Here is a 288358-nt window from a genome sequence, read left to right as displayed (position 1 = left end):
GTCATTGTTCACTGTTGACTAAACAAATTACAGATTTAAAGAAAAGAAGTTCCAAAAAATGTTTATCAATTTTGATGATTGTTTTATATTTTTACAAAAACAGATCCTCTGATGTCTCGGAACAATTTTTTTTCCATATGTTTTTAAGTTTTAGAATATTTTATTGCAAATTACATTATCTACATGAATTATTTGATAGTATTTTAACCTTATCTTGTCGTCATCATTGCTTAATTCTTACTTCCTTGTACGAAGAAAAGGAAGTATTGTGATCGCGAAAAATTTCGGTGTCCAGATATCAACGGAAATATCCATATTGACCATCCCTAAATCCATTTTGACTAGTTTCGGCGTGACAACTGTACGTACGTCTGTATTTCGCATAACTCAAAAACAATTAGCTATAGGATGTTGAAATTTTGGATTTAGGACTGTTCTAACATCTAGTTGTGCATCTCCCCCTTTGATTACAATCTAAACCAAAAGTGTCTAAAAAAGCCCAAAATCCAAAAAAAAATTGGATTTTGGACTTTTTCTTAACTGTAGTAATAAGCCCTAACTGAGAGCTCCTCAACAATATATCATAAATGGTATTTATTTTCATTGGTTCCAGAGTTAAGCCAAATAAAATTTTAATTAATTAAATATTTAGATCTTTAGTGGATGGCACATCGGTTCGAATTAGACTTCATCTCCTTTTTTTTTAATTTTTTTTTTTATCAAAATATATCGATTTAGTAATAATTATTAACCTGTAATTGTAAAAAATTATTGCGATGAATAATAATTCAATAAAAAAATAATAAAAAATATTGAGAGTTTTAACGAAATAAAATTTTATGTACTTTTCAATTTAAAAAAAAAAAATGTGTAAATGTAATTTAATAGGCGTACAAGAAAATCATGTGTTGTCCACTCAGATTTTTGTTAACGGGTAGTATTATAATAGCATATAATCAGATAGTATTCTGGTATTCAGAGTATTTTTAAGTGAAAATACAAAAAACTATCTGGAAAATTTACAGTCAAAATTATCATTTATTCCTGATCGTTAGCAATTTCTTTAAGTCCCTTCTCTGCATTACTTTTCTGTTTTTACATCAGAAATGTGATTTCTCATCTTTACGTTTAAGTTTTCTTACGAACGATTTTTTCTTAAAGAAGCAACATAGTTTGGCCTATCAATATTTAAAAAAAAGCTAAAATAGAAATCTAAATGAACTTCAAAAAACTAAACTCTATCATTAAAATTTATTGCCTTCCTAGAACAAACAAATATACAATTTTTTAATTTCTCGGCCAATTTTTTTTGTTGTTAGCCATATCATTCACTTCATACCAAATTTTTCTTTTTTTACCTTCACAAATCGAAGATCCGTGATGTAATTAATATTGCACTTACTACTTTGTAAATGCAACCCTTGATTTTTACCCTATCCGTGAACACACTTTATATATTATTAAATGAACTTTTTTTTTATTTCTCCACAATTATTTCAAATAGTTCTAATTATAGAATAAAAATGTTACCAACCGAATTCATTCCTGTTTTATGTAAGAAATCTTTGTTGCTATATTTGCAACACTTTCCTACTGTTCGTGTTTTTTGTGTTTATTAGCAGCTATAATCTCTTGTAAACTAATACTTTTATTTTAATTTTTTTTTTTTGAAGTGATGGGCATTAAAAAAATTGTTTCATCTTCAGTACTTCAATTTATATAAGAGCATTTACTAATAAAACAAGCTGTAGTATATTTTCTTTTAAATTTTATTATTTCAAGTACTTTATCAAGTTTTTGTACGCTACCTAGTAATACTAAGTAGTGCTACTTAGCTGGGTGATTCGTAAACCCATTTTTTTTTAAGGAAAAAGTGACATATTTGAGCCGCGCGGTTCATCAAATGGAAGAAAAAAGCTTGTCTAACAAAATTCGAGGTATTTTTTGAAAGTATCTTTATTACAAATCTAATTAAATTGAAATATAATGTTTCATGATTATTTTATTTACCCAGTTTCATTTCACTTTTAGGTTAGGTCATATTTAGAACTGTAAACATAGTTCGTTGACTTCGTCGTGCCGTCCAGTTCTGCGGACTCTTACCGACGAAGTTCGAACGAGTTTTTGATTAAATTATAAATTAAAATGGTTATATTCAGCTCATTTGGTGTTTGAATATAAATAAAATAGGATCTATGTATAAAACACTATATAGAACCAATCGAGAACCATCTTATTTTATTAAATACTGTTAAAAATATATCTTTATTTTTATAAGCATTATTTTTTTTATATTTAATATTATGGAATATTTATATGAACATTTATAATTGTATTGCATAGTGTAATATTTGAAAATAATACTTATACAATTCTTTTCTTGTGCACTATAATTTTATAAATCGGCTCCGTGTTAATTATATAATAATAGAAATGAATAACAATAATAAAAGTAGAAGTAATATTTATTTTTAAAAAACACACATATTCCTAGAAATCATAATCTTAAAACAATAAAAAGGAGCAATATTTGCTTTCTTAAAATGTTTTATACAGAATGTATCATAATCGGAGCTTTCATAATCTACTCTACTCGTGAAAATAATGGAAAAGTTTGTATAAACATATATCCTAAAATGCTTCGTTTGCGAGTTTGAAAGAATTCGTGCGGGCTTCAACTACCCCGGTGAAATGAGATCGTACTGAAATTTTTAGAACGTTAATTACGGAACAGAATTACATATTTCTTTTGATCTTTGACCTGAAAAATCGTATAAAATAGGTCCCGGAACCGTATCTGCAGTAATCTTTGAGAAATTTATGAAAACCAATAAATTTGGAAAAAAAACCTTGTCTTATATGTTTGACGTACTATAACTTTCTTTAATAAACAAGTAAAAAAAATCTTGTAGAGAATTCTGAAAAAAAGGTGAGATAATTTATTGTGGTCCGAGGGGCAGAGCCTTCTGTCTAGACGGGAAGGGCGAGCGAAGCGAGCCTTGACCGGTTAAATATTCCCCGACCGCGACGGAAAACGCAAGTAATCATATAGCGCGGGCGAAGCCGGGACGGGGATGCTAGTTAGAATATAGAATAAAACTTCTAATATATTAAAAATTAAATATACTTTAGTGTCCTTTATTTCTTAAAATGAATTAAAAATACGAGTATAAGAAAAATCCTACTACACAATCACATAAATTATATGATTTAATATATCAATAAAACATATAAAAGAACTTATTCAATTTAATAAAAGCTTTTGCTGGTGTATGGAAAAATTCTACATGCATATTTTATGCAAAATAACACAAGCTGTTGATATTTTACTTCTTTTTTTTTTTTTGTTTCATATATGTCACTTCCGTCGCAGATAAATAAATAATAAACTAGAGTGGCTGAAAGATATAAAAGAATCCGTAGAGACGAACGTGATCCGCTATTTTCACTTTTAAATTATTAACAGGAAAATTGCAATAAAAAATTCAATAGAATTATTTTTTAAATATTTTTTATGCAGAAAGAAGAATCAGAGCGTGTAATTAATTATAATTTATTCAGAAATCGAAAAGTATTACGAAATGATCGAGTCTGTAACATAGATGTAAAAGCTCGTCCATAGCCGGTGAACCTACACGAATGAGTATAAACAAATGAATAGAAACGTAGAATGTAAAATATGAATGAATGTAGTGAAGGAAGTTATCATTGATCAGTGCACTAAAGAAAAAATGTCCGTTAGCGTAACCCTGCCACATTTGTTGATTGAAAAATTTTTATGTAATTAACGTACATATTGAACGCAAATCATACTGTATGTATTAATATCAGTTAAATAAGTATATTTCAGCTAAATTCTATACTTATAATACAATGATTTAAACCTTTTTTTCATTTTTTCTTCTTTTTAAAAGAGATAGATCACCACAACCTTCCGCCATTAAAGCAAACAAATATATCCTGGCAAATATAGCTAGAGTAGCTATATTAAAAGGGAAATTATGGTGAACATGTCAAAAAAAAACATATATTTACGTACGTATGTACCTGTGTGTTGCATTGCTTTTGGGTTTATATCTTTGGATTGGCTTAACCGACTTTCTTCAAACTTGGCTCAAATATTTCTATATTTAAGTGGTAGTAGTCATATAAATCGTCTTTTCAAGTTTTGTTCAATGGTTTTGGGGAAATCGTGTAAAACTAATTACCATTTTCTTCAAAGTCATTAAAGAAAAGACTTTGGCTAATTTGTTACCTACAGTCTATATAAAAATAATCCATAAAAGGTTTTTCAAAAAAATTAATCACCGGTCTTAAAACTGAAATATATAGTTATTAATTCTTTTGCTTTATCTCACTTTAATTTAAATATATTTTTTCTAATTTTGAAAGTTTATACTTCATATATAGAGCTCTCAAGAGATGTCTATAACTTTTTTTTAATTATAGACTCCGGACCAAAAATGCAATTTTTTTTAAATTTTATTTCCTTTTTTATTTTTGCGTTTATTGAAGCTTGCGTTAGATTAAGAGAAAATTTTACTTTAGTAAATTTGTTAAGCGTAACCTGCACATGAATACTTTTAGAATGGTTTTTCTTAAAATTTATTTCCCCCTCTAAAAAATATATGTATATATTGTTTTGTTTTTGTTTTTGATTTTATTTTTTGCTCTAACTCTTTTGTTATATTAATTTTTTTTTTTGTATTTTTCTTCATCACTTAAAGAGCTACTAAATAAAATTAAAGTAGCTTTGGCATCTTCGGACCCAGCATGAGAAATAATTTTTTTTTTATTCCTTTCATAAAAGTTAAACTTAATTTTTTTTATATTACATTTTTTTTAATATTTTTATATTTTAAGTATTTGTAAACAATTATTTTTTAAAGTTTATTTATTTTTTAAAAGTCTTTTCTTTACAAAAAAAAAAGTTTACTAAATTCCTCTCAGTGTAAGGAAGCTCCCAAAATCAATGTTTTTTTATTTAAAATTTGGAAATTTTGAATCTTATTTTGTGCAAAATTATAATAATTAGAAAAGCCCCATTAATATGGAGACTCCAAAATTTAAAAAAATCTGTCTCTTTTTGTTAATTATTTAAATGTTTATTATGAAAATAGAAACAATACTAATAACTGAATTGCAGACTTATCGGCGAAGCCGGAAAGGTTTTGCAGTAAAAATGATGTGCAAGGTATTGTATCTATTGACCGGTGATGCAATATTTTACCAGCTTTTATTATTGTTTTATATCCTATTTACTTTAGAATAAGAATATAAATGATTGTTTAAAAATAAAAAGAACTAAATTGAAAAGGGCTTTACGCAATTTGAAACAGCCTTTCTTATAGTTTTGGTTAATGAGAATTTATTCGTAGTAGTTTTTTTCTGATAATAATATTGTTTATATTAATAGTTCTTAGGGTGAAATAAATTAAAGTAAAAAATATAGAAAATGTTGTTGGCACTTGTATTTCAAGTGAAGACGGTTTTTCAGCTAGTAAGAGAAAAAATATTAAAATTATTGTACATTAATGTACAGTCTCATTTTAAAAAAAAGTTGAAAATAAACTTCTAATTATTTTATTATACACAAATTTAATTTATAATGGATAAGATGAGTAAACTCCAATGTTAGTATCTATCTCCTTAATCCAAAGTAGTCTGAATTAAGCGGCTCTGACTCGGTGTTGATACAACACCGTTTCATTTCATAATAACTGTTTCATTTCATAATAACTTATTATCCCACTTCAAATGTTCTTTCTATTTTAGTTTTTAAATCCTTAATAACACTTTTATCACTTAAATAATCTTTAAAATAATTGTAATTTTGACGATATTTTAACTGCACTTAACAACAGAATATTATTTTAATTATATATTTAAAATTAGTAAGAAACAGTTTATCTAATATAAAGTAATCTAATTTTAAAATTATGCTATGAGTCATCTATCAATTGACGTATTTGTCCGTGCATTGAATTTTTTTCAGAATAAGCTATTTTTATTGAATTTTTTTTCACGCAGGCGATTTCTATCAATTTTATAATGTTTTTATTTTTTTATTTTTTATGTTTATCTGTGTAATTCTATGACAGGAACTGATCCGACTTTAATGAAATTGTTCATAAGTTTGACTGTTTGAAGAAATTATCTGCTATGTAGCATTTCAAAAATAGTGAGGATTGCCCAACTATAAACTTCAATGTAAAAAAGGATAAAAATTATTAATAGAAAAAATACTACTTCCTACCAATTTCTAGTTAATTTATGCTTTATGAAATTATTTATAAAATTAGATATTAAAGCGCATAAAATTTTTAACAATAACTGACTAAACATGTTTTTTAAGTTTGGGTTAATTTTATTTTAAAATTCTACAGGAACGAAAATTAAATCCCACGTAATATAAAACATGTTTTATAATCTTGAACTGGTTATGTTCTTTTTCTGATATAGGGCACACTAATCTTACACATGAACACCTAATGAACCAGACCGATGCACCCGTTTGTGTTCTCTGGAATTGCCAACTATCCTTGTGGACTACTGTGTTATGCGACACTCCATCGTAAATTTAAATTAGGAGCTAACTTCCAAGATATTCTAGGAAACATTATGAGAATGTTATCGAGTACCTTATTTCTTAGTTGGACATATATGTTCGACTATTTAATAATTATTGTAACATTCTTTTTTAATATTTTATATTTTGCTTTACTTTTTCCTATTTTTTCTGTGTTATTTTTACAGTATTGTGTATGCATATTTTTCTGTTATTTAGTTTACATATCCGTATACTTAGCGCATGTTGTTATAGAATTAGTTTATTTATTGTAGCTGTTACTTCCAGGTGCTAATAACGAACGTTCGTTCGTTATTAGCCCCCCAAAAAATGTTCTTTTCTGGTTTGATTTTTTATCACTTTACACCAGACTTTTTTCAAATTTTGAACTGAGGTTTACCCTTTTGTTGAAGAATTTTTTAAAAATATCTCTTTGCTTAAGTTACGTTCAGCTAAAATAATGAATCATTAATTTTCTGCAATATTCCACAATGAAGTTATTTCAAAATAGGTTTCTATAAACTATTGTTTATTTTAAAAATAATAATATTCATTACCACACTTACGATCAAATAAAGCAATTGCTATTCTCTAAGTTTTCCATTTATACATTACCTCATTATGATTTAAAAAAATGTAATTTATTTTTGGGAAAAATATTTATCCTTTGAAACAAGGTATACACAGATGAAGTAGTACTTATAGTTTTAACAAGTCAATAAATATTTTAATTTCAAAATGATCAACTGGGTACTAAAATTACGAATATAAAGTTATGCAGGTGTGGGTGATATGTTTTTAGAGTATCATTAAAATCAAATACCATATTAACATTTAAAAAAAAAGAGTAAATAGAATTTAATTTATTTATAGTAATTAACTATATAAATTCGTATTTTAAAAGAACTGGGTGTTATAAAATTATTTTACCTACTTTTTTTAGTGAAATGTATTTAATAAAATAATTTATTAATTTATTTTTTTAAGTATTTATCACACTTTTATAGTTTTTGTAAAGTAAATAAACTTAACTCGCTGTGATTGCCAATTAATATTTGTGAATATTTCCAATCTGGCTGTCGATCTTTTTGTTTTAAATAACTTTAATATTATTTTTTTTAGTATGTACACGATTACTGTTTTACATATACTTCTTTCGTTTTTTACTTTTAAATATAAAAGGAGATACTGCCATATTTCCTGCAAACCATTTGACAAAATTTGGAAAATTATGGAAAAAAAAGTATTTTTATTTTTTTTTTAAATTAAAAATATAGTAAAATAAATAAAATTTAATATAATTTTTATATTATTTAAGATTTCAATGCAAAATTAATTCTAATTTTATTTATTATTTTTTTTTTACTGGATGAAAAATATTAATTTATAAAAGAAAGAAAGAAAGAAAGAAAAACATCGATAAAATCATACTAAATGAAGAAATTCTTTATTCTTTGAGGTAACAGCTTTGAATGATACATGCGGTGAAATGTGGCACAATATTCCAGCACAAGGCTTGGAAATAAATATCGACATGCAACTTGTTAGTACATATATCCCAGGCAGAATCAAATGTGATTCGTAAATGTATCATGCAACAACTAACAACTTAATAACTCATTAAACTAATTAAAATTACTAATGAAAGAAAAAATTAAGATATAAATGCTATAAAAATAATTTTAAAAGGAGACAGAAATCTTTGTAACATTGAATATTATAAAAAAAGGATTCCAAAGGTCATATCATTTTTTTATTATTTTCTAAATTTAGCAAAACCAACTCCGTACAGTATTTCTTCGTTACTTTATTATTTCCTTTTCTGAATTTATGTGTAACCATCTTTAAAGTAATTATTACTTACAAAAATTAAACTAAATTTAATCTTTTTAAACTAAACAAAATATTTTTAAATAAAAATAGAAAAAATTGACAAACTTTTTTAAATAAAAAATTAATCTGCATATCAATAGAAATTTCAAGATACTTTCCTGGAGAAGCCGAATTCAGGATACTAGTAGTAAGGTTAAAATGGAAAGAAAATTAATAGATAAAAATTGTAGGCCTATAATATTCACAGCTATAATTTCTTTTTTCGATTAAAATGTTATCAAAAATATTTAATGGGTTATGAATAATTTTAAACTTACGTACCAAAAGGCGTAATTTATATTGTAATCCGGAAGTATTTCGTTGTAACTTTTATTTTATTTAAATGTGCCAACAATAAATCTAAGGTTTTTAAGACTGCACAGAAGTACTTAACCTGGGATTTAACGTTAAACAAAGAGCACGTGTATTTGAAAGTTTGTCTGTATTTTATTCCCGACAGGCAGTAAGCCAAAACCGCCCAGTCAGATATTTATTTTACTGTGCGCAGCTTGAAATATGCAAAGTCAAGATCAAGGAATCTTCTCTCAATCCTTAGCGATCCGCACCGTTTGACTGAAATCCGCTTGCGACGTTTCGTTTTTTTTAAGAACAAGAATAGACCTGTTCTCATTATAAAATGTGCTTTATGTCAACATTAAAATGCTTATAACAAAGAAAGTTTTGCGTCTTCTTTAACGCTGTTACGTTAAAGAATTGTGACTTCCAATCATAAATGAAGAACATTGAATCTTATAAAAAAATAAAAGTGCTATTAAAATAATATATATATATTATTATTATTATTATTATTATTATTATTATTATTATTCAGATTGCGACCAGTAGAATCACGCATTGATTAAAACATTTTGTTATTCCTATAACTATTACTCTGCTTATTGTTAATTCTTAAATAGTTATGTTAAACACTTATTGAAATAAATTAGAAAAAAAATTAACCGTTTAGCTCAATAACTGCCATAAAAATGTATACTTAAAAGCTAATCCTACATGAATATTTCGAATGTTATAATTCGATTGTTAAATATATATATTAAAAAAACCAGAAATAATGGTAAAAAATATTTTTCGATAAATAAATAATGTAAAAATACTGTTGTCATTTCAAGCAACCAATTGAAGGCGAAAATTTATTTAAAAAATGTAAAATATTTTTAAACTAAAATATACGTATTTATCTACATTTAATAGTCTACATCCATCAAAACATGTAATTCGGAATGCCCACCACGACTTAACGCATGTCTTTATAGATTGAATAGATTAATCTTGTATTAAAAAAAGGAAAGATAGTATAAATTTTAAACCGGTAAAAGAAATTTCCCTATATGAACAAAATTTAAGGAATGGATAAATTTTTTAATGTACTAATCGAAACTTTCACACAACTTAATAACTTAAAATTCAAAAACTTAGTAAACTTAAGATTAAGTATAAACTTAAAATCTTAAAAGGTTGTTATTTTGATACCCAATCCTTCTTCAACAATGAAGTTTCTGACTCACTACTGATAAAGTAAGTCTTCTACTTAATTCATATTTATTACCGACATTTTTTTAAACTCTCTTTTTTAATAAATTAATTTTGTGAGCGGTTTACAAGTAATGCTGGGCTATAGCTAACTTCTCTGATTTTCTATGCATGTAATAAGCGAAATTCTTTATTATTCTGCCTTTAATGTTTCTTTTTGTTTGCTCTACATATCATAAATCACAATTTCTATCTTTACAGATTAATTTATAAGTGCTCGCTCTTTCAACGGGTTTAGTTTCATCTTTATCTTACTTGTGGACAGAAGCTAATTTTTTAGACAACATTATACTTGATGATTATTAAAAATATTTTTTACCTTGCTGAAATGAAGGCTATATCTAATTTTTTTTTTTTTTTTTTTTTTTTTGCTTTTTCTGATCCTTCTTCGCTCACATCCTGAAGTACAGTTGTTTTGCTGTATGTGTTAATTTTTTTATCGATATTTTTCTGATCATGACAATCAACAGAATACAAACAGTTATTTGTGTTAAAATATTGTTTTTCGTTAGTAGTATTTACTTGACAGTTAATATTTAATTGACTGTTTCAGTTCTTCTACTATCAGAAGAATTGATGGCAGATGGATTAAATTAGCACTTGAATGTTTACCACTGAATATTAAACGCCCACAGAAAAACCAAAGGCTCGTTGAATTAATGATATTGTCAATTATATTGGACCAAATTGGCAGAAGATCGCATAAGACCGAATTATAGTTGGAAATGTTCTGAAGAGGCCTTCATCCTGCAGCGGACCGGTAACGGCTGAAAAGTTGATGATAATGATATAATTTTTATTTCTTGTATCATTTACTGATTTGCCTTAAATATATATATTTCCAACTTCTACTAGAGGTGATTGTTTAACAATCGAAATGATCTAGTTTTAAAATTTAAGTAGCATTTACTTAAACTTTTATTGTGAATTAAATTTTAACTCACAAGTCTATGTATAACATAGTTTTAGATTTAAAGTAGCATATGAAGATTTGAAACCGAAAAATATTTCTGTAATCACTAGATCTTCCAACATGATAATGAATTTATAATTAAAATAATGTGGAGAAGATAGTACATTCACGCTTTAAACCTTTATTAATTATTATTTAATTTGATATAGAGTGTGATCATTAATATTTTTTGTTACTCTCTTCTGCACAGTTTGATGCAATTTTCAATTCTTCTCTATAACGTTCTAATCTATTGTTTAAAATCTCTTTTCATTACAAATGTAGGGTTTTTATGGTTTATTCTATCAACCCATCCAACTTTTAACATTTTCTTCTAACTTCACATTTAAAAACAAAATTTGTGTAATGATTTGCACAGCCCACTTATACCATTCCCAAAATAAACTGCATAAAAATTCCAAAGGTATTTTTCTATTTCTAAGTCACAAACTTGTTAAAAATTGTTACAACTGGAATTAACAAAAAAAACAAAAGAAATGTAGCAAAAAACAGCTGTTGTTTTATGGTATAGATGTGTTGTTATATATTTGATAATTGTGAAATAAATATTTTTACAAATATTATATTTTATTATATTTTAATATAATTTTAAATAAATATTTTATATTGTGGACCTCGTTTCAGATTTGTGGAAAGAAAGCAAAAACGTTTATTGTAAGGAAGTATACCTTAAAAAAAAAAGAGACTAAAATGACGTATAAATAAGTATTTATACGTCATTTTAGTCTCCCTTTTAACATTTCGGTTTGGCTAACCTATGCCATAGAGGTATGTAAACATGGATCAGCTATCATCAGTTGATGCAAATAACGATGATGTGGCATCAGGAGGGTGGCTCCCTTCAAAAGGTCTCACCTTTCCTGATTAACAGATGTGTTACCGGTTGTATTAGTTCTCCGAAGAACATCAGAAAATTACGAGATGGAACAATTCTGATAGAAACATTTAATGATGAACAGTCACTCCCTGTTACGTCTCAGCAATATGGGCGGCATAAACATAAATGCGACATGCCACAAGACTCTAAACCAGCCGGGAAGTAATTTTTTGCCGTGACCTTCTGGAGATGTATATAAACGAAATTGATGATAAACTTCGTGCTCAAGATATTATAGAAGTGAAGCGTATAATGAAACGGCAGAGCGGAACAGAAGAACCGACACCGTCTCATATACTGACATTCAATCTTCCTGTTCCACCAGAGAAGATGAAAGTGGGTTACCTCTCAATTCGGGTACGACCATTCATACCAAACCTACGTCGATGTTTCAGATGCCAAGGATCTGGTCACACTACAACATCTTGCTCGAAAACGGAGATCTGTGCTCGATGTGCTAAAGAAGGTCACAATGACACTAACTGCGAAGAAGGTGAAAAAAGTGCGAACTGCAGTGGTTCACATACAGCCCGCTCCCGAGATTGCCCAACCTTTAAAGAACAAAATCAGGCGTTTTTCACCCCCCTCCCCCCCAAAAAAGAGCTGAGAAAGTGATAATGAAAGTGAAATTATGGAGTCTCAAACAGGTTCCTTTCCATGAAAAATTGCACCTATACTTCGAGAATTTTACGTCTTTTGTTTAGCCTCTGGAACCACCGTAAGGTATTACTTCAAAGGATGAATGAGGATGATATTTATGAATGTAAATGATGTCCAGTCTTGTGCAGTCTCAGGTCGACCATTCCTGAGATGTGTGGTTAATTGAAATCCAACCACCAAACAACACCGGTATCCACGATTTAGTATTCAAATCCATAGAAAAGCAACTGAGTATAAAATCGAAAATCTAGGATACCACTGATCCCCAAAAAGGCCTGTGATAATTTTACTTTGTGGAATAAATTCGACATCCTTCCGATGGAGGATACCAGAGTTAGTTTGAGCTAGACGAACACTGTCAGACCTGCGTGGAATATGGAATCACTGCCGTACTACAACTTTATGAACAAGTAGAAACGGTTGTAGCTAAGAGCGACTACAATGTTTGACTAGTTGGAGTCAAACAACTTCGTATTATCTCAAAGAATATTGAAGTGTACCAGAGGAGTTTTATAGAATTGGTTCGTGAGCACAAGTTAATTGGACATACTTTTACGAGAAAGGATTAAAGGGCTTCTCGAGTGGTGATCAGGAAACTACATTATTCAGTTCCGAAGAAATTGAGAGTCATGTGTATAGAGTTCGAAGCATAGTTAATGCCTGTAATAGAGTAATCAAGAGACCCACTGGCCTGGTCTAGTGGTGAACGCGTCTTCCCAAAGCATCGGATTTGGAAGTCGACAGTTCCAGCGTTCAAGCCCTAGTAAAGTCAGTTATTTTTACACGGATTTGAATATTAGATCGTGGATACCGGTGTTCTTTGGTGGTTGGTTTCAATTAACCACATATCTTAGGAATGGTCGAACTGAGATTGCACAAGACACTACACTTCATTTACACTCATACATATCATCCTCATTTATCCTCTGAAGTATTACCTGAAAGGTAATTACCGGAGGCTAAATAGGAAAAAGAAAGAAAAAAAGAGTAATCAAGAACCCAAAATCAACATTCTTTGTAAACTTTGAACCTCAAGAAAATAATAGCAATACAGCAATAAGGCCATACTGAAAACTGCGGAATGCTACCTTTCCGCTTTTTGAAGTGTGTGAAAGGCCGTAGGACCGCGGATAATCCGAGAAAGGACAGAAACAGCTTCTTGTGCTCTCTGTCAATTAGACCACCCAGCCAACTACAGGGATTGTAGAGTATATAAGGAAGTCATAGAGAGGAAACAAAGACTAAGGATAGGTCGTGGTTCTAAGAATACTACTCGGGTCAAATTCGTAAACCGACGATCGTCTTGCTTTGATTCAATTAATGCCAATTTCTCTGTTTTGGGGTGAGAAACGGCTTGGTGCTGATTACGGTACTTTCCCGTGATCATATGCTGTGGTGGTAAGCGTAATTGTGGAGACTGTGTGGACAAACTGGAGAAACTGCCCAACATAGACGTATTGACCCAACAGATAGGAAGCCTAATAAGCTTACTCACCCAGTGCACAGATCAGAGTAGAGTGAACTAAATCGAGGTTCTGAACTGGTTGGGGCCTAAAAAATTACTTGCGGTATATTTTCCTGCTCGCAATGCATAGTGAGTGAGTTATTTTTGGAATTCTTTACAACTCATTTTCCCAGTTTAAAGCAAGAGGGGATTGGTACGCAAAACATTCTCTGTAGGGCTTTCGGCTTATAACGATTAGAGCAGGAACGTTAAGGAGTTGTATTCTCAGTCTACATTTGAATATGATCTCAGGGTTACAGCCTACAGAATTTTAATATATCGGACCTGTAAGACTTCTACGTAATTTCAGGTACGCCTTGATTAAAAATAGAAATGACTCAACATCGGACCATTCGCCCGTTCTACTCACCTTATGTACAACGGTAATAAAAAAGAGGAAGTCGACTAGCCTTCATAAGAACAGGACAGATTGGGATTCATGTCGAGATTGGATTGAAGAGAAGTTGATTGAACCAGTTCTATTGAAATGTACTGGTGACATCAATTATGCAACGTACTATTTGACTTATGCAAGAGGGAGCATGATGATCGACACCTGAGAAGAAATATGAGGGGAGAGGACCACGGACTGCCCGAGAGAGGTGATGGACCTAATTAATACGTAGAGGCGAAGTAAGCGGTAATGCTATAGGGCACCTGAAGACAGAACATCTCTCAAAAGGGCTGCATACAGATTGAAAAGACTGCCGAAGATCATTAGAAATTAGAAGTTCAAATACTATGTTGAAAATCTTTCCCATATGGATAGACAGATGCACCTTGTGGAAATCCACGAAGGGTTTTCAGCGATCTACGCCACCGCTCGTTTCATTGAAAGCGTCTGATTGGTCGTAGGTCGGAAACAATAAGAAAAAATTTGACCTATTTTCTGCACATCTTAGCAAGACATTTCTCCTACACAATGGAGGGAGTTCTAATGATGCAAAATAATTAACTTCTTGGACTGCCCAATACCTTAAAGCCTTCCGATTAGGCCCATTTCAACGAGAGGTACTACGGGTAATCAAACAACAGGAAAGATGAAAAAACGTTCCAGGTTTTAACTTGGTGACTCATAAAATGCTAGATAAGCTGGCGTTTAAGGCCATAAAGTGCATTGCACACGCTTTCATCATCGAAGGATGGCATCCTTCAAATATCGTTCTTCCCATCAGAGTGGAAGGTGATTCAAATAGTGAAGATTCCAATTCCAGTTAAATCTGCACACAATGTATCTTCCTGCAAACCAATAAGTCTTTTACCGACTCTGTAGAAGTTGTTTGAGAAAATGTTTCCTCGAAGACTGTGGCCGACATTGGAGCGGGAAAAATTTATTCCAGATCAACTTGGATTTTTTTCCAGTTATCTGGATCCTTTGACATTAGCCTCATGGAACAAGGCTCCATCAAAGCTCCAACTTAGGACCAGTTCTCTAGTCAATTTTCACGGCAAACCTTCCGGCTCCGGACCATGTCCCAGTCGTCTCGTTTGCTGATGATACAGCAATCGTGGTCATTGACAAAGACCCATAATTAGCCTCAGCAAAGCTCCAATCAGTATTAAACTTGATCGACATATGGTTAACAAAATGGAACATAAAGGTGAATCATAATAAGTCAAACAATACTATGTTTACGATGAGAAGAGGTAACTGTCCTAGATGGCATTTTTATTCTACGCTCTGACCACGTACGGTAAGTTAGACTTCACCTTGATCGTTGTTTGACGAGGAAGTATCATGTGAGAGAAAAAAGAAAATAATCAAACCCAAGGTAAAAGAAGCTTTATTGATTGTTAGGTAGGAATTCATACTTGTCGCTGTCCAACAAATTTTTAATACACTAGGTGATTCTAAAACCGATTTGGACGTATGGTATAGATCTATGTCATTCGACGAGCAAAAGTAACGATGAGATTATACAACGTTTCCAGAATAAGCTGGCGAGATCCATTACAGATGCACTTTGGCTTGTACGAATCGAAGAAATTCACGGCTACCTAAAATTACCTTATGTTCGCAAAGAGGTCAAACAGTTCGGTAATTATTATTATATTATACGGTTCTCTAATTATAGGGATGCTCATTACCTGTGACAAGCATCTTCCTATGCCTTGATGAGGAGCCTAGCGTCTTTCCATTTATCTCCATGAGCTTGTTATGTCACTATTTGTTGGTTTTTGTCAATTGTTTAATGATGTTATAATTTTTTTTTTTGTTTGTGTTTCAATAGACCTTAGTGAATTCTTGTAGTCTTATTCAGTGCCAATGTGTTTATATACATTAACTTTTATATGTACTTTATATCTTTACGCACATTTACGTTTTATTGAGGGTGTTTATTGGAACCCCTCGTCATGTGCTTTTTGTAATAAGTTCTACTTGTGGTTCCTTACTCGAAACCGAATGTACATAAACAAATTGTGAGGGACAAAAAGTTTGATGTGTGTATAAATTGATGAAGGTCTGGAAAGTAAGAATGAATAAAAGGATGTTGGAAAAAACTATTAACGCTACAGAAATTTCGTTTTTTCTTTATTTTTACGTTACAAAATTTAATGTTACATACTTATTTTACATATTATTAACATAAATACTAGTAGGTATTTTTGACGTTCATTTATTTTTTTAAGACCGTGACAATATTTTTTTTTTAATGAATTCATGGCAAAATATATAGTAATAGTCTGAACTTGTAAATGTCTCATAATATAAATATTAAAAAAATGTTGTATTTAAAAAATAATTTTAAGAAATAATTTTACCAGATTACATAAAATAAATCAACAAATGCAACTTTATATGAAGTAAAGTTATACGATGTTATTTTATTTCTCTTATATAACCTTTTTTTTATTTTTAAAATTAATTTACTGTTATTAAAGTAAATATTTATTTAAATAGAGGAATCAATTTCATACAAAATTTATTCGAGGTAATTTTGTAATAAAAAAATATATTTTTATTATGAGAAAAAAATTGTTTAACTACTAAAACGTCAGCCTATTTTTTATTGATAAAATAAACCATTCCTTTCGAAATTGTGTATAAAAACTGTTTGAAAACCATAACTCAGTAGATAAAATACGTTATTAAATAGAATAAGTGCTCATAAAACCGAACTTTCTCACTCAATAATCTTTAAGAAATTCACTTAGGTAATATTCTCATACATCCTGATCCCGTACGGGAATACACCCTCCATGTAGCAGTTTCGATCGCCACGCCACCACCTCCGTACATAGCCTTTATGGGCTTTACAGGAGGTCATCTTCAGAACCCCGGAAAAAGGCATCTCTCAGCCTTGTTCTTGCCTCAATCAGGATGCCACCGATGCAAATATCACATGTGATATTCCCTACGGTGTACTACTATGAAATGAACTCGTTAAAAAACACATCTATGTCGAGCCTTTAAGAAAAACTGAGTAACATGAAGTTATTAAAATTAAAAACGCTATAATTAAAGTTATTAAAACCTACTCGATAGGTTAGAAGTTGAGTTCAACACGCAGCCATAACATAACACAAAACAGAAAATAAAAATTAACTTAAAAATAAAACTAAATAAGCAAAACACTACAAAAACATCAAACCTCATAACACCAGAACAACAAAATCACGACACAGAAAAGACCAGACGGGACCCTAAATTTCCTCAGCAATCCGTTCTCTTGCCAGGTACCGATGAAATTTTCAACAATTACCCATTCGGCCTGGTTTTTCCAATAGTCACAAAGATCTAATGTCGACCCGATAATATCGAGCCGACAAATAGTCTCCGTGCGCAAAATTTCGTATCTCGCGCATTAGTAAATTACATGATATGCGTCATCTAGCTGTTCGCAATCTGGACACACATCTGAATCCACTAGGCCAGAACGCTGGAGTTTGTCTCGGAAGGCGCCATGACCAGAAAGAAGTTGCGTCTCATACTTGTTAGGGTTGATCCACGGGTGCCCTGCAAACTAACAATATCTGGGAAGAGATCATACGTATAACGCCCACCCGTTGCCTGATCCCACCTGGACTGCCATAAAGCATTATCATGCCATTCTATCTCGCGAATCTTTTCTGAAGTCAATTTTCCTGACTTTTTAGCAACATAACGCTGCTGCTTTTCTGACGCAATTAAATCTATCGGTTTCACGCCTGAAATCACTAAGATTGCCTCCCATGAAACAGTACGGTAACCTCCCGTGGCCATTAATAGTATAAGGCGTTGAGCTCTTAATAATATATCCCGATAGCTTTAGTTTATCCGCCCAAACAGGCGCTGCATATAGCATAATTTCCGCGCACACGCCCTTATACAGAGTACTCATGAACTTTAACATATTTAATATGAAGGCCTGTTAATGACACACGAACCTGGCGCCTCACTGCCAAATGGCCTTTAAGAAGAATCATCGTGGTCTTCTCTAGGATGAACATCATCTTATGTCGATGACAACATAACTCGAGTATCCTACATACCTGGGTGGCTCGGAACTCAATCTCCCTTCGCAAGCTTTCTTCGACCAGCAGAAGCCCATCGTCAGCATTATATGCTGACGATGAGACAACCGCCGGGCAATCTCATCCGCAGAAGGGAATCAAACTCAACCAAACACAAATTTGAACTCAACAAGCTGCCCTGAAAACAACCCTTGGACAGCGTCTTGCCTACCTCATGCCCGTCCTTACGGAGCAGCACATCCCGATGCCAGAAGTAACTTTGCATTACTTGCAGTTCACTATCAGTGGATTGTCTCTTTTGTAATTGATAAAGTCAGAAGACCACAAAGGTTATTAAATGCACCGTGAATGTCCAGGAAAATTCCTAGGACACATTCCTTCTCGCTAGTTTTTATACATCCCAACCCCGTAGCGGAAGACACCCGCCTTGTGACTCTTCCGGTAGCCACCCCTCTTCAGGCCTGATTGGCTTTAACGGGATTCGTCTTTCGCCCTCTAACCTTTTACATCTCACACTATCAGCCAGTCCTCGTTGGAATGCCACCAATGTAAATGCCTCAGTAGATATTTACATCGTTGATTTTTAAACTCAGTTTTTGCCTTCGCTGTAGGCATCGTCCTACACAGTTGGTCTCTGAACTAGCTAACCGAGTTCGCGGAAGCATGAACCCCGCACCTTGTTCTGCTTTTACTGAGGCACTTCGTTGTAAATGTCTCATAGATTCGAGACAAATTGAAAAACAGCAACCAAAAATGTTGTTCGCAACAACGAAATTTAGCCCTAGTTCCCTTGGTGAACGCAAACTTCAGTTCGTACCCCTGACTTAGTTAATTTACGGACTCCGGTTTGGCCTACAAGGGAGAGATGGACAGACCTCCTACTCCCACTTAGCTCCATCGCAGAGTCCCACGTGACATTTACTTGCTTTACTACCATCGTTGAGATGCCGCTAAATCTCACGGCTACATGAGAATCCATGCCCTCAACAGTGCAGTCGCCATCCCGCCGACAGTGATGTTTGCTCATTCAAAATTGCCCTCGTCAAAACGGCGCTACACCTCACGGTAACCGCTGCCGAGGGTATGGGTTACCATACCCTCGGCAGTGCAAACGTTCAGTAATAATCACCACAATTTTTATCTAACCGTGGCTCGACTGCAGCACGCCTACCTCCCGCCAATCAACTGTCCAGGTGGTCCCTAGCCACCCGGGGTGTTACTCTATACCACTTCAGCCGTCCTACTCAGGGCAAGAAAACGGAAGAAGCCAGTCACAATAGCCCATTCTCTGCGAGTCTTCCAGTTGAATCGCAGATCAAAGAAGGAATCCACTCTCTCGAATTCCCTAACAACTCTAGTACGTTTAGCCTCGTACCGGGAAGCTCTTACCAGACTCATCACACGGAGTATGGCATCCTCAGTACCCTTTCCGGGACTAAACCCGTACTGATTTTCCATCAATAAGCTTTGTGAGATCAGCCTCTCATTTATATGCAGGTACAGAACCTTTTCGAAGACCTTACAATAACCGGCAACAACGTCAAGGGCTACATGACGAAGTAACAACAGGATCCTTATCACCTCCCTTAAATAACAATTTAACAATACCCTTCTTCCAACATACCGGGAAGTATCCCCCAAACAATAATTTGTTAAGCACGCGTGTGATTTTTCAGCACTTACCCAAACCGATCGAACAAGGAGCCCTGCGGTTATTCCATAGAAACCTGGAACCTTGCCCCTACCTAAACTGCGGATAACTTGACGCACTTCAGCATCGGTAATCTCCAATGATACTGCACCCCCTGAAACTGAAAAACCTCACGCCGCACCCGCAGATGGTATGCGGTTTCTCCAGTTTCACTATCCTCAGGCAGTAAATCTTCAAGTAATTTGCGTAATATCTCAGATAAGTCTGAAATTACGCCAAACCGGGTCGAGAGGGCAGTCAGAAGAACGCCCTTAGTCATTTGTGTCCCAATACAGTATAGACGACTCCCCAGGAATCCTTGTTCCCTTGTTCACGCACATAGGAACGCCAGGAAATCCTCTTCGCCGTCCAAACTTTGTGGAAATACTGAGACCTACGACCTCTGTATTCAGTCACAAGAACTGCCTGCCGTTCCGGATCTTTCTCACGTTGAGAAGCTCTCCGAAAACGACCGACACCCCACATCAAAGCTGATAATTCCCTGCTCCATCACGCAGCAAGGCTCTCTCGACCAGAACTGCGGAGAATTGAATTTTCGGCGGCGTCAATAAAGGCCGCCGACAGACTCACTGTCAGGCTCTCAAAATCTAGAACCTGCAGACTCCGATCTAAAACTCGAAGCCTGGCCAAAAGAAAATCAACAATTTTTTTCCAATCCTCATGCCTGTGCAGGGAATGACCCTGCTGAACTGGATCTTTACATTGATAGCACTCACCAAAACCACCAGCAATCTCATAAAGAATCAATCAATGATTGCTTAAGCAATCATCAACTACCTTTCACTTACAAACATTGGCAGGGACATACCTACCAACGGTAAAGTCACTCTTCGTTCCTCTAAACAACTGTCATACGCATTACTTGCATAGATGGCAACTCCCCAGGTACATTAAATACCAGCATGGTCTTCACCGCCACTAATTCACCGCCATCATCGATGAAACTGCTAGGCCGCAAAAGTGACTTAGCATTCACATCCCCACCAGTAAGTATTAGACTAGTGCCAGAGAATCGAAGGATATTACCCCAGACCTCAAGATGACATTCAGCAAGATCTCTATATTGAAAATATGAACTTACAACAAACAGATGCAAGTTTAGAACACTTCGATGTAGATTAGTTGTGCTTTCAATTCATCAAAGATTATCCTATCTGTTATTATTTATATGCCACTGTAATAAATAATTGTAGAACTTCATAATTAAAATATGTAACAAAATTAACAACATTCTAGAAAGAAGATTATGGATTCTTTTTTATTATGGCGTCTTTCTTAAGTTTTTCAATTATTACTGTTGCTGTTTGGTTCCTGTAAATTTTAGCTATTGTTCTTCTATCTCTGTACTTGAACCTTAATTTTTTTTAAATACTGAACTTTTTATTCCAGTCTACATTATCGAATGCCTTTTCCGTCTATAAATGCCAAGTATATCGATTTGTTTTTCTTTAATCTTCCTTCTACTATTAATCTGAGTACTAAAATTGCTTCCCTAGTCCCTATACTTTTCCTGAAACCAAGTTGGTCTTCTCCTAACACTTCTTCCACTCTCCTCTCAATTCTTCTGTACAGAATTCTAGTTAAGATTTTTAATGCATGACTATTTAAGCCAATTGTTCTGTATTATTCACATTTATCTGCTCCTGCTTTCTTTGGTATCATGACTACAATACTCTTTTAGAAGTCTGATGGAACTTCTCCTTTTTCCTACACACCAGTTAGTATAATCTATCTGTTGCTTCCTTGCCTGCACTGCGCAGTAATTCTGCAGGTATGCCATCTATCCCAGGAGCCCTTCTGCCATTGAAATCTTTTAATCTTCTCTTAAATTCAGATCTCAGTATTGTTTCTCCCCTTTCATCCTCTTTGACTTCTTCTTCTTCTTCTTCCTCTATAACACCATTTTCTAATTAATTTCTTCCATATAACTCTTCAATATATTCCACCCACCTATCAACCTTTCCTTTCGTATTATAAATCAGTGTACCATCTATGTTTAACACATTATTAGATTTTAATTTATGTACCACAAAATTTTCCTTAACGTTCCTTTATGCTCCATCTATTTTACCAATGTTCATTTCACTTTCCACTTCTGAACACTTTTCTTTCACCCACTCTTCTTTTGCTATTTTGCACTACCTGTTTATAGTATTTCATAATTGTCGATAGTTCCTTTTACTTTCTTCAACACTACCATTCTTATATTTTCTATGTTCATCAATCAGCTGCAATATATCCTCTGATACCCAAGGTTTTCCACCTGTTCTCTAGTTCGCTTCTGCTGATTTATGAATTTCCTTTTTAACATTCTCCCATTCATCTTCTACATTTTCTATCATATCTTTTTTACCCAGACCTCTGCGACGTCCTTCTCAAAACTCTTCTTTGAGAAGAGTTTTGAGAAGGACTTCCTCTTCCTCTTCTCTAAATTTTACCGATTCATCTGACACCTTTTCTTCAGATTTTTAAACCCCAATCTACATTTCACTATCACTAAATTATGGTCACTGTCAATGTCTGCTCCAAAGTAAGCTTTGCAGTCAACGAGTTGATATCAAAATCTTTGATTAACCGTGATATAATCTATCTGATACTTTGCAGTATTACCTGGCATTTTCCATGTGTATATTCTTCTATTATGATTTTTAAACTGGGTGTTGGCAGTTACTAAATTATACTTCCTGGAAAACTCTATAAGTCGGTCCACTTTTTCATTATTTTTGTCCAGCCCATATTCACCAGGTGTTCTGGCAGCACTGCTCTCTGACATTGTGTGATATAAAATATTACTTTTTCCTTCTTTTCAATATAATTTGTTTGTATTTTATTAAACATATGTTTTCATTCATTAATTTTAAGTGCGTAACGCAACCATACAGTAATGCCTAGTCGCCAGGCTTGTTTCATTCAATCTTATTATATTATCATCAGTTGTGTTAAATTATGACCGGCAGGAGACACAGCTCCTGACGATTCACTCGGCTCTGTATGATTCACTTGGCTCCATCTACACTATATAAGCCGGCTCAGCACTAGCATCTGTCAGTCTCGTCTCTTCTAGTGTAGTCTCCATCTATCATTTGAAGACTCATATTGTTCAGTCAAAATTTACACATCATACAGTAGACATGTGCACACATATATTTTTCAACAATATAGTACAAATTAGATTAAATCATGTTCATGATTTAATCTAATTTGTATTACTGATTTTAAATCAGTAATTAACAGTTTTCTTAACATAAACAAAACACCAAGTATACAGTTTTTAAATCACTAAACTAAAATTAAATTTATAAATATGGTGTAGGATGAAGTTCAGATTGTTATATAGAAATGTTTAAATTTTCATTCACAATAACGCCCAAATACTTAACATTTTTCAAATCAAAACAAAAAGACATGAACATGAAGAAATTTTTCGAACAGCAATCGAAACTTCTGTCATAAATGTTACTAGCGTTTTAATGAATAAATAGATGTAAGTAAATAGTAATTTTAAAAGAGTTTGAATGTTGGGAATGCTAAATGATCTTCATTCTTATGTACGTTTGTAAGAGACTATTTTATATTTGTATTACAGAAATATTGTATAAAATTAAATATAAAGCTTATTCTTATAACCGCATAACTAACTAGTACTATTTCTCAAAAATTTGATTTTTGTAATATATTTTGCAATGTATAACTTATGGGCTACAACAGAAATAATTTTAAATGTCCTGGCATGACCTACAAATAAACATCCAAAAAAGATTTTCAAGAATAATAAACACATCCTGCTAATCCCTGTAATGCAGGTGATATTCAGCCCTATAAAATACAGTTCCATTCTACACAGTATTCACTACAGGTACTACAGGACTTGTAGAATGAAAATCATTACTTTCACAATAAGCAAAACTAAAAGGTGTCTCTTTCTTTTAACTAAGATGCTTTAAATACATCACAGCTGCATAAATACTGCAATAGATAGTGTAGAATAAATTAATATAAGTTTTTTGTTATGTGGTTATTAAAGTTGTTATATAATTTTGTAGTTTGCTACCAACAATTTGGTCTGTAAATCAGGAAATAAAACAAAAAATTAAAGAGCCAAATTAAGAAAAAATTCAACGGTACAGCCAGTCTTAACTGAACTATATCAACTTACCTATCTAAAAATTGCATAAATTACTTTCATTATGAAAAACAAAGATCATATAATTTCTAATAAAGTGATTTTCAGTCCCCCAAATGATCGTTGCGATTTCACAAGATACAAAAAAAGATTTTTAATTCATAAAGTACGTAAATTTCTATAACTAATATAATTATCAGTAAAACTCATAAGACATAATCTAAGTGTTCAATATCCTTTTCGAAAAAACAATGAAGCATATTTAATCAGTCATTAACCACATCAGACTGAATGCCTAGGACATCTTTAGCGAAGAAATGTTTTCTTACTTTAATCTCAATTCTATTTCGCAAAATTTCCAAGTGAAATCTATACAGAATATAAAGTATGAAATAACTTCTGAAAGAATTTTTTTCGCTCCTGTGCATAGTAAATTTATTCATTAATTGTTATATTGTTTCTATTTTGTCTAAAAAAATATTTTTATGAGAATAAAATTTATAGATTATATAAGTAGATAAACATAAGTTAATTTCACAATAAATAAATGAAACATATAATTACATAAAACATGAAACAAATTATAAATCATAAATACCCTTAAATGAAAATTTTAGCTGTAAATTTCTTGGAATTACTACAAACAGATATTTATTAAATTACTTCATGATTTATAAGTTCAAAAAACATCTGGGGGACATGTTTGTAAGAAAAATTTCAGAAGTAAACAATAAAAATTTAAATGCAATTTAAATTTAAACATTTAAATAGTTTTATCATTGTCTCATTATGTCATAATTTAATATAGAATTGTTTTGGGATGCCTATGTTTTACTCATTATTTGTAACATTTGTTATATGTTAGCTTTGTTTTTAACTAATTGCTTCATTTATGCCATGAGAGGTGATGCATATTATTAATGTTGTATTTGAAGTGAGCTATCTTCAGATGGTCTCCTAACACATTAATCTTAGCCATACAATTTTACTTATAGTCGCTGTCGAATCACATAACCAACCTTGTTATATTAATTCTACATCGAAACACTGATTCACAGATATTAATTAAGAATACTGATAGTCATATTTTTAATTATATTATTTATTATCTGTATAATGTCGAGTACATGTTTTATGTGTAATAATTGTATGTGTTGCTGTTCGTGTGTGTAGTTCAATATAAAAAGAAAAACTAATTATAATAATACAGGTTAAACATAGCTTAATATAATCAGCTGGTAACTATGTCAGCAACGTAATAACAAACTTGTTTACATTTACATAAAGAATAACAATAGTAAATATCTTTATTTATATTTATAATAAAGAGAAAAGGGAACATACAGGACTGACCAGTCATAATCCTTTTGGTGACCGATTGTAAAAATATAAATTGCTCAAAAAAAAACCTTGTATATTCAGCGTTAGAAAGATTAAAATGAATCATTTAATTCAGATTCTGTTAAAGCATTTTGTTTTTGTTTTTTTTTATCATTTTTACATTTATCATGTTTGCAAAAATGTTTCTATTGTGTACTGTTGTAATCTGTAAAAAATTAACAGATTATCTGTTAATTTTTTCTAAAACTTATAATATTTTATATTGCATAATAGTTGTCAAGTAACAGTAATTATTAACATTACTGAAATGTTTTATCAGTTATATATAAAAATTTTAACAGCAAGATATTATAATAATTAAAAATAGTTCCATAAAATTGAAAGTATGTATTTCTTTTAATTAATAAAGTGAACATTTCATTCGTTTCATCAAATTTTTAAACAAAAGAAATTAAGACAATTTATCATTCTTTCTGAATATCATCATGTAATCTTTTGAGGACGATCTTTTCTTATCAATTAACCTAACATTAAATACACTAACAAAATAATCAGTCACCTTAAAATTCGCTAAATATTTGATTACACCTTTAAATAATTACATAATCATATTTTTATTTCATTTTATACTTAAAGTAATGTCTGTTATATTAAATTAATTAAATCTCAGCTGTATTTATTAAAGATTATTAGATAATAGATTATAGATTATTAGATTAATAGAAAATACGCAAAAACCGTTTACAAAAAAAAAAAATATCTAAAATTAAATACATATTCCGACTATTAAAAAACAATTTAATTATAAAATAAAATATAAATAAATAAAATATCCTATAAATTACGCATAATCTATATATATATATATATATATAAAACAACATGACATGAGCGATTCATATCCCCATATCATCAACGCTCTGAAAAAACTAAAATTGATGAAATTTTGTATTCACGATCAGTATAAAAATGTAAACAAATTTGTGTACACGTATACAAATGTAAAGCTTTTTGAATTTTTTTTTTTAAACTGGGCTGTTTTTTTTAATTTCTCAGTAACAAATGAATATCTAAAATCCAATTTCTAGATTTTCTGAAATTTGTGTTTGAAAGTGGTGAAGAAAAATAAAAAATTTGAACTATGATTGCAAATTTTCCCTATTTCCAACTATACTAAACGAGATATTTAATAGCATTGGGCTTTAAAATACTCTTCAGATAAATATTTAAAAATCATTTTCAGGATTCTTTTTAATTCAATTTTTTTATGGAAAGCGACGGTGTGCGGCGCGGCGGCTCAACCAACATATTCACTGCTACTGTTACTCTATGTGCTACGCGACTAGTTGCATCTGCCTTCGGTTACTTGACTAAAAAACATAAAATTAAAACACATTGACCGAGACGGGAAGTGTAAGTAACCACATAGCGCGGGCGAAGCCATGACGGGGATGCTAGTATTGTATAATTCTTTAAAAAATGGTTATCTTTACCTTTATTTTATAAGCAGTAATAAAAATACTTCTTTTTTTACATTTCCTGAATATTTATGAATTTTCGTTTTTTTTAATGAAACTTTAAAGTTTTTTCTTTTTTTTGTATTTATCTTTGCTAATTCTACTTTATCTACTGATGATATTTGTTTAACAGCTGAAATGTGTGTGTTTAATTTTAGATTCTTATCTGTTTGTAATAGGGCCCTGGGATAAACAACGCTTCGGTTCTGTTGGTGAAAGCAATGAGCGTGGTACTAACGCGAATAGAGTTTAACAACTATTCCTACGTTTCCTATCATGAGGAAAATTACAGTTGTAGTTATATTGTTTAACAGTTATAGTTATGAATATCTCCATTAGTTTTTCTACGAGTAAGTAACATTATGATCTTATTAATTTCTCATCTCTTTGAATAATTATTTGTTTGCTTTTCAACATTAAATAGCGTCTACGTAGTACATTTGCTTTTGATTTAACTTTTAATTTCATTTTGTTCCTTTCCTCTTGTCTTTATTTTTCCGGTTATTAAGCAATATAAACGAGGAAAAGTTGTGAGTTATAGAATACTTATCTGATTATTTACATTGTTCAACCTTTAGAGATCCCCTGAGTCTAAAAAAAAAAAAAACTTGCTACGAAATTTTTGTAAGTATGGATATGCGTGTTGAACTCTACTTTGTTTTATACATCAGCAACAGTTTAGTGGATCTTAAACATTTTTTTGATATCTTAAAAACGGTTTAAAAATGTTACATAACTATAAAATCTATAATAGCTTTTTTATTATAAAGATTAAATTTCCAAACATCAAATACAAGAGATACCAAACGTGCTGCGAGTAAATGTAGTAAGGAGCTGAAATTAATAAAAATTTAACTCCATTGAATGATGCAAAATAATAATAATAGGAATTTAATTTGCTATAGACTGATTACTTAAATTCAAGTATAATAACAATACAAGTGAATCTCAAGGGAAGTTTGATTTAATTAAAATTTTACTCATTTCAGACTTCAATATATAAAACTGATGTCTTAATAAAATTAAAAATGTTTTATAAATGATTTTAAATTTTCAGTGAATAAATATAGATTAGAATATTAGTGTAACAATAAAAACTGAAACAAACGTATTCAATGCGTTTCAACCAACATATTCACTGCTACTGTTACTCTATGTGCTACGCGACTAGTTGCATCTGCCTTCGGTTACTTGACTAAAAAACATAAAATTAAAAAACATTGACCGCGACGGGGATGCTAGTATTGTATAATTCTAAAAAATGGTTATCTTTACCTTTATTTTATAAGCAGTAATAAAAATACTTCTTTTTTTACATTTCCTGAATATTTATGAATTTTCGTTTTTTATTAGTCTACAATTTATTTTTTAGTATATCTAATATATGTAATATACATTACAGGTTCCTATGTCTCTTCTGTTATCACGCATATGCTACATTCATTTTATTTCTTGTGATTTTGTTTAAATCTTTTATTTCAAAGCCGGTCTCTGTGGCGCGAGTGGTAGCGACACGCTACCACTCGCGATAAAGATAAAGCCGAGACGGCTTTCATCCGGAGGTCCTGGGTTTGAATCCCGGTCAGGTATGGCATTTTTCATACGCTATAAAATTTCCATTTCCATATCCCACGCACAAGCTTCAAGCTTATGTGGCAATATGAAGCAAAAAAAAAACTGATTTATAATTTTGTGTAATATTGATTTACTTTTTATTTCGTACTTAATTTAATACTAACCGACTTAAAAAAAGGATGTGGTTCTAAAATCGGTCTTATTTATTTATAAGTAAATAATATAAATTTATTTTGCGTATTTTTAAATTTTGGTGAAATTTAACGATTTCAGGATTTATTTTTAATTTTGTAGAAAAAATTCCTCTGTATTTTCTCTCCATTAAATTTCTTCTGTATAACTTAAATGGAAAATATTTAGACAAAAAATATAATAATCTCATAAAATCTATTTGAAAATACTTCAACATTTGTTTTTCAATTTGTTTACTTCCTGTTGAGACGTTATTGATTAATAATAAATAGCTTGATGTTATTAAGCTAGGTTTTTTAAAAATTTAAGCTAAAAAGCTTATTTTAGGAAGCCCTCACTTACAATTAATATTCTCTTTACGTCGTTTCTTTGCATTCTTGTTTTATTTTTATCAAAATGGAAGTTTTCTTGCCTTTTGAGTTTCTTTCAATGGTTTTTTATATTCGGGCAGTATTTTTTTTTAATTATCCAAGCTTGAAATTAAAATAAAACAAATTAAAAAAATTTTGTTTTCTTTTAGTTCAGTGAAGATTTTATGTAAATATATTAGTTAAAGAAATAATTAAACATCAGTTAAAAGACAATTTTAACAGAAAATAATATTTTTTTCGAACTACTCCATCTCAGTTATGACAAATGAAATTCATTTTTTTTTTTAAATTGTTATTTTTTTTATAAATGTAATTATAATCTGATGAGATAAAGATAAGTCATCGTCCGAATAGATTAAATAAATTATCATCGTCAGAATAAATTAAATATTTCCTACAAATGAACTGTAGAAAAAATTCAAGGTATATTTTGTGTACAAAAAATTCATTCAAACTAAATCGTCTATTCCCGAGTTACTAAAGGTAACGAGGTTACTGTGAAAATAGTAATGGTGCAAGCTGCTCTGTGACTTAGATCTAGCCAGTCTTCATATATAAAAAATAATATTTATCTAAATTCATATTTTGATTTAGTGATTTAGAATATAGTTGTAAGAAATTTAACTCCTTTATTCAATAAATAGTTATTCTTTTAATTCAACATACATCATTAAGCCGTAAACGTTTGTCGTAATTTAATTTCCTGATCTAATTATTAAATAGTCACAAATATGATAATAATTCTTTAATCACGGCTGATTACGCCTATCAAATAAGTTAAATTATAAGTGATTATTAAATATATCACAATAAACTGACTGCATTTGAAAAAATACATATGCAACTGTTAAATTTCACCGACTTACAACAAATTGGAAACTATCAACGAAAACCTTATAAATTTGATGGTTTGATATGGTTTTTAACCTAAAAAATTAATCAAAACAGATTCCATAGCTGTATCTCCATTAATGTTTAAAAAGATTATTTTAAAACCCAAAAATTAATGTCATGAAACAATTATTTAGATTTGATGTATAACTTAGTCAAATTATTAGAAAAGATAAATAAAACTTTGCAACAAACGTTTTTAGGAATTAATTCTGAAAAAATGTATGAAAGTAAAGGACATGAAAAAATGTATGAAAGTAAAGGACATGAAGAAATACTGAAGGTGTAACATGATCGAACATGATGAAGAGTAAGAAAGTTTATTTTTATTAAAAACAAACATACCGAAACGGGGTCAGAAAAACTATTTATTATAATTTTAAACCGAAACAAGAATTATTTCAATATTATAAAATATCTGGAAACTAATATTTCAAAATAAAAAATAAAAACTTTAATAAATAACACTTAAATGGCATTATTTAAATTTGTTGTGTTATGATAAAAACATTACAAACGAAAATCTATTGTTTATAAATAATAATGAAAAAATAAATAGAGAAACTGTTAATTTTGTAAGTTCGGGTATTAACAGCTGATCAACAATTTAAATTCTTGTGTTGCATTTCAACAGTTTGTATGCTATCAAAATTGAAGAATTACATTGTTTGAGTACCTCTAAAACCTTTGAATTTTCAAATAAATGATGAGAATATCAAGACACAATTTTTTTTGCAGGTTTTCTAATAGAAATACGCTAGCTGAATATCAAGAATGATTTTCTAATAGAATTCAAAGAAAATCTCTACGCGAATGGCTTGAAGAAGGTTCAAAATTAGTTACCTGGAAACTTTCAGCTGCGTCTAAATTTTTTCCACTGGCTTCAGGACAACAGTCACAAAGAAGGTTCTGTTTTATTTATTCTGATGAGGCATCGTTTTCAAGAGATGGAATTAGCAATCGTGAAATAATAATCTCTGGAATTTCAAAATAATTTGTGTAAAAAGAAATGTAAAAAAAATAAATAAGAGATCTAGACGTATTAGGTGTAAAAAATATCTCTGATCTTTAGAGATTCTTTATTTAAATTATTTAAATAATAGTGCTCAGAAGTATATTTTGTTGAAAATATATCTTTAAAGTACAAAATAAATGCTGCCAATATATTACCAAACAGCTGCTTCTTTTACTTTTACTACTTTATTTAGAGGAAAATATCTATTAAATTCCTGCTGTATTGTTTACTTTTATAATTAGTAAACAAGATTAATTTATAAAACATTTTATGTAACCAATATGATTATCAATCATTAAAATTATAATATTGAAATCGTATATCCAATCCAAGCTCTTGAATCTTTTTTTTAATTTTTTTTTCTGCTTCCTTACTTTTTAATTTTATTCTTTAACTAAATATTACGCAAAAATTGATGAAGGTAAAAATCTGATAAAGATTAATAGATGAGAAACAGGTACAAAAACCATAATTTTATACTAACGTAATTTATGGAAGACCCCCATCTGTTGTTTCTTAGTTTCTCAATCTGAAAGTGATTGCATTTTTTTCTTTACTTTTAGGTAATCAATATATATATATATATATATATATTTTTTTTTTTTTATTACTATTAGTTTTTCAAACCCTTTAAATGAACCATTATCATAAGGAGAATAGTTTAAATCTTTTTTTTTTTTTGACATTCTTTATTTATTATAGAGTATAATTATACAACAATAAATTGAATGATTATGAAATACACGCAAAATCTTGACTTACAGTAACTATCATGAGGACATAGACCACCCAGTGACGTCCCTTAATACAAAACTGAGAACATACTTTATTAATTATTTTCGAGATATAATAATTATTCCAGAAAATATACATTTCAACACGTTTTCAATCTTAATGGAGGATTATCTAGTAAGTTTATATTGTTTGTAATTATCTGACGAATTATTCCTGCCTTCCTAATTTAGGAAGAAATATTTTTTCATGGAAGGATGTAATTAATATTTCAAGCTTTTCCCGACTCGTAAATATTTTACCTAGATTGGTTTCAAAAAAAAACTATATTTTGAGTTTTTTAGATAACGTTAGAAAAATATTATCCAATCAATGATATTAAGAATTTTTTTATTTCTGTTATAATGTTTGTTAATTATATTACGTTTTTATCTGTCTCAGACTCAGTCTCCTCCAGTATAGTATTTAGAATTCATATTACAAACTAGGAATCATGTCAATTGCAAAAATGCTAGAAGAAGAAGAATTGCTAGAAAGAACTTCTACTTTATCAGGATACGTACCCGTTAATGTAAGCATAAATGGGATTTTGGTATTCATTTATATACATACTCTTATAGAATCCCTACCTCCATACTTATGGTCGAGATATTACAAAACTTGTATAAGAACGACTTTAATAGGGAAAATTTAAGAGTAAAAAGCAAGAGAAAAAGAAAAAGCATTTCATAAAAAAATAATATATATATATATATATATAGCCTAAAAATTAATAATTTTTTTTTTTAGAAATTAATAATCTATTTTTTTTTTAAATTTAAGTAACTTTTTCCGATACTGTAGAACATTGTTACGGAAAAAACAGAATTATGGTATTTAGATAAAGATTAAATTAATAAAATGTTTATAGAAAAAAATCGTGGTTCAAAAAATCAGTAAAGAAATAATTTTTTTTTAAATACGACGTAGCAGGGATATAATACTAATTGTCAATTTTTTTTTCATAAGGAAGGGAACTTCTATTATGGTTAAATATTAAATTTTAAACATATGCCAGGAAGTTCAACAACATCGAAGAAATTTTTTTATTTTTCTATTGCATTTTAAACAAGAAATCTGCATAGGCTACATTTTGAATTTTATTTATGTCTTCTTCCACAGAAATATCATTTACCCTTTTTGTCTTCAATTTAATACGAATTAATCAGTGGTACCACTGGCTACCAGTGATGCAGTACCATACAATGATATGACTGTATGGTTATATGTACTTTAAATCGATATACAAGATTGCACTTTAAAACCGTTATAAAAAATTTAATAATTTAACAAAAAAAAATCATAAAGATAAGAAGAAAGATGTTTTTATTGCAGAAAAAAATCAACTTTTTTACTTTTACTGAAAAAACTACGATATTACTTTTATTACGATAGTAGTGATTTCGATAAAATCTAATTCTGTAGTGATTTTGATAAAATTTATTATAAAATAAGGTTCATAAAATGATTGAGATGGGATCGTACGTTAATTTGAATAAGAATCCTCTTCCTGATTTCGTTTGATAAGCTAAACAGGTTATAATTTGTTGGATTATGAATGTAAAAGCAGGCTTGTTTCTGATCCAGTTACGTCGAAATTATATTTCCTCTCAATCAATAACGAAACCAATTATCCTGTAATATATGTTTAAATTACCATCCAGCAAAATATTTTTTTTTAAATCTATCAAATTATAGGACCATCATTTTTTTCAATTTGAAATAGCGTCCCATCTAATTGATAACTTTAAAAAATAAATTTTTACAGATTGTAGAAATTTGTATATACTGTGATTTTATTGCACTTTACCCCAACAATCATATCAAACAAAGATATAGATTTTGAAAGATAATATAGATCGTCCACTCTTTAGGTCTTGTACAATCTGAGGGTTGATGAAATTAACAGGTTTATATGTGAAAAAACTCTTTTCAATTTAATAAAAATTTTTATAAACAAGTAGATGAAGCAGCAGTGGGTAACCCGTCTGAATTATAAGCTAATTTTTTCGTGGGTAACCAACGAAAGATAAGTAAAAGAGAATTTCATTATTTACCGCGTTGTTTGACTAAGATACTTAACCCATATTTTTCTCATTATTGATGCTACTTTCTTCATATCGAAAATTTTGTTAAAAAATTAAAAAACTCATAAGAAACATTAAGTTTATTTATGAAACTGATAGTAACCACATATAACGATTTTTCGATTTCAAATCATCTCGTAAAGAAGAGTAAAATCACTTTTGATATATACAAAAAAATACGCTCACTGGAAAGTATATCACTAATAATGATTCTTTTCATATTATGTAAATAAAATGGCAGCTTTTAATTCGATCATTTACAGAGAAAATGGAGTGCTACTTGATCTGGAAACATCGCACAGAATTGGACTTATAAAAGATACAGCTGAGTTCACTGGTTTTAATTGAAATACCATTGAGATGTATACAGAAAATAAAAAATGCAAAAAATTTAATAAACGCATCAAAAAACTTATAGAGAAGAATCCGAAAAAACAAGAAGAAACATTTCAGATAGTTTTCATTATAACAAAAAAGTAAAACTATTTTTTAAATCTACAACTTTAACATTATATCGTTTACGACATTACCTTCTGATTTCAGAAATGTTAAAAATAGAACGAAACCCGTCAAAACCCGTCTTAAATCGAAAACAGTGAAACCTCGGTCGAAACACTTGCTTTATAATATTTTGTAAATATTATTTATTTTAATATTTGTTATTTTTTCTATTTTAATTTATTCATTTTTTTTTACTTCGTGTAATTATTATTCATATTTTTTTGGTAGTATCTACTGATAATTGTTTAATAATTGAAATATTCATCCAGATAGATTTTAATTAACCTATTTTTTATACGGTGAGCTTAGTCTTGTTTTCCAAATAATTTCAGTAGCCGTTTTGCATAGCTTTTTATTTGTATTAATTTGTGCTATACTTTTTTATTATAACTATTATTACTACATTTTTTTATCGTTCTAATACTAAGTAATAATTGCGTTGCCCATCTCTAGCGGAGTCGTAGCTTCTCAGCCTTTCATCCGGAGGTCCTGTGTTTGAATCTTGGTCAGGCATGGCATATTTTATACGCTACGAATTTACATTCTTATAGGACAAAATGACCAAAGCATACCGTCATCTCACAAAAAAATATAATTTCGTATTTTTTACGTAATAAGTTTTTCCTTGTTTTAAATATAAACAGTGTTCATAAAGTATGGCAATTCTTACATTAGTTTTCAAAGGTTGTAATGTAGAAAAATTATATTTAAATTCAATATATGCTTCAACCTTTAAACGATCAATTTTTTCGGTATGAAACACCTTCCAAACTACCTAAGTAGTCACATGAGTGGTAACTCAAACATTTTAAAAGAAAAGTATAAGGTTGTGATAATCATTTTAAAAGACATTGAAAAATGAACAGTTTGACATAAAAATTTCAGACTACTGCTCTAACCAAAATGGACATTATTTAATAATCTCATAGCTAGTTTTAAATTAGTTAAAAAAATAATAAAAATTTTTAATATTAGTACGAGTATATTAGAATCACAATTTCGAAAAATATGTTTTCGACATTTTTGAAAATTTGGGGGCTGTTACATCACGGAATACATCAATCGTTAAATTGCTTTTAAATAAATTAAAATCTGAATTTAAAAAATATATATTACTTAGCTAGCACATAGTAGCATATTGAATAACATACAGTACATGCTAGCATATTTATACTTGCATATAGTATGCATACTAGCGCATAAATTAAAAAATATATATATAAATTATATTAATATAATATAATATTAATATAAAAATAAATTTAAAAAAGAACTTTTTTTAATTTGTTTAAAGAATATAAGGATACTCGTACAGGCATAATTCTAAATAAATAAAATTGTAATTTTCTTGAAATTTTTGGCTAATTTTATTTTTTTTAACTTTTTACTAAAGAGTAAGGGCTATCAGAAAATTAACATTTTTACATTTTATATGCAATGGGTAATTTCGAGATGGATATAAATTTAAAAAAATATCTTGTTACCATAGACCATTGGATTGGCATGGACAAAAAAGATTTGTTTAGTTTGAAGGTTTATAGTTTTAAGTTTGAACATCTATTGATGTAGAAAAAAATTGCATAAACTCCCATAATTTTAAATAATAAACTAATGAACTGTTCCCATTATTTCAACAGAATTTTAACAAATCTATATTAAAATTATATTCATTTCTAAGTATTTAGCTGTTTTGTAGATAAATAAAAGTACTTTTATTTATTAAATAAATAAATATATTTTAAGAATCGTAAATGTTGGATATGATTTTATCATAGCTCCGAATAATTTTTTTGCAATATCACTTGGGATCGAGAAAGTAAAAAAATTATTGTTGTTAATATTCATTTTTTTTATACAGGCTTATAAAACACGATGACTTACTTACATAACATAACAAAGTAATGTCATTCGCCGTAAATAAAATATGACTACCGATGTTTCTTATGCAGAAATATAAATGATGTAATTATTTATTTATACAGTAGGTAACAAAAGGTTAATTTTCCATATAACCTACTTCCACGTTTATGTGAAGAACTTCTTACGTCATGTACTGTATATGAATTCTAGTTAGACCGGGGAAATAGCCACTAAACTAGTAATATACAGCGTAAAATCCGATTCCGCTGTTATTATTACTACAATATTATTGTTATAATTGTTCTTGTTCTTTATTATTATTATTATTACCTGGCCTTCATCCGGAGGACCGGGTTCAAATCCCGGTCAGGCTTGGTATTTTTCACAAGCTACAAAATTCATTTATCATCTAGTAACTATAAGAGGGAATAAACCTGTTGTTACTATGTAAGTAAATAAATTTTTGTTTTTGTTTTAATGATATATTGTAATTATAATGAAATAATTCATTATAAATAAACTTGAAGTTTTATCTAATACTGAACCTGCTCAGAATGTTTTTTTCCTAATATCATAGCTTTTCATAATAATTTAAAATAAATTAAGCAATTATTATCAAAATTTTTGCTAAAATATTTATCCTCATTGAATAAAAGAGAAAAATCGTTTCCTTCGGAAGAATTGCCGAAGTATTTCAAAACCAAAAAACCCTAAAAAGAAAAATATACAAACAATTATTGTCGTTTTAGATAATCCAAATAGAAACGGTAAATTTATATTAAAATCATTTACAGTAGGGCCTTTCTTAACCGATGTGATCGGGAATGTTGCCGGTTCGGATAACGGAATCTACGGTTAACAGAGATCTTAAGTTTTGTCTTTGAATTTGGGCAACAAACTACATTAATATCGAATTGGTAGCAGCATAAGAAACCAATTAAAAATGATTGTAGCAATATTATCATTTATTTTATTTTACTGTATTTGTTACAATAAAATCAATAGTCATTAATCACTCTCGCATCGACTCGCATAAGCTTTGTTATTAGCTTTTGCCTTAACTGAGTAACTCGGTCCACAGCAGCGCAATCACGCCAGTTTCGTACTATCGTTAACTCAAGGAAAGGAAAATCGTTTCGTTGTTCTAAATATTGGACCGCTTTTGTAAGAAATACAGTCCCTTCGTTTTGGCTAATATTTTCATTTTCATCAATCGGTTCGTCTTCGTCTCTGGAGATTTCATTTACCTCTTCGGTCACAACTTTCACGATTCTCGTCATCATAAAAAATTTTAAATGTTGGTTCCCTTGAATCCAATTCTAGCCAGTCTTGCACTTCATTTTCTTTTATATTTTCACATCTCGGTATATTTTCTAACAAAGCACAAAACTCCTCATTCGATGGCATAGTGCACAAAAATTTTGTGATTGTAACCTGTCGAACTTCTGGCCACATTTTATAAATGATCTATTGATTGTTGTTAGATCGATTGTATCACATGATACTGCCAAAACAGGTAAATTATATGTTTTGCAGTCAATCCCTTTAAAGCGGACGAAACTTGAAATTCTGATGCTAGAATATTAGATAAAATTTTCGTTCATACTGTTTATTATTGCTGCTATGACACCCTGATCCTTAAGTTGACAAATGAGTGTCACAATGATTGTCTTAATGTTCTCCGAAATTAAAATATTTTCAGATGGATATCAGGGCGCATCGTTCAACAACAGAACTGCTTTTACCGGTAATTTTATCTTTATGAAATTTTTCACATGCGGTACCGATACTGTAGTTAAACCGATTCTCAAAAATGTCGGCACTCATCCACGCCGATTTTTGTTAACGTATTTAACAGACGATGCACCTAATTTTACATCTTTTAATTCTCTAGGTATAACAGCTTTGCCGATTACAAGAAGGGGTACACTGTCGTCACAACTAGCGTTACTGCAGACAAGAACAGTTAGTTATTCGCTCTTATTAATTTTAAAGCCGGGTGCCAAAGCTTCTTTCCTTGATGCTAGTTTCTTTGATGGTAGCAATCTACAATTTAATGTTGTTTCATCTATATTATATACTTGTTCTGGCCACAGATTTTCTGACTGAACAAGAGCAGAAATTTTTTCATAAAATTAGCAGCGTTGTCAGTATTGGCAAACAATTTTTCCCCTGGTGCAGCTAATTGTCTAATGCCGTGATGATTTCTAAATTTCTCCAGCCAATTTTTACTGGCAGAAAATGTATCTAGACCGTCCACTTTCGTGTAAGTTGAATAGCCTTTTCTTGCAAAATAGCGTCAGATAATTGTATCCCAAAAGTTCTCTGTTGTCTGAAACACAAGGAAACGGCATCATTTTATATAACGGAATTTTATATTTTTAATTACTTAAAATTTTTTTGCCAATTAACACTACCGCCCGTTTACGTTTTGTATTAGTAATATCTTTGCTACAACTAGTAATTACAACAATAACCACAATACAATACATTCAAGTAAAAAACACAACAAACTACAGCTACTACCTTGTATTACAGTATAACAGATAAAACCCACAAGACGTAGACCGATATTTACGAGAATAGGAGATAACAGAAAGTAAAGAGAATTTATTGTTCTGCTTTACCCACGGACTGTAAACACTTAATACTAGGTACTACACAATAGTAATTGCATACAACGAATAATCTTCATAAGAGGCTATAATAAAATTCGTACATGGAGTAAACGGGATCTCGGTTAAATTTTTTTAAGTTTACTGTTCTTCAGACGTTTTGCACCTGAGGCTAATTATGAATTTAATGAATGATTTGTAAAAATAGTGAAAAGATGCCAGCTTGAGCAGGATTCAAACCCGCAACCGCCGGATGAAAGGCGGAGACACTACTCCACCATTGCTGCCGGCTATCTGGGTTAAGAAAGACCTAGGTTAAGGGAGGCCCTACTAGAAACCACAAAAACCTTAAATTCCAATCGCTTACCATGACCTAATGCATGCCTCTTAAATAAGGTGAATGAATAAAAATTTGTCTAAGAAAATAAGATAACATAAACCTTAAACCTGTCAAGTAGACATATCCTTTGCCATTCACAAATTTAAGGGAAGAATTAACCGTTTAATGTTCTAGTGACCTAATACAGTTTCATTTCTTTGAGTAATACATTTCTTTTTTATCTTTGCTGGACTTTTGTTTTTCAGATTATATTGGATTATTCAACTCATTAATAAGATGGGTTGATCTGACAAGGATTGTTAAATTTTTTTATCATCCTCTTTTGTTTTCCTTTATAAACTTTGGGCAACAATTCGGTCTTTAACGTATATTCTTCAATATTTTTAATTACAATTTTTACTTCCTGTTTTTTTCGGATTTAATGAAAATCTAAAAACAATATTCTTGAATAACAATTGCAAATTTTCCCCATTTCTGATTGTAATAAACGAGACATTTACTAGATTTGGACTTGCAATACTCTTCAGATAAATATCTTAAAATCATTTTCGGGTTTTTTGAATTTCGATTTTTTTAAGAGGTGCGACGGTATACGGTGGTGGCTCTACCATTAAAGCCACTGCCACTGTTACTGTATGTGCGTTGCGACTGGCTGCACCTGCCTCCAATCACATGGGTGAAAAATATAAATAAAATATACGTATTTTTTTAAATGCTGAAAACCGGTATTGATGAAATTGATATAATTGGTCCTTCATACAGGTAACTAACTATAGCTACTATTTTTAAGATGGTGGCCGACTACTTTAAAACCTGCATTCTTCAGATCACTGACCAAACTATTGATCTGAAGAAATTACAGTACACTGATATTTTTTATAAAATTGAACAGACTATAATTTTTTTATTTATCATTATTATCACAAGCATGTATTTAATGAACACATAGTTCGCGGGCTAAGCAGCGATGGTATATATATATATATATATATATATATATATATATATATATATATATGTTATATTTATATATATATATATATATATATATATATATATATGTTACGGTAAAATCCCGAATACCGGTAAGTCTTAAGTTTTACCGGTAAATTCTAACATTTACCAAGTTACATGGTAAAAGTCCAAAAAAATCTTCAAAAAACATTTAATTCGGACTTTTACCAAATCGTTTTGCTCATTGTTGACAATTACCATATTCTGTTGGTAATTGGTAAAAGTTGACAATTCTGTAACGAAATCACTTCTAAATAAGAATGAGCATGAATTTAAAAATGCTCTTCTCAATTTCGGGATTTCAGTTCAAAAATTGCATTAAAATTAATCATTTTCCTGGGTCTCATATACTTGGACAATGTGTTAAAAGGTTGATTTTGCCTTCAGCGTACTTTTGATTTCCATAGGATCCAAGTCATACAATTGATTCATTGTAACATTTATTTAGGAGAGATAAATTTGAGTTAATTTTTAAGTAACTTTTAAGTGATTTCATTACAGAATTGTCAACTTTTACCAGCAGTATATGGTAAATGTCAATAATGACCAAAACTATTTGGTAAAAGTCCGAAATAAATGTGTTTTCAAGATTTTTTGGGACTTTTACCAAGTGACTTGGTAAAACTTAAGATTTACCGGCATTCGAGGTTTTACCGTAACATGTATATATATATATATATATATATATATATATACATTTATATATATATATACATGTGTATATACATTTATACATGTACATGTATGTACATGTACATGTATATACATTTATACACATTTATACATTTATACATGGATTATACATTTATACATGTATTTATATATAAATACATGTATATATATATATACATGTTATATATATATATATATATATATATATATATATGTGTGCGTGTGTGTGTGTGTGTGTGTACGTATGTTGATTCACTACATAGGCTTAAAGCTTGTGCATGGGAATATGGATTGGAAATTTTGTAACGTATGAAAATATGCCTAATGAAAATTCAAACCTGGAACCTTCTGGATGTAAGGCTTCTGGAGCCCCGGAGGTCGGCTGAGTAGTATTATTATCAGTCTGCCTGCAAACAATAATTTTGTGTCGTAGATAGATATTTTGCCAAATTGACAATTTTTGTACATACCCGTAACTTTTTCCGGGCATTGCCATTGGTGGATTATTTACATATTGCATTATTTATATATTCATACCAATTTAATAGTATCTATCATTAAGTAATGCTACAAAATATATGCAAAACCAGTTTGTTGCTTGCCTACTGTGAAATGTAAGTGTGTGTAACAATTTACAAAGCGATATTTATGTATTTTATTCCCTTGGTGTATTTATTCCCGCAGTAACAAACAAATATTTTTCTAAAATTAACAGGAAGAGAAATTTTCTAAAAAAAATTATGTAACCAAATTTTTCTTCAAATTAACTACCAGCTTGACATTTTTCTAACATTTTGTTACACAAAAACTAGAAAAATATTGCAATAACTTACCAGATCATAAACCGGTGTAAACTTTTGTTAAGTAGTACTGCAAAAATAAGGTTTCACACAATATGCCACTTAAATCCAATAATGTTCTTATATCATCCCAATCTAATTTCTGTATTATGATACAGTTGAATGTTACTGGATAAGTATTTATTATTAAAAAATTTTAATTTTAATATTGCTGTCATAGTTGCATTCGTAACTATAAACATTATTTTATATTAAATTATTAAAACTTGTTTAAGTGATTAGTTTATATTAAACTAATGACTAAAACAAATTTAAAAAAAATTATATTTGACTATACAGTACCAGAAATACCGTAAGTACTGTACTGTATCAGTAACAGTAATAAAAAGAAACGTTTTACAGCTGTAACACTTATAATAAATCTCGCTTGCACCAAACCTATATTGCGTATTGATTGTATTGTGAATAAATATCCTCCCATCAGTAGTTTTTCAACCACTCCCTTCTTCATCTAACGGTTTTAACTTCTATATAAAAGTTTAATCGCATATCAAGTAAAATTAGCATTTACATATAGTTTGACAGTGAAATTAACTGCTAATCCTAGTTTATGAAATTAATGTGAATTAAAAAACACGTAACTAGTAATTCGATGAAAAGTAAACCTCGCTCATTATGTACCGAATTAAAAAATCTGATGTGGACACCACATGACTTCCTTGTACTGTATTAAATTACATATAGACATTTTTTAAAAATGAAAAGTTCATAAAATTTTATTTCATTAATAACTTCTGATATTTCATTTTATTATTATTATTGAATTATTATATACTGTAATTTTTTTTACAGAGGTTAATATTTATTAATAAATCAATATATTTAAACAAAGAAAAAGTTAAAAAAAAGGAGTCGGATTCGAACCGATGTGCTTTCTCCTTGTAAGATAAAATATGTTGTTAATTAAAATTTTATTTTTAGCATTACTTATGTCTTAGTGGGACCCAATTTCGTACAATATTTGAAAACAAATAAATAAATTAATAAAAAAATTATTATTGTTATTAAAATAACTACAAAATTCTGTGTTAACAGTTGAAATAATTATTCACTGGATGGATCATAACCAAGTTTAAATATGAACAAATATTTAAACTTTATTTAAGAAAGCAAGCACGAACCATTCGTGCTTGCTTCCTTGGTAAAATTTAATTACGTAGATATCATTGCTATTACAGCAGTAATAGCAATGATACAAAAAAAATATACATAATATATTTTAATATATATAATATAATATCGCTATTTGCTATTTTATCGGCCATAATAGGAAAATATACTGGTCTTTCGTGTTAAACACTAATCTCCCGTGGGAAAATCATATTGATCTCGTTCAAAAAAAAGTCATCTCATACAGCTTTGCTTTGAATCGTCTTAATAAAAAACCAATCTTGCCATCGTTCCTTATGTATTCCCTCCGAAATGTCATATTTTTCTCGAGCTTCCCTAAAAAATAACAGAATTTTCAAATGAAAAAGTAGGCCGTCAGATCATAGTTTGGTGTCAAAAAATAGTCTTATAGACTATAGACCGCTACTTGTTTTATTGTTTTCTCCTACCGGTTTTCCAGCAAGTGCAGGGTCTGAGTGTGTGTGTGTGTATGTGTGTGTGTGTGTGGGTGTGTGTGTACGTGTAGGCAAATCCAATTACCGTTACCGACTTGCCAGACCTGATGTAGGTGCAACATAAATGTAAATGTACCGGTAAACATGTAGCTGAAACAGACTCAGGTCGACCACGCTTGAAACGAAAGGTTAATTAAAACCCAACCATTAAAGAACACCGGTATCCACAGTCTAGCATTAAAAACCGTATAAAATCAACCGCCTTTACAAGGACTCGAACCTCAAAATTCTCGATTTTTAAAATCAGTTAATTTTGCGATGACTAGTTTAACCACTAGTATACTACTTTTGCTTAAAAAGAAAGGAAATAAACAAAATGTTCACTAATTTTAAAAAAATCCGATCTCCGTTGCGCAGTGGTTCATCCGGGGGTCCCGGGTTCGAATCCCCATCAGGGATGGCATTTTTATAGCTAAAAATTTCTATTAGGGCTAAATGAACAAAGCAGTCGAAAAATAATATCAAACCAGACAAAAACATAATTCTTGGGCAAATGTAAAAGGGCCGTATTATGCTTTTTAATAAATGAAAGATCCGATTAAAAGATCCTTCTCCAATTTACTTGCAGAATAAAACTTAAACAAATTATCTTGTAGAACTAATATTTTATTAATTTTAAACAGTACTAATTAAAATCAAAACTGAACTTTTGCAACTTCATTTAATTTGTGCAAATAATATTTCACAATTCAGATGCTGATATTATTCCAGTATCAGTCAAATAAAATATCCTAAAATAATTATCGTTAAATTTTTTCATAAATATTCTGTTTATTTATAATTCTTACATATTTCTTTACTAATATTTCATGTAATCATTATTTTTATTTTCTTTGTTATGTACTTTGTGACTGTTATGATTCAGAATTTATCATGGTAATTAATGGATAACTGCCCCAGAATATCAAGGCACTTCTTTTGTTATCTCCTTGTTCCTTTTATATGAGTAGTGCTGCACCTATTCATTCCTGGAATGATCAATATAATGTATTATTTTGTACCGATCTGAATAAAATAATGGCTTGTTTATTTAAGTAAAAATAGATATTCGTTTGCGAATAATAATGGACTTGATAATCACACACCTGTGTAGATGTCGAAAAAGAGTCCTTTGTGTCCCCATGCTCTTGCGTGGATGCCCGCATATATATTTCTTAGTATAACTATAAATTTAGATGATATATGTAATTCATACAATTTATAAAATGGACCATAGCGATGTACTCTGTCAAAGCTGCTAACATGTCTACAAAGAAACCATAAACCTTTTATTTACTATAATTAAAATAATAATTCGTACTTAATAACGCTTGTCACACTGTAAATATCCTCAGTACTGAATTACGTTTTCCGAAAACCAGCGTGAAATTCTTTTAAAACATCCTGAGAGTCAATCAAGATTTCAACTCTGAATCAACAGGAATTTCTCGATTGCATTAAAAAAAAATTCTCATATAATTCATTATCTGGCTTTTTTTAAATTAGATAAGTAATCGATTTTTTAAATTCTCAGGAGCACATCCTAAATCAATTATTTGGTTATACATATTATATCGGTTTGCATTTTTTTTAGAATTAATTTGTTTAAACCGTTTAAAATCTTTTCGATAAAAAAATATAATTATTGCTAACCTCCAGCTCGGATTTAAAAAAAAATCATTGTATTTTTGTATCTAAAAATACCATTTTAAATATCTAAAAATGAAAAATATTTCTCTCGTTAACTAAAAAGATTACTATTAGATCCGTATTAGAAATTACATATTTTTTATGAATAAATATTATTTTAAAATGGTTTAGGTAAAAATAAATAAAATAAAATTAATAAATATATTCATGTTAATTAAAAAATTAAGTGAGCGTAATGAATAAAAATTTACAATAACCAGCTGGTTTTACAGTCTTAAACTATAAATTTTCATTAAACATTTTTGAATGAAATTAATATCCGATGATATAAAAGGAAATTAATTTTATAAACGTTTTTACTTTCTTGTACGAAATAAAGGAAGTACTGTGATCGCGAAAAATTTCGGTTTTTAGATTTCAACGGAAATATTCATTTTGACCATCCCTGAATCCATTTTGACTAGTTTCGGCGTGACTCAATTTCGCATAACTCAAAAAAGATTAGCTGTAGGATGTTGAAATTTTTAATTTAGGACTGTTGTAACATCTAGTTGTGCACCTCCCTTTTTGATTGCAGTCGACTGGACCAAATGTGTCCAAAAAAGGATAAAATCTAAAAACACTTGGATTTTGGACTTTTTCTTAACTGCAGTAATAAGCCCTCATTGAGAGCTTTTCAATGATATATGGTAAGTGGTACTTATTTTCATTGGTTCCAGAGTTACAGCCAAATACAATTTTAATTAATGAAATATTTGGATCTTACAAGGAAAAGACACATCGGTTCTAATCTCACTTCATCTCCTTTTTTTAACTTTTTTTTTTTATTTAAATATATTTATTTATTAACAATTATTAATCTTTGATTGTAAAAAAAAATTTCAATAAATAATAATTAAATAACAATAAAAAAAAGATATTAAAAAATATAAAGTTATTTTAATGAAATAAAATTTTATGTGATTTTCATTTTAAAAAAAAAATATTGTGTATATGTAATTTAATAGGTGTACAAAAAAGTCATGTGGTGTCCACATCAGATTTTTTTTATTATAAAAGAAGTACGTAGGACATCAAATACAAAAAAAAGAGAAATCATACAGCTTACTTCAGGTAAGTTTTTGGACGTTAATCCGTATTTTTGACAATAAATGAGATTTAGGTCTCTGAATGAGATAAAAACTAACTTCATAAGTGGTACTTATTTTGTATAATATACTTAATATCTGTAATATACTTATTATAATAACCTATTATATATTATAATTATATAAAATACTTATTATAGATGGTAAAATTTTGTCCTTTTAGTTACTTATTTTTGATGAAATATTAAAAATTATTTTAATATATATTCTTAATATTAAATACAATATTTTGAATAATATTATAAAAAATATAACATATAATTACATATTTTTATAAAATATCTATTTTTGCCAAATTTTATCTGTTTAATTATCTGTTTTAGTCATTTATTTTTTACTTTTAAATTATGTTTGATAACTAATTTTCAATTTTTTTTTAATACTAATTCTGATGGTTTTCAAGGCCACTTATTGAATCCTTGTTTTATATATAATGTACACAGCTTACATGTCAGAATATGTATCAGTAATAACGGCGACTTTCGTCAATTATAACAATAATTATCCGTAAAATAGTTATCCGAAGCCCAAAATCTTGAAATAATTTATCGTTTTTAGTCAAAATGTTTAAGAATCTTCACCAAAACTCTGGTACGTCGCAAACGAAACATTACACAATGATCCTAAAACAAAAAAAAAATTGTTCTAGTATGTTAAAAATACCTCCGAAATTTATAAAAGAATTAAAACCATTATATATTAATCAAGGAGAGAATAAAACGTAAAAAATATTTACTGAATTAAATTTAGTTAAAATTACACATTTGGAACATCACCGGATTTACTTGATTTAATACGTGAGGTTATGCTCACGTATAATCTCACATAATCTCACATATTCATATGTATGTGTATTTATTTGTATGTATAAATACATATTTATCATGCTCAGAAAAAGTTTTTATTAGCTCGGATTTTAAAAAATTCATCTATTATTGTATCTAAAAATACCATTTAAATATCTAAAAATGAAAAATATTTCTATCGTTAACTAAAAATATTAGTATTAGAGCCGCATTAGAAATGATATTTTTTACGAATAAATATATTTTAATAAACTGATTGTAAAATATTTTTCACGTTAAAATATTATATATACATATAAATTTATAATACAATAATTACAGATTTTATTTTACATTAGTTTAAATAAATTACGTAAGTCAATAACTAGTAACACAGATAAAAATATCAAACTTTTTTTTTAATATCATGTTACCTTAATCGTATTTACAAACTAATATTCGTTTTAAATACTAATATTATTTTGAATATAAATAAATAATTTGTAAATTTACCTTTTTACTAGTTTTACTAGTTAAAAATTAAAATCCATTAATCGGTGAAAATAGTAGTATACTGTAAAACAAATATTGCTTCAATACCACATACAGAATTTTACGGGTTGCTGATGTTTTTAATCGAGCTAGTACAAAAGCCAAATTCTGTTTTTCCCATATTACCAATTAGAACTGCAAATCGTTTCAGACAAAAAAAAAAAAGAAGAGAAATGATTTAGGTAAAATACATTGAAAAGATTCGATATTCTTATAGTTAATTACATCATTATAGAGGAAACGTCACGTACAAATCTATTCGGGTTTTACAAATAAGTTTTCAGTTTCCAATTACCATAATTACCGCTAAATAGATTTTACTGAAATTTGAGGAAAATTAAGATTTCACTACTATAAAAGTAAAAAATTTATTTTTAACTAATTAAAATTGCATAGCTATTTATACAGTTTTCAAGATATATAAAAATATACATATATGTATTATTTTTAATATACATTTGATTTTTCATTGTAACTAAGAATAATTTACTTTTTTAATTTAAGCATTGTATTTTATCATTTAAATAGATAAGAAATATTAAACTACAATATTTATTCAACCACTCTTTTAGGATATGAAAATGATCTAGTAAAAGAGAGAAGCATTTAAGGGTACGGCAAGTTCATTCTGTTGCACGCCCTATTAAAACCCTTCAAAGAGCCGACTTTAAACCCACCTAGTATCAGGTCTTCTCATATTCCGGTTTACCCTTATTAAGAAGCTGTAAAAGACTTTTTTGTTTGCTACGTCTACTTCAAATGGAATTAAAATTATTCATGAGTCGTAAATTAAAACAGCTTTATCTTTAAAAAAACGTTTTCTGAACTTCCGCTTTGTTAAAAACTACAGAGAATTCTTGATTGTAGTCTAATATCCTGCATTAGATGTAGCTGGTAGTTATACGAAATGAAAACTTTAATAATGCATAACGTTTGTTCCATATCAATTCTTTAATGTAAATAGCAAGATAGGTAACTTAATGTCACAAATATTAGCGATTTTATCATATATTAAAAAATTCATTATAGGCTAAAGTATATTCAAAATATTAAAGCATATTAAAGTATATTCATTACAGGTTTATAAGTATACAGTGATATAAATCATCGACCAAAATTAAAAATCATTAAACATTTCATTCAATAAATTGAAGTTTTAAATTAACCGTAATTTTTATCTACCTAATATTAAGGACAGAAAACTCCTGGATGATGATACTTAGCCATTCATAAAGCTATATAATCTTCGACAACAAATAATTATTCATTATCGTTTGCTGTAATATTTTACATACTAATTGATTGCAAAATGCTATTTCTATTATGATGAATATGTAAATCATTTTCCTTTCAAAAGTTTCGGTAAAATTGCATCGAGGTAACACAACAAAAAACTGCTTCATTAGAAAGAGAAGTTCAGTCTTGTTTGGAATCTATAAAAGGTTTCCTAATAAAGTTGTTACAAAATTTCATGTGCTTTGATTCTGCCTCTTTTTTTCTTTGCTTAATCGATCCTGAACTGATTCCAACTCCAACCTTCCCTACCGTATTCATTCTGTTAGCCATAACTGTAATAGTCTTGTTTCCTGACACACTTTTTTGCTTGCAATGTAGTCATGTTTACAGATAAAGCAATCATATCGTAACCAAAAAAGCATCTATACCCAATTCTTTTCTCAAATCTACCACCTATGGACAAATGAAAATAGGATGACAACCAGTAATTAAATTTGCTCTCAACGAATGATCTTTCAGATAATGTGGAAAAATAGTAGATGAGGTAAAACTAGAGACAATAGCGGTATGTCGTCTTGTTTTCATAATTTGTAATATGTTTTTTATCGTAAAAAAATGCTTTTTTATTCGTAATACAACCTTCAGATCAATCGGAATACTCCCCGATAAAATAAATGGCGCACCGGCAGACACGTAAAATAAGACTTATCATTACCCTTTGATCTTGAATTAAAATATTAATGTAACTATCGAAATTTACCATCACAGTATTATAATACAACTCGCAGCATATCCATAGTCACTATATTACAGAACCAAAGATTAAAATTAGCGTTATCCTTTAAATACGAAGTAATATCCTATTCTAACTAGCGAAATTTAAAGTATCGGCCTAATTGAATGAGTTAGATAACAGTGCCAGAAAGTTACCAACATGGCATCTTTCAACCAAAGTATCCAGGTGTATTTCAATCATAGTTAAATTTAACTATCCCTGAAATTATTTTTAAATGATATTTTCGCTGTTACAGCAGGCGGCGTATTGCTGTGCATATATGCTAACGTCTGGCTTACTGCGCTATTAACTATCCTGAACTGACAATGTTACTGCATACTATGTTATACATACGGTAACTACTGGGATCGGTCAGATTTTTATATTTCTTTTTATAAAAGCATATGTTGGAACAACATATGCTTTTTACCACTGCCGCGGGTGCATTCCATCCCGCCATATCTGATAATATAATTCTAACGATATAAGTTTTGCAGCGATGTTTAAGCTGTCAAATAATAATGTAATGTATTTCGTCGGAACAAATGCTGTATTGCCGGTTTTCTCCAACGCTTTTACGAGTTCTTCTTTTTTAAAGATATATTATGTGAAAACTTTATTTGTGTTCCAAAATTTAGATGACCCTCAAAATCTGTTTTTTGATTTTAAAATATTCATCATATTAGCCGTTCTATAGGCTCCTTCAAATTGATTGACTAATATTCCTGCAATTTGGGTTGGCGAATCAAATAATTCATCAGATTCAGATATGGGAGTAAGTTTGAACATCCGCAGATGATCCTCACTTTCTTCCAAACGTCTGCCGCAGTCGTATTTCTGCTGATGGATGACACGTATTGTTGTCAGAATCTTTTTTGCGTCTATCTAAAATGTTTTGGCATGTTCTCTGTATTTTTTAAAGCAATTACAATTTTCCGATGTTGAATGTTGAACATAAAAAAAATTAAGTTTTTCCAAAAAAAAAGCGTAGTATGCTTTTTTAGGTAGATTTCATAAGAAAGCTCTCTATTGTAATGGGTACCATGATTCGAATTCTGGAAAATTTCGACATATCTTCACGTTAAACATACCCAGACCCCAAAACCAGTTAGTTCAAAAGTTTATTTATACATTTATATATATATATATATATATATATATATATATATATATAACAAAATTTAGAAAATACAAAATATCTATAAAATGTTCTTATTAAGTAAAATATCAAATTTGTTTAAAGTTTCTTCTACTCTCTGGATAAGGGCCTAAAACTTATCTTTAAAGTTTTTCGATATCACTAACCACTGGCCCACTGGGTGGAAAAAATGGGGTTTCGAAGACAAAAAAAATCATACCTCCCTTTGTAGGCAGCGTATCGAATCAGTTTAAAATGGTCGTTGTCCTCTAAACATTACCTAAAACTTTTGTCTGAAACAATTTTTGATACGACTAACCCTTACGGCAAGGGATGACCAAAATGTTGATGGATTGTAAGAAGATGGGGCTTGTCGTATGCTAAACATGTGAAACTTTTTTTCCCATGCAACCATTTGTCGTATTGAGTAAATTTGAAGTTTTTCTTAACTTTAAGGCTGAAATATTTTTTATTCCCTACTTAGCACCGGTGAAATCTACCTCCGCCTTCCGTCGTGCCGAAAGGAGTTTTTTTTCTTCCTTTTTATCACTTCACTTATTCATCATTCCACCATTGAAAGAGTAAATCCTTAAGTTTCCCGGATGTTCTGGGAATATATCATAATACCGAGTCAAATATAACATTAGTTATAGCGTTGACATTACTTGCTAAAATTCAGGTTGTTTCATGGAGTATCGTATGAGTGAAGCTCGTTCAATTTTCCTTTTCAAACAACCAATCTTTTGAAGATAGGATATAATTTCACTGTAGCGTCAATGGAATTTGCTTTGAAAGAGTATTTCGGTGCGATCAAAGAAGTTATAAAAGTTAAATCTATACAGGACGTTGATCCCACTCTGACATTAAAATAAGTTTCTGAGCCGTCATTTAAAATAACAAAGTCAAAATTTAAAAGGAACTTTTCCAATTCTCTTCTTCAGAGATCTTTTTGGTCCGACCCCCAAATAGGGTTATGTGCATTGAAGTTTCCCATTAGTAGTTTAGATGGGGGAACTGGTCAATTAATCGCATTTGTCATTCTTCTTCCAATACAAATTGCACTTAAGTAAAATATGTATAACTGGCTAACGAGACTCCGAATGTTTTCTTCGGAAATGTTAGTTTTCTTTTAACCTTGTTGATTTTTCTTTTGTCTTTCTTCTGAATGAAAATTTTCTCTATTTGAACTATAGCATGCACTACTTTAGGTTTGGGTCACTTCTGTGTTTCAATCTCATTCTCGTTCTTCTTTTTATTGGTTGAAGGCTAATTGCTAGGTTGTACAAAATTCTTTTCTTTGAAAACATCTACTTTCCTCTGCATCAGTTTTGGGCTAACTTTTTGGATGGTTGGTTGACTCTTCAATTTTTCATTGATGATACGTTCAACTTCCAGCCAGGGCTAGTGCCAATTCAGAGAACCTCTGGTTTAAAGAAGCTGCTGCAACCTGTGCACAAAACGCAATCTTTGGCGTTCCTACCAAGCACAGTTTTCTTAGCTTAAAGTAGCTGACTCTGTACAGTAGCTGTGTAGTAGCTGACTCTTGTACAGACACTTCTAATTGACACAATTACAGGTGAAGCTGTAGGTGTAGAGCTACAGGTGAAGCTCTGCACGGGTCATCAGGATGTAATAGCTCACCACAAATGCAGATCTGTTCCTCATAAAACGTGCAGCTGTGGATCTGAATCTCTGTCATTCAAAGCACCACAAAGGAATCGAGATAAATGACATCCAACCTGTCGAATCCAGAATTTATTTTCTTTGGACACTAAAGCTTACTGAAAATTAAAACATGAGATACAAAGGGTAGAACTTTTCCCTTGCGTCGTGTATTTAATCGACAACACACAATTCCTTGTTCATGAAGTTCTTCTGCGCAAGTTCATCAAATCCCTGCACAGGAATACTCCTTTGAGTTATTCCGCGATATATACGGTGCAACCTCAATGTTCAAAACTCCGATGATTACGGTGCAATATCGACTTATTCTTTGGCGCTCGAATCTGATACAAGGCCAAGGCGTTCACGTCATAGTCTTAGTCCGGATGGACTCCATTCTTTGTTCGGATGAACGTTAGCTATAATTTTTTATTTAATTTTATATTTTTTTATTTTTATATGTCAAGTTATACGTTATGTTACAATTCATCTCATTAACTGTCAAGACGACAATTCATTAAACCATTATTGAACAAGCAACAAGGTGTTGTCTTCATTCATCACCTATGAACATACAGTCCAACCTCGCTTTAAAATCTACCACAACGTGTTAAAGGTCTTCAAGCGAGATCGTTCATAACATACGTATTATGGTCCTCCGGGCAGATCGTTAAGGCCGGATAAGGTCGTCGGATCGTCAAGTCGCCGTACCTACCACGTCTCATGGTCGCTGCTACATCTGGTACCACGTTTCAACCACGATCGACTCCACATTTTTATGGTACACCGTCACCAGATCGACTACTGCATCTGGTAACCAACGTTTCATCGTCAAGTCGCTGTATTAACGACACGGACTTCGCCGCTCTATAGCATTCATCCAGGGTCTTCAATAAGGTCAAATCAAGTCACCAAAGTGGTATTTATAATTTATTTATAAAAAGTATATTTAAAACATAAAGGTGTACATTAAAAGTGCAATTAACAAAATTAATATTAGTTAATTAACTAATATTAATTAATGTTAGCAGATACAATCGTATTATACGTACAAGACATCTAGTTCATTCAACCTTATGCATAGATAATATTTTAACATTGTTTTGCATACAATTTTTATCTTTCTAATACTATTATATAATAACTTCATTTCAATCAGATTCAATATTTTCTCTGTTCATATCATTTCTATAAAAATGAAATTTAAATATTTAATTACGAAACGAGGCACTGTAAAAAATAGCATAACAAGATTAAAAACATTTATTGACAACTTCAACCAAATAGATGATTACGATCTATTTACTATTAAATTCAACAAACTGTTACAATACGTAAAGGCATTTTTTGAAGTTCAATCTGAAACAGAGTTACATAAAGATGTAACAGATAAAAACCTACAAGACCGACACACATATGATAATCTCATTGATAAATTTAAATTAAAACATAAAAAATTAGAAAATCATTTCAAAATTTCAGAAGTAAGTGATGCAATTAAAGCGATTAACAAACTAATCCAATTACTTTAAAACCTATACAAATCGAGCCCTTTCATGGTGATGTGAAGGCTTGGCATAAATTCTTTGATCTTTTTAATACTTTAGTCGACAACTGAGAAGAATTTTCTAATGTTAAAAATTGTACTACCTAAACATACTTTAGAAATTAATTTAAAACCATTAAAATAGAAATATTCTGAAAATTTAATTAAGTTCATTGACCAAGTTAATTCAAACATTAATGCATTGAAAAATAAAAATACTGACTTTTTAGAATTTATTGTAATACAGTTAATTACACAAAACTTAAATTTAAATAATTTAAGAAACTGGGAACAACCATTAGAAGGTAATGAATTCCCTAACTTAGAACAACTTATGTCTTTCTTAGAATCTAAACGTAAATTACTTGAATCTACAGACAGATCTAGTAAAAATGTATTTCATGTAAATAATTTTATGTGTACATTATGTAAAACTAGCAACCGTCCATTGTACCAATGTGAGAAGTTTTTAAGTTATAATGTTAATGAAAGAAAACACTTTGTGTTTCAAGAAAAATTATGTCTTAATTGTTTAAGTAAACAACATGTTCTCAAAGATTGCCCAAGTAATCATTAATGTAAAAAACGCCAAATGAAGTACAGTGCGAATTCCCGGACGCAATATCAGAAATTTTTGTCCTTTTATTTACAATATCCAATTTATTCCACCGAAAGAGAGAAGGGCCTTATTACTGCACTAGACAATTTCAAGAGAATAGATTTTTTCAACCAAGGAAGAATTTTATTAACGATCTAAAAATATATATTTTAAATGAATGTTAAAGAATTGTAAAACGTAGCCGTAATTTATCTTTGTAATTGTTATTTTTATTTTCTTCATAGGCAATCTTTTGGCTTCATGCCATTTTTGTCCTGTAAATAAATAAATTATTATTACTATTATTATTCATTGCTCCTGGTCTCCGACAAAAAACTAGTAGGTAAAAAAACCGGAACCGATCTCTAAGACAAGGCTTCCGGTATTGCTATTGTACTTATTATTTTAAAACAAATAAATATTTACATAAATGAATAAATATAGAGATAAAACTTCTTACAGACAAATCATTATCAGAACTCAAGTCATATTACATGACGTCTCTTTCAACTTCAAATAATCTGTGACGTACTTCTCACTGTGTGACAGTTTCAAGCAGTATGGCTTTCTGCATTTGAAGGTGTAGATAGATCTTTTGGAGTTCTTATTGTTTCCAGCGATTTCCTCATCGTACATGAAATCTCTCCTGTTGCAGCCAGAATCACCGACACTATCTTTACTATTTTCTGCACCCGGATCTCCCTGATCTGACCCATTAATTCCATATATATCCCTATCTTATAATTATACTTGTTTTGATGTTGGTGAGCGTCGTCTTCAACGGTTTGATCTGCAGGACAATGTCTGGCTAGTTGTGTACCGCAGGTTGATCCGTCAGTATAGTTTGATCATACAAGACCTTGAAATGATCACTTTCGCCGACAGAACACAGAGTATAACGATAGTAGGGAAGGGAGGCATCAAGAAGAACCCGGCTCAACAAAATCTTCTGGTAAAGGATCCTTTCCAAGTTATATCAGGAGGTATATTTTTTAAGAATTAAAACTCACAGTCGCTTATTACGTGTTCGATGGATTACACATCTTATTACAGAGTCGACACAAGTCCGATGTAACGTGCTGGTCTCCTATGATATGCTTCCTGTAGCTACAACTACCAATAATCTGTTCCTGAATTACAAAGACCAGGCCTTTGGTCTCCGCAAACAACTTGGCATATCTAAGCCATGCAAAAACAGCATCAGTTTCTCTAGTATCGTCCATGATGGCATTAATATATTTAACACGAAGTGTTTTCTTACACCACTCGCTTATCTTATTTTCACTAGAATGTACATTTTCTAGGGGGTTGAGATGTGTCGCCAGAGAGAGTGATGAGTACTGAACATCAGCTTTTATCACCTCCCTGTGAAGCAAGTTGATTTCACTTTTTCCCGGAAAATAAGTTCTAAGGGTTAGCAGTTGTTTTGCATGAACCTGTTAGAAGTCTATAACCCCACGTTCACCTTTGTTTCTGGATAAGTGGAAACACTCATTTTTATGTCTTTGGGAATAAATCCCACATCTTAAGGTAAATCTAAGTATTTATAGGTTCCCCTCATTGCACAGCTACAGTTAGAGTAGAAGCATCCAATTCCAGGCACATAGTATCCTACTTGAGCCCACTACCCCTCATGCCATTAACCTGGCACTTGTCTACACCAAAACTCATGCATATATGTCTACTGAATTTCCCAAGTATTTTAATCAAGTAATAATGGGATTCCTTTTTCAGTAGCAGAGACCTGTTTTATGTCACAACTAACTGAGCAACTCTGATACTTTCAGCAGCTACCTGCAGTAATGACTGAGCACATTTTACTAGTGTAATATTCACGTAAAAGTATAATGTTTATTGCAGTTTTATATAAAAAAATTACCTCATCTCACATTTATTAGTTAAATCATTTATCAGTGTAATGCAATCTATTTAGGAGAAAAAAGGGACTTCGCCAGGTATATCAACTTTGTACTTTCATTTTAACTAACTTTACTTTCATTTGTACTTTAATTTTAACTGCTTCATTTTTTTAATTGTATTAAAATCAATTAAAAATGTACTAATTTTATAGAAAATCGTTCTAATATTAAGGAAACCAATCAATAATGGGAAAAATTTGAACAATTTATCATTGTTTTGCCCATATCCTTCTCTGTTTTATAGCTGTAATATCACAATCTTTATTGTTCTGATGACTTTATTACCTCTTCTATTGTCAAAAACTGGTTAGCTGGATTCATTTCAACCTTCTTTCACGCTTCTTTTTCATTTCACTCTCAAATTCAAAGTAATAAATCTTACTTTTTCCAACATTTTTTTAGCAATATAGAGAGACAAATTTGTATAGCTCACATATTAAAAAAGTCATATATCCAGGGTATCAAATAATTACGTGAAAAGTTTGGTAGACACAATTGAAAATGTTATTTATTTTATAATTTTTTGCAGAGGAATGTTTACTGTACTTATTAAAAGAAAAGTTTTCAGTCATAATTTACTTTTAATTTTTAAATTTCAAATATTTTACCCCATTTTTGAAAAATTATTTAGATATTTTATTTGATTATCACAAGATGTTGATAAAGCAAAAGCTAAGTTAATTTTTTTTTCTTTTGAATTTTATTTTAAAATGTACAGATAATGGATCAGTTTATAAACTTGGAAAAATAGAGCAAAGAACAACAAAAATAAATTCTAGTATTGAACATAACTTTCAGTAGCTTAGTTAATTTTAAGTGCACAACAAGAAGTTTTGTAAAAGTGGAATTAATTTTTTTTATTTTCTGAAAACAAAATCAATTACTGCAATAGAAATAAAACAATAAAAATCTACTGAAAACCTTTCAATGAATCCTTTCCTTGTTTGCTTTTTTTTCTTTTACATTCTGTTGCATAAATCTTTATTCAAATAATTTTACTCTGTAATTTTGCAGTTCTCAAATCGAGAAGGTCAAAAACTTTGCTATGAGTAACATGCTTTTAAAAATATTTCCTATGATGAGCGATTTTTTCTTTATATTCTAAACCTTATTGATATATAGACTCAAAAATTATTTATGTGAAAAACAGAATCTGTTATTTATTCTTCTTTATCAACAGTTGTAAAGTTCCCAAGTAATTTTTATATCACAATTACATTCAGAAAAAAAATCTTTAAATTAAAAATACTCTTTTGAATTTATTTTGAAGAGGTACGTCTTATAAAACTGCAATTCATATTTTGCTGTGCACAATATGAAAGTACTGTACATTAGAGTTTAGCTTAATAACAAATACCACCATGTTTAAATAATGATAAAAGATTGTTAAGTGGCTGTAGAGCCAATCTTATGATATTTGTCAGGCAACAAGTGTTGAAGAAATTAACATGAGAACATTCATTAGTTGAAAATAAACTTACTAAAAACATAAATTAACCCCACTCGTTCATTCTCCTTGAAAAAGTAATACTTAACAGACAACAGACTGTTTAAACAAAAAATATTTTATTAAATTTATATTATTAAACTAATTCTCTCACAGAGCAGCAACTATAACCTATTCAATATAGAGAAGAATTAGTATATAATATGTAAATATGGTACATAACAATTAAAGAATAACATGTTTGATCCCTAACATCTCACTTGATTAATATCAGGCTCTTAATCCACAGTTTGATAATTTTCTCATAAAACTACTTACTAAATTTATCTATAAACATAATACATTACAAAGTCTTGATAAAACTATATAACTGTTGTCTAGCGATTTAAAACAAGATGCATATTTTTTTGTAATATTAACTTTATCAATACTACAGTATTGTTAAAGTTAATAAGACTTTTATACATAGAGTAACTATGTTAACTGTAATTTTTGATAACTCTTGTTAACTTATTTCTTGTTAGATTTTGTAATTTGAATTCTTTTTAACTTTGTTAATTGTAACTTTAATGTACTAAGATTTAATACTTAGTTGTAACTAATGTACTAAGAAGTAGTCAAGATATAATGAATTGTTTTTGACTGAAACATTTCAGAATTTCAATCTTTGAATTTTTCAACATAATGTAAACTGGATGACATATTTCTAGATGACTTTAAAATAGCTTGAACATAATTATTCCACATGATATTGGTGACTAAAGGATTAGTGGCAATACAAAATTCTAAATTTATTAGGAAATTTTTAATTACATTGGTTAATAAAAAATCCATCACTTTTTTGGCATTCTATACCTACACAAAAAAGGACCACACCACAAAAGTATAGTAAATGAACAGACATAATTCAAAACCGCACTTATTAACTTCGTTCTAAATGAATATCAGTTTAAAAAAAAAACTGCCAATAATAACAACTTATGTCAGGTTAAGAAAAACTACACTAGTCTCAGAAGATGACAGAAAGAATAGATGAGAGCACAATAAATAATTTTTAAAAATGCATTTTTTGTAGTTTTGATAGTTTAGAATAATTTTTATCGTTAACCACAATGGACAAAACATAACAAGATTCTGAAAACATAAAGAAGACTTACATTTACTTACTCAATGAATTTAGAACAGTAAGTACATTTGTTTGAACAAATAGAGGAAACATATTTGTCCTTTCTGATCTTTAAAGTATTACTACAGTATAATATAATTTTATGTATAAATAATTTTTGAGGTGGTTTTAATTTACATAACACAAGTGTTTTCTACAGTGATATAAACGTCATTTCTTTTTTCTTCTTACCAAATACCAATACACTATCCAGATTTAGGCTACAGAAAAAAATCCCTTCTCAAAATGACCCATTAAAAAATTTGTTTTGGATCCCCTCTACAAGCAAAACAATCAGGAATTTTTTACAGCAAAAAAGTTTCTAAATATCAAGATATTATCTGACCAGTTGGTATCGGAGAAACAGTACTACTAGCATTAAAATTGCACAAAATAATTTATATTTAAGAGAATTTATTCTCAGTTGTTACAAGTTTCTAGACTTGTAACAAATGAGAATAGATAACATTTATTCTGTAGGTAATAATAAAACATTATTTATGAATGAATTTTATTAGTCTTAAGGTAATCAGGACCAGGTAGTAAATGATGTTTGATGATGGAGGAATCCATTATATACATTTGCCATTATAGATAAGCAAAACTATTGACTAAAATTTACACAGCAAAACTTTAGACAGTCTAAGTAAAGTTAGCTTAAAAACTATTTAACCACATAAGTTCCCCCACTCAAACTGATCATCACACTGTTCAGCTGCAAACTAGATATTTAGTAACATATTCAATATAATCTAAAGCTGCTATTCACTTTTAACCCTATTTTTATAAACTGCAGTAGTAATATTAAAATAATTTTAATAATTTAATTATAACTGCACAAACTAATGAAATGCATTTATAATGTACAAAATTAGATTAAAATTCATTGTCTATGAAACAATAATGAGGAGTATTAATTTACATTATATGTTTTTTTTTTTTTTAACTTTCTAAATATTTTATGTAGACTACATCATTAAAAGTAAAACATTTTTAATTATTTAAAGATTAATAAATTGTTTAAATTGCTTTTAATGAAGATTTCCTAGTTTGAATTCAAAATGGTAACAATTAAAATATCATTTTGTCTTTTGTGTTTTTTATAATTTTGTAATTATTTGTTAATTTAATAAAACAGCCAAACTTGTAAAAAATTCTATTCTGTAATTTATTTCATAGATTCAAAACCAGGTAGTCATTGTCATCATCACCATCATCCTCTTCTTCTTCATCACTGTTTTCATTAACACTGGATGAATTAGTGGACCTACAATACCCATCTGTTTCAAGTGATCAACCATGTTTTCTACCACTGACTGGGTAGTTGGTAATGTTCCTCAATCTTCTTTATGTAAACATACTCTACGATCTTGCCAATTCCTTTTAGAAAATTTCTTCCATTGCTAAACAGCCAGGAATATATCCCATTTCATTCTGCAATTGCCTTAGTACCTTTTGAGTAGAGAAGTTTCAAATCTTGGATTTCTTCTTTTTTTTTGTTAGACGCCAGCTTTTGTTATATACAAGTGTGATTTAAGTGTATATGATTTATGTGACTGAATGTAAGTTTCATTCATATATACTGCTGGATGATCCTTTCCCTGAATCTTTTCATATGGTGCAATAATCTTTTCTTTCTTTTTCCTGTTTAGCCTCCGGTAAATACTGTTTAGATAATTCTTCAGAGGATGAATGAGGATGATATGTATGAGTGTAAATGAAGTGTAGTCTTGTACATTCTCAGTTCAACCATTCCTGAGATGTGTGGATAATAGAAACCCAACCACCAAAGAACACAGGTATCCACGATCTAGTGTTCAAATCCATGTAAAAATAACTGGCTTTACTAGGACTTGAACGCTGTAACTCTCGACTTCCAAATCAGCTGATTTGGGAAGACGCGTTAACCACTAGACCAACCCGGTGGGTATGGTGCAATAATCTAAACTTTTTATATTATATGTTGTTTTTCCACCAGTACAGAACGGTACGTTTTTATTTTTTGGCTGCTTAAATCTATCTAGATGATAAAACTAGAATTTTCATAAACTGTCCTTGCCTCCATGAAATAACCTTTTTTTTTAACTTTGTCAAAGCAAAGCTGAAAAGTTGAAGAACTATGTTTTGTTACATAAAAATTTCACACTACCCATCTTACAGCGCCTTTATTTAATCCATCAGGCCAGTAATTTTTTTGACAATTTAAATTTTTTATACAGTGAAGCAAAGAATGTATTCATTTGGATTTAATTATTTCAAGTGTTTGTATGATTATCTTACTCACACAAGATACATATTCAAGATTTTTTTGGGGTTTAATCAGGAATGTTCAGTTATGTACTTTCACGATCATATAATAATAGCATATTGTATAATTTCTTTGCTTTGTGAACTGAGTGGTTTATTTTTGACTACTTTAGACATTATGTTAGTGTTCTTTTTTTAATATAATTAAAAAGATAAACGGCAATGCCGTTTTATAAACACTTAATGCATACAACTTATACATGAATCTATTCACTTGAAATAAACCAAAATGTTAAATTTAATTCATGACATGAAATCGCTTCTGCACTTAAAATAAAAAAGTTTGAAAACATTAGCAAAGACTAACAAAAAATGATTAGAAGACTCTCCATCTACAATATTCTGTAATTAGTGACAAATTTGAAGTAATCTAAAAATAAAAACAAGAGATTTATTATTTACATTTCAATCAACAATTATTTATATAGTTATATCGCTATCATTACTTATAATTGATATTATTCCTTTATCATTATCATTATTTATATTGCTTGGTGTAGATCTAAATTCACTTTATTATGTGATTAAATTTGCCTGTTTTAAGAAAAAACTGTGATAAATTCAAAAATGGCTTCTTGTGACTCACTCACTGTCGAGTGAATAAATATTTATATTTCAATGTCTATTAATTTTTTTTCTGCTTTAAGGTGTTTAAAACTGTTGAAAATAGACTGTTTTTGTGATGATTCTGACAATAATAAATAAATGATGAGGAAAAATGAAAATAATGTAGATTTTAATGCTTGTATGTAAAAATATATTTTATAATTGGACAGTGTAAGCAAATTTTTAACATTCAATTAGATGGGTAATCTAAATCAATGTAAACTGACTGTATAATTTGAGTGAGGTATGAAGTGCAAGATTCTCTGCTTCAGTTATACAGGGACCAACAGCCAATAGATAAACTCTACCAGCTAATGTGCTCATAGCAACTGATATATCTAGAAAGATTCTCTTCAAAGAATTAAAAAATATTTTGTTGTTGTAATATCAAGGTGCAAACAGGAAGAAAACCCCCAGCATGCTGAAATCTCCTTTCAATTATTAAGAACTACAAGATTTTCATCTCCACTGGAAATCTAGGTCTAAATCTGAGGTCTCAGATGTCCAGTCGCACATACAGCAAACCAGGGCTTGGCCTTCCAATCTTGTGCACACGTTTATTGCAATTGTTCCAAAGTAGCTGATTTGAAAGTAAATCAATACAATACCTCAGCAGCCATACTTGCATTAAACTCATCTATTTCAAAGCTTATGAATGAAGTGGGGAATTATTAGTTCCAGCTGACAATCAAAACTTTGTAAATGACTAACTGTCTTAAAAAAAAAGATACTGACATGGAAAATGTTATTATTTGGTATTTTATAACCATTTTAATTTTTTTAATTGTGTTAACATTTCTTATCTAGTATGCTGATAAATATGTGGTACAGATTTGATATTGTGTCACTTAAATTTGGAGTAGAATTTGCACTCAGCTCTTAATATTTAGTTACTTTCAAAAAGGAGAGCTGTTAAAGGATAAATATCATATAGCGCTTGAATTGTGCAGTCTTTTAGCACACCATTATATGAAAGTATTATTGGGTAACCATCATTTTTGGCCTTTTTCAAACAAAATAGCTGTGATAAAATAGTGGTATCTTAAAACATCTAAACATGTGCATATGTTTCCTATCAGACTATAAATACCAGACCAAAAGAACTTCTTAAAAACATCCCTTTTGGCACGCTGGAAAGCAGAGGTAGATTTCACCAGTGCTAAGTAGGGGAAAACAAAGATTTCCACCTTAAAGAAAAAGCCCCTCCATTTCCACCCCCATGATCCAATTTTGCCCATTAACAAACTTGACCAAGATTATTTTAGGTTGTTATATTTTGTGTAACAATTTGAAAGTGATTGGCGCAAAATTACGGCAGTTATCGTGTCCATAAAAACGTGAAATATAAACTTTTGAACTGACTGTGGTTTTGGGGTCTGGGGGATATGAAATGCAAATATATGTTGAAATTTTTTGGAAGTTAAATCATCGTACCCATTACAATAGGTTGCTTTCTTATGAAATCTACCTAAAATATCAGTTTATCTTTTAATGAAAATCATCGCTTTTCTTATTATTTTTTATCTTATTTTTACTGCTACAACCTAACAAACGAATTTGCAAGTATTTCAGTGAAGAAGATGAGATGAATGAAGTATTGACAACTTAAAGAGCACCAAACAAGATGCTCTTGTTTGGTGCTCTTTCTGTGCCAAAAAACCATTTGTTTGAAAGTCCCAAATTTTGATTTAAAAGATTATTTATTCATTATGAAAGTAAGTGGGGATAACTTTTCCAGCCACTTCATACACAAAACTTATTGTGTACTGTTAGAAAAATTAATCTAGTCGCCCAGTTCTCTATCTCTGGTAAGTACCAGAATGTTCCTTATCAAGTTTGAAATGTGCACTTTACATGAAAAGCAGTTACCATAAACTTAAAAGCACTATCACTCACGGCCTTAAATTAGGAATGAGGATGTTTATAGCCTCTAGAAACTGATGGCATACTTAGTTGGAATGTCACAATAGAGTAGACCCTAGATCATGTATATTCAGAATGGCTCATATCCAATATGAATAATAGGGCCCTCTTCAAAGATCTACAAGTCAGATTAGGATCTGAGAGAGAGAGGTATATCAGAATTGTCGATTACCATCTTCCTCAAACTTCATCTATGTAATTTGGGACTTTACTATTATACTCGCTGAAATATTCTATTAAGAACTGTAGTTCTTGTAAAATCAAATTAATGCAAGCAGTGTCCAGGTTACACTTTTTATTTTATTATTACAACCTTGGACATGCTAACATGTATTTTGATGAGGAGAACAAGATACATGAAGTTTTAGCTATAAAATGATAGACTCTTGCTGGGGATTAAACCCAAAATCACCTGATTCAGAAGCCAGCATGTTAACAGTGTGCTACATCAATTGGCTAGTCAGTCACTTACATATAGCTGACAGCTTTCTTGGCAAGTGAGCTGCCATAAATTCTCATTATCCTGTAAATGATATTCAAATTGATATTTTAATTTATTTATTTATTTTTTTTTTTAATATATATCAATGACTGAAATGATAGACATATGAGTACCTCTTTGTATTAGAAATATTTTAACTACATTTTTAATGCTTTCCACTAAATGTTCTGATGAACCAGAGATCTCTGTAAAAATACTAAACATAAAAAAAATAAAACTGCAAGAACAAAAATTAATTTTATAAATAGTTATATTCTGCAGCTAGGATGCAGTGTGCAGGATGATTTAGTAATGCTAAATCAAATAAACTTTATCACTGAGCAAGTTGATGTTAACCTCCTTAACCACAATTAGGAGTGAATCTCCTAAACGGAGTTAACAACTTGCTACTTTGAATCCAATGAGCACAGATCTTGAACTACCTGACCCTAGTTTTGCTGTAATTTCAAACATCAATTGCCCTATGATTATTTAAGCCAAAAGTTTGGCAATCTGAATTAAATGATCCAATATGTCAATACCTTTGTTTATCAGCTGCTAGACCAATTGAATTCACTTTGTAAATTTAGCCCATTAATATAGACTGACTACTTTCAGGTTTATTAGTATTACATAAATATATATCTAATAAATGTTTATATAGTGTTACACAAATGTATACTGTTGTTTTCTTTGTAAAGGAGTATCAGGAAATACCAATGGAAAAAAATAATCAGTGATAACAATAACAGCTAACCAGTGATGCACCACTATAACATATTTATCACAGTCGCTAAACAGGTAACATGCAGTAGCATCTGATAAATTTCTTTTGTTTCATAAAAAATAATTTATAGTCTGAAGTTTTGAATTTTTCTATAATTTCAGAATGAGAAAATAAATAATAAAGAGTTCAAGAATAAATTATGATAAACTAACTTATTCTCAGATACTGAAAGAAACTGCTTGGACATTTCAAGATCTTTAAGCCTGTTGGGATAAATATTCTAAAACAAAGAATTATATTGCATTGATTCAATGTAAATCATATTGCTAGCTTCTTTCTTTTTCCTGTTTAGCCTCCGGTAACTACCGTTTAGATAATTCATCAGAGGATGAATGAGGATGATATGTGTGTAAATGAAGTGTAGTCTTGTACATTCTCAGTTCGACCATTCCTGAGATGTGTGGTTAATTGAAACCCAACCACCAAAGAACACCGGTATCCACGATCTAGTATTCAAATCTGTGTAAAAATAACTGACATGCTAGCTGATCCTGTTTCTGCAAAAGTGCACTGCAATTTAGCAAAATTCTTTTATATGGGCTATACTTAAATTAAGAAAGTTGATAGCAAGCTTTATGGATTTATTATTTTAAGCACTAGATAATCAATGAACAACCAAACTGGATTACCAGACAGCATACTTCAGACCAGCTGTGATTACATTTGAGCTTAGTAAAACCTAATTTTATTTATTTTCTTGTAGTTTACTCAGTTTAATTATATATTTTGCACTCTAGCCATTAGCCATGTAACCTAACCATCACTAAGTACTTGAAGAACTAAATGCTGGGATCTTTAGTTTCTTTTGATTATACCATTCATTCATTGTAACAGAGATAGAGAATTGGTAAAATAACAGTTTACTAAATCTTAAGATAATAGTCAATATAAAACAATATTATTATATTTTTTATTTTTTATTTTTTTTTATATGGGCGTCAACTTCTGAGGTCATTAACTCTCGTCACATTTTTTAAAAGAGGTTTATATCACCATCAGGATCGTCATATGTAAGATTGTTAAGGGGCCTTACATTTTATTTAAAAACAGCAAAATTTACAGAACATTTAAGTACAATCACTAAAAACACTTACGGGGTGCAAAGGGTCCCGATTTTAAAATTAAAGATAAATAAAACCCAAAAATATAAATTGAAAATAAAGGCTCTACAATACCAATAACTCCTTTTTTGTCTGTCTCCCTTATTTTATTTAAGCAACCCCGGGGCAACCAGAACCACCGTTAAGCAGCAGCTCAGTCACCCTAGGATGCCGTGGCAGTTGACTCCCTCCTACAAATAGTCCTGTAGGATGTAACCTATCCGGGTCCCCCACATCATAAGAGCAATTTGATCACCTGTTCAGGATGGTGAAGAGGTTGGCCTTTCCAGTTCTGACCTACTTGGCTCCAGGCATGCCTTGCTCATACCCTTAGCACTTAGATTTTTTATTAGTCCAATGGCATGTAGATAAGCAACTATTTTTTCTTCATTTCCATTTTACAAATCAGCAGTAATATTATTTCAAGTCCAAACCTCTTTCTGAGGTCCTCAGATATGGTATACTTTTCCATCAGATATTTGACTCTAAGTGCTTTATTACAAACACCACACATTGGTCTTTCTTCACCAGTTAACAAATATGAATTTGTTATTCGCGTGTGACCAATAAGTCTGGTCACAGCCACTTGTTTTCAGCGAGTCAACTTCATGTCGCTCTTCCATTTATATGGAGAAGTTTTAACTGAGTTTAGTTTTGTATTTAATCTTCTCCAATAAGTATTCCACTTGTTTCTTATTTTATTAGTTAGACAATTTTTAACATCTGCCACCCATACAGGAATTACATCCAAGTTATCACAGACTGTCGTCTTTCTGACAGCTTCATCTGCTGTTTCATTTCCTGCAGTACCAGCATGCCCTGGAGTCCATACAAATACTCATCGCTGTCCTCGTTGATTTAAAACGTACAAAATGGACAGTATGTTTGCAATTAGGACTTCCTTAATGCTCTTGTTCCAAATTGCAGTAAGTGCACTTAGAGAGTAGGAACATATTAGCACTCTTGCTTTGAGGTAGTATTCCAAGTAGCAAAAAGCTTGTTACATGGCAATAAGTTTTGCGATATAAACACTGGCCATATCTAGCAGTTTCCAAAAATGGGCTTCTCCATTTACATATATGGAGCATCCAACACCATTTTCGGTTTTAGAATTATCAGTATAAATTTTAGTATGTTCTACATAACTACTGATGGTTGATAAAATTACCTGTTGGATGATTACTGCTGGCTTCATTTTTATTTCTTCCTGACAGAGATACAGTCGTGTGTTTACCGCTGATAAAACTCATGGCGGAATTTCTCCAATAGAAATTGCTAATCTCTCAGGTAAAGCAATTTCATATTTTCTTGTCAGTTTGCGATAGCTTATTCCGGCTAGTCTGGAATAGGTAGCATGATTTTCATGTAATACAGCTAATGGATGATTGGTTGTTAAAAATTGTGTTATTTATATGAGTAGGAAAGGTCCATATGTTTGCTGCATATCATAACAGTAGTATCTCTCTTCTATAATGTAGTGTCATTATTCCGGCTTCGAACATTAGACTAGTCGCCAGACGTTTCTCCCGCCACCACCCCATTCCCTCGCCCTAAAGCATATGACCAAATGTCTGTGCCACAAACGGCTACTGTGCCTCAAACAGGGCCCACCATTTGAGCGCATACACCAGCCGCTACCCCGCTCATTACCGAAACTGCAGCAGCCCCGGCTCGTGTCCAGATTAACGGAGCAAACCACAGCCCGGAAGAGAAGGAAGCCTGAATTTTGCCGGCTGCAAATCGTCGCCTCACCTGACTAGGTCGTTACGGAGGGCGTGCCCTTCCAGAGAACAGCTCACATCCGATTCCACTGCCCATACATGTCTTCCGACAAATCGCACATGAACGCTTCCGACTTTCACCTGTTGTAGCCCAATTATCCCCAGCCAATGCCTGCCGCCCGGCGTCCACTTCCACGCTAGTGCCTTCCCTGTACTCACAGATGGACACACCGGGTTCACTTCTTTTTTTTTTTTTTTTATGAAGATCAGATTGCTTCCCATCACTGAGCTATCATACAACCAGGATAGCATGTTTTTAAAACACCGCACAGCAGACTTATGGCTGGGGGATGCATAACCAGACTATTGAGACCAGCTAGAAGTTTCCTAATAGCCAGCCTTATCTCAAGACCAACCTCGACACAAAACTTCAAATAATCATGGAAAAAATTAAAAACAAATAACAAACAAACATATAATAATAGAAGATATAGAAAATAATTTTTATCAACTCTTAGACTCATTCTGCCAATAAACTGCCAACCCGCATTACAAGAGTACACGAGACTCACACAGTCCCTATCTCTAATTAAAATGGTATTGGCAAGGAGTGTCCCTACCGCCACCGCCAACGCCACCCACCATCACCATCAGCATCATCAATCACCAACCTTCAATATCCATCATGTTATGCATATATTCATTACTTATATTTATTATTACGTATGTATATGTAAATTTGTTATTGATTTGTATATGTTAATGTTATAGGTTTTAGTTTTTGTGTTCAATGTACAATATACAAAGGCTGAAGTGGCTGTTCTGTTATACTAAATAAATAAAAAATAATAATAACACAAAAATGGTTAATGTTCCCTTGTGACCCAATCACAAAGTCTCATTTGACATCTCTTTTTGAGCAAATTTCAATAACCCCTGGGGCTCCTAAACAAGCAGTTGCTGACTAATTGGACTGTTAATATCATCTAAATGAAATTGATATAGTAAATTTACTGAAGTACTTCTACAAATTTTTATTAAAATCACCTAAATACTTTATAATCCATTAAATGAATTCTAGAGAATTTCTGTAATAAGGGCATTTGATTATAATTTCTTAAAGAGCATTTGGTACAACAGTTGGATACTGAGGTCACCTTAATTATTTTAATTCAAGTGGGAAAGCATTAACATAAAAAAGTTAATAAATAGAAAACATTTAAGTATATACTTTTTTGTTCTTAAATGCCTTAATGAAAAAAAAGTTGAAAGTATACACATTGGAATCAAAAAAAATATTGTTCCAATCAAATAATATTTTAAACACTCAGAAACAAAATAACATTAATTTTCTAGTTGTTTTGTGGAATAGAGTCAACATTACAATTTTTATAAATTGTTAAAATATTTTCTGTATGGTCTGAGATATGAGGGTTTACCATAGAAAATATCTCAGTCTAATAGCATATTATCATAGTAAAAATATCATATTATCATATAAGAAGTAATATTTATTATGTACAATAATAGAACCCAAAAGAACACAGTAAATTTGGAAAGAGATCTCCATCTAAGAACTTACCCAAATCAATAATAAACTAACAATTAATAAAATTATGGTTTCCATATCAAGTTGTAGGATTCCCAAATATTTTTGGGAATATCTCAACAAAATTTGAAATATAAAAAATTAATGAATACAATTTTTTTTAAATTACACTTACTTTAAGAAAAGAAATGTGCCTTCAAGTTAGTCTAAATAACAGACTAATACTTCAATCTGATGACAAGATACTTGGCATCCAACCAGTGGTCAGACCACTGGCTGACACGATTTAAACATATTTATAGTCTAAGAACAGTTACAGGATATGATTTGGACAATGATCAAAATACTGTGTTATCAGTAGAATACATGTACAAACTATTGCTGTACCTAGACAAAACACCTTGGGGATTAGTGAGTAAGTCAAATTTTGAATTTAGTCATTAGTTCAGTGTTTCTCAACCTGTGGAGCATGCCCCCCCTCCCCCTAGGAGGTGTGATACTAAATGGGGGGCGTGAGCATATTGAAAAGAAAATATTATTAAAAAAATTTATTAATTTACTGAAAGGAAAGCAAAACAAAACACATTCTGACATAATAAAATACACATTTACACTGATAGTATAATACACTTATAAATAAGATTTTATCATTACTGCACAACATATTTAATAATTAACTTATCTGTAAATTAAAAACAAGTTTAATAATTATTAGTTACTCTCTTAGGCCTGTCTTGTAGAGTAAAGTTTTTGAAGGAAGGTATTAGAAAGAGAGTTCTTTTTTAAATTTAGCTGAGATCGGTATTTTTGTCAGCCACCACAGAAAATCCAGTTTCACAAAGGCAGGATGTTGAAAATGATAATAGTATATGAAATACTCTTGTTTTCAGTGCAGAAAACTCATCATCCACCCCTGCCCAAAATTCAAAAAATGATTTATTAGTAAATTGATCTCGCCACTTGCTGTGAAGTTTATGAAGATTTCTTCTTCGGCAGTTGAGAGCCCTTCAGGAGTAATTTGAAATGGGTCCCTAACCCAGTCATAACTTGCTATCAAGTTGTTGTCAGCAAGAAAATACTTCTTAAAATTCTTTGCCAGCATGGCTAAAGGATTTTCAATGGTTACCAAACCAACTTTTACATGTTGTTCTTCAGCCTTGTAAGTTTCAACATATTCATCCATATTTGCAAAAATTTTAGGATTTTTTTGCTTTTAATTTCTGCTACACAATTCCAACTTTCTAGAAAAAGCATTAACTTTATCACTCATATCCAACATATGTGTATTTGCTTCTTAGAGTTGAAGATTCAAGGTATTAAATTTCTCGAATATGTCGGCCAAGTAGATCAATTCTGTCACAAATAAACCATCTCAAGCTTCTTGGCTTCCGGTCGGCTTTCCTCTTCTAGAAAAATGGCAATTTAATTTCTTAACTCATAAACACATTGTAAAAATTACCCATGTGATAACCACCTTGCCTCACAATAAAATAGTAAGGCTGAATGTACTGCACCCATTCCTTTACAAAGTGCAGAAAAGATTCTTGATTTTTAGGAGTCTCATTTTTATATAATTTATTATGGTAACAACTGTCGTTACCATAATATTCAGGCCAGGACTCATTTCTTTGGAAGCCTTTTCTGTGGATCATGCAGTGTACCCAGACACACTGTGGAGATTTTAATTTCACAAGTGCTTGTATACTTTGGAATCTTCCAGACATTGAACAAGCGCATCATTAGTGCATATTCCGACAAACTTTTTCCACTCTATGTTTGCCTCGTTTATAAAATCATTTAAGATAGAAAATAATGTGAGTGCTGTTATTTTGAGTTCTACTGGTTTGCAGAAAAGTAGTTCTACTGCTGACATACCATCACAAAATCAAACATAGGCAATGAAATGAGCATCTTTATTGTTATCTGTTGCCTCATCAAACTGAATTGAAAACAATTTGTCATGCAAATTCCTGAAAAGTTGATGCTATACATCTTCAGCTATATCACCAATTCAGCATGCAACAGTATCATTTGATAGAGGTATGGACTGTAATTATTTGGCAAAATTATCTCCAAGCATAGTTTCTACATTCTTAACTGCAGCTGGTAAAATAAGCTCTCCACCAATGGTGAGATGCTTTTTACTTCTGGCTGACCTATATGAAACTCTGTAAGAGGAAAGTAATGCTTTTTCATTCACAAAGTTTTTTTTAAAAGTGATGATTGCTTTTCATAAGATTTTAATCTTAATTTGAAGAATTCTCATGGTTTGTTAACGTGCTCATATGAAGTGTTTCCAAATGTCGTTTTAAGTTTATTAGGTTTTATGCTCTGCTACTAAACTTTTTGAGCAAATGACACGCAGGAGCCTTTCTTCTTCATTTACTTCAGTACTGGTAAGTCCAAAATTTAAGTATTCCTGAAAATATTTACTTGATTTTATTTTCTGAACCAGGCTCATCTGTGCACTTGTTGATGCTTCACTATCGTCTAATGCTTGCTTACACCCATCTAAAAACTTATCCATGATTCTGTATATATCTACTGCCGTGAATATTTAATACTGTGAATTTCAATTAAAATGCAAATTACAACATACACATTCACGATAGATTCAATATGATATCAATTGACTCGACTGAGACTGGCTGGCTGGAATTGAATGAGGGCAGCATTTACACACGTTTGTGCAGTCAGTCACGCAGATGAACCAGAATGTTCAAGAGAAATTGGAACTTCTTGTGAAACTGCAAGAATGTCCAATATGGTGGACATAAGACAGAGAGCAGTTGACAGGTATCGATTCTGATTTTGTCAATGCAGCAGTCGGTGTTGACAAATATCAATAAATTTACTTATTCTTGGTAATTTGTAAGGTTTGTAATTAAGGTCGTAGCTTTAGTTTAAAAATACATTATTATTGTATACATTGTTATTGTATGAGAGGGGGGGGCGCGATGAAAATTATGATTGAAAATTGGGTCGCAATTACTGAAAGGTTAAAAAATGCTACATTAGGTCCAATCAAATGTCTTCAGAATAATCATGAACACTTATTAGCTTTACCTACTATCATTATTTATAACTAGTTATAATATTTTATACAATCATTCTTTGTAGACCAATAAAATAATTTTTGATTAGAACTAATACAGCTGATTATCATCTTCTTCATACAAATTAATCTCCTTATTTAAACTGACTGCAAACAATATTAATGTTAAAACAGAATATTAAAATTTTGTTTTAACATTTTCTAACTAGTTTTTCCTCAATGTCAGAAGAAATCAGTATTTATATATCACAAAAAAGATAGCTAATTTCTGAACTGTTAAGTCAATTCATCAGATATTCTTAAATATCGCAGTGGCCTCTCTAAGCCTAGATGATTGTTGGAAATATCAAGGCAGCAAACAAATAAGAAAATCACACTTTTAAAAAAATGAGGGTAAAGTTGCCTAATGAAATTTAAAAAAGGAATAGAATTTTGTTAATTTTTTTTTTTTTATTTGAAGAATCCTTTTACTCAATAGTTGGGGTATAAATGTGAGAAAATTTTGACTTGCCCAATATGCTGCATAAACTAGGGAAATGGCCAAATTATAAATAAAATAAAAATCTGTTAAACATAATTTTTTTCAGAATGTATAAAAAAAGTATGACATTTTTAACCCCGAACCGTAAATGATACCTGATAAAAAATTTTTAAATAAAAAACCGATGAAGCCCCCAGGGAGGATCGAACTCCCGACCCCTGGTTTACAAGACCAGTGCTCTAACCACTGAGCTATGGAGGCTTAACTTGTCGGCCTTCAAATTATTAGATTTAAATAAAATCTTACATGTTCTAACATAAAACTTTGTGTCGAATTAATTCAATCTAATAATAAATCATTATTTTCTCTGGTGAAGAAAATTTATTATTACATTCAAGTTAATTCTTTGTTAATTACCAAAACTCAATGATTATATTTTAAACTGGCGCGACCAACCATAGACCAGTAAAGGTATCATCTGGACTGAAAATAAATATTAGTATAACAAAATACCATTATAATAATAAGATATGATTTAATAAAATTAATTGATTTTGTCTCAAAAATTAAAATAATAAACTTATGATTTTCGAAATCGCTATAAGTGTAAATACTAGTTCTTAAACACTATACGTACTCATCACTTACTAAGTAGTAAATGTACAATTTTGTTCCGTGAATTTTTTCATTACGTGAAGAGAATTGTAAAATATTTCTCCTAAGATAACAATTTTTAATAAATCTTTATTTTCTAAGCATACTTCGTGTTCCTGCTGTGAACACGTCATCATTCCCGCTGTTGTTTGCTATGGTGTGTCGTATTGGTTTCATAACCTAAAATATATTTGAATGTGGAAAATGATAGGTTCTATCGTTTCAAAAAAGTACGTGAGATTGATTACTGTAACTTAACAGATTTGATATTTTTATTACAGGGTAAGTTCAGGTTCAGTTGTTGATTATTTGATGATAATTAATTTAACAAATATTTGTTCGAACTATTTGACCTATTGAATATTTTAGTTTTATTGAATTGCGTATTTCGCCTTTTTTCGAAGTTGTTTCACGCTATTAAGAGTTTAATTTAACCCAAATTATAAATAACGCGTTTGTTATGTATTTAATTTTGTAACTCGTATGTCTTTATTAGATTAACGTATATTTGATGATTTGGTTGTAAGCTTAACATCTTAAACTATTAACCCAGAATGAAGTGACATTCTTAATTTCCTACGAATTGTACAAGTAAACAAAACTGAACTCTCTTGTGCAAGTTTCATTGCTGCTGAAGGTGTGTCAACATAGTCATAATTTCCTGCACTTCTATATAGAAGAAATTAGGCCTCTTATCAACATTTCTCATTAATATCCTTTCTTTCACTGTGTGCTGCCATTATATTCATTTCCGGCCTGTTGTTTATCTGTGCAGCGCTGTACTCCTTGTTCTGTAAATTACTTATCGAAAATAATCTATTTACCTATTTGCCCAGATTGTGTTTCCCATCTGGTACTATTATAACTGCTGTTTTGTTCTGCCATTTTTATGGATAGGTTCATTTTTAATTAAATCTCTGTTTAACTGGTTTTTGGGTATTATTCATTGAACATTCATCAAAGTTGACATTGAATATGAGTTTGACCTTTATTAAAGATTGCCCTGTTTATTTTTAACTATTTTTTTAATGTATGGCATTGATTTTAATATTAAGTAAACTTATAGTAAAGATGTTAAGGGATGCCGATTGCCCTCAGCATTTACCATTTTGCATATTTCATTCATTAATATATTCATACTCAAAATACATTTTAGAATTAAAAATTTTGTAGATATATTATGTTTTTTTTTTTTTAAATTAAAATGCATTAAATGCTTATTCACTATGTTGTACATATTAAAATTAATAAAGGCTGACCATTAAGTTTATGGAGTTGAAAATAGTTCAAAATCTATTTAAAAAAAGCACTTCTATTGCTTAGATTTAATGGCCTGATAAATTATTTTAAAATTATGTTCCATGTGGCTGTTAAACAATAAAAAGAAGGATTTTATTGTGTGCATGTTACTTATTTATCTACATTACTTTTCTGTGTAGTTACCACCATATTAGGAAATCACACCAGTGATACCAGCTTTTGCCAACTTTCATCTAAAACCTTTACTGCCAGTTATTAACCCAATCTACGATCTCATTAGTTGGGTAGCTGTTAACTTTCTTAGATGGGGGGGATAGAAAGAAGTGCTTTAGGGAAAGTTAACTTTATCAGCCCACCACTAATGACAGACTAAGCAAATTGTCTTCTCCCCTTACACCTGAATGAGTTGCTACTGCACACCATCCTTGAGTTGAGGCATTGTGTTTTCTGCATAGTGCTCATTCACTTCCTTGAACTAGGTACCACTAGCATATTATTATTGCCAATTTTACTACTGCTTCCTTCGTAAGTTGTTTTCAAGTGCTGAGTGCTCAGATAGAACTTCATCTTGGTGAAGAGACTTAACACCTCAACAATCCTGGGATACATTTGCAGAATAATCACGCCATGTTACTGTAATGCAGTGATTCTCAACCTTTATAGCTTCACGACCCTCAAAAGTAAAAAAAAATTGAATGGATATTTTGCAACCCCAACCCTTTCATTCTTTTTCCTGTTTAGCCTCCGGTAATTACCTTTCAGATAATACTGAAGAGGATGAATGAGGATGATATGTATGAATGTAAATGAAGTGTAGTCTTGTAAGTCTCAGTTCGACCATTCCTGAGATTTGTGGTTAATTGAAACCCAACCACCAAAGAACACCTGTATCCATGATCTAGTATTCAAATCCGTGTAAAAATAACTGACTTTACTAGGACTTGAATACTGGAACTCTTGACTTCCAGATCAGCTGATTTGGGAAGACGTGTTCACCACTAGACCAACCCGGTGGGTTAACCCAATGAAACCGAGTTAAAACTATTTATCTGGGTTGATAGCAATGAATATGAACATGCATGTATCAAGTGAACAAACATGAACAATTTACAGGTTCCAAATTGATATGTACGTTCTCCTTGTAGTTTCTTCTGCTTGCATAATATTTGCTTTGAGAACGTCTTGTTTGAACATAAAATAAATTCTGTTGGACAAGTATTTCCTGGAAGATAAATATGACTTCTCAAGAAGAATTGTCATTTATCACTTGAAACAATTTGCTTTTTTGTGTTTCTAACACAGATCCATATATGGAGAAACTTTTAAATGAAAGACAAACGCAACCATCTCATTAATTAATTTTTTTTACAGATGTACATATAAATATAAGTAAAATGTTTACCATAAATGATTTTTTCTCGTAAAATAATTTCATTATTGTTTATGTGTAGAGTTGTAGGTTAATTTTATAACCTCCCTTTCACATCACCTCGACCCCCAGGTTGAGAAATGCTGCTGTAATTTATGGACAGTTACTGTAATGTAGTGTACAGACTGTTGACATTGGCCATTTTTCATTGACTGCTGCTTTACCAACATTGAGCAAATAGCACAGAAAATGGGCTTATTATGTGAATATAAATGTAGGTGATTAATTGCAAATTTTGTGTTGCTACAGTACCCAGTTTGCTTTCAAATAGCCAATTGTAGGTTAATTTTGGAGTAGTCTTCTAATCTTAGATGATCAGGCTGGAGCTGTAATAAGCTTATTATTATATTTATAAAAACATTTAAACTTTCTCATTTTTACTAAGATAATGTCTGAGCTAAGAAAGCATAATTGTCTTTGTTGGTTTAAAATAGCTGCAACATATTTTGGGCTGTTAAAAATGATCAAAACATGAAATTATTGTTGTGACTGTTTCCTTCCTAAAGATTTTAATTTGTTTCAATTCATTCAATACTTAAATACAGATTTCTTAAGTTTGTTTTATATCATTATCTAAGTTTTAACTTTCTTAAAAAAAACTTTTTTTTCCAGTTGAACGTAAATAATTTTTTTTCACAGTAGAACATTTATATTTAATGATTTTTCTGATGAACGTAAATAATTTTTTTTCACAGTTGAACATTTATATTTAATGATTTTTCATAAAATTTTCTATTTTAAGACAGCAGTCAGTACAGTCGTTTAATTTGAAAGATAACTGCTTAATGAATGATCTAATCAAATTTTGAAGCCCACTTCCAGACTAGAGATTTAAATTTAAAGAAAAATTATTGAAGTGGTAACTCTGTACCTCTAATGTTAATCTTATTTTTTATGAAAAAAGAGTACTAATGAAATTATGCATTTACATCGTTTTTAAGATTTTAATTTTAAGGAAATATAATATAATCATAAAATTTTATTGGACAGTCTTGTGGCTGTTAACTTTCTTAGATGAAGGAATGGAAAGAAGTGCTTTAGGGAATTTTAATTTTAAGGAAATATAATATAATCATAAAATTTTATTGGACAGTCTTGTGGCTGTTAACTTTCTTAGATGAAGGAATGGAAAGAAGTGCTTTAGGGAACCTTAACCACCATTACTGACAGACTAAACACATTGTCTTCCCTCTTACACCTGAATAAGTTGCTCCTTCTCTGTTTAGCCTCTGGAACCACCTTAAGGTATTACTTAAGAGGATGAATGAAGATGATGTGTGTGACTGTAAATGAAGTATAGTCTTGTTCAGTCTCAGGTCAACCATTCCTGATATGTGTGTTTAATTGAAACCCAACCACCAACTGCACATCATCCTTTAGACACCATAGTGCTCATTAGACCTGTGGTCTAAGTAGCACTAGCTTATTATCATTTAGCCAATTTTACGAGCGCTTTCATCCTCATTGCCCCAGTACACTCTCGTTTAAACTTTTTTAATTCAAACTTCTTTTTATTTTAATAAGTCAGTCTGTTAAGTACATATCATCCTCTGTGGATTACTACAAAGCTAAATATCATCCTCTGACTCCATATCATACATATGACCTAGATATAATAAAAAAGAGAAAAAGAGAGAGCCTTGTTTCCCAGTATTGTATGCAGATAGCATTTTAGGTAGATTTTATAAGAAAGCTACGCATTGTAATGGGTACCATGATTCGACTTCCAGAAAATTTTGACATATCTTTGCATTTCACATTCCCCTGACCCCAAAATCAGTGTCATTTCAAAAGTTATATAATTCATTTTATATATATGTGTATATATATATATATATATAATTCATTTTATATATATGTGTATATATATATATATATATATATATATATATATATATATATATATATTTCTGCTGTAATTTTGCGCCAATCACTTTCAAATCGATAGATAGAATATAATGTCCCAAAATCTCAGGCAAATTCATTAATGGACAAAATCAGACCGTGGTGGTTGAAATGGGGGGCTTTTTCAAAAATTCAAAATATTACTGTAACTTTCTTATTAAGTAAAATATCGAATTCGTTTAAAGTTCCTTCTATTCTTTGGATAAGGGCCTAAAACTTATACGAGTAAAGTTTTTTGATATCACCAATCATTGGCCCAGGGGGTTTAAAAGTGGGGTCTCGAAGACAAAAAAAATCATATCTCCCTTAATAGCTAAATTATCAAATCGGTTTAAAGTAGTCATTAGCCCTCTAAATGTTACCCAAAACTTTTGTCTGAAACAATTTTTGATATGACCAACCCTTACCACAAGGGATGAACAAAATGTTGCTGGAATTGAAAGAAGATGGGGCTTGTCGTATGCTAAACATGTGAAACTTTTTTTCACATTGAGTACAACCATTGTTATATTGAGTAAATTTGAAGTTTTTCTTAACTTTAAAGTGGAAATGTATTTTATCCCCCACTTAGCGCCGGTGAAATCTACCTTCGCCTTCCGGCATGCCAAAAGGGATTTTGTGTATGGGTAATGGCTTCATCACCACTTCACAATCTTCACAATTATAAAAAATATAAAGTTTTTAAAAGAATATATTTTTGACTTATATGTTTATTGATTTTTAAAAAATTTTGTTGCAGAAGCTTAATATTGAGTCTGTGATGTATGAAAATCAGTTCAATACTTGCAAATAGATTACTGTACTGTTCATCACTACTCATTTGTAATGCAAAAGAAGTAATAAATTAAAATTAATTTAACAGGTCTGTTAAATTATAATGATTCTACATTGCCAATACAATAAGTAGTTATAATAATCAATTTATGTTAAACTTTCAACAAGTAAGATTTAAGACTTTTGTGTAATAAACTACAAAATATGTTCTCAAATTTTATTGAACATAATGTTATGTTAGTTAGTCTGTTTTCTCTTATCACCATGTCAAAATTGTCTGAAATAGCTGTTAACAGAGAACTAAACTTTTATTTATTTATTTATTGATAAAATACTTATTTGGGCTTTTCTAACAGTAATATATCTGGACAAATGGAGAAATTTGCCCAATGAACTGAATCTAAACAAACTTCATTTATCAATTCTTATCCCACTATCATTTCACTAGATCAAATCTAGAGTTGTAACTCAGGACCTAGTCCCACCACAGGTGACCCTTGACAAACAACTATGAAAGCTCTTTTAAGGATTACTCCACCTGCTGAACCAAGCAACACCAGATTTCAGAGAAGGCAGCACTCAGATATGGTGGGCTGCCACTTAGAAGGTAACATGCAATTGGAAGCATTGGAATGCCCTAACACTGCACACACAAACAAGAACAATACAAAATCAAACTGAAGCAAATAACCTACAATTGCACAATTACCTACAATTTCTCACTCATGCACGATAAAAAAAAATAATATCCGACCTAATGGTCCTACAGAAAATTCTCGTCATGGGACTGCAGGAAATCAGAAACACCAATTAGAATGCCTTGGAATCTCAAGGTTATAGGTTATAAAAAGGTGTAATTGGAAAGAGAGTAATAAAAAGTGACCCACAGTTTGGAACAGGCTTTTTGATCAGCCTCATAATACACTCCGTATAAGAATTCAAGTCATAATCCCCCAGAATCATAACACTCACCCTAAAAGCATCTAATAAAATCTACACCATATTAAACACCCATTCCCCCACTAATAATAAAAACAAATCTCTAAAAATCTGTGAAGAAACAGAAAAGTTTTGGATTTACTCAGCCAGACTATAAATCACATCCCCAAAAATCAGGTTAAACAACTAATCTGAGACTTCAACTATCAACTATGCTGAGAAAGAAGATACTACAACATCATCGGAAAATGGCCTGCCCAAAACAGAACAAATGAAAACAGACAGACTGTTTAATCTCTGCAGAAACCATAATCTAATCTCAAAATCTACATATTTACAGAGGAAACCTCAAAATTTAGAAACACCCTGACTACACCAAAGGAGAGTGTCTACATTAATGTCAACTATAACATGTCTTCATGGACAAACACAAAGAGATTTACAACTTAAAAGTCCGTCCTCCAAGGAGTAGACAACAGCTCAGATCACTATGTAATCAAGATTAAATAAATTCCCAAAAGAAACAAAACAAACCCTCTAAAACTAAAAGAAAAATACATCCTACCCAACTTATCAAGAATGAAAGTTACCAAAAAAATTGCAGTCATGGTTGTTGAAGAGGAAGACCTATTCAACAACCTTAAACAAATCGCAGAAGAATTGTCCGCAATAAGACCCAGTAAAAAGCATCAAAGCAAGTACAACAAAACAGTAGAGAAGAGACATCAAACATGGCTATTACACCAATCCCAAAAATCAGAAACATCCTTCCAAAAAAAAAAAAAAAAAGAAACCACGTGAACCCTAAGGAAAATAAAAAAACATAAAAACACACTGAAATCAATATAGGAACTCAACAAAACACAGTTTGGAAACTGCCACAAATCCTTCAAAACCCTCAACCCTACTAATGAAGAATAAAAACCATAACCTGGCCCATAACAATAAAGACAGTGCGGAATCCTAGCTAAATATTTCAACATACTCCTACATTTTTTTTTTATCGATATTGCGGAGAAATACTATTTACGTTCCCCCACAAGAAGGAGGAGTGTCAGACTCGCACGAGTTCGGCTAGATGTACACATAGAGCCTATGTGTACCCGCACCCTTCTAACTAAAACTCCGGTTTCACCGTTCCTCTCCACCCGGGGCTGGTTTTGCAATTAAGTATATCACAACCCTGGGAGCTGACAAGGCAGCTGGGGGCTTAGGAGTCCCATAGCTTCATCGCCGCCGCCCACCCGCGTTAGCACGGACGACGGCGACCCCACTGAAGGCTGTCCCTCACCCCCTCGCCAACCAACGCTTGATGCTACCTCTAACAGCTACATTATTGTGACTGTTTCTTCTCGGACTGTTTTAGTTCACTGCTTCAACTAATTAACTAGATTCTAATCAATAATCTAGATAACATAATGATTTACCGACTGTACTCACATTGGCTAGTATTCACACACTACGTCGCTCTTTACCTTCCTTTTGGACATAACTTGCTACTTGTTCAGAGGCTACCAGAGTCCCCCCGCTTCATCAGTACCACCCATCCATGTAAACACAGATGAGTGGCAGCTCCATGAGGGGCTGTCTTTCACTCCATTGCAACACTCGACCCGGCTGCAGGGTTTCCGTTGTGTATTCAACTCGCTTGTCGTCTAACTCTCCCCTTGTCTCATCATTTTCTTTCTGTTGTAACACTCGCAGACAAAATTAGCCACGGCCGCAAATCGGTCACTTCCCATTAGCATTATATTAATCACATTGTCAGGATTAATTTCTCCTGTTACTGCTGTGCACTCTCGTCTTTCCTTCTCCCATCTACTACAGGAAAAGATGACATGATCTACTGTTTCTCTTTCACCGCAGTACCGACACTCCGGACTATCTCCTCTGTGTCTCAAAAACAAGTACGCTCTGAAGGAGCCGTGGCTGGTCAGGAACTGTGCGAGCCAGTAATTTAGCTCACCGAATTCCCTCCCGATCCTTGGCCCAATCTCGCATATTAATCGTCTTCTCCATTCACTTTTACGCGAAACAGTTCATCTTATCTGCCATTCCTCTAATAGCTCACAATCTGCTTCCTCTTTACTCATACATTCGTCTATCGTCACCCGTGAATCAGCCAACTGCTGCAGCGGAAACACCCCGGCGACCACGAATGAAGCCTTCGTGGACACCGAGGAGTAGGCTTACGCAATTCTCAGGGCTATCTTCCTTTGTACTCCCTCCAGCAGTCGTCTGTTACGATCATACCTCAAAGCTCTGTACCACACCGGTACACCGTATAGTAAAATGGAATTTACAACATGGGAATACAATCTCCTTTTAGAGGCTCGCGGCCCAGTCATAGTTGTCAGCAAACTGTTCAGGCTTTGGACGACTTGTTCGGCTTTTACCCGAACTTCCTGGATGTGAAACATGAAGGACCTCCTGTAGTCCAACCACAACCCGAGGTATTTTGCAGTCTTAACTTCCTGGATCGGTCACAATCTGTATAAGACCTATACTTCTTCTACCCGTCATAGAGATAGCCCATGTGTTTTCCCATGTGATAATCGAAGGGCTCTGACTTTCATCCATCTACTTATCATGTCTAAAGCTTCATTAGCCGCCTTCACATCTTTCTTTGCTGTAACCACCAAATCGAGGTCGTCGGCAAACGCTACTGCTTTCATCCCTTCTGGGTACTCTAGGCATAAGATACATACTATTCCATAGTATAGGGCCCAAGACTGAGTCCTGGAGTACCCCACTAGGAACTTTGAACTTGAGCTCATTGTTGCCCGTATGATGCACCAAGATACTCTCCCGCAGATATCTTTGAATCAGTCTTCTCAGGTATGCGGGCACATTGACTTCTTTCAGCACCTTGAATATAGCCTCTCAGCTGAGAAAATTGAATGCATTGTGAACATTACCAATATGACCAATGGAATTTGACGCATACGCCAAGTACCTTTTGCCATGTTATCGACAATTTTCATCACCTCTTTTACAGCATCAGTGGCATATTTCCTCGACCAGAAACCAAATTGCTGTTGACTAAGGCCACCTCTCTTTTCAATGTACTTTGTCAGCCTCGCCTCTAACATTTGCTCCAATAGCTTGCAGAGATTGTTAACTAAACAGATTGATCTGTATGGTACTGCGCCCTCCAGCGCTCCAGGTTTCTGTATTAAGACCAGTCGCGATGTCTTCCAAGAAGTAGAGATAAAATCACCCTTTAACATGTTATTCATTACGTCTAGTATAGTAACTGGAGCTTCCTCTACCAGGATCTGGACATCTTCAACCGAAATGCCATCCGGACCTGATGCAGCTTCAGTTTTTTACTTAGTCTTAAGCTCTTGCATGGTAAACAGCGGTATATCATCAGCTACTATTTCTTCTCTGGTAGGCTCTGTTCATTCCAGAAAGAGCTTCTCAATGTATTCACGTACCTTATCCTTCGCAATCACTGGTAACCATCAACCTAATCTTCCTGATACCAACTGGTAGCCTCTCCCCCACAGATTTGCTTAATTCCTTCCAACATTCAGTCTAGGCTTTTATAATAGCTGATACATACACAGATCTGGCTTCCATGTACTCCTTTTTGGCATGGTTTTACAAGACTGACAGTCATATCTATTTGCTCTTTGTAGTAACACTTTGGGATTCCCAGGCTCTTTTACGTAGTAATTCTGATTCAGGTCCCCACCAGTATGCGTGTCTTTTTTCTGGTACTTTTACTAGAATTCTTGCCTTATCGCATTCTGCGGTGACTATTGCTGTCAATTCTTCTGGAACTACTATGTCAGCCAACTTTACACCTATCACTTCGGAAAACCGTATACACCCACTCCTCAAGGTAATTACTCTTTCTGGCTTCACTAGCCTTGGTTCCATTGCGACCTCATATGCTATTATGAGGTGATTTGACAGGCTTTCTTCTTCTAGTATTCTCCAGTTACATAGGGTGGAGACATGCTCTTCGGAAATAAAGGTGAAGTCAATCACTGAGCTTGCATTCCCACGACAAAAAGTTGGCTCATCCTCGTTCACGCATGTCAATCTTAAAGCATCGATTTTATCAGCTAGATACTGTCCCCGCAATCTCTGGTGACGTTACATTAACATACTCCTAAATTGGAAAGAACCCACAGAACTCCTAAATTTCAACACCCCATCCTAATAACAACACCACTGGAAGACATCTACCCCACCACAATAAATTAAGTCTACCATGCATTGGGTGAGATGAAGAATTACAAAGCGGCAGAACATCAGACCTTTGTACAGATCTGGAAAAGTGCAGGAAGATCAGTAAAAATCACCCTTCATCAACAAACCTGTCAAAATCTGAACCAAAGAAGAACTACCAGAAACTGGATGATAGCCCTCATCCACCCGCTAGACAAAAAAGTAGATACAACAGACCCAAACTGCAGGGGAATCTCACTCCTAAACACAACATACAAAATTCTTTCAAGAATCATCCTTAGCAGGATTAACTCAAGAAAGACCTAGAAGAATATTAGGAAGGTTTCAGACCCTGGAAGAGCTGTCCAAACTATATTATGAGTCTCAGGCTAATAATGGATTACAACAAAAAAAGAAGCAGAGACATTGTGATAACGTGTGTAGATTTCAAGAATGCATATGATTGCATCCACAGAGAATCACTACTAAAAATTCTAAGACAGCCCGGACTCCATCCCAAATTAATAAACATGATAAAACTGACCTTGATAAACATAGTCAAAAGGGAAATTCAGAGAAGAAGAACGCTCAGAATTATTTGAGATCAAAACAAGACTGCACCACAGCAATGGACTGTCACCATTTCACTACTATTCACTGTAGTTTAATAGTAGGGGTGAAATTAGTGTACCCAAAAACCAACACAATTAAAAGAAATAAACATAAACTATAATAAAGTTAAAATAGTAACTCAATTTAAATCTCCCTGAGAAATAATAACAAACAACCTGAACAAAATCCTCTATCCAAACAAGAACAAACTAGCTAAAGCACAAAAATTAACCTGGTACACCTAGAATAAAAAAGCCTATCCATAAACACAAAAATAAGACAATACTCTTTTACCTGAATGAACAATCAAAGACTGACAGACTCCAGAAAATTGAAAGTAGGATTTGAAGAATCTGCATCAACAAAAAGTACCAGAAAGACTGGTAGTGGTGGATCATGCCCTACAATGAGTTAGTATCCATCACTGATACAATGTGTAAGAGAATACTAGGATTCTGTGGACACATCATGAGATTGCAAGATCTGAGACTTCTGAAACAGCTGATAGTCTTGACTAAAAAAAACACCAAGAAAGGATGCAAATAGATCAGAGAAATAAGAGAGGATCTGAAAGAAATTGGCCTTACACCAGAAGATACCATAGACAAGATAAAATTATACAAAAACACTCGCAAGAAAGAAACTCACAACATGAACATTTTCAACACCAGAAAGGGCTTTGAGATCGGAACATGTGAAAAAGTACTGGGAGGACCGCAAGGCCCAAACAGCCCCTTCGAAGGACTTGAATCATGGACTGACTAAAGTGATCCTATGCAGTTATAAAAAATGAAAGATTTTACCTTAAGAAAAGTTTAAGGAATTTATAATTCCTTAAGAAAATCAGGCCTTCTGGCTCCCAAGTGGCTGTAGCTCACCAGTCCCTGCAACAAACCTTGAAATAGTGACATATTCAGACTGGCTTTTTCAAAATTTCATCTATTTTAAGGAAAAAATAAAAATATATTTTGGTGTCCAAAAGGTTCAGGCCCCCTCTGAGCTCAGTAGTGTCCTCTGAGCTTCAGCCCCCCTCCATAAATCTATTGTTACTACAGAGATAGTTAATGTTATATAAGTATTAATAGATTGCTTTATCAAACTTTGAAAAAAATAACGTAACTTAAAATATTTCTTAAGTTTAGATCATACTTCTGTGAAATTACACTCAAGTGTAAGTTTGGTAGAAGTTTAATTAACTACTGCCAACCCTAAATAAGTAATATTTTTTTTGTGGTTAAAGATAACAGATTCAGGACAACATTGGCATTTCAGATATAACAATTTATACAGAATTCAGTGATATGGCTAGATTTCAACTTTTTTAACTCCAGAAAATGTTGTTTATAGCTAATTGTTGTTTATTATTTATTAATTTCTGCATTTCATTCAGAAATGCAACTATAATCCAGAGATTATCAGTGAAATATCGATTAAAATATTATAGTAATTATTATTTAAAAACAAGATATGTTTACAACTACGAAGCAAACATAGATAAATGTTATGAATTAATAAATAAAGCATTTCATTTCATTTTTACATAGACAGTACATATTAACTATCCTAGAAACCTGATGTTTTGTATAAATTACATTGAAGCTAATGTAATGTATCTTAAATTTAGAACTAGGATTTTTTTTCAGCACAAATAATTGTTACAAAATTAATTTTAATTAATATAAATTTGTAAATCATCTTTTTTAATAATAAAAAACTTAAGTAGTAAGTAAAAGTTCATAAGTGCAAATTACTCAGCATTTCCTTTTTCTAGGACTCTCTGCAGATGGGCTTATTGCAGCAATATCAGTGATATCCTACTTTTCTTGGCAGATGGGCCAGTTTTGCAGATTGTGAATTATTTGGGGTTGAACAGTTTTCTTCATGGAGACACTTGCTCAAAATATTGACAATAGTTTGAAAAAGTGAATGAGGTCGATTTGCTAAGCGCTGCTGAACACAGGTGCTTCTTAGTCCAAAGTGAGTATCTTTTTGCAAACTTTTCTTTAAATATATCTTCTTTGTATATTATGTACAAATTTACCATTATATCATTACACAAAAGACAGATCTAGATTATCTTTTCACCTTCCTCTTCAGTGACATACAGTTGCCCATCTGGTCTATAGTGTTAACCTTAGCTTTTTTGATTTTTAAATCTCGGTTATTGTGGGTTTTTTAAGGTTTTGTCATTGCAGTGATTATTTTCTTAACATGTTGACAGACAAAAACAACTTTTCTTATCATTTTGTGGGAAATGAAGACTTAGCCAGTCATGATAAATTACACTGGTCAATATAAAATTGGAAACTGCAAGGGAATAGGTGTTCTATACAGTATTTTATATGCTGAATCTGAATATATATTTCAAAGCAATCCATCACGTAACATTCTTAAGTTACAACCCCGTAAGTTTATTTCTTCACTCATTCGTGGAACAAATAAATCAGTAGGTAAATAAACAGACCGTATGGTAAATAAATCAACATACAGACCCTATGTTTGCTTATTCACATCTGATTTGTATTGTGATGCATGCTGTAGACCTATATTTGAAACATTACAGTCGAATGAAGTCATTTCATGTCAAGCCTGACATGTATAGACAATATGATGAAATTTTCTTCAGTATGAGTTCAGCTCTTGGTATGACTTGCTGTGTTCTTTAGTTGTAGTAATGGTTTTATCATATATATTATAAAGATTCTTTCCTAAGTGATGCCATAAATTTAGTGAAAGATTTTTGTGACAAAATAACATTTTGTGTGGGGTGCATGCGCATGCTGTGTTTAATTGCACTCCATGGTGAAGTAATATTATGAAGTATTCTAAGTAATTAAGTATTTATAAATTAAAACTTAATTATTTTTATAATTAAGAAATTATCTCTGTAATATTTCAGATTAATTTCATTCATTAAAACGTTTTGAATTTTACATTGAATAAAAATCAGGCTTGTAAAAATTTTCCAAATACTTTTTTGTTATGTTTGCGGAGAATTCACCATGAAAGCCAGTATCAAATCTGCTTAAAACATTATTTTGACTGTCCCTTGGGAGACCAAGATAAATTCTGGGCTCCACATGTAGTTTGCATCAAGTGCTACATTAAATTAACCCAGTGGTTAAAACACAAAAAAGAACATTTGCCGTTTTGCTTACCTATGATGTGGCAAAGCCTACTAACCATTATGATGACTGCTATTTTTGCTTAACAGATTTTACTGGTTTCATTTCACACAATAAAAGCCGTATTTCATACCGAAATGTTCATTCAGTTATGAGACCAATACTTCATGGTGTTAATTCACCAATTCTGATTGCTCCAACTTCTTGGGAAGAAATTTTGATTCCCCAGAAGGCCAACTGATGAATACTCAACTTCAATAGTTATTAATTACATTACAGAAGAATCAAATACTGAATCTCACCTCATCACACAAGCAACATGCAGAACTCCTAGGTTCACATCTTAAAGAATGAAATTTATTAAACAAGGATACTTTAATTTCAGTATATAGAAATCAAAACGAAAATTTACTGAAATACTTTAGAAGAGATGGTTTAATTTGACCCTGCCATGATGTTAGGGGGCTAATATCTGAACTGGACATTGAATATGTTATTCATGATTGGTATTTATTTATAGACTCAACAAAAAAGCTTAAAGACATTGTTACTTCATAACTCGAATAAGTTTTCTTCTATACTGGTAGCATATGCTATAGGAATGAAAGTACATCAAAAGTTTTAAAAGCTATTAGTATGAACACTCATGGTGAATCACTGCTGACCTGAAGCAATAGGACTTCTTTTCAGTTTTTTTTTAGCCTCTGGAACCACCATAAGGTATTATTACTTCAGAAGATGAGTGAGGATGATATGTATAAATGTAAATGAAGTGTAATCTTGTACAATCTCAGGTCGACCATTCCTGAGATGTGTGGTTAATCAAAACTCAACCACCAAAGAATACCCGTATCCACGATCTAGTATTCAAATCCATATAAAAGTAACTGCCTTTTCTAGGATTTGAACCTAAGAACTGTGGACGTCAAAATCAGCTGATTTGCGATGACGAAGTTCACCATTAGACCAACCCCTGGTGGGTTCTTCTCAGTCTCCAGAGTGGCTTTACAAAATATGTGTTTCTTGTGTTTGTGGGATAGTCGGCCTGCAGATGAATTTAAATATTTAGCTGAGGTTTTTTCGAAGTTAATTGAAGCCAAATTAAATGAGGGAATATTCATTGGGCCACAAATAAGAAAATTAATTTGTGAAAATATATTTGACAGCAAATTGAATCCTAAAGAACGAGCAGCATGGAAGTCACTCAAAGATATAATTACTAGTTTTCTTGGAAACAAAAAGCTGAAAACTGTGATCAGCTTATAAATGAACTATTAGTGAATTTTAAATATTTAGGCTGCAGAATGTCATTGAAAATTCATTTTTTACATTCTCATTTGGACGTTTCGCTTTAAACTTGGATGACATCAGCAACAAACAGGAGAAAGGTTCCAACTCACTGGGTTGGTGTAGTGGTGAATGCATCTTTGCAAATCAGCTGATTTCAAAGTTGAGAGTTCCAACGTTCAAATCTTAGTAAAGGCAGTTACTTTTATATGGATTTCAATACTAGATTGTGGATATGGTCAACCTGAGACTGTACTAGATAACACTCATACATATCATCCTCAGTGATTCTCTGAAGTAATACCTGATGGTGATTCCCAGAGGCTAAACAGGAAAAAAAAGGAATAAGGTTCCACCAAGATTATTGCAGATGGAACAACGTTAAAAAGACAGATGGGATGACTCTATGACCGCTGCTGGATGATTAAAATAGAACGCAAAAAGAAATTAAGATAAATGTAAATGTCTGCAAAATGAAGGTCAGAATTTTAATTGTAATTATTATTATTGTATTCTATTACTTAAGATGTTTTCAATATTTTAAAGGGTCATAACTAAAAATCCGAGGATGATGGAAGAAAAACTAAACTAATATAAAATACATTCTAATTCACCTACTTTTATCTCAGTTCCAAGTTTTTTTTTTTTTTTTTTATTCTTACATGTGTTATTAAGCTTATATTGTTTATTTAATTTTTTATTAGCATTTCAGAAAGAATCATCATTATTTTTGTCTCAGTGTATCAACAATTGTTAGTTTGGAAGTCGGTTTAGAAGAGACAGGCAGTTCGTCAAATCATTTGTCTATTATAATGTGTTTTTTTAGAATCACAGATATGTTTGTCCTTTAGTTGTATAAAACATTCTACTTTATAATGTTTTTCTAGCTGTGTTTTTCAGTGTAGAGGAATGTATCAATCATAAATTATTTATTTTGTGCCCATGTCACATACAACAATTTAAGACTATATTTGGTCAATACTATTCCACATTTGCCTCTAATTTATTTATCTATTAGCAAATAGTACCACCCAGACGTTTTCTATTGCATTGTATAAAAATCATACCTCTCTACTTCGTGTGAAATATTCAAGTCTTAGTCTTTTTATTTGTTATCAGTGTCATCAGAATATTTTAATAAATTCAGAATTTATTACTTCATTTGATGCCTGGTGATTATCCTTTAATTTACCAGTTTACCTAAAAAGTTATCAAACTTTGTTAATTAAGATACAGTTGCAATTTTATGTTACAAAGTGGTACTTTTTCAACTATTTTTGTGTTTAATGGTCATCTGTAAAAAGGAAGCTAACCATCCCTTATAAAAGTTAAATTTTCCATTTTGTATTCTCTGCTAGGCCTGAAAGTGTGATTTATATTCCTAGCAGCGAAAGTAGTGTTATGGGATACTAAAGATTTCATATTCCGTTGGTGGCCATCTCTTCAATACTCTTCAAACTCACTTTTTCACAGACCAGAGTGTGTGGGTCAATTTGGGACTGTTGATTGGTGGAATATTGTATGTAAAAAGCAGAGATAAATCATCAGTTCTTAATATTTCACAAGCATCTGAAGCGGATAAGTGAGCCTATTGTATTTTAACTGATGAAGGGATTATAAATATTTGTCTAAATTTGTGTCATCTCTGTTAATCTCTTTGGCATCAGTTGTAATAAAGTCAATGATTCCTGTGTTTATAACAATGTAATCTAATCTAAACAATCCATACAGAAAAGTTATTTAAAATCATAAATTGGAATAATAATGAAAATGGATTTAATTAACTATTTACTTATTTAAAAAATAAACTAATTGCACACTGTTGTATGTAACATGCATACTGTTTTACTGTAAAAATGTGCAAAACACACCATAAAAAAACACAAATCTATGCTGCTACAAATATATTTTGATATCAGTTGAGCAGAGCAGGATGGAACTTATTAGCTTTCTATGGTTAATTATGGCAAAATGGTTGTAGACAGCCTGATACTAAACAAAAAATCATAACTTGACTATTTCTAGAAAACAAAACTCCATCTCTGGTGTTAGGGGATGAGAAAATGTTTTCTTTACTTTGACAAATTTACTGTTGTACATCATATTAAACCCTCTTAAACACAGCTGATTTTTATTCCTAATTGCGAAACCTTTATTGTATTCAACACAAGGATTGAATCACAATTATAAGAAATGCTGGGGCAGAAGTACAAGGCAACATATAGCCATTTCTGTCTTTAAACAAGTATTATATATACTTCTCTATTCAGCAGTATAAATAATTACATAAACCTTTTATTATCTTATACTTAAGTGAGGACTTTGCTAAATTATTTTATACCTTTTATAGTATAATTCCTTTAACATACTGCTGTATAATCATATTGTAATTCTCATGTAACTAATACAATAATTGAAGTATGTTACTAATTCCCTAAAACTCACTTTTTTTTGTTTCTTTGTTAATTATTGTCATTTAATAATATTTATCCATATGATGCAAGATACCATATAAATGAAAATCAAGTAACCTTGCAGATATAAAATTCTTAAAAGAGTTCATGAAATGAAATTGAAATCATAAGCAATTTTACCATAAAGTAAATTTTCTGTAAAAGTTTTCTTTGTATTAAGAAAAACGTTAACAGACAAAATGTGTTAATCAACAATTTAAATGATTATTTTTATTAATAATGGATGTATTTAATCTTGTGATGTAGAGAAAGTCACACAAATTAGGATAACTTCTGGCTTGAGTCCTTAAGTCATTCTGCTGTAATTAGTTAGAGTCTGGTTAGCTGGCTACAAGCACATTTTCATTCTATTAAAATCCTTCTGAACAACCTGCCATTTTTTCAAAAATATAGCTCTTCCTAAATTCTATTTTAAACCTTCTGCAGCCCTTGCTTGTGAAAAACTCTTGACCAAAGTGTGATAAATGAATACTACTAAAAAACAAATTTTTTTTTCTGTGTTTTTATGATAAAAAAAGGCTGCATTTATATATATGTATATATATATATATATATATATATATATAGGTTGAAAAAATTTTTTTTTTCAAAATTAGCACTTAGAAAACTGTAATGTGAAATAAATCAAGAGTTCAAGAAGTAATGCATTTTTATTTAATTACATGAATGAAATTTTAACAAATATGAATTATCTAAATGAAATGAGATTCCTTGCACATGATATGGCAACACTGCCTACTCATCCTTCACGTGACATTTAGCTAAACATCTTATGGACCTTCAGTACGAGATTCAATGTGATTAGCATCATCAGATTATTTTAGTGTGTGTTTTCATTCTGTATGTCACAGAAATGGAAAGGTCCAATTTTAAGGGTTTGCTTCAAGTTATGAAAAAATGCAACTCAAAGTTTTGAAAAAATGAAATAGGTGTAGCGGTGCGTGTATTTTTGGAGGGCCATAAATCCGTTAAAGATGAGCCCTGACATTGAAGATCTTCACCAGTGAAAACCAATGACAATATGTAAAAAGTGGGAGCCCTTATCATCAGACCATCAAATGATAGAATGAAAGAAGAGTATCAAGTCAAATTTTAATCATTCTATGACCCATCATAGTTTTTAACACATGAGGAAAGTGTGTACAGAGATGGTTTCAAAAATTCTTAAACAAGAGAAAGAATCAAAGAACAGTGTTTTGATCTTCTGGAATGCATCCAAAATGACAGGAATTTTTTCAACATCGTTGCAGGTGAAGAAGGTCGTATCGACCTTTGAATATAGTTCCAAAACAAAATATTGAAACTAGGAGTGGTATTCATTGACTCACCATGCTCAAAAAAAGTGAAAATGAGAAAACCTAAGATCAAATGCATTTTTTGGGGTTTTTCAGCAGGCAAGGGATTGGGTTTAAAAGAATGTCAGTTAATCAGTTTACCATTTGTGGGATTTTGCAAGCTTTAAGAAAAATGTTATTTGTGCGTGGCCCACACATTGTTAATACTTAAATGCTCCGTGCACTATGACAATGCCCCTTGTCACATGACAATTCTGTGAATGAATTTTTGGCTAAAAAGGGCATTCCTTAGCTTCCTCCTATTCACCTGTGTTCATGAAACCTTTTATTTCTTTTCCCCAAAATAGATATACACTTCATTCATTCTGGGAGGGTAGAAAACATTGAGAAAAAGCTGTTTGGTTTTTGAACAAATTTTTTTTTCAGACTCAACTAAAATACACATTTCAGTGCGTACGTTCAGCAGTAGTACAAAGGATAGGAGCAACATCTTTAGCAGTTTGTAGCCTCTCATTGGAACTATTTTAAAGGAGATGAAGTTGATTTTTAGTCCAAAATTAAATACAGAATTATACTGAAACCTATCTGAATAGTATTAGTTCTCAGTATAAAATATTTTGGCCAGTGCAAATTATTTTTATCAAACTCTATTGAATTACATATATTTTATTATTTATTAGAAATAATGTTTATTTCATTATTAATTTAAGGGTACATGAGAAAGACAAATGCTTGATTACAAGCTCATTTACAAGTATCATTCAATAATTAAAGACAAACAGCTGTAGAGGCAAAACAGTTTGTAAGAGGATTATGATACTTCAAAACAGTAATTTGTAATCCTGTGATGACTTTTGAATAGATGTTTAAGTAAAATTGTTTTGTTTATAATTTCAAAATCTCATTTAACAATGGTGAGTTCTTTTGAAGTTTGCAAATTAGTTGAATAGTGTGCTTTGATCGGCTTTTTGCTTTCCTAAGGTGTAACACCGGTTAATGTTTACTCGCATTAGTAAACAATATGGACAAAGTTCTATGAACCACAGAAATTTTTACAAGTGCGTACAAAAATTTAAAGACAGTCAAACTTAAGTGACTGATGAGCATCGTTCTGGTCATCCAATTGAAGTTTTAACTCCAGCACTTGAAACTCATGTAGACTCTCTCATCCAAGAAGAGTGACAGACAGTTGATATTATAATTGAAAAATTACAAGTTAGTGTTAGTATATTTCATAACATTATCACAAAGCTAGCTCAAGTACTGTAAAACAAATGCATGATGGATTCCAAGAGAGTTAACACACATGCATTCAAAGTAACACACAAGACTTAACACATGCATAGAACTGAAACAATAGTATCAGCAGGAAGGTAATTTTTTTGCACAATATTCTAACCTGTGATAAGACATGGATTTACCATTATGAACTGAAATCAAAAAGACGGCATGGAGTAGAAGCACACAAGTTTAAGAAAAAACTCCAAACCAACCATCAGCAGGAAAATCATAATGACAGTTTTTTAGGAAGCAAAAGGCCTGGTTTTTGTCAATTTTCTAGATCAGTGAATAATATATGCACATACTATTTTAATGTGCTTTTCACCAAAGGGAAGGCAGCAGTGTTGAAAAAACACTCTGATTCTTAGGCAAAGGCATCACTCTGTTTCACAATATTTCCTGGCATCACACAGCTCAAGTAACTTGGAAACCCATATACAAGAAGTACTACCTCACCCCCACACAGTTTTGGCATAGTCCCATGGATTTTCACTTGTTTGGTTTTCTCAAGGAGACACTTTTGTCACATTGTTTAAATAAGTCGTTATAGCTCCAGAACAGTTTGTGAATTTAATTATTGAATGATCCTTGTGTGTAAATTAGTAGTTGTTAGCTGTTTGAATTTGTAAACAATATATTTATCTTTTTATTATATTTTTTCAGGACCATGATGAATGGGGATTCTCATCATGTTCCAAAAGAAGGAACAAAGAAACCAAAGTTGATGAAATTATCTTCATATGTACTGGCAGTTCGACCATGGTCATTGAGTGCATCATTAATGCCAACACTTTTGGGTTGTGCCATTGCATTCAAGTTTAGTAGTCCTGTAACATCAGAATTCAGTATACTAATACTTTTATTGACACTGTTAACTGTTGTATCTGTCCATGGGGCAGGAAACGTAGTGAATACATATTTTGATTATGTTAAAGGAATTGATGGAAGAAAAAGTGATGATAGGACATTAGTAGATCATATATTATCAAAAGACGAAATTGTGACTCTAGGAGCCATGCTTTACGCTATTGGTTGTGTAGGTTTCATTTTATTGGCAGTTATATCACCAGCAAAAATGGAACATCTTGCACTCGTGTATTTTGGTGGGCTTTCTAGTTCATTTCTTTACACTGGTGGTATCGGTCTAAAATACATTGCCCTTGGTGATGTTATAATTTTAATAATATTTGGCCCTATATCTGTGTTATTTGCATTTATGTCTCAGACTGGCCGGCTAGAATGGGCTACTATTTATTATGCAATACCTCTTGCGCTTAACACAGAAGCTATATTACACAGTAATAATACAAGAGATCTTGAAAGTGATCGACAGGCAGGTATTGTTACACTTGCTATACTTATTGGGCATACATTTTCACATATTTTGTATGCTTTTCTTCTTTTTGGACCATATATCGCTTTTGTTGTTCTTTCAATGCACAATTCCATATGGTTTTTGTTACCACTAATTACACTGCCATCAGCATTTCAAATTGAAAAACGATTTCGTTGTCCAGATACAATTCAAAAAGTACCCCAAGAAACTGCTAAACTGAATTTATGCTTTGGCTTTCTATACGTATTAGCTTTAAGTATAACTGACCCACAACGTCTTCCATTCATTCATTAGTTTATTATGGCAAGATCTTGTACACGAGTTACAATGAATGATTACATAAAATAGTATGATATAATAATTGTAATTACGGTATTTGTAAATGTTTCAAACTGTCTACAAGGGTGCATTGTATATTCACATATTTAACTGATATACTGATTTAACTTATTAAATTATTTATTTTACAGTATTTTAGGTTTAAGTGAAATGTATAAACACCATTTGTATAATAATAAATTTGAAAAATAAATGCATGTAAAATATAATATAAAAATATCTTTTTCTCAAAACATTTTTGTAATAATTTTTACAGATTTTTATTCCTGAATGTTGTAGGAAATGTGTTATATATTTTTTATGTATACATCTTATATTATTATTTTAAAATTTTATGTTAGGGATAGAGTAAATTGGGTATAAGATTTAATTTTTTTCTCTGAAATTGTATTTTTGTTGAACTTTGTTTGAGATGACTACCATTTAAATAAAGTGTATTTGTGTACAATTAATATATTTTTAGCTATTAACATTTTTAAATATAAGATATTATATACATTGTTGTAGAAAATCAATTTCAGTTTTTATTTTGTTGTCAAAGTGGAACAATGGTTCATTTACTGATTAATTTTTCTGATAAGCACTACATTTTGTTATAGAAAAAAATGTTTGTGTATGTATGCATGGGTGCGTACATACAACGGTACTGATCTATTACAGATAAAAAAGAAACAAAGTATTAAGTCTGAATTATTACTTCATTATTTATGTTATTGATAAAATCTCATTAAAGTTCTATAAGTTTAGTTTAGTTGAAAGTAAACTGCATTTATGCAATCCACTTTCTTAATAAGAAAAATAAAAAAATTAAAAATCTGTATTTGCAATCAAATTTATTGCCACCGTTTCTCATGGATAATTTTATTGAAGTCTGAAAAAAATTTATTTTATATTTTATTGCATTAGGTGTAATAAGTAATATGAAATGTAATGAATGCAAATGTATTAATTCAAACTTCAGAGCTATTTTTATTTTTGTTTTAACTAACGATTAGAATTATTTGTGATTGTGATTTTTAATATCAATTAAAGATATTAATTAGTATGAAAATCATTCATTTAGCTAGTAAATACAAGCAGCTTTTTTTTTTGTTCTTTCAGTATGGTTCTTTCATTAAATTAAGTTATTTTTCAATGTAATATTCAGTTCAATGAAATCCAATACACTTGGTTCCCAAGAGTATTATATTTTTTTTTACTTTTTTGTACTCATGAATAATTCTTTGTCTTGAAATTTAATGAGTTTGTTCATTTGTTTTAAGTTGTCTCCATTTGCAACTTCTTGAGGGGTCTAAACAAAAAGAAGTCTTAAGGGTTTTAAAATCATTTTGGATATTGTCCCTTCTCACTCTTTGTCTGCCCAGGGATCTTTTTCCATCCATCTTACCATCCATCACAGCCTTGATCATTTCTTCATTCCTTCCATATACATATCCAAACCAACTCAGCCATCCAGTTTTGAGTACTACTATTAGGTCTGATTCTTGGAAAAGTTCATTAAGTTCTTTGTTTTTCCTGCTTCTCCAACAGTCACCATCCCTAATTGGATCATAGATCTTTCATAATACTTTTGTTTTCAAAAGACTAATCTTAATTCCATTTTCCTTGTCAATGTCCATGTTTGGGATCCATATTTAATTACAGATCTTATAGTTTTATTCTAATTTTCATGGCTTTGGATAATAGCCTATTTTTAAGCAAATTGTCAGCATGATTTGCTTTTAAGCAAATCAGTCCATAGAGGCATCTTTTTGTTGATAGTATTTTGATCTTTATTTCTATTTCCATCTCATTTTTGTTATTAACTACTGTCCTAAGATACGTGAAGGAGTTTGCTTTTCTAAAGCTAGTGTCATTTATTCGTAAGAATTCACCACTCTCTTGCAATCATGGTATTAGGTCTTCTCTGTGGTTTTTAGTTTTAATCTTACCTTACTTACCTTTTCTACCAAACCCTTAACCACCTCTTTCTCACTTCCTTTTCATTTGCTCCCAATAGCACTATATCATCAGCAAAAACAAGAGCATTGACTTTCCTTTCAGCCTTAATTCCAGTGTTTTGCTCAAGTAAACTCTTCATAGTCCATTTAGAACATGATTAAATAGAGCTGGTGAAATAACATCACCCTGTCTACCTTCTGTTTCTACCTTGAAGGTATCTGTAGATTTCCCCTGTACTTTCACTACTAAATAGTAATCTCAATAGGATCTTATATCCAGTGGTCATTAATTGTGACCATTTTTGTGTATCGGGCATTTAATGGCTGTCTCTTACTCTTGGGATCTGGAGATCTTCTACTAAGCTGTTTTATACTTCCTTCTGTTTCTATAAACAGCTCTTCCAGCTGGAATGAGTCTTCAGTTTTGTCTTCTATGTCATCATTCTTTCCCTGAGGTACATTTAGTAATTCTTTAAAGATTCCTTCCATTCATTCAAACCTTCTGTTTCATTCACAATCTATTTTTTCACTAGTCCAGTTCTCCAGTCCTGGGAGCATCTCCTTTTATAAAAAATTATATCACCTTGTAGAAATCATAGCAATATTGCTCCTATTATCCTCCTCTACTTTCATTACTTCTCCTTGTATGCAGTTCCGTCTTTACTACTGAATTTCATATTTTGCTTCATGACTTATTCCTTTATGCTCATTCTGGGCTGTTTCACTTTCATTCTCTAGCATTTTAAGTTTATCATGTTTTCTCCTTTTAAAGAAACGAGAAAACTTTTTAGCATGCTTCCTCACATTCTTCATTAAAGCATTTTTTTTTATTCCCTTCAATACAGTTTTTCCTGTCTTTAGAATTATTTACTTTGTCTCCTCCCATATTTTTTCCATCACATCCTTGTCTTTCTCATCCTCCTCATTTTCCAGCACATTGAACTAGTTTTGCAGTTTTATTTAGTATTACTGTTTTTTTAGATCACTTTTCAAAAGATTTAAATTTATTGCACTTTGACTAGAGTTTATCCATTCAGTATTATGCTTTGGTAATATTTGCTTTAGTTTGATAGAATAAGGTAGTGGTCAGATCTCACTTCTTCTCTCAGTGATCTGACATCTATGACTCATGTTTTGTGTCTGATCCGCTAATAAATGGATCAGTTTGATTTCTTGTTCCACTGTCTGGAGGCACCCATGTTTGTTTGTGAAATCCTTATAAAGGGTAAAACATGCTCATAATTCTCATTTTTGAGGTGGCAAAAGAAACAAGTGTTACCCCATTTTCGTTCAATTTTTTATGCAGACTATATTTTCCTACATAGGATTTCCATACGGGTTCTTTGCCAATCTTCACATTTGCATTTGCATCTCCTATATCACCAGTTTGATATCATATTATAATATGATGTTTGGAATCTCATCATAAGTATATTATAGCAAGCTATAGAATTCATTCTTCATCTCATTGCTTTCTTCAGTAGGTGCATAGTTACTTGTAACAGAATTTTTTTTTAATTTTCAGTTGGACATAGCAAATTCTTTTACTTATATCTCAAAATGTCATTATCTTATTGGTATAACATATCCTTATAGCATCTCCAGTGCTGTACTGTTGTCCATCATTCTTTTGTTTACTGTAAAATATGATATAGTTCTTTCCTGTTACCCTTCCTTCCTCTGCCCACCAGATTTCTTGCAGCACTACCACCATGTTACAAGTTTCTAATTCAAAATCCAATATTGCTGTCGCACCCGGGGTATACAGTGTTGTATTCCAGCTTCCAAATTTCATATCTTTTTTTTTGTTTAAAACCATATTCCCTGTCCTCTTCTAAGGCTTGTATGTGTTTCACATACAAAAAAAGTACATACTTGAAAAAGTCCATTTTTCCAATATACCCTATGATCAACCCCCAATCTGGAGGATAAGTTTCAAGTTGTCTGGCTCTAGCCTACTTTATCAGTGCCACACCCACTGAAAAAATGTTTTCCATCCTGCTCTGCTGAGAAGTACCAAGCAACTATTTGTATGCATCTTCACTTTCTCACCACTGGGGCAGGAAGTATATAGCGAGGCCATTACTTGGTAGAGAAGGGAATTCTACCTAGTGTTACCCATCGATAGGAAACTAACTTAACGGTTTTTTTTTTTAATAAATTCATCAGTGTAAGTATTCAGAGCCGAAATTGAAATCTCAATTGGTTGTCCCTTACGTTTATTATCAGTATGATAATAAACGTAAGAGTAACGTACTTTATTATCAGTACGTTCATTTCATCACTTTTGATTTGTTCAACCAAAAAATTTGCACTATTCATATTTAGTGTATTCCTTCAACATCCAGAAGAAAATTCCAGATGGTTCCCTCTGATACCAGAAATCTTACCATTGAACATTTTTTTTCCAAAAGCACATTCTTTTAAGAATACTTGCCATTACTGAATTACCATTAAATAATTGATAAAAGTTACATATATTAAAACTGTTGTTGCATACCTTTCTTAATTGCTATAAGTATTAACAATTTATCAAATGAAAGTAGTGTATTTTCATATATATATATATATATATATTTTTAACTCCCAAGTGTTCACGAATTTATTTATTGAATGATCCTGTTAATTCATTTACTGTTCATCAAAGTCATCCTAGTGCAATTAGTAAGCAAGTAGGAAGGAATGGGGTGATATTAGGTAGTGATATTAGGTAATAAATAAGTATTTATTTTCTCTCCTGGTAAATGCAGGCTTACCCACAATTATAACTAACCAAACTCATTTTTTTTAGGATAATTGCATTTTGTAAATTGTAGAAAAATGCCAAAAGTTTATTTGTGGGTATGTTTAAGAATTTTAGGCAAAGTGGCTTACACAAAATCACCAGTATGTTCACCATATTGCTTGCCATGTGAATAAAAAAAGTAAATAGAACTTACTGTTTTTGGTTAGGGGTGTAAATTAACTGATCTCACCATGGTGAGATCAGTTAATTGAGCAACTGGAACTGATGGGAACATCAGTTCCACTTGCTCCTGGTACTGTATACTCTGATCATCCTCTCTACTGAGAACCTCTATCTGGTAGATATCAGTAAAGTCAAAGGCATGAGGAAAGGTGCACTGCTACTCTCTCTACTAGGGTAACTTTGACAAATTGTTCTCTGTACTTAAAATACTCGGTCAGATTTAGATTTATCTTTTTAAGTTTTAACTCCTGAACAATTAAATTATAATTTTTAAGGAATCTCTTTGAGGTATTTGTAATACTCGTAGTGATAATTTACTAAAAAAAATAGCAATTAATTAAACTACAGTAAAAGAAAGGAAAGTTGGAAAATATTAAAACATTAAATTAGTTTACGTACTGCTGATATTTCCCATCCAACAGCATTCCTATCATTTGTTACTATCATTGGCAAACAAGACTATTGAGTTAATGCATGAAAACCTGCAGATGAGGCAGTACACTTAGACTAAAAATTGCCTTTTATGCAGTAATAAGATATTGAAAAAAGTGTTAACACATGATACATGGAAAAATAAGAAAACTAAATTTAAAAAAAGATTGTTGATAAATATCAACTGTCAACTGGTGATGGGATATTTCAGAAAAGTACAGAGCATTTAATTGTTGGTAATTTTTCCCATCAAACCTTTCAATGTTTACTGTTATTTATTCTGTTTAACTTTTTTCAGTTTTTTATATTTAATTTTGTGATCAATTTGAACAGTATCAAAAAATAATAAGAACATGATATGAAATATTTAATCACTAAATTTGACTAATATGTATGACAGTTTATAAACCATTTGAATTTATATATATGTGGTATGTAAAAAATTCCAGTTTTAATCTTTTACTTTTAAATTTTATTGATTTAGGGAAAATAAAGCCCTGTAATAAAAAAAAATAATAATCACTTAACATTGATACTGCATGGAATTGAATTTTAAGTCAATACTTATAAACCCCAATTCCTCTGTACCAATATATTGTATTTTTTATAATCAAAAACCAACTTAAATAACCCAAGCACAGAATTACAAATTACATTTATAATTAATTACATTTGTAATTCTGTACTTGGGTTGTTCAAGTTGGTTTTTGATTATAAAAAATACAATTATATATATATACACATCAATGATTTTGCATGTTCTAAGAAAAAGAGATTTTTCAGTTGTTTTATTTTTATTGGTTTGTATTATACAGCTACAGTGTGTTCTCTATCAGTCTTAAACAGATTTCTTTTTTGTGAATATTTTTGAATGATTGATTTTATGATAAACTGGGTTACCATCATCAAACTCTCATGACATCATCATCACAAAACTGTGATAAAGCTTCCACTAAATTATGGTAGCCTCACAGTCTTATTTGTACAGTGACAGCACAAAATTCTGAATGTCAGACTTGACTTTTCTCCCGTATTGAATAGACCAACAATTAAATATTGTATACTGTAGTGTCTTCTAGTCACATAAAACTTGCATAGGCACCTAAAAGATAATAAAAAAGATTATTAATGTAGAAACTTCTCACGTTTAGTAAGGCAAAGATGGACTCAAGAGATAAAGAATAGGATTGAGGGCAAGAGCAGCTAAAAAAATAAATAAAATAATTAAATTCAGGATATAATGTTAAAAAAGATAATATATAATTAATAAGACCTAAAATAAATTTTATTGTTTTATTTTATTTTGAAAGTAAATCATAATTATTTTATTTATATAATCATTTATAGAAAAACTATCATTACAAATAAAGTCTTTCAGAAAAGGCATGACTCCATGAAACATGCCAGAACACTTTCATAAAATATTACAATTACATATAGTAATTTTTTTTTTTATGTTACCTTAGATCCTAAAAGATTCATATAATAATATGTATGTCATATGTATACAATTTTAAGTGATAAATTACCAACAAAAAAAAAACAAGTTGTGCCTAACGCATGTCCTTTAAATGAAGACTAATGTAGCGTTAAATATTTTTAATTTTAAAAACCACAGTTATTTTGAAAAAAAAATTATTTTAACATTATTAAGAATTATTAATATACTAATGTCACTTATAAAAAATGTAAACTGATAAAAATAGATTTATCAAAATGCCTCAAAGAACTTAATATTTTCTGTAGATATATACTGTACTATTTGTTATAAATCATTGATTATTTTTTTAATTGCTGAATAGACATTTTCTTGGATACAATATATCTTCTACATTTATCAGATAAACTGAAATTGTTATCATAACGATTGAGTCCTTCATACTTTGTTGCAATAGGTTTTACATAATTTATTACAGAAAATTCTTTAATTTTTTCTTTATGGTCATGATCGCAAGGTAGATAGAAATTATTGCAGACTGACAAAAAAAAATTATCATTACAAGCTTGTTGTGATTATTTTTTTTAGGAATCTCTTAAGATTAAATTAATTTGGTTTTTTTATTCAGCCACATGAAAATATTACAGAATATTTTAATTCTTTGCAAATAGGTGAAATATTTTCACCTATTTACTGTTATTAAAAGCGTAATAATCTCTTCATCTTTCATTCTCTTTTTATTTTACTTATATTCTAACGTGATATTTTAAGAAATAAAATGATTTCTTGAAGTGGCGAAGGAATTGCATGTTAGTGTGTGTTTTTGTACATCTTATTACAATATGTTCTTTATCCAGCCATTTCAGGTGTATATTATAGTATACACACACTAATATGCATTTCCTTCGCCACTTCAAGAAATCATTTTATAATATACACCTGAAATGGCTGGATAAAGAACATATTGTAATAAGATGTACAAAAAATATGACAGATGTTTAAAAAAATTTATAGTTGCTTAATTGAAACTGTTTTCATAATAAAATATGCATAATAGAAAGATGAAAAAATTGGGCAGTACTTACAAAACTGCACAACTGAGAAATGACTACATTCCCTTTTTTAAACAACTGACTCACTTTAACAAAAATGTCATTTTGATAAATGATTTTTCTTGTAATTATTGTATTATAAATTTATTTTTTCTTAAAAATGAAAAAAAATTGCATAATCGTTGCATCATTATTATTATTATTAAGAGTGTAAATATTTATTATAAAAAATTAAGTTACTGTTGAATTGTATAATTATCTCATTATTATAACTAGTACAGAATTTACTAATACCAAAATTAATTTAGAAAAAACAAATAAATATATTTTTTATACATATGATTTTTTATATAGTTTTTTTTTTTTAATGACTTCTATGTTTATACCAAAATTTGTTTATTGCAGTTATATTTATATTATAAAACAATACTTTTAAAAAATCTGAATTCACCTAACCTCTAGGAATTCAAAGTTACAAGAAAATAAATAAAAACGACCAAATTTAACTGAAATTTTGGTATATACAGATAAATTTATTCCATCTTCTTTTTTAATTTGGAGGTGGTGCAATTGTATATTTATAAAAGGTTAATTAGGATGTTTAAAATACAAAAAAGATTATTATGCAGTCTCCAAATTTAGAAAAAAGAGAGAATATTTTTTTCAGCAAAACACAAACTTTGTTGAGAAGTTTGAGATAGGAATAAAATTAATAGCTTTGCAGTAATAAAAAAAAATAAATAAAATGCTATTAATATAAATAAATAATGAGATCTTTCCATCTGTAAGCAGAAAAATTATTATTGCAATTAGACTATAAAAAAAGTCATATATTTTATGTAAAATAGGACTCTTAAAAGACAATATTAAAAAAATAATTATGTTAAGTGTTTTAAATTACTTTATTATAAAGATAAAAGAAGAAAATATGTTTGGAATTGATCACTATTTATATGAAAACTTAAGTAAACTTTACTTTTCTTTCTTGCAGATTATTTTTAAAGATTAGATTCATACATTTGCTAACTATTCATATTACAAAGGACAGGGTGGTCAGGAAGTCACCTTATCCCCTAAAGTTAGAACTAAAAATTTGTAATTAGTTATAAATGAAAAATGCATTATATTAATGAATTATTTTATTCACTCACTTGATGCATATTATAATTTTAATGGTCCAGTGGGTCTGTGTGTTCCCCCTCCTGTTGCATTCACAATTCTATATATCCCCATGGAACATTTCTGGTGTTACGTTATGGAAGGTGCCCCCTCACAGTGTCACAAAATTCTTCATTTGTGGTGTAGCAACATGCAGATACATGTGCCTTGATAATTTCCCATAATGAATTGTCTGGTGTGTTGATCAGGAATTCGTGGTGGCCATGATAACGGAGCTGGTGACACTGGAGTACCGCGGCCAATCCAACATTCTGGAAATTTTTCATTCAGAAACACACAGACTGATAGAGCTAAATGTGCAGGTGTTCCATCCTGCTGCAACCATACTCGTTGCATAAGATCCTTCTCTTGAACCTCTGGTATCAATTATGCCTCCAACATCTCTAAATAAAGTTTTTACATTCACTGGCCCATCAAAAAAATTAGAACCAAACAAATGACAAACTGTCATTCCAGCCCATACCATGACGTGTGGTGGGTGGATTTCTTTCCAACTCACGTAGTAAGGATTTTCTTTTGCCCAAAATAACACATTTCTGGCACACGAACTGCGATAGATTGTGCATGCCGCAGTAAAAAGCACCTTTCCACGGTGCACTGCAATGGGGAATTCTAACAAAGCCCAGCAGAATGCAGCGTGACATTCCATGTTTGCATCTGACAGTTCATTGATGAACATTGGGTGAAATGCCTGACTTTCAAGTCCTTTTTCATATGGTCTTGCATTATTGTCCATGGTATTCTAAGTTCAGCTGACCATTTATGGGTTAATTTCATTGGGGATTGATCAATGGAAATTAACAGCAGCACGTGTTTCTAACCACATTAACTTTTGTCCATTCCGCGGCCTATCTCTAACACTGCCTAATTCAAACGCACATTTTTTCCAAGCAACATTATTGCTTTTCGTGGTGGTGGCTTATTAAAGCATTGCTGAAACATCACTAATTAGCTTCATAGTTTGATTCGTATGTTGCCCAAACACCTGTTCACGTATTCATGAACCCAAACACCTGTCAGTAATCGCTCCTTGATGCTGTAACTATTCATGCCAACCATTTCAGCACAACTGTCTTTTACAGAGTTGTGACATAAAAAACTGTTGCCAACTGACCCCAACAAAAATACCATATGTTCTACACACATATCCAAACTCATTTTTTGTTAACTTTAACTGTACAGTGACTTCCCAGCCACTCTGTACAGTCCCATTTATGTGGAGCAAGGTAGTCAAACATAAAAATCAGAACTTTTCCTGTTTTTATGAAGTTTGTAACTGCTTAGAAAAACAGAATAAATGGAAATGTAAAATAATTTCCAAATGAGGATTGTAACAATCTAATCATTAAAATTAGTTTGTTGGTTCGCCATAACATCAAAACGTAAATTATAATAATTCATAAATATTGTTTACATAGTCAAAACTATTCAATGTTGAACATGATCAAGGCACTTAAAATTATTCATTTTGTAGTTATATATGTGATATAGCAAAATTTACATATACACAATATTTACATATAAGTGATAATGAATTTAACAAATAACACAGGATTAGTATTTGTTTACATACACCATATTTACACATAAATATTACTTACATATTAAGAAAATGAATTTAATAAGTCAGTGTAGAAGTAATATTTGTAATGATAACAATTATATACAAAATTTTATTTATTTTTTGTTCCACAAGTGAAAATGGCTGAATCTAATACCACTTTCTGTGCCGAATTCAAATGTGGTTCCAGAATTTGGTTCTAGAATCACGCAACTATTTTAATCTTAATTAAAAATTTATTCTTGTATAATGTAATTCTTATAATGTAATCTTAACTAAAAAGTAGTATTTGATTTTCTACAACATTTTGCGTCATGAACATATCTCTTCAGGGTCCAATAATAGTTAGTTAACATGCTCATATCCCACTTGCCTTGGTACCACTTTTCCATATCTGTAATATCCTGATGGAACCGTTCACTATTTTCATCACTGACTGCTCCCAGTTTTTCATAAGACCCAGCTTTATATGTAGTGGAGGTAAATAAACCTTTTTTGAATCAAGTGCTACATTAACAAAATTATTCTTTCTTGGAGTAATGCTACTCTATCTGTACATAATATTTTTTTTCAGTTTGTGCTATCCCACTAGCCAAGAAAAAAACACTATTTGGTGAAACTAAGTTTAAGACCTCTCTCTCTTTTCCTGTTTAGCCTCTAGTAACTACCGTTAAGATAATTCTTCAGAGGATGAATTAGGATGATGTGTAAATGAAGTGTAGTCTTGTACATTCTCAGTTCGACCATTCCTGAGATATGTGGTTAATTGAAACCCAACCACCAAAGAACACCGGTATCCACGATCTAGTATTTAAATCCATGTAAAAATATCTGGCTTTACTAGGACTTGAACGCTGGAACTCTCGAGTTCAAAATCAGCTGATTTGGGAAGACGCATTCACCACTAGACCTGGTGGGTTAAGTTTAAGACCTAATAACAGAGAAATTACTTTCAAGTCACCCACAGATATTCCACTGGAATTCTTCACACTTTATTTTATCTAGCAAAAGTTTCATGTTCAAGTAAGTTTCTTTCAGATCTGTAGTGTAAGCTAGTGGCACTGATGGAAATTCATTCACAATTTACAGAAACACAGCTTTCAGACTAGCTTTAGATGAATCGATAAACTTAAACATCACTCTGTTTGTACTCATGACCAAATGACTCCATTACAGAAAAAACAAGTCTATCTTCAAATGCAAAGAAATTCTTGAACTCATTATGCCTATTTCTAAAAATACATATTTATGTTTCATGGTAGAAGAGGTTACAAACTTTTAATAATGAGCCTAAAAGTTCTGCCTCCTTTTTTGATAAATTCGGATCTCGTACAAGGTCATTGAGTCCCCTTGTGTTACTAAATGTGGTTCACCAGATGAACAAGAAGTTTCAAAGTTTGGATCAACCCCTACATCATCATTAATCTCTGCCAAATCTTTGTGTTATTGATCATTGCTAAGTTTGATGCTCGTATTTTTGTTGGATTCGGCACAGGCAGTTCTTCACTGTGAGCTACAGGGCTCATGGTAGATGGTAAATTAGGGTATGAAATAGTATGCTTTGATTTTGAACTAATGCCCAAAATATTAGTCAAACAATCAGTGGCATGATCCTTTGGTTCCTGCCAAATCATTGGAACAGCGAAGTTCATGTGCAGAGAATCGACCAGTTTGTGAAGAGCTGATACAAGCAGCACTACAAATATAGGCCCAATGTTTGTCTTTGTAACTAACTTTGCAGCCAAAATAAAGCTCATAACATTTTTTGATGGAGTTAAACAATATTTCTGAAATTTAAGTGTTACCTCACCACAAATGTAGCAAAAAGTGTCCACGGGGGTTTACACAATTTTTAGACATTTTGCAAAATCACACAATATACAAAGACTACAAATACTACACATCTTGGATTCAAAAGATGAAACGTAAATTTAGAATACGTCTTTAATGATAAATGTTTACACTGAACTATATTGTACAAGCACATTCACATGAAAGATGTATAGATGCCAATAAAGTGAACAGTCTATGGCTTGAACCAGTAACTCATACATTTTAATCAAAACAGATGTTGCTTGTGACATCTCATTGACAAACAATGATGATTAAGTCTGTAAGAAAGCCATCTTCTGACTCATGTTAGAATTGCATCATCCAACAGTTAAGACTTTATTGTATTGTTTTATGCTGTTGGAGATCTTTTCTAACTAACTAATAACAATTTTTAAATGATTAATCACTACAATTTTTTTATTTATTTATGTTCTGTAAATTCGTAATACCATAACATAATTTCCATAAGGTATATAATATTGAACAGGATGTAGCTTGAAAACTAAAGGTAATAGAAAAATTCTGTTAACATTTTTGAATTCAGGGGGGAAAATACACATAGAAACCACTTCTACTTGCTCTGGAATAAAATTTTGAATACTTTTTTTGTCTCCATTCATTTGTCTTCTGTGATGTAGCTCTCAAGATTCCCTATCTAGTGCCAGTCGTTTAATTTTTGTAGATTCCCTTCATCCTACATCTGTAACAATTTGTTTTACTTATTCCAAACGTTGCCTGCCTGCACAATTTTTCCCATTTATCTGTCCCTCCAATATCAAAGCGACTATTCCAAGATTCCTTAATATGTGGCCTGTCTCTCCTTGTAGTCGGTTTATTCTTTTAACTATATTTTTCCAAATGCTTCTTTCTTCATCAATTTGTCACAACACCTCTTCTTTTGTCACTTATCCACCTATCTGATTTTTAACATTCTCCTGTAGCACCACATTTAAAAAGCTTGTGATCTTTTCTTCTCAGGTACTTCGATCGCCTAAGTTTCACTTCAATATAAATAAAGCTACACTGCAAAAATATACTTTCAAAAACATTTTCCTGATGTTTAAATTAATTTTTGATGTAAGCAAATTATATTTCTGACTGAAAGCTCGTTTCACCTGTGCTATTCAGCATTTTATATCACTCACACTTCATCCATCTTTAGTAATTCTACTTCCCAAATAATAAAATTTTTCTACCTATATAATTTTTTCTCTTCTTATTTTTATATTCAGTGGTCCATCTACATTATTTCTACTACATTTCATTACTTTTGATTTGTTGTTTATTTTCATGCAGCAGTTCTTGCATAGGACTTCATCAGTGGCATTCATTGATTCTTCTATATCCTTTTTACTTTTAGCTAGATCATCAGCAAATCATAGCATGTTTATCTTTTCACCTTTGACTGTTACTGCGAATCTAAATTGTTCTTTAACATCTTTAACAGCTAGTTCTATGTAAAGATTAAAGAGTAACAGGGATAAAGAAGATCCTTGTTGGACTTGCTAAATTTGCTAAATTTTAGCAATTGTTCTTCTATATCTATATCTATCTTCTTGTTCCTCTATACTTGAACCCCAAATTTTTTAAAATGCTGAACATATTATTTTAGTCTATGTTATCAAATGCCTTCTCTAAGTCTATAAATGCTATGTTTGTTGATTTTTTTTTCTTCCTTCTACTATTAATCTGAGCGCTAAAATTGCTTCGCTTGTCCCTAAATTTTTCCTGAAACCAAATTGGTCTTCACCTAACACTTCCACTATCCTCTCAATTCTTCTGTACAGAATTCTAGTTAAAATATTTGATGAAAGCGTAGTTAAGATAACTGTTCTGTATTTTTCACTTTTATCTGCTCCTGCTTTCTTTGGCATCATGACAATAACACACTTTTTGAAGGCTTATGGAACTTCCCCTTTTTCATAAATATTACACACCAGTTTGTGTAATTGATTACACAAACTGGTGTATGTATCTATCTATCACTTCCTCACTTGCACTGTACAGTAATTCTGCAGGTATCCTGTCTATCCCACAAGCCTCTCTGCCATTCAAATCTTAATGCTCTATTAAATTCAGAGCTCAGTATTGTATCTCATGTTTCATCCTCTTCTTCCTCTATAACATCAGTTTCTAAATAATTTCTTCCTTATAACTCTTCAGTATATTCCACCCACCTATCAGTTTTTTCTTTCATATAAATCAGTGTACCATCATTATTTAACACAATATTAGATTTTCATTTATGTACCACAAAATTCTCCTTAACTTTCCTGTATGCTCCATCTATTTTACCAATGATCATTTCTCTTTCCTCTGCTGAACACTTTTCTTTATTTGCAGTTCCTGTTTATAATATTTCTTCATTGTCGATAGTTCCTTCTTCATCACTAGAATTCTTATACTTTTTACATTCATCCATCACCTGCAATATATCCTCTGATATCCAAGGTTTTCTACCTTGTTCTCCTAATTTCCTCTTATTGTACCTAGTTCTCTTTGTTCCGCCTAAATTTGCTTCTGTGATTTAAGAATTTCCTTTTTAACATTCCCCTATTCTTCTTCTATATTTTCTACAGTATTGTTTTTAATCAGACCTCTTGTGATGTCCTCCTCAAAAATCTTCTTTACCTTCTCTTCCTCAAGTTTCTCTAAATTTCATATCATTAAATTATGGTTGCTATCAAAGTCTGCTCCAGGGTAAGCTTTGCAGTCGACAAGTTGCTTTCTAAATCTGATTAACCATGATATAACCTATCTGATATGGAACGGAACCCAAGTGGCGGCAGTTTCATTTCTCCCTTCGAAAACGCAGTGCCTGGACAGTGTCCCTTGCTGCTGTATCTATCTATTAGTTGGGTGTGTTTATAGGTTTATTTTAATGTCGGGTATGATTTTAATGGTTTCTTTTAGTTTCCTATCTGATACCTTACAGTATCACCTGGCATTTTCCATGTGTATATTCTTCTATTATGATTTTTAAACTGAGTGTTGGCAATTACTAAATTATACTTCATGCAAAACTAAACAAGACAGTCCCCTATTTCATTCCTTTTGCCCAGCCTGTATTCACCCACAATATTTCCTTCCTTGTCTTTTCCAATGCTTGCATTCCAATCTCCAATTATTATTAAATTTTCATCCTGTTTTATGTGTTTAATTGCTTTGTCAATTTCTTCGGATACACACTCTACCTCATCATCAGCATGAGGAGTTGTAAGCATATAGATGTTAACAATCGTTGTCGGCTTAGGTTTTGATTTTATTCTTATTACAACGATTCTATTGCTAAGCTTTTTGAACTACTCTATTCTGTTCAGTATCTTCTTGTTCATTACAAAACCTACTCCTCCTGCCCTTTATTTGACGCTGAGTTAATTATTCTAAAATCACCTGACCAAAGGCATTTTCTCTTCCCACCGAACCTTGCTAATTCCTACTACATCTACATTTAACCTATTCATTTCCCTCTTTAAATTTTCTAACCTACCAACCTTTTATAGACTTCCAACATTCCATGCTCCGACTCGCAGAATGTTATTTTTTAATTTTCTTGTGACCCCTTCCTTAGTAGTCCCCACCCAGAGATCTGAATAGGTGACTAGTTTACCTTCAAAATATTTTACCAAGGAAGGTGCCTCCATCTTTGTTTCATGAAAATGCAGAGAGCTATATTTTCTTGGAAAAAAAAACAGCTGTAGTTTTCCATTGCTTTCAGCTGCGCAGTACTCAGAAGATTGAGTGATGTTGATATGGCCGTTTAAGTCATCCTGACATATGCCCTTAACAACTATTGAAAGAGCTGCTGCCCTCTTTCAGGAATCATTCCTTAGTCTGGCTCTCAGCAGATACCTCTTCGATGTGGTTGCACCTTCAGTCCAGCTACTCTGTATCACTGAGCACTCAAGCCTCTTCACTACTGGCAAGGTCTCATTATTCATAGAGGGAGTTTGTGTACTAGTGTAATTAAACATAGATCTTTCTTTCATCATGTTTTACAGTTTTTCAATCTTCATATATGTGGTAAATTTCTTTATGTATAAGGTAGTCCTATAGAATTTTTAAAAATTTTTTCTCCAGACATTTCTCCTGTGTGGACCAGTAATTTGTAGAAAATTTTCATACCTTGGTATAATGGGGGTCATGCCCAGCTCTATCATTTTTGCTGCCATGGGCAAACCCAAAAAATGCTGCCCCCCCCCCCCCGAGCTTCAAAAAAACAGCATTATAAAGGAACCATGTTAAACAGAAAAATGATGTATAATTGAATCAAGACAATAATACTAATACAGATTTACAGAAAATATTTTTACTGAAAAACAAAATTTACATTTTTAACAAGCTAACAACAAACTTACTAACTAAAATTAGTACCTACTATTTTCAGAGATAATTTAAATAATACTTTAAAACAATAAATAAAACTAGTAAAATAATAATATTACTGTACTGATAAACAGTAAATAATATTATTTTCTAGATTCAAGTAATCAAAATATCTTTTGTGGGTTATGTTTTTTTTTTGCGCTCTATTCAGGTGGTTTTGTCACCTAAGACAGTTGCCTACTGTGTAAGGTTGGCTCTGATGGGCTCTTCTCTACAACTGATAGATTAATATTTGAACTCACTGTAGGTCTGCTGCTCTAGAATTGTAACTGAATGTCACAATTCAAAGGGTTTATTTTTATTTTCTATTTATAACTGTTGCATATAGATATAGGGTAGGTAGGGTTAATATCTTCAACAATTTAAATTGGGTCCTGCAGGCTTCCCTTTGCTTTATAACTATTGTGTGGATTTTTTTTTAATTTGCTAGATATTTGTTAAAATTTGAGTGCAATTCTATTCCAATTGATAATTCAGTACCTCAAATGCCTTTGAAATAGGTACTAATACATGGTTATTAGTATAGATTTAGAAAAAAAGATTTTAGAATAAGTACTGTTGATGCCAGTTTATGGAATAATTTATTCAGAATTTGTAAATTTTCCTTTGCAGCATATGAATGTTTTTAAGTTTTGTTTTAAATTCCCTGCTAGCATTATCAAATACGAAAAATACTGATAAAAGAAAGGAAAAACATCATTATTGCTCAGCTATTAATGATAGTAGAAAGTACTAAAAGTATGGGTGGCGTTGATTCCTATAGCAGTGGTGTTGGAAATTACAGAATTCATCTGTCTCGAAAAAATATGGTGGTGACCATTGTTTGCAAATGCTGTCGATTTTATGATAGTAAATTCATGGAATATATAGACTTGAAAATAATAGTAAAATCAGTCAAATTGATTTTTGGCCTTCTCTTGCATTATCACTGATAGAGAGTGAAAAAATGAAAATACCATGAAGCATTGCTGAGAATGAAGAAAAAAGTAAACAATTTTCCTTCTCACCAATGGCAACCAAGGATCGTCAGTCAAAATGCTGTTTACCAGAAGATGTTCATTATGATCAGTTAGGGCACATTATTTCAGAGCACATGAAAAAACCTTGACGAAGATTTAAGCAATGCAAAAAACCATACAACATTTTTGTGTATAACAGGTAAAGAGTAGCAAAAAATGTGTTAAAAACAGTGCAAAAATTATGTCACATCAGTTAACATCATCCAAATGGTCCAACCTTCCCAGATAGTCATTAACCAGCATTCTGTGGATAAAGTGTAATAAAATTCTCAATGCAAGTGTGATTTTCGTGTTTGTGTTAATTTAACTACTAGTTACATGTGACATGTATTTCATCACCAATGACATCAGCTATTGCTTACAGCCTATGCTGATCATCCATCAACACCCCATGACCAGAAGAATTCAGATGAGTCATAGTTTAGTTATTTTTAATTTATTGAAAAAAATCTTTTCAAGATATCATTTCATCTTAAAACAATAGCATGCTTCTATTCAATCATTAAACTCGTGCTGTTTTAAATATTATTATTACTCCTGTTGTTTAATATGACTATTTGAGAATAATCATACCTTTATTATCATCAGAACAGTTAAAAATGGAGGATTCAGAACAGTTAAGGCTTTTAATTAAAAATCGAGGAGAGACAAATGACGAGATTCAATAGTTACTTAAATAAATCAGACGATTTTACTCAGCTTAAATTCATGTTAGTTAAATTTGAGAACTGTTATCGGATTTTGAAAGATTTCAAACCGAAATCGACATTTTAGACGATTCTGAAAGCCATGATGATGATTGGGCTCAATTTGAAGATACATTGTATCAATTAACTATGCAACCCCAAACTAAATTCAGCAGCTCAGTAACACTGACACTATTAGTGTAAACCATGAAACAACCAAGGAAAATAAGGAGTCAAGCTGGGCTTATCCCCACTTTTCCTTACCAGCTATTAAGATGCCCACATTTTCTGGAGAATATGACGAATGGTCATCATTTCATGACAGTTTTAAATCATTAATTCATGACAATATCAATTCTGTCTAATTGTCAGAAATTACACTATCTCAAATTGTCTTTAAGGGACAGTGCCGCCAGTGTCTTACAATCTCTAGGAGGGTCATCCAAAAATTATAAAATTGCTTGGGACCTCTTAGTGGAGAGGTACTCAAACAAAAGGTATTTAATCAACAAACACGTCTCAGCCATTTTCAATTTAAATAAATTAGACAAAGAGTGTAGTTCTAATTTGAGAAAATTAATTGATGATGTACAAAAACATGTGCGTGTTCTTCATACATTAGGTCAACCCACTAAACACAGGGACACTAATAATTCACTTGATTATCAGCAAGTTGGATAAAACTATTCACCTTCAGTGGGAATCAGAGATAGACTCTTACAATGTGCCCATTTTATCTGATTTAATACAATTTTTACAGAAAAGATGTAGAATTATAGAAGCTGTTGAATCTAAACCAGCACCCTTATTAAAACAATCTCAAATCAGAAATTCTCAAACAAAATTCAAAAATTAATATATCTATGTCTAATTACTTATCTATTATAAAGAAATGTTCATTATGTGAAAATTCCCATCCATGGTTTTTGTGTGGTAAGTTAAAATCATTATCCATTAATGATAGAGAAAGTGAAGTGTGAAAGTTAGGACTGTACTTTAATTGCCTTTCTTCTGGTAATCATAAAATAAAAAATTGTGGTGCAGGCTCATGCATACTTTGTGGTAAACGTCACAATACATTATTGCATTATTCAGAAAGGTCAAATAAATCTTTGCATTCTGAATCAATTTCCAAGGCTGAATCCAGTAGTCAAAATCAATCAATTGTGTCCACATCACAAGGTGTTCCTTCTTCAGTGTTGTTGTCTACTGCCCTAGTGTCTGTTCTTGATCATCATGGGGCTCCTCATCTTTGTCATGCACTATTAGATTCAGGGTCACAGTCAAATTTTGTGGCAGTTAGAAAACTAGGCTTGCCATTTGCAAATGTGTCTGTAGAAGTGAATGAAATTGGAACATCCACTACTAAATCTTCTAAAGTTGTTCAATATGTCGTTAACTCAAGATTTAATACATTTTCCTTCACTATTGATTGTGTAGTCCTAACATCTATTACCCATTGTGTCAACTGAGAAATCAGACGTGAAAATTCCACCTAATGTTCAGTTAGCAGATCCTCATTTCAATCAACCAAGTGACACCTGCTCATTGGAGCAGAATTATTTTTCAATTTGCTATGTGACAGAAAACTAAAACTTCATGTTTTATCTCCAACCCTTCAAAATACAGTGCTTGGCTGGATCATTTCCAGCAAGGTTACAACCAATACTATGTCGCACATAACTACATTTTGCCATCTATCTACATCAGACAACATCAATAAAACCATACAGAAGTTTTGGGACGTAGAAGACGGTTGCTCTGAAAGGCAGTACACTGGAAATGACAAACTGTGTGAAGATTTATATATGAATACAACCTTCAGGGATGATCTTGGAAGGTACTGAGTGCAAATTCCCTTGAAAGGTGATATTTGTGAGCTCGGTGAATCAAAGGATTCTGCATTCAGAAGATTTTTATCAGTAGAGAGGCATTTAACTGTTAACCCAGAGATGCGTTCACAGTACATCCAATTCATGAAAGAATTTGAAGGAAATTACAATGACTGAAGCTATTTCATCAAAGGCTTATTACATTCTGCATCACGCAGTGTTAAGGTAAGATATCACAACAACCAAATTACAGGTAGTTTTCAATGCATCCTCAAAAACAAGCTCCGGTATTTCATTGAATGACATCTCAATTGTTGTCCAACAGTACAATCGGATTTTGTCATTATTGTATCAAGATTCAGAACACATCCATGTGATGTAAAAGCAGAGATATAGAAAAAATGTATCGTCAGATTAACAGCCGATCAGCTCAACAAAATTTACCACTAATCTTTTGAAGAAACCAGCCAGAAGATCCTATTAAAACATTTAAATTGCTGACAATCACTTATGGTACAACTAGTGCTCCTTACCTAGCAACGAGAATTCTAAAGCAGCTAGCATTGGATGAAGAATCCTCCTTTCCAGTTACATCCAAGATAGTCTTAGAGGATTTTAATCACTTATGGTACAACTAGTGCTCCTTACCTAGCAACGAGAATTCTAAAGCAGCTAGCATTGGATGAAGAATCCTCCTTTCCAGTTACATCCAAGATAGTCTTAGAGGATTTTTATGTGAACAGTGTTGTGACTAGAGCCATAACAAAAAAAGAAGCAAAACAACTATGGCATGATTTAGATGATCTGCTTCATCTAGTAGTTTTCATCTTAGAAAATGGAGTGCTAACAATCCAGACATTCTATCTGACGTTCTATTAGAAGATGTGCCTAAGGGTTGCATTGAGATTGATCAAGACACTGGGTCTTATGTGGAATCCAAGAGAAGATGTATTCCAATTTTCCTTTTGTGAAGAAAACACAGCTGTAAAAACAAAACGCACTATTTTGTCAGCAATTGGAATGATTTTTGATCCCCTTTGAATCGTAGATCCAATAATTTTAACTGCAAAAGTAATCATGCAAAAAGTGTTGTCCTATTCACTAGGATGGTATGAAAGGGTACCTGATGAATTACCTGAAGAGTGAACTCAGTTTCAAGAATCATTGCATATGCTATCAAACATTCAAGTCCAAAGGGCCATAGTCCCTAAACAGAAAGGTGTTCTGAAGTTAGAGATACATAGATTCGCAGATGCTTCAAAATCCATGTATGGAGCCTGTATATATCATGTGTATTGACCATGATGGAATTATCACTGTTAATTTAGTCATGTTCATTTTTGTATGTCACAGGAATCTCCATAAAATCCAGTTAGTCAACCAATTGACAATCGAACTCCAGAGCGTCATCGTACAGTGTTATCATGTATTATAGCTGAAAACCAAATGATCAATTTAAAAAATTTTTCTAGTTTTACAAGGGCTCAACATGTAATGAGTTACTGTTTGCGCTTTATTAATAACTCTCAACCACAAAATTCAGGGTCCATTATCAGCTTCTGAACTTCGATTAGCAGAGCGTGCTTTGGTGAAGATTGTGCAAAATAGTTCATTTCCAACTGAGCTTAACGATTTGCAGCTAGGAAAACCACTAACCAAAACCAGCAAATTCATTTCTCTAAGTGCATTCCTAGACAAAAACAATGTAATATGAGTTGGAGGAAAATTACAGCACTCAGATTTAACTCCAGGTCAAATTCACCCCATCGTCTTACCAAAGCATTACTAATTTGATTGCCAAACATTTTCACATCAAAACACTTAATGCAGTTCCACAGTTATTGTTAAACATTATTCGCCAGAAATATTGACTGAACAATGGCAGGAGTTTAGCTAGTAAAATCTTTTGTCGTTGCATCACATCCTTCAAGATAAATCCAAACTTCAGACACAAATAATGGGTGATTTACCAAGATCAAGAGTTCAAACACCACCTCGTCCTTTCTATATCATGGGTGTAAATTGTTGTAGTCCATTTCATGTTAAATTAACTAAACGAATAGGAAGTACACCAGTGAAATGTTATATTGCACTTTTCATTTGCTTTAATACAAGGCTTTCACTTAGAACTAGTAGACCTTACTTCAGAGTCTTTCTTGGCAGCACTTGGAAGATTTATCTCAAGACTGGGAAAACCCAAAGATATGTACTTGGATAACAGTACTAATTTTGTTGGTGCTCAGCGACAGCTGCTAGAACTACCTGAGTTACAGAAGAACGAGGAATTCAAGAGTTCTATCTTAACCTTTCTATCCCAAGAAGGGATAACGTAGAAATGGTATGAAATAACATTTCATACCACCCAAGGTTCCACATTTTGGAGGTTTATGGGAGTCATCAATCAAACTTGTCAAAACACACATAAAACATGTCATGAAAACATCAGTTTTAACTTATGTTTAGTTTGTAACATGGATAGTTAGAGACATGCATAAATTTACGCCCATTGGTTCCTTTGTCAGATAACCCAACTAATCTTTCTCCTTTAACTCCTTTTCACTTCTTAATTGGTGTTGTATTCATAACTAATCCTGAACCTTCCATATCTGATCTTTCAACAAATAAACTATCTCATTGGCAACAAATCCAATAGTTGTTGCAACGCTTTTGGTCACAGTGGTTGTGAGTACTACTTGAATGGCCTACAGCAGAAAAATAAGTCGACCACTTATCACCTAATTTATGGATTGATGACATGGTTATCATCAAGGAAGATGTTTTTCCCTCTTTACAATGAAAAGTGGCCCATATTGTAGAACTTCATCAGCAGAAGATATAACAAGGTTCGGGTTGTCAGTGTCAAATCTTCAAATGGTGTATTGAAACCAATTAACAAATTATGTTTATTGCCAATTTCTTTTTAAGGAATCATTAGACATGAACTTATTTAATATTGTCATTATTATTTGTGTATATCTATGTGATATTTTTAAAGCAACCTTCAAGGTGGGGGGCATGGATCAGATTGTGAAATGCTTTGTGGCAGTAAGTTTTCCGTTCCTGTTCTGTGTGTTTATAACATGTCTGGGAGCTGTGCCACTATGATCTGTGATAAACAACAATAAGAATAATAACAAGAAATAATTTGTTTACAGTCCATTGCAAAAAATGTGTTAAAAACGGTGTAAAAATTATGTCACATCAGTTATCATCCACAGTTTATTTGTAACTGTATTACAGTTTAATACATGGTAATATAAATTCTTCATGTGTCTTTGTATTATATTCTTCATAAAATGACACTTTTTGCCAAAGATGCGTAAATGACCTATTTTATTCCGGAATGATAATTGATTTTTTTGTTGATGAGAAAATATTTCTAGCTTTATATACTTAATAATGGATAAGATAAAGGGTTTATTTAGAAAAAAAAATGTATTATGTTTATGCCTGACAGTTAATGAGTTAAACTGCTTTCTACAGTGCCAGGTTATCAACTTGTAATTTGTTAAATGGACATTTTTATTTCAGACTCATTGCATGTTCATTAAGACAAATTACATCTGGTTCATGTTCATTTACTATTACTTGTGTTTCTAAGATCTTATTACTAAGATACTGAACATTCTGATGCATCATTTTAATGAAATATTCTTATTGTTTATCTCCTCAACAATATTTTTAATAGTATTATGTTCTGACTGAATTAAGTCAATCAGCTTACTTAGTTTTTTAATTAATCACAACAGTTTGGTTCAGGTTGTTTTATTTTACACTATTTATAAAGTCAATAATTGTGTCAGACAGCTTTTGCCAAATCTGTTTAGGTGCATGCCATGCACAGTATGAAATCATCTAGCTTATGTATAGACAGGTAACTTTATAAAATGTTTGCAAATATTTACAAATTCCTTGTCGCATTGTTACTTCCTTGTTGGCATAAGACCATATAAGCTATTGGTGTATATGAGACACTGAGAAGATTTTCTTGTCTTATTTACCCAGTTTTTTTTTTTTTTGAATGCAATAAGTAGGCTTGTACAGGTGGAGACAACTTTATAATTGCAGCCTACCATGCAAGGGCCAATATACTACCGCACATTCTAGTAATATCATGCCACATCGTTGCAATGTGACATATATCACTGTTATAAATGCAAATGAAAGTAAACCACAAACATTTATGTTATATAAATTACAATACATGATCCATTGAAGCTGTAAGAGGTAATTTAAATATTGAAATAAAATAAAATAAAATTAATTACAATGTAATTGTAATTTATAACTTTACTAAAAGTTATGAAATATAAAAAAGCCGTAGAAAACAAAAACATAAATTATTGTAACATGTAAACTAACAGCGAATGGTGTATTTTAATTTAATAATTAAAAATTTTTAATTATTTAAATAATCTAGTTTAGATACCCTTATAGATTAAATATTTCATTAGCATTTGAATTAAAACTTATTTGGGTTTTGTATTCAAACGTCATGAATCCATTTCTTCAACTCCAGATAGTAATTCCAATGGAACTTCATCTTCAGTATTGCTCACTATTTCATCATTAGAAATTTCACCATTTAGGTTGATGATTAGTTTTGTCAACTTCAATAAGTATGGCACGTTTGTCATGCTAGTAGTTGTTTGCAATTTCAGTAACTTTTTTATAACATTTTAACCACATATAGCATCAATAGAAGAAAGTATTTATTTAACAAGGACAATAATATCTGCTGCTCTATATCTTCTTTTAATATCAAAATGTTTTGTTTTGATCTGCCGCCCATTCTTTTATTATTCTTCCAAATTAGTTCTATTAGATTTTAATCCAGCTGATATAGGAGCAGTTTAAAAACCATATGATCCTCTGCATTTAAAATGCTGTAGAGAGAATAAGTTAAACCAGATTTGATGCTTGTAATAACTGAAGTAACTCTCTTTTAATCATTGTTTTACCAAAAGAAGTATTCCATTTCTTTAGCCACTCCTGCATTTCTGCTTTAAGAATTCCCATATTTGGAATTTTTTCTAATTCACAACAATGTTATTCCACGTCATCGAGAACTACTACAGAATTGGGTTTCAATTTTCCCAAAATGTTTTGGAAACCTAGTATTCAAGGTTCCTGTGGTTAATATTATCATGGTAATCACCACTTTTTGAGCTAGCAGTGTATTTCAGTAAGGCATTTGGAACAAACTCATACTTTCCTCCTACATGAATTATGTGACCCATGAAATTGGTGAATAAAGTCCCTCGCTGCTGCCATCTACCCACAATTTAGCAGGTGAGTGCAAAGTTAAAACATAACTTTCATCTAAGTATATGATTGATCTATTTTCTTCCCAAAATTTCCTAATGGCTTTCACATAAAAAATTCTCTTCATAGGAATATTACGTTTCTGTCTATCTTTGGTTATTTGTTGTTTTCACCAGCATAATCCTAAATCATGTAATATAGTCCTTCAACTTTTTCTCTCTTCCTTGCCAACCCAGATGATTTTGAAGTTAATTTTTTGACAGTAGTACTGTTTTATCTGTCAGGTAAAAATTGTGGATGATTCTTCTGACAGCTGAGGAATCATAATTGTCAATCATTGTTACAGGTTTTTGCCTCTTACGATTTTTATCCAGCATACAGAAACTTGACTCACTATTTTCAATTGAAAACATTCCTTCAGCTTCCCTTTTTATACGTGTTATCACACTAACGGACACATCAATAGCTTTACCGCAACGAAACTGAACTTGTTGCAAGGGAGTAAGAAAACTGTCGTCTGATTTATTAGATTTTTTAAGCTTAGTTTCATATTTCATAAATTTTAACATGTTATATATATAATTTCTTTGCTCTGCCCATGCAATTTTTTACTTTGTTTTTAATTACAGGATCATTTCATTGTTAATGAAAAAATGTCACTAAAATAAATTATTTATAAAAAAATATTTTTTATAGTATATTTTTACATTTTATATCAATAATAATAATACCTTTATCAGAACAGCAACTGCACCACCTGGCGCTATGTTAGTGTCTTCCCAATTAGTAATGCATTTTGTATAGATATCTCATTACTTCATGAATTTATTCTGTTGCCAGACTTGGAATTGGATTCATCTTGTGTTACAGGTAGCTAGGTAATACATAAATCGTATTTATATAAAATACCACTGTTACATTTTTTACATTCCTTATTCTTAGTGTTTAAATTTTCATTATTGTTCTCTTACTTTTATGATTGTCAGAATTCATTTATATTAATAAGCTAAAAGTTTGGCTATTGTAATTATAAATAATTATGTACTCATTAGAGGAAAAAATAAAGATTTTTGCATTTACCACTAAGTATCAAACTAGTTATTTCTAGCAACTACTGATGGTCATAAAAGTTACAACTGATCGTTATTACTTTAGCAGACTGATGAAAGCTACATAAAAGTATTAGTTTGTTCTGTGCAGAGTTATTTTGTGAATGAAGAAGTGAAAATATTTGCATCTTAGATTTACAAAATTTCAAAAGAAAAGTGTTCGAATATTCAGTATCTGATTACTTTTTCATTCATTGGACCTTGGAAAATAATTTTTTTTTATTATAGAAAATGAAATTATCAAGTTATGTTGGAAACATTCATGTAGCATTTTGTTATTTAGATGGCACCATTGTGTCTGATAGGACTGACTGTTCATTGTACATTTTTTTAAGTATATACTAGAGTAAATGTGTAGTTTCAAAATTCTGGGGAAATGAGTTGTATAGAAAAGGATAATCACCCGAAATGCTACATGCTAATAAAAAAGGGTGAATGTATTCAACAATCTTGCATGTGAATCCAGTATCATCAGTCAGTTGTACTAGTGATTGTACATGATGTTATAAAAAAGTGATTGTAATTCCATACATGCAAAGTACAGATGAGTGATCAATTATGTCAAGTTTTAAAAAATATTTTGCTAACTAAAATAGGTTACGAAACCTTTCTAAAACATGTTACCTACGCAAATGAGATAACTTCTTTTATGTCAAAAGGTGAGTGAATACTGTATATGTAACTGCCAAATTTAGGAGTCAGAACAATCAACTGAGGTAGTTGGAATTTTTCCAAGATTCTTTGTGTGTTTGGTGTGGATTCAGGGCAGAAATATTGCAGGGCTGTTTTTCTGTGAGAAAACTGTCACAACTACCAGTTGTACATGCTTCAGCTGTTTTCTTTCCCATGAATTAATAAAGAAGATTGCTGGCAGAAAGCAGTTTAAAACTGTTATGTAAAGTACACAAAAGCTTTGTTAGAATAAGTGAATGCTTATTCAGCAATTTTAATATAAATTGCAGGATAAGGTGATAGTGATGTGTTGAGTCTGATTCTTTTGTCTTGTTAATGGTGAATTTATGTAAACCTGAAGGAAAGAGTTCAACATTGTAGAGGGTCATTATTATGAATCGACAGAAAATGTTTTTTGAAATATTATGAGATAAGAAAAAGGATTACATGATAGTGATTTATTTGAGTGTGGTAAATATATTGGATATATTTTTTAGTTTTTAAAGATGATCATCTTCTATGTTAACACTCATTCTCATCAGTACCTAACATAGTCTAATAGTTAAGTTTCATTAGAAAGCATTGTTATATTAAAAACTGAACTTTACTTCAATCATAAGCTCAACTTTGAAGTTAAAAGGGATTGATAATTGATTTTTTTGTATCTTTTTAAAAATTATTTGCAACTACTAAAAATATCTGTAAGGATTTATTCCACACTACAATAAAGGTATTTAAATTTTATAATGAATTAATAAAGAAGATTGCTGGCAGAAAGCAGTTTAAAACTGTTATGTAAAGTACACAAAAGCTTTGTTAGAATAAGTGAATGCTTATTCAGCAATTTTAATATAAATTGCAGGATAAGGTGATAGTGATGTGTTGAGTCTGATTCTTTTGTCTTGTTAATGGTGAATTTATGTAAACCTGAAGGAAAGAGTTCAACATTGTAGAGGGTCATTATTATGAATCGACAGAAAATGTTTTTTGAAATATTATGAGATAAGAAAAAGGATTACATGATAGTGATTTATTTGAGTGTGGTAAATATATTGGATATATTTTTTAGTTTTTAAAGATGATCATCTTCTATGTTAACACTCATTCTCATCAGTACCTAACATAGTCTAATAGTTAAGTTTCATTAGAAAGCATTGTTATATTAAAAACTGAACTTTACTTCAATCATAAGCTCAACTTTGAAGTTAAAAGGGATTGATAATTGATTTTTTTGTATCTTTTTAAAAATTATTTGCAACTACTAAAAATATCTGTAAGGATTTATTCCACACTACAATAAAGGTATTTAAATTTTATAATGTACATAGAAACTTGCTCATAGCTGGTTTTACATGAAAAATAAAGTTTTCTGCTTAATAAACATATTAAAATTATACAAACTATTCGTCAGAAATTTATCTTTGGAATTTTGCAATTTAATTTTTATTTTTTTTATTTGGAATGTGCTGATTCTGTCAGTTAAGTCATGAAAATTTAGATATTTCATGTATAACCCACCGGGTTGGTCTAGTGGTTAACGCGTCTTCCCAAATCAGCTGATTTGGAAGTCGAAAGTTACAGCGTTCAAGTCCTAGTAAAGCCAGATATTTTTACATGGATTTGAATACTAGATCGTGGATACCGGTGTTCTTTGGTGGTTGGGTTTCAATTATCCACACATCTCAGGAATGGTCGAACTGAGAATGTACAAGACTAACATTTCATTTACACTCATACATATCATCCTCATTCATCCTCTGAAGAATTATCTAAACGGTAGTTACCGGAGGCTAAACAGGAAAAAGAAGATATTTCATGTATGTTTATTTTTAATCTTTTAAAACAAACAGTTTAATCATTTAAAAGCAGTTGGACAATCTTTAGTCATGATCCCAATTATTAAATAAAGTTTATTAATAATATTAAAATGTACACATCAGTATCAGAGAGTAGAAATTTTTACTCATTTTTATATACCTAGTTAATATTCTTGTACACCTTGTATTAAGCAACATTAATTTTTTTTAATTTGTAATTTCATACTAATCTAATTTACAAAAGCTTTATCTTATTTGGTATTGTTTTCTCTTAATTTATTTAAACTATAATAAATTAGTGATCAGTTTAAAATGTATTTTGTAAGTTTCCAGTTAGTTATTTACATGCAGCTTTGTTGGTTTGACGCCTTTGGACAATTACATCTTTTACATTTAGCAGTAGCATATATGAAGCTTGTTTCATTCCTGGAATGCCAGACCAGGATTTGTTATTAATAAGGATGCAACAGTATATTCTTTTACATGAAAACAGAACCGAGGAGTAATTAATGTAATACAACTGATCCAGCCAGGCCTTAAACTGTTACCTTCCACAGATGAACCCAAGCACTGACCATCAGCACATTATTCCAACACTTGTATAACTATAATAATAATAATGCAGAAAATAGACTATTTTCAATAAGTATCTCAGATTTTTATCTTTGGATTCTGAGCTAAGTTGTATGTTATCTTTGAAATGTAATTCAATGACTTTTCAGAAAATTTAATGTTGTGATAAATACGAAATAATGTAATTTATGGTAGTAATATTTTCAAAAATATTTTATTAAAATTTCATTATAAGATACCCTTTACTTTCTAAGAATAGATTTAAAAGACTTATTATTTAAAAGTACTTTATTAGCCTTTGTGTAAATCTGGGTAGTTGGCTTATAGCTTTTAGAGGTAAATGGCAGCAAATCATCTTTTGTAAATGTTCACACTAGTTGTCTGTATACCTGTCACTGTGTATTCCTCTTGTCTGTCTGTACTGGTAAGAAAAATACCAAGTTGTATGTCTCCTTCATAAAAATTTTAGTCTGTAGCTTATAAAAGTGCTTGGCTGAAAATGTTATCATTTTTTTCCTTTTTGCTCAATAGAAATGCTCAGAAATGTAACAAGTTATATTTATGTTTATTAGAAAAGTTACAAGTATAAATTTATAAATTCTTGGTTGTATACCAACTTTAGTTTATTTTTAAATATCTTACATTTCTTTATAGATATACCAGAGCTTATTTATTTAATTATTGATTGTATTTGTTTTTATACAGAATATTTCATGACCAAGATAATTGAAATTTTAATATCCTACTTAAAATTATTTTGGAATTTAGTTGGTTACATTTTGATGCACCAAAAATAATGTGTTTTGTTTGCAAAACACATTATTTTTGGCTTGCTACAGTAAACACTCATGAACTCATTACATATCAAACTAAAACTATATATAGCTCTTCATAAATTATTCTCTAATACCTATATTATCAGTTGAGTGAGACTTTGATTTCCATGCTGTAAACAAATGCCTAAATTGAAGATACATTCTTTTGTAATTTTATCAGTATAAAAATGAAAAATTGTTCAGTTAATTAAACCTAATATTTTCCTAATTTAACGTATATTTTCTCAACAACTACAGAAGTATTCTAATAAGAATATGATTCACAAGTGAATAGGACTTGTTCTTTCCTTTATCTGCCAAACTTACTCCATTTCACTAAATCAAATGTTAGAGTTTTTTTTAAGGATGCCATTCCTTCTCCTTTTTTTCATTGAGGAAAAAAAAGGGAATTTTTTTTTTCTTATTTACGAAAAAATAGAATAAATCAGTTTATCAAATTAAAAAAATGTAGCCATTAAAAAGCAACTTATCCTCTATACTGGTCTTTACCCTTTACCATCACACCACACCATGTTCCTTGTATGTCTATAATTAGTTACACTTTTTTTTAAATGAAAAGACAAAATTTTACTTCATTAAAAACTTATGTTTTTCATTTTTTTTTTTTTGTTATTGAATTATATTATTCATCATGTACTTTTTTTACAATGAGAGGTTAATAATTATTAATAAATTAATATATATAAATTTAAAAAAAAAAGTTTAAAAAAGAGAAGGGAGATGAAGTCTGATTTGAACCAATGTGCCTTCCCCTAAGATCCAAATATTTCATTAATTAAAATTTTATGTGGCTATAACTCTGGAACCAATGAAAATAAGTACCACTTATGATATATCATTAAAAGCTCTCAATGAGGGCTTATTACTGCAGTTAAGAAAAAGTCCAAAATCCAAAAAATTTGAATCTTGGGCTTTTTTGGACACTTTTGATACTGTTAATTGCAATCAAAAGGGGAAGTGCACAATTAGATGTTACAACAGTCCTAAGTTAAAAATTTCGACATCCTATGGCTAATTGTTTGTGTTATGCAAGATACATAGCTACATATGTACAGACATCACACAGAAATTAGTCAAAATGGATTCAGGGATGGTCAAATGGATAGTTCCGTTGAAATCTGAAAACCGAAATTTTTACGATCACATTACTTCCTTTACTTCGTACAAGGAAGTAAAAAATTAGAAAAAAGTTCTATCTTTCTAATTTCTATCTTTTTTTATAAAATAATATCATTAATTAACTGAAAACTTTGAAGTAAACAGTTTAAACTTTGTAGTAGTTCAATCACAGTTAGTGGGAAAATTAGTTAAACACCTTTTTAAACCAAATTTCTTCTTTCAGCAAGTTTGTCTGAAATGTTGCATAGTTGTCACGCCTGATTGGGTTCAAACACAGGACCTTCAGATGAAAGGCCGAGATGCTACTGCTCGTGCCACAGAAACCGATGAGTTATGTTATGTGTTTTCTTTTACTAATTTCCCAGTTACTTACTGATGATAATTGTTTACATTCAAAATTGCCATTTATTTTTACATTTCTTTATAAATGGTAGCTTATTTTTTCATATTTTTCTTTGCAGGGTTGAAAGTATGTTTTTTAAAATATAATTTATGGTTTAATTATAACCACTACTACTTTATTTGTGGTTTTCTATTTATTTATAAGTTTAGTAGCATTGATATATTATTTTATAATGATATAATTACAAAACTGAATTTTTATTATGGAAAATGCAATTAAAGTATATGAATTAATCTGTAAATTCTAAAAGAAAGAAACATCTGTTTTAACAAATATTCTGTTACCATTATGTATACATGTGTGTGTGTGTGTGTGTGCATGTGTGTGTGTGTCTGTCTGTATGTATGTATGTATGTGTATATATATATATGTACCTATGTCCTCATATATATGTTCTTTTTTATTAGTAAAGAACCCAGTTTTACTTGACAGAACTTTGGCTCCAGGTTACATATTTGTACAGTCATCAGTTATAAAGCAGAATCCCTGATGCCAATTGGGAAAGCTGACTCCATCAAATCATTCAAATAACAAGAATACAGTAATTAAAAAAAATCCAAAATTTCCAAATCTGTAGTACAAATCCACTAAATGACTACCCAAAACTTCATTTTTCCCTTATCCACCACAAAAGATGGATAAGAGAAAAGAATGTTTAATACATAATGAGTAATTTATCCACAGATAATCTGCAAAATAGTACTAAAAGCTCTTCTCAAGGATAACCGTATACTCGAGGTAGTGGGGATCCAACTCCACTGCACACTCTCAGGCGATGGGGTATATTAATCCAAAATAGGAATAGAACAATAATTTTTCTCATATCAGACCAAAATAAATTATTTTTTTTTTTAGATTCTATACATTAGAATTGACTTGGATTTCTTTGCAGAAAAACCCTTGTTATCCTCTGAATTTTGTGTTACAGAAGTATCCAACAGAATGATAAACTGTTAATTATTCAACAAGAATGTTGTAAATCATTTGTTTAAAAAAAAAAGAACTCATCTGTAGCAGAACTGTTATATTTACATATGGATGCATTTTTATTATCTTTTTATATCATCAAATAGAAGTTTTTAATGCGTACCTCCATGAATATATAGTACTTAACCCTAGATATCAAAGATTGTGATATGGTGTCTTTTGATGTTATAATTTAAATTGCCAAAAACAGAATCATGGATGTAAATACAACTCACTGGTAGTCATATTAAAGAGACAATGTGTATTAAGTGAAGTAGAAAAATATAAATTATATTTGAAATAAATTACAAACATCCTGTTTGAACAGCAAAGTATATATTAGATTTGAACTAAAATCAAATTTGTAATATCCCTTCACAATTTACATGTTAATTGGCTTTTCACCAGTACCATTTTCATTCAAACTTCTATTACATTATTTTCAGTTACATCCAGAATCACCCTGAGGATTAAAATTTGGCCAAAAATGTATTGAAACATCACTTCCTGTCTTTTAATAATGTTTACGCCATTCTGGCATAAAGTTTCCGTTATTTTCTACGAATTCCAAGCTAGGGTGGGTCCCGTTGTATTATTACTGGAATGTTAAACTTCGCTTTGTTTCGAATTTTTGTGTCTGTCAAATCTATCTGTTTCTATTATCTGGTCTTGTGTTCGACCCTCCCTCCGTCATACTTAGCGACTGCGTCCATTCTTCTATCGAGTTATTTTTATCTACCCTTTTCATACACCCGTTATTCTTTCGTCCCCTTACTAATACATGCACACATCTCTTGTCTTTTACACACACTCTCTCCTGTCCACTACCTGGATCTGGTTACCCCCTTTTTCTTTCGCCATCTTTTCGGCAGAGTAGATCCAACATCTCACCAGTGCAGTCGCCTATGGCCATACTCTCCTGCAAACTTTGTGGTAACATTCTCATTCAAGCAGAATCTCAAAACTCGTCACTACACATCTGAGATTCTACGCATCATTCTACCACCAAACCACATCACACCTCTGTATTCCTGATACACCCGTGCGGACTACGCCCAGGATTACATAGGTATTCATCTGTACTCGCTTTTACGAGTTCATCTCTGGCTAATATTTGTGTGTGATACAGGCAAGTGCAAATTATTCATCATTATTCATATTAAACGTTTATGTTATTCTTGTTCATGTGTAGCCCATTTTATGGGTTATTAAATGCAAACTATCGTTCTCATCAAATCTACTTTTAATCTAAACACTCCTTCAGACTTATAAAACTCATGTGCGATATATTTCATATAGTATTATTGATTTTAATGTGTTTATATTGTGATTTAACGCCTTCTATACTGAAATTATTGTAAACAACTCTCTTATTTTTCGACTCTGTTACACTGTGTATTTATAAAGGATTATTCATGTATTTTTGTATTTAACAGCATTATTCATTTGTTAATTCAGCTGATATATTAAGTAGTATTAAGTTATGATAATTATAACATAAATTCATTTGTTTTCAATAAGTCCAATTTCTTTTGGCAAATACTAGCTGTGTGTTTTTTGTTAACTTTACCCAACAAATAATAAAAAATTATAATTTATAATTGGTAATCACTTGCAAGTAAATAGTTTATTATTATTATTATTGTTATATTACAGCTGCTAGTTTTAAATTAAAATAAGAATAATATTATTCTTCATTTCATATTCAACAATTCTGGTCATATTCAATTTAAATATTGATATGAACAGTATATTTGTTGTTCAGTTAACAGCACCAATCTTTCTCTCTCTTGTTTAGCTAACAAATTAGTAATTTCCTATTGGATTTTCAATTTGGTCCCCATAATATTTTTTTATTAATTCACAAATGAAGTCATTTTATCATCCATAAAACTTTTATGAATTGATACACTTCAAAATTAAAAAAAAGAAAAATGTGAGGTTTTTTATAACTAAACAGGCTGTTTCTACCATCCCAATTACCTCTTACTACCATCATGTAGATTCCTTCTCACCATCAATCCAGACACCCACTGCCTGAAAAATACCTGCTCTTCCTTTCTCTTATGGAGACCATTTAAACATCATTTCAGTCCAACTACATTTCTCCATTTTCTAAACACGACCATACATATCATTGTGACTGCCACTTCTTCTTATTAATATTTAGTATTCCTATTGTTGGCATTCTTATTACTTCTTTGCTTACACACTGCACCTAAGGAACTCCTCTACAACTTCTGCATAGAACATCTCCGCTGCTAATAGTCTTTCTTCAGCCTTCATCCTAAGCTCCCAAATTTCTGATGTATATTTTATAATACTTTTGTTAATTCAGTTTAATCCTGCTTATCTGGATCCCATTTATCCAGATATGTGGATTCTGCAAACCAATTTAAAATCAGGATATTTTAAAAACATTATTTTCTATGAAGTTTTGGACCCATTTCTTTCTCAATTTTGTTCTGAGTTTTTCCAGTTTCAAGTTTGTACAGTCTTATGAAATAAACACAGTAGAATGAATTTAATTGATTAATTTTTTCAAATTGGAAAATTTAGATTTTAACATGTTTACTCATCAATACGTGAAAGACTATAAATGTCTTATCACATAATGAAAGCACCTATAAATTGTAAACAGATCTGTGTCATTTAGTAATTCCTGACCTAATGATTCAAGTTCATAAACAGGTATAGAATGGTGGCCAGGAGACAATATCAAATAAAACTATCAGCAACAAATTATGATTGCTTTAGATTGGCTTTGGAACTGTCATCCTTACTTATGAGAAGATAAGAACTAATCCTTCATAGCCCGTTATTTTTATCTATAAAAAGACTGACAGATAGGTTTAATGATTAATATACTTGCGTCTAACTGGTTTTGGCTTCTTCCACTTCCTATAGCAATTTTATATATTATCTTAGTCCTATTTAAATCCAACATTCCAAAATAACATTGCATTGTGTGCAATGCTTTTTTATGAGTAAATTTTGTTCTGTATTCTATGATATGCAATAACATAAGATTTGTTTAATTACATTTTCCATAGATAATATAAATAAATATTGCTCTTTACTTAGAGATCAGTGAGGGACTATAAATTATACCATTATATAACATATTCTAGTAATAGACACTGTATCTTATTATTCTAAATATATGACAATACATGCAATTTGAATAAATTATAAATTAAATAAGTTACATTTAGTATTATAATATAATTTAGTACATATCAAATCATATTTTAATCTTATAAATATATATATTTTAGTTGAAAAACAAAATACCTTTTATTATTAACTTTATACCAATAAAATTAATAAATTTTAGAAAATTCTGTTGTTGTTATTAAATTATTTATTTGAAATGGAATTATTTATTTGTATTGTTACCTAATCCTTATGTTAAAATATAAAAATGGAATAACTGTTTTCATTTAAAAATTGCTTATTTGTGTTCATAATGTTAAATTAGCTGGTAAAATTTATGATGTGTTTTTACTCTTCTTACTCTTAAAAAAAAATTGTTTTGTCCCGCTAGAAATAATTTTGAATATTAATATTTCCTCTTTTTTATTTTAATATTACTTTGTAAAGTCATTAACTGCTAATTAAATGAATGTGATTAATTTGTTTTCCTCTAAAGGGAAACTTCCCTAGTAATATCTTATTTCTATGTTAAACAGGAACTAGTTTACAAAAAATGTTCTTTCATATTTTATATCTATGTTTTATTTTCATTTTATTTTCGTAGAAATCTTTCTTCCCGAAATATATCAATACTGTTTATCTACATTAATTTTTATTTCTGCTGAGGAAAAAACTATCACCAAGAAGGAGATTTTTTCTCACATGCCACTTTGGTATTAAGATGCAGTTTCTAAAAACCCATAATCTCTTAAAACCATTACATTAACTAAATATTAAAATTTAGTCAAATAATTATTTTAATTTTACATAAAAACAAATTCAAATATTTCTCTTTAAATTGCCATTGTTATTGGATCCAAAACTATTCCTGAGGTATAACAAATACAAAGAACATACTAAGCTAACTATGAAAAAAAACCTTATTTTACTTGCTTTTCTGCTAGTGTCAAAAATGTTAAAACTAGATATCACGATAACCACTATCAGTTTTGATATCTCTACAATGCTGAGTACTATTTTAAAATAAAGTATAAGAGTTGTAACAAAAGACACACTGAGAAACATACTCACCCATTAATGTTTGAGTGTTTGATGTTCAAGCTCTAGTGATTGGCAATATAAAATTGGACAGACTGGATGAACAATTTCTCAGATATAAGGAACACTTACAGATTGCAGACATTATGTACAACATAATCAAATTCTGTGAATCAGCCAATTGAAATCAAACACACATACAAGGACATTATTCACAACTTGTAAATTTTCACATAGTCCATAAAAATTAAAATTTCAACTCACTTGAGCAATATGGAATTTTATAAAAACATAAAATTTGACAAAAACGTAGCAATAGACAACCACATTGTAGATAAAATATATTATTTGATTACATACTCCAGGAGTTTCCTAATTTCTTTTAAAACTGTTAGTCATTAACAATAAACACTACAAGCAACTTGACTAAAAAAGATTCTGATAAGTAGCTCCAGAAGATACTTTGGAAGGACAAATTGCGGTGTTTGGAAATTGAGCTGTTAAATGTTTAATAATTTTAAAAAGTTGGCAACATCAAATGAACTGCAAATTTAAACACAGATTTATATGTAAAATTCAGCTGAGGATATAATTGAAAATTGACAAACTATTTGAAGGTAAACTTTTTGATCACTGATTTATTGGTTATAAATTGAAATACACAATTTCAACATTTTTCATAATATAAAAATCAACTAACATATGTAAAAAATTATAACAGCTCCTGTAACCAATGAAAATTACATTGTAACTGAAAATTTTGATTTAATAATTTGTGTAATAATTACAATTTAGTTCAGTTCATCTTACACAGATTCAGTTTGAACAATTTTAACTCAGTATACTTCTTGAACTTATATGATTACAATATACTGATTTCCAATTGCACTTAAGTGTAACTATACTTTTACCTGGACTTCATCATCTAATAATATAGAGCAAAGATAATTGAAACAAATGTGTTAATATAATGTAAGCTGATACTGGCCTGCTATTAGCATTAATATAATTTTAAAAAGATTATTAATTCTTAACTCTAAAATATTTTTAAATAGGTCTAATCTAATTAGATTTAACTTCCAAATGAAACCATAATTTTTTTTTAGTTTTTAGAGAATTTATTCAATCTATATGTGAATGTATTATGCGTATATATATATATATATTGTAGGCTAGGGTATAAAATATTTGTATTACACTTTAATCACATATTTTTAATTTAGTTTAATAATGTGCTTATGACAATACTATATTTTTAAAAATCTGTATCTGGATGTTTTTAGCTTTTACTCATGTGTAAAGGCTGATGTGTGTGAATAGAATTAAATGTTACTACCAATCATAATTTGTGTATGGTGTGTGTGCAAAATAACTGCATTTTGTATTCCAATTATAAAGATTATTTTTACTTTTAAATTCTTTGTTGTTAAATAGTTTACAAAATAAATTTTTTCATTGTGTAATTTTTGGAATGATCTTATTTACCTTAATTTTGTTATTTCTATGTACTATTTTTATACATGACTAGGAAGATCCTGACCCATAGGGGAAGGCACTGTCCATGTGACGGTTTCGGTTGCCACACCACCGAAATCGGTACCGTACCTAGCCCTTATGAGGTTTACCAGAGGTCATCTTCAGTACCTTGGCAATGACATCTTTCAGTTAAGCCTCAGCCAGAATGCCACCGACGTAAGCATCGGTGTACTACTACTAACTAACATAAACTCCTGACAAAACACATCTAGCCAAGTGTCAAACAAGATTGAATGACTTTCTAAGAATGAAAGAATTGAACTCTACCTACCTGAAAAGTAAAAATGAGTTCAACCTACAACGAATCATAAAATGCAACACAAAAACACTAACAAAACATAACAATAAATAATATAACATAACAGTAACATAAAACATAACTAACGAAAAAAAATCTATAACCAAACAGAAACAAAAACAGCAACAGTTTAGCAAACCATAAAACAAAATAACAATAAAACCAAACATAAACACAAAGAAGGAAAGCCAAGAGGAACATCACGCCCCTTCAGCGACCCTTTCTTTGGTCAAATATGAAATAAAACTTTCCACGATCACCCATTCGGCCCGACTTTTCCAGTTAGGACGGAGATCAAGTGTCGACCCGATAATATCAAGCCGACAAATGGTCTCCGTGCGCATTAAGTCATGCCTAGAACATTCATATATCACTAACATTGCGGACACATACGAGAGTCCGCCGGGCCGAATTTCTGTAGTCTGTCCCGAAAAGCGCCATGCCCTGAAAGAAATTGCGTCACATACTGGTTCAGGTGTACCCAAGAGGCGTCCCACAGATCAACAACATTAGGGAAAAGATAACGCCTACACTTGGTATTATCCAATCTGGCCTGCCACATGGTGACACTATCTCATGGTGCTGTTCTATCTCATTTATTTTCTCAGAAGTCAGTTCAACCGACTTCTTAGTAACATAACGCTGTTGCCTCTCAGGCGCAATCAAGTCTGTCGGTTTCACGCCTGTAATCACCAAGATCGCATCCCGTGAAACTGTAACCACTCGATGCCGTTAGCAATATAAGTCGTTGAGCATGTAACAAAATATCCCGATAACTTTTAAATTTTAGACTATCTGCCCAAACAGGCGCCTCAAATAGCATAATTGCCTCGCAGACGCCCTTATACAAGATACCCATGATCTTAAAATTAGACTCCAATCAGGATTGACCACATATCGAATTCCGAAGAAGGCATTACAAGCCTTCCCCGCGACATACTGAAGGTACTTCTTAAACTGTAATTTTTCATCAAGAAACACCCCAAGGTACTTTTGAACTTGAGCATATCTAATACGTTAGCCGACATCGATACGCGGACTCGCCGCCACAGAGCCAAACGGCCCTTGAGGAGCACCATCGTGGTTTTCTCCGGGCTAAACGTCATCTTATATTGATGACCCCATAGATCGAGTATCCTGCATGCTTGAATGGATCGGAATTCAACCCTCCTTCGACCAGCAGGAGTCCATCATCAGCATAAGCCACGATGCGACACCCACTGGGCAGCCTCAACTTCAGAAGTAAATCAAATTCCACCACCCACAATAAGGGACCCAACACACTGCCCTGTGACAACCCTTGGACAGTGGTCTTCCCCACTTCATAGCTGCCCTCGCCGAGCAGCACATCCCGATGACTGAAGTAACTTTGAAAAACCTGCAACTCACTCATAGTACAATCTCTCTTCTGTAACTGGTATATAGTAGAAGGGCACCATAGGATATTAAATGTCCAGAAAAATTCCCAAGACATATTCCTCGCAACCATGAAGTATAGCATCCTCAGTATCCTTTCCGGGACAAAACCTGTACTGATTATTCATTAGTAATCCACACAAGGTCAACCTCTCATTTATATGAAGGTAAGAACCTTTTTAAAGACCTTACCAATAACCAGCAGTAATGTCAATGGCCTATATGACAAACTAACAGTGGGATGGTTGTTGCCACCTTTAAGCAATAATTTCATAATTCTCTTCTTCCAACACACCCGGAAGTATCCTCCAAACAAGACTTTATTAAAAACTTTTGTGATAATTCGCACACTTACCTCTTTTGAGCAAATAAGGAGCTCCACCGTTATCCCATCCAAGGCAGGAGCCTTACCTCTTCCTAAACTACAGATAGCTTGAATAGCTTGACACACCTCAGCCTTAGTAATCTCCAAGGAGACTGCACCCTCACACCTCACCCAATGATGGTATGCGGTCTTACCTACTTCAGTATCATTAGGCAGTAAATTGTCAAGTAATTTGTGCAAAATTTAAGACATATCTGAAATTACACTGAGGCAGGTCGAGAAAGCGAACAGAAGAACATCCTTTCATTGTTTGTGTCCCAAGACCCTATACACAACTTCCCAGGGATCCTGTTCCCCTGTTCATGCATAAAGGAATGCAAGAACACTCTTTACCCTTCAGGGAATGTATTTTTGTGTTAAAAGAAGGGATTAGGGTGATACTGTCTCAGACCCAACATGAGTACCTTTAAGTCACTGTTTTTTTTTTTAAACAAGTGACAACTGTAGTAATGTACTCTTAAAAATTAAAAATAATTTGCATCCGTAGCCAAAAGTATGTATGATCATACATTTAATAAGCAGGTTCTTGGTCTTCTGGCTTCCGTGCTTCAAATAAACAAAGTCTGCTGGATCAAAGATGGGTATTGGTTTGATAACTTTACTCTGTGTGTAACTTTATTATTATTAATTACTTCAGAGAAATTTTCAGGACTAATTCATAATAACTGTTATTATTATCCATTAATTATTCTATTCTACTCGGTTACTGGAATGTAATATTGAAAATTCTTTAGTTATGTCTGACTATTTTGTGTGTGTGTGTCAAGGAAGAGTTTTACCATAGTTTTTTGATTTTTATCTGTTAAAATAGATTAAGTTTTGTAAAATTTTCTAGATTTAAAAATCTCTAATTTAAACCAGTAGTTGCTTTTGGTTCAAAAACTGATATGATCAAAATTTGGTCTGTTTAAAGGCTATTGAAAGAGTTGACATTCTCTTTGGTTAATAAAAGCAAAAAACAAGTAGCTGAAAAGATTTTATTACGCATTTAAATAACTTGAATTACATTACTTCACATAGTAGCCACCTGCATTTATGCATTTACACTGCTGCAACACCACCTTTTCCCTATCTAAGGACTCCACTACTACAAACCCTGCTAATTAACAGTAGGAAAGGGTTTCATATTTTCAAGTTGTAGTCAGGGAGATAGATGATAGGTGCTACCAATGTTACAAGCAAGGTATCATTCATAGAAGTGCATGGGGCCAGACTGATCCAAGCTGTGTTTCAACTGTGGAATTTACGGTCATGGCAGGAAACACTGTATGGTGAGGCCAAGGTGTGTTGAGTGTGGTGGCAAGGGCCACAGAATGGGTAACAACCATTATAGGAAATGAAGCTATTATTGCTTAATGTAAACAAAACCAAAGGGACATATAGCCTTCTTGGGCTTTAGCCAGGAGGTTAGAAACTGATTTTATTTTCAGTCACAGAACCTAATAGGGCTACTGTTGGCGAAGGGGCATGGATCACTTTTGCAGCAAGATACACAACTGTGAGGTGAGAATTGATGTGCCCATTAAAGACTGGAACGGGGTATGGCTTACCTGGATCAGAGCTATGGCTTACCTATCATCTTGGTGGTTTTCTGTTGTTACTACTCTCCGAACATACAGTGGGCCAAATTTATTTGAGGGATTGGAGAGTTCATGGATGCAGTGGCCAGGCAAGGAGGGAAGGCTGTTGGCATGAGTCATACCAATGGGAAATATGTTGAATATTTAGGGTAGTGGGGAATAGTTTTTAGGGCAGTGCAGCCAGGGGAGCCCTGCTTTTTTTTTCTTTTCCTGTTTAGCCTCCGGTAACTACCGTTCAGATAATACTTCAGAGGATGAATGAGGATGATATGTATGAGTGTAAATGAAGTGTAGTCTTGTACAGTCTCAGTTTGACCATTTCTGAGATGTGTGGTTAATTGAAACCCAACCACCAAAGAACACCGGTATCCACGATCTAGTATTCAAGTCCGTGTAAAAATAACTGGCTTTACTAGGACTTGAACGCTGGAACCCTCGACTTCCAAATCAGCTGATTTGGGAAGACGCGTTCATCACTAGACCAACCCGGTGGCTCAAGGGGAGCCCTGCTGGTGGAGGTATTCATTGCACTAAGGCTGGTATGTATTAATAAGCAAGAACCCACATTTGAGAGGCGTGAGTACGCTGTACGTACCACATGTCGGTGGTCATTGATCTCACTTTTATGACTATGGTGAGGAAGGTTGATGGATGGAGAGTGTTGGCAGAGGAGTACCTTAGCGATCATAGTACCATTGAGCTTGTGCTAGAAAGCAGGCAGGTCAGGGAACAGAACACTGAACAGGCTGGAAATGTATGTCGCTAGTTCAGAGTCCAGAGAGATTTTCTGAGAATGATTGCTGATTACTTTTTGAGGTGCTGAATAGAGTCCTCACAGAAGAGCAAATCCCTGACATCTGAAAGTGCTCACCCCTCTTTCTGCTCAAGGAGTGGAAGAATGCTAGGGTCCCTTTTGGGTCCTAGGGTCCCTTGCTAGGGTCCCTATTGATCTATCTGCTTGATCAATGTATTTGCGAAGTTGTTCGAGGCCTGTCGGATCAGGGAGGAGATCAACACTAACAGTGGACTTTTGGATTTTCAGTTTGGCTTTCGTGAGGGGAAATCCACATCGTGGATGCAATTGAAAAGGTCATGAGGATGGTTGTGATAAGGCAATTCGGAGATCGAGATCCACCAGATCTATTCTTATGGTGGTGATGATCGACAGGAATGCTTTTAATAGTCTCAGATGGGAAGCTATGATCAAAGGCCTTGAACATAGGTTGGTCAAGGTCAACCTTAGAATGTTGTTACAAGCCTACCTTACAGGATTTATGCATCTGAGGAAGGTACATCACTAGGAAGGCCATTCAGTGCAAAGTTTCTCAGGGGGTCTGAGTTGGATCCACCTCATTGGAACATTATGCATGATGGGGTCTTTAGACTGCAATGATCACAGGGGATGGAATTTTTTGGCTTTGCAAACAATCTTTACTGGTAGTGGTTGGCAGGAACACTGAAACCCTTAAGGAGAAGACAGACCAGGCTATTCCCATGGAAGTAGTGGTTCGAAGGAAGAGGACTTCAAATAGCGACCAAGAAGAGCTAAAGTCATAGCGGTGGCAAGTAGGAGGAAAATACCGCCTGTAGTCTTTGGCGTCAGAAATGTTGAGATCAAGCTGGTTAAAAAGGGGAAGTACCTGGGAGTATAGTTTGACAGAGATCGAACCTTTGCACTGCATGTCAGGAGTATAAAGATTAATACAGTGGCTGTGGTGAGCAGCTGATGCGGAATTTAGGAGGATCAAGTTCGTGAAAGAGGAGATTGCTGACTTCGATAATGTAGTCAGTGGTGTTGTGCTCTGTGCTGATCTGGCTTAGAGCTTTGGTGTTGTAAAGAAATAGGAACCTGTCAAACGGATTGTGGCTACATTAGAACGGTGTCCAAGAAAGCCTTTTGTCATCTCGGGAGCACTTTTATGAACCTCATGGCAGTGCAAAAAATAATTTTATGGAAAGGTATGAGTAAGGAGGAAGCAGGAGATTCCTTGTTAATTAGTTGGCAGCGTGGATGGGACGTGGCGACAACGGGCTGATGGCACAAAAACTAATCCTTGTAATTATTTGTTGGATAAGGCGCGATATTGGGAGATGTAGATTTCCACATAACTCAGTTGCTTTCAGGCCACAGGGCGTTCAACGCATACCTTGCTGTCAGGAAGAGACATCTCGGAGAACTGTGCCTACTGTGGAGAGCGGGACACCGCAAGGAACACGTCCTTCTAATGTGCATAGTGGGCAGAAAACAAGCAGAGACGTGTGGCCAATGCTGGCTAGTTTTGTGCAATATAGTACAGTTCATGTTGTGAAGCAAAGAGAACTGGAGTTATGTCGCACAATTGTACAGGGAAATTCTTAAAGGGAAAATGGCATAGGCGAAACGAGCCTTCAGTCAGAAATATAATTTGTTTACATCAAAAATTAATTTAAACACCAATCAGGAAAAGATTTTGAAAGTATATGTTTGAAGTGTAGCTTTATATGGAAGTGAAACTTGGACGATCGGAGTACTTGAGAAGAAAAGATTAGAAACTTTTGAAATGTGGTGCTATAGGAGAATGTTAAAAATCAGATCAAGTGTCTAACTAGCGCTTGCAAGGAATGGTGAATAGGGGTAACTTCGGTAGGGAGGCTGTTGGGGATCCCTTGGAATGGCCTTCAATAAGGATGTGCGTAGGATTCTCTGAATCATGGCAAGAACCCGTTTTTTTATGGAGCAAGTGCTGTTGAGTTATACGGCACGGGCTGCAGACAAGGGGGAATGGTTTTAGTGTAATATCTAGGGATCTCCTTTCAACAATTTCACCTAACTCGATCTGACCAATATAAGCACCTTGAGAATTTATCTGTCTAAACTTAGCTATGTAATGAATTAAAATACACGTCAACAGTTCTCAAAGACAATCACAGTCCTTACTATCGACCGAGTGCTTGCAATCCTTGCACAATCTTCTGTAATTTACACATATAGGAATTCAGACCTTTTAGGACATTCTTCACGCTTGTGACCCTAATCACCAAAATGGGCGTAGAGTGAAGTATATTGACAGAATTTTGCCATATAACCAAACCAATAACCCTTAAAAATATCTCTGAAGATCAATGTATTTCTTGATTAAATCTTTTAAACGATAAATAGTAAGAATAGAAATTCACAACCTACCCTCAGCGACAAATTTGTTAACAGCCCAACTTCGAATAAATGTGATAGCTTTGGGCATCAAGTCTACGAGTTCTGAACAAAAACCTGCTCTCAGACTTGAATTTCACCTCATCCAAGTCGAAGTTTTGCTCTCGTATGAGAGACACAACCTCCTCCTCGGACAGGCGATGATCTTTATCGTAGACAATGACTCGAGCGAGCGAGGCCTTCTTTATTTTTCTGGTCTACCTTAACCTCCAACGTTTTACTAACGACAGGTTCTGAAATTACTGTGGCTGATTCTTTGTCATCTGCTACGACAGCTTGACCTTTGCTGGTTCCTTTGTGTTCCTTCTTAAATTTGACCTCTTGCTCCAAAGATCAGTCTGAAATTCCTCTCTAATTTCCTTAATTGTTTTCGTGGAGCCCTCCTTCTGTTAAGAAAATGACCTCTGGCTGCTTACAGCTTAATCTGGCCTCCCGCTTGCCTTTAAGCATTCCGGCATAGCGTTTTTGCTCCGCCCTAATAGACACAGGCGCTGGTACCGGTACAGAACTGCCTCTTTAACTATAAAATCTTTGACTTCAGTTGGCTTAGAAGCAAGCGCCTCAAATCCATTCGCCAACGCACAGAATATTGTTTTGAACTTATTAAGCCTCGGAATCACTCGTCTGCGAACCTCTGTAGAGAGGCGATTCGAGGAGTTTCAAGAAACTCTAACAACTGCTCATATTGTTCTCTAATTGGGCTATTAGAGGGACAGAACTACGAGCCCTGCCCCCAGACTAAACAAAATCACTATTAAGACTATTCCTTTGTACTCTAGTGGACGTATCTGCAGAGGCGGATTAAGACCGGTTGAGGCCTCGGGCGCAGAAGAGAATATTGGAACCCTTAAGAAAAGAAGGAATCAAGGGAATAAAAATTCATATTCACCATATTTTTAAATAAATAAAACTAATTATGTACTATTTATATTTTATTCCAAAAAAAGTTTAATGCAATATAAATGAGTAGAATTTCTACTTGAAATTAAAATATGAAAATATTTAAATAAATTTTTTCTAGCTTTTACTTTTCCAAACCTACCAATTATCTCTTTACAATCAATACTTTTAAGTAAATCGCTATCTATACATAAAATAGTTATGTTATTTAATCTTTCCTCTGACATTGAATTTCTAAGGTAATTTTTTACTCTTTTCATACAAGAAAGTGGGCGTTCTTCCAATACGTTTGAAATTAGCATGGTTAACAAAATTTCCACATTTGGAAAAGCTGCTCTCTTATCTAATGGTTTTTGTACAAATTAGTAATTGATTGGTTGTCTTCTTCATCTGAAAAGTTTAAAAACTGTTCCAACTTATCTTTAAAACTATTTGAATCAATGTCATCTTTATACATTTCGATTAATTATTTAAAAACGCTTTTTTCCTTCTCTTCTGCACACAATATAAATACAAAAAACTCGAAAATTATAAATTTTCATAGATTTTTCCGCGCCTGTTCATTTCTGCTATTAAATGATCGTATAATAATAGAGTACATTGTGTAAAAAAAATTTCTTTGGGTTTTCCGAACATGTTCGCTTGCGATCATCTTCAAATGTTTTATCTGTTAGTTCTTAAACTTCTGATTCGATTTTGTTGAAATTAAGCCTTTTTTTTTTTTATTAAAAAAATTCCTAGACTTTTTAATAATGACGCACCTTTAACAACTGTACTGTCAATTTATTGTAAAGATTTACTTGCTGCATTAATTCTATGCAAAATTTTATTCCAAGGACTGTCATTACAGCAGTTTCACAATCATTCATTTTTGTAAATAATTTTTTTGCTTCAATAACAACAATTTTTTTCCACATGTGTAATTGCTATCCATTTAATGTCTCTTTTATATTTTTGTCGTCATATTTTAACACTAAACCTGCATCAGCCCTGCCCATTCATCTTGTATCTGACAATTTCTTTAATGTATGTTTATCCAATTTATTGCACAACATGTTCCATCGAAATGTTGACGCAGATAAAAACAAACAAATCTGCATCATGTCTTTTTATAGGGGAAAACTAAAAATCTTTCTTTAACATCCCCATTTGCGGACAAGTAGCGCATTATATAAGTAAGTTGATCCACATCACAACATCGGGTGTAGAATCTAAAATAATACTATAATATTTTGCACATTTTATTACTTCTACAATATGTGCCATAAGGCAATCAGTAATTATTTGCAAAAGTTCATCATACGTCTGACGTGATAAGTAATTTACATGTCTGCTACCTTGATTTCCATACTTTTGTAAGAGTAACTTTATTCAGTTGAATTAAGTATTCGCTCAAATACTCAAAGCAAGTCAAATAAATGCCTTTCTCGAAGATGCTGGATTATCATTATGGCCTTGATAAGCAATGCCCAAACTTGCGAGAAATTTGATTGTCGATACAATTCTTCGCAGAACCACTCTCCAATATTTTTCTTTTGCCATGCAATTTTCAGATTTTGAATATTGATGCGATTTACCACAGTGGAACGCTTGCATAATGTACACATTAAAACGACGTGTTCCTTTGAAATTTCATGCTTGGACAAAGTTATTCCAATATATTACCAATTTTTGAATCCTATAATCAACTTGGACTTTGAGGCCGAAAACATTTGCCATGGGTAACAATAAATTAATTTGGACGTTTCAGAAAAAATTAGCCAGAAAAAAATTTTTCACCGTTGGATATTTTTCGGTAAAAACGGTTTTACACAAGCCTCTGAAGTAAGTGCGATCACCATGTTTATAAACCGATTTACGTGTACTAATATCGCCTACACTTTTTGGTTTATTTGAAATCAGAAATTCAACCATTTAAGAGGATGACTGAAAGGTAAACGGAAGGCTTTGCCGTTTGGTGAACCTATGATTTGGCGTGAACCAAAGGATCATGTAACCGATTTTACTTCTGTTTAACAAGTGTGACTGGAATTTGTAAAAAATCTAAACATACTGTAAAATATCCTTCATTGCAATCTGTAATCAGGACCTCTAAGTCTCTGTAATCAATTTCTGTGTACCTCACGGTGAAATAATTCCAGTTCCTGAGCCATCTGTGAATATATGTTTCGAAAGCAGCGATGAAGAATCAGGCAGTACTGAATAACACAACAATGATTTTAATTTTGAATTATCTTCCAATAAGCTATATCTTATATCACAAGGTGAATTAAATGACTTGGTTAGGGATTTAGATTTATCAAAAAATCATGCTGAACTGTTAGGATCAACACTGCAAGATTGGAATTTATTTTAAAATATACAAAAATTTCGAAAACAAATTTTCGAAGCCGACAAAAAGAATTTTCTCAACACTTTATAGATGAAAATGATTTGGTTTATTGCACAAATATTAATGAGCTTATGTTGCAATTACAAGTTCATAAAACTGAGGACTGGTGTCTTTTCATAGATTCATCCAAGTGTAGTTTAAAAGTGGCTCTACCATAAAACTGTAACAAATATTCTTCGATAATTGCTTATGATATTAATTTGAAAGAAACATACGATATGATGAAAGACGTTCTTGAAAAAATAAATTATAAAAAACATAGCTGGAACATATGTGGTGATTTGGAAGTTATAGCTAGCTATTTTGTTAGGCTATAATAAGAACATGTATTTTCTTTGTGAATGGGGCAGCCGAGCTAAGGATAAACATTATACTACCAAAGAGTGGAAGAAACAAGACAACTTAACTGCAAATAGTAAAAAATATTATTCATGAGCCCTTAGTTGAATCCAAAAAAAATATTTTTACCCCGACTCCATATCAAGCTGACTACTGAAACATTTTGTAAAAGCAATCAAGAAGGTTGGTCCTGGAGTTTTGTACATAAGGCAGAAATTTCTGAATGAAAGTGAAGAAAAAATAAAAGAAGTAATATTTGCTGGTCCTCAAATAAGCGAGTTGGTTAAAGATAATGTATCTAACTCAATGTTAAATAATGTAGAAAGTGCAGCTTGTGCTTCATTTAAAGACGTTTGCAAAACATTTCTCGGCCAACAAAAATCCAACAATTACTACAATATCGTTAATCAACTTCTTACTTCATACAGAGCTATGGGATGTAATATGTCTTTGCAAATACATTTCCTCCACTCAAATCTGTATTTTTTCCCAACGTCGTTGATGTAAGTGACGAACACAGAGAACGTTTCCACCACGGCATTTCGGTAATGGAAAGCCACTATAGAGGGAAATGGAATACTAACATGCTAGCTGATTACTGTTGGGACATTAATTCGGGATGTGCCCGAGGCTATTTATAAAAGAAAAGCATCAGTGAAATCATTCTAACACAAGTATGGCCATGCAAAATTATAAATTTTACAGATTTTAACTATATTTTCCCTTAATTTTTTTTTTACGCGTAATTTATTTAAAACTAAGAGTGACAGAACAACTGTATTTATACAGATCTGTAATGTACGCAAAAAAGTAATTTAAGAAATGGTAACACACTTATAAAAAAGTTTTTTTTTTGTCAATCGGTGTTATACTATACTTTCTCATTAAGAAAAGTTGTTTCAAATCATTGTGAATGACAACTCATTCATTTTAATCCTACTTTTTTCGATATCTGTATTTTGGTTTTGATTGGCCTTTTCTTCTTCAGTGCTTGTAATTTTAGGTTGTTCCTTTTATATTTTAACTTTCAATCATTAGAGTAAATTTTATTGTTTCTCTTCCTCCTCTTGATTTTTCTTTTTATCTTTCAGACGTCTGTCATATCTCCTAACAGTTTTTATTTACTACAACATTTTACAGATTATTGAAATTTTTTTTATAGTCTCAAAAAAATCTGAAACTATGGTGCAAAGAGTTTTTTATGTACATTTCCGTACTTTAATCACTTTCTGTTGGTGAAATAGCTTGATAGATTCATATTGCAAGGGTGTCCTTTGTCACCAGTGTTACTTAATTTATACTTTGGTAAAATGATCTACCAATGGAAACAGCAAGTATTTCTGGGTATTCTTCTTCAGAATATTTATATTAATGCATTAATGTTCTTCACCGATTTGATTATTTTAAGCGAGAATGAAAATGATCTGCAGTTTAGTCTATTTAACCCACTGGGTTGGTCTAGTAGTGAACGCGTCTTCCCAAATCAGCTGATTTGGAAGTCGAGAGTTCCAGCGTTCAAGTCCTAGTAAAGCCAGTTATTTTTACACGGATTTGAATACTAGATCGTGGATACCGGTGTTCTTTGGTGGTTGGGTTTCAATTAACCATACATCTCAGGTATGGTCGAACTGAGAATGTACAAGAATACATTTCATTTACACTCATACATATCATCTGTATTATCTGAACGGTAGTTACCGGAGGCTAAACAGGAAAAAGCAAGTTTAGTCTATTTAAATTCATTAAGATAGCTAAAGATTTTAATTGTAAATTGTCTATTAAGAAATCAAAGGTGATTGCTTTTAAGAGTAAGGAGACTTAAAGCCTTTTTATGGGTTCAAAAATTGTACTAGAAAATGAAGTTCTTAAACAAGTCAGCTCTTGAAAATACCTAGATTGTAACCTACCTTATGATGGATACAACAATATTAAAATTAGTCTCTTTAGGTCAGTGTATATAACTAAAGTTGAAAACTGAAAACTAAGTCAAGAACTGTGCATGGTAATAGCTATGTCGATGCTTTTTTATGGTTATAAAACCTGGATTTTAAAATCTAAAGTTACATGTTCTATACAGGCTACTGAGATCTCTTTCTTGCACTGTCCCATTTGGGTAGAATTAAAAAATGATGTTGAAATAATTTAAACATAGTTTCTACCCATGACAAAAGTTTTGCTTACAGAAAAAAATGGGCATTGGTTAAGAATGCAGGACAATAGAATAACCAAACAAGCCTTAAACTATGCACCAGTAGGAAGATCAAGAAGACATTCTAGGCACTAAAACTATAGAACAGGTCTATGACCTAAACCATAGTGAAAATGATGAGTTCCTTTCCAAAGTCTGTATTGACAGAGAAACCACTTTCTGTTGAAATAAATAGAAAGATCTGAATGAGTTGGTTGCAAAGTTATATTGAGAAACAGTCATTGACTCTTTTGGATTTGTCATCAAAGAGCATCTTGAAGTTCACTTCGACAGTAGATTTTACATTGTTACAAAAAGTAAATTATACACCTGCATCTTTTCTGCAATTCTATTATTTTTATCCAAAGCTTTTAATAGCATTAGTTTACTTGTTCTGAATGATGAAAACTATACATGAAATTTACTTCTGATAATTCTTGAACATTATATTTTAAAGGACTTCTCACACTGTATTTTCAATCATTTTAATCAAAACTTTTCAACACTCTTGTTTGAATTTAAGATTCATTTAAAACAATTAGTGGAAGTTTCTTTGTCTAAAATAAATATTTTACATCTGGATTTTCTTTTAACATGATGATCTTTGTCCAGGTTGCTCACAGTAGTAGGCTTTTACTTGATTTGTCAAATCATTTTATCCGATTTCATAGAACGCTTAGCAGATCTAACCAAAAGACCAAGTGGGTATGAAGATTCATATTTCCTTAAAAACGTTTTGCACTCTGATGTTTTGAAAGATTTTCTAGTCTGCATTTCATGCATATATCTTTTATTTAATCTAAAACAGTTTTGAATTACTTCATTCATATAAACTTGATTACCAATTAATTCTTTGATGTAACAAATTATTAAAGCTCTGTTTAAAAACTGGATGGACACTTTCCAAACTCCAAGAACCTGGTTCTATAGTTCCTAAAAATACCTTTCTTTCATTGAATAAATGAAAGCTACATGATGGACTGGTCAGTTATTAATGGTGTAGAAAATATTTTACAAATATCTGAGAAAGTTCCATTTAGCAGTCTCCAGCCCAATTTATATTGCATTGTTTATAATGTAGAGGTTACAAACACCATATTCAAGAAGTTTTTGCCATCAAGATAATGGATCATATTGTCATCTAGTTTTTCCAAGAAACCAAAGTTTATGGTCCATCCGTAAATATTCTAATTACCAGTTTCCGTGATATTCAGTCTTTCTGAACAACAAATTATTTAATCCTTGTTTATTGTAAGTATTCTATCATAAAACTTTGACATCATATAAATTAATATTGTGGTACTTTTTGGGCAATTTTGGGATGACGATGCTTTCACTCTCTTCTACTTATAATGAGCCAAATGTTTCTTTACACAGAGTCTAATTTGCTAATTATTAAAATAGTCAGGTTTGACTATAATTAAGTCTTATAGAATGCAATGGAAACTGCAAATTGTTCATACAAATAGTGTACTCAAAAATTAAGTCCAGAATTAGCAAATTCTCAACAGTAATCGATGGAAGAATTTTGAAGACAATATCTCAAATTCAAAATACAATCTAGAAATTCATTTCCGTCTTCAGTTAGCATATCAAATTTTTTTTTATAATTCATCAGAAATCAATTTTGATATATATAAAATGTGAAGAGGTTTTTCTAGAAACAGTTGTTTGAGATTTGTAGCAAGATTGCCCTCAAAACTTCTGAAAAGTTGAGCTATCATAAATGGTAAATAGATGACTGGGTGCTGTAGAAAGAAAACTAGGCAGAAATCCACTAAAGAGGGAAAGATATAATGATTTAGGACAAATGATATTAGGAATAAAAAACTAACTTTAACAATGATTCAATCCTAACAAAATCTACTTGTGTTATAAAATTGCATTTATAACTAAAGTACTTAGTTAAGAATTATGAGTTATGTGTTGTGATTTTTAAACCAAATTTATATATATACATTTGATCCCCTTGCTTTCCCTAGTAAGTGACACAGTTGTATTCAGAGGTGACTTTGTCAAATTTACAAGTATTATAGTTACTTCATGAACAAATAAAATATTCAAATTGAGTTATTTCTGATTAAAATAATCCAATAAACGGATAAAATGAGTTATTAATTAGCATAAATAGGAGCAGAAAAAACTAAAAAATAATATATTTTTATAATATTTCAATTAAATTGATATATTCTGTAATACATAAAACAGCATTGTATCATGACACATATTCAACTATGGTACAATTATTAATATTATTGCCTCAACAAATTAATCCATTAATGTCAACTTAATTTTATTACATTTATTAACTTTACAATTTTGAAAAATCACAGTAAATATTTACTTGGATGGAAAATCACAGTGGCAATGAAGTTAAATAAAAAATCATATTAAAACACTTTTAAATAATAAAAAAAAAACTGCATAATTCCTTAATTAATATTTGTTATATTATTTATTATATTTTTTATAAATAAAAAAACTAACTATAACAATATATAATTTAAAACACATAATACAATGCTTTTTTTTCTATAAAAGAAAAATATAATTATAAATAATCTTACAAAAAGCATTAACAATTTTATTAATTTATTATAAATTTTACATGATGTTATAATTTTAAATATTAAATAATAACATATAAATTTTCTAAAAGTAAGTTTATGATAGGTGTGATTGAAGAATACACTTAACAACATTATTTTTTCAGAAGAAATTTATACTGAAATCTAAAAGAAAAAATATTAACATTTAGTAAAGTGTTAACAACTGAATTTGACAAATTTTATCACAGACAACTTTCACATTCAGTACAACGGCATGTAATAATTATAATATAAACACGTCATTAAAATGTAACAACCACAGATGAAGATCTATTAATAAGAAAAGAAGTAAATATAACAAAGTAAATTTGATTTACTTCAGGAGTAATTAAACAGTATTTAAAAAAAATGAAAAATATCCAAATAACATTTGACTGGTAACATCAAAATGACAGACCTTGAAAAAAAAATCATAAATGTTAAAACTGTTTTTCATCTATGTTATGAAATCATTTTATACTATTTTTATCCTATGGCATATATAAAAGCAGAATAAACAAATTTTTATTAAAAAATCATAAAAGAAAAATGACCTTAATTAAATTTGTGATCTATGTGAAAGAGTGGCAGTGTCTCTCCTTTTCATCTAGGAAGTCTGGGTTCAAATCCCAACAGACTTGCCATTTTTCTCAGCCACTAAACAATTCATCTCATCAATCATTAAAAAAGAATATGAGATGATTGTAATTAGGCATGAACCTATTATCAGTATAACAATAAATAAATTCTTCCATTTCCTTTAATTTTATTACTTCATTCTCTTCTGGACTTTATAAATAAATATATATTACGTATGTAAACTATTAATTAATCAAATTAAATATAATTAATTATATTGATTAATTTCCTATAATTATTAATAATTTCACTGCTATAGTGCTTATTTTAATACATTATTCTTTAATATAAACATAGCTGTTAAAAAAAGGAAAATACAAAAAAACAACACAACTTTAACCAAAAAACAGATAAGGATTTCATTTCTGTCTTGAAATCTTACAACAGTTATCAATTCCATCCATTTAGTCCGATCTCTCTTTATGTTTAAATGATATAAAAAAAACAGAAGTGGAAAAAAAATTAAAAATTTTATATAATTTAATAAGAGTATTTATTTATAATTAATCAACCTTGCAGTAAATTTGATTACTTTTTATAGCATGGTATGTTATGCAAGTGATAAAATCAATGAAAACTTTAATTTAAAAGATAATCCTCCAAGGATTTTTTCTAAAGCATGAAAATATTTTATTAAAAAAGTATTAATACCTTGTTTAAAAATTAAAAGTTATGATTTAAACTGGTCATAGTTTTATGAAATTCCAATTACATTTAAAAAAGATAGCTGCCTTATAAATCATTTACAACATACCCTCATATGCACACACACAATTATAATATATATACCAGTAGTGTAATTTTTATTTAAATGGGAAAAAAATATGCTAATATAAACTTCAATATGAAATTTTAGTCTGTTTCATAATGATTAAAAATCAAAACATTAAATAATCTTGCCATGTTTTCCTGAATACCAAAGTTTAGTAGTTCTCTTTTTTTTAAATACAAATTTTTATAAACAAAGCAAAAATACAGTAGAGTAATAATTTGTTTTACAACAAAACAAACTTACTGAATATTACCATGCCTTGATATATTGTATTAATGATGTAAAATCTCACTGCTAACAGACTGAAGTATAATCATCATTAATTTCTTAATAAAAATACTACATTTATATATAGCCAGCCTTATGCTTAATGCTTGAAATTAAGGTAACAATTACATTTTTTTTAATAAAAGTTCAGCTTAACTTCTTGAATCTGACTAGAAAAATAGTCAACTACCCTAATGAACTGCCAGAGGTAGTTTCTCTATGATTTGATTATACTTTACTTCTACCTTCTCCTTTCCTTCTATGGTGAGCTGCCATCCAGACTACATGTCTCTAATAGTTAGCAGGGCAGCTATTATGTAGAAGTTCAGTGAAAGAAGTTCAGTGTCAGGCAGTTCTCCCTTCGGGTACTTATTTCCTATATGGGGGTTGTATAAGAAGCTGAACTGCAGCCTCGGGTGCCTAATGGGTAAAGTCAGGCCTTTTACTCCATCCGAAAACTAACCTCACTTCTTGGCATACATTCAAGATAAACAGGGTAGTAAATCATTTACAACTAACATACCCTCAGCATAGATAAATGTTCTTCTCAAAGAGAAAAATACAGAGTTTAATAATATCTGATGAGATTTATTAAGTGTACAGTGTTGTAGATAAATGAAATTTAAAATATTTATAAAAAATCTGCTGGTAATGCTTTGAATGGTTTTTAAACACTTTTTAGGAGAAAATTACAAAACATGATTTAAAAGTTAAAAATATTTATAGATGTTTATCATCTTGGTTTCAAAATCTGCAATGGAAAATATATCAGCAAATAGTGCCTGAAGTGTTGTTGAAAACTACAGAAGAATGCATACGTACATATGCTGGCATGTTTAAAGTTAATAACTTTTGACTTGATAATTTCTATGAAATTTGACACAGAGATTTGTGTATATGGGGCAATTTGTTGATAAACGTTTGAGGTCAATATCTCCAAGGAGTGGGGTAGTTTCTTTGGAGTAAGTTTTCTCAAAATGTTGCAAACATAACCCCACTTAACATTAAGCTAATGTGCTTATCTAACAATTTAAAAAAAAAAATTGCTCCCTAATAAAAATGCTTCTTCACTAAAAATAAAAAAGAAGCTGTTTTTTTATTGCATATTTTTTAACCAAATTTTTTTTTGTCTTCCAATGCATTGTAGTAGTGAAAGTCGCCCAAAAAAAAAATACTTGCAGGCAATCCCAGAGGGGGCAGGCAGTATACTAAAAATACAAATTTCTTTCATTTAATTTTTTTTAGGTTATTAACCTTTTAATAAAAATATTGCAATAAAATTTCTATAATTACCTCAACCCCCAAAAAAGAAATCTTAGGTAACTTTTTATTGGTGGTACATTTTTTGGTGGAATTTTTTTTAATCTCTTCCATTCAACATAGTAAACATAATATTTTTTAAAGACAAATAATTATTATAGAAGCATAAAATTAACTGTTTCAAATTTGTTTTAAAACTGCTGATTTATTTAAAAGAATGATTCTTTCTATTAACACAAATTATATGGAAAGTTAATGATTTCTCCAACACTTCCAGAAACATGCATAAGATTAATTGAATTAACAGGTGTTAAAACAACAACTTTTTTCATGAATTATTATTTTTCCGCTATATAATAAATAAACAATGCCAGAAAAGTATAACAACATTGTTGTCTAACTTTATAATTTTTTCTTGTAATATTAATAATTTAGAACTTATTATTTTGGTAATTTTACTTTAGTTTTATACTATCTATTACTATCTATTTAATAGAATGCTTAAATTCATACTTCACAGTTTTGCACTTTGGAATTTTTTTTAACTACCATATTTTAACTGTGATTGGTAATGTATGACTGCATTTCACACAAAGAAGCAGCAAGTGGCTGGCAAAAAAAATTCTTCCAACGAAAAATATGTAGACACTAAAATAATAGTTACAAGTCTTTTTTAAGATATCTGTTTTGTTCTTCAGTATTTTTTATCTTTTTTTAATATTTGTTTTTTCTCCTCAAATATCTCAAAATTGTACCATTAAAAACCTATTAATAAAATAAAGATTTTTTTTTCATTTGATGCTAATTTTGTAATAAAAATTATTACATAAATTAAAAAATCCCACAATTAGAGATTTTGTCATCGGCCTAAAATTAAAATCACCTATCTAGGAAAGAAAAAATTTGCTTAAAGAATAGCAAGAAGACTGAAATAAAAATAAATCTAAGTAGCCTTGCTTAAATAACAAGTTGGTTCAAGTTTATTTAAATGATCATGTAATAAATCAACCAATGACAACAGCAGTTTAGATGAATTAGTTAACACTGCATTATCAAATTGAAAGTTACTATTAAGTCACTTGTTTAATTTTGTATAAAATTTATTATTATTATTTGTTTGATTTTGTATAAAATAATGATTACTGCAATTGACACACAAAATAATGTGAAAAAACTTGCAACGTAACCATCCAACAAGGAGCACATGGCAAACTAGAATGTTACACATGGATTTTTATAAAAAAAAATATTATCTAATTAACAAAAAACTTTGTCAATCCAAAGGAAGTAAGGTTAGCATTTTCCATGTGTACAATTGTTTGTTTCCATTTTTTAATACAATTGTTTTAAACACTGATCCATGAAAATTAACAAAAGGTACAGAAAAAATCTTATAACTGCAATACTAAGCAGTATGTGAATTAAATTAGTGTGAGTATATTACTAATTAAATTGCTGAAAAAACAATTATGATTTGTATTATGAGCATGGCTGGTGTCACCTACAGCACACCACACACACACACACACATCTCACATGGAGTTATAGTAACACAACAATCTTTGTTAATGAATGCAACTCAAATTTAAGGAAGTCAATAGTACTTATAAGACTAAAATATATGACAGGGAAGCAGCAAAGTCAAAATCTTTCTTTGAACGTCATAAATATGTACTAAAAATTATCAAATTAAATTCAGCTATATTCTAGTTTTAATTTTCCAAACACATTTTTCAAACCATATGAATCTCAACTTAAAATACTGAGTAGCCTGTTACAACTGAGAATTTGGCATGCAACATATGCAGACAGCTCATTTTCTTGTACTTATTTTTAACATATATACAGAAGAAATAGTGCTAAGGAGTAGCAGTTTTGACCTGGCTCTACACCAATTTAAATTTAAATTTTCTTATTCTATGAACTCTTGATTTATATTTATTTACAAAATATAATAATACAGAAACACTGATAAAAGGATTTAATACTAAATAATAGTATTGCTAAGACTGTATCGTATATAAACATTATGTTTAAATGTTTATATATTTATAAACATTTTTGGGATTTGTGCTTGAAAGTAAATTGGCCAGTTTAAGCAACAGATTGTATGCTACATACTTGTTAACTGAGAATGGTTAATGCTTGGAATCTTTTATAATTTAAAAAATCAGCATATGGCAATACTGCTAAAATACCTTGACAATATAAAGCAACAATAAATTACAATATACTGATTTTTCCCAGATGAATGTAGGTAAGCACACTGGAACATAACCCCATTTTATTCAGCAATCATATAAAGGTATACAAATTACGAACAAAAATTACTTCTAAAAAATTATCTCCGCATTACTTCATTTAGAAGTGCTATATATATATATATATATATATATATATATATATAGTGCTAAAATGTGTCAGGAAACAGGTATTGCACAAATTTTTAATTTTGTTGAAATTAATTGTTATGATCATGTTTTAGAATAAAATTGTGGAAATTCAATTTACAAAATACACATACTTTAAGAATAAATAAAGCATAACAGAACAAACAAATATTACAAATTTATTGTAGCTATTTTCAAGCAAAATAATTAATTATTCTTTTTTAAATATCAATTAATGCATAAAGTTTCAAGAAATTGTTTATCTAAAATATAAGGAACAAATATTTCTGTATGAAACTATTAAAAATTTTATTGAATATCTTTATCTACCAGTAATGGATATATATGTACATTTGTCCAATATTTTTATCTATATATACAATTATTGTAAAAAAAATTTACACTACTGAATAAGTAGATTAATAACACACCAAGTCTCTATGAAAATGGCAGTTCGTAATGTACACACACAAGGGCACATTATTAAACTAACAATAAAAATAATAATAAATAAATAAATGAAGCGACAATGAATTTGTTAATAAATCAATAAAATTTTATTAAATATTAAAAAAAATCAATGTATTGTGCATTAAAAAAAAAATAAAACACTTTTTATATATAAATGGAGGTATTATAATAAAATCTGGCGTTCTCATAAATAAACTACAGTTTTTCTCATAAACTATAATTTATTCTCATAAAAATCTAAGTGTTCAATCAGGAATTTGCATTTTCAGCACAGGTTTGTGTCTTTTGTCAAAAGAGATCAAGGTCAATTTGCTACACCACTTAAGCTGCCATCATATTTCTATACATTAGATATGCTTACAATAAGAGTACTCACAGAACAAGAGCATAAAAAATAACACAACATTACACCATCAATCACTGCCAAATATATAAACAGTAGCCCCAAACTACAAATCATATAGACAGACTGGTATAAATAACATGATAAATTTAAAATTCCCACATGGATAATAATACACACAAACACACAAATTTTGGACAAATTTTTAATTTTTTTGAAATTAAATGTTACGATCATGTTTTAGAATAAAATTGTGACAATTCAGTTTACAAAATACTTATACTTTAAGAATAAATAAAACATAAAATAGTATAAACAAGTAATATTACAAATACACTGTAGCTATTTTCAAGCAAAATAATTATTCCTTACATATTAAAGAATGCACAAAGTTTCAGGCAATTAACCAAATTCAGTTAAGTACAAATTCTTGAAATGTAAAAGAATTTATTAATTTTGGATGGTTTCATAAATAGGCAAGCACCTAATACTTCTCATGCCAATACTCAGGGTTATCATTTTTATAATTATTTACCAAAATACTTGACTACCTGTACGAAATGTAACATATTCTATGCATATTTTATTTATATGGTATTGTAAAATTTAAGGACAGTAAAAAGTCTAAACAAAATTTCTTTAATTCAACAAAAAACTGGATATGATAATCTATTCCATCCATTCTACTGCAGCTGATTCTATGTATATGTATGTGTATGTGTGAATTGTATTCTAGGGACTACAATATTTGATACAGTATCCATAATATTCTTCAACTCAACGCAATAATTTAGTACTTTTTTCTGCGTATAATTGTTAATTCTTTGTGACAGCAGAAGTAAACTATGTTTTTAAATAACATGACACTACAATTCAGTTTAGTTGAGTATTTTATTAAGCATTTCTGAAACACTATATTCATTTAAAATAAATCCAATTACTTAATAATAGATCTGCATACTGAATGTGTACAATTTTGAAGTAGGAAATTGGAAAAAAGTGTTAAAAAGTTTCAGAAAATACTATATAAAAGTAAAATGTAAATTACACATATGACTGATAACATTTGTTAGTGGATAAGGTAAAATAGACTTCTCAAATGGTCTTGATGTCAAAGAAATTTAGTAAATTATCATTAAATACAATCAGACAATATTAACTACAATCATTAACTCCTAAGATCAGGAGGATGACTTTAGTCACAACACCAGAAAAAATACAAACTTCAAATTTCCATCCAATGAGAAAAATTATTATTTATTATTATTTAGTTAATTTATATTACATTTAAAGTATCTATAAAATCATATTATTATTATTCAGGGTGAGAATAGTCATTGTATGTTAGTGACCAAAGTCACCTCAGGAATTTGAGGTTATCTGAACTAACATTTTTTCTTTTTTCTGTTAAAATGCCATGAAATTACTATAGAGAAGTCTGCAGTCATCTGTACAAAGACTGTACTGAGGACCAGATGGTAGAGGTAGTAAAGAGAGGGATGACTATTAGGCAAGGCAGCTCTTAAATATGGAGTGAAAAGGGAAGCTTATGGATCTTTATCAAAGGGGTAGAACTTAAGGAATCAGGTGGTCAAACTGTGCTTAATCATCAAACTGAAGAATGTCTGGTCAAGTAATTGTTAATGTTATTTGAATGAGGATTCCCTTTTGACTGCCAAAGAACTGTGATTTTTGGTAAAGAGCTACTTGAGACAGATTGGAATGATATTAAACAATTTGCTGATGGTCTGACACTAGGTTTCGAGTGGGCTGTCGTTTACGGATTGACAAAGATAAATTGTCAACTATGACGGCTCAAAATATAAATCCAAGTCATGCACAAGTAAACCGTAGTTATAATTAATTGTTATTTTGATTACTTATATGATATTCATCCAGAAAATATCAGTTTTGAGGAAATTTGTCAGATGATCCGGGTAGGTAAAAGCAATAGTTAAGAAAGGACAAAAATATTTTGATAAAGAGTACTTAGCACTTCAAAACTTGCAAGTTTGTTGCAACAGCAACAGCATACTTGTCTGCCAACTTTTGTTGTGTTTATGATATACGGGTTGCCCAAAAATGGTACCAGATATTCCTGTTCCATCAAGTGGGTAAAGCAATCCATTTTAAAGAATTGCTCTTCTTAATTATTCTTCTCTACATTCAGAAATTAAGAAATGACAAAAACATTGTTTTAATTGGGGATAAACTCTCATCCCATTCCTCATTTCGCACTCTCAAAGCTTAATCTGAAAAGAACATTTTGTTTAAATGTCTACCTTCACATTCAACACATATTTAGCCTTGTTTGCTCCACTTAAAAAACACTGGTGAACATTTTACAAAACACAAAATTTGAATTTCCAAAACTTTGAAATTAATTAATTGGCAGTGTCATGCCTTCAGCAGAAAGTTCCATAATGAGTGATTTCATAAAGTCTGGGATTCCTCCACTTGATAGAATTGAGGTTCTGAAGGCTTTGCCATGAATCAAACTATCCAATACTGGTAATTCATGTAGTACCATTGAAAATTCAACTGATGCTCTTTCAAGTGATATTCTTTCTTTTTAAAGGAAAAAAGATTTTAGTTTAAGTTGTAATTCAATATCAAAATAAATTAGTTTAACTAAAATATATATATAAAATAACCCCCAAGTTAACTTATTTGATGCATGTAAAAGCAAATTGCACGCAAACCTTTATTTTAAAACATGGAAAATTTAACCATTGTTATCCCTAACCAATACAATTACAATATTCTTAAAAAAGTAGTATAACATCAAACATTTTTTTTAAACTGTAAGGAACAGAGCAGTCAACAAAGAACATTTACAGAAAATGTAAGAGATCATCCACAGTGTAAACATAACATTTAAGGAGCCATCAAAGCCAACTGCTAACATAAGAAATATTTATTTATTGATATGAGATACTGAAAGAAACAAGCATTAAATCAAGACTGATCAAATGAATGATTCTCATAATTTTAATCGTTTTCTAAAATAATGGAGAACTTTTGATAAAAGTTTATAAAACAAGACAAGAAGATCCACTTATTAAAGTTTCACCAATTTTATCAATCAATACTTTACAATTTAAACTATTAGAATCATGAAAAATCACCATAAATTTTTAAATTAATTAAGAGCAAACTGTTTATTTTTGTCAGTTATGAATACTACAGCAATTTAAAAATTTATCTATATGAAAAAAAGAAATACATTTAAACATTTAAAACAACATTTGTCATGACATGACAAAAAATTGCATAATGACATCATTGTGGCTCCCAATGATCTTGATTACTGACATGGCTAAAAAATTATATTATTATAACTAATTTCCAGAGACCATAACAATTTAGCCAACACTGCTTTAAAGTACACAGTTTAGTCTATTAAACAATATTTTTTAAAGAAAAATAAGGCCAGATATAATAATAATAATAACAATCGCTGTAAATTAATAGAACACAAACAAAAAATACTACTTTTTAAATACACATAACTATAGTGTAATAGTGATAATACAGTTTTGTTTATGGCGATCAGTAAATGCAGACAGCAGCGAACACCTTTTATACAAAATTTAGCACATAAGCAAATTTATAAAATGCAGAATATAAACACCACAAATCTATGTAATACATGTTACTTTTAAAATAAAGTAAAAGGAAAGTAAAAATCACTTAAAGCAACATTAAAACACAGAAATTATATTAACAACTTTATTTCACTTTTATTATTATTCTTCTTTACTGATTTGCTAATATCACAGAGTATTTCATATAAGTCATTACAGGCACAATTGTGACCAGCTGACTGCTGCCTAAAAGTATTAAGAGTGGCCCTGAATGACCTAAAAAGAGAAATGGCCAAGAACTACTAAGTTAAAAAAAAGAAAAGAAAAATCAACAACAATACAAGTTATTATTGCCATTAATCTGTGTAATTACTTTTTAACGATAAATTTTACTGAAATTGTTAAAAAGAAGTTTTGTTGACTAGAAAATAAAAATGTATTTTTTAATATTACATGTGTATCAATAATTTTTTTTATTATAAATTTTGATTTATATTAATAGAATAAATAAGAAAAAAATTAATGAATGGAAAACTATCAATCACAAAATTTATAAAAAAGAAACATTACAATAATACCTTGGTGAACATTGCAAGAACAGTAATCATTTTATGACAAATCTACATACAAAAAGCGATTTTATTCACTTACTTTTTATTACGAATGAATAAAAAAACGTTTATAAAAAAAAACCACTGCAACATTACACACCTCATTCACTATGGATAAAAATAAGTCCATCATTTCATCTCTAATGTTTTCACAAAGGGAAACAAGCCACTTAATTAATAATTATAAAGTATTTACGTAATCATTTAGTTCATAATAAACTGATCTATGAGAAAAAAATAAACAAATAGATGCCCTTTATTGGTTTTAAGAGTACATTATGAGGTCGCACCAGTTTTCGTTGCACAACACTTGCTATATAATGTACATATATCAACACTTGCTATAATGTACATATTATCATAGAGATCATAAATAGTCATTATATAATTATATAATTAAGATTATGACAAATCCGTTTTCATGGTCTTCATTATGATACATTTTTATGTTTATTTTGCTTCCAAGCTTCAATGCGTTCTTTCAGTTCAGGAGCTGTAAAACAAAGAAAAACAATTTAACAAAAGAAAATTTTTTAAATTCTTTTAGTGACCTGGCCTATGTTAAAAAGATATAAAATAAATAATATATAAAAGATTATACATAGGTATGGTTTATAAAAATTAAAGAATGTAAAAATGACAAATAATAGCATTCATTCATTAAAAATGTTTAAAATCCATATGTGATGAAAATTTAATTAAAATCTGACACTACAAACATTAAGACCAAATATATTATATTACTGATCAATGTTATCCAGTTTATTTTGATGATTTTCATAAAAGCCAAGTAAATGCTACATCAGTACAGTGGTCTTGCAGAGTTGACATTTATACAGGATTTGTTCAGGAATATGTTGTAAGATTACAATTACTGCATTTACTCTTGAATCATAACTTCAATTACCTCAACCTCAGATTTATCTACCACATCAGTATGACGATTGTTTAATTTTAACACATCAATATTTTCTTGTTAGGGATAATAACACTTATCTTGGAGCTAGAAACATCTTTAATCACATCTTTAACACAATGTATTCACAATAGTGGATAAAGCACAACGCAAATTATGAGGTCTTTTCAAAAAGTAACCAAATTTTTGTGACATGTTTTATATATATATACACCAGTTGGGCCATATAAAACCAGTCTCAGCTGCTTAACACAGTATCTTCTGACACAATGTATCAGAAGATAGTGTGTTTGTCACAAATGCATATTAATTAAAGGTCACTGACTCACTCATAAGCTTTCACCACCCTTCCCCTTACATTTAGGGAGTCTGTACTGTTGTGCATCATGGTGTTTTAAAATTGAAAAGAGTGTTTTTATTGTGAAGAAATATGTTCACACAACTTCAATAAATTTGATTCATTAAAGATTTCAAGGGACATATCCTTGAAGGAATGTTCCTGTAAAATCAACAATTCAAGATTTAGTGAAAAAACAATCTAAATTTCTGGTATTCCATAAATCAGCATCTCTCAACCTTGAGGGGTCATGAAATTGGCCTAAAACTTTACACTAAATAATAATGAAATCATTTTATGAAAAAAAAATGAATTTATTATAAACATTTCACTTACATTTACTTGACATGTGTATTTATTAATGAGATGGTTGCATCTGTTTTTCATTTAAAAAATTCTCCATATGTGGAGGATGTATATTATAAGAAATACAAAAGCAAACTGTTTTCAAGTGATAAAAGATGATTCCTATATTTAATTTTTAGAACCATAAATGAAAAATCCTTGTAACACAGATTAATACAAAAGGGATTAATACTTTCAATGCTTCTGTGACTAAATTGACGAGCAAACCAAACTTATCTAAATCTTCAATGTGAATTGTAGTTGTAACATTCCATTGGCAGACGTTTCGATGAGCTGATTGTGAATCTCAACGGGTAACTTAAGCAACTTTTTCACTAAATGAATTTAGTATTCATCTCTTCGAGAAATCTGTTTTATCTTCTTGAAAATACTCCACCAATTTAGTTCATACAAATGCATCTTCATGCTATCCAAACTGATGAAAAATAGTGCTTCTTCATCCAAAAATTGGATGAAGAAGTGCTCAATACAATCAGAAGTGCGTGGAAACATGTCAAAATGTTTCCACTCAGTTGGAAGACAAATAATTCAGTTATCAAGCTTCTTAATGAAAACATGAACTTCGTTGGTCATAATAAAATGTTTTTAACATATCCTTGTAAATTTGAATTCAAGTTGTTGAAATGTGATAACAGATCGGCTAAGTAAGCAAACAGCAACATATACTCATTATTCTGTAAAAACATTGAGAATGGTGTTTGTTCATCCTGGAAAAATATTATTATTCATCTCACAATACCAAAAACCAGGTTAACAGGATTTTATGATATGGATGTTTAGTTTCCAAGTGTCAAATTTATTTTGCTGGCTTTGTGCTTTCATCTGAGAAGACTTGAAAGCAAACAATGCATAAACAATGCACTGTGGCTTCCATCAGTTATCAGTTATATAATTTAAATAACTGTCATTGTAAAATCTTTTCTTTTTATCAACCAATTCACAGGATGTAGATGGCTCACTTCATTTTTTCACAAATTTATGCTGTGTGAATAAGAATCTAATTGAAAAAAAAAACAGTTACACCATTTAACCGCACAATAAAAAACTGAAACCTCAATTACTATTATTTTCAATGAAACTACGCTTTTAAAAACTTCAATAAAGGCACAATATGCATGCTTTGCATTCAAAATTAAACCAACATTCTGTGATCCCTTGTGCCTCCTTTATACTGCTGAGAGCATGACGTGTTTAACATCTTTATCCAAACATGAATTTTATAACACTAACAGAAACATCAGTCTCTAAGGACCGATGAACTATTTCTTTTTATATTCTCTTTTTGTCCCACAAAGTGTTGCTAAAATATTACGTAAATTCCTAATTATGCTCCTAAAAACCAAATTAAACTGCTTTAAATGTTTTTAAATTTATTTTTTATTAGTAAAATAAAAATATAAAAGTCAATTTTTAAAAAGAGAATTTTTTGCATGATAATGCATGAGAGGAGAATGGAGGAAGTGTTAGGAGAAGACCAATTTAGTTTCAGGAAAAGTATAGGGACAAGGGAAGCAATTTTAGGCCTCAGATTAATAGTAGAAGGAAGATTAAAGAAAAACAAACCAACATACTTGGCGTTTATAGACCTAGAAAAGGCATTCGATAACGTAGACTGGAATAAAATGTTCAGCATTTTAAAAAAATTAGGGATCAAATACAGAGATAGAAGAACAATTGCTAACATGTACAGGAACCAAACAGCAACAGTAATAATTGAAGAACATAAGAAAGAAGCCGTAATTTGAAATGTGGTGCTATAGGAGAATGTTAAAAATCAGATGGGTGGATAAAGTGACAAATGAAGAGGTATTGCGGCAAATAGATGAAGAAAGAAGCATTTGGAAAAATATAGTTAAAAGAAGAGACAGACTTATAGGCCACATACTAACGCATCCTGGAATAGTCGCTTTAATGTTGGAGGGACAGGTAGAGGGGAAAAATAGTGTAGGCAGGCCACGTTTGGAATATGTAAAACAAATTGTTAGGGATGTAGGATGTAGAGGGTATACTGAAATGAAACGACTAGCACTACTAGATAGGGAATCTTGGGGAGCTGCATCAAACCAGTCAAATGACTGAAGACAAAAAAAAAATGCATGATAGGAAAATAATGTATGATAGTACAATGTTTTTGTAAATATTTATAAAAATTTTCAAATTTTTTGTTAAAATTTTAAATAACATATTTTTTATTTTTGAAAACCCTTTATCGAGCATTTATATGAAAAGAACTAAGATATAAATGTTTTGTTAACTTAAAATCATAAACTATGCAATTTTCACAGTGCCTAGTTGTTGGTTCAATGTTTTCAGCCTTTACACACGGTGAAATGCACATTCATTTTTCTTGCAACATTCAAGACAGACTGGGATTTGACAAATGACACATTTATACTATGTTTTCCTTTCTTTAATTGAGGGGCATTTTCCAAAGGTTTTTCTCTTGGGCATCTTATCATAGAGTTCTCCAAAATGTCCTTGTTTCTGCTCTTCACAAAGCATTTTCATTATGAGATCCTTCATGTCCCTTCGAACATTTGGCATTTCCAGTCTCCTTCTTAGATGGAGTTCACAAGTGTTTTGGCAAGTTCTTTAGTGAAATAAAATCTTGTCATAATTTCTGTGTTGATGTAGCATGTGTACAAAATGTGTGCATTCACACTTGCAATGTTGGCAACTCTATAAAAAACCGCTAAGGCTCAGTGCCTGGATCTCCTGTTTGATGCACACATGGCACATTTCGTAACCAAAATATCCACACCACATTTTGTGGTGTTGTAGTAATATATAATCTCTGTAGTTCTTTTCTTCATTTATTTTGATGCTGTGATGCATCATTGAAATTAAAACCACTGCTCAGTTTTTCTTTGAACAAATGATACCAATGTTTTACTCCCATTGAACATAAAACAAGCTGAATTTAGAGGTTGATCTAAACAGGGAAAAAATACAATGGGTGTCTTCTCTTTTTATTTTTTCTCATGGTGTCTAAATTAAGTTAGGCCTCGTTTTTCAAGCTGGTCGGTAACCTCCATACTTGAAAACCAATTGTCTGCTGTGACATTATGGTGACTTCCTTCGATTGGTTTGCACAGTCTAACAGTGGCTTGAATTGGTTTGCTGAAGTTGTACTCTTTAGGAGCGAGTCCTATTCAATCACTTTCCTTTCCCATATAAATATAGGGATTACACAAAAAGGATGTTTTGGCGTTTGCCAGGCACATAATTTTTATGCCATATTTGCACAGTTTCTTCAGCATATACATTCAGAACAACAGGACTAACATTACAACTGTTATGTTTTCTGATAAACTTTTCCACTTTGGTGAACATTTCTGATATTGCAGCTGCTTTATCACAAGCTTTCCTTACATGTCAGGTCAAATCGTCAAATCTCAAACGAGAGTAAATTTTTAAAGTGCTTTACTAACATAGATGCACTGAAAAGTGGCCTACTGATAACATCTTTAGTTAACATGGATGTAATGGTTTCATGGTTAGATTTTTAAAACAGAGAACAAAAGCAATATTGCTAATTACAGCATTTATTTAATATTGTCAGTATCACGGTTATATGACTTACTCGTTGAATCACCTAATTTATTTCTTATTGCTAAACTATTTCATCAATTATGTTTGAATAAAGCAAGATATTCCATATTTCTATCTTTTCAGGCTTGTTTCCTAAACTTTTTGCTACTCCAGCCAAGCCTGGCAAACATTCTCTAATGAAGTTGTGCACTGGTGTTCGCACCAAGTGCACAAATGAGCCAAGTCATCCTTGGCTCATTTGTGCACCAAGGATAACATGATCCACATTCATTCTTACTCATTTGGCCTGAAACATATTCTGGCAAGTTCTTACAAACCAGAACAATTTCGTTGTCCAACTCACCATCCCTCCCTGCATCTTCAAACCCTGTTTCAGTGTCCGTGACCTCTGTATCTTCATTTGACACTTCACCAAACAACACATAATCTAAATGAGTGTCAGAAATGTCCATGGACTTGCTTATTTTTGAGTCATTATCATCTACTTCCAATTCTTCAAACATCATGTTATGCGTTCGTCATATTTTTTGTGATCAAAAGCAACCTGCCTACTGATACTTGGATGGTCTATATTCACCCACATTATAAAATGTCTTACTAAATATATACATCAACACTATCTACAAAATGTTTTTTGCAGAATATATTACAAATTACACACTGTTTACAGAAACAATAAAACTTTTATACTGATAAATACACAATTAATAAATACAAAGCGTAACATATACAGAAAGATCCAGTATGACAAACCAGCACGTAACAACACACACAGAATTATCTGGTCATACAGACCAGGTAAGTTTCACACAACAATAAACCACTGTCAAATACTGCCTTAAAACTGGTGAAAACAGGTTTGTTATGGAGAAGGGTAGTGAGGGGGTAAACTACTGAGCAGCCTAGTGCAGGGATACTACCATACGAAAACTAAATTTCTCTATAGTTTCAGATTCCATTGTTTTGATAAAGATGTTAAACATATCATTTGCATGTTTGAACATGATGTTCTCACACCAAATATTATTTAAGCAAACCAAATAATAAGGACGTATGTACTGGTCAAGTTGGAACCTGTAAATTACTAATGTCTGTACCAGTTCACATACATGTATGTTCATATCAGTCACTATCAATGCAGCTAAATAGTTTTAACTAGGTTTTATTGGGTTGTGGTTGGGGGGGGGGGTCATGGAATATTTATTATATTTTTTTTTTTACATTTTAGGGGGTTGTGGGGCTAAAAAGTTTGAGAATCAATACCACAAACGAAAATCCTACAAAAGCACTAAACAAAAATTTAATTTTTTTAAAAATTTAACTCTTTTGTATCTTGATCAGGCTTAACATTTTTCCTGTTACAAATTTCATCTTCCAGTGACTAATTGGGTGACAGTCTATTGTTGTTTCTGAAAATAAATAATTTACAAAATCAAATAATCTATAATTACCAGGTTGAAGCATGTCTTCTGAGAGAGGCTGCCGGCTAAATGGATCTGTGGATGAGTTGAGCAGATGTCGCATAATGACTGAACGGTCCATAACTTTACCACTAGGAAGCATAACTGGATCATCCATTAATGTATCCATAAGTGGATCTATTAAAATTAATGCAATAAGGATCATTAAGTATTATGTATATAAAACTAACTTAAAATTAAATCACCATATTTTTTTGGAATCAACAAAGTAAACTGCATGAAATTAAAGTTATAAATTATTGAGAAAAAAAAAACAAAAATTAAAAAATAAATCTCTGAATAAAAGTATCTTTTAACAACAAAAATTCTCAAAGGTAACAAAGACTGTAAGATGCTCATAATTTCTATGAATACACTGATGCTGTAAAAATTCTTCCAAAGGATGTAATTATGATGTAAATATACAGCTATGCTGAACTGCGAGGAGTAGTGAAATGTATATTAATGTATACCTGCAAAATGGCAGAACAGCTAGACTCAAATTGAATACAAAGTTTTTACACAGGAATAACTGAAATTAATAACAAGAATTTACATAAATAGACTCACTTTAAAAATAAAAATGTATTAAGTTACAATTTATTTTTATTTGAGTATTCAGCAATATCACATCTCATTAAATCAGTGCTACTGAAAATGGATATGTGCAAATTCTATTCCTACATACGGATTCCTACCAGACTCATTCTGTTCTATAGGTATACATTACCTTGAAAAAGGAAGTAAATATGATACAAAAATCAATTAAATTTAAATAATGAAATGATGTTTAACTTTCCTAGCATCTTCAAATTTATTCTCTCCTTGCTACTGATAAGGAGTTACTAGTTATATTAAGTACCTTTATTATGTTTTGTTTATAAAAATACTCAATGAAATCTCTTGACTATTTTTAAAACTTGTAAAATGATTCTAAAATTTGTAAAAATATCAAACTTCACTAAGCTACTTTAAGGTGCCTATGATGTAGAAATTACACAGGTCAGTGAGCAGAGAATACAGTTCATATTCTGTGCTCTCTAGCATCTTCAAATTTATTCTCTCCTTACTACTGATAAGGAGTTACTAGTTATATTAAGTACCTTTATTATGTTTTGTTTATAAAAATACTTAATGAAATCTCTTGACTATTTTTAAAACTTGTAAAATGATTCTAAAATTTGTAAAAATATCAAACTTCACTAAGCTACTTTAAGGTGCCTATGATGTAGAAATTACACAGGTCAGTGAGCAGAGAATACAGTTCATATTCTGTGCTCTCTAAGCAAACTTTACTTTTAAAATAATGTAAAAATATGTTATGTAAACTCTTATGAGGGTGAATCAAATACAAACTTTTTTTTTGTTGATGCACGGCTAATGGCGAGGGGTGTGACTTCTGTGTTGTACATAGGGATGCATGGAGGGGATCCCACTCTTAGAAATCCAGCTCACTACTTTTTTCTAGTCAATATCACAATGTCAGAGCAGGAGGTGTCATCGCACATTGCACAACATATTAATATTAAATTTCTTATGGCGGTGTGAAACCATCCAAAATTTTGAGAAGACTTCAGGCATAGTTCAAGGACAACACACTTAAAAAAGATTCAAGTGTATGATTGGTATAAGTTTTCTGAAGGATGAGAACCAGTTCAAAATGAAGGTCACCATCGTCTCCCAAAGACTAGTACTACTGCTGAAAATGTTCTATTATTTGTCGCCTCATCAAGGACAAACGTTGATTAACAATTACATAAATTTCTTCTGAGATTGGAATAAGTTACGGCAGTGCTCAGGCAATCATTACTAGTGATCTTGGATTTAAAAAAGTGGCAGCACGACGGGTCCCTCGTCTTCCACAAAAGGTCAGAAGCTCTATCAGCTGGAGATATGCCAGCGGTTAAGTCATTACCAACCAAGCTGAAGGAGAATATTTTTGTATCGAATGAATCATGACCTGGAATGAAACTTGGGTGCACCATTACAACCCAGAATCAAAACAGGCAAGTATGGAGTTGCAAAAAAAGGGAGAATCCCACACCCATTAAAGCCAAAACTCGACTGTCAACAAAGATTCTGGCCATAGTATTTTATATTTTAAAGGAGTTTTGTACATTGATTTTCTCTGTGAACATCATAGTGAATTCTGTATACTACTGCCAACTTTCAGATAAAGCAAAACTCTCAAAAAGACATCAATTTCTTATGTGCGACGTCATTCTACTTCACAATGCTCGACCCCATAATGTGGCTCAAACTCAAGAAAAAATTGAGTCCTTATTCTGGACTACACTGAAGTCCTCCATACAGTTCAGACTTATCACCCTGTCATTATTAGTTGTTTGGGCCACTAAAAGAAGCAATTGGAGGACAGAAATTTGAAAATGATGCTGCTGTTGAAGAGTTCATGCACAATTGGTTGACATAACACACCCACCTTTCATTTTACAATAAAGGGATCAAAATTCAAACAATGGATTGTTACCTATCCACTGCTACCTATCCACTGGAAAAAATGTGTTAATATTGTAAATAGTGTTAATATTGAAAAAATGTGGAAATATTGTACGTTTTATTATTCTTCAATAAATTATAAAACAAAAATCCATTTTGTATTAGATTTACCCTCATAGTTATGCTTAGTAATTATTCCCAACTTGATAATAGCACAGTTAAAGAAAAATAATAATGTTTGATCTGATTAACCTTTTCCAGTTCCCCAATGTATTATATCATTCTGTATATTGATAAAATTGGCCTCAGTTATGATATATCATAACTTAATATTAATATGTTAATAAAATGCCTCTTTTTATTTTTTCTCAGTGCAACATTGTTTTATTGTTATAAATTTATTTATTCAGCATATGGCAACCAAGACACAACACCAATCACAGTCAAAAAAAATTACAAACAAAGATTTAATAAATTAATATAAGCTACTGATTCTAGAGTCGCCATCAGGAAATCTTCAGGAGTCCCTTCATAAGCTGACCTAGGGCAAACTTCTGTGATGTTTAATAGTTTTTTTTTTTCACCACACTCGCAAAGGGGCATCTGTGTTTTACCCTATTTATACAGGAAATAGGCACACCTACCATGCTGATTTCATATTCTGTTTATTGTTAACCATGTCTTACGTGGCAAGTCAAAACCTGGTGGCTTTTAATTTATACATGGGATTTGGTTATTCTGGTTTGTGGTCCATTCTTGATGCCAGGCGTCAGTTAGAATTTAGGTTAAATCTTTCCTCTGTGGCAGCATTGCTGTTTTGATAAGTGGCTTTCTAGATCAAAGGCGACCATGATTGGCATCCTCAATGTCCTCATGTATTGGTAGGTTTCGATTGTCCATAATTTTCTTGTACTCTCTTATAAGAACGTTCATGCAGCGCAGATTTAGTGGTGGTATGTGGTTCAATACTGGGAGCATTCCACAGGATAACCTGATAATCCTGGCAATCATTCTCATAGTGTTATTAAGTTTGGCATCAATTCTATGAACATAAGGGTTGTTAATCCACACTAGCGCACAATATTCCGCAGCCGAGAAGATGAGGTTCAGAGCTGACGTGCGCAAAGTGGAAGCTGATGCTCCCCACATAGTTCCACAGAGCTTATGTATAATGTATAAGGTGCTCCTTAAATGAAAGCGTACTATCAAATGTCACGCCTAGGTATTTTGGTGTCCTATTGTGAAAGAACCATGTATTCCCAAATAGAATTTTAAGCTCCCTATTAGCGAGCTTGTTACTTAGATGGAAGCATGATACCCATGTTTTACTAGTATTTGGTTGGAGGCGCATCTTCGGAAGTATCTTTACAGTTTCTCCAGGTCAGCCAAATGATCAACATTTTGTTGTTTGCCAGTCATCGGCGTAGCCATGCTTTTTAGATCTTGTCTCTGGCATGTTCGCAACATAGAAGCTGAAAAGGAGAGGCGCAAGTACCGACCCTTGTGGCAGGCCATTCTTGAGTTTCCTTGGTGAGCTTATATCAGATCCCGATATAACATGTCGTTCAACATGTTATTAAGGAGGCGAGCTGTTAGTTTGCATGGGATTACATGGAGGACCTTTCAAATCAATTCTTCTCTCCAGACAGTGTCTTAAGCAGCTGATAAATCAATGAAGGCAGCAGAGGTTTTAAGATTTCTTTGGAACTCCGCTTCAATGTATGTTATGAGCAAGAGAACTTGGTCGGTGTAACTTTGTTTTGACCTAAAGCTTGCTTGTTCAATCGGTATAATATCAAATATTCTCTGACAGATTCTGTTGCAGATAAGCCTTTCTAGTAATTTATATGTCACTCTGGGTACGCTACCGGTCTAAATTATGTCAGTGACGAATCTGAGCAGCCAAAGTTTTGGATATTTTCTGCAGTTTAATAAAAATTTTCGGATTGATGACATTGAATCCTGGTGCTTTTCCTGGAGCAACATCTTTTGAGTGCTGACTCACTCTTCAAGTGTAAAAGGATGAACATACTCAGTCTCTCCTGCCTCTTTCCTCAAGCTTCTTAGTTCGCATTTTATCTCAATTGTGTGCGCCCTGTCTCTTGGTGCTTTGGATTTTGCCACTACGTAAGACGCTACTGTGTTTGGGGAGACATTGGCTTTTTGTCTCTGAATAGGAGATCCACTTCCTAATTTCTTAGCAGAGTCCACACATGACGACTCGAGATCTGAAAGTACAGGCTTCCTACTGTTTCTGACCATTTCTGTTGTCTTGCAGCATCAAGGCTGCAGAGAAGCTCGTCTCCCACGTCTTGATCGCTCGTCTCAAGGAAGCTTTGATAGAGAACTTTGCTGTTTTGGGACCACCCTGGGATATAATCTCTGTGAAACCCACTAGGGATGCACTTCTTAGCGGTACTTGTTGCTGCTCCAATAAATCTGCTATAGTTTTTGCTGATTGGTGGTATCCAGCCTAGACATTTATCCAGATCCCAAGAAAAATTTTCCCAATTCGCCTTTTTGAAGTTCCATCTAGGGCGAGGGACAGAGGCCACGAGTGAAATTTGGCTACCTGCCTCTATAATATCTGGACGGTGCTGGCTGTGGGGAAAGTCGCAGAGAACTTTTCACGTGACCAGCAGCGGCCAGCTTTTGCTGTCAGTTGAGGTAAAACACAGATCTGGGTTATACTCCCGCCTCCAAGCCGCTGATTTAAAAGAAAATTGGTCTTTAGCATCAAAGACAAGACTAAGATTCTCATTCTCAGCCGATCTCACCAGAGCCTCACTGTTCACATCCATCACAATCCTTGTATTTCCACTGCTTGTGGTGGCTACTAAATCACCCAAGTAATTGTTATAAGATTTTAGTATGACAATAAATGTTATTAGTATAACATTAAAATCTTTATGATTTTGGTTAAAATCTTGATGTTTTAGCCAGCTAAAAATAAAAATGGAATATTATCTACAGAGGAAAATATTATAAAAATCCTGCTTATATGACTTAGTTTTAGTTTTATCATTGTTGTATGATAACATTTCTCAACAGCTACACAGCATGTTTATAAGTATAAATGATACATTTCAAAGTTGTTTTTTCTGAAAGAAATTATGTACATTTCATAACAGCCCTTGTGGTGAACAGAGTTGTCAATAGCAGGGCTGAGCTTTAATGTTTCAATATCCTTGTACATAAGCTACCACATAAGAAGTCATGATTAAAGGATTAAAGTAAAATGGTTAAAATGTTTTAACAAACACAAATAAAAATATTATAATTACTATAACTTAAAATAGTTTTAATTGTTAATGAGAAAACAAATTCACCTCTGAACTCATCAGGTGCATCATTGTAATCTACTTCCCGTTTTATATTTTGAATTGCAATTTCAGTAGCTCTCTGTGCTAAATTTCTGAATTTCTCCAATTCAGCACCAGTCTTTATACGAGCTCGTTCCATTCGAAGGGCAGCATCATCAAATAGTTCTTTACGAAAAGATCGCTGAAACAATTAAATGAACATCAACAAACAAATTATCAACAAAAAATTAAGAACTTGTAAAAAAAGTTTATTAAAAAAACTCTAAACTTGTGTGGGAATACTGAATAAGTTTTTTTTGGTGTAAGAAAAATGCCAAGTCCGACTAGGATTTGAAACAGAGACAACATGGTGGGCTACAACCAATCCCACCATGAACATTGAAACTTTGTAAACACTGAATAAACAAAATGATATATTTTTATTACTACAAGCCAAGAATTAAATTAATTAACATCAAATTGTTAAATACAACAGGATTAGTTTGGTTCTCATAAAATTGCATAACAGAGATTTTTCTGTTATAAAACTATATTACTATTACAAGAGTGGTTATGATACAAAATCTGAACCAAGGAAAAAAACAAGTCTCAAAAGTTATATAATTTAATAAAGATAAAAACGAAAATATTATTTTGTATGAAATAAACAATGATTAATATAAAAAAAATAATTAAAAAAAGTTGCATTAAATAACTTTTTCACACTATGGTGATAGTGATTAATTTTTTTCAGTAAGATATGAGTACAGAATAGTAGAAATTAAGAATTTTCAAGAGCCAAAAACCTTTTTTTAATCATTGAACAGAGCAACACAAATTATTTTCTAATATTGAAAAAAAAATAAATTTAAAGTTGTCGTACTTTCTCTAAGTTATTTAGCATAGAATAAAGATTTTGCTTATTTCTATAATAATATTTTGAACTTGTCTATGTCTTTGAACTTATCTTATAAATAGTATGAGGCATGTTTTTAAAATAAGGTCTGTTTTGAAATAAAAGAAAATCTGAAAACTATGAATAAACTTTATTATTTACTCATAAGAATTGCATTTTTTTACTAATTTTCTACATAGCTGCCTTCAACAACAAATTTTCAAAGGGTTTCAATAGCTTCTTCAATACTTATTCACAAAATTCTGTGTGACTTAAAACACACAGTGTCATTTTTCAATTTGTTGTTAAAACTTTATGATTCAAGCCACTGTTTTAAGAATAAAAAGAAAATAATAGCTAAGTCAGGGTTACGAATAACTGAAGATTTTCCAACAGATTTTTTTCATTTGCCTCACTGTCTGATTTGTCATGTATGGCTGGGGCATTATCATGCAAGAACAAAATCCTGCAGTATAGCTTTCCATGTCATTTGTTTTTTATAACTCCTCTAAGATTTTTTTAATGTTTCACAATACGTAGCAGTAATAACAGTAGTTCAATGATTACTAAATTTGACAAGCAAAAGATAACACCTCTCTTTCTGCCCCAAGACAGTAGCCATTAGCTTCTTCACCAAGCATTCATTATTACCGATGGCTGGCCGCTATGTTCATTCACCCTTCTCAAAATGAATGGTATCACTGTTTTATTTTATCATCATTCATAATACTCGGCCCAAATTTCAGTCACAGAATTGTTTTTTGCCATCAAAAATTGATTACTCCTCTTACTTCAAATTTGCCGGGATCACAAATTATAGCACTCATTACAAATGAATGAATATAAACAACAAAAAAATTACAAAATTATAGTTGCTAACAGACTATTGATTGAAATAACCGAGTTATTTACATCGCATATGTAGGTGGCAAATTCAGAATAGATCTTGTTATAAAAGCACGCCTCATATATTATATCTTAGTATTTTAAAATAGTTACAAAGTATATTTATTATATAATTTTTCTTCTTTATCTCAGCTTATTTTCATATTTTGATTTATATTTGGATAATGTATTTACATTTCAGCTACATAATCAGAGTAGATCGGAGAAATAGAATATTAATCCCTAGACAAAGGAAAATGATATCCAAATTGAAAGAAAAATATATTTTATGTAGTTCACAGATAAGATTTTTTTTGTAAGAAATACGCCTCCGTAAAAATGAGAAGACTATGACAATATGGTATGAAAATTAAGAATGTTAAAATAAAAAAAGTAATGAGAAGAGAAAGCAAAAAGTCAATAAAATTACATAGAAGAAAGAATAATTAAACAGTCAATCATCACAGTCAGCATATTAATACAAGCTGGTGAAAGCAAAAATACAAAAACCAGAACAAAGAAAACGTTTTAAAAAATGGTAAACAAAGCATTTAATAGAATTAACCTTCTCTATGAATTATGAGACCTTGCCGTTGGTGAGGGGGCTTGAGTGTTCAGGGATACAGAGTAGCTGGACCGAAGGTGCAACCATATCGGAGAGGTATCTGTTGAGAGCCAGACTAAGGAATGATTCCTGAAAGAGGGCAGCAGCTCTTTCAGTAGTTGTTAGGGGCGTGAGTCAGAATGACTTAAACGGCCATATCAATATCACTCAGTCCTCTGAGTACTGCGCAGCTGAAAGCAATGGAAAACTACAGCTGCTTTTTTTCCAAGAAAATGTGGCTCTCTGCATTTTCATATAGCAATGATGGAGGCACCTTCCTTGGTAAAATATTCCGGAGGTAAACTAGTCCCCCGTTCGGATCTCCGGGTGGGGACTACTAAGGAAGGGGTCACCAGAAAATTAAAAAATAACATTCTACGAGTCGGAGCGTGGAATGTTAGAAGTTTAAAAAAGGTTGGTAAGCTAGAAAATTTAAAAAGGGAAATGGATAGGATAAATGTGGATGTAGTAGGAATTAGTGAGGTTCGGTGGGAAGAGGAAGGCGACTTTTGGTCAGGTGATTTTAGAATAATTAACTCAGCTTCAAATAATGGGCAGGCAGGAGTAGGTTTCAAAATGAACAAGAAGATAGGGAAGAGAGTAGAGTATCTCAAAACGCATAGCGATAGAATCATTGTAATAAGGATAAAATCAAAACCTAAACCGACAACGATTGTTAACGTCTATATGCCTACAAGCGCCCATGATGATGATGAGGTAGAGTGTGTATACGAAGAGATTGATGAAGCAATTAAACACATAAAAGGAGATGAAAATTTAATAATAGTTGGAGATTGGAATGCAAGCATTAGAAAAGGCAAGAAAGGAAATATAGTGGGGATGAATACGGGCTGGGCAAAAGGAATGAAAGAGGGGACCGACTTATAGAGTTTTGCACGAAATATAATTTAGTAATTGCCAACACCCAATTTAAAAATCATAATAGAAGAATATACACTTAGAAAAAGCCAGGCGATACTGCAAGGTATCAGATATATAAATATCATGGTTAAGCAAAGATTTAGAAATCAACTCGTTGACTGCAAAACTTACCCTGGAGCAGACATTGATAGCGACCATAATTTGGTGATAATGAAATGTAGATTGGGGTTTAAAAACCTGAAGAAAAGGTGTCAGATGAATCAGTGGAATTTAGAGAAGCTTGAGGAAGAGGAGGTAAAGAAGATTTTTGAGGAGGACATAGCAAGAGGTCTGAGTAAAAAAGATAAGGAAGAAAATGTAGAGGAAGAATGGGAGAATGTTAAAAAGGAAATTGTTAAATCAGCAGAAGCGAACTTAGGCGGAATAAAGAGAACTGGTAGAAAACCTTGGGTTTCAGACGATATATTGCAGCTGATGGATGAACGTAGAAAATATAAGAATGCTAGTGATGAAGAAAGTAAAAGGAACTATCAGCAATTAAGAAATGCTATAAACAGGAAGTGCAAACTGGCGAAAGAAGAGTGGATTAAAGAAAAGTGTTCAGAAGTGGAAAGAGAAATGAACATTGGTCGGAAAGTTAAGGAAAACTTTGGGGTACATAAATTAAAATTTAATAATGTGTTAAACAAAGATGGTACACCAATATATAATACAAAGTCGATAATGGGTAAAGTAACAGTAAAGTCGATAGATGGGTACAATATATTGAAGAGTTATACGGAGGAAATGAATTAGAAAATGGTGTTGTAGAGGAAGAAGAGGAAGTGTTGAAGAGGATGAAATGGGAGAAACAATACTGAGATCTGAATTTAAGAGAGCATTAAAAGATTTAAATGGCAGAAAGGCTCCTCGAATAGACGGAATAGCTGTAGAATTACTGCGCAGTGCAGGTGAGGAAGCGATTGATAGATTATACAAACTGGTGTGTAATATTTATGAAAAAGGGGAATTTCCATCAGACTTCAAAAAAAGTGTTATAGTCATGATACCAAAGAAAGCAGGGGCAGATAAATGTGAAGAATACAGAACAATTAGTTTAACTAGTCATGCATCAAAAATCTTAACTAGAATTCTATACAGAAGAATTGAGAGGAGAGTGGAAGAAGTGTTAGGAGAAGACCAATTTGATTTCAGGAAAAGTATAGGGACAAGGGAAGCAATTTTAGGCCTCAGATTAATAGTAGAAGGAAGATTAAAGAAAAACAAACGAACATACTTGGCGTTTATAGACCTAGAAAAGGCATTCGATAACGTAGACTGGAATAAAATGTTCAGCATTTTAAAAAATTAGGGATCAAATACAGAGATAGAAGAACAATTGCTAACATGTACAGGAACCAAACAGCAACAGTAATAATTGAAGAACATAAGAAAGAAGCCGTAATAAGAAAGGGAGTCCGACAAGGATGTTCCCTATCTCTGTTACTTTTTAATCTTTACATGGAACTAGCAATTAATGATGTTAAAGAACAATTTAGATTCGGAGTAACAGTACAAGGTGAAAAGATAAAGATGCTAAGATTTGCTGATGATATAGTAATTCTAGCCAAGAGTAAAAAGGATTTAGAAGAAACAATGAACGACATAGATGAAGTCCTACGCAAGAACTATCGCATGAAAATAAACAAGAACAAAACAAAAGTAATGAAATGTAGTAGAAATAACAAAGATGGACCACTGAATGTGAAAATAGGAGGAGAAAAGATTATGGAGGTAGAAGAATTTTGTTATTTGGGAAGTAGAATTACTAAAGATGGACGAAGCAGGAGCGATATAAAATGCCGAATAGCACTAGTGAAACGAGCCTTCAGTAAGAGATATAATTTGTTTACATCAAAAATTAATATAAATGTCAGGAAAAGATTTTTGAAAGTATATGTTTGGAGTGTCGCTTTATATGGAAGTGAAACTTGGACAATCAGAGTATCTAAGAAGAAAAGATTAGAAGCTTTTGAAATGTGGTGCTATAGGAGAATGTTTAAAATCAGATGGGTGGATAAAGTGACAAATGAAGAGGTATTGCGGCAAATAGATGAAGAAAGAAGCATTTGGAAAAATATAGTTAAAAGAAGAGACAGACTTATAGGCCACATACTAAGGCATCCTGGAATAGTCACTTTAATATTGGAAGGACAGGTAGGTAGAAGGAAAAAATTGTGTAGGCAGGCCACGTTTGGAATATGTAAAACAAATTGTTAGGGATGTAGGGGATGTAGAGGGTATACTGAAATGAAACGACTAGCACTAGACAGGGAATCTTGGAGAGCCGTATCAAACCAGTCAAATGACTGAAGAAAAAGAAAAAAACAACAATTAAATGCTTATGACGCAGCAAGATAAGAGCTAGGCTTGAAGAAGCACATTTGAACTGTTAGAATTTAGATGTGAAATATAAATAATATACGGAAAAGAGAAAATAGTAAGGTGGAGGGTGTTTGAAATTTAGTTGAGGAGATGAAGAAAAATGTAAAAGCGAGGAGAATGAAAAAGAATTGAAGTTTAATCAGAAGAAATCATAATAGAAATATCAGCTGGCTGAACATAAGATGAGAGTAAAAATTACAGGCAATCTAAAAGTAAATGCCAACTAGGAGTTACTAAGAATTTGAAAATCTAGCTAGAACAGCAGGGATGTAGATGGACCAACTTCAGGGCAAATTACCACAGATAATGAATAATTAGGCTATTTTTGACCTAATGCAAACAAATAATTTTAATAAATAATATATTTGAATAAAATTTCTAAGATTATAATAACTTCTTTTCTTCTTTCTTTTTGTTACAGTTTTTGGATCTTATCTGCAAAGATTTTAGTTTTCAATTTTATATAATTTTTTTTCTCTTAGGTTACAAATACTTTTTGTACACTTACTGTTACATATTTTTTATCAAATGCAATTTAAAATCACAGGAATTATAGCAGTTGAAATCACAAAAGGAAATAAAGTAGTTAACATCACATGTTATAAAGTATTAAAAAGAAATCGTATACTATTTACTGTAAATATAATTTAAAATAGTACATAAAAGCTGTATGCATTGTTTACTGTAATAAATTACATTAGTTTGGATGAGAGCTTTTTAAATTTCAACACAATACAAGCAATTTTTTTTTTTTTTTTAATAAAAAAAGAGATATGGCTAAAAGACATGGCATAATTTTGTTAATATGTTTATAAGATCAGTGGATTAGTTTACAAGATGAATGATGACTTGAAACAATTATAAAAAACTGTTTTTACAAATTTTTAATTTTTATACAAACAGGCTATTAATTTTTATTATATTAGTCTACATGTACAGTTAATTTGTAACATTACAGGTTAAAAAATAAAAAAATAATTTTGTAAAGTAATTTGAAAAACATTATTCTTAAAAGAAAATATATACAATTCGAGTTTTGATTATTATTACACCAATGAATAACTATGGATTTTTTTTTTGGAAACCATTAATTTTTTCTACTGCATTTCTCTAAATTAAAAGTTCTGTACTAATAATACCCACCCACTTTGAATGCATTCTATGATACTACAATTCTCTTTTGTTTTTTATATTTTAATCATTGCTCCAATGATTAAATATAAATTAATCTATTAAATATAAATTAATTTGTATTTGTACAGAGGAGAATGGTTATTAGAAGAATTACATATATATATATATATTTATTTATTTCACTTTTTTTGCAGACACGATAACTGCCGTAATTTTGTGCCAATCACTTTCAAATTGATACATAAAATATAACAACCGAAAATCTTGGTAGAGTTCATTAATGAGTAAAATCGGACCTTGGGGGGGGGGGGGGGCTTTTAAAAAAAAATATTGCTATAACTTTCTAATTAAGTAAAGTATCAAATTTGTTTAAAGTTCCTACTATTCTTTGGATAAGGGCCAAAAACTTTGATATCACCAACCAATGGCCAAGGGGGGGTGGAATAAATGGGGTTTCGAAGACAACAAAAAAATCCTTAATAGGCACAGTATTGAATCCATTTGAAATGGTCATTAGTCCTCTAAACATTACCTAAAACTTTTGTCTGAAATAATTTTTGCTACGACCAATCCTTATGGCAAAGGATGACCAAAATGTTGCTGGAATTGTAAGAATATGGGGCTTGTATGCTAAACATGTAAAACCTTTTTTCACATGCAGCCATTGTTGTATTAAGTAAATTTGAACATTTTCTTAACTTTAAGATGGAAATGTTTTTTTTATCCCCTACTTAGTACCGGTGAAATCTACCACCTTCTGGCATGCCGAAAGGGAATTTTTTTATCATTTATTAGTAAAATAAAAGGCAAAAACATATTTATTATTTTTCTACTTAGTCTCCCTGAAGTTCTACAGATTCTTTTCAATGTGTTCAAGCTTATGGATCACTTCTTTACAAAAGATTTGGGGATATGTCACAAGTCAATTCCACATGTACTCCTCTACTTTCTCATCAATCTGGAATTATATCCTGTTTCTGTAATGGCTCAAACAAAATATCATAATAGTAGATAAATCTGGGATGTCTGAGGTTTTCTAGTAATTCCCCACCAGTTTATTCTGAATATTCATGGCTGTATGAGACTTGACATTGTTGTGAAGGAGTATCAAATCTGTGATTGGCTGACAGCATCTTTTGTTCCTATAGGCAGTTTTAATTTTTCCCAAGGGCTTGAAGTAAAGTACACATTATTCATAGAACAATGTTCATGAAGAAAACAGAGCAACACACCTTTCCCTTCTTTCTCATAGTATACTTTATTTCCACTGGAAGCGCGCTTTAGCTATTTTCTACAGCAACAAAAATCGATGTAGGATCGAAAACTGGGATGAAAATAGAGGTAGGTGTGTATTAGCTATCATTGTTTACACTGTCATGTTGTTTGCAGTTCGTTCTTGTGTTTATGTTTAAAATATCTTGTTTATCAGAAATTCTTACCTATAGCTTGCTAGTTATAGGTAAGAATTTATGAAAAAAGTCTCATGTAAGTATATTATAAGATCCAAGTATTATAAATAAAACCTATGTTTTGAACAAAACATACGTAAACTCTGCAGCAGTCATTCATAACCTGTATTATTGTGTTGTCTGATCTTCTATTTTAGTTATACTTTACCATTATTAATGTTAATAATTTTTTTTTACCTTGTTTAGGTGTTTAACAACACTGTTTATATTATAAAAACATGGCAGGTAAAGGATTACGTAATAGTGAAATAGAGTATTATTTTTTAAATACTGAAAATGAATCAGACATCGATATTGAAGATCAAGATTATGCATCAGAGTCTGACAGTAATTCTTCTGACTCAGATCCAGAAGATACTGCTTCCCTACCCGGGCCTTCAAACAACTCTCAACCAGGGCCTTCAGCAATTATTATTGACAGATGGACTGAGATACATTCAGATGAAGAGGCTTTAGATTCTAGCGATGTTTTTTCTGTTAGAAATGTAGGCCCTACCAATCCTCCTAGGAATGCTCAGTCAATAGAATATTTCTCTTTGTTTTTCCCTGAAAACCTTTGGTTGTGATTAGTTTGTGAAACTAATAGTACGCCAGGAATGTAGGTGCTGAAAAACAACAGTGGCTCAAAGGCATAAATTCAGCAGACTACACTAGCGGGTTGATGTACACACAGCAACAATGAAAGCTTTTATTGGTTTATATAAACATGGGACTGACTGTGAGGAAATCCACAAATACTACTGGGATACTTGCACATCTCAACACATACCCCTCTTTAGTAAAACAATGTCGCTGAAGAAATGTTAATCGATTAGCTGTTTCATGCATATTGATTCTAAAACAAATACACCACGTACTGAATCAACTTATGATCCTTTTCAAAAAGTATACTACTACTTAGATTTTATGAACTCCAAATTTAAAGATAATTATAAACACAGCCAAAACATATGCATTGATGAGTGGCTGATTTTGATAAAAATAAGTTGATCTGTACAGTGTACTTGGCCAATAAAGGTTATACACAATTTGATATTGAAAAATTTGAGTTAGGTGATAGTAATACTGGCTACACCCAACTCATTGAATTATATCCTGGTAAAAAGTTCTATATACCTGGATGTGAGTCTGTTCCATTTACTTATCCATAATAAAAAAACTTATGTAACCTTCTACAAAAAAAATATCATTTGTATATAGATAATTTCTATACAAAGATTCCTTTGGCAGAGGATCTTATTGAGAATGACACTTTTATAACTGGTACAATCAATAAAGTTTCAAAATACCTATACCTACCTCCAGGAATTGACGACATACAAATTCAAAGAAAAACAGACACTGAAGCCAGTTTATGCCTTATCTACAGCTTTCAATACTGCAAATGTAGATAAGGTATCAAAAAGTGGAAACCATAGACACATACTGTATCTGATTCACTGGTACAATCAATTCATGGGAAGGGTGGACATGTAAAAGACAAATCTGTTTACCATTTGTCTTGCAACCGAGCCACTCACAGGTTTTGAAGATCTTTTTTAATATTTTGGATATGTCAATTCTGAATTCATATATCATATATAAACAAAATTCTGACCAAATCATGTTAAGAGAAAAATTCATAGTTTCAATAGTTGAATCACTTTGCGTGAAACCTGATGGGCCTTCCACTTCCAGTATCGTTCATCTGAACATGTTCTAACCCATCTACCTAGAAGACAGGAAAAGTTGTGTGAAGTTTGTGGCCATAAAAAAAAAAAATGGGAAAGATCATCTTACTGATGTCAAGGATGATGTAATTTAGGGATCCATATAAATTGCTGGTCACAACTTGACCACCATTAAAGATCAGATCCAAGGAAAAGACAAAAATAAAATTATTCTTACAAACCGGGCTTTTTGATGTATACATAGTGTTGTAATGATCATTTAGAGTTAAGAGATTAGGAAGTAGTGTGTAAATAATGAGACTTACACTAAAATAAACCCTCTCAGTGAAAAGAAGGAACTAGCCATTTTCGGTGAGGAGTGTACTTACACTATACTTTATATTTTCATTTCTACTTAATGTAAAATAATGAAACAAAAACAGTTTTTCTTACAATAAAATGTTCTATTATATGTATAAGTGTAATTAACTCATATGTATAAGTGTAACAAACTCAGAATAAGTGTAATTATTCACTTGTTTGAAAAACGTGTGCAGTAAAGAAACAAATTTTTTAAGATTCAAGAAACATAACCCATAATACACTGCAACACTATAAAATAATTACCTCATCAGCTGCAATAGCTGCAGCAAATTCTTCACAGTCTAAATGAAGGTAAATATCAACAACTTGGCTAAGAAGTCTCCTAGGTTCCCATCCATACTTTTCTGGTGTCTGTACCTTAAGATTTTTACCTACAATGTATTACATACAAGCATCATTAAAAAAATTTACAATTTTAAAAACTAACTGTTAACACTTGATTCCTCAACAAACCTTAATAAAATGACTAAATTATATAAAAAAGGTTATTTACCTTACAACTTTTTGTCTAATAATTTCATTCAATGTTAACTACTGTGAAAAACACCTTGATCAGCACAACTAATTTTTTTTTCATCTACACTGATTCTTTTATCTACATTATTTTAAAATTCAATGTTAACTATCTAATTAAAAAAAAAACTGTACATAAATCTCAATCATCTGGAGAAATAAAGAACCCAGTTAATGAAAAAAATAATTCTTGAACATATTTTATTCATAACTGTAATTTAAGCATCTGTTTATGGATTAGCATTCATCTGATGCTCAACATTTCAAAATGGGAATAAATTAAAAAAATATATCCAGCCTAACTATTGCAGTTAGGAAAGTACTTATTAACCAAAGTTTCCTATCAATTTTTGTATCACAATAGTCATCATTTACTTAAATATAACATGTTAAGTGAGAATCACAAAAAGTTAGAATTCAATAATAATAAAAATATAAATTAATTAACAATATAATAACTTAAAAAAATTATGATTAATCTGAAAAAGAAATATCCATTTGAATCATAAATAGGAGAAAAATGATAGTAAATAAACATTAAAATCCTACAAGAAATTGTGGGATACATACATAGCCAACATTCATCCTGAAAATATTCCCATCATTTAGGTAATTTAAGTTAGCTAAATACATAAATCCACTATAACATGAAGGACTAGATATAACTATACCTGGTTGTGTTTATATTATTTATTCATACATGTAAAGCAACATGTATAATGCAAGCCCTGCAAGCCTGTATAATGACAAAAGCCAAAGTGCCACTAGTAGAAGTGTCACCTAAATTTCAGAGGACTTGTGCAACATGCCAGTGTGCAAGAGTGCATTAGGTTAAGTAAAGATGTCGATGAAGAATCGGTTTACTATTTTCTAGAATGATTCCTAGCTCTGGACCTGGCAATTAACTACCTGGATGGGTAGATAATGCTTTTTCACCACCCAACTCTATTCAATAACTTTGATCGCTTTTTTCCCATAATCAGTTCTGTGAATGCACGTCTGACCACACTAGATTTTCCAAGCTGAGAAAGCCAGTACATTCTTGGTAAGATTTTAAAGTATCTAACAATACTGAAAAAAAGTTTCATTCAGTTACACAAACTTAGTGAGTATACTCTTAGTGGAAAGTAAAAACTGATCATTTCTATATATTTAATCACAATGTGAAACAACATATATGAATAAATCTTTTCTGAATACTCCTCTCCTAACTACTCTTTCTTTATTTATGTCCACTGAGCTACATTAAAAAAATAAAGAAAACGTAAACATTAATCACATTGCATTAGTTTCCACTCTATCTCAGCATTTTTGAATTTATATATTCTAAAATGAACTTTAATTTCTAAAGTAATTATCCACACAAACAGACTATGGTATGAAAGATACTCTTTCTAATGTTACATTTATTCAATTAAAAATAATTTGACCATCATAATTTATAGCAGGGTTTCATAATTAATGCTGGGATAAAATATTTTTTGAACAGTTCAAATATTTTATTTCTTGTTTTGTTTTATAGAAAATCATTTTCTTTTTTTAGCTGTAGTTAAGGTTTCTCATTTCTATCGAGCATTTTACTCTTTTTTAAACTGTTTGGGTGGGGGTAAATCTAATGTCTGAAATACTGGAAAGAGCACAATTTCTTAAAGTCAAAATTTCTCTTCGACAGCATCTCTCTTCAGAAATACAATTTGAAATTATTCTACCATATTGGCTTCATCAAAATTATCTTTCGCATAAAGTTTTCCTGTGGATTGCAAAGCCTATATTTCTCATAATGCTGTTCTAATAAAAAATTTAAAACCTGATTCAAAATTATATTTTTTTATAGTTATCAAATTTGAAGTTGAGCCACACAATAATTAAACAATGTGGTTCTGCTGTAGTCTTTTATCTTGTAAACAAAAGATCCTCAAAAATGACCTCAAATGTACTAAGAAGGACTGTTACTCTACTTCTATAAGCTTCTGGGTATCAGTTGAGTATAAGGGCATCATTATATCATCATCATCATGGTAAGAAATAAAAATTCACGTGTGTTGGTTACTGCAGGTGTAAGCTCTAAAACTATGTTGACCTTCCAGGCACACATTATTAATTATCAGGAAAACTCATTTCAGATCCTAAGGAATGAAGTAAAACTCTGTAAAATTTTGCCACTATAAGTGAGCAAATGGTATTTTGAGTTAATACTGATTTTTAGCATTTGATTTATGGGATAACATTACAAATAAGAACTTGAGAATTATCAAGTTATCAATAATTCATTAAAAAATTGTCTGGTTGAATAAATGAATCAAATGCACACTTTCACTTTCTGGTTATTTACAAAATGGAAGAATACTGTTATTCTAAAACTATGGTTTCAGGAGATATTACTGATAAATGGTTGAGATTATATAAGTACAGATGATCTGATACTTGAATAAATTCATATCTGAAGTTCTTAGAAAGGCAATCGGTAAGTCCATCTTCATCAACTTATACTAGTATTCCAATATTTGAATAATAAAGAAAAATTATTCCACAAATGATATTTATTTAAATATCATTACATAACCTATGTAAAAAAAAAAATATTAATTCTTACATTTTGGACCACACAGTTGTTGTAAATTGAAGTTGAGCATAGCAGAAAGGCGTCCTACTAATTCAGGCCGAAGGAATGGTTCCTTTATATCAACAGTTAAATAATGGAACATGTCGACTGTTTCTCGAGCCAATGTCAAGTATGATCTGTAAAACAAAATATTCTAGAAACAGAGTAGTAAGCGGTATTAAGTATTAGTAAACCTTAAAAAAGCTAAGTGCATGTTTCTGATCTTTTAGTATTTATAAGTGCATTATATAATACAAACCTGCACTGACGTTCATCAGCATTCAACTGTCTGTTTCTAACTTGTTGCTGTTCTGTAGATAATGCACCCCATGCAGTGGTATCACTCATCAATTCTTGTACTTCATGAATTCTCTGTATAAAAAAAATATATCTATCTTTTATACAATTTCAAAATTTATATATTGATAATGCTAACACTAATTTTGAAAAAATATGTGTAATAGCAGTTAAAACTAGCCAAAAGAGACAAATATGTACCAAATTACAAAATAATTAAAGTATTAGCATTGTACCTAATTCAGGCAGTTATTAGAAAAACAAATATTAAATAATCTGACTCACTTTGTCTTTACTTGAAATATCACATTTTTCATCTAAGGAAGTTGAAATTTGGCCAACATACACCCTAGTTAAATTAGCTGAGAGCATCTCTTTCAATGGACAGGTATATGTTTAATAAACATATACTGGACTGTTAATAAACTTTAAGAATAAAAAAAATTCTAACAAAATGTACGAGGCATGTTTTTAAAGTAAGTACAGTTTTGAAATTTAAAAAAGTACACTATTCTTAATTTTATTTTTACGTGAAAGCCTGTATTTTAATCTACGTTTCTACATAACTGCCACCATATTAAAGCACTTGTATCATGTAACCAGCTTTTGAACACTGTCATCATAGAAGTCTGCCGCCTGAATTAACAACCACTGCAACACAGTCGCTTTGACACCATCATAGTCAGTAATTTAAATGATCAGTTACTATTTCATAATCAACACTTCTTGAAACTTGAGGAAACACTTCAGACAGGGAAGAAATCATAATGCGACTGTTCTCTCTCACTTTTTCATCAACTTTCAGCACCAAATCTTCAGTAGTGACACAGGGTCGTGCATTCTGTTTCTCATCATGAACATTCTGGCGGCCATCTTTAAAAACTCAACCCATTTTCATGCCGTTCCATCATTCATAATATTTTCTCCATACACTTCACTGATCTGAATATGAATTTCAGCCGCTTTCATGCCTTTAGCACTAAGAAAATGAATCACACCACGTATTTCAGTCTGTGGGATTCTAGATCAGCGGAGGCATTTTAAATACTCACAAACAAAGATAAACACAGTCATATATTTCCATAATGGTGTCTGTGGCTTGCCAACAGATGTGGGTACACAGTGCGCATGTGTGGAATGCCAACCACAGCATAGCAGCGGCGAAATATCAAAACTATACTTACTTTTAAAAAATGCCTAGTCTTTAAAGAAGCTATCTTTCTGACCAAATGGCACACATTCATGTTCTGGTCGTACTCTTTTACCTCTAATGAATTTGTGTACAGTCTTTTACAACATTCTTTAAAATGTACCGTGTCTTTCTGATAACCATGCTTAAATACTTTACAAAATTGAACAATAGTTATTTTTAATGTACCATCCCCATCATACTGAAATATTACTATGTATTGTACTTTTCTCCTAAGGTATCATCTGTGTTAAAATGTTGCCTGAAATAGTGTTTCTCATATATAATGTAATTTTTAACTCTACTCAGAATAAATGTACCAACAGCTTTTGCAAAATTTAATACTAAATGACCATGTTTCTATGTTTCCAGAAAAGAAACATACAAACTGAAAGTGTACACAGCCACAAATTAAACTTCTAAAGTAGATACAAATCATTTAATGATCACCAACTGCCATGAGCAGTAATACTTGTAACAAGTGCATAGTTTTCAATATTTTTTTAAAATTGTTTCATGTTTAATGTTATTTAATGTTTATTAGTCAGTCAAATAAATATCAGTAATTATCACTCACAGACCTACAGTATAATGCCACTGTCATACATGAATGAAAAAGTAGTGGATGAAAACATTTTTGTTGCAATATTATTTCAGAATAGCAGCAAATCGGGATTTAGTTTAGGATAGTGATTAATTTTATTCCATCCACTACATAGTTAAAGAACATTGGAAGGAGACAACTGTTATATTTTTTCAAACTTAAAAATCATCTTTTATTATCATTCCTTGTATTATTCTAAAAAAAAAGAACTACATAAAATAGTTTCTATGTCCTAAAAATGAAATAAAATTAAAATTGTTACATTTACATCTAAAATGTAGTTAATGAGATCTAATGTTTATTAGAAAGTCAGTAGTTAATGATCAGTTGAAGTACTATACAAAAATACTTTACTATTTAAATAGAGATATTAGGCCTATAACAGATTGTTCCAAGTGTTTAAATGAATTCATTTTCACACATAAGCCAGAAAAGACAACAGCTGTCAGGGCTCAAGTCAATGTTAAAAGGCAGTTTTTTGTTATGATATACATTAAAAAAAGAAAAAGTTTGCTATACGTTTTATCTTAGAACAAATAGATGAAAATTCTGGATTTATAATATTATACACAAACGTTTGATCAGAGTTATAACTTGCTTATCTGAAGAAAACTTGTAGAAATAAATAGAAAAAATGCATAACATTATCTTATTTTTGTCTGTAATTTATCAAGTGTTATTCCAATGTTTTGTTAAGATTATCGCAAAATTATTTTTTAAATTTATTTAGGAAAAGAATTTAATATGCTATTTAAATATATAAACTAAGTTATCAGTTCCAAAATCATACTGTTTAAAAAACAATCTTTATCTTCATCTCATTAAAAATGAGAAATTATTTTTCACATTAAATAAGTTTTAATACATAGGTATTTGATACCTATATAGATTCATAGTTTAATTATGAATTAATAGTTTAACTGAAGAAAAAGGCTAAAGTTAAAAAAAAAATTAACTGAATTATTTATACAGTTTGTATGCTAGAAACATGAGCAAATAAAATAGAAGAAAATGCATAAAGTGATTCATTTTTCAAAGTTGAATGATTTAAGTTGAGATTAATTGCTTAATCTGAAAATATATTTGAGAAAATACATTCCATTAATAATTTTTTTTTAAAATATTTCTGGACATAATCTATTTATCTATTTGTATTACTATTGATTTAGTGATTTTATCAGTAATAAAATGATTTGGGACCAAATTTATTAATTTGTTGCAAATTAATTTGTTGTAACTGTCTTCTGCATACTGTATGTCAAATCTGTATGAGCATAACTGAATAACTGCAAATATATATTATACAGGGAAATATAAAGGATAAAGAGGTTTCTTTTTCTGTTTATATATTTAATTAGATTTTTTATGTATAATTACATAACAGTCAAAATCCTGAATTCATTGAAAAGTTTTACTTTGGCAAAATGGTTGTCTACTTTTTATGGGTGAATGTCATAATATACAAAGATTATCACGAAGTTCTCCTGGAACTTTCATAACCTATTCTACTCATGAAAATAATGGAAAAAAAGAAACCAAAATGATGTAATAAGTTGAATGAAACAAAGAGAAGTCAGATTGTTAGTCAGAAAAATTCAAATTTTATTTAGAAACTGTACAATACTACGTTTGTTTATACATGTAACATGAATGACACAATATTATCATAATTTATGACTGGTTAAATATTTTTAAGTATATAAGTAATTAATACCCTGTCTAGTACATTCTTATCATTTTCTAGGACGCACCGTACGATCCTCAGCAATTTAACTTTGTGACATAAATTTGCATAACATACACAGTCCACAAGGATGAGGTGCACAGTCAAGCGACAGACACACAGTGGTGTGCTCTTTGCTGACATCAGGTATCCATGAGTGTAATTCCCACATGGCTAGGGTTCAGCAGAAATTCACCAGTATTTTATGACAATTTAATTCAGTGATTGTATTATGTACTTTGGTGATGATAGAATGACTAGAATACACATCCTCTAAAGCTTGGAGAGTACTATTCAAACTGCTACAGATAAGGATGTGACAATATTTTTAGTCAATTATATTCAAGGCCATTTTGATTGTATACTTCAGCACTGTAAGCACTTGTAATACCAGACCAGACTTGTAAGACCAAACACATAAGTTCCATCATTTACAACAAAAGCGCATCCAATGCGCTTTTGCGTTCCACCAATTGCGCATCCAAAAGCACCAAAAAGCGCATCCAATTGCGTTCCACCATTCTGGTGGAACCATCTGAGTACATTACTGCGTCTGGGTTTGTCTCTGATAGAAAATGGTAAAATGTTTACTGAAAGACAAGAAGAGTTATTTTTTTATAATATACGTTCAGGTCATAATTAAAACTAATGGGGTCAAGTCTCCACAGAAGATATATACAGGGATAGGTTGGGAAAGAAGGTGGGTCAAAATGTAAAAGGTACATTAAATGCCGGGTACAGACACCAATTGATGCTGTATTACATGAATGGCTTTCATACTGTTAGAAATGAGGGTTTACGAGGACTGTTTTAAGAACCAGGTGATTTAGTTGTCCTTTATGATGGACAGAGTAAGATGTTAGCAGCTGGTCCCATGTATTCCCACATTCCAAACCGATGGCTCACCGCAATTAACAAGTATGCTTGCAACAGGGCTTGATCTAAATCCACCAATGGCAAGATGTAGAAAGGAGTATAGCATCCAGTAACCTATGCATGACATGACACGCTGAAGAGTAGACGATACAACCATAATCTAAATAGGATCAAAATAAAAAATAATAAAAATGTAACATACATGATTGGTTAGCTCCCCAGTTGGTGTTGCTAAGAACTCTTAGCACATCTAGAATGTTTCAACATCTCCCTTTAACTATTTAATGTGTTTGGGCCACATAAGACGACTGTCAAAAAGTAAACCTAGAAATTTAACGTTGAGAAAAGACTATAAATTTTGTTTTCTCTGGTGAGAACATGAAGCCAGTGACTTTTGACGAAGTTTCAAGGTCAGATATAGTATTCTGTAGTAGTCTCTCAGCAGTGGCTGTTGAATTAGTCATGATATGCATAACAAAATCAACAAATAGAGAATATGAACCAGATGGTCACACACATTTAGTAATACTGTTGATGGCTGTAGTACACAAAGTGTCACATAAAGCACTTCCTTGAAGCATTCCAATCTCTAAGGTGATGCTACTCGACACAGAATCTCAAACATGAACACAGAATAAATGGTTATTTAGGTAACCCCTAATAAAGGGCAAGCATATTGCCCAAGTTAATAGTTTATAAATTATTGTTGCTCTATAATTTTTACAAAAGTTAATGAAAGCAATTCTAATTTTATTTCAACCATTAACATTATTTAGTTATTATCATAAAAAAATATTTATTTTACTTAACATATGTATTAGCATAAATATTATAAAACATCCATAAAGAAAATCACTTACCCCAATCAGAATACACATATAAAATTCTTATACAAAATAAAATTCTTTACTTTCCTTTCAATGAAGGGTATTCCCCCTTCCAATGAAGGAAGGGTATAATTTGGGCAATATGTTTCTTTCAATTGCTGTCCAAACTTTCCATAAAAAAAAAAATTGTAAGTGTTCTTAACAAGTAGAGTTAAATTTATAAAAAGCTTACTTCATTTTAATTGGAACATAATTCAGAACGGGAGGCGGCAATTTCTCATGGAAAATTGAGTAATAGAAATTTGTAGTCCAAATAATCAAATTTTTACATTTCAATGCACAGAATAAGTTTCCATGAAATGATTATCTGGTACTTTTTAAATGAACCATGGGAACCAAATTCACTACCATTAATATATACAGAAAAAAAGAGGAGTAAAAATTTCCCGCAGGGAGAGTAGCAGACTAATAATTTGCTAAGATAACTATGGCAAAATGGGATTCATTCCATAATAGAAATGGATCTTCCAGAGTAAATCTAAGCAATGTGATGTTAAAAATTTAGTTCAGAATTACTGAGTGGTTGATTTCAGAATACTAAACATTTTAACTTGGGAAAAAGAAATATTTAACTACAGCTCCGGGGGAAAATATACTTTTTAAAGGGCAAGAAGCAAAACTAGGGCTGGACCAAAAAAGCTGATTTGGCCACAAGTTAAAAGGAGGGTTACTAATACAAATACAACATTCAAATTATACCAAACCTTTTAGTTTGATATAAAACTTAATGCATCAAGAACTACGCAGTTACTAAAGATGGAGAAAAATGGATCGCATGTGGAAAAGTGAAATTTGAAAATTTTCGTATAAAAGAAAATAGTCTATGATCAATCAATCCAATTTAAACTCTAAAAGTGATTCCCATTATTATACTGTCAAGGAGTAAACAAGCAGTTTGATCATGAGGGTGAAAGTCTTACAGAAATATTGCCAAAAAAATTGTATAAGCCTATGAATGTTTTAAAATAATTATTTATTTTCCTTTTATGTAACTGCCTGGAGATTAAACTATAATTTTTCCATTTATAATTTCAGAAAATATTTTAATACTTGCAAATATTCTAATATAAGCCAGTGAGAATATTCTAATAAAATACAGTGAGAAAAACAAATCATGTCACTCACAATTTCAATGAGAAGCCAGCATAAACTGTACCTTTTCTAATAAACAGATAAGATTCCCTCCTGTTTTAAATTTTTCTTTCCTTTATAATCTTTTCGTCACTTTTGTTTTTAACTGACAAGCTGTATAAATATCATAATAGTGAGTGTTCTTACAACATATTGTTCAATACAAAAGAAAATCTTATTTATTTATCATCTGGCTGCTGACAGCAAATGACTTGCTCTTTGAAGCTACAAAAGTCTGTTACTGTATTTTCACACTATGGTGTATCACTGCTTGTTTTCTTTTAGAACAGACTTCATATTTTTTTAAGATTTCTAATCTTATTTAATGTGTGATACTTCAATAAGAAATGTTTTCTATTTATTTTTACATTTATTCTCGAATTTAGAGAACAAATTAGAATTATTTTTAGAACAAATCAGTCATTTTGAACAAAAAAGTCTGTTTAATTAAAGAATATTATATGTAAAAATTTAGAAAATTTAGTCCAATTTGAATCTCAATCAAGAAACTGATTCAAATTATTACGTTTTTAAGGACAAGATAAACAAGCAGTTTGATGATAATTAGTCTTGCACATAAGTTGTTAATTCATAGAAATCTACTTTCTTTTTAAATTCAGTTGTTCAGTACACTTTTCAAGAACTCTATTGTATTTTTAACTGGCACATAGAAAAATGTGCAAGACAACATCCTTTTAAAGCAAGTATTCTTCAAAGTAATTTTCATTGTATATTTACATTTAATAAGTTACTTTTAAAATATATTTATTTTATTGTCCAAAATTTTCAATATTTTCATTTATACTAAAAATTTCTTCCAAATTTTTCTGAATTTAAGCAAGAGGTAAATATGTCTCATACATTAATTAATTATTAACAAACCTTTAAAGATTCAAGACTTTCATCAAGGAGGAAAGTGGTATCATTCATTAACATGTTAATAAATTTCACAAACTGTTTTCCAGATCTGTAAAAAGTATCATAAAATAGAATTAATTTTTTTTTTAAGTTAAGAAGGTTTAAAAACTATCAAATTAATATTAATAAAATGTAACTAATAAATAAATTAATAGAATGTAATATATTATTATCTGCTGTTGTTAAAATTAACTCTTGTTCAGAGATTGTAATTTTTATACATACAGAGCAATTCAAAATTGCATAGCAATATCTCGGAACTGATTTTTAAAACTATAAATAAAAGGTTTTTTTTAAATACATATTCAGAAATGCACTGTTATGAAGTTACACTAGCAGAATGTTTCACCCTGATCCAAGGTGAAATAAAGCCAAATTAAATTATTGGAATACAACTTTATATGTTTACTCGGTTGAAATATTTAATAAATTATTTTCCAAAGCTGCATCTCTGGCAGTTTCTGAAAAATATTGTGAAGTCCAAAAAATTAAACTAAACATACTTAGGTTTGCCACAAAGTAACATCATTGAATTACCAGTAAACAAATAATAATTTCTGATAAAATGTATAATTTGGTTCGAAGGAAGTTTATGTAAATAATCACCTGTTGAGTTGTCAAGATATTTAAATAATGACAATCTTTTTGGTGTTTGTTATAACAAATAATCATTTAGCATCAAGTACTACTCATTCAGCAACTGAATTTCTTAAAAACCCATTTCTTTCTCAACCAGCATCTGTTAGTTTTGGTTTCAACACACTTTTCTGTAAGACATTTCTTCACAGCTTTAAACATTTTTACAATTAGGTATTTTTGATTTGGATATTTGTCACAGTTTTCCCAACAACATATTATACAACATATTATTTGCTTTACCATATAAATTAACAGCAAGAACATAAAAAAGAAGCCCTAATAAGAAAGGGAGTCCGACAAGGATGTTCCCTATCTCCGTTACTTTTTAATCTTTACATGGAACTACTAGCAGTTAATGATGTTAAAGAACAATTTAGATTCGGAGTAACAGTACAAGGTGAAAAGATAAAGATGCTACGATTTGCTGATGATATAGTAATTCTAGCCGAGAGTAAAAAGGATTTAGAAGAAACAATGAACGACATAGATGAAGTCCTACGCAAGAACTATCGCATGAAAATAAACAAGAACAAAACAAAAGTAATGAAATGTAGTAGAAATAACAAAGATGGACCGCTGAATGTGAAAATAGGAGGAGAAAAGATTATGGAGGTAGAAGAATTTTGTTATTTGGGAAGTAAAATTACTAAAGATGGACGAAGCAGGAGCGATATAAAATGCCGAATAGCACAAGCTAAACGAGCCTTCAGTAAGAAATATAATTTGTTTACATCAAAAATTAATTTAAATGTCAGGAAAAGATTTTTGAAAGTGTATGTTTGGAGTGTCGCTTTATATGGAAGTGAAAGTTGGACGATCAGAGTATATGAGAAGAAAAGATTAGAAGCTTTTGAAATGTGGTGCTATAGGAGAATGTTAAAAATCAGATGGGTGGATAAAGTGACAAATGAAGAGGTATTGCGGCAAATAGATGAAGAAAGAAGCATTTGGAAAAATATAGTTAAAAGAAGAGGCAGACTTATAGGCCACATACTAAGGCATCCTGGAATAGTCGCTTTAATATTGGAAGGACAGGTAGAAGGGAAAAATTGGGTAGGCAGGCCACGTTTGGAGTATGTAAAACAAATTGTTGGGGATGTAGGATGTAGAGGGTATACTGAAATGAAACGACTAGTACTAGATAGGGAATCTTGGAGAGCTGCATCAAACCAGTCAAATGACTGAAGACAAAAAAAAAAAAAATAAAAATAAATTAACAGCATATGTTCATCAAGATATGTTCATCAGATCTAAAATACAAATTTGCCCTGCCTCTTGATTTATATAATAATAGCATATTTAATTTAGAAAAAGTTATTTTTATGTGGTTGTACATTTTAAGTTACAAGCTTTTAAATACGAAAAAAAAATTTATTAATGAACAAAAATAATATTAATCACTCTCTTTCACACACACACACACACACACATAACAAATAAATTCACATTAAATATTCTTAAAGCATAAATCCACAACATATTTTATTTATCTATTTTTTTTACACTAAGTATATTTTATCATTAACTAATGATTGATATTAAATTCAATTACAGAAATCTGACATTTGAAAAAACCAGTAAGAAATAGCTGAGTTACGAAGATAATAAGTATTAAGAAACACAAATAGTTTTTTTTTTAGAATGAGATCATATGAGTTCTTGAATATTGTTTTTACCATAAATAGTTAAAAAAAAAAAAAAAATGGAACCGACATCAAAATGGACTAAAATGTAAGAAATAATTTTGTCCAAATACTTAATTAAATTCCTTGACACTATTGAACTGGTGCCTGCTTCTAAAAAAAAATTTCTAGATATAATACAAATTTGTTCTATACTATTACTTTAAATGTGCAATTCATAAAAACTGATACCGATGATATATCAGTGAAATTCATATTTATGTGATTTGATTGCTTTTCCGTTTGCAATTATTACATCCTTTTATGTACACCATCTGAAGGTCCATTCAAGTACCATACAAGCATGATCATGAATTTTGGTGCAGATTTAAAAAAAAAGTGTAAGGAATTAATTACTTGGACGAAATTATTTTTTTACTTTTTAGCACATTTTGATGTTAGTTCCATTTTTTCCTAAAATGATTATTTCATAATTTTCTGTGTCTCATAAATAACGATAAGTTATTTGGTAGAGTTATATGCTTCTTTTTGGTGATATAATGCAGCTTCCTCCAGTCAAAGGCCATTCGAGTTTTGTTGAACTGCCTTGGTGCGAGGCAGAAATAAATTTTTGGCGTCAGTTTTCCTTTTGTGAGCTAACAATAAACATGACAAATCACATGGAGTTCATGATTTATTAAAAAATAACTTGCATTTTTACAAAGTTACAACTGGCCAATTGGAAATGCTTTGTGAAAGAACAAGGGTACCTTTACCAAACAAATTTGCAGATGGAGATGCTGTAAGAATATTCACTATATTAAATTAGTTGAGTGTAATCAGAGTATGACTGATATGATATCAAAAACCAATAGAGTTTGTTTAATGCTACTGATGAATTCGCAAGAAACTGCAACGTAAGGGAACATCTCTTCCTGGGAATATCATTCTGGTAGATGACATTAAATGTGGTGGCCTGTTGCATAACGGACAATTGGCAGAGGGTTCAAGAGTTATGCTAAGGCGTAATATCGACTTCTGATGGTAGCTGACGGCAGCTGTGGGAATTGTGAAGAAATTCATATGGCCTGTCCTACCAAGGGACCAAATGAACGGGGTGAGTTATCAAAAGCTGTGTTAATAAAATTTGATGATGAAACAATAGTACAAAAATGAAAGATGAAGCTGGGTGTGTATCTATTACACTAGTAAGTACATTTCAAGCTACTAAAGGATATCAAATGTAGAAAGATGTATATTACCTTTAATTTTAAGTTGGGCTGTAACAGTGCACAAATTGCAAGGTACAACATTAAATAGAGCTGCAGTACATTTGGGGAAAAAGGTATTTGCGAAAGGACAATTTTTTGTTGCTGTAAGTAGAACCAGAAGCTTACATGGTTTAGCTTTAAGTGATTTAGATCAATGTTAAGTTCTGAATAGCTGACATTACACAAAAAAGCACTTGCTGGGATGGAAAGATTGAGAAATTCTGCACAGAATTGAATAATGTGCTACACTTAGCTCAAGGCTTTGATATGTTGATTTCTTATGACATATCAACAGTTATGTGTATGAAGAAATTTATCCAACCTTTTGATACCACAAAAGACGTGATGCACATATATAGAATTATAAAGAATCCAACTGTCCTTACCGATGCTGCACATTATATATAATGCATATTGAGTCTGAAAGGTTTAAGACAAGATATCTCTATCTTTCATGATTTTTATTAATGGTGCTAGATATCTTGTGCAGATACTCACACATTTTACCTGCCCTAAAGAAGACCAAATAACATCATCTAACACAACAAATATAAGGATTCCCACTGTCACTACCTACTTGCCAGATGGCCAAAAAAAATATTTTATTAATCTTCAGACTAATTTTTGTGTCTAAAAAAATTTTTTTCAACATCATGGTACCACTGCAAAAAGCAGCAGTATCAATTGCAACAAGATTTGTTTGAATCTTAACAGAAAAAAGCTATAACAAACATACAAAAAAATATAAGGGTCAAATACATAATCTCTTTTTTTTTTAAGTTGGTTTGTATATTAAAAATCTTTCAACATCATGGTACCATGAAAATCAGCACTATCGACTGCAACAAGATTTATTTCAATCAGATTAATAGGAAAACAATTATCAATTATGCGCGAACGAACAGAAACAGTTGGAGGGTAAAATTTTTTTAAGGCATAGACATTACACCAGATGAGATGATAGATTAACATAATCTTAAAAAGGAAAACCAATCTAATATGTTTAAGTTTTATGATTTCCCAAGGCTAAAAATTGTTCAATCACTACGTAAAGATAAGACTAAAAAGAAATGTTGAAATTAGTAGAATATGATAAGCCAGGACCTCTTTTAAATTAAGAGAAGGTACAAAATTAGAGTAAAATTAGACTAAATTTAGAGTACTAAATTTGAATGCAATATATCTAATACAGAAACTGTGGTGTAAACAGGAAGGATAATCTGATTTTAAATTAACCTAAATCATCTCAATATAACCTTTCTTGTATACATGCTAAATGTAAAAACTTCATTTATGTCTCATGCTATGCTAATATAAAAATAAGTGAATAGTGTATAAATATATGTGAAAGAGAGTATGCCACAGAACATAATTTATAAACTCTTGCATATTTATTTAAAATTGTTAAATATACAAAAGATCTTAAAAAATATTATATAATACTACTAACACAAAAGTTTATAAGATTTACTTAATTCACACATATAGAGTCAGAGTTATAATGAATTAGGTGTTTGGGAAATATTTAAACATCAATTTATGTCAATTTTAAATGGGATTAGTTTTGGTTATTACAATAAAATTTGTTGAAGTTTACTATTTTAATTGAGACGGAAGGTGTGATTTATGTTTATTTATTACAGCAAACATGTCATGGCTGGGAAATGATACCAACAAAGCGTTTTTCACCCAGAATAATCATAAAAAAAAAGGAAAAACAATAAAAATTGATATTTAAGACTGCAACAATAAAACTGACGGCTCGGATTACCATCTAAACACCTCTGACTGAACAAATGGAAGCTCTCTGGTAATGTTGCACAATTTTTTTTACAAATACACCCAAGGTTAAATCTCACTGCGCACCCACCTTTCCTTGGTATTAGAGATATGTAAGGTTAATACTATTTATCCCCCCCGAGTATTAGGGCAATTTTTTTTTCTGTTTTCAGGTCTGTTACAGGTGTTGCATACTGGTTACAGCAATACAACCAAAAATACCTTTTTTGACCTTGTGGTCCCCCAAACCCTTCCTAGATGCTCATGAGTCTAGAAGAAATGGACTGTTGTTATTCTACTTCTCTTCATAAATGATATAAGGTGATCACTGCCTGGTCACGAACGTGTATACTTTACTATTCAAACTGTTGTTAAATCACCTAACATCCTTCTTCTACCCCAAGATGTATGCTGCCAGAAGATAGTGACAAGAATGGAAGAAGCCAAGCAATCAACTATCAGAAGAGAGAAGAGGCCTGCACTTTCTCCTGGGTAATCCTTTTCAGGACCAGACTATTTGAGGTTATGGTCTGTAAATTATATACAACCAGAAATACAAAGGTAGGCTAAAGAAGAAAGAAGAATACCTATTACTAAGAGTTTGAACCCAACCGAGCCTTGAACCAGTTGAGGCAAGATAATGAAAATGGTCAAAAGTTTCCCAACCCTTCATTCACCAACAATCCTCCTCCCTTTTAACTTACAGATTAGGCCATCATCAGGACATTTGACTTCTCATGAAAAGAGTGCATTGCATTCTCCAATAAGAAGGGTCCCATCAGGAACATTCCTGATAGGACCCTTCCCAGATGGTACTAGGCCCAAAGGCACTAGAGTACCATCAGGCCTTCAGCAGATGAACTGAAGGGGAATTGTGGCAGGAGAAAAGATGCACATACCCTGCTTGTCTCCCCACATCAGCCTAAGTAGTCTGAAGGACTGGAAAACAATCCATAGTTCTGTCCACAAACAAAACTAATATATAATAGACAAAAATAAACAAATACCCACTCGATAATAAGAAAGACCCAGTAGCAAGGGACTGTCATCCAAGCTCTGCGATTAGTAGGGGGATACATAAACTTCTTGCTATCCTTGCATTTCATTTACAAATGTTACAGAGTTTTAATAAAAAAATTATTTTAGAAGAGGAAAATTTAAATGTAAGGGTATTCATATGAGATAACTGATTTAGTCTTCCAAATAAACTGTACGTTATCACTACTAGTACCAAAAATAAAAGAAAACTCATTTAGTTGCACTAATGACACAACTTTTTCTTTCTTTTCATATTAAAAAGTTTGTACTAACTTAATCACAATATTTAATCACGTATGTAAACATACTTTTAACTCATTCAGTGAATCAAATGAAAAAAAAATGGTAAAAGAGCTCAAAACATTTAACACGCTATTGTTCTACACATTGCTAACAATAATACTCATTGTATGTGGAGCTGCTGACAGGCAGCATAATGCCAAAATACAATATGACAACATAACAGGAAAAAGATCATAACTCCAAATACAAGAAACAAAGAGAAAATACTGTCATTCGTTTAAGTAGTGAAGAGATAAAACTAATCCAAATTTATTGGTAATTAACTGACAGTTCAGTACAGTAATGATGTCTTGACAACGCAGCAAGTTTTGAGTGGTCTAGGAAGTTCACAGATGGTGTTAGTTTTATAAAAGACTCTTTGATCAATTCAGGTGTAGTAAAATGCCCGAAATAATTGCAGTAGTTTAGGAAAGTTGGCATGTAACAGTGAATAGAGTAGTGCCTTCATTTTAATACCAGTCATTGATCATCACATTGTCCATGAAATTTTGCAGTTCAATAAATTATCTGCAAAGTGGATGGCACACAACTGACCGCATCATGAAGAAATTACATGATGTGCCTGAGAGGAAACTTATGCAAAACATCAGAGAAGATGATGATGAAACTAAAGGAGGTATAAGGTGCTATAGCTCCTTAGCAATAAAAAAATTCTACACATTGTGGAGATTAACTCTACTGGGATGAATTAGATATTTTGTAGCAATACATAGTAGGCAAAGTATGTACATCAATGTAATGTATTCAGATATTGTCAAGAATTGCGTTATTTCTGCCATTCAATTCAAATGAAGTGGAATTTTGAGAATAAGTTTTGTTGGATCATGACAATGTTCGATCCCGTACTAATAATTAACTGTTGCAACCATATTAAAAACCTCAAAAGGTTTCAATTTCCATTGTATTTATCCCATCCCAACAGTGATTTTCCTACCTTTGGAGCATGCAAACAGATGATGGGAAGCATGTCTCATGTCTAAGGAAAAGTTAAAGCAGGTGCATAAGTAGCTACATTTTCTCAGTCAAAAGACCTCTCTACAGGTATCCAAACTCTGTACCACAGAATTTTCCAAATAAACAGAGCATGGTTTAAAATTTGTGTACATAATAAGTGCTGCAGGTGCTGCATTTATATTACGTATACCACAAACAGTAAACTTTTATTTGATTCTCTCCCATTCATTTTTGTATTCTTTCACGTGGTAAGAAAATTAATGTGAAATTAGAGAAATTCAAATAAAAGGTTAAAAATTACATAAGAACATATTATACGCTACGATTTAAAAATTACAGTAACAAAAGTTAACTATAATGATAATTTTTTTGGTAATTCAAATTCTCAAACTGACTGAATGTGACAAAAAATGATAAATTAAGTAAAAATGTTGAAATACCCCGATTCATTGACAATTGCCTGACGGTGTACTGGGCTCTCCCACATTCCTTTTAAAATAATGCTGATGTTGTAACGTATTGTAAATTTATCAAAAAATTCTGAACTGGATCCAGTAGTTTCTACATCTATAAACACAAAATATCATGTCATAAATATATAAAAAAAGTATTACTTTCAATTGAACAATAAAGGAAATAAGACAAACAATAGTAGTTCTATTGACCTATTTACATGTAAATACTAAATTTATGTAAAATAAACATACAAATCAATAGTTAGAGGAAGCATGAAAACTGCAAATTTAACTTTATATCAAGATAAATATTTTTGATACATTTTTACAAATTAGAGTGCCATTTAATCAGAAACAATTTTGTCTTCTTTTTTTAACAAATCTTTTGCATGCTCATCATAAAAGTAAGTTTTCCTACTAACAAACAATTTAAAAATCAGGTAAAACAAATTTGTATAACTTTGCAATATTTACTAAATTCTTTTACAAATATAGTATTTTATGTGTATGTATATATATATATATATATATACAGGTGTCCCATATAAAACGCAACCCAACCTTATATTGGTAGTTATTGAAATAATAAAAAAGCATGTGTAAATGTAAATGTAATTTTTATTATTACCATCCATTACCTTACATTTAGAGTAAATGTTGGAAGTGGCTGCCATCTTCTTGAATACAAGCTTCAATTCTTTTTACAGCGTGTCTTGCAACTTTTTTCAAAGTTTGTGGCTGGATATTTAATACAGCTTGTTCAATATTGACTTTCAATTGTTGTGTTCGTGGTTTGTTGCTGTAGGCTTTTTGGTTGAGGTAACCCCATAGAAAAAAATCCGCCGCAGTCAAATCCGGAGATCTTGATGGCCACAGGCCTCGACCGATAACACGATTACCAAAGAATTCCTCGATGAAATCAGAAGTTGAACCTGTGTAGTGCGATGTCGCACCGTCATGTTGTAGCCAGCAGTGTCTGTCTTCCTCTTCCAAGAGTGCAATGAACTGAAACAAAATATCCTGATGTCGTTCTGCATTAATGGTGTACTCGAAAAAAAGAGGACAGATTATTTTCTTCTGCAATATCATGCACCACACGCCCAACTTCTGTTCAATTGTTTTTCGTGATAAACATGGGGATTTTCAGCACTCCAAATTCTACTGTTTTGGCTGTTTACATAGCCATCCAAATGAAACCGTGCTTCTGTGAAAAATAACGAATCCATAACATTAATTCCCTCACGCAGAAATCGACGAAACCATTGACAATATTGTAGCCGTTTTTCTTTGTCGGGCTCAAGAAGTGGATGAACTGTTTTAATGCGATAAGGTCGTAATTGTAATTGTTTGGTCGCCTGATGAACAGTTGATTTACACAAATTAATTTCAGCAGACAAACATCTGATCGATTTATTTGGCGAGGCGAGTAATCGGTCTTTGATTTCAGTGACTGTATCTGTATTCAACACTGACGCAGATCTTTTGTGTTCCTTGTTATTAACAGAACCAGTCTCTCTAAATTTTGCAACTAACCTTAATACTGATGTTTTGTTAGGAGCTGGTTTATCTGGATACTTATGGCGAAACAAATCTTGCACTGCAACCACTGATTTCGTACTGAAGTATGACTCAACAATGAAAACACCATATTGTCTCTAGCAATACACTGAACGTTATGATTGCATTGTTGTTACTATCGGTAGTGTTCTACTGCGTCGCCGCAATGTTCAGATGTTGGACGAGTCCATTTCAGTAACGAGTAGAGGAGTAAGCTTGACTTTTGAAATTTCATGTATGAGTGATTGATGGGTTGCGTTTTATATGGGACACCCTGTATATATATTATAATACACTGTAATTTACTGATTATCAATTGAGCAGAAATGACCAACTGAGAAACATTTTTTGCACCTAACATCTTTAATTCTAATTATTTTAATTTGCATTCAACAAAAAGAAGAAGCTTTGTTAACAGTTATAGCTGATGTTAAAAATATTGTTAACAATATAAATGTATCTGATGAAAAGATGAGAAAAAGTTTCACAATATGGTCTACAAGTGAAATTAAAGAAAAAAGTACATATAAACAGGTCTGGAAATGTTTTGATTTCAAGTTCTTGTAGCTAACATAAAATGTTTCATTATTTCTATTCCAAGGATAGAATGAAACAGAAAACTGCTACCTCAACAGAAAGTTTTATGTTTATCTAAAATAATACTGTTTAAAATGCCCATAAAATAAAAAGTTTAAAAAAATTTAATTTTGGGGAAATCAATATAACATCAACTGAACATGAAGAAGAATTAAAAACAAAACAGTCAGAAATATGGCAGAAAATTCTATATTATCTTTGAAACAACACAGGAAAATATTTAGAAACAAAATCAATTATTGAAATGAATAAAAATAAAATTAAATAAGACAACAGTTTTAATAGCATTTACTTTCAGTGTATTATTTTTAAAATATTAAATGAAAATTTATTTTAGCAATAGTTTTATATATTTGAATTTGAAAAAAATAAATTTAGAAATTTTTTATTTTTTAAGTTGGAAATATTAATAGCTTAACAACTGAAATTTGTGTGTTTCATTTGAATAGTTTTATGTGCTTTTAAAATTGAAATTAAGTGCTTGAGTTATTACATTTTACATTTTCTAAAAATGCCTTTTTCAGTTTTAAAATTAAGAACATATAGAAATAATTTTGTTTACAGGTATTGTAAGGGAATAAGCTAGCTGTACATCAGGAATATTAATAGAATTGGAATCCTAAGACTAGCATTCCAAATCTAAATCCTTCAGTGTTAATGCACACTTATTCTTTTCCGCCACGTTTGCATTCTGCTGAATGCAAAGAACAACATTGCATTGATGAAGAGCAGAAAGTAATCCATTGAGTTCAATGTAATGCAAGCCTCAGTATTAGATAAACTTAAATTGCACCAGTCTGATATGGCATTATTGATGAAAGCATTATTGGACTATTTACTTTTGAAGATCACCTTACAGGAGCTATGTACTTAAATTTCCACAAAATAATCTTCTAACTCTTTTAGAAGATGCTCCACTACTACAAAGACATGAAATAATTCTTTACTATGATAGCTACTCATTTTTATAAAGTTAATAAAGTTAGAAATTATTTGAATATAAAACTTATAAACAACTGGATTGGAAAAAGCAGACCAATTAGTCGACCTCCTATATCATCCGACTTAACACCAATGGGACTACTAAACAATTGTACTAACAATTTGTTAGTACATGAACAAAAAGGAATTGGAAAATGAGAGACAAATAGTTTCAATACAGCGGCAAATACATGAAATAATCTTGATACATTAATTAGAGCTAAAAAAGGAACTTTTAAATTGAGTAGAATAATGTATAAACAATGATGGAAGACAATTTTGAGAAATTATTGGAATAATAAGTTTGTAGGGTTATATCATTTATCCCCCCCCCCCCCCATGATTAGGGCATGTTCCTGTTCTTTTTTTTTAAGTCTGTTACAGGTGCTGCAGACTGGTTACAACGATACAACAGAGAACACTGATTTTGGCCTTGTGTTCCCCAAACCCTTCTAGATGCTTGTATGTCTGGAAGGAATGGAGGTGTGACATTTCAAGAACAAATGCAAGGTGCGGCAGAAGTACCTCCCACAATTGAAAATGTCACATGTTGTATGCGGTTCAGCATATAACATGCAATTCCACTTGGGATTTCTGATCAGAGCGTACGAAGAATTTTCCACAGGGAACTTAAAATGCATCCCTAAAAAAATGGTAGTTGTGCAAGAATTAAGAGAAAGTGACTGCATTCATCATGAAAGTCTATTTAACAAATTTTGGCAGCAGATTACTTTGCCGCTATTGTGCTGTTTAGCGATGAAGCACATTTTTATCTTTCTTGCAGCGTAAAAAAACAAAATTTTTATTATTGAGTTGAGACAAACCCTCACAAACTTCAATTAAAAACCACTGCACAGTTCTCATATTCCTGTTTGATGTGCAGTAGGACAAATTGGCATACACGGCCCCTATTTTTTTTTTTAAGACAATGGTGCCAGTTGCTGTGACCTCAGATCTATAAAGAAACGTGCTGCAGCCTAGATTAGATGAACCAGCAGATGTATGGTTTCAACAGGACCATAGCTCATACTTCGATGTTTGCTTACAGTTTTGAGAGGCATGTTTCCTGGTCTGATCTCTTTATAAGGTGACACTGGGAGGCCCAAATGATTTGACCCCCTTGTGATTGCTTTCTGCTGGGATTAAAAGAAAATGTTTTTAGTCATCGTCCTTCTCAGTCTAGATCAATTAAAACACATGATACAGCAAGAAATTGCCACCATTCCTCTCGAGATGTGCTGGAGAGTACTGAATAATTTTTAAGAAAGACTTCAACAATGTTCAAAGATTGAGTGACAGTTTTTAAAACTTAGTTAAAAAAATGCATTATATGTATTAAGAAGATTAAATAAAAATATTTTTTTTAACTGTTTTTTTTTTAGTTAACCTTCAAAATGTGGGAGTTACTTCTGCTGCACCTGTACATTTTTATTTATTTACCTTTAATTATAGATTTTGTTTATAAAGTTTTCAATAATGATTCTTGTTTTAGTTTAAAATTAATATACATAATTTTTCTGCCACATTTCGATGTGTCTTGCTGTTAGCAAAACTTAATTTCTTAAATTCATGTTTAGTTGATGTTAACAAACATTTTCTCAGAATTAAATTTACAAAACTTTACTGGCAGTTAACAAAAAACTGACAGTAACATTTTACTACACCAAACCTAAAAGTTTGTATTTTACAATATTTTTTCAAAAAGTACCATGATACAGTTATGGGACCTGTTTAATTAAATTTTTTAGGTGAAAAACTATATGAAGCCAACACATTTACCCCTTAATTTAGGTTCAAGAATTACAGTAAGGCTTCATTTACCCCTAGAGCAGAAATCAGGGCAAACTTTTTCCCAAGCTGTAAATAAAAAATAAATCATTTCTGGACTCATTTCGGAACATTTTTCTTTATTTTCACTTTTAGAGCATCCTGAAATTCTTTCAGTTTCTTTGCGAAACAACCTGTAAATAAAAATAAATTTTTAGAAATAAAATTTTTTGTTAATTGAAATGACCATCTAGTTTTATACATAAATTGTTTAAATATTTTTTAAGCATTTAAAAGTTTTCCTATTAATAATTTTCATTATTATTATTATTAATCAATAATTTGTTTGTAAAACAATCTTTTTAAATTAATTTGATGAAACAATAAAAAAAATTGATTCTAGGCATCATTTTATGAGTCGTTTTACTTGGTGAAGATAAGTATCCCAGCTTTTCTTTGTTGTTTATAGGTTGGGCAAAATCTTATCTGTCAAACAACTCTATACTAATCAAAAATATATTTAATGTTATTGGAATATTTTTTTATTGACAGGAAGGGATACATCTACTACTACTTTAGCACACAGCATGTGATTAAATATCATAATTCACATATTCAGTACTGCTGTTGTGACATGAAGACCATGCAGGACAATGACTATGATTTTGACACCATCCTGCCATCACATAGGAATTTTTAGTAATATTTTTTGTACGGTGGGACTATTGGTATAAAAGAAATGCGATATATATTTTACCAATTCGAAGAATCATTAGTGTTACATTCAAATAGTACAAGCATAGAGTAACATAACCCAATACACTCTTATGGTACGAAATAATAAGCAGCACGTGGACAACAATAATCATAACTTCACTGTAAACATGAAAACAAGTTATTTTTCTTGTTTAATTACAAAATTACATAACTAATCAAAATTTTTAAAGTGAGAAAAATATTAAAAATATGATTTAATCATAATCATTATTCTTTCTAATCTTTAACCTGTTAATTCTGACTGGCTCCTCCATAAATTTGTTAATTGCTTAATCAAATGATAATTAAAAGTTTACTTATGCTAAGCACAGAATTCACATTACTAAGCAATTTATATTTTCAAAGTGAGATAGTCAGCTTCACATAAAATTACACAGACACTAGTGCTCTCCATAATCTGTGATTTTTTTCACTTATTTTCTTCTATCTGTATTATCATTATTACATTCTTTATAAAATTTAATTCCTGATTTTATATTTTAGAAACATTTATACTATCAAAGAAATCAAAAATTTAAAAACTAGGCTACCTGTATAAAACTTCATGAGGAACGACGGAAGATACTGTTCAGATACAGGATGAGCCATTATTCTATTGTGCAGAGATTCAGTTCGGGCTTGAATTCCCGGATTAAGCACAAATAATACTTCTATAATTTTTGCAACAAGATATGGATTTTTGATGCAATGTGGTGAGCATACAGCCACTAGTAACCATGTAATCATATTATCCTCCATACCATCAACTATTACACGTGGTGTTGACCTGCAATGAATTAATAACATTTAGTTTAAGAGAATGAAACAATTATAGGATCACCTAAATAAACAAAAATGTTTATTTTAAAATTTCACATAAATATATTATTTTTTCTTACTTCAGTATTAATCTGTCAATAGTCAAATACATGGTACACAATCTGACCATCAATAACATGTAGCATTTAGAAAATGCTATAATTTTTTTTGTTTTCTATACTACTGCTACACCCAACTGACAAGTAAAAATGTTATATGTTTACATGTAAAAAATTTTCTAAAGGCATCATCACATTCTATCAACTCTTGCAGTTCAATTCAACCTAATCTAAGATTCACAAAATTTCAGCTACTTAATGAGAATTAAAACAAATAAATTTTGTAGCTACAATATCTTAATCAAAATTAATCATGAAAATTTTAATTTACTTCAATCTTTAAGGGTACATGTAACTAGCATTCTTCCACATATTAAGAAAATAGGATCTTCTACTAAAGTAAATTAACTTAGATGGTTTAAAAACTGCTATTCTTTCAATTATAGCATTTTTTCCATATGAAGAAAAAAATTATACACTGGAAAATACATGTAGATTGGAGAAATCAGAAGTTTTATTACACATACAAGTCTTTTTTTTTTTTTTTTTTTTTTTTTTTGTCTTCAGTCATTTGACTGGTTTGATGCAGCTCTCCAAGATTCCCTATCTAGTGCTAGTCGTTTCATTTCAGTATACCCTCTACATCCTACATCCCCAACAATTTGTTTTACATACTCCAAACGTGGCCTGCCTACACAATTTTTCCCTTCTACCTGTCCTTCCAATATTAAAGCGACTATTCCAGGATGCCTTAGTATGTGGCCTATAAGTCTGTCTCTTCTTTTAACTATATTCTTCCAAATGCTTCTTTCTTCATCTATTTGCCGCAATACCTCTTCATTTGTCACTTTATCCACCCATCTGATTTTTAACATTCTCCTATAGCACCACATTTCAAAAGCTTCTAATCTTTTCTTCTCAGATACTCCGATTGTCCAAGTTTCACTTCCATATAAAGCGACACTCCAAACATACACTTTCAAAAATCTTTTCCTGAGATTTAAATTAATTTTTGATGTAAACAAATTATATTTCTTACTGAAGGCTCGTTTAGCTTGTGCTATTCGGCATTTTATATCGCTCCTGCTTCGTCCATCTTTAGTAATTTTACTTCCCAAATAACAAAATTCTTCTACCTCCATAATCTTTTCTCCTCCTATTTTCACATTCAGTGGTCCATCATTGTTATTTCTACTACATTTCATTACTTTTGTTTTGTTCTTGTTTATTTTCATGCGATAGTTCTTGCGTAGGACTTCATCTATGCCGTTCATTGTTTCTTCTAAATCCTTTTTACTCTCGGCTAGAATTACTATATCATCAGCAAATCGTAGCATCTTTATCTTTTCACCTTGTACTGTTACTCCGAATCTAAATTGTTCTTTAACATCATTAACTGCTAGTTCCATGTAAAGATTAAAAAGTAACGGAGATAAGGAACATCCTTGTCGGACTCCCTTTCTTATTAGGGCTTCTTTCTTATGTTCTTCAATTGTTATTGTTGCTGTTTGGTTCCTGTACATGTTAGCAATTGTTCTTCTATCTCTGTATTTGAACCCTAATTTTTTTAAAATGCTGAACATTTTATTCCAATCTACGTTATCGAAAGCCTTTTCTAGGTCTATAAACGCCAAGTATGTTGGTTTGTTTTTCTTTAATCTTCCTTCTACTATTAATCTGAGGCCTAAAATTGCTTCCCTTGTCCCTATACTTTTCCTGAAATCAAATTGGTCTTCTCCTAACACTTCTTCCACTCTCCTCTCAATTCTTCTGTATAAAATTCTAGTTAAGATTTTTGATGCATGACTAGTTAAACTAATTGTTCTGTATTCTTCACATTTATCTGCCCCTGCTTTCTTTGGTATCATAACTATAACACTTTTTTTGAAGTCTGACGGAAATTCCCCTTTTTCATAAATATTACACACCAGTTTGTATAATCTATCAATCGCTTCCTCACCTGCACTGCGCAGTAATTCTACAGGTATTCCGTCTATTCCAGGAGCTTTTCTGCCATTTAAATCTTTTAATGCTCTCTTAAATTCAGATCTCAGTATTGTTTCTCCCATTTCATCCTCCTCAACTTCCTCTTCTTCCTCTATAACACCATTTTCTAATTCATTTCCTCCGTATAACTCTTCAATATATTCCACCCATCTATCGACTTTACCTTTCGTATTATATATTGGTGTACCATCTTTGTTTAACACATTATTAGATTTTAATTTATGTACCCCAAAATTTTCCTTAACTTTCCTGTATGCTCCGTCAATTTTACCAATGTTCATTTCTCTTTCCACTTCTGAACACTTTTCTTTAATCCACTCTTCTTTCGCCAGTTTGCATTTCCTATTTATAGCATTTCTTAATTGCCGATAGTTCCTTTTACTTTCTTCATCATTAGCATTCTTATATTTTCTACGTTCATCCATCAGCTGCAATATATCGTCTGAAACCCAAGGTTTTCTACCAGTTCTCTTTATTCCGCCTAAGTTTGCTTCTGCTGATTTAAGAATTTCCTTTTTAACATTCTCCCATTCTTCTTCTACATTTTCTACCATATCTTTTTTACTCAGACCTCTTGCGATGTCCTCCTCAAAAATCTTCTTTACCTCCTCTTCCTCAAGCTTCTCTAAATTCCACCGATTCATCTGACAACTTTTCTTCAGGTTTTTAAACCCCAATCTACATTTCATTATCACCAAATTATGGTCGCTATCAATGTCTGCTCCAGGGTAAGTTTTGCAGTCAACGAGTTGATTTCTAAATCTTTGCTTAACCATGATATAATCTATCTGATACCTTCCAGTATCGCCTGGCTTTTTCCAAGTGTATATTCTTCTATTATGATTTTTAAATTGGGTGTTGGCAATTACTAAATTATACTTCGTGCAAAACTCTATAAGTCGGTCCCCTCTTTCATTCCTTTTGCCCAGCCCGTATTCACCCACTATATTTCCTTCCTTGCCTTTTCCAATGCTTGCATTCCAATCTCCAACTATTATTAAATTTTCATCTCCCTTTACGTGTTTAATTGCTTCATCAATCTCTTCGTATACACACTCTACCTCATCATCATCATGGGCGCTTGTAGGCATATAAACGTTAACAATCGTTGTCGGTTTAGGTTTTGATTTTATCCTTATTACAATGATTCTATCGCTATGCGTTTTGAAATACTCCACTCTCCTCCCTATCTTCTTGTTCATCACAAAACCTACTCCTGCCTGCCCATTATTTGACGCTGAGTTAATTACTCTAAAATCACCTGACCAAAAGTCGCCTTCCTCTTCCCACCGAACCTCACTAATTCCTACTATATCCACATTCACCCTATCCATTTCCCTTTTTAAATTTTCTAGCCTACCAACCTTTTTTAAGCTTCTAACATTCCATGCTCCGACTCGTAGAATGTTATTTTTTAATTTTCTGGTGACCCCTTCCTTAGTAGTCCCCACCCGGAGATCCGAACGGGGGACTATTTTACCTCCGGAATATTTTACCAAGGAAGGCGCCTCCATTGTTGCTATGTGAAAATGCAGAGAGCCACATTTTCTTGGAAAAAAAGCAGCTGTAGTTTTCCATTGCTTTCAGCTGCGCAGTACTCAGAGGACTGAGTGATGTTGATACGGCCGTTTAAGTCATTGTGACTCACGCCCCTAACAACTACTGAAAGAGCTGCTGCCCTCTTTCAGGAATCATTCCTTAGTCTGGCTCTCAACAGATACCTCTCCGATATGGTTGCACCTTCGGTCCAGCTACTCTGTATCCCTGAGCACTCAAGCCCCCTCACCAACGGCAAGGTCTCATGATTCATAGAGGAGGTCATACATACAAGTCACGTAACACAATCTACCCTTTACTATTATATTATTAACATCATATTTATTTTGTTAATCACATTATCCTTTATCTACTACAAATTATTTTTATATAAAAACATGTGTTAGACTACTATAACTCTATTATTCATGGAGAAGATGGAGAAATGCATAAATACTAAAGAGAAATAGGAAGGAAAAAGCAGCAAAAAGCAGTTAGCAGTATTAATAGATTCTATCAGAATAATTGTATTCTGCTTCTAACTGAATTAAGTAAACTGTTCAGTAATTAATGTTATTACGTGCATCTGTAGAAACAGTAACAATACAGATTAACTGCAGTAGGGAGGAGACAGGGTGAGATAGAAGGAGAGGAACGTCTAACAATCAACCTAAAGCACTCAAGGATTCTTATAAAGTTGTTAATATATAACACAGTAACTAAAAGAAACTAAAATACTTCTCAGCTGGCCAACTGATGGCTAAGAATTAATCTCTACACCATAGAACTCATAAGGGGGCTCTTGTAGTTTTAGTCATTTTACATGTTACAAGTAAAGCCAACAATATTTTTCAATTTACTGAAAAAGTAATGAGAAAATAATCGTTTCTGTTTTAACCTTCTCCCATCACAATGATCCATGCTTGATTAGTGCCTTAGTCTTCATGCTTCATAGTCTTATGCTACATTCTTGTGAAAAAAATTTCAAAAAATTACAGTATATTAGAGATTTAACAAATTCCGCCAAAAATAAAAAACGTTACGATTGGATATTTCTTATGCCAGTAACAAAAAAAAATTGAAACAGTACAAAAATTATGATTATTTAATTGCAGAATTTTTTTTGTGCATTTCTACTGCGTTTTTTATTAGCGAATTTTTTTTTTTTTGCTTTGTGTTTATGAAACATTGTTTGCTGATTTTAAAAATAATACTTTCAAGCAAATCGGTTGAAAATTGGGCAAAATATGATGAAAAACCAGTGTCATAAATCACAGATTAGTAACATATGTTAGTATAAGTGAAAGTAGATTCAGAAAAGTACGTTTTATAAAAATCCCCACCACTGAAAAAGGTAGTCTGATTGACAAAAAACAATTTTTACTGTATAGTGTTATTTATTACGAATCGTTATGCATTACATGTTTACCGCTATCACTTGTCAGAAAAGATATTTATAGACCTCAAGTAAAAGTGACATATTTATGACCACAAATTCCTTTTTTTTTGTGTGTGCCGTATATCACAATTTATTATGTGTTTCAATAGGTCAATATGTTGCTACTAAGATAAGCTCATGATAAACAATTGCTCATAAACTTTTGTCAGAAAGTAATTGCAATCAACTTGCCTGACAATGTTGCCACGTTATGTTAAACAATGTTAGCAACTGTGTAACACCACCAGGTTCTTCTGTACACAGCTTGTAAAAAATGTTTAGCAAGGAAAAAATATTCATAACTTTCTCTAAATATTTATAATATTTAACTCAATATTGATTATGAACAATTTCTGAATTCTTTGTGTAGTTCATGCAGCCTTACTGTGATCGTGTGAATGTGCCTTTTATTGTGAAGAACAATCCCTGGTCAAATGCAGTTTATAGTGTTTCACAATAAATTTGTGATTTGATTTATATTCCAGGTTCCATGAAACACACCCCCCTTTTGGTCCCAGAATATAGTTGCCATGATTTTCCTTCAAGACTGGGCTAGTTTGAATTTTTTTCAGTTTAGGTTAACCAAAATGAACTACATGGATTGTTTCATCTCCGGATTGTTGTAAAAAATCCCCATTTCATCACTTGACAATGTGTGAAAAAAATTTTGCAGTGTCAAAAGCATATGCAGATGTCAATCTGCGATCCATGTTAGTATTTTTCAACATTTTCAGCACCCATTGTGCACACAGTTTACGACAGCCTAGAAAGTCAGTCACGATTCTCAACAATGTGTCTTTGAAATCTTGGATATTCTAGAGAATGATTATTGATTGTAAACCAAAGATTTTTTCACACTTTTCCATTTACAAATTCAACAAGATAAATTAGTCTGGACGCTATACCTACTACTTCTCTGTTCCATCATAAACATTTTGAACAGCCTTCCTTAAACTCACGATACTATTGCATCCTTTAGGCATTGCAATAGACCCACATTGTTCACACAATTGACTGACTTTCAGTAGCATTATGTTCTCTAGCGTTTAGAAATCTAATCACTGATCGAACTTCACAACTGGCAGGATTTCTTTACCGCAATAATTTTAACATACTATCTCACAAAGGCAAATAAGAATGATCTGACAGCAATGTGGCAGTTACATGCCCTACAGTCCACTTAAAGCTGCTGCGCATGCGTGAACCAGACAGTACTGTCAATCACTACTCATAATTCATCAGCCCTTACTTTTCAACTGCACCTTGTAGTTAAATCAATTTTGTTACAATGACTAGGTTTTTCTCTATACATTAATCATGTTTAACTATCCACTAAATTTTAAGTTGCACATTTTTTTGGCCACTGTTCTGTAATATTATTCTAATAACCAAATTGTTCAAGATAAAATTAGCACTACATATTGTGAATATTATGCTTTACATCAGGAAATTTCTGGGTTTAAATCTTGAATGAAAAGTAGCTATAATTGTGTGCCACCTTCCAGTTGCTTAATGAATAAATAAATTAAGTTTTACCAGTATGAATAATATATACTTACTGAAGAGCAAATAGAAGGAACTCTGCAATATCTTCCACATACCACTCTGGGAAAGCAGCAAAAACAGGTGGTTCTGAAGGTAATGGAAGGTTGAATGTAATTGGAACTGTACCAACAGGAGAATCAGTTAACACACTGAGCAGAAACTCTGCTACAGTTGTATAGAACTGTAAAGCTCTTCGCATTAAATTCTGATCAAGTAAACCAGCATCAGCACAGGCTTTACTACGAGTCAATTTCTGTAAAACAAATAATAATTGAACAAATTAATTACTTTTCAACAATTTTACTGTATTTCCCCTATGAAACATGCATCATCCTATTTGTTAATGCCTTTATCGCTATGTTTTAATATTTTATCTAATTTTGTACCTGGTCCGCAATAATTGTAACTCAGAATATGAGCTTCAAACGGCAATAAATCTACAGCCTTGTTCACTACAGAACCAATAATACAGTGTAATTTCGTCTTATTTTTCTTTTTCATATCTATATATAAAAAAAAATTTTATTTTCATTCAAATAATATAAAAATCAAAATGATCCAGAGATAAAAAACATTATTCTGCATTTAATTATACTAAACTGGTTGAGCTATAAAAATTCAGTACGTTTTATGAATTACTTTTAATTTTGTCTTTTAATTTTTGTGAATAATTTCTGCAACCATAGATTATTTAATATCATTTTCTAAATGTGCCTTGATGTTAGCAGTCACGAGATCTTCTGTAATGCGACCATTAAACTCATCTATATACTTTGTAATTTGTGTTTTAAGCAGTTCTAATGCAGCTTTTATTATTATATTCATGAATTTCCAAAGTTAGAACAACTCATTTCTTTCTTACAATGTAAGCGCAAACTACTTGAATCCACTGACACGATTCAATGTAATGAAAAGGTACAGCCGTCTAATGTAGGTTTTAGCGGCAAAAAATATGATCATTCAAAACCTAGTTCTAGTAAAAATGTATTTTATGTAAATAATTCTAATAATTTGATGTGTACATTATGTAAAACTAGCAGCCATCCACTGTATCGATGTGATAAATTTTTAAGTTATGTTAATGAAAGGAAAAATTTTGTATTTCAGGAAAAATTATGTCTTAATTGTTTAAGTAAACAGCATATTGTGAAAAGGTGTCAAAGCAATCGTAAATGTAAAAAATGCTCACAAAAGCATCATATGCTAATTCATTTAGATAAAACTCTGTAAGAGCCAGCAATTAGATCTTCTAAGCCAAATCAAGCTCCTTCAGCTAATAGTTCATATTGTACTTTAAAATCAGAATCTAACAAGTCTGTTTTACTTGCAACAGCTGTAGTTAATGTAAAAGATAAAAAAGGTAATTTCATCCAAGCCAGGGTCTTACTTGATTCCAGTTCGATGATTTCATTTTGTACTGAAAGGTTTGCCGCCAAACTTGGGCTTCGAACCAAACCTGTTCTCATGCCGATCACAAGTATTAGCAATGTTGTTACTAAATCCAAGCTAAGTGTTGATTTAAATATTAATTCTAGGTATGAAAACTTTAATTTTAATTTGAAATGTCATGTACTGCCATGTATTACAGGTCTGTTACCTAATGATTTTGTAAATGTAACTGACTGGGAAATTCCTTCTCAACTTTTCCTTGCCGATCCTAATTTTAATATTCCTGAGCAAATCGATGTTCTCCTAAGAGCCCAATATTATCTTTCTCTACTTAAGCCTGTTCATGTTCAATTAACACATAATTCTAATCATACCATACTACTTCAAGAAACTCGTCCTGGTTTCATAGTCTCGGGTCAAATACCTACTAAATCTAGTAAATGGAAAACCTATTCAGATTCAATATCGCTTTTTGACAGCAATGAACATTTATTTCTCTCCTTCACCAACCATTTCTTTGGCATTCTAATTTTCTGAATCAAACCCTGTTTACAAAATTCAATATGTATTTCAAGCTTTTTTTCGCTTCCATTTCACTATTCCAAGATTTAAAGCAATACAAACACTAGGGGATAATATTCAGAATTTCTACAACTTAAATTCATATCACCCAACAGTCTTGATAAGCTGTTTTTATAGCCATATGTCATGTTTACTAGAAAGATTTATGTAGTGTTAAGCTTAGTTAATAAAAAAATTACATCACTGTTTTTCAACTGTTATTACTCGCACGCTTTAAATATACATTTTTTAGAGTTGAACGATTCATGATCATCATCCTCAATTTCATAGCACAACACATGTACACAAATATCAGGATTTTCTGTTTCAAATTTATCAATATCTTTTATATAAACAAGATAGTCTATTCCTTTCATATTTAAATGATTTTCAAATTTTTTATAAAATGAAAGACAAAAATTCCTTTCACTTTGAGGAAATAAGTGGGCTAGAAGAAACATTTTTTATCGTCATTTTTTATATTTATTACACCACACTTCTTAATTAAAACTTTTGATAATAGTAAATATTTACTGCTTCCACCATAAAGCGGATCGAATTCTGATACTGAAAGATCTAATCTTAATATTTTATTCATAACCCAACCGCTACCCATTTGAATAAACCTTTCAAAAAGATTCATTGATTTTAACATACGCTTCTAAATACTGTTCATTCAAGTCTGTATCATCTACTCATCTCTGTAGCTCAACATCCCAATCCTGTAGGGGAAGACACCCGCCTTGTGATGCTTCCAGTCGCCACACCACCCTTCCTGTTCCTACTCCTCATGGGCTTTAATGGGATTTCAACAACAATATAATATTTAATATTGTTTTTTATATTTTTCAGCTTGAAATTTTATAGCATTAAATACCTTAACTTTCATAGCCATTAAAAATTCATAAATATCTATAAAATTGTCACTGCTAACATTCCAAGATTGTTTAAGACTAGATTCACCTAAAGTGTATTTTCTATCTGGAATCACAACACGCAACAACAAATGACAGACATATTTTTTTATTTAGTTTAACTTTTAAATTAAAATACTGTTTAGTTATATTTTTAAAGGAGCTATCAATAGAGGATTCATTTTCAGCTAAAAGTTTTATTTTTTCCAAAACAATTCTTTTATAAAGAGTTTTACCATTAGAAATAAAAATATTTTTATTATATTTATAATTTAATTGTATACTAAATTCAGTAGGACTGTATTTTTTATATATATTTTTTTCAATATCATCTTGTATTTTATCTAAAGATGTTATTAAATTGTATTTTTTCAGACAGATTTTTATAAAAGAATACTATATATATTATTGGGGTTAGATAAGTTAGAATTGTTCGATAATTAACTCGTTCAAATTTCATATTTTTTTCTTTAATTAATAATAATTATGTATAATAAATAATATTATATTTTTAATAAATAAAAAGATCATCATTAGATAATTTAATTTTTTATCATTTTCAATGATATAAATATATATAAAAAGCTAATGATTGACTGCTGACATCATGTTATAAGAGATGGGATTCCCCATGACATCAGCAGCAGTTAATGTACCATTCTAGTATTTTTCCCATTCATCTAAAAGCCCCTTTTAACCATGTATTTTTCAATAAATATACTCCTTCAACTTGAAAATTTCACTGAAAACCCACTCTCCTCCTATTTGATTGAAAACATATGTGAGATTCAGATGTCAAAGAAGGTATGAACAAAATCATTGAAATGACATCTTAATGTAAGGTTCATATACTACTCACATTCAACAAGATCAGTCAGTCTGCACACTAGGCCTGCCACTTCTCTGTTCATCATTAACATTTGAATGACCTTCCTTAAACTCATGACACCAATGATTTACCTTTCCTTCACTCACAGTGGTAGGCCCATATGTTTCACACAATTGACACTGAATTTCAGCACCATTATGTCCTCTTGCATTTAAAAATTAAATCATTGATCAAACTTCACTACTGGCGGCATTTCTTATTAATTTTCTTTTTCCTGTTTAGCCTCTGGTAATTACCTTTCAAATAACACTTCAGAGGATGAATGAAGATGATATGTATGAGTGTACATGAAATGAGTCTTCTACAGTCTCAGTTCGACCATTCCTGAGATGTGTGGTTAATTGAAACCCAACCACCAAAGAACACCGGTATCCACGATCTAGTATTCAAATCCGTGTAAAAATAACTGACTTTACGAGGACTTGAATGCTGGAATTCTCGACTTCCAAATCAGCTGATGTGGGAAGACACATTCACCACTTGACCAACCCTGTGGGTTGGCATTTCTTATTACTGCACTCATTTTAACACACTGTCTCGCAAAGGCAAATAAGAATGGACTGACAGCAATGTAGGGTTACATGCCCAACAGACTACTTAAAGCTACTATGTGCATGTGCAAACCAATCGTTGTTGCCACAACCAGTAACTGTTGCTGGTCCTTACTTTTGAACTGTGTCTTGTAACAACTGTATTATCATGAAGTTCCTCACAAATAAAGCATTCAAACCCTACAAATTTTTAACAGACTGTTTATGAACTTTGAAATATGACATTACATACCCAATAACTGGCCAGCAAATTCAGTGGAGGGCATGAAGCTATAGAAAATGCAAAGTCACAATAGGCATTCAAGGACAAGTCTGACAGATGACAATATTTTATCAATTTTTACTGATTTTGATCAATTTTGACCTTACTGAAGGTGATCAGCAAGTTGAATGAAATTAAAACTTGCTTTAAGTTTGATGATATTGCTTCAGAAATGGATATCAATTATGAATATGCCTTTTCCATTATCACAAACCACCTTTGGTTCTACAGTCTGTGTGAGGTATGTTTCAAGGCTTATGACTGAAATCAAAATAACAGGTAATTTGTCAGTCTATTTCAAATAAACTAGTTGAAATTTACTTTCATGGTCGGCAATATTCTTCAGTTACAAAAAAAAAAAACAGGAGGCACATTATAAGAAACAGTCAGACTAAGTGAAGTAATATACCTTTATTTGTTGTTTCCATCTTTTAATAAGTTCTTTGTTTCTGGCAGCGAATGGCAGTGTTTTCCATTGAGATTCAGTGCTCTGCATTTCATCAATCTGTAAAATTAATAGTTATATTACTTAAATATTTAAAATAATTGTTATTCTCATATCGTATAGAAAAGTCATTCAGTAATAATTAATTTTTCAAAACCACATTAAAAGAAAGAAACATTAAATATTATGTATAGGAATAAGAGAATGGTATTTAGTTCTCAAGCCATAAATTTTATTCATCACTTAATGATCACTAACTATTAAAATCATTGACCTATGGATTGGAAGCTTATTTGCTGGCAAAGATGATCCCCATGTTGTGGATAAGGAAAAGATCTTTAATATGATATTAGCTGCAAGTAGGGAATAATCCAAATTAGTCATGGAATAGACAACAGCATTGGCCAATGTCTGATATGAAGGGGGATCCTATCTAAGGGAAAGGGAGCATCTAAAATTTGTGCAACAAGGCTATTTGGGAGTGACGGTTGTCTGAAAGTAAGCTGAGATATCCTTCATGTAAAATATTGCATGCTTTAGCAAAGTTCTTAATCATACTGTAGGTACTACCATAACTGGTAAGTATCTGCAAAGAAGCAAGGGAAAGAATAATTAATAAGGGCCAGCAGCCACTCATGCAGTTGTTGAGAAGCCAAATATTTGACAAGTGATGCTCAACAAACTTGAGCTAACAAATTTTAGCCTTGAAGTACAGCGCAGCACTGTCATTGAGCTGTGCTGTGATGTGGTTAAGCTCTTTATTAGAGTGGTAGGCTCTATCACTCTTACTACTCTCTCTAACTTACCAAGGGTAAGTTAGCGCTACATAATAATAGTAGTAGTAATAATTATAGTAATAATGTAAAGAGTTTGTTAATAAGCAGCACAATAAGAGAATAAATATAGTTACCTGTAACTATAATAAACTATACTAAACTACAGTTACTACAGTAAATAAATAAATATAGTTACAGTAATTCAAACCCCAAGCCTACAACAGTAGTTCAAATGCCAAACAACTGGAAGAAAAAAGGAGGGAAGAAAGGAGAATACACAAAAAAATAGATGAAAATAGTAGAAATTGCATAGAAATAAGTACAATAAATAGTGGGTTTTAGTTGTTAATCTAAAACAGTAAATAGATGTCTTTGGAGCATTGTTGATTGGTCTTACATGCGAAGAACAAAGTTGTTAAGACAAAGTACGTCTTCCACTGACAATGTTTTTGTTACTGAAAATTCTAATTGAAAAAAGAATGTGAATTCAATCTAGAAACCCACACAGCTTTTGAAAGATTCTGATATAATTCTATTACAAAGACTTTAAACATAAAATGAATAACGCGTCAAAGACTGCATTGGATGGTAGTAAAACACGTTAACAAGTTTAATTACCAAAGTTGTGAGATCAGTGTAGATGAAGAGGTAAATGTCTATAAGAATCTAAGCAATTTTCAAAGTATCAGTGGATCAATAACAACAGTTCTTAGGATTATAATCAGGAAAGCTTATCAGCTAAGATTGTATGTCATGGCTGTACCAGCACTAGTGAAATTAAACTTGTTTTTATTTAGTAAAAATATAAATATGTTACACACAACACAAGTTTTCTGAATTTATTCATAACCTGACAAGATATTCTATAAATTCTAAAACCAGCTGTTCTGCTCATTCAAAAACAAAAGAACATGAAACCAAATTTTATCAGAAAAGTTTTTTTTATCCAATCTTTCATGTATCGATCAATTATATTTAATTATTGATTATTTTGTAATTAATCTATTTAAATTAAATCTTTTGTAGTCCATATCTCCTCTGCATGTAAATTTTAGCGTATCATGTAATATAATACCTTTTTCAGCCACTCCACAAAGTACAGAATTAAAGAACACTCTTGGCTTTACTTTTTTTGCTCATTATAGTGCTTTCAAACGTAATCCCATCTTCAGTAATATTTTCTTCAAATTTTTCTTCTTTCCTTACATTTACACATTAAAATAAAATAGAACAAATTAAAATCTACAAAACAAATATTTATTGACTTTTTTTTTTAAATTAATATGTTCTTAATATTTAAAATTTTTCTTATAACATGTTATCTGTATGTTAATACAGTAATATACTGATTATTTGATTTATTAAAATTCTTATCAATGTATTTCCAACTTAAATAATATTTATAAGAATGTCCCCATCAAATATATTTTGTAATGTCCCAATAAATATATTTAGTAATTATGTATTTTGTACGGTCTAGAAACTTTAATTCTGATATGATTCATCTTACCAACTACAATCTTAAGTAGTCTTATATGTTGACATTAGACTACCTCTATCTGCTGAGAGATAGCTCTTCTATCTGCTGAGCTACCTTATCATTAGTTATAGCTTTTTAATTAGTTTGAGATAAAATATAAAAAACTGTTAGTTTTATAAAATGTCTAAATTAAATTTACATAATTTACCTCAATGACATATTTAAGTTAATCAATTTTTACAGTAGGATCCGGTAATGGAATCCTCACCTGACATCTAAAGTTGCATAAAATTAAGTGCATGTACAAAGATAAAATACAAAATCATACTTGTTAGAAAAAATTATATTACCATTTCAATGATTTTACATTAGTAAACACTTTTTAATTACATCAATAAAGTTTACTTACTTAACACAAAAGACAAGAATAACAAAAAAATTACCAATTTTTGTAGATCACGCAGGGCACGTACACGTCTCTTGTATTTATGACAAGCAGGAATTAGGGCGAGATGGTGGCAGTGTAATGTTAAAAACCAGCATTGCGTTGGGAACTTGGGTTCCTTCCAGCTACGTTGATTCTTATCTGAAAAGTAAAAATACATATTACAAATTTCAAATCATTTCAAGATCATTTTGTAACATTGTTTTATAAACAGCAATACTTATATAAATTATTATAGTAATAATTAATAAATTACTATAAATAGAATAATTATTATAAATTGTTATAATCAATAAATTACACTGGTCAACAAAAAATTTCTATATTGTATTTTATATGCTGAATGTGAGTAAGTATTCTGAAACAACCCATCATGTAATAATGTTCTTAAGTTACAAACCCCTTAAATTTATTTGTTTCATTATTTATGTAACAAACAATACAAATACGTCAATATGTCTTTATGTTTACTTATTCACATCTGATTTATATTGTGATGCATTCTGTAGACATATATTTGATACATAACACTTGAATGATGTCATTTCATGTCAAGCCGAACATGTATAGACATATAAGTGAGTTCAGTGAATCCAGTAATAAGCAATTCAATGTGATGAAATTTTCTTCAGTAAGAGTTCATCAGCTCTTCGTATGATTTGCTGTGTTCTTTAGTTATGGTAGTGGTTTTATCATACACATATTACAAAGATTGTTTCATAAGTGATGCCATAAATTTAGTGAAAGATTTTTATGACAGAACAACTTTTGGTATTATTTTATTGAGCATTTAAGATTTGTTAATGCATATGCATGCAAGCACGCGCATGCGTGCGCTTGTGTGTGTGTGTGAGCCCACTGTATTTTATTGTACACCATGATGAAATAATTTTAACTAAGTAGTTATAAATTAAATCTTAATTATTTTTATAATTAGGTAAAGTATTTCTGTAATATTTCTGTTTACTTTTGTTCATTAAAACATTTTAATTTTAAATGAATAAAAATTAGGGATGTAAACATTCTCCAAATATTTTTTTTTTACATGAGAATTCATCATGAAAAGTCACCAAAAACCAGTACCGAATCTGCTGAAAACTACTTACGAACATTATTTTGACCGTACATTAGAAGAAAAAGATAAATCCTGGACTCCACATGTAGCATGAATCAAGTGCTACGTTAAACTAACTCAATGGTTAAAATGAAAAAAAAAAGCATTTACCTTTTGCCACACCTATGATTTGGTGAGAGCCTATTAATCATTACAATAACTGCTATTTTTTCTTATATTTTACTAATAAACTCAATTCAAACAATAAAAGCAGCATTGCACATCTAAATGTCCGTTCAGCTATGAGACCACTACCTTCATGGTGCTAATTTACAGATTCTGATTGCTCAAACTTCTTGGAAAGAAATTTCTGATTCCCCAGAAGAATCAACCGATGAATCCTCAACTTCAACAGATATTAATTACATTCCAGAAGAATCAAATACTGAACCTCACCTTATCACACACCAGAACTAAGGGACCAAATTCCTGACTTGTACTTGTCAAAACAGCATGTAGAACTCCTATATTCACACCTTAAAGAATGGAACACATTAAAATTCAGTATATAAAAATCGAAACGAAAATTTAGTGAAATACTTTAGAAGAGATGATTTAATTTGTCCCTGCCATGATGTTAGGGGGCTAATGTCTGAACTGGACATTGAATATGTTATTCATGATTGATGTTTATTTATACTCATCAAAAAGAAGCTTTAAAAGCAGTGTTACTGGTAGCACATGCTATAGGAATGAAAGAAACATGAAGGTATATTAAAAATGTTAAAATTTTATGACAAACACTCATGGCAAATCATTGCTGACCTGAGAGCAGTAGGGCTTCTCGGTCTCCAGAGTGGCTTTAAAAAATATATGTGTTTCTTGAGTTTATAGGATAATTGGGTTAGAGATACACACTACACAGTTAAAGACTAGCCAAAAAGAAATCAGTTTACCCCAGAAAAGGAAAATGTTAATATTCCCCTTATCGAAGCAGATCATATTATTTTAACACCTCTATACATAAAACTAGGCCTGATGAAGAATTTTGTGAACATTCTGGATAAAGATGGAGATGGCTTTAAATATTTTGATGAGGTTCTTCATAATTAAGTAAAGCTAAATTAAAAGAGGTAATATTCATCAGGTTACAAATAAAAAAATTAATTTGTGAAATATATTTGACAGTAAACTGAATCCTAAAGTACTAACAGCATGGAAGTCATTCAAAGATGTTGTTACTGGTTTTCTTGGAAACAAAAGGCTGAAAACCTTGATCAGCTTATAAATGACTACAAAAATTTAGGCTGCAAAATGTCATTGAAAATTCAGTTTTTACATTCTCATTTGAACATTTTCTCTTTAAACTTGGGTGACATCACCAACCAATAAGGAGAAAGATTCCACAAAGATATATTGCAGATGGAACGTTGTGAAGGCAGATGGGATGAATCTAAGACAAGTGACTACTGCTGGATGATAAAAATCGGATGATCTGATCTGTACAACTTCCTTGTACGCCTATTAAATTACACTTACACATTTTTTTTTTTTTTTAATGAAAAGTATATAAAATTTTATTTCATTAAAAACTTCCATTTTCATTTTTTTTTTGGTTATTGAATTATTATTCATCATAAACCTTTTTTACAATGAGAGGTTAATAATTATTAATAAATCAATATATTTGAAATAAAAAAACAAATTTAAAAAGAGAAGGGAGAAGGGAGATGAAGTCTGATTTGAACCGATGTGCCTTCCCCTAAGATACAAATATTTCATCAATTAAAATTTTATTTGGCTATAACTCTGAAACCAATGAAAATAAGTACCACCCACTTATATTGTTGAAAAGCTCTCAATGAGAGGTTATTTCTACAGTTAAGAAGTCCAAAATTTAATTTTTTTTGGATTTTGAGGATTTTTGGTTCAGTCAATTGCATTCAAAAGGGGAGGTGCACAACTAACAGGGGATGTTACAACAATCCTAAATCCAAAATTTCAACATCCTACAGTTAATTGTTTTCGAGTTATGCCAGATACATACATTAGTTTTGGCGTGGCATTTGTACGTCACACCAAAACTGGTCAAAATAGATATTTTCATTGACATCTGAAAACCAAAATTTTTTGCAATCACAATACTTCCTTTACTTCGTACAAGGAAGTAAAAAGAGAAGACTACACTGGACACAAAAGGAAGATAAGAAAAAATAAATAAAATAAACGTAAATATCTGCAAAATGAAGATAGGAATTTCAATTGTAATTATTATTTTTGTATTCTACTACTTAAAAAATTTCTCAATATTTTAAAGTGTCATAATTAAAAATCTGACTGTGTAAAAAAACTGATTTCATTTAAGATTCAGCATAAAAAATACATTCTAATTCACCTACTTTTATCTCGGTTCCAAATTATTTTATTTTATTTTTTTTCTGTTTAACTGTTAATAAATTATTACTGAAATAATTTTAAAAAATTAAAAAATGAATATTTTTTTGCTAACCACAGTTGCAACTTATTCAGCATCATATTTTTTTTTAATAAAAAAATACACGTTATTAAATAACTATGATATCATTTAGGTACTGAAAAATTTAATTCATAATTTTCTATACATTGTCACTGAAACACATACGAGGTCTGTAAATAAAGTAATGAGACTGGTTAAGAAAAACTTTTTATTTTCAATCCAGTTAATTATACATGGACTCAATTACCATCAAAATAATTCCCTTTGGAAGCCAAACAGTATTTCCACTCTTCATAGCAGTGTTGGATCTCAGAAACCGGAATTTCCTTCAGATGGTCGGTTACATTTTTTTTTAACGTTTTCTACTGTTCCAAAATGGTGTCCTCCTTCGAGATGTTTTTTTAAAGTTAGGAACAGGAAATAGTCACAGGACTCAAAGTCATGTGAATAAGGTGGTTGAGGAACTACAGGAGTTTTTCTTAGCCAAAAACTCATTAACTGAGTGCAGTGTGACAAGGTGCATTATCATTATGCAGCATCCAGTTGTATGATGGCTGGTCTCAAAATAGGCAACTCTTTTCCACAGTCTTTCAAGAATTTCTCGGTAAACATAGGATTTACAGTCTGTTCTGTAGAAACCCGTCAGGGTTGGTCTAGTGGTGAACGCGTCTTCCCAAATCAGCTGATTTGGAAGTCGAGAGTTCCAGCGTTCAAGTCCTAGTAAAGGCAGTTAATATTATACGGACTTGAATACTAAATCGTGGATACCGGTGTTCTTTGGTGGTTGGGTTTCAATTAACCACACATCTCAGGTAAGGTCGAACTGAGAATGTACAAGACTACACTTCATTCACACTCATACATATCATCCTCATTCATCCTCTGAAGTATTATCTAAACTGTAGTTACCGGATGCTAAACAGGAAAAAGAAAGTCTGTTCTGTAGAAAAAACTCCTTATGGACAATGCCATTACTATCGAAGAAACAAATTAACATTGTTTGATTTTTGATTTGCTCATTTTTGCTTTTTTGAGACATAACTGATTCCCGACCATCTGAAAATGCTTTACACCACCTAAAAACTTGGACCTGTGACAGTGCATCATCTCCATATGCCCTTTTCAATTTTGAAAAAGTTTCAGTACCATTCTCAAAGGGTTTAACACAAAACTTGATTGCACAGCGTTATTCATAATTAGTATCACTTATTTTTGTAATGCACAACAAAAACTCGTTTCACAAAAAGTTTGTTTACATCTCACGTGGCAACAATAGACTAACAATATTAATACCTAATATAAATCAGCTGTTCATATAACCATATGTTTACTAGTAACTTTACAGTGTTGCCACTTTGGCCGCCAAAAAAAAACTTATACTTTATTTACAGACCTAATATATTTTAAAGGCCACATCAGTAAAATTGTCAAAGCAACTTAGATTTCCTGGAATAGTATATATGATATTCTGAAGACTCTAGATAACTAGTGCAGCTTTCTTTGATTTGGGGTACAAAAACATTGCATTTCTTGTTCATGCAATGAATTGTTTGTTGATCCAAGCATGGATCATTAGGCAAGGATGTTTTATCAATTAGAATGATATCTGGTAGGCATATCAAGCAGCCATCAACATTAAGTAAACTACTATCAACTGTGCAAGAATGAACATTGTTACAAAACTTAACTTTTAAAATATGTCTAACTTTTAATTTTAATTCTTTTTCAGATTTTTATTATATATCACAAAAATTAATAAAAAGTGGAAATAGGAGAAGTACAGCATTAACAGGGTTACCACCAAATTTTATGATATGTTTTTCCTGACCTTTTCTGACCAATTTAGTAAAAATTTCTGACTTTCAGAATGTTATGCTACTGCTGTTTACTCTGCAATATATATATATATATATTATTTTTTTGCAGTCACCACCATCCCTTAGCTACCCAAATGACACCTTTTTTAATTCATTTTTAAAGTTTATTTTGTAATGATTTTTTTACAATACACATTTAAAATTAGACTATTACACTATTACTTAGTAAATTGCACAAGTAAAAGAACCAACAAATATATTCTTGCATGAAAATGAACATTATGACAACTTTAAAAGTATCACACATAAGAAAAAAACTAAGCAATTTTAAAAAAATAATGGCTCACAATAAGTTGCTTAAATTTTTTTCATAAAAATTAGCCTACATTATTTTGCAAAGTAAAAAAATCAAAAAAGCATATATGCATGATCAAAACTTAAAAACTAAAATCACTGTAACTAAAAGGAATAAATATAAGGAAACTGGAATCGAACACCTTATTTTAACAAACGTTAACATTTACTTAAAAAATATTTTGTCATTATTATTCTAACATGTCAAAAAATCAAAAAAATAATACAAAATCTCATTATATATGTATTACGTATGTATAAAACACAGGGCAACATTTCTTCAATATCTTTATGTTCTTCTGTCGAAGTTGTAGCTCCCAACTTTCTCTTTTCTTCCTCCACATTTTTAATTTCTGCCTGCATTTTCTTTTTCAGGCTTTTACTCTATTCTCCATGAAAGAAGTTTTTTCTTTTTTCTATAAGACATCTTCATATCATCTTATAGAGCTTCTCACTTCAGTGAGCATTTTTTTGTTAATGATAACATTCTCCTTGGCACAAGTATCTACTACTGCATCAAAAACTTTTCGTTGATAAATTGTCTCTTCATGAAAATTTTACACAAGAAGAGATTTGTTAATGGAAAAGCCTCCGAATGTTGAATTTCCATGTGAAAAAAAGTTAGTTTTACTATTTCCCACAGGTTCACATATTTTGATAAAAGAGATGAAAAAATTTATCCAACTTCCTTTTATCTTTCAGTCTTCAATAACTGCAGAAAATCTTTGAACTTGCTACTCAGAGAGCATCCATGCATAGCATAAAATATTGTTTCTTAGCTTTTTCAGCTATTTTTGTAGTAAATCTATTAACTTCATATAAAGCTACCAATAAACACTTAAATTTTATCATAACCAAGTTCAGGCTGAAGAAGAATCACAGCTAGATCTAATAAAAGAACTTCATTCAAACAAGCTATAAGATGAGTTTATAACTAACAAAGTTTGGCACTTTCTATGAAACTCAATTTATCATCTGCTGTTTTTGTTCTTTTAGATATTTATTAGTTTAAAATCAAAGATCAATTTTCTTTAATTCACATTAATTTTCTAAGTTAATAAGATATATTGAAGTAAGTTTTGAAGAACTGTTTGCAGCAACTATATTACTTGAATTAATTATATGCTTTAGTAGATCATTACGATGTGAAAATAAATAAGGAACAAGAGGATTTGAGCTCTGAAACTGTCTTAAAAATGGTTCATAGACATACAAAATGTAAATCTGTAAAATACCAATTTACATTTTAGGAATTTGTCTTTACAATGCTCAACAACAATGGTGTATGGCTTAGATTAAAGTTTCTTTGTCAATAAATTTCTTTACGTCATCTAAAATTAGTAAGGCTCTTTCTAAGCATTTCACTTTATCTAACCTCTAGTTGTGCAGTACTTTAAAAGAAATTGAGTTAAATTTAGCTCGCCATGCTGTGGTATCATTAAACAAGAAGTAAAGATCGCTTAAAAAGGTATATTCCATTTGATAGATTCAATCCCAGTTTTCAGGGCTCAATTTACAACAAGTAAACCGCAAACACCAATATTCAGCAAATGCTTTCCTTCAGGCATTTCTCTTTCAGCTGATCACTGAACATTTTTAAAAAGCTTAAATTGACATTTGGTCCAGTCACTGATATTTGTAATATTTTGTTTTTATCTGGAGGGGAGATACCTTCTACATAAGCATTGAGAAAATGTTGAGCAATGGACTTTCCCAAAAATATACTGTAATACCTTGTTTGTCCTTTATTAGTTTTTGTACCAGAAAATCTCACAAATAAGTCCGCTTGACCCCTCAATACAATTTTATTTAATGCTTGATCAAAGCATACCAACTAATTAACACAAGAATGCAACTGATTTTGCAGAATGCCATCAAAGTATGGTGCAAGGCCATGACTGATAACATAAGAGGCATTTAGTACCTACCTCCATGCTGGAATTTTGACACTGTACAACAATCAGAAAATACAATCTTAGAAGTTGCACCAACATCTTCACATGAACTTAAAGATAACTTAATTTGTAAAACATTGAGAACCCACATAATCTCCACCTTAGAAACATAGTCTTTATAACAAAAAGAAGTAATAGTGTTGTCATTTCATGTAAATAAAGTTGAGGATTCAAACATATCATTTGCTACTAAAATGTTATTAATCCAGATGATCCAGGCAAAAAATACAGATGTTATCACAACCACTGTTCTCACAACTGTTGATCAAAGTTTTAGTCCATTGGAACATTGGAGTTGAAGTACCATTGGAACATAAAAAGGTTTTCAGTGAAGGTTGAGAATTCCTTATCTTAATTATTTCATTATGCTGCTTTCCTTTTTAGTGTGTGAAGTCACTGCCATTCAGCCCATATTGCCCAGTCCAAAATATTTTTTACACACATAAAAAAAATATGATACACATATCTCTACCTTTTATCAACCAACTGAACTATGGGTGTAGGTTTATATCTAAGCATTGGTCATTAAACAGTCTTTTAAGATGTCATCTAAAAGCAATTAATTACATAAAAATAAAAAAAAATTCATGGTGGTTTGAGAGAAATTCCAAGAAAACAGTTAACAACCTTTAAATTTTTCAGTGGTAGCTTTTTGTTAAAACTTCACAGCAAAAAAATGAACTGCAATTTGGAATATTCTCCCTTTAATATAAAAAAAATGATCATGGAATGAAGTAAGAACAGGACATGTTAATGGCTGCTTGCAGCACGTAGTTGTGATATGCTGGACAATGGGGTCACCACTTCCTGACATCAGGAAAGAATATCAAATATATTTTGGAATTACTTAAAAAATACTTTATTAATAACTAATATTATTAAAATTAATTCATTAACAAAAATGCCCTTCTCTGAAATTTTTTGCAATATTTCCTGACTTTTTCTAAATATTCACGACTATATTTCCTGCCAGTGGGAACCATGATTAATTACACTACTCATTCAGCACCAATAGCTCTTGATATAACATAAACCTACCAATTTAATTCCTTCATAGAAAAAATTAGCCAAAACTTTATTAAAGTTTGTATTTTGAAGTCAATCCATTTAACTTTCTATATTCTATAATAGCAAAAATGGCTGAACAAAGAAAGTTTGAAATTTCAAAACAGCATAGTAATTCAGGATGGTACATCGCCCATCCTACTATTTATTGTTTAAATCATTCAAAGCAAAATCGAATTCATACAAATGTAAAATTTCCACGTAACTAATCAACTTCTTTTTCTTTCTTTAACAAGTCATCACCTATCACTACTTTCTGTATGTTACACCTGTTTTTTTACTCCCAATTTTGATTCTAATACCTTTATATGATTCATTTTTCAAAAATAAGATCTCTTATAAAAAAAAAATATGCAAGATTATGAATAACTTTTTTCTTTGTTTGAAAATAATTCTTTTTCAACCAATTGCTTATATTGTCTACTTACCTAAGTCCCAAAAATAGATACATTTTCTTCTCACTATCATCTTTTGCATTTTATACACTTCTAAGAATATAAATAAATAATATATTTTTTATCCACTATTTCTACACCAACTTTCTTTCTTACTGACAAACTCATTTGTTTGCAAAAACCTGTAATTAGAGTTTGCTCAAATTTTGTTTTTACATCTTTTATATATGCATAAAACCACACCACAAACCACATTACAATAAAATAATGTAAAGTATATTAAAACTATACATGTATATTATTATTTTCTTTCTGATTTAAACAAAATTACTATAATTTACACTAAAATTTTAAATGTTATAAAATTCATATAAACTAATTCCATATGTATTTAAACCTTATGTATATAAAAAAACTGACAAAAAAGAATCATTTTTATAACACCATTTTCCTAAATGTGCATGACCAAGATAATATAAATAATCAGAAAACATGTCTTGGTTCTTCATAGTGGTAGGTTTCTGGTTAATTATGAGTTTTAAAATTCTATAAAAAAGCAGCATATGAATGAATCATATACTTATAGAAAATTTATACGTACTCAAAAATTTTTTTGTTTAAAAGAAAAAAAAAGAATTTCATAATATTTATTTAAAAAGAAGCTGTATAATACAACCTGCACATTATGTGATGATCATTAAGTGTATGATCTCTAAGTGACAAATATCTCCTTTATTCATCCTTTCAAAAAAGAGATCAGAATTAAAAATTTTTAAATACTTACCTCAGGTCAAGGTGAATTCACAATTAAAATACTTCATAGGTATGTAAATTCGTTTTTACATTTAACTGACATATATAAAAAATTTATTGTAATATAAATATTAACTTACTTAATTCATCAACCCAAGCGGCAGTTTCCTGAGATGTGAATTTCAGTCTTGTGTCATTTTTAATATCGACCATACTAGATGGATGGAATGGATAAAGAGGATCCACTTTACCTAACTTAACCTAATAAAAACATGAAAAGAGAATTTTACATTATTAAATTTTCAAATTTAATACTGTTTTTAAAAAAGTAAGTTTAAAGTAAGTACCATTTAAAATGCAGTCAGCATTCACACATGGACACTGTGTACCCCGATCTAACAAACAAAGGTAAACTGCGTTGTTTACCTTTGTTGTATTTAAAAAGTATTTAAAATGCCTCCACTGACTGAAACTCCTGCCGACTGAAGTACATGATGCAATTTGTTTTCTTAAAGGCATGAAAGTGGCTGAAATTCATAGTCATATCAGTGAAGTGTATGGAGAAAACATTATGAGTAATGGAATGGTACGAAAATTGGTTAGAACTTTTCAAGATGGCAACCAGAATAATCATGATGAGGAATGGAATGGACAACCTTCTGTCATTATTATGACGAAAAAGTGAGAGAGAACAGATGCTTTTTACGATTTCTTCGTTATCTGAAGAGTTTCCTCAAGTTTCAAGAAGTGCTGTCTATGAAATTGTGACCAAATGCTTAAATTAATGAAAAGTGTGCTCATGCTGGGGACCGAAAATATTGACTGAGGTATACAAAACCAAACATTCAGGCAGTGCGTTGACTTTTCTTGAGCGGCACAATTTAAAGGGTAATGATTTTTTAGGCCAAATTGTCATAGTTGATGAAACATGGGAGGCTTACATTACACCAGAATCAAAGCAGCAATCCATGAAATGGCAGCATTCAACATCAACCAAGGAAGTGAAGTTTAAACAGACAATTTCAGCCCGGAAATCATGTGTACGGTGTGTTGGGATAGGAAGGGGGTGTTGCTGGTGGAGTTTTTGCCTCATGGTGACAAAATAAACTCTGACATTGTGAGACCTTAAAAAAACTGCACCATGCAATCCAAAACAAAAGGCGTGACATGCTGAATAAAGGGATCTTTGCTTCATGACAATGCCCGTCATGAAGCAAATTATTTTTTAATCTTTACATAGAAATAGCAGTTGATAATGTTAAAGAACAATTTAGATTGGGAGTAACAGTACAAGATGAAAAATAAATAAATTTGCTGATGATATAGTAATTCTATCTAAGAGTAATAAGGATTTAGAAAACAATGAATGGCAAATCCTACGCAAGAACTACCGCATGAAAATAAACAAGAACAAAATGAAAGTAATGAAATGTAGCAGAAATAACAAAGATGGACCACTGAATGTGAAAATAGGAGGAGAAAAGATTATGGAGGTAGAAGAATTTTATTATTTGGGAAGTAGAATTACTAAAGATGGACAAAGCAAGAGCGACATAAAATGCCAAATAAATAATGTTTACATCAAAAATTAATTTAAATATCAGGATAAGATTTTTGAAAGTATACGTTTGGAGCGTCGCTTTATATGGATGTGAAACTTGGACAATCGGAGTACCTAAGAAGAAAAGATTAGAAGCTTTTGAAATGTGGTGCTATAGGAGAATGTTAAAAATCAGATGGGTGGATAAAGTGACAAATGAAGAGGTGTTTCGGCAAATAGATGAAGAAAGAAGCATTTGGAAAAATATAGCTAAAAGAAGAGAGAGACTTATAGGCCACTTATTAAGGCATCCTGGAATAGTCGCTTTAATATTGGAGGGACAGGTAGAAGGAACAAATTGTGTAGGCAGGCAACGTTTGTAATATGTAAAACAAATTGTTAGGATGTAGGATGTAGGGGGTATACCGAAATGAAACGACTAGCACTATATAGGGAATCTTGAAGAGCTGCATCAAACCAGTCAGATGACTGAAGACAAAAAAAACAGATATATTCATTATATATTTTAATTTAAATATGTAAAATTTATATCAGAAATGCATTATTTATATGCAAAACTTCAACAATTATATTTATTACAGCAATCGATTACAATTATTTGCATTCCATGATGAATGTTCCTAAAATTGATTAAAACAGGTATAAATGAATTATAATATACTGAAAATTTATGCTACCTTCTGACAAAATAATAAAAGCTATTAGAGAGAGTTCACAATAGCACACACATCATCATAAGGTATACTCAAGTATTTGATATGGAGGTAAAATGACTTTTATAAAATAACTGAAAATCAGAAAGAAATCTGCAAAAAATATCAAAAGCAGAGTACTATAAAGCAGGAGTGCTTTATGTGGAAAAACATCTGACAGTAAAACATAAGATTTAGGAACTATAAAGAATTTGGCACTGACAGATAGGACAATAGGAAAGCTAGAAAACCAACCAACAATGGCTTTAAAACACAATGTGAAATACAATATTGAGAATTGTACAAACTGATAAGAGTATAAAACAAGAAGGTTTAAGATAAATTAAAGATTACAGAAATTTATCACAGAATTTTGAAAAATATTCTTCAACATTTAATTCTGTAGTCTAGATACTAATAAATGCCAACAACCACCAAAGATTTCCACGATATCATTAACTTCCACAGGAAAAAAACCCTCAAAGTTTTGTTTAGGCTTATGCTTTTGGGTTCTTTCATCTTCACAAATTTAAATTTTCTGAGACACAATTACCCTTGTTATTTTTTTGTTTTGGGGGGTGAAAAACGCCTGTGCTTATCATCACCCGGAATTTTTTTTTTTAATAAAAAAATAAAATAAAACTAATCTAAAAGATGAATAAAACTTACAACTAATATCACAGATAAAATCTAAAATAAAAACAGAAGTAAATAGAATTTAACAAAGTCAGAGATGGGTGTAAAGGACCCATTCTCGGGTAACAAAAACACCAAAAAGAAAACTAAAAGACATAAAAGTTAAAAAAAAAAGAAACTATATAAAATTTAACAAATCCCAATAGGGAGTGTAAAAGGCTCCCTACTCTTGATAAAATCAAAAACACAGAACCAAAAATATTAAAGTAAAAATAAACAAAAATTAAAAACCAACTTATTAAAAACTTTTCCAGTATAAGAAATATGCACAACAATATTACATTTTTTTGTATTAAGCCAGTAGTACGTAAAAGTAGAAACATCCATTTTAAAATTTCATTATCATTGTACAAGACACCACCAATGTTTCTGGGTAAATTAAATTTACGACGCAATACCGCATAACATATGCAATCTATCAGTATGTGGCACACAGTCATGCGGCAGTTGGATCGTGCACATAGGGGTGCGTGTCCTCCTGACAACAGGTACTCGTGTGTGACCCTCGTATGTCCAATTTGCAATCGACAGAGGACTACTTCCTCACGCCAAGTTTTTCTGCATAAGGAGTCCCATGGCAACACAGAATCTTTAATCTGCCGGAGTTTATTATCAACTGTAACCGTCCAGTCACCTTGCCACTTTGCTCTTAGTGATTGTTTTACATAATTAATAAAATCAGAAGTAGCAACTCGGATGGTGAAAGGAGACTGATTACATGCTTCTTTGGCAGCGGAATCTTCATGTTCATTACCTGGAATCCCTACGTGGCTAAGGACCCGGCAAAAACATACTTCTGTGTTGCAATAATCAGCCATTGTGTTGTAAATTTCAATGACGATAGGCTTGGAGAGCACTACACGAGTAACTGCAAATAAGAATTTTTCTATATTTAGAGTTAATGATACTTACAGCCTTATTTATAGTGTATAATTCAACGATAAACACACCCGTAATACTGGGTAGACTAAACATGTAAGTTCTTTCATTAACAACAAATGCACAACCAACAGTATTGTTTTGTCTCGATCCATCAGTGTATACCACCACGTCTGGGTTCATCTTGGAGTGAACACACTGAAACATTTGCTGGAAGACAGTAGGTAGTGCTGATTGTATATTGTATGTCGTAAGGTCAAAAGTAAAATTTATAAGGTTTATTCCCCATGGAGGATATGAGCATGGATACGATGGAAAGAAAGACGGTGTGTCAGCATTTATATGCTGCAGCAGACATCGGGTACGGACACCTACAGGTGCAGTACAACATGGACGGCCTCATACTTTCCTAAATTAGGATTTCTAAGGACTGAGTCAAAAGCCGGATGATTTAAGATGGTCATGTATGATGTATGATAAATCATACATGACCGATCGGCTCCCCAGTTGGTGTTACTAAGGAAGGACTCGCATATATCTAAAAGGTTGGAAGATTTTGTTTTTAATTCTTTTAAAAACAAAATAGATATAGTGAAATATATAGTATATATATATATATATATATATATATATATATATAGTGAGATATAGTGTTCTGTAGTCTCTCTGCTGTGGGTGTTAAACGGCTCGCAATGTAAATAGCAAAATCGTCAACAAATAGAGAACATGAGACAGGAGCCTGAACACAATTGGTAATACTGTTTAGGGCTACAGAAAATAAGGTGGCACTTCATACACTATCTTGAGGCACTCAAGGTCTTCTTCTCAAAGAAGACAGACACTACCTGAGAGCGAATCTTCTACATGAACACGAAATGTTCGGTGATTTAAGAATCATATTGCATATGATATAGAAGCATATGCATCTGATTTAGAAGCATATTGCCCTTGATTCCCCATTCTTTGAGGGTGTGAAGAATACCACATTGCCAGGCCGTGTCGTACGCCTTTTTTATATCAAAGAAGATTGCGACGAGGTGCTGGCGGTTTAGGAAAGCGTTTTGTATGACTGTTCTGGAGATAGAAAGCCATGTCTCTCCAAGTACAATGTAAGCCTGCGGTTTACCATTCTCTCCATTATTTTACACAAAATGCTTGTTAAAGAGATAGGGCAGTAGCTTGAGGAGTTGGTTTTGTCTTTACCAGGTTTTAGTACTGGTATAATAAATGCTTCTGACCAGCATTTAAACCATTGTAAATATTTGAAAGATGTTGTAGGCCGAATTAGGAAGGTGTGAAAGCATGGCAAGGTGAATGTTGTCCGGTCCAGGTGAAGTGTCACGTGATTTTTAAGTGCGTGTAAAATTCTTTAAATACGAATGGGGTGTTTAATTCACCAACGTTTAACAATAATACTTCTATCGGTATCTTGTACCTTTGAAAATCATTATTATATGATATAGTGAGAGACACCGAACGGAAAGATTTTGCTAAAGTATTTGGCACAGCCAAAGATGAAAGGATTCTCCTTCATCAAAATCCTCCATCACAAATTTTTTTCCACACAGACGTGGGAATAGTGCGTAAGATAGTGTTTACATATTTCGTCCATGAACTCCTCTTAGCGTTCAAGAATACTCGACAGCATACCACTCTAGCCCTGAGATATAAATATGCGTAGTGCCTGCCGTTGATTCCTAATAGCATATTTGCAATCATCATTCCACCATGGAATGGAGGGACGTCTAGGATTACCCGATGTTTGTGGGATATATCTGTTGGCATTCTCAAGTATCATGGATGTAAAAGAGGAACACTGGTCAAGGATGTTCGCACCATTGTCATACTGTGATTGGAAGGCTTTATGGTATCCATTCCAATCCGCCTTTTCAAAAATCCATCTCCATGGCCTTCTTTTAACCTCGCGTTCTACAACAAAACCAATAATAATTGGTCTGCGATCACTGCCGTGAAAGTCATCACAAATAGACCATTTAAGATGAGGGAGCAAATTCGATGAGCATATGGAGAGATCGATGTTAGATACAGTACCAGATGACAAAGACATGAATGTGTGTGATCCATTATTCAGTAGACAAAGGTCCAAGTCTTGTCTCACTCTATCATATTTCCTCAAGTGGAGCAGAATGTTGAGCCCAAGGAAATATGGTGGGCATTGAAGTCTCCTACTATTAACGATGGAGATGGTATTTGTTTGAGGAGATTTGAGACATCTAGAGCACTGAACTCAAGTGTTTTGTGAGAGATACAGATTGCAGATATGCAATTTGAAGGGGATAGAGACCTTTACTGCAACACAAGGAATGAGAGTGGTTTGTTGAATCCTTGTAGCAGACACCCCATGATTCATGAAAAAGGCCACTCCACCACTCTCTCTACTGTCTACTAGACAGTCGTATCTCTCACAGAAGAATCCTCTGAGTGTTATTGGGTCATGTTATAGAAGATGAGTTTCTTGGAAACACATGATTAGTGGATCATGTGCATATGCCAGTACTCTAATATCTTCAATGCGAGCCGAAGACCTCCAACATTCCACTGAAAAATGTGCATAAAAATTAGATGTACATGATTCGGTGTTTATTTTTTTTATTTTAAAGAACTCCGATGCTCTGGGGTCGGGTAGTTCTTCAACCATATCCTCCAGTATATGAGGTGGTAATGGAGGAAATTTATTTGAATGGGATGCCGCAGTTGACATCCCAGAGGGGTGGTTATGTGGATTCCCTTTATGGGGACCTTATTAGGTGGCTTACTGTCAGCTGTGATAGTCCCTGCCCATACCGGTAAGACTTTGGGAACAGGGACTTTCATATGGATTACACTGTTGAATTCACTAACTGCGACGAAAGACACTTTATTCATCTTTGTCAGCTCTGAAATAATGGCTGTAAGTGAAGCTACTTGATCAGAAAGCATCTGAACAAGTTTTTTAAGTTCATTGCAGGATCCGCACTGCTGTTTACTAACATTTGTAGGAGTTTGTTTCGATGTAGCACCAGTAAAATATACATCTGGTTTAACCAGGTTCCGTGAATTACTTATCTTTTTATATACTCTGCATGCAGCCAAGATAGCTTCTGCTCAGTACAGATTTTGAGATTTGCCTTTTAGGCAATCTCAGGAGCGGGCTGTATGTGAACCACTGCAGTTCCCACAGTTTTCACCTTCTTCAAGTTAGTGTCATTGTGACCTTCTTTAGCACATCGAGCACAGATCTCCGTTTTCGAGCAAGATATAGTGTGACCATATCCTTGGCATCTGAAACATCACCATGGGTTGGGTATGAATTGGTCATAACCGAACCGAGAGGTAACCCACTTTAATCTTCTCTGGTGGAACAGGGAGATTGAATGTTAGTATAAGAGATGGTGTCGGTTCTTCTGTTCCGCTCTGCCGTTTCATTATACGCTTCACTTCAACAACATCTTGGGGGCAAAGCTCATCAATTATTTTGGTGATATCTATATCAAAAAGGTCTCAACAAAAGATTACTCCCAGGCTCATATATAACGTTTTGTTGCATTCTGCACTGATATTTATACCACCCATATTACGAAGACATAAGATAGATCGATTCTGTTCATCATTGAATGTTTCAATCAGAACCGATCAGTCACGTAATTTCCTGATATTCTTCGGGGAACCACTTGCACCTGTTATAGTTTTGTTTATTAAGAAATGTGAAACCTTTCAGAAGGTTCAGGAAGCCGCCTTCCTGACTATTTCGGAGAACAACAAATCTAATATTTTTATAATTCAAATCTAATGATTTGCGGTTCTCTTCAGTAGGACTTTTATCCTCGTCAGACAAAGTTGACTGCGGTCTTTTCACAAGACTAGATTTGGTGGTTTTTTCAGATGGACCACCACCATCATTGTATTTATTATTGTAACTGAAATTTTGGTTCCACGAGTACCGGCAAAAAATGGACCACTCCAGCAGAGCGCATGCATACTGGAGCTAGAGCTAAATACAACTGGGTTCGCCCTGGTGCCCAGAGGACATCGTTCAAGACTCACTACGTAGAGCCATTCACCCATCGGCATGATTTGTTCCCACCTCCGGATATGGTTGCGTTTTGTAAGATGTCGCAACACCACCGAGTGTAAATGTAAGAAATATCAGTGTAGGATGTTGTTGTATAATTGTGTAAGTGTGTATGTTGTAATTTATGTAGTGTTCTTGGTGTAGTATATGTGTATAGGGTAAAGTGTTCTACAGCTCACTGTATAGTGAGAAGAAAAGCTGCAGAGGGTAGGCCTGTGCGGACGCCAATCCCCAAAGTCTTAAAGAATAAGAGTCCCCGTCGGGGAATTACCCATGTTATGGAATAACCAGGTTTTTAGAGATATTCTTTTGTCTATTATATTTAAAATAATTCTTTTCTGTAATATAATTAAAATTAAAAAACTAATTTGTACACGTTTTGTTTAACTGAAATTAGTACAATATAAGTGTGCTTTATTGTGATAATGAATAATTGAATGAAAAACTACATATTAGATGTACAGTATGTCCTGTTTTACTGTTACATATCTAAGAAACTTTGTTTTCCATTACAGTTTTAAAATTCTGTAGAAATTTAGGGATACATACCTTAAATGCCAGCATTTGCATAACAGATAAGAGATTTAACATAAATCCATCACCAGCAAGAGCACGTTCTTCGACTTGAATCTGAGCACGCTTTTCATTATGACGAAGAAGAGCAGCAATATACGCCAACATTGGTTCTCTTGAGCTGGTGTTGACCAAAATATCATGAAATATTTTGTGAAGTAATCCCTAAAAATTAATTGTATAAAAAATAAAATTTAAGTATTTTAAATGAAACGTAAAATCAAATATTTTAAACAGAGACAAGATAAAATTGTAGATAGTTGGAATTCTATTTGTACAGACTATATAATAATGTACCTGTCACATTAAATATACATACATTTATTTTCTTTTTAATATCTGTTAATGGAACTAAACAGTTACATCACACAAGAAAGGTCAGAAAAGGAGAAGAAGAGGGACCTACTTTAATAATATTTATTATAATTGGATAATAAAGTTTTGACTACTAAGGTTAATGCTGAAGTGCCCATAAGTGAACAAATGAAAGCCTTTTCATAATAGTTATATGAATAATGCTAATGGAAATATATTATTATAATGTATCAATAACTAATGGTATTGGGGGAAAGGAGGTAAACGTACAATGCATTTAGGGGGACATATCTTCCTTTGTTAACACACAAAGGAATATTGTCCACCTTTCATGATAAGGCAAAGTTGAAAAAAATAAAATTACTAATGAAATTTATACAAACTAGAATGGATGTAATTATATAAAAAATATAATTGTATAAGAAAAAAAATCATTAATTTCATTAGGAAAAAACTTAAAAATATAAATCTTGAAAATCGATTACACATAACTATATTAATAAATATATAAATAAAATAGTTAATGGAGAAAGTTATACTGTACCTTTTAAACCAATAAATAATTTCAAAAGATATTTATCTTAAAAATTAAAATGCAAACAAAATTTAACAGACATTTATAGAATTTTAACAATGGTAAATAAAAATATGTATTGATCCCTTAAACAGAAGCTTTACAACATCTAAAGAGCGAAAGAGCAAAAGAATGAAAGAAAGAATATTTCAACATAGAAAATAGGTAGTATTGAAAATGATCTAAAAATAAATAATTACAATAACAAACTTTAATACAAAATAACATTTACAAATATACACACACACACACACACATTTATAAGTGAACAGGTAAATTTTAAACATGATGAATTTTAAAACTGGTACAAATATTTTAATAGCTCAACTCTGTTACCAATAACTGAGTGCATCATGATAATTTATCAATTTTTAGATATAATAATGGCAACTCATTACCTGATATGGTATTTTATAACTGATGAAGATTATAGCTATAAAAGTTATGGCTATGACTGAACAATTGTTTAAAAAAACCAATTTGCTAGTTAGTTTACATTACACTTACTATTTTTATGTGTTCATAAGTGATATGTGTTAGTATGTATTTTTTGCAAAATTTAAATATCCTTCTAATTGCAATTACTGTAAATGGAAAAACTTCATAAAACATGATGTTCCTAAACATGGTATATATGGTAGATAGGTTATAACAAACAAATTCAGAATTAATGATACTATACCTATAATTTTTCCTTCCGACTAAACTAATAGAGGGAGTAACACTGGTTGTTGCTTCTTTTTTTTCTTTTTTCCAAGCAAAAAATGCTTCAGCATTATCAATGCCCAAATACAACGTATGTATTTTTTTAAAAATAAATGTTAAAAATTCACAATTAAAAACAAAAAAATTAAAAATAATTAAATATATCTTAAAATGAAAACACCTGTAGTGAATGCTAAAATCAAAATAAAACACAAAGATATATCATGCTCTATATATGGTCCCTTCTTAATAGATTGCTGCTGTTATTTAAATATTATTACATACAAACTTTTTGAGTAAAAATTAAAATTGATTTTGAAAATAAAACCACAATCTATTATTTAAAAAAAGTTAATTTGCTCATGAACATCCATGAGTGATCAATCTATCTATTACTGCAGTTATTCAATCTATTAGATTAATCATATTGTAAATTTCTTGGGGAAAACTTGCCTCTAAAGTCAACATTCAATCATGGAGTATTTTTAAGTCAACATTTCATTTAGTAGTGATAAAAAAGTAAACTGTAATTTACAGTTCACAATATTAATAATTACTAAAGTAACTACAATAATTAACTGTATCATACAGTAACTAATTATAATTAATATTTACAATATTAACTTTTTTTACTAAATTCATCTTAAAATAAATTAAAATTATCATGAATGTAATAATAATAATACATTGAGAACGGTTGTTGTCCCTTGGAATTTTTTAACTGTGCACTGGACAGGAATTGAAGAAGTACTGATTAAATTTTCAATCAAGCCTGAACTGTCTTTTGACCATAATTAATAGAACAAAAGAAACAAAATAGTTTACAGAATAATGCTCTTTCATGGAAGATTCAGAAGCATTAGGGCAGTACAAACTTATGTCCAATTAAAATAAGTAAAATGGAACAATGAAGGAAGAATAAAGGTGCTAAATAAAATGCCAATAGAAATAGCAAAGTGTTTGTTTATACAAACAGGAAGATAATAAAAAATGGAAGAAATACATGGAGAAACTATTTTGATTTACCAGAATACAAAGGTTGAAATAAAAGTGTATCAGGTCATAAAAGAAATAAACTTCTTTATAAAGGAAATATATAAAGGTTATAAAGGAAATAAAAGAGCAATAAAAAGGTATCAGGTTAAAATTAAAGAGGATAAGTAAGGACAGCAATCTTAAAATTGAAAGTTATAAAATTTATAAAGAATGGAAAAGGTATAGAATAAACAGCTGCCAACATAGGTGATTAATTGCCTTAAAAGAAAGATTGAAGGAAAATAATTGTATATGACCTAAAAACTTAAAACAACCTGTCTTCAATCCTCAAAAAGCATGATGCAGTAAAGTATTAAAATTACAGCAAAATTAATTTAGTTTTACAATTAACACACTTTCCTCTGTGAATTGTAAAAAGAAGGCTGAATAAAAAAAAAGAGCTGATAGGGTAACTGATAAAAGAACAATGTGGATTCAGGAAAGAAAGAGACAAGGATAAACTAAGCTGTTAAGAATAAATTAATGTAAATATTAAGATGCCAATAAATAGACATGAAAGATACTTAAAGAACTGTATCTAAATCAGAAAATAGCTTCAAAAATAAAGGAACTTAGTGGTACAATCTAGGAATAGAGAAATATGAGAAAGGCAAGTTCCTGCCACCAACCTTGTTTAACATTTATGTTGATGTGATCAAAAATTCTTTAGAAGATGAAGATATCACTGAAAGAGAATATATCATATATAACATTTGCAGATGACATTATATTTTTAGGAGATGAAGTACAGGATATTCAACAGATTATTTAAAAATTAGGAAATATTACAAAAATAGAATGAAAATGAATGTAGCAAAAATTAAAATAAAGGTAGAAGACAATAAGCCAATGATATATGCACAAAAAATGGAATAACTGAACAAGTAAAAGGTGCAGATATTTACATACAATTTTGACAGAAACAAAAAATTATATGTAGTAATTAGATTTGAAAACTGTCATCTGATGAAGTGTTATGTTTGGAGAATATTGCTTCTGTATGGATGACATGCACTGACATTAAGAAATGTCAGCATGGAGAGATCAAAAAAAGATTAAATGGACTGACAAGTGAAAAGTGGAGAAATTTAATAAGAATATAATCTTAAGTAAAACAATTCAGAATAAGAAAGCTAACTGAATTAGACATACTATGAGCAGAGAAGGATTGATTAAAATAGTGCTAGCATTGGATTGTGCAAAAAACAAGAGACTGGAAAAGAGGAAAAAGGTTATAGACATCTTAAAAGGATATGTGAGCTATCATGATCTTAGAAGTTTTGCTGAGAATAAAAGAGAATGGAGATGAAGGTATCCATCTAACAGTGATCTATGAATATGATCTTTTTCCCCATCTGAACCTGCTTAAATCAGGTTGTTGGAAGTAAAAAAAATTACTAGTTATTGTAAATAATGGCCTATTTCTTAGTGCTATCCTAATGTAACAAGTTATTACATGCAATTCTATATGAAAAGTTAACTTTGTAAATATTTTTGAGATGTTATAGATTTCCAATATAAGTTTACACAAACAAGGAAATGAATTTACAAGGTTGATTTAATTACATGATTTGTGATTATTTTTACATTACAATTTAATGCTGTTTGACAATAAAAGACATTTGATGAAATCTTTTGCTTTTTAAATAGCTACATTATTAATTATAATTGGAGGTTATGTATACATACTCAAAAGACATGAAATATATCACTATAAAAATATATTTGAACATATTTTCTGTGCAACAAAAAAATCGCCAACATTACATTAGAATTATTGAGTGTCCCTCTTATCAATGAAAATTACCAATATTTATTCCAATAATTGATTAATCAAAATAAATTATAAATATGAAACATAAACAGTAAAAATATTATTACTCTTAAGAGTGTATGTTTGATGAACCACATCGTATTCTAAGTGTCTGCTACAGCCACATGTTAAATGATTCAACACTAGTGAAAAGGTAATTTGTTATTTTATCTTTTAGTTTTCAGTTTTCTTTAGTGGAAACAAAAAAATTTTAAATGGTCAACAAGAAGTATAGAAAATGGCTACTTGGATTTTTACCCTGTTTAGTTAAAAATTAGATTATATATCAAAAATAATGTCACAGAAGTGAAATTTTAATACTATTATGGGGTTTGGGCAAGAAATAAATATGTTGTTACTAGTAGAAAATTGTTAAATCCAATAACATCACAAACAAGTTTTATTTTATTTGAAAATGTTCCTGTTTGATGTGAAGCAAAATTGACATTATAAAGGATTTCTTATGACATGCAATTCTAATGTGAAATTTTACAACCAACTGCATCAATCAACCCTTCCTTCTGAGAAGAAACAGATTAAATGGTTATTTAAAATACTTATCAAAAAGCAAGGTAATAAAAAAAGACCTCAAAACTTACTCTTGTATTATCAAGTTCCTGTTGGAGCGTAGTGATAAGCGATTTATCTGCCAAAGTATTGCCACTAAAAAAGCGATCTGCAACTTTGGGGTCATCCTCAGCAAAAACAGAAATAGATAAAAAAGGTCCTAAAAATGATGTCTGAGCAACTTCACGTCCAGCAGCTGCTGTCACAATATCTGGCAGAAACTGTACCTATTACACAAAATATTAACTTCTCATAATAAATAATAAAAAAAAAAATTTTACCAAAAAGTAAAAAAAAAAGAATTTTTACAATAAAATTATTTAACTGATTTTATTTACAATAAAATAACAAATGGGATAATTTTTAGGATTAAACTTGTTACAAAATAACAACTTTAACAAAAGTCAGATCGAGCCACCACGAGCTGCGCTTGAATATATCTGGAACAAATAGGAAAAATGTGTCAGGTAAAATGAATCTAAATAAACTTCATAACTTCATCCATTATCAAGTTATACCCCGTTATCACCTCACTAGATCACACCTAGAGTGGTAACTCTCAGGACCCCTGAAAGTCAACCATGAAGTCTCCACTGGAATACTCCACTGGCTGAAGCAGGTAACACCAGGATTCAGAAAAGGCACTCTGATACAGTGTTTTTCTACTTAAAAGATCAACATTTGATCTTAAGCATTGGAATGTGCTGACACCACCACACGAACAATACTACAAAATCCAAAATCAAACTGAAACAAATCAGCTACATTTTCAAAATTGTATAATGTAACTAAAATTAATAACCGACCAACACAAAATTCTCATCATGAGACTGCAGGAAATAAGAAACACCAACCAGGATGCCACGGAATATCAAGGATATAGGCTCTGCAAAGGTACACTTGGGAAGAGTGTGATGAAAAGTGTTGCACAGTTTGGAACAAACATTTTGGTCAGCCTCAAAATAATAAATTCCATTTAAGAATTCAAGTAACAATCACAAAGAATTTCAACACTCACCCTAAAAGCAGTTAATAAAATCTATACCACAATAAATGTCCATACCCCCACTCTTAATAATAAAAACAAATTTCCAAAAGACCATAAAACAGAAAAGTTCTGAAACCTACTCAACCAGACCATAAATAACATCCTCAAAAATCACGTTAAACAATCAGAGACTTCAATACTCAACTAGGCAGAGAAAGATGATACCACGATATCATCAGAAAACAGCTTACTCAAAAGAGAACAAATGAAAATGAAACTTACTCATCGATCTCTGCAGAAAACACAACCTAGTCTTGAAATTATCATATTTCAAGAAGAAACCTCAAAATTCAAAACCTGGAAACACCCCCACTACAACAAAGGAGAATGGCAACTACTTCATGTATTCATGAACCACAAAAAGATATACAACATTAAAGTCCTCAGAGTATTAGACAAAAGCTCAGATCACTGCATAGTTAAAATTAAATTCAATCCCCAAAGGAAGCAATAAAACCAAGCCCCTAAAACTAAAAGAAAAATAGTCTCTACCCAACTAATCAAGAATGAAATTATCGAAAAAATAACGATCGCGATAAATTTGAGGACCTAGTCAACAACCTTAAACAAATCGCAGAAAAATTGGCCTCAATAAAATCCCATAAAAAAGCATGAATGGTGTGACAGTGAATCCAATGAAACTGTGGAGAACAGACATCTAGCATGGCTACTCCAAAAAATCAGCATCATCCTTCTAAAATTTAGTAAAACACAGCAAAGAAACCACCCAAACCCTACAGAAAATAAAAAGTTAGCCAACACCATAAAGACACACTGAAATCAATAGAAGAATTCAACAAAACATATTCGAGAGACTACCACAAAATCTTCATAAAACAACTCTAAAAATACAAATCTCCAACCCTACACGGGTGCCCTGAACTAACTTTAAATCTAACACAACCACCAGCGATTTTTTTTCTGGATATGATAGGGGGTGGCTAGTCAGGAGTAATTTTCAACAAAAATTAAAATCTTTTACATGTTGACTTTTTATAAAAATCGTTTTAAACAATTAAAGTACAGTTTTTTTTATTTCCTTAGATTCTGTAAAATTTAATGTATTTTCAACATATTTTTTAAAAATAATCAAGTCCATATAAAGTATTTTATAAATAAATAAAAACAATAAACTAAATTAATTTTTAGTATCACTAATTTTTACACTAAGAATCAGACCTTAGTTTTTAGATACTTGGATATTTATTTGTTTATTTGTAAATATAAATAAAACATTATTCACAACATGCAAAATAATATGTCACATTTTACCAATGGCAAAAACAATGTTAAAATTAGTAGAGTTTCTCACTGCTCATGTTTGATTATTTTCCTAAGTATAAATACTTTAGTGAACTAAATAAATTTTGAGTTTGTAATTCATCTCACCCAGTGAGATGAATTACAAAATGGTAGATCAGACCTATGCAGAGATCTGGAAACATAGGAAGACCAGCAAAAATCATCCTTCTTCAACAGCTCTTCTGGTAGTTGATACCAGAAGACTGGACGACAGCCCTCATCCACCCACTACAAAAAATATGGACAACACAGACCCTAACAACTACAGGGGAATCTCACTCCTAAACATGACAAACAAAATTCCTTCAAGAATCATCCTCAAAAGGAACGGTTTACAACCCAAGAAAGAACTGGAAGAATACTAGAACAGACCCTGAAGAAACTGTCCACACCAGATCATGAGTCTCAAGCTAACAATGGATTACAACAGAAAAAGAAGCAGAGACATGGTGATAACATTTGTAAATTTCAAGAAAGCACATGATTAGATCCACAGAGAATTCCTACTAAATGTTCTACGACATCTCGGATTACATACCAGATCAATAAACATGATAAAACTGATCCTCATAAACACTAAGTCAAAGGTGAAATTCAGAGGCAAACCAGAACCATTTGAGATCAAAATAGTATTGTGCCAAAAATGATGGACTCTCACTGTTACTGCTCTGGAAATGGTAATAAAGAATGGGCTCAAAAAATGCCTCCCAAAAAATAGGAGGCCAGAAAATCAAATCCAACTGCCTTGATTTCACTGACAACTTGGCGCTGCTAGCTAACAACATTGACAAAGAAAACATTGCAAATAAAATTAGACTCAAAATATCATTAAAAAAACAGAAATTATGTCCCAAAAAACAACAAAATTAAAAGAAGTAAACAAAACAGTAATAAAATCAAAATAGTAACCCAATTTAAATACCTCTCAGAAATAATTCCTAAACAAAAAAAACCTCAATCCAAACATGAACAAATAAATTAGCTAAAGCACAAAAGTTATCCTGGTAAACCTATAATAAAAAACAGAATTATAAAACTGGAAGCCACATACGCAGCAGAAACACTCTACCACCTGAACAAGAGAAGACCGACAGACTCCAGAAAACTGAAAGAAGAATTAGAAGAACCTGCATAACAAAAAGCACCAGGATGGGCAGTGGTAGATGATGTTCTACAAAGAGTTAGAACCCATCACTGATACCATGCATTAGAGGAGACTACGATTCTTTGGACACATCATGAGGATGCAAGGTTTGAGACTTTGAAACAGCTGGTGTAGTACAATCTCAACTTGAAAAACACTATGACAGAAAGCAAATGGATCAGAGAAACAAGAGAGGATCTGAAGGAATTTGGCCCAATACCAGAAGACACTACAGACAAGATAAGATTAAACAAGAAGATCAAGGATAAAAACACTCACAAGAGAGAAACTCAAAACACAAACACTTTCAATAGTAGAAAGGGCACAGAGACCAGAACATACGTAAAAGCACTGGGAGGAATACAAGGCCCAAACAGTCCCTTCAAAGAGACTTGGATAATGGACTGACTAAAGTGATCCAAGTGGTTCAAAAAGGTGAAGGAAAAAAGCAAATGTAATTACAATAATTTAACTAGCATTACAATAAGATGTAACTAAAAATTGTAATAGCAAATAAAAAGTTGGAAGCTAACACAGTATTTTATAATATTAAAATCTTTAATATAAAATTAAAGACAGATGGTGTTGAAAGATCAAACCATTAATTCATAAAGATAATATTTTAGTGACAGTTTGACAGCTGCTTTAGGGAAATTAGTCTGTGTAAAATGTCAGAATCTAGCAAAAATATGTAATTTGGTTCTAATATGCCAGTTTCTTTTTTTTCCTTATAAACATCCATTAAAAATAATGAATTCTAGCCCATATAAAAAAACTGATGCTACTGACTGAACAGAAGTAAGCATACAAATCACATGCTAGCGATGAAAAAGCTTTTCTCAAGACTTTAATACAAAATTTTCTTAAATGAAATATTAAACAAATTCTGAAACATTATTCCATTCTGTACTACCATCAGAATCCTCCTACTGACACTGTGCTGATTTTATCCATTTGGTTAATAAACACAAAGGGAAAAATAATCAACATTATTTAAAAATCTACAAATATAAACTCACCAAACATCTTTTTCTATTGTTAACTGCTTCAGAATCATCATGTTATCGCCTAATTAATTAATTTTATTACAGCCTCCCCCTCAGTCATTTAGTATAAAGCACTACTGTTACTGCTTTCATACATGTAACTACTAAGTATGTGCAAATTGTCTTCAAATCACTCTTCAATATCACAATTGTAATAGGACTGAACAACCAATATCAATAATATACTACTATGTTTATACTACTATGACACCAAATTTTATAAAAATCTATAATCTTAGTGATTAAGTATCTACATTATGGTCATTTCAAAATCATCAACAAAGAAGAAATATTTGCAGCCTAGTTTTCAACATACATTGCGTACAGAGTTGAATTTTAAAATACAAGCACTTCATATAATTATTTAATTACTCAGAAAAAATGAAAATAATATAAGTTTAAAAGTCAAAGATTTCATTCAAGTTTTGTTATCTTGAATATGCATAGTAAAAAAAAAAAATAGACTTCCCTTTTGATTAAGGGTAATCAAAGGGGGAAAACATATTAGCATCTCAAGACTATGATAAGTCAAAAATACTGTGCAAGTAATCAACATAAAAATTATACCTTTGCCAATGCAATACAAACACATCAGTAAAAATGTTTATTATATAAACAACACCCATTAATTTATAACATTTTTCTAAACCAACCTGATGTGTAATAAGAGTGCATATAGGACGCAGATTAGCAGCTGGTCCACTTCTAAGTTCAACTAATTCTGAAAGTCCTTCCAATGGTTTTCTATGTCCATTACCAACAACTGATGCACCTTGCATATTTCTGTATAACCCTTGTAATAATGGACTGAACACCTGGAAAAAATTAACATTAGAAATATGAGAGAAAACTTTATGGGAAAATAACTGGAAAAATAAAAGTATATAGAAGGCATTTTTAATGAACTATTTTCTATAACAACCTGAAGATCCCAGGTTCAAATCCTGGTCAGACATAGCATTTTTCATATGCTACAAAATTTCCATCTCACACTCTTAAAATAATACATCTAAGTTTATAATTAAACAATCCCTTTCGTATGCTGGAAGGCGGAGGTAGATTTCACTGATGCTAAGTAGGGGATAAAAGAGATTTCCACGTAAAAGTTAAGAAAAACTTCAAATTTACTCAATACGACAATGGTTGCATGTGAAAAAAGTTTCACATATTTAGCATATGACACGCCCCATCTTCTTACAATTCCAGCAATATTTTGGTCATCCCTTGCCATAAGGGTTAGTCATATCAAAAATTGTTTCAGACAAAAGTTTTAGGTAATGTTTAGAGGATTAACGACCACTTTAAACAGATTCGATACTGTGCCTATTAAGGGAGGTATAATTTTTTTTGTCAAGACCCCATTTTTTCTACTCCCTGGGCCAGTGGTTGGTGATATCAAAAAACTTTACGTAGATAAGTTTTAGGCCCTTATCCAAAAAATAGTAAAAACTTTAAACAAATTCGTTATTTTACTTAAGAAAGTTATAGCTATATTTTGTTTTTTTGAAAGAGCCCACCATTCCCACCCCAAGGGTCGATTTTGCCCATTAACGAACTTGACCGAGATTTTGGGACATTATATTTTATATACAAATTTAAAAGTGATTAGCACAAAATTACGGCTGTTATAGTGTCCACAAGAAAGTGAAAAAAAAAAAAATATATATATATATATATTAAATAAATGAATACACAAACTTTTGAACTGACTGTTCTGGGGTCTGGGAGATGTGAAACGCGAAGATATGACGAACTTTTCCAGAGTCGAATCATGGTAACCATTACAATGGGTAGCTTCTTTCTTATGAAATCTACCTAACAATATTAAACACGAGCACAATCCACTATCAATGGATAATTACACTATAGATACTTAATGGATTATGACCATAACATTCCAGTCCAACTTAAAGTGAGGGGAAAAAGTAGTAAAAACGTATACAAATAAAAATGGAACATGTACTAATCAGATGTGAGAGAGAAAGAAAAGGAAATATGCTCCACATTGAGCATTAATCCTTTATTGCTTTGTCTTTTTATCTACATCGTCATGTAACTTTATTTTTATTTTTGAAATTACCATAATATTTAATATATAAAAAAACTGATTCAATTTCAGCTCAAAAATATAAAAATTAGACACTGACATTTCTTCTCAAGAGTTGCCTCAACAATGGTTTGTTGTGCGTAACAATGTGTGCTCTGTTATGTGTTGAAATGTTCTTATATTAAGGGGAATACAGCAGACATATATCATAACTATAATTTATGTTGCATAACCGACCAATTTGAAATTTAGTATTCAATGCTATTAGGAAAAATAATATTTTCAAAAAGATAAATTAAACGTAACAGTGTTAAAATTACAGTCCACAATGTTAATATTAATAAAACATTTTCTTTATTACGTAAAATAATATTTTAAATGTTTAATTTATTATAAAATAAACTCTCAGCCTAAGCTTTGAAAAATGAAAAAATAACTGAAAAAATAGTAATCAAATTGATAAAAAATTATGTACATTAAGAACAGAAGCCTTTGTTACTTATAGATCAAAGGATGAAACATGAATTCTATTGAATAATACTGGAAGAGAAAACCCCACCATCTTACAAACATATAAATGTTTTACTCACACTCAACTTAGTGTCTGTGTGAAAAAAATCAATAGTTTTACACATGCAATTTCCTCTCAAAAGTGTTAAAAAAAATCCAAACCAGGAAACAGTGTTTTGTAGTTAGCATTAACATGTAATGAGTTTTTGCTAATACAATTTAACACAGCAAACAGTAATTGTATAAATAGCATTACTAACGTTATTAATTAATTAACAATAACAATATGAACAGAATTATCAATAAACCAGTTCTTGAAATATTAGGTTCATATCATTTCTTTTTACCCAAATATCTTATTTTGGTTTACCAGATTAATAAAATGTTTACTTCTACAAAGGAATAAAAAAAAACCAAAAGAAATAATTTAATTTAAAAAAATAATACAAACTACACTATTTCCTGAATCAAGTTTGTATAGAAAGAAACAAAAGAATGGATAACACAGACCATGAATTAAAAATAAAAAACTAATGTTCCCAAGAGGTGATGTAATAATATATATCATATTCCTTCCTAGATTTTTTTCATACAACCTTGCACAGACAATCCTGTACTGACATTTAAATTACAAATATTCTATACCCAAAAATACAAGAAATATTCGTAAAGATATTAGGACCAATCAGCAGTATTTTAATTACAGATTTACAGTGTTTATATGAATAGTTCATCTAACTGCAGCTGTCTTTTATTTATTTTATTTTTTTAGTGTTTTTAAGTAATTTGCAATTAATTTTAGACCTCATTAAAACAACTCCAAATAATTCAATAAACTCTTATGAGAAAGTATATTTTTATTTAAATTTAATTTTGCTTTAATTAAAAAAGTAACACATTATAAAAATGTTCAGGTTTTCATTAAGTGTTTTATTTTTCAGATTGACCAAATTTGCTGTACTTTAAAAGTGTATCTTCTACAAAATGTTCTTTTAACTGAAACCAAAATAATGTTATTGGGATACAATTATTTTAAGTTTAACAAAAGTGCTAAAATGAAGTATGCAGTTTATTCAAATTATACTGCAGGTCAATGTGATAAGTTTTGAAATAATCATTTTCAAAAATTTAATTACAATAGAAATAACCATCTTGTATTCTATAATCACTTAAAATCAGGATAAAGCATCTTGGTAACATGAAAATGTAATGTACAAATATATTAGAAACAAAATTTATAAGACTATTGTGATAATAAAATGTCAATTCAAAAATTATTTTAATAATACTACAAATCATAAAAAAACTATATTGTATTATCATAGTAGTTAATATTTTAGATGTAAATTATAATTTTAGGCAAAATAATAATACAATTGTGATAAGGAATTATATTAGTACATTCTATTTAGAAGAAAGTATAAATTATTTTATTTTTTTGGCAAGTCCAATGAGAGATCCAAGTCCAAACTGTAAGTAAACTGATGAATTACATTTTTACCTCTAGCTATAATTATGATCTCCCTCTATGAATCATGAGACCTTGCCGTTGGTGAGGGGGGCTTGAGTGCTCAGTGATGCAGAGTAGCTGGACCAAAGGTGCAACCATATTGAAGATATATCTGCTAAGAGCCAGACTAAGGAATGATTCCTGAAAGAGGGCAGCAGCTCTTTCAGCAGTTGTTAAGGGTGTAAGTCAGGACGACTTAAACAGCCATATCAACATCACTCAGTCCTCTGAGTACTGCGCAGCTGAAAGCAATGGAAAACTACAGCTGTTTTTTTTCCAAGAAAATGTAGCTCTGCATTTTCATATAGCAATGATGCCCTTCCTTGGTAAAATATTCTGGAGGTAAACTAGTCCCCCATTCGAATCTCTGGGTAGGGACTACTAAGGAAGGGGTCACCAGAAAATTAAAAAATTACATTCTACAAGTCGGAGCATGGAATGTAAGAAGTTTAAAAAAGGTTGGTAGGTTACAAAAATTTAAAAAGGGAAATGGATAGCAAAAATGTATATGTAGTAGGAATTAGTGAGATTCGTTGAGAAGAGGAAAGCGACTTTTGGTCAGGTGATTTTAGAATAATTAACTCAGCTTCAAATAATGAGCAGGCAGGAATAGGTTCGTAATGAACAAGAAGACAGGGAAGAGAGTAGAGTATTTTAAAATGCATAGCGATAGAATCACTGTAATAAGGATAAAATCAAAACCTAAACCGACAACAATTGTTAACGTCTATATGCCTACAAGCGTCCATGATGATGAGGTAGAGTGTGTATATGAAGAAATTGATGAAGCTATTAAAACATATAAAAGGAGATGAAAATTTAATAATAGTTGGAGATTGGAATGCAAGCATTGGAAAAGGCTGGGAAGGAAATAGAGTGGGTGAATACGGGCTGGACAAAAGGAATAAAAGAGGGGACAGACTAATAGAGTTTTGCATGTATGATTTAGTAATTGCCAACACCCAGTTTATAAATCATAATAGAAGAATATACACATGGAAAAAGCCAGGTGTTACTGCAAGGTATGAGATAGATTATATCATGGTTAAGCAAAGATTTAGAAATAAACTAAAAATAAGCAGACATTGATAGCGACCATAATTTATTGATAATGAAATGTAGATTGGGGTTTAAAAACCTGAAGAAAAGATGTCAGATGAATCAGTGGAATTTAGGGAAGCTTGAGGAAGAGGAGGTGTAAAGAAGATTTTTGAGGACATCGCAAGAGGTCTGAGTAAAAAAGATATGGTAGAAAATGTAGAAGAATGGGAGAATGTTAAAAACAAAATTCTTAAATCAGCAGAAGCGGAATTTAGGCGGAACAAAGATAACTGGTAGAAAACCTTGTGTTTCAGATGATATATTGCAGCTGACAGATGAACGTAGAAAATATAAGAATGCTAGTGATGAAGAAAGTAAAAGGAACTATCGACAATTAAGAAATACTATAAACAGGAAGTGCAAACTAGTGAAAGAAGAGTGGATTAAAGAAAAGTATTCAGAAGTGGAAAGAGAAATGAACATTGGTAAAATAGATGGAGCATACACTTAAGGAAAATTTTGGGGTACATAAATTAAAATCCAATAATGTGTTAAACAAAGATGGTACACCGATTTATAATATGAAAGGTAAAGTCGATACGTGGGTGGAATATATTGAAGAGTTATATGGAGGAAATGTATTAGAAAATGGTGTTATAGAGGAAGAAGAGGAATTCGAAGAGGATAAAATGGGCGAAACAATACTGAGATCTGAATTTAAGAGAGCATTAAAAGATTTGAATGGCAGAAAGGCTCCTGGAATAGACGGAATACCTGTAGAATTACTCCGCAGTGCAGGTGAGGAAGTGATTGATAGATTATACAAACTGGTGTGTAATATTTATGAAAAAGGGGAAGTTCAGTCAGACTTCAAAAAAAAGTGTTATAGTCATGATACCAAAGAAAGCAGGAGCAGATAAATGTGAAGAATACAGAACAATTAGTTTAACTAGTCATGCGTAAAAAATCTTAACAAGAATTCTATACAGAAGAATTGAGAGGAGCGTGAAGAGGTGTTGGGAGTAGACCAATTTGGTTTCAGGAAAAGTATAGGGACAAAGGAACCAATTTTAGGCCTCAGATTAATGGTAGAAGGAAGATTAAAGAAAAACAAACCAACATACTTGGCATTTATAGACCTAGAAAAGGCATTTGATAACGTGGACTGGAATAAAATGTTCAGCATTTTAAAAAAATTAGGGTTCAAATACAGAGATAGAAGAACAATTGCTAACATTTACAGGGACCAAACAGCAACAGTAATAATTGAAGAACATAAGAAAGAAGCCATAATAAGAAAGGGAGTCTGACAAGGATGTTCCCTATCCCCGTTATTTTTTAATCTTTACATGGAACTAGCAGTTAATGATGTTTAAGAACAATTTAGATTCAGAGTAACAGTATAATGTGAAAAGTTAAAGATGCTACGTTTTGCTGATTATAAAGAAATTCTAACTGAGAATAAAAAGGATTTAGAAGAAACAATGAATGGCATGGATGAAGTCCTACACATGAAAATAAACAAGAACAAAACGAAAGTAATGAAATGTGGTAGAAATAACAAAGATGGACTACTGAATGTGAAAATAGGAGGAGAAAAGATTATGGAGGCAGAAGAATTTTATTATTAAGTAGAATTAATGATTCTAGTTCCTTTATTAATTAAAGTAGAATTATTTGGGAAGTAGATGGATGAAGCAGGAGCGATATAAATGCCGAATAGCAAAGGCGAAACGAGCCTTCAGTCAGAAATATTAAATGTCATCAAAAATTAATTTAAATGTCAGGAAAAGATTTTTGAAAGTATATGTTTGGAGCGTCGCTTTATATGGACGTGAATCTTAGACAATCGGAGTACCTAAGAAGAAAGATTAGAAGCTTTTGAAATGTGGTGCATGTTAAAAATCAGATGGGTGGATAAAGTGACAAATGAAGAGGTGTTGCGGCAAATAGATGAAGAAAGAAGCATTTGGAAAAATATAGCTACAAGAAGAGACAGACTTACAGGCCACATATTAAGGCATCCTGGAATAGTCGTTTTAATATCGGGGGGACAGGTAGAAGGAAAAAATTGTGTAGGCAGGCTATGTTTAGAATATGTAAAACAAATTGTTAGGGATGTAGGATGTAGGGGTTATACCGAAATGAAACGACTAGCACTAGATAGGAATCTTGGAGAGCTGCATTCAAACCAGTCAAATGACTAAAGAAAAAAAAATTATGATGTTATTTTGGAAATTCTTTTAAATACACATAGTAATTTTTCAGAAGTATAGACCACTACCGTTGACCTACTCACTTTTCTTTCATATCTGCAGTATTTCATCCATACAACCTTAAAAATATTACTTTTTCAGCACTATCTGAATAAGTTTATCTGTTACGAACAGATAAACCATTCACCTTAATACATATAAATAGCAATTGATTAACATCTGTTTTTTGACTCAAAAATATACCTGTGAGTAAGCAGTTTTGTTATGATGATGTGCTAAATCAAGAGATAAGGTACAGCTAAACTGAATAGGGATTACAGAAACACAACCCAAGAAAAGACAAACATCTAAAAAGCAAAGTAGCAATGAAATTTCTTGAACATTAAAATAATGATTTCTTATACATAATCATCCCATACCTTGTAAAAGGGAATTTCTTATTCTTTTTAAAAAAAAAATTAATTTAAAGATGTATAAAATAAATAAAAGATTTAAGTAAATATCAGCACAGCATATAAATAACTAGAATTACTTTAGATCATGTTCAAGTAAAGTAATGAGTACCAATTCTAATGATGATGTAACTGTTAATAGCTGTAACCAAAATGTTGATTTTATTAAAAGGGAATTTTTCCCAACCACATCATTTTTTGTAGAAAAATATTATGTATTTTCTGAACACAGCTTATATCAAATGTATGATAACAAATTATTCATGATTTAGTGTTACAAAAAGTAATTTTCAGCAATAAAAATTATATCATAAAAAATTGAAATACTGCACACTTTAGCTAAATTATACAACACAAATAACATCACACTTACATTTACATCGATAACAATCACTATACTGAAAAATAACAATAAAAAGGTCACCTTATTGAGAGTATCCAAGTTAGCTTGAGTTCTAAATATCAACTCTGGAAGGAATCCACGTGGAAGTGATTGTGAGAGAAGTGGTTGCAATAGTGGTGATGAGAGTGGACCAAGTCTACCAGTAAAATCAACCTCTTCTAAAAGAACATCCTGTAGCATCAATGACGTATACTGAACACACTGTGCACGTACTTCAGCCAATACATCACGCAATGGAGAACAACTGCTTCGCTGCATACAAAAAAATATGAATAAACTATTATTCAGAAGTAAAGATTTTTTGTAAGGGTTAAGATCACAGACTCAACAGTAAACTTATAACCACTACCACAAATGCATTAAGTTATATCTTCTATCATGGCTAGTATCTGAAATTCAAATCCTGATCAGCTCTGGCATTTTTTCATATAAATAATTGATTTACTATCATATATCATAAAAAGAAAGAGCTGGATAGCTGTATGAAAGTATCTCGCAGTTATGAGAGAAAATAAGTAAATAACAGACTGTCATGTACTGTGCTATAGGATTACAGAAGCAATTCAATAAATTTAGATCTTGCAGTTCTCAAAAAAAATGTTAGAAGGAAAAATAATTATGCATATATTAAGTCATTCACCAACAGCATTTTTTCGGCCATTATAAACACAAATAGTTTTTTGTCATACATTATGAACTTGTCACATTTTGTAAGCAATTCCCTACGATTTCATATGCACATATAAAAAAAACATTTCAGTAAATAATTTGATGTCATAGATAAAATCCTGAAGAATATATTAAGTACAATTTAATTTCAAAGAAAAGTACATAGCTAAAGTTTTGCTAAGATGATATCTTCATTTTTTAATGTACAGTGTAAAACTTGTAATCTTTGGATTCTTGTAATCTTCTGAGCTTTCAGTTTCTTTCAACTCACCTAAGTTACACTTCACGTTTTGATCTTTAATCATTCATGAACCAATAAAATCTACTACAATGCAGTTCAAAAGATTTGTATATTCATCAACCTCTTCAACAAATTCTTCAGCAAAAATATAGCATCACACTGACTTTTTTTCTGGTATTAACAAATGAGATATATGTCCACAGTTCTTTATTTTTCAAATTGTTGACTGAAATCTTATACCACATTTCTCAATCCCTGTTATTTCTTCTAATATCCAAACACTCAAAAGTTTTATCTTAGACAAAAATATTTTGAATTTGTTCTGCCAATTTTTCTATTCAGGTAATTAAAGGATGCCATTCTGTCACTATGCTTTATTGACTCACCCTTTTTTTGAAATGTTTATTCACTCAATCAATTTTTCTCAATAAGCATTCTTCATTGTATGCAATTTTTCAGCCTTCATTATAAAAATATCAGTAAACCTATAATTAAGATACATAAACCACAGAATAATGCATCAAACTGAAATTATAATGAAGAAAACTGTTTGCTTGACAAAATCAGTGTAGTGCAGTGAGCACAGAAAACAAAACAATATAAAGAATCAAATATCACTTACAATCAAAAATTATATTAATTAATTACCTTTGGATGATTCCGTTCTTCAATAGCAACACGTGAATAACAATCTGTGAGATATGTTAAACTAACAGTTGCAAGAGAGGGAGAAGGTGATGGAGCAGGAGTAGCTTCTTCAGCAGACTCTTGATTCATACCTTCAGGTGTTGAGCAAGACAGAGGTGATGGTAAAGGATTTTCTCCTGATGCTATTTGACACATTACTTCCATCAGTGATTGGCTAATAAGATCCTAAAGAAAAGATACTCTTTTAAAAGTAAATAAAAGAAACTTTATCTTGAAAACAAACAAAATTAAAGTTAATCAGTTTCTTGCAGGCAAAATGGAAACCTGGCAGAACACCAAGCCACAAACATATTTACTCTCACCTTATACAAAAAACTTAAATCTCACATGGCCCATACTATACAGCCACCATAATCTACAGAATAGAAATCTCTAATTATGCAGCAATACTCAAAAATGTTTATCAGATTAGAATTTTTTTATTGGTAGCTACAAAGTTCCAGGGCTAAGCCTTTAGTTAACCAACTTTAAACATTTAGCTTCTTCAATACATTCTCTATTTTGAACAGAAAACTACATATAGATTTCCTATTGCTGAAAGCAGTGTTAGAATTTTGTTGTTGAAAGACTTCTTACAAAATCACATTTGCTTTTATACCTTCCAAGGAACCTACATGGGTCATTGCAGGTTTTTTGACAGAAAAAAATTAAATATTGATACAACTAAATCAGGTAAAAAATTAGTACTAGATCAGGTAGTAAAAAATTATAATGGTTGGAATTAACAAAATTGTTATATTTTTTTTTTATTTACAGTAATCAAGTGGTACCAAACGTGTTAGAATTAATGTTAATTTCATGGGGATTTGATGCAAGGAAAAAATTATTCTATGCTGGCAGAAGTATATTTTAATTGGTATTGTATAGTGCATATAATTCAGTTTATAGTTTGCTGAAGGTAAATAAAATCAGTATATGACTTTCACTTATTACCATAAGCACGTTTTTTATTGCGCCTTCAGTGAAAGGGAATAATTATAATTATCTACCACATATTTGGCAATTACAATTTATTACCTCTAATATTGTCATATGTTTGGAAAAATATACACTTGGCTTTTACTTCTTTAAATCAATTAATGAAATTTGTTATAATACTAAAATATTTTTAGGATTTTTTTTTAATTTGTTAATAATCAGATTATTATTAACATTATTATTATTATTATAACAACATTAACCTTTTAGTGGCAATATCTAGTACTCTTTAGAGTCTTGCAAAGATTTTGTTTAATTACAGAAACCTTCATTTTTCATTAAACATACTCATATAATAGCACAACGAATTAAAGATAACATTCTAAATTTTAATATGATATTAATATCATATTAATAAATAATATTATTTTTCTAGATTTTAATGATTGTTAAATTAACAATAACACTCATAAGTTTTTTTTAAGGAATGGTGTTAACATTGCTCAATATTTCCACAGCACTTTTAATTTAACAAACACATTATGCTGTTTACACCAAATTAAAAAAATTACTACTTAATTAATTAAATGCAGACATTAACTTGATTACTTTATTTAAATCTCAATAAGGAAAATATGGTTTTGTGATCCTGATATTACAAATGAAAATTTAACTATAATTACTCCTGTCTACAAATAAATATGCCAAAGAAAGTATTGCAAAACTGTCCTGTATATAATACCTTACACATTAAACATAAAAATAAAAAATAAAAGAAAATATCACATCATAATACTCCTACATTAAACTTACTGTGTGCTGATCTCCAAAGCAAAAATTTGATTGCATATAAACTTACCTGAAGAAGTAATAGCATCTGAAAGTCAGGGATAATACTTTTGCACCTGAACATTTACTCATAGTGTTAAAGCTAAGACAAAACTTACAGTAAGAAGCCAAGTCCTTGAGTGAAGTATCTAAGATTAGATCTTCATTTAATTTTAATTTATCGCTGAACACTTGACATAATTCCTCATCAAGTGGAAAATGTTGAGTGAATAGGTCCTTAATTGGGAACTACCACAACCACCCTACATCAATTTAAAACTCATTCACCAAAAAACATGTTAGGTACAGTAGAATTCAGAAATGGAAAATGGAATCAGTACAGTTTATTTGGTATAATGTAGTTACTAGTCAGGGCAATTAATAGAACAAGCTTTCGACACTCAAAAGACATGATGACAAATGACCCTAAGATTGTACATTGTAAAGAGTTACCTTTCTAAGGTAAAAAATCTCAGTATTAAAAAATAGACTAAGAAGCAATGGACCAAGATTGGAAATGCATGGGACAATGGGTAACAATCATTTAATTTGAATGTTATTATTGTGTCCTGATTGTAAGGTAACCTCATATACAATATAAAACATTCAAATTAAATTGATGGTTGTCACCCACTGTTCCATGCAGTTCTAATCTTGGTCCATTGCTTCTTATTCATTAATACTGATATTTTTTAATAAATTCATGTGCTTCACATTTTCTGACAATGCCAATTTCTTTCATTAGAAACAATTTCTGGATGCAATGCAGGATGATTTTGGTGATCTATAAAGATAATGTACATTAGTATATGACTGAATATAGCTAAATGAAACCTGCATTTTATACTCAGTAAATGAGTATTAGTAAATTTTATTACAGCAATAGTGTCGATCAACAATGCCAAGAATTAACTCTAAAATACTGTAGTGCTATTTTTAATCTTTTCTAAATTTTTTCCAATCATGTTAATATTTTACTAATGAACTATCAAATGCAAAATTTATTTTAAGTTCTTTTTAAAAGTTACAAGATATCTGTCTTTAAATAGGTTTGTCGCTTATCTGTAGCCCATACTATAAATAATAATTCTTGAGCTTGAGATTCAAAATAAGCTTCTGCATTATATTTATTATAAGAAATTTTATGTATTTGTGATCATATTATATTATTGTGTTTTAAACATATTGTGATCACCACTGATGAGTTGCAAATTTACAAGAATTTATTTAATATACAAATCAGCAAAACATTCTACTGATATTCACAAGGAGTTATTTAGTTCAAATAAAATATGTAGTATTAATGAACAGTTGTATGTGGTGATCTAGGTTACATTATTAAGAAATACTATTAATTATTTAATCATATGCTTATAGTCCACATCCACCTTCTTACAATATTGTTAACAACTTTTCAGATAAGGTATTATACAATACTGTTACACCTAACCAGATAATCCTTTTTAAAATTTAAATAAAATAACAGTATAAAATTTTTCATACTATGATAAAATGAAAATATCATTTTATAATATACAGTAAGTGATGATCACTAAATAGGAAGGGAGAGGTTATGAAGAAAAAAGCTTCATAAATGTTTGAGTTACCAACAAACTGGAATTGTAATATCCCTTTTCAATTCTTAAGTTTTTAGTAAACTACTAAAATGAATAAACTAGTTTTTGTTACTGGAAAGTAAACCAAAAATTAATGTGCATATGCATTCTATTTTTTTACACAATGATACTTTAACAGTTAAATATACATACTTGTATATCTATTGAAGGCTGTTCCTCTCGATTACGTTGATTTATAATAGCTGCAGTTTCTGGTAAAAATGTAGCAGATTCAGATTGTTGTGTCCATGAAACACAAAGCACTCTGGAAACAACATTATTCACTTGTTCCTCAGTTACTTCAGTACCACTCGAACTAAGAGTCTGTAATTTAAATCATTACATACATTATCATCAAGACTATCAGAATCAAGTAAAATTTTATAAATAATCATAAATTACTGTTTTATAGATTTTATAAGTAGTAATGCTTACTAAGAGAACATCAGCCATCAATAAATGCAAACAGCATGTAAGTGAAAAATCCACCCAATACTGTTTAATTTTTGTGAGCTTGGGAAATGGTAGATGCTACTTCAGCCATTGTCATTTTACCCTAATTCATTTTACTTCCTTCAATTTCCAACATCTTACTCCCAAGAACACCAATATATGGAAAGAATGGGATTAGGGTTTACCATCTTATCCAGGATCATAACTTTGCCAACAAAGAAGATAACTGTTTTAAAAAATATTTATAACAACACAAACTATAAATTTGAGGAAAACACTACATGTATTTTACAAAAAATAATAAACAAGTTACAAAATGATTTTTAATTCTCTATATAGCACAAATTTAAATTTACGAAGTTAATAATAGTATTTGGAATTGTTAAAATACATTTCAACAAGCAGCTCAGTAAAAGAACATCTCAGGTGTAAATCAATGTATTAAAATTGCAATTTAATTTTAGAACCTAAAATCAAGGTGAACTTTTTTTTCTAAATTCTTAACATCCAAAATAAATCGTTTTGGTCACTGCATAATTAACAAAACACACAGAACATTATTAAACTACAATACTAAGTATTAATATTAAATTTTAATAAATGAATCTTATACTAAGATATTTACTCAATTCCTTTAAGTATTATAAAGAGGACACTAATTTTTTTTCTAGTTACGTACGTATTAACATGCAAAACAAAATACAAGTGGGGCATAAATAATTGGATTTTTTATTCACAGCCGATTACTGCATTGTTGACAAGCACTAATGGTACAGTGATTTCCAGAAAATTGCATTATTTGGAATCATTCATCGCAAAATATTGATCTGTATCACATGTGTTTGCCATAAATTCACTTGTAATAAAACAAAGTCCATTGCAGCTGCTCAGCATGAATTTCAGAGACAATTTAATATGAGAGACATGCCTTTCAGAAAAATGTTTAAGTGGGTTACAAAATTGCATGGAGGGTCAGTGCAAAATTAGTTGTCATGTATCACAGCCTGTGGTACATCTGAAAATGTTAACCATATCCAAGCTGCTGTCATTCAAAATCTGTTGCGATCTCTGTTGAAATCCCTGTTAAAAATCCCCGATTCCTGATAAAAATCTGTTCGACGCCATGACATGACATTTGGTATATCTTCTCCATGTCTTTGCCATATTAGTCCAGTGTTTGACAGTAAAAATAAAGTATTACCTCAGAATTCTTTCAAACAACATCGATTTTCATGAAAATTTGTAATTAAGCTTATCTAACCCTCTGCTTCAAAAGTTATATGTTCCTGATGTGCGCTTTTTGTTTTTTGGGAGAGAAAATTACCCCTTATTAAAAAAATTCAAAACCCATAGATTTAAACGTTTCATAGATTGACATCACATCTAAATAAATATGTAGAATAAACATTATTTTATGTTGTGGAATATAAATTATGACGTTTTACCAATTTTCAACCCTTAGAAACCACCCTTTATGATGAAATTAAAAAAAAATTATTTTTCAACAGTTTGAAATGTTTTAATGGCACATTTTTAATGAATAAAAATTCCTTTACTGTTTATAATATAATTTATGATTTATACTAACGTTTCAACCCTTAATAACGACCCCTTATGAAAAAAAATTGTTAAAATTATATATGTTTTGTAGCTGAAAATCATTTAAATGTGTAGAATAAATACTGTTCCATATTCTGAAACATAATTTATGATGTGTTACAACTTTGCAACCCTTAGAATCCACTTTAATGACGAAAAAAAATTAGTTTTCAACAGCTTAAAATTTTTAATGGTGCATATATAATGAATTATAAACTTTTTACAATTTTTAATGTAATTTATAATTTATTGCACATCCAAAACCTTACAAACCAGCCTAGTGATTAAAATTAACAATCATGTTTACTTAAAAAAAAAAATTCTACTTCAGTTTTTGGTGAAAAAAAAGTTACCTTCAATGAGGCATAACTCTGTATTGCATCTACAGAAATTAAAAAAAAAACCAATCTATTCGTTATTTTATAAGCTTAATTTTTGCTACTAATTTCTTTGATAGAAATCAAATTAGTTATTTGTGAAAAATCGTTCAATGTTTGGATGAAAAATCAATATTTTCCATCTTGAATAACTCCGTAATAACTCTACAAAAAGAACATTATTTGCTTAAAATTTATTCCTCCACTGATTTCTGCAGTTATTTTGAATGTAATAATTTCCACCCCCAAGAAGGGGTGGCATCTATCCCTAGAGTAAAAGCATACATTGGCACTATGCAATTCCCGACAAAATTGTTCCATGAACTATTCCCTAATTACTGTTCAAATTTCATGTCAATCAGTTTTGTCTGAAAGAATTCTGAGTGAAAAATCATCAAACACTGCACTATATTCTGCATGGAGAGTTAAAACTTCATCCATATAAAAATCAGGTTGTTCATTCACAAGAGAGAGTGAGAGAGAAGGTGGTGGAGGGGGATATAGAGAGGTTAAGCACCACGCTATTTTGAGAGTTTGCAGCATTGAATAAAAATAATCCAAATTGTTTAATCAAGCAATATATAATCATTTGTAATGTCTAGTAAAGCCCATTTTCATCTGAACAATGAAAGCAAGCAGACTGTCACTGATGGGCAGAGAACTACCCTTAGGAACTATACCAAAGATGCTGCTCAGCAAAGTGACTGTTGTACTGTTAATTGACATCAGATTATTTGAGGATCTTTTATATTTAGAACACATAATGGTGTTCCTAAAATCAGTAATGAAAGCTAATGTGCAAAAATATTTTATTGAACCAGTTTATTGATATTTTCATTAGACTGATGAAAGGTAGACTTTACACGAAAAGTATAGACACATTAACAAAAGAATATTCTTTCTATAAAGTTATTTTTTCCTTATACTGATTAATTCTTTGTATGATATTCCTTACCAACAACATTTACATAGAAAACAACAAAATTCTGTTATCTCCTGGCATGCCAATAACAACTGTCAGACCTGAAAGATAGCCTTTTGTCAACTGACAGTCAGCCCAAATCTCTCTAGTATACTAGAGCGTTACATACATATCACATTTTATTTAACCTTTAATGCCAACTGCTAAACCAGGACAACAAAGAGTTTCTGACTCATGTATGCAATAAAACTGTCTTGAAATTAACAAGATTAACTTAAGAATAACAAGATTAAGTGAATAACTGAGGAGCCTTCACTCTTCAGAAGCATAACCAATCTAAGTTCCCTCCATAAACCTGTGGACATCACTTAAATAAACAGTTTTAAAACCAATTGAGTAATGTCATGCTGTCTCTTCCTCTACATACTTTTACATCCTTTTCTAGTTGGTTATACCTATGCTGAAGTACCAGTCCATGTCATGGTTTTGAAAAGATCAAGTGATTCAACAGACTGGGATATGTTATGTGGAACTCAATATTGAAAAATGCTAATCTCTTCTGGTAAATGTTTTTACACCAGCTTCAGATGGAGCTTTAATTACAATTTGGGCTTTAAATATTTGGACATAATTCCTTAGTCACTGACAGTAGTTTTATCATGAATGTCTTTGGAAAATGTCTTGTATTAAACTGAGAATGAAATGTAAGAAAAAAAGTAAACTTAAAATAAAAAAAAAAATAAAAAATGATTATGATTATCAGGTTGGCCAACACATAAGTGCCAAATTTACATAAATTAAAACAATATTTTTCATTAATATAGGTCGTAAAAATATTAACTTTGATGTCAAATAAAACTCTTTTGAAGAAGAACATTACAATGATGAAAACAAAATAATTTCCAAAGTTGAAACACACAGAATATGAGTATGTAAAAAAAAAAGACAATGGGATCGCGCATGGCATCAGTTAGAATTAGAAAATCATCCAAGCGAGATCCAAAATGGAAAATCATACAACCCATTGTTTAATTAATTGAGATTTCATTTTGGATATCATGACTTGAATATAATAACAATAAAATATGCTATTTTGTTGTTATTGTTAGGCACCCATCCTATTCAAACGGATGGGTGCCTTTCTAAAGAGTTGAGGGTAAAATAATTGTTTTAAACTAAAATTACTGAATCCAAAAAAAAGAACCACTAAATAAAATTAGGTAACAAGCAATCAATCTTAATAATCTTAGAAATAAATATTTGTAAAAAGTATTATTAAAAATCACCTTTTACCAATAAAGTATAATTTTAAAAAGCACTCAAGCTTTTTGATGCTCAAGATTATGTCTTTGTTGGTTATAATATTTGTAAACTGTGTATATGATTATGTAAGGTAACATTCACCGTAAGTTTTAAGAAAGTTATTAATATAAAAACTGAAAACAAAAGATTTCTAACCCTGTGACGTGATTCTTTAGTTTCCTCTACTTCCATATTTTCAATTCCAGAATCAACATCAACCTGAGACGATAATGCGCCAGACTTTTCTTGATTACTTTCCTCCACTTCCATCTGTGATGATGTATCTGTACTCTGGGAATCACTTTTCTGTGGAGGTGGAGTTCTTCTAAGCCCAAAATCTGGTCCTTCAGGATATGAAATGTTTATTAATAATGTCAAATATTAATTTGCAAAACCAGCCCACTACAGGCAGTTACAAAAAAATAAATACCAAAGATTAAACTGTAACTGAAAAAATGTTTACTATAAATATCAACATTTTGTTAGAATATTAAAAAATAATTAACAAGTAAAAATTTACACCAAATAAGAATGCTGAATTATTAAAACTATAGACTAAAAATTATGTAACAATGATTTTTGTTTTATTATTTCATTAATGATTTTCTATAGATCATGTGTAACAGCCACTATAATTTTTTTTTTTATAGTTCTATTGACTACTTCAGCTTAAGGTTTAACAAAAGTGTCTATTATTATTTATTCAGTAATAAATGTATTTTTTAAATGTTTTTAAACAGCAAGATAAAGCATTAGTAAATAAATATTATAAATGACAAAAATCATCTGTCAACATTATTCATATTGCTAAACAATTGTTTTACAAAAAACAAGTAATGCAACTTTTATAGCCTACAGTGAGGATAGTGTAATATAAAGGTAATAGATAGTGTAAGACCAAGGTAATAAATTTTGTTTAACAGTTTTAATAGTTGGAATATAACAACAATAAAAATTAACACAAACATAACAGTGCTACTACACATTATTGCACGTTTAAATGTAAACAAATATAATTCAATAAAATTTTGAACAACACAACTTTAGAAACACATAAACATAATACAAAAACTGTATATAAAAAATAGGAATAAAATTGAAATAATGAATAAAAAAAGTCAAGAAGGAGAAAGAAAACATAATTTTTTATGTGCTGTTAAATAATATTTCACGTATTATAAAAGTTACTTTTAAAAGATTCTTAAAAAAAGGCAAAAACAAATTAAAGGCAGTTGAGGTATCTAGAGGCATTCCTTTAGTACTAATCTTCATTAAAAAAGTAATTCTTTTTTTTTATAATATATGAATAAACAAAGATCAGTCAGCGAGCAATAAATTCCAAGTTCAGAGACACTGTAACACTGTCATATTAGTAAATAATACCACATTGTTAATAGACATTACAATCTAGCTTTCATTAATCTTGAGAACATTTAAGATATTCTCAAGATTAATTCTCTGTTTAAGAAGTCTTGAGATCATTTAATCTTGAGAACAAAGAATGATACTCTTAAAATCATTCATGTAACACCAGAATAATCTACTACAGACAATTAATTACAAGTTATTAATAATTTCTTATGAGTACATAAATTTTTTCAAAGACTTTTTAAAAACACTTTATGCATTTTGACCAAAAATAGTTTCCTATAATCCTTTATTAAATTTTTGTCATCACAATATTGTTTACATACAATGGATTTATCTGAGATGCCATCACTATTTTGGACCTAAAATTTTTTATTTTAAAAACGTTTAATATTCATTATTGATATGTTTTATGCAGAGATGAAGGATTGCTAATTTAGCTGGTTATACTTTACGGGGAAAAGAGGAAGTTATGAGCAAAAACAGTAAATCAGTTTTCAATAACAGGTCTGCCATGTAAGAGGGAAAAAAACCTGTACATTTAAAAAAATTCTAATTGTTTTCTAGCAGACATAAGCTCACCCCTTGTAGGACCTGGAGTTAGAGAACAAGGTGAAGACGATGGTGAGATCATAGAAGAAGTAGATGCAGATGGTGATAGTGCAGAACCAGAGGTAGAGGGTTGACTGGTGTCTAAAGCTGCCAGACGAGCCAATCTACGTCTCCGAATCTAAAATCAGAATAGCATCTAGAATGATGAGGTATACATAAATAACTTCAAAATTTACAAAAAAAAAATATTACACTTAATCAACAAAATTGATTGTTTAGATTATAAAGAAATACTTAACTTTCAATAATCTACACCAATGTTGGATTCCAGAGATTGTACACAATTTTAGATATTTTTTGAGGCTAGTGATTATTAGCATCGATTTAAAAACTAAATCTATAAATGCTGTGGTTAGTTTGTCTTTGCAATATATCCAAAATATTTGTTGCTTGTATAAGAGAACAAGTAAAAATAATTTTAAAGTGCATTAATAAAGTAATTCACTAATTGCATTTACTACTCATATGTAAAAACATTAAAGCGTATTTCTCTACTAAGATGTGTTTAAATTGTGTACATGTACATTTGAACAATGACTACATGAATTAAGTGCCTAATAGAAGAATACTAATAATCCTCAAGAACAAATTTTAGTGACAAGAGTATTCACAACAACTACAATTAAATTAATTTTAAACATAAAAGTATAGACCATCATACACAATAGCATATAAATTAATACGAACACAGATGATATTTAATAAAAAGAACTTTATTTAGAAAAACTCATAACCTTCACAATTTGTGAATATCTGGTAATTAGTATGTTATTTATTCTTAATCACTTCATGTACATGATCTGGCATTGATTCAACAAATGTAATACATTTTTTTTTTATTTCTTTATCATAAAAACCATACCGATATTACTGCTTTAATGAGGTCAATTTTATGGTACAAATCATTTTGAAGTTGTTTTTTGACTACTGCCCAAAAATTTTGAATTGTGTTTATGTCTAAGGAGTTATCTGACCACAGGAGCACTTTAATGTTTCATTCTTCGAAAATTTTTTCCACCTTTTTGGTAGTATGACATGGTGCCAAATCTATATGGTGCTAAATCTAATAAGAATGTTTCTATATTTAGGGTTAATGATATTTAGAGCCTTATTTATAGCATATAGTTCAGTGGTTAACATACTTGTAATACTGGGTAGACCAAACATATAAGTTCTTTCATTGACAACAAACGCACAACCAATGGTATCGTTTTGTTTCGATCCATCAGTGTATACCACCGCTTCTAGGTTCATCTTGGAGAGAACACACTGAAACATTTGCTGGAAGACAGTAGGTAATGTTGTCTGTTTATTGTATGCCGTAAGGTCAAAAGTAAAATTTATAAGGTTTATTACCCACAGAGGATATGAGCATGGATACGATGGAAAGAATGATGGTGCATCAACATTTATATGCTGCAGCAGACGTTGGGTACAGACACCTACAGGTGCAGTACAACGTGGACAGTCCTCATACTTTCCTAAATTAGGATTTCTAAGGACTGAGTCAAAAGCCGGGTGATTTGGCTGTCCTTTGAGATGAGCAAAATAAGATAATAAAAGCTGGTCTCTTCTATCTCAAAGTAATGGTTCACCACAGTCTACAAGTAAGCTTGTGACAGGGCTTGACAAACGCGCCTGTAGCAAGCCGAACGAAAGCATGATGTACACCATCCAGCACTTTAACCACAGTTTGACAAGCTGAAGAGTAGGTAACACAACCATAATCTAAACAGGAACTAACAAAGGAATAGTAAAAACGTATCATACATTACCAATCGGCTCCCCAATTGGTGGTCTAAAGGACCACATCATATCTAAAAGTTTGGAACAAAGTTTGGTACCAAATCTTGTTGGAATAATCCATTGCCTAGTGGGAATTTACTTTGAAGTTGTCATGAATTTAAAAATACCTAAAATTTGGTTTTTACTCACATGAAAATTACACACATAAAAAATCAAATTATCTTCATTTGTTACTGAGAAATTAAAAAAAATATTAAATTTTATTTTTACTCCATTTTACCCTATAAACTCGTAATTTCAAAAAATCCTTCTTTAGTGTGCACTTACACCATAACAACATGTATATAAATTTTCATCAATTTATTTTTTGTACCTATTACATACTATCAAGGTATGGTTAAGGTATGTTTTATCAAGATCTGCAGCCATGAATTTTAAGATTTCAAAAACTTTCTACATGTTAGAAATATACAAAGCTGTTTAAATTACAAGCAGTAGAAGAAAAAAACAGCAATTCAAAATATTACAAATATTAACAAATTTATTATTGGTTTTAAAATCTAAAGAAATTTTTTCCCAAAGCTTTGGGGTAGCACCCAAAATTTAAAAAAAACTTTAACTGCTGAAAGCTCCAATCAATAGATATTTTTCTTTGCAAGGAAGAAAAGGTAGTATAATTTGGATTAAATATTTTTAACCTAATAACATCATCTTTTATGCGGGAAAAATAATACTACTTTACCATTATTAGTATGCACTCATGATGATGCTCTCAAACTCCAATGAACACTTTGAATCCTTGTCAGCAATAAAACTTATTTTTTTTGTATAACTGTTTAAGCTGCATTACCTTTTTTCAAGTTCATATACTTGTTTCAGTTTTTAGGGTGTTACTGTTCTAAGCTGGTTTCCACTACTGGCTAGCAGCAACAATCGGGACTGATAACCAGTGCTTACTATCAATTTTTCTTGATTACAAGCATTCACACAGTAAACGATATACAAGCAATTGTTTTTAGTTTAGAGGTTATGGTAATGGTTACAGAAATCAGTATGAAAATGGAAATAAAAGTATTGGATTGTTTAATACATGTGAAATGTTATATTATAGTTTGCTGATTTGGAATTATTGTATCCCCTTTTGCATCTGAACTAGCTTTCTCTGTAAATGAGTACAACTAACCAAATGAATGACACATTACTTCAAGCTTCTCAGTGCTGATAGATGCTGGCAGTCAGTACTGGAAACCAGATTTATTTAAAAGTCACTTTTTTCTAATTTTATATTTCCTAAATTAAATAATGCCATCAGAAAATAATAACACATTTAGTGATAAAATAATGTTCCTACATTAACCATCCCTCAGATGACATTACTTCAATTACTCATAATAATTTGACCCTTTCATGAATATATATCACTAATTGAAGATACGGATCCAATAATTATTTGAAAATGGCATTATCACATCCATTACCGATAAAGACATAAGAATGGTTTTCTCGCTTGTATTTTTCACAAATGACTCCAACTTCTTTTTTATTTGCAAGACTGTCTGACAGTCTTAAAAAAATTATTAGAAAATCTAATAATTGGTGAATACCAGACATCAATTATTGAAAAATTTTAATTGGAATTGGAATTCAATTAAAATTTAGCTAAACCTTTAGTTAAAGCCCTAAATAATAGTAATACAATAAAATCTGAATTCTATTTCTTGTTCCTAAATCCAATTAAGATTCCCTCTTAAGATTACTGCCGTGTTTTCTTTATTCATCAAACAAAATAGTCTTCATAAGTGCATCTTGTGAATTATCTGTGCAAATTGAAAAAAGCAAAAAAAGATCTGAAAAAATCTTGTGATTCAATTGTACTTAAAATATCACACACGTGCTTTTATAAATTTTGTAGTAAAATATCTTCATATGTAGGTACAAAAATTAAAATGGTAAAAATGTAGTCACAAATATTTCTGCAATGGTACCACAGTGCATACTTCATAGTGTTTTTTGTTTTATAATTTTCAATGGTAATTTAATCTCAGTGTAACATATCACTTATAGGGCTGAATATCATCTTCATGTTAGTGAGCTGTGTATACTGATATGCAACGATATATTTCACTAATGAATGGAAAAATATATAACTTTGCTTCATTTTAGCAGTTAAATGGAATCCTAGACCACAAACTACAGTGGCCTGACAAAATAATTTTTGCTTTTGAAAAATGAAATGGCATGTATTAGAGAAATAATCATAATCAACAACTGTGGAGCTATATTGATAACAAAACATATAGAAAATCATTGCTAAAATGAACTGAAAACTTTAAATTCTTCATGAACTAATTTACCTACTGCTTATTTACAACCAATTTATCTAATGCTTGTTTCTGACTTAAGTTAAAACTATTCAAAAAGTTTTTTAAATTTTCAAAATATATAATATCACCTAATTAACATAATTCCTACCATGCAGTCACTCCCCGATTCAAAATGGAATATTTTGTTACACATAAAACCTAAAAAAAAATCACAAAAAGACAATGGAAAAAAGATAAAAGCACTCTTACAATTTTTAAACAAAGAATGTAAAATCTCATAATACTTTTCCAAGTGAAAGTTTTCTAACAAATGAGAGGACTAATTCTAATTTTAGTAAATCTAATTTTAAATAAAATGTTTAATGCAATATAATTAACAGTTAGAAAATAAAAATTAATATTATTTATACCTAATTTTTCTTTTGAATTAAAATGAACTGACTTAAGTAAATGAGACAAAAATCCTATAACAAAAACAGACAAAAGATATAGCAATGGCCTCTGACTTTGTGCCAGTGCTTGATTATTTACAATTCTAAAAACTTTCATGGCCAGTAACTGTATAAATAAAAATATTTACTCAAATTTGCAATTGTAAACACTCAACATCCACAAAAAAAGGATAAAATTAGAAGAGAAATATTAACTAAAAATAACTCTAAAAAACAATAACAATTTATAAGTAACAGACATTAAAAGATAAAAGTAAACAAGAAGAACCACAAATTTACAAAAATCATTGCATAAAAAAATGTACACACAAATAATGATAATAATTTACTTTAAAATAAAAACAAACAAAACCTCATTAGACTCTTGCTTTTTAACTATAATACTAAGAGCTTCATTTACATTTTCTATCACATTGTTAACTTTTTTTTCATTACTTTGCATGATTTAGGTACACGGTAATAAGTATTTTACTGAAACTTACTACAGTAGTGAAATAGAAAGAAAAAAACATATTTTATTAAGCAGTATAAGTTTTTCACGGTAGGTTTTCAATTTATGATTTTTGCAATGATTAACTAAATTAAATTGTATAGAAATTTTTAAAAACTTATTTCACAGCTTTTTGTGACCATCCTCAGTAATCTGTACGGCTGTTTTTACACTAAATTGTTGTTTGTGCTGGTGGTTTATTTTTTTAAATTATAAGACATGCTTGAAGAATGTGTATTGTGTGCTGTAGATTGTGCCGTTTTTTTAATAATGTTCCTGTAATATATAAAGAAAGAAGCATTTGGAAAAATATAGTTAAAAGAAGAGACAGACTTATAGGCCACATACTAAGGCATCCTGGAATAGTCGCTTTAATATTGGAAGGACAGGTAGAAGGAAAATATTGTGTAGGCAGGCCACATTTGGAATATGTAAAACAAATTGTTAGGGATGTAGGGGGTATACTGAAATGAAACGACTAGCACTAGATAGGGAATCTTGGAGAGCTGCATCAAACCAGTCAAATGACTGGTTTGACAAAAAAAAAAGAAAGTAATATATAATGATATAAAGACATCAGTGAATCCAAAAACATTATTATACGTAATTATTCATTCAAAATTACTAAAAGAACTGATCATATAAACTGCATTAAAATATAATTTTACAATGCCAATGAAGTGGTCCTTGTTTACTAGACTGTAGATTAGCAACACCTGTAAATCTACAAAAATTTAACTATTAATTTTTAGTATTCAACTGTAAAATGCATTAAACTGCAACTTAGCATGAAACAAGTTTACAAATATTCTTCAGAACCTTTTTTGGAGATATTCAAACTGATCATCTTACACACAAGCTGCTGCTACATTTTCTTTTTTATTACAAATTTCAAAACAAAATCAGAACCATATAATTATGCAATAACATTATGTTACACGTAATAACAGTCAAATCAAAATTACCAACTCTAATAACAAAACTATAAAAATAAACATACGTGCCAGAAAGATTGAATAAAAAGTAGAACAGTATCAGAACAAATATTTTTAGCAGAGGTACTATTAAACAATGCAAAAAGTTGCAATTAGAATGAAAAAATCAATTTTAAATCTTTGAATAGCTGGTGAAAACAGGGTTAAAAATTAACTAAACAAAAAGTATGTACAAAATAATTTCAATTTGATGGGTTAATTAATCCAAAAAAAGAATTCAAAAATATTAACAAGATATTTATTATGTTTAAAATAATCAAGTGACACATCATGAATAAAATATCAATAAAATATTATCACAAAATGGAAAAGCAAAAATTAATTTATATCCCATTATTTTTAGTTTAAAGGACATAAAAAATGGGGGCTGAAAATAAAACATCAGTTGCAACAAGAATCCATCATAAAAAATATTTATAAATGATTATTTAAAAGAATGGGTACTTATTAACGCCACCGCAGCTACAGCCTTATTTAAAAACAAAGTGTTCTGATTATTTAAATAACCTTGACTAATTAACAGGAGTGTTTTGATTATTTAAATAATAAATAATTGCAATAATTACTGAATTTATTAAATAAATACTCAAAAAATTATAGTGTTAATTAGTCAAGGTTAGCGCGTGAAGCGAGCGTAGGTTAAGTTTGGTTAAAATTTATAAAATAAATAAATATAAATAACCATTTATTAAAATTAATAAAGAGACTGTTTTGAATCTATGTTAAATTCTATATCGGCTCATTTTCCACCGAAATCCGATTGACTACTTTGTTTTTAAATAAAGCTGTAGCTGCGGTGGCATTAATACATAAGTACCAAAGAATGAAATAAAAGATTCAAATTAAAAACACAAAAGGAAGCAAATAAAAATAAATTTATGTTAAATGCGAATTATCAGTATGATTCCAACAAAGAAGTACAAGGCCTACACTGAAAATACTAATTCAGTTTTCATTCTATAACAAATTTAAAACAGACATACATCTCAATGTTCTTACATGTACAACTAAATGCAAAAGCTTCATCAAGTTTTACAATCTGGACATTAAAGTAAATACCCTCTTAAAAAAAATTATTAACAAGCATCTAAAAAAAGCCTCTATGAAAAATAATACGTTCACGTATGACACTGATAAAAATCAAGCATGAGATCGGTCATACGTAATTTTAATTTGAAACAGAAAATATCTACCCTTTAGGGACCTAAATCAATAGGAAGTGCAATAATCAATCATATGATTTGTATTTATCAATCTGAACTAAAAACATCACAAAAGGTATTAACTCCAAAATTTGAGCAATGTTTAGTTTCATAAACTGACAAGTCTTCTTCAACTACATTCAATATCGTTCCAGCAACAATAAAAAGTTAATACCTGAATTTTCCTAAGTAGAACTTTTACTTAACTCAAGATACACAGTAATATTTCACTACTATCAGATTAATTTTTTTTTAAATAACATTCAGTAAACACTTCAGTTAAAATAATGACAAACAATACATCAATTAAGATTTTATATTAATAGACATCTCAAGCAAGAATTTATCAAATTTCTACTTTTTTCAAATAAATTAATTCCATAATTAAAAATATATAGGGAACAATTGCTTCCAACTTTTTTGTTACTTTCCAAAACAAACATTTCTGTAGAGTAAGATTTAAATTGCTGAAAACTCTAACTAAATGGGCCAAATACAAAATAAGAAACCTATATTTCAGATTTTTGGAAAGCAACTTTTTGTATGAAACACCAACAAAGTGACAATACATCTATAATAACCTAAAATACAGTTTACCATTTACAGCAATAAAAGTGCTTATAAATATTTTTGGTAATCATTAGATTATGAACTTAAGCTGTAAACTCTTTGTTTATACTATTCACGAACCATAAATTAAGGTAATCACACGTATTCAGGTTTCCAATTATGGTAATCTTATGGGCAATTTGTTGCTTGCGATCAAATGTTTTCAACTTTAAAGGATGATTATATGTTAAATCAACATGAATCAAGAAAATGTTAGAGATAATGACAAGTATTTCAGTTCCTAAATGTGCGAGCACAGTGATTAGTCTGAAGTTACGAAAAATCTATTTTTTGCAAAAAAAATATTGACAGCTATATTTTAAAAATTAATAAAAATGCTATAAACATTTAAAACAAAAATGTCATTTATAAAAGTTAAATTTCATGAATGACTAATTATTTTAAAACGGTTTTATTTTTAAAAAATTACTGTGATAAAATAAGAAAACGAATGAACATAACAAAAAAAGTATAAAAATCGCATACTCTACCTCTTCCTGACTAAGTTCGCTCATTGTTCATGTGTTGCAGATGCTGATGTTTTCTAACGTAGAATTCGATTTCAACAATACAAAAATGTAAAAGTCACAAGTTTGAAACGACAATTTACAGACTGAAAAATTATTTGTCCACGTACACAAAAAACTTAAACTTTGTCTTAGTGTAATGCCCTGAAAGAAACAAAAATGTCAGTCACCCTAGGTACAATGTTTAGCAACTTGAGTGACGTCAAGAGCAGCTGTTTGAGGGATCAGAATAACGTTTTCCTAAAATTGATTCATCATGACACGGAATCGATATCAAAATTTCATTAAACAAAATTGACCAGAAATACTTAGTAAGGTAGGCTTCATTATACATATTTATTTTTAGTAATTACTCGCACAGTTTAACATGATTGTCCCATTTACAATACAAAATGGATTATAATTCTTTTGGCATTATTAATATAAAATTGTTTACAGTCATTTGTTTTTTTTAATAGTTATAGCTCTTCTTACAGCAGGGAATAAAGATAGAATCTCTTGAAATGTATAATACTTTTAAACGTCCATATGATTGTTTTAGTGATATGATAATGTTTAAGTCTTCTTCTAATGTGTTGGCGAATTGCAAATCATCTGTTTTAATGCAACAATATACATCCGGTCAGCTGAAACACTAAATAGCTATGGCGGGGGTGTTTACGGTTAAAAATAAACGCCTGGTTTTATTTTGCGTCTTATTCTGATCCAGTTGTTTTTATAAATAGTAATTTAATTATTATTTCTTTGTATATCAACCTCCAAGTTTGATTGCCTGTTCATTTTCGACCTCAATTTGTTATTTTCGAATAGTTTATTTGGTATCTAGTACTAATTAAAATAAATGTATAATCTGATTCAAACCACGTTTTATAGTTACCATACAATGTTGAATTCTTATTTTGCTACTCGCCGAATTTTGTCTTCAGAAGATTACTAGAAATAAAATTGTATTAATGTAGGTAACTAAGTACTGTTCAATAAAAATTATAATGCATTTTATAATTGTATTGTTTTAAACTTATTTAAAATTGGAAAATTGAATATTGATTGAAAAAAAAGTACAATTAATGGTTCTGAGGAAAGTTTTAACTACATTCTGGTTCAGGAAAATCGATTCTTTATGAAAATGTGCAATTTTTTCAACTACTGAATGCTGCCCAATTTTAACAACATTTCAAACTTAAACTTGACTTAACTGTTTTTTAAATTTTAATTTATAATCTCATAAGATCCTGTTGTTATCTATTAACAGCCGAAAATCATTCAAATTAAAAATTGTCTCCCCACCCCATTTAAAATATATAAAAATTATCATCATTATAACTTTTGGTGGTTAAATCTGAAAACACTGGTTGACATGATTTTTATAATTTTAATGAAAATGTTCTTGGTGTATGATTTTATTAGTTATTAAAATATTTATTCATAGAAATGCCCTACACATCCCATTCCTAATTGCCAGGAATTACCAGTGCTGATTGTGCCTTTAAATTTGGACAACATTATGTTCCCCAATGATTCTTATTCGTCCTCAAGATCTGATTCACTACTTACTGAGACCACTAGGTGTGACCTTATTTTTTTACCAACTACTAGTGAGTCACGTGTAATAACTCAAAATGAATTGAAATAATTAAATGACTTTGTACATGACCTGGGTTTGTCAAAGCAAAAGCTGAACTTCTTGGTTCAATAAAAAGCTGTTAGATAAAAACACAAGTTGTTTGCTTTACCAAAAATGGAATATAGCATTTTCAAGTTTTAAAAAATGGAAGGGTCAATACGCACATCTGTTATGATATTGATGGTTTAATGAATGAACTTAATATACCTTCCAAGTAGTGTATTTTCATAGATACATATAAATGCAGCCTAAAAAACATTTCTGCTTCATAATGGAAATAAAAAACCATCTTATCTATTTTTTCTACCTCACTCAGTGACAATGAAAGAAAACTCTGATTACTTGGCTACCATACTAATTGAAGTTGATATGAACATTGGGGAATATTTATGGAGATTTAAAAGTGATAGATGTATTGCTAGGAAGTTTTACAAAGTATTGTTATTTTCTACACCTACTAGACAGTCGGGCAACACATTAAGAATGACGCCTCACAGAACTTTTGAATCTGGTAATTCAAAGAACCCTCTTTTAATAAAGTATGCTCTCCTTGTTAATCCAAAAAAGGTGCTTCTCCCCCTCTCCATATTAACCTTGAACAATCGAAAAACTTTATCTGTGGACAAAGAAGGTAATGGTCTCAAGTACTTAAAAGAGTTATTTTCCCAATTAGGTGATGCAAAACTAAAAGAAGACATCTTTATTGGATCTCTGACAAGGAAACATTTAAATGATGTTCTTTTCAAAGAAATATTAAGTGACAAAGAATTGGCAGCTTTGAATTGTTTTGTAAGTGTAGTGAAGGGATTTCTGGGTAATAAGAAAGATGAGAATTATAAAACTCTCATAGGTGAACCCGTGAAAGACTGTGAGTTACTAGGATGTCGCATGTTCTTAAAAATGCATTTTTTGTACTCTTTTGGATTCTTTCTGGAAAATTTTGGTGCAGTAAGTGACAAACTAGAAGAGAAATTTCATCAGGACAATGGAAACATGATACCAGGAATGCTGGGACCTAACTACAATGGGCAACTACTGTTGGTTCTTTAAAAGAGAAAATTTTACTGAACATAATAGAAAAAAGAAATTTTTGTCACTGTATGGTACCTTTATGTAACATTTTATATTTTTTTATTGCATATGGTCCTTAATTAAACGTCTTTAATTAAATTTAACATGTTTTAGATGTAAATATATTTTTTATTTAATATACATTATTACATTGCAAAAATATGTCATCTGTTTTTATTCAAACCAGCAACTCATGTAACAAAAAAATTGTATGTGTTACAGTATTTTTCATATCATTTTCAAATTTTTTGCCACAGAATACTTTAAATCCAGCTTTTTTTTATCAGTGATAGTTAAAAACAGTTTAACTTTATTGACTAAAGTAATTAAATGATTGCTTCAGGTATCCCCCAAAAGAAGTAGTACGTAGCCAATTTATACCTCCAAAACAGAAAATTAGGTGTTAGAAAACATGATTCAGATCATTCATCATCTCTACTAATATCCAATATGGCACCAAATTTAACCATGAATCTCACCAAGCATATCTATCATCATAAGCATTTGTACATATTGTTCAGAAGTAATGCTACTGTGTGGACCTTCTTCAAAAATATGGACCAGTAATTCCATGTGCAGGTATACCATTATATGTTAACTTGGGAATTTTGCAGCAGTTTTTTTCAAGCAGTGATTCACTTGCAATAAAATTTTATCCATCAAATAACAGAAGTATTGTTTAACACTATCACTAAGATAAAAATTGCACCATCTGACAAAATCTATTTTTTTTAAATCATCATTTGTATTCAGAATTTCATTAAACTGACCCCAGAATTCTAATCATGCTTCTAAAGTATATATCATTTAGTATCAATTAAATTTATGAAACAACTGAATTTTATATGGCTGAAATTTGACATGCCATGTAGAATAGTCAAATACTTCATAAATTTAAAGAAACAAATGCCTACCAAGAACTAGTTGGCTTTTAAATAAACCACTGTCCCAACTTTTTATATTCTTTGAAGTATGTCTTGTTCATATACTACCAATAATTGATCACAAACATTACCTGTATTGTTTCACTTTTCACTCCGCTTCAAAATAGCATTTCATGAAAGAATTCTTGTATATGTGTGTGTTTTGTATATTCTTCACAGATTAAATTCATAACCCACCAGGTTGGTCTAGTGGTTAACGCGTCTTCCCAAATCAGCTGATTTAGAAGTCGAGAGTTACAGCGTTCTACTCCTAGTAAAGCCAGTTGTTTTTACATGTATTTGAATACTAGATCGTGGATACCAGTGTTCTTTGGTGATTGGGTTTCAATTAACCACACATCTCAGGAATGGTCGAACTGAGAATGTAAAGACTACACTTCATTTACACTCATACATATCATCATTCATCCTCTGAAGAATTATCTTATTTATAAATTAAATACTCAGATAAATAAAATTCAGTCAACTTTCTAAATCAGATTTGAGCAAATTATATAACTATCTCTTATAAAACATGATTTAGTCAGCACTCAACCATTAAATGTTTTTATAAAATATTGTGTGCTATACATACTTTACTTTTCACCCAAAAATTAAATTACGTGCATAAAGTTACATCTAAAACCATTATTGGAGCTTGGTAAAAAATTGACAAAAGAGTCATTCAGATCAGCCTGAAGTTTCTTTAGTTTTAAGCAAAAATATATACAAACAAGCTTGCATCAACACTGCTCATTCTGACTGTATATAATAATAGTAAAAACTTTCTATATCACAGGACTGCAATTTCCCTCATTTGTATAGGCTTACTTTTCATTGAAACTTTCCCTTTATGAGTGCATGAGAAAGTCACTAAACTTTAAACTTACAAATCTTCACAACCAACGTGCTTTAACTATAAAATTTAAAGTTAAAACCGTAAAATAAATAATTTCAAAAGTTTTGAAGTAGTAATTATCTTACGGTTTGGCATCATGTGTGTGCTACGTAGCAGTAATAGTTTTTTTATCGATAATGCCCATTGAAAATTAATGAACCATGTTGCTAGTACAGAGTTCAAAGCTACCTTATCAACAAAAAAAAAATATATATAGACTAAGGAAAAAATGTATTGAAATTTTGATTGCAACCTGTCAAATTATTGATAATAGCAAGATAAATTTTAAACAACAGAGTAATTCATTTTAAATGATTTAAATGTAAAGTATTTAGTTAAAAAGAGCAAAATGCCTTCTGGGTTCTATGCCTTATTTTTTAATGAATGCTACATTTAATTCTAACATTGGTTTTCTAGATTGAAAATCTAATGGACAAGAAAACCCATGTATTTGTTTAATTACAAAAACTTGAAGAATTTATTTTACAGTTCTTCAAGTTTTAATGTACTGTTTGAAAGCAAGTATTCCACACTAAAAATACATATTCAGTAACAAATATGGTATACTCATGAAAATTACCACATACTTTCATTATAAATGCTAACCTCTGATTGAATTTATTAACCTTATATTCAATATGGTCATTAAATGTCAGATAATACATTACCCTTAAAGGAAAATATATTACTGTGATATGAGTATCATGCTTACATGTTTGGAAGTATTAAAAACTCAAGTTGTTTAGTGCGCACTATTCTGAAAATCTGTTAACATCATTTTGAAAAATATAAAAATCCTTTCTAGATCAAATTCTGCAAAATGTTGCTTCTTAATCTCTTAAGAAAGTCAGGTACAATATTAATAAATAAAGGTTGAAGTGTAATAGTCGTAGATTTTAATTGTGGCATACCTGAAGTACTTTTATTACAAAAATTTGAACATCAATGATTAACACATACTGTTCTTCACTGCCGTTTAGACAAGAAATAAAATTTAGCCATTTAAAGCCTAATTTTTTTTTAACTTCATTAGTGAAATATTACAATTAATTCTGTCTAAATTTTTAGAAAGATCAGACTGGATGATATCTATTTGGCCCCATCATCCAAATTTTAAGAAACTGTGAAGTCTGTAGATCATAGTTGATCAATCAGGAACAAATCCACACTGTATCCCAAAACAATCTAGCATGGATATAATAAAAATATGCGACTGTATATTATACATATATATTTTTAAAAGAAAGAAACAGTTAGTAAATGATCAGCTAATACAGTGTATTGTCACCAACACCAGTTTAGGTCACTGAATATTTGTTGTTGGGGAATTGTAAGTGAAACTGGTACTCAATTATTTGTATCACTTTAGTATTTATGTTGTTTAAATTATATTGAGATTTAAATAGATCTACTGTTTATTGTAATTGACTGAATTCATTAAATCCTATTGTTTTCCTATAATAATAATAATGTCCACTCAATCATTATTAAGAGAAAATCATGTAAAATGGAAGAAAGCTGAGAGTTGTTCATCACTCTTATTTAATTATTTTTAAATAAATAAAAAGCCACCATTTTTTATGTAAATGTGTTTCACAATTTAGTTTAATTTACATTCACTTTAACTGGTCATTATTTAGCATCAAACTGTTTTATTTTTCTGATGTGTACTTTACAATCTGTTCAACTAATGAATGATGCCAGTCTCCGTGGTGTGAGTGGTACCACATTGGCCTTTCATCTGGAGGTTCTGGGTTCAAATCCCAGTCAGGTATGACATTTTCACATGCTACAAAATTGTCATTTCATCTCATTTGCTGAAGTAACATCTAACGCAGTCCTGGAGGTTAAAAAAAAAACCATTGAAGCCACCCCTCCATGGCTCTATGACAGCAAATTAGGTGGTCTTGTACAGACTCAGGCTGAACATTCTTGAGATGTGATGTTAATTAATTGTACCCCAACCACCAAAGTACATCAGTATCCACTGTTTAGTATTCACATCCACACAAAAGCAACTAGTTTATACTAGGATTTGAACCTCAGAACCTTCAATTTAGAAAATCAGGTGTTAAACAACTTATTTGCAATGACAGGTTCTGCTCTAACCACTACACCAGCCCAGTGGGCAATTTAGCATCAAAAGAATGAAAAAAATGCAAACTTATATTCAAGCTTATATTCAGTTGATTAACAACTGATTTTTTTGAAACTGAAGGTTCTGAACTTCAAAAGTTAGTTGCTTTTATTATCATCATCACGAGGTATTGTGCTCATTGGCAGGTCCTTGACATCACTGACATCTCCAGTTCTTTCTGTCCCAGCCAGCTCTTTGGTTTCTCTGTAACTTCCATTCTTCACGTCATCTATCATCTTCTTGAATCTTCTTCTTTCTCTTCTCCTTTCCCCATTCACAGTACCCTCAATCTCAGTTGTTAATATAGCTTTTGCTCTAAATATATGACCAATCCTTCTTTTAATTGTTTCCAACAGTATTCGTTCTTCCTTTACCTTTTTCAATACATCCTGTTACTAACTCTTTCTACCCACTTAATCTTCTCCATTCTCCTTTTCTGAAACCAGACTGTTTTCCCCACTGTTCTCTTCCATTAATCTTGTGCCATCTTCGGAAGTACCTTCCCAGTTTCTTCAGGTCAGCCATCAGGACCTCCTCCAACTTTTCAAATGATCTATATTTTGTTGTTAGCACCCAATCATTGGCGTAGCCATGCTTTTTAGATCTTGTTTCTGACATGTCTGCAACATAGAAGCTGAAAAGGAGAGGTGCAAGTACTGACCCTTGTGGCAGGCCATTCTTGAGTTTCCTTGGTGAGCTTATATTGGATCCCATGATAACTTGGATCATTTGTCATTCAACATGTTATTAAGCAGATGAGCTGTTAATTTGCAAGGGATTACACAGAGGATCTTACAAATCATGCCTTCTCTCCAGACAGTGTCATAAGTGGCTGATAAATCAATGAATGTAGCAGAAGTTTTAAGATTCCTTTGGAACCCTGCTTCAGTCTATGTTGTGAGCGAGAGAACTTAGTTGGTACAAATTCGTTTTGGCCTAAAACCTGCTTGTTCAATTGGTATAACATTAAATATTCTCTGACAGATTCTGGCCTGTAGGTCTTAGATAAGTTTGCTGGTTTCCCTGGTTTTAAGATAGCTACTACCTTCGATTGTTTGAACTCTCTGGGTATCCATTATGTCAGTGAAGAATCTGGCCAGCCAAAGTTTTACGTATTTTCCGCAGTTTAATAGGAATTCCAGATTGATGCCATTGAATCCTGGTGCTTTTCCTGGAACAATATCTTTGAGCGCCGACTCAATCTCTTCAAGTGTAAAAGTGTGTGCGCACTCAGTCTCCCTTGCCTCTTTTCTAAGTTTCTGGGTTCATGTTTTATCTTAATTGTGTGTGCCCTGTCTCTTGGTGCTCTGAACATTGCCACTATGTGGGATGCTATGGTGTTTGGGGAGACATTTGCTTTTTGTCTCTGAATAGGAGCTCTGCTTCTTAATTTTCTTAGCAGAGTCCATGCATGACAACTCGAGTACTGAAAGTTCAGGCTTCCCACCGTTCCTGACCATTTCTGTTGTCTTGCAGCATCGAGGCTATGGAGAAGCTCATCTACCACCTCTTGATCGCCTGTCTCAAGGAAGCTTCAGTAGAGAACTTTGCTGTTTTGGGACCACCCTGGGATATATTCTCTATGAAACCCTCTAGGGATGCACTTCTTAGGGGTACTTGTTACTACTCCATGAAATTGGTGATATCTAGCCTAGGCATGTATCCAGATTTCTAGAAAAATGTTTCCAATTAGCCTTTTTGAAGTTCCATCTAGGGCGGGGTACATAGGTGACAAGTGGAATTCAACTACCTGCGTCTATAATAATTGGATGGTGCTGGCTATGGGGAAAGTTGCAGAGAACTTTTTGGGTGACTAGCAGCAGTTGACTTTTGCTCTCAGTTGAGGTAAAACATAGAACTGGGTTATACTTCCACCTCCAAGCCACCGATTTAAAAGTAAATCGGTCTTTAACATCAAAGACAAGAATAAGATTTTCATCCTCAGCCCACCTCACCACAGCCTCACCATTCGCATCACAGGGTGCACAAGTAGACTGCAGGACGAGATTGTATTTGGATTACTGAGGTTGGCCACAAGACAACTGGTAGTTTATAGATATTGGACACTGTTATTCTTCCAATTTTAACTACAATATAATGAATTTCATTGCCCGTGGAGGTGGAGATGAGAGTGGTATTTTCTATATCACATCTAATGTAAGTAGTGACGCCGTTTGTACTATGGTATGTGACACTAAGTAATTCATATCCAGGTATTTTGCTCCTTTTCCGTAATTGTTCTTCAGTGTTACAATGTGTTTCCTGGGTTGCAACCAGATCAATATTTTCGTTCTTCAGTAGTTTTGGTAAATAAATAAACTTTTGATAAAAGTTGGCCTAAGAAATACAAGTATACACAGAAGATATTTTACCTTATGTGATGAGAAATGGTTATTGATAATTTAGTATTATAGAACAAGGTATATAAAATACTTTGTTCTATAATATTTTATTCAAATAAAATGCAAAGAAATGTGTGAATGCATTCTGCTATTCAATAATGCGTGGAGTTTGTGAAATATATTATTTGTTAGCCAAAGACATATTAAATTATTCACAAGCATGCTTGCTATCACAGAGCAGAATGCTGATGGTGACTGTCACATTCAAATGTCAGCTTTCACCTATGAATCCACCCAAAATATACCCTAGATTCAAAATCCTGGAATTCAATCTATACAACACACATAAAAAGTCATTGTCAGATAAAAAATTACCTGTTTGAAATACAAAAGTAAAATATTTAACTGAAGCAATAGAATACTAAAAAGGCTTTATTACTGGCACTGACAAAGGAATTGACTTTTAAATGTGTATCTAAGTTATATATATATATATATATATATATATATATATATTGAAAATAATTATGTTTTTTATAAGTATTTTGTTGTTTAGAACAATATGAACA

The 288358-nt window shown here is 31.0% G+C and overlaps 2 protein-coding genes and 1 non-coding gene across 4 annotated transcripts; 1 reads left to right on the top strand and 2 right to left on the bottom strand.

The window, feature by feature from the left end:
- Window positions 1-73339: 73339 nt before the first annotated feature.
- Window positions 73340-73412, bottom strand: TRNAT-UGU (transfer RNA threonine (anticodon UGU)). Its single transcript has one exon. It is a non-coding gene; the product is annotated as a tRNA-Thr (tRNA).
- Window positions 73413-73933: 521 nt separating this feature from the next.
- On the top strand, window positions 73934-96891 carry heix (UbiA prenyltransferase domain-containing heix). Of its 2 annotated transcripts, XM_075362604.1 has the most exons (4): window positions 73937-74087; window positions 79139-79261; window positions 86678-86883; window positions 95032-96891. In XM_075362604.1, exon 4 carries the CDS (start codon window positions 95036-95038, stop codon window positions 95996-95998), a length of 963 nt encoding a protein of 320 aa, XP_075218719.1. In that variant the 5' UTR covers window positions 73937-74087; window positions 79139-79261; window positions 86678-86883; window positions 95032-95035; the 3' UTR covers window positions 95999-96891. The 2 variants fall into 2 exon arrangements, with proteins under 2 accessions (XP_075218710.1, XP_075218719.1); XM_075362595.1 differs by lacking the exon at window positions 79139-79261 and having other exon boundaries at window positions 73934-74087.
- Window positions 96892-159981: 63090 nt separating this feature from the next.
- Ube4B (Ubiquitination factor E4B) lies at window positions 159982-278950 on the bottom strand. Its single transcript, XM_075362502.1, has 22 exons — window positions 278759-278950; window positions 270420-270567; window positions 268626-268813; window positions 263970-264140; window positions 260395-260619; window positions 258858-259088; window positions 251311-251472; window positions 246150-246344; window positions 241085-241273; window positions 232776-232896; window positions 222765-222907; window positions 220030-220125; window positions 215069-215307; window positions 208202-208437; window positions 201978-202104; window positions 193896-193980; window positions 186566-186678; window positions 186298-186443; window positions 183435-183562; window positions 172893-173067; window positions 167098-167244; window positions 159982-160968 (listed from the first exon to the last, which is right to left on the bottom strand). Exons 1-22 carry the CDS (start codon window positions 278780-278782, stop codon window positions 160907-160909), a joined length of 3351 nt encoding a protein of 1116 aa, XP_075218617.1. The 5' UTR covers window positions 278783-278950; the 3' UTR covers window positions 159982-160906.
- Between the last annotated feature and the right edge of the window lie 9408 nt (window positions 278951-288358).

Source organism: Lycorma delicatula, chromosome 1 (genome assembly GCF_047948215.1).
Source record: "Lycorma delicatula isolate Av1 chromosome 1, ASM4794821v1, whole genome shotgun sequence".
In the NCBI taxonomy this organism is placed as follows: Eukaryota; Metazoa; Arthropoda; class Insecta; order Hemiptera; family Fulgoridae; genus Lycorma; species Lycorma delicatula.
The sequence above is the reverse complement of the archived record's forward strand: the minus strand, read 5'-3'. Positions and strand labels throughout refer to the sequence as shown.

Bases quoted from the DNA above. Each gene is read 5' to 3' on its own strand.
- heix (XM_075362595.1), top strand. From the start codon at position 95,036: ATGATGAATGGGGATTCTCATCATGTTCCAAAAGAAGGAACAAAGAAA.
- Ube4B (XM_075362502.1), bottom strand. From the start codon at position 278,782: ATGAGCGAACTTAGTCAGGAAGAG. The intron at 270,568-278,758 runs GTAGAGTATGCG...TTCTGATTTTAG, and splicing joins GCGAACTTAGTCAGGAAGAG to ATTCGGAGACGTAGATTGGC. The intron at 202,105-208,201 runs GTAGCCTAGTTT...TTGTGTTTATAG, and splicing joins CCTCATGAAGTTTTATACAG to ATGTAGAAACTACTGGATCC.